This window comes from Trachypithecus francoisi, unplaced genomic scaffold, assembly GCF_009764315.1.
Source record: "Trachypithecus francoisi isolate TF-2019V2 unplaced genomic scaffold, Tfra_2.0 Lachesis_group11, whole genome shotgun sequence".
NCBI lineage: Eukaryota > Metazoa > Chordata > Mammalia > Primates > Cercopithecidae > Trachypithecus > Trachypithecus francoisi.
In genome coordinates, this window is record NW_022681456.1 from 125,230,772 (window position 1) to 125,459,849 (window position 229,078).

The 229,078-nt window shown below is 49.6% G+C and overlaps 10 protein-coding genes, 1 long non-coding RNA gene, 2 other non-coding genes and 1 pseudogene across 63 annotated transcripts; 9 read left to right on the forward strand and 5 right to left on the reverse strand.

Annotated features, from left to right (window-relative positions):
* Positions 1–2,032: 2,032 nt before the first annotated feature.
* ZNF384 (zinc finger protein 384) lies at positions 2,033–28,153 on the forward strand. 20 transcript variants are annotated; one of them, XM_033223041.1, is made up of 13 exons: positions 2,075–2,236; positions 2,444–2,505; positions 3,028–3,458; positions 14,196–14,266; positions 14,538–14,775; positions 15,011–15,058; positions 15,267–15,600; positions 16,466–16,558; positions 20,926–21,150; positions 21,829–22,011; positions 23,524–23,602; positions 25,467–25,625; positions 26,524–28,045. In XM_033223041.1, exons 4-13 carry the CDS (start codon positions 14,201–14,203, stop codon positions 26,923–26,925), a joined length of 1,827 nt encoding a protein of 608 aa, XP_033078932.1. In that variant the 5' UTR covers positions 2,075–2,236; positions 2,444–2,505; positions 3,028–3,458; positions 14,196–14,200; the 3' UTR covers positions 26,926–28,045. The 20 variants fall into 20 exon arrangements, with proteins under 20 accessions (XP_033078936.1, XP_033078942.1, XP_033078940.1 ...); XM_033223046.1 differs by having other exon boundaries at positions 3,399–3,458; XM_033223043.1 differs by lacking the exon at positions 2,075–2,236 and having other exon boundaries at positions 2,244–2,505; positions 3,028–3,180; positions 3,399–3,458; positions 26,524–28,153.
* On the reverse strand, positions 27,978–31,128 carry LOC117090631. Its single transcript, XR_004440077.1, has 2 exons — positions 31,023–31,128; positions 27,978–28,399 (listed from the first exon to the last, which is right to left on the reverse strand). It is a non-coding gene; the product is annotated as an uncharacterized LOC117090631 (long non-coding RNA).
* A 93-nt stretch (positions 31,129–31,221) lies between these two features.
* ING4 (inhibitor of growth family member 4) lies at positions 31,222–45,855 on the forward strand. 7 transcript variants are annotated; one of them, XM_033223061.1, is made up of 8 exons: positions 31,225–31,330; positions 38,969–39,040; positions 42,999–43,165; positions 43,345–43,459; positions 43,623–43,731; positions 43,975–44,122; positions 45,002–45,063; positions 45,148–45,855. In XM_033223061.1, the coding sequence occupies exons 1-8, from the start codon at positions 31,294–31,296 to the stop codon at positions 45,185–45,187; spliced, it is 750 nt and encodes a 249-aa protein (XP_033078952.1). In that variant the 5' UTR covers positions 31,225–31,293; the 3' UTR covers positions 45,188–45,855. The 7 variants fall into 7 exon arrangements, with proteins under 7 accessions (XP_033078958.1, XP_033078952.1, XP_033078954.1 ...); XM_033223063.1 differs by having other exon boundaries at positions 43,345–43,450; XM_033223064.1 differs by having other exon boundaries at positions 43,345–43,450; positions 43,626–43,731.
* Positions 45,856–49,398: 3,543 nt separating this feature from the next.
* Positions 49,399–59,494, forward strand: ACRBP (acrosin binding protein). Its single transcript, XM_033223068.1, has 10 exons — positions 49,399–49,538; positions 49,851–50,069; positions 50,300–50,394; positions 51,496–51,613; positions 52,505–52,973; positions 53,525–53,657; positions 57,014–57,193; positions 57,310–57,477; positions 58,518–58,601; positions 59,156–59,494. Exons 1-10 carry the CDS (start codon positions 49,496–49,498, stop codon positions 59,276–59,278), a joined length of 1,632 nt encoding a protein of 543 aa, XP_033078959.1. The 5' UTR covers positions 49,399–49,495; the 3' UTR covers positions 59,279–59,494.
* A 5,959-nt stretch (positions 59,495–65,453) lies between these two features.
* Positions 65,454–81,632, forward strand: LPAR5 (lysophosphatidic acid receptor 5). 2 transcript variants are annotated; one of them, XM_033223070.1, is made up of 3 exons: positions 65,454–65,785; positions 71,331–71,638; positions 79,070–81,632. In XM_033223070.1, exon 3 carries the CDS (start codon positions 79,286–79,288, stop codon positions 80,402–80,404), a length of 1,119 nt encoding a protein of 372 aa, XP_033078961.1. In that variant the 5' UTR covers positions 65,454–65,785; positions 71,331–71,638; positions 79,070–79,285; the 3' UTR covers positions 80,405–81,632. The 2 variants fall into 2 exon arrangements, with proteins under 2 accessions (XP_033078961.1, XP_033078960.1); XM_033223069.1 differs by lacking the exon at positions 71,331–71,638 and having other exon boundaries at positions 65,455–65,785.
* Positions 81,633–86,370: 4,738 nt separating this feature from the next.
* Positions 86,371–131,195, forward strand: CHD4 (chromodomain helicase DNA binding protein 4). 8 transcript variants are annotated; one of them, XM_033223071.1, is made up of 40 exons: positions 86,371–86,389; positions 93,236–93,353; positions 94,201–94,378; positions 98,156–98,277; positions 98,478–98,693; positions 98,883–99,001; positions 99,116–99,357; positions 99,597–99,724; positions 99,981–100,116; positions 100,254–100,432; positions 100,637–100,876; positions 102,229–102,432; positions 102,555–102,760; positions 104,752–104,883; positions 105,442–105,538; positions 106,193–106,384; positions 107,208–107,408; positions 107,597–107,734; positions 108,008–108,129; positions 108,254–108,427; positions 108,761–108,902; positions 108,993–109,124; positions 109,235–109,352; positions 112,626–112,750; positions 113,093–113,330; positions 113,483–113,658; positions 118,107–118,458; positions 118,548–118,636; positions 118,740–118,873; positions 119,210–119,354; positions 119,684–119,849; positions 120,111–120,208; positions 120,327–120,456; positions 122,245–122,316; positions 122,611–122,748; positions 123,019–123,127; positions 123,239–123,371; positions 128,140–128,335; positions 130,240–130,403; positions 130,579–131,143. In XM_033223071.1, the coding sequence occupies exons 3-40, from the start codon at positions 94,279–94,281 to the stop codon at positions 130,594–130,596; spliced, it is 5,823 nt and encodes a 1,940-aa protein (XP_033078962.1). In that variant the 5' UTR covers positions 86,371–86,389; positions 93,236–93,353; positions 94,201–94,278; the 3' UTR covers positions 130,597–131,143. The 8 variants fall into 8 exon arrangements, with proteins under 8 accessions (XP_033078962.1, XP_033078964.1, XP_033078966.1 ...); XM_033223073.1 differs by lacking the exon at positions 86,371–86,389 and having other exon boundaries at positions 93,179–93,353; positions 118,107–118,287; positions 118,372–118,458; positions 128,140–128,338; positions 130,579–131,195; XM_033223075.1 differs by lacking the exon at positions 86,371–86,389 and having other exon boundaries at positions 93,179–93,353; positions 118,110–118,287; positions 118,372–118,458; positions 128,140–128,338; positions 130,579–131,195.
* LOC117091244 lies at positions 119,889–120,025 on the forward strand. Its single transcript, XR_004440351.1, has one exon.
* A 1,496-nt stretch (positions 131,196–132,691) lies between the features above and the next one.
* NOP2 (NOP2 nucleolar protein) lies at positions 132,692–144,868 on the forward strand. Of its 4 annotated transcripts, none has more exons than XM_033223079.1 (16): positions 132,692–133,372; positions 133,653–133,835; positions 134,901–134,946; positions 135,096–135,184; positions 135,376–135,611; positions 137,844–137,899; positions 138,019–138,167; positions 138,267–138,466; positions 138,608–138,697; positions 139,790–139,877; positions 139,957–140,097; positions 140,683–140,822; positions 140,966–141,055; positions 141,183–141,305; positions 141,426–141,654; positions 144,097–144,868. In XM_033223079.1, the coding sequence occupies exons 1-16, from the start codon at positions 132,952–132,954 to the stop codon at positions 144,741–144,743; spliced, it is 2,928 nt and encodes a 975-aa protein (XP_033078970.1). In that variant the 5' UTR covers positions 132,692–132,951; the 3' UTR covers positions 144,744–144,868. The 4 variants fall into 4 exon arrangements, with proteins under 4 accessions (XP_033078970.1, XP_033078971.1, XP_033078973.1 ...); XM_033223080.1 differs by having other exon boundaries at positions 135,388–135,611; positions 144,097–144,867; XM_033223082.1 differs by having other exon boundaries at positions 132,874–133,372; positions 133,726–133,835; positions 135,388–135,611; positions 144,097–144,867.
* Positions 144,869–145,629: 761 nt separating this feature from the next.
* IFFO1 (intermediate filament family orphan 1) lies at positions 145,630–161,785 on the forward strand. Of its 7 annotated transcripts, none has more exons than XM_033223092.1 (10): positions 145,630–146,476; positions 150,213–150,273; positions 150,425–150,520; positions 151,316–151,456; positions 151,731–151,736; positions 152,395–152,552; positions 152,675–152,795; positions 153,064–153,156; positions 159,682–159,812; positions 160,721–161,785. In XM_033223092.1, the coding sequence occupies exons 1-10, from the start codon at positions 145,704–145,706 to the stop codon at positions 160,824–160,826; spliced, it is 1,686 nt and encodes a 561-aa protein (XP_033078983.1). In that variant the 5' UTR covers positions 145,630–145,703; the 3' UTR covers positions 160,827–161,785. The 7 variants fall into 7 exon arrangements, with proteins under 7 accessions (XP_033078983.1, XP_033078980.1, XP_033078982.1 ...); XM_033223089.1 differs by having other exon boundaries at positions 145,631–146,476; positions 151,728–151,736; positions 153,061–153,156; XM_033223091.1 differs by having other exon boundaries at positions 145,631–146,476; positions 151,728–151,736.
* A 1,149-nt stretch (positions 161,786–162,934) lies between these two features.
* GAPDH (glyceraldehyde-3-phosphate dehydrogenase) lies at positions 162,935–166,887 on the reverse strand. 3 transcript variants are annotated; one of them, XM_033223097.1, is made up of 9 exons: positions 166,777–166,887; positions 166,449–166,494; positions 164,702–164,801; positions 164,514–164,620; positions 164,302–164,392; positions 164,096–164,211; positions 163,927–164,008; positions 163,310–163,722; positions 162,935–163,202 (listed from the first exon to the last, which is right to left on the reverse strand). In XM_033223097.1, exons 2-9 carry the CDS (start codon positions 166,475–166,477, stop codon positions 163,133–163,135), a joined length of 1,008 nt encoding a protein of 335 aa, XP_033078988.1. In that variant the 5' UTR covers positions 166,478–166,494; positions 166,777–166,887; the 3' UTR covers positions 162,935–163,132. The 3 variants fall into 3 exon arrangements, with proteins under 3 accessions (XP_033078988.1, XP_033078989.1, XP_033078987.1); XM_033223098.1 differs by having other exon boundaries at positions 162,935–163,198; positions 163,306–163,722; XM_033223096.1 differs by having other exon boundaries at positions 164,514–164,801.
* A 2,467-nt stretch (positions 166,888–169,354) lies between these two features.
* On the reverse strand, positions 169,355–209,316 carry NCAPD2 (non-SMC condensin I complex subunit D2). Of its 7 annotated transcripts, none has more exons than XM_033223085.1 (33): positions 209,185–209,316; positions 208,507–208,545; positions 207,576–207,725; positions 196,233–196,308; positions 195,895–195,953; positions 195,235–195,410; positions 194,793–194,935; positions 190,949–191,076; positions 190,754–190,877; positions 190,415–190,562; positions 187,741–187,938; positions 187,267–187,401; positions 187,083–187,170; positions 186,489–186,669; positions 180,760–180,884; positions 179,515–179,754; positions 178,552–178,726; positions 178,210–178,294; positions 175,825–175,958; positions 175,339–175,471; positions 175,168–175,252; positions 174,924–175,091; positions 174,484–174,656; positions 173,662–173,773; positions 173,459–173,582; positions 173,222–173,377; positions 172,687–172,864; positions 172,503–172,597; positions 171,963–172,043; positions 171,599–171,782; positions 170,468–170,594; positions 170,209–170,364; positions 169,663–169,982 (listed from the first exon to the last, which is right to left on the reverse strand). In XM_033223085.1, the coding sequence occupies exons 3-33, from the start codon at positions 207,700–207,702 to the stop codon at positions 169,897–169,899; spliced, it is 4,200 nt and encodes a 1,399-aa protein (XP_033078976.1). In that variant the 5' UTR covers positions 207,703–207,725; positions 208,507–208,545; positions 209,185–209,316; the 3' UTR covers positions 169,663–169,896. The 7 variants fall into 7 exon arrangements, 6 of the variants coding, with proteins under 6 accessions (XP_033078977.1, XP_033078974.1, XP_033078976.1 ...); XM_033223084.1 differs by having other exon boundaries at positions 208,852–209,316; XM_033223086.1 differs by having other exon boundaries at positions 169,355–169,982; positions 170,507–170,594; positions 208,507–209,316.
* Positions 195,486–195,815, reverse strand: LOC117091271. The gene has a single exon (XR_004440374.1). It is a non-coding gene; the product is annotated as a small nucleolar RNA U85 (small nucleolar RNA).
* A 42-nt stretch (positions 209,317–209,358) lies between the features above and the next one.
* On the forward strand, positions 209,359–210,566 carry MRPL51 (mitochondrial ribosomal protein L51). Its single transcript, XM_033223099.1, has 3 exons — positions 209,359–209,655; positions 209,741–209,851; positions 210,244–210,566. The coding sequence occupies exons 1-3, from the start codon at positions 209,577–209,579 to the stop codon at positions 210,438–210,440; spliced, it is 387 nt and encodes a 128-aa protein (XP_033078990.1). The 5' UTR covers positions 209,359–209,576; the 3' UTR covers positions 210,441–210,566.
* Positions 210,567–217,342: 6,776 nt separating this feature from the next.
* Positions 217,343–217,811, reverse strand: LOC117091118 (annotated as a pseudogene).
* Between the last annotated feature and the right edge of the window lie 11,267 nt (positions 217,812–229,078).

Sequence of the window (229,078 nt, forward strand, 5' to 3'; positions counted from 1 at the left end):
TTTATTGTTCTAAAGCTTTTCCCTAAGGAGTTCAGAGCACTTGAAACTTGCTTCTTTTTTTTTTTTTTTTTTTTGAGAGGGAGTTCAGTTCTTGTTGCCCAGGCTGGAGTGCAATGGCACGATCTTGGCTCACCGCAACCTCCACCTCCCAGGTTCAAGTGATTCTCCTGCCTCAACCTTCCAAGTAGCTGGAAAACTTCCTTCTTATAGCAAGGGCAAGAACAGGGCTGACGGAGACACTGAGGCCTAGGAAGTGCCCAGTTAACGTAAATAGGAAAAGAGCAAGAGGAGAACCAGGACGTATAGCTATTACTACTATTTCCTGTTCCCACCTTTCAATACCAGCCCCTGATGTCAAGATTTCTTGAATCAGCAATCTCTGACCCACACAGCAATAGGTCTGGTCACATCTGAGCCCTTAAAATCCTTACTCTCCATCAACAGAGACTGAGTGCTGAGCCCAAAAATGTGATAAAGGGAACAGACACTTTAAAAAAAATACAAACTACAATTACAAACAAAGAAATGCATCAGCTATTTAAACATTTAAATATTTAAAGGTGTACTCTGTTACCTTCTTGCTTTGACCTTGGGGGAAAAAATCACTTAAACCTTTAGAGGATAATTTTCATCATCTGTAAAATAGGCATTATAATTATTTCTGTTAAAGTTATTTTTTGCTGCACGTGGTGGCTCATGCCTGTAATCCCAGCACTTTGGGAGACCGAGGCGGGTGGATCAGTTGAGGTAAGGAGTTCGAGACCAGCCTGGCCAATATGGTGAAACCCCGTCTCCACTAAAGATACAAAAAATTAGCCAGGCGTGGTGATGGGCGACTGTCATCCCAGCTGCTCGGGAGGCTGAGGCAGGAGAATCGCTTGAACCCAGGAGACAGAGGTTGCAGTGAACTGAGATGGCGCCAATGCAATCCAGCCTGGGTGATAGGGTGAGACTCTTAAAAAAAAAAAAAAAATTATTTTTCTCAGCAAGGGGCTCTTACTGTTAGTAGAGATACCTCAGTTCTGCTTAGAGCTGAGCCCAGAGGGATTCTGGCCAAGTCGGGGTGCACGCTTGTAACAGCATTCACTTATTCAAACAACATATTCAACATTTACTACGTGCTTAGCAAAGCAACGTATTTCCTTCCATGAAGAGCTGACAATCTTGCTGGGGAATCACATGTATGAAATAGTTAAAATATCAATAAAAGGTACGTATTAAATGCTATGGGAATTCAGGGGATCATTACAGGGTGGAGCAATCAGGGAAGGCTTCCTGAAAGGGTTCATATTGGGGATTCATAATGAACTATAGTACATTTATACAACAAGAGTTTACAGACCACTTAACTGCCACGATGTGAGGATACAGCAACGAACAATTCAGTCCTCGCTGTCCTACAGCCGATATTTTAGTGGGGAGAGGTGGACAGCAAACAATAAATCAGGCAGTAATGAGTGCTATATTTAAAAGTAAAAGAGGGTAAGGGGATAGAGATGTGGGTATGGGCAACAAGAAAAGACCAAAGTAAAGAGAGTAAAGGATGTGCCAGAGAGGGAGATTTTGATGGCTGGGAGAGGTTCTAACTAGGCCTAAGTAGGAACCTCAGAAAAATATGGACACGTCCTAGTCCTTTCCCGCATATTCAAAGCATTGAGACATTCTTGGGGGTATCAGAAAAAATAATGGTAATTTCCTACATCAGCTTATTCCACCCAGAGGGAAGAGAAACGGAGTCCTAGCATCTGAAGAACCCACACCTCCTCTCCTACCTTGATGGATAATTGATGAACCTGTCGCGTTTCCACGCCCCCCCGCCCCCCACTTCCCCAGAAGTCCCTTCCGGAAGCCCAGGGCCGCAATCCTCCGGTTTCAGCTTTTGCCCTTAGCGGAACCCGCCTTCACTTCCGCTATAGCGTCACATCCCCTCTACCCGGTCGCTGGGCAGAAGCTACTTCCGCCCCGAGTTACCGTAACTTCTGCCCTGAATATCTCGCAGCGCTAGCGGCGCCGGATGTGTTCCAGCCACTCCCGGAAGTGACTCGGCTTTTGCACGCCCCTCTTTCTCCATTAGCGCCCCCCCTACATTGCTATTTCCCTCCCTCCCCCCTTTTCGTTTCCGGCGCTCCCGCCTTCTCTCCGCAGAGCTCTTCTCTGAGCCTGTTAGGGGGAGGGAGGGAGGGGGGCGTGGAGGAATTGGGGTTCGCGGGAGCACGAGCTGCAGCACCACTTCCGGGTGAGTGCAAGGGGAGGGCGGCGGGGAGGGGGGCCACCCACTGCCTCGCGCCCCCGCCCTGCGGGTGTCTCGCGCGCGTTCCCTGCGTGTGAGTGTGTGGGTCTGTCTCGCGCCAGAAGTGCGTGCCCGCGCGCTGCGCCTCGCGCTTTCTCCCCTCCCTCGCCCCCTCCTGGTCCTCCCACCCCACTCGGCTCCCTCCTTTCCCAGCAAACGCCGCCCCTCCCGCGCTCTGGCTCAGGCTCTGGCGCCGCCGCAGCCGTCGCCGCCGGGTGAGTCTCGCGCCGCTGCAGCCGGCGCGCGCCAAGCTCCCTGCTCCTCCCCCTCCCCTTTTCCCTGGGCGGGCGGGGAAGGGGGGGTCCACGATGTGACTCTGTGTGCGTGCGTGTGTGTGTGTGTGTGTGTGTGTCCGTCCCGGAACCGGAAGTGGTTGTGGAGGAGCGGGCGATGGGGAGGAATGGGGGGGTTTAGGGGGCGGGTGCCTGTCTGGTGGGTGGCAGAGTTCAGCTCCCTGGAGGGGAAGGAGGGACGTCCTAAGGAAGGGTCTTTGAGAAAGGGGTAGGGGACGACATCAGGAGAAGGCTCCCAGGAACTGTCTCAGGGGAGCGAAGGTTTTGGGGGACAGCTGGGGTCTCCAGTAGATAGACCACGGTGCAGGCTCAGGGAGGTACTTCTTGGCACAAGGCCTTGGGTAGGCAGGGGGCGAAGTCCTCGAAGAAGTGGGGGAAGGCTAGAGGAAGTGACTGGGCCTGAACTGGCACTGTGCCTGACAGAAGGGCTTGTGCATCCCCCAGCCCTCAGCTTTGCCTTCTGAAGCCACTCCTCTGGGGGAGACCCTCCTCCTCCTCCATCTCTTCTGTTCTCTGACCCCTGGTTACCTGTGGCCTGGGAACGAACGAGGACCAGTCTCTGAGCCTAGGAGTGGAATCCACACGCTGGTGATAAGAGTTCGTCTTAGTTTCTGGGAATTGGATTTATTTCCCTCGTATCCACATAGGGGGTTGCACTACACTCCTGTTATTATATCCACCCATCTTTGGATTGCTGGTTGGGGGGTCTGCCTGCCTTCCAGACTGACTGCTGACAAATAATTCCTGAGGTTCTCCACAGTTCTGTGTTGGCTGCACCCTGCCTGGCCCCTGTAACCTAGACAATTTGTTTACAGAAAGTTCAGGAGCCCTGGAAAGGAGAAGGAATAAGACGGCAGGAGGAAGAGAGAGAGAGGGTAAGATAATTTTTGGGTTAATGGCTTTTCTGGTTTTGGGGGAGAAGGGGTCACAACCAAATGGGGCGTGCGTGTGTTTCACAATGTGATGGAATACTTAAAGTAATAGCAATTGTAATGCTGAGGTTTGTTGTGGGAGAAAAATCAGCTTTCTTCTATTATCTTTTGAGGGTCCCCAGGAAGTTTTTGTGTAAACAGTTGGTACTGTACCCTATCACTTTCCATTCCCACTAATGCTCATCAGGAATGAAATGTGAAATGCTCCGGTGAAGCTACTGAATAGTGTTCCCTTGTGTCCGAAGGAGAGATTTGTATTCTGCTTTGGGACACAAAGACCCTAAGTGCCAATATAGTCCTTATGGAATTGCTTTCCTGTGTCTGGAACAAGCAGGGCTGAGTTTAGAATGGAGTTCCTATCACCAATACTTCAGTGGAGTGTTAGAAGTGGGTCTGTGGAGTGATTAGAATCTGTGACACAGGATTATTTGAGTTTGGTGTGGCAAGGTGAAATTTTCAGGGAAAAAAAAAAAAAGAACAAAAAACCAAAAAACCTGCTTCATGGGTAGTTTGGAGTGAAGTGGATAAAACTGTATGAAGTAGACTCCAGAAGTAGGTCTGGAAGAGTTTTGGGTAGCCTGAAAATGGCAATGAGTGAACCTGAAGAGTTTGAGTTCGGAGCTTATGATCCCAGAGGTATCTTAAAAACCAGTTTCAGGTTGATTTATAAAATGCCCTGTGGGTTTCTGAGCCAAGTTGTTGATTAAATATTGGGTACATATCTCTTCTCCAGTCTTAATTATTTTGACCTCACATTTCCCCAGATCCATCATTTATAGTGGAACAGACAGGGCAAGGAGAACCACAGTGCTGTCCCTCCCATGGAATGCGGGGTGTAGTGGTCCAGTGGTGCCCAGGGCAGAAGCTGTTGGCTCAGGTTGCCAGCTGTGTGGTGGTAGCAGTCCTGTGGAGTCTGTGCATGGTGTCATGGTGTTTCCCAGTAACATTGGGGTGCATTTGTTCTGAGTTACTTGTACTTGGAAGAGTTAATGGATAGTAGCAGGAAAGCCTCACACATCCTACTGAGATGGCCCTTCTTGAATGTCTTTAGAACCTGAGAGAAAGAGATTTTGTTTCCTTATTGAGAAAAAAAAAAAAAAAAAAAACTTTCTCTGTGTTTCTTCATTTCAAGTTTTGAGCTAAGGTAACTTTTTGCAGTTGTATGGTTTTGGAATGGTTTCTTAATAGTGTCTAAGTTCTTTCTGTAGTTGAATTCAAGTTGATTTTTTTTTCCATCTTGTTGATGTTACTTGTAGATGATTACTAAACTGGAGGCTATGGATTTGTTACTTTTGGGTAGATCCTTTGTAATTATGTAGTCCTCATGTAATTTTCACTAATTGGCACTAATAGTCCTCATCTTGTGAAAGTATTTCTGTTAACTCTTCCTTTCAGAAGCACTTGAGGTATTTAATTCTTTCTCTTTTTTGTGCGGCCTTTATCAAAACCATCACCATATGCCTTACAAACTTCTTTATAATGGCCTCATCCTCTTCCATTCTCCATCCTAATAGAAACCTCGTGAAATGGTTAATTCTTCCACTTAAATAGTTAAGAGTCATCCACTGATATAGGACCTAGAATTAGAATTCACAAGTCTTGGCTGGTCACGGTGGCTTATGCCTGTAATCCCAGCACTTTGGGAGGCTGAGGAGACTGAATCACCTGAGGTCAGGAGTTCGAGACCAGCCTGGCCAACATGACAAAATCCCATCGCTACTAGAAATACAAAAATTAGCCAGGTGTGTTGGCAAGCACCTGTAATCCCAGCTACTCGGGAGACTGAGGCAGGAGAATTGCTTGAACCTAGGAGGTGGAGGTTGCAGTGAGCTGAGATCATGTCACTGCACTCCAGCCTGGGCAACAAAGTGAGACTCCGTCTCAAAAAAAAAAAAAAAAATGAATTCACAAGTCTTGATTCCCAAGGCCATTCTCTAGCTACTGAAGTTGATGAATGTATTTCATGGTTTTCTAAGTTGGTTGTGTTAAGGGAATGCTATTTTCTTGGGAAAAGAAAGTCATGCTTTATTTGAAAAAACAACAGTAAAAAACAAGTAGTGGGTTCTGGGAAAGAGATGGTGGTCTTCTCTGTATCTGCCAAAAACACCTGCTGGAAGCCATGTCATCTTTATCCCTGGCTAGTTGGTAGCATTATGGAAGGATGTGGTCAGACAGACAAAGCTCTGGTCCGAGAGTTCAAGTCCTGCTGTGTTTCATGACTGTTATTAATACTTGATAATGTCTCTCTTCTGTATCTCCTGAGGGCTTCTGAGATTTCTTTTGAGATTGGAGAAGGAATATGCAGTTCTTGTGTCTCTGAAGAGAAATTACCCTCCAACTTATAGTAAACCTCCCTACCTCCCTTCTTTTTTTTTTTTTTTTTTTTTTTGAGATGGAGTCTCGCTCTGTCACCCAGGCTGGAGTGCAGTGGCGCAATCTCGGCACACTGCAAGCTCCGCCTCCCAGGTTCATGCCATTCTTCTGCCTCAGCCTCCCGAGTAGCTGGGACTACAGGCGCCCACCACCACACCCCGCTAATTTTTTATATTTTTAGTAGAGATGGGGTTTCACAGTTTTAGCCAGGATGGTCTCGATCTCCTGACCTCGTGATCTGCCCACCTCAACCTCCCAAAGTGCTGGGGTGCTGGGATTACAGGCATGAGTCACCGTGCCTGGCCTTTTTTTTTTTTTGAGACTGAGTCTCGCTCTCGCCCAGGCTGCAGTGCAATGGTGTGATCTCTGCTCGCTGCAACCCCTCCTCTTCCCAGGTTCAGGCGATTTGCCTGTCTCAGCCTCCTGAGTAGCTGGGATTACAGGCGCACGCCACCACACCCGGCTAATTGTTTGTATTTTAGTAGAGACAGGATTTCATCGTGTTGCCCAGGCTGGTCTTGAACTCCTAAGCTCAGGCAGTCCAACCACCTTGGCCTCCCAAAGTGCTAGGATTACAGGCATGAGCCACCTCGCCTAGCAGTAAACGTCCCTTCTTATTAACAGAACAGTTGAGGCTTGGTGCAATAGTAAAATTGATAGGAGGACCCGGATTTTCAACCTGCCAGCATTTTTCTTTCCACCAGTTATATCTTTCCTTCTCTTTTTTTTTTTTTTTTTATTCTCTTTTTCTTTTTTTCTTCTTTTTTTGTGAGACAGGGTCTCACTCTGTTGGCCAGACTGGAGTGCAATGCATGATAATGGCTCACTGCAGCCTCGACCTCCTGGGCTCAAGTTATCCTCCTGCCTCAGCCTCCCAAGTAGCTGGGATTACAGGTGTGAGCCACCATGCCCAGCTGCTTTTTAAATTTTTTGTAGAGATGTTTAATTTTTTGTAGATACAAGGTCTCCCTATTTTGCCCAAACTGTTCTTGAATTCCTGGGCTCAAGTGATCCTCCTACTTTGGCCTCCCAAAGTGCTTTCTTTTTTTTTTTTTTTTTTTTGTTGAGACGGAGTCTCACTCTGTCGCCCAGGCTGGAGTGCAGTGGCCGGATCTCAGCTCACTGCAAGCTCCGCCTCCGGGTTTACGCCATTCTCCTGCTCAGCCTCCGGAGTAGCGGGGACTACAGGCGCCCGCCACCTCGCCCGGCTAGTTTTTTTTGTATTTTTAGTAGAGACGGGGTTTCACCGTGTTAGCCAGGATGGTCTCGATCCCCTGACCTCGTGATCCGCCCGTCTCGGCCTCCCAAAGTGCTGGGATTACAGGCTTGAGCCACCGCGCCCAGCCCCAAAGTGCTTTCTTTAAATATATTGGCGTAATCATGAAAACTGGCACTCTCTGTGTAGACATGAGTTTTCTGTGTAACATCAGTGGGCTTCTTTGGGTGATAAGAATGTTGATATGTGCCTGCTTGGATGTTGGGATGGCTTGGAGAAATTTCCTCCACAAAAGATAAAGTGGGCAAATAGACAGTAAGCAGGTCTGGCACCAGAGCGCCCTGTTACACAACTCTAGTGGGCGCCATTTACATTGTATTCTGGCAATAGTTTTGATTCTTAGCTCTCCATTGATCTCATTTCAGGAGTACAGAGATGATTAAGTCAGCCTCATCAGTGGCACAGTGGCATAGCATTTCTCAGGTGTCATTTTGCTGGTAAAGGTGGCTTCTAGTTGGATGAGCAGTACTCTCTGTGGTCCCCCTTTTGGACTGACCTGTGTCTCAGAAGCCCATAACATATGCAGTGGCCGGATCTCAGCTCACTGCAAGCTCCGCCTCCCGGGTTCACGCCATTCTCCTGCCTCAGCCTCCCGAGTAGCTGGGACTACAGGCGCCCGCCACGTCGCCCGGCTAGTTTTTTTTTGTATTTTTAGTAGAGACGGGGTTTCACCATGTTAGCCAGGATGGTCTCGATCTCCTGACCTCGTGATCCGCCCGTCTCGGCCTCCCAAAGTGCTGGGATTACAGGCTTGAGCCACCGCGCCCGGCCTCTGTCATCTTAAAAAAAGTTATCTTGGTAGCTAAGTCAGGTTTCACAAAATAGGGAATATGACCTTGAACCGCATATCGTTTTGCTGTTATCAGAAACTTCAATTTTGAAAACATTTGTTGAGAACTAGCTGGAAAATACATAGTTCATTCCTGGAAATATTCTAAATTTTATTTCCTGAATCAAGCCGTAACATCAGAAAGTGTGTACTACAGTTGTGTGGTTTTGGTTCCTTGTAGAACCCCTTTCCTTAACTTGCACTTTGGTGCCTGGATTCACATTCCTGCTTTGCTATTTACTGTTGGGACTCTGTGCCTCCAGTTTCCTCATTTCAAATGGGAATTACAGTACCTACCTCACTGTTGCAGGGACTAAATGATGTAATAGTTGTAAAGTGCTTAAAACGTTGCCTTGAACACAATAAGTGCTTAATAAGTTTTAATGATAATGGTAGTGGTGATATTGTCCACCACTGGTTTTTTTTTTTTTTTTTTTTTTTTTGAGACAGAGTCTTGTTCTGTTGCCCAGGCTGGAGTGCAGTGAGTGGTGCGATCTTGGCTCACTGCAACCTCCACTTCCCAGGTTCAAGCTATTCTCCTGTCTCAGACTCCTGAGTAGCTGGGACTGCAGGCATCTGCCACCATACCTGGCTAATATTTGTACTTTCAGTAGAGACAAGGTTTCACCATGTTGGCCAGACTGTTCTTGAACTCCTGACCTCGTGATCCACCTGCCTTGGCCTCCCAAAGTGCTGGGATTACAGGCATGAGTCACCGTGCTGAGCCGCCTCCTTCCTACGTTTTCACATCCATAGTGCATTTACTTCCTTCGTTCTTTTTTTTTTTTCCTTTGAGACAGGTTCTTGATCTGTCACCCAGGCTGGACTGTGGTGGTGCAATCTCGACTTGCTGTACTCAGGTGATTCTCCTACCTCAGCCTCCCAAGTAGTTGAGACTACAGGTGCCCACCACCACACCTTGTGTATTTTTATTAGAGATGGGGTTTTGCCATGTTGGCCAGGCGAGTCTTGAACTCCTGAGTGACCCACCCACCTTACTCTCCTGAAGTGTTAGTATTACAGGCACGAGCCACCACACCCAGCCAACTTCCTTGATTCTTTGGGGAAAATTATACATTGGCCCTTTGTTTCTTTTACTCTCCCTCTTAATTATTATTTTTGATCTTTTTTTTTTTTTTTTGAGACAGAGTCTTGCTCTGTTGCCCAGGCTACAGTGCAGTGGTGAGATCTCAGCTTGCTGCAACCTCCACCTCCCAGGTTCAAGCAAGTCTCCTGCCTCAGCCTCCTGAGTAGCTGGGATTACAGACGTGTGCCACCATGCCTGGCTAATTTTTGTATTTTTAGTAGAGATGGGGTTTCATCATGTTGGCCAGGTTCATCATGTTGGCCAGGGTGGTCTCAAAGTCCTGACCTCAAGTGATCCGCCCGCCTTGACCTCCCAAAGTGCTGGAATTACAGGCATGAGCCACCACACCCATTCTCTCCATTCTAATTCTCTACTTCATTCCCACCATTTATCACCACTCTTACTTCTTGTCTGTTTCATTTCCCTCCACTAGAAGGTTAGACGTGGATTGTGGATAAGACTTGAACCCCTAGCATTGTCTGCAAAATCTATATATGTAGTCTACTGTTGTTCAGTTCATTAAATATGTAATTGTGTCTTGGGTGATAAAGTCGTATGTTGGGGATATTTATAAGATACAGATGTAAAAGATGTGATTGCTGCTTCCCAAAAAGTTTGGCAAGATTGGATTCTCTTAAACTATGATCTGATTGTTGTCTTGATTCTGTTGGCTGAAGATAACCTGAGACCCCCATCTTTGTTTTGTTGTTTGTTTTTGAGACAGGGTTTCTCTCTGTTTCCCATGCTGGAGTGCAGTGGCTCAATCTCTGCTGACTGCAGCCTCTGCTTCTCGGGCTTAAATGATTCTCCTGCCTTAGCCTCCCAAGTAGCTGAGATTACATGCACCCGCCACCATGCCTGGCTAATGTTTGTATTTTTTGTAGAGATAGGGTTTCACCATGTTGCCCATGCAGGTGGACTCAAGCAATCTGTCCACCTCAGCCTCCCAAAGTGCTGGGATTACAGACGTGAGCCACCGCAACTTGCATGTTTTTTTTTTGTTTGTTTGTTTGTTTTTTGAGACAGAGTCTCGCTCTGTCACTCAGGCTGGAGTGCAGTGGCCGGATCTCAGCTCACTGCAAGCTCCGCCTCCCGGGTTTACGCCATTCTCTTGCCTCAGCCTCCCGAGTAGCTGGGACTACAGGCGCCCGCCACCTCGCCCGACTAGTTTTTTGTATTTTTTAGCAGAGACGGGGTTTCACCGTGTTAGCCAGGATGGTCTCGATCTCCTGACCTCGTGATCCGCCCGTCTCGGCCTCCCAAAGTGCTGGGATTACAGGCTTGAGCCACCGCGCCCGGCCAACTTGCGTGTTTTTTAGGAGATGGGGTGTTGCTCTGTTACCCAGGTTGGAGTACGGTAGTGTGTTCGTAGCTCACTGCAGTCTTGAACACCTGGGCTCAAGCAGTTTTCCCACTTCAGCCTTCTAAATACCTAGGATTATGGGTATACACAACCACACCCACCTCCTTTTTTTTTTTTTTTTTTTTTCAATTCTTTTTTAGAGACACGGTCTCAAATATATTGCTCAGGCTGGTCTCGAACTCCAGACCTCAAGTGATCCTCCTGCCTAGGCCTCCCAAAGTGTTGGGATTACAAGCATGAGCCACCACACCCAGCTATAAGACCCCTTTATAAAGCTATGGCTGGAAGGACCAAGTTAGTACCTGTATCAGAGACTGATTCATTTTATTGTGTTTTATAACTCAGAAAACAGAATTGATGTATATTTGATCTTTGGTCCTTATTAATAGTGAGCCTATTTATGTGAAACTGTTGTAGTCACAGATTTGGTACATTACACCCTTGCTACTTTTTAAAAAGGCTGAAATTAAATTCAGTTTTTCCCTTTATAGATTTTATGAAAATTGAGGGTGTTGTTTCATAGAAAAAAAAAAGTGATGTTTTCTATAAAAGAATAAGGAACAGAGTTATGTTAGAGTGATTTTCAGCTTCAGCGCCTTTGTTGAAGATCCTTCCCTGTTTCCTTAGTATTTAAAACTGAGTTTCTGTGCCCAGCCTGTCCTTTAGCTCTCAGTATCTCTAGTGTCTGCCTCCAGTGTATCCTCAGTGGGTCTAACTTGCCTGTCACGGGTCTTCCCCACCTGAACCTTGGTTGTGCTTTGCTCAGAGTAGCAGCCTGGTAATACTGTTTATTTTTTGTTATTGTTCCTCATTTCTCCATTTCACCAATCTCACACTCTCTTCTTCTTTGCCTTTTGTGGGGCTCTGTCTTTGCTGGTTCAGGATTTTGGGAAGCTACTCTTGACCAACATACTGCCAGTTAAACCTTGGTAGGAGAAGTGATCAGAATGTGAAACCGGGTGGTGGGATGCCTGTGTTCTGTACCCACCTGTTGCTTGTTGGCATGATTCTGAGGGGTTACTTTTCTTGCTGTTTATTTCTCACAAAGGTTTCTTTTCCTTTTTTTTTTTCTTTTTTTTTTGAGATGGCGTTTCACTCTTGTTGCCCAGGCAATGGCACAGTCTTGGCTCACTGCAACCTCTGCCTCCCGGGTTCAAGCAATTCTCTTGCCTTAGCCTCCTGAGTAGCTGGGATTACGGGCACATGCCACCATGCCTGGCTAATTTTTTGTACTTTTAGTAGAGATGGGGTTTCACAATGTTGGCCAGGCTGGTCTCGAACTCCTGACCTCAGGGGAATCGGCCCGCCTTGGCCTCCCAAAGTGCTAGGATTACAGGCGTTAGTCACTGCGCCTGGCCGGAAGCGTAGTTTTTGAGAAATATAAAGCAGGAGTCTAGCACTCTTGCTATATGGTATAGTGAGTGTTACTAAAAAAATTTTGACTTGAGAATGATGAAGGGTGAAAAAAATACAAAGCCAATAGAATGTCTATTCAAGTATAGTCAAATTTAAATATAAAAAACAAAAAACACAAAATTAATTTTTGAAATGTGTTTTTGTTAAAATATTTAACCCAATTCACTCCTAGAATTTCAATTTCACATTAGGAATTGAGGTTAGTAAACCGAAGAATATTAGTGAGATTTATATATTTTATATTGTATGCATATATAATTTACATACAATAAAACACAAAGCTTTTAACTGTGTAGTTTGGTGAGTTTTGACCAAAATATACACTATATTTACAAAACAGGCCCACTATTATGCCTGTTCTGAAACGCTTTGGAAACCTGGGATACTGCTAGTGCCAGAACACTTTTAAAACTAGTAATGCCGGCCGGGCGCGGTGGCTCACGCCTGTAATCCTAGCATTTTGGGAGGCCGAGATGGGCGGATCACGAGGTCAGGAGATCGAGACCATCCTGACTAACACCGTGAAACCCTGTCTCTACTAAAAATACAAAAAAAAATTAGCCGGGCGTGGTGGCGGGTGCCTACAGTCCCAGCTACTCGGGAGGCTGAGGCAGGAGAATGGCGTGAACCCGGGAGGCGGAGCTTGCAGTGAGTGGAGATCACGCCACCCCGCACTCCAGCCTGGGTGACAGAGCGAGACTCCGTCTCAAAAAAAAAAAAAAAAAAAAAAAACTAGTAATGCCTTGATTCTCACTGCTCAGCACAGCATGTGTGGTACCCAATGTAGCACCATGGATGTTCTTAGACCTTGGTGGGATTGGTGGGATGTGATCTTGATAGTAGGTGGTACTCAAAATATGCTTTGATTCTGATTATTTTTTTGAAATGGGGTTTCGCTCTTGTTCTCCAGGCTGGAGTGCAGTGGCGCGATCTCAGCTCACTGAAACCTCCGCCTCCCAGTTCAAGCGATTCTCCTGCCTCAGCCTCCCAAATAACTGGGATCACAGGCATGCGCCATCACACCCAGCTAATTTTTTATTTTTAGTAGAAATGGGGTTTCACCAGGTTGGTCAGCCTGGTCTTGAACTCCTGACATCAAATGATCCACCTACCTCAGCCTCCCAGAGTGCTGGGATTACAGGTGTGAGCCACCACACCCAGTCTTCATTTTTTAATTTTCTTAGTCGTTTTATGTTCTGGCCTGGAACCTTTTCAAACCACATAGAACTGTAGACGTATTGGTTGGAACTCTTGAAAAAAAATTTTTTTTTTTTTTGAGACAGAGTCTTACTCTGTCACCCAGGCTGGAGTGCAGTGGCGCGATCTCGGCTCACTGCAAGCTCCGCCTCGCAGGTTCACACTATTCTCCTGCCTCGGCCTCCCAAGTAGCTGGGACTACAGGCACCCGCCACCACGCCTGGCTAATTTTTTGTATTTTCAGTAGAGACAGGGTTTCACCGTGTTTGCCAGGATGGTCTCAATCTTCTGACCTCGTGATCTGCTTGCCTTAGCCTCCCAGAGTGCTGGGATTACAGGTGTGAGCCACCGTGCCTGGCCGGAACTCTTGAAATTTTTATTGGCTGGGTATAGTGGTTCATGCCTGTAATCCCAGCACTTTGGGAGGCCAAGATGGGCTGATCCCTTGAGCCTAGGAGTTCAAGACCAGCCTGGGCAACATGGAAAAACCCTGTCACTACTTTAAAAAAGAAAAAGAAAAAAAGAAAAGAAATGAGTCTGGCATAGTGGTACACGGCCTGTAGTCCCAGCTCACTGGGAGGCTGAGCCCAGGAGATTGAGGCTGGAGTGAGCTATGATTGTGCCCCTACAGTGTAGCCTACGTGACAGAGTAAGACCCTGTCTCAAAAACAGAAAAAATAAAACAAATTTTTTATTTTAAGGAGTATAGTTTTAAAGAAGAAGAGAAAGGAATAATGATAGGTACTAGTACCTGGCCGTTTTCAAGTCAGTCAGTGATTTGTTTTCTGTGACCTTAGGTACGTCATCGCCCCTCTCATGACCTCAGTTTCTTTTTGCCAGCAAAGGAAAGTAATACCAGTTTTTCTTTAGGGGGCATGAATAACATTGTGTGAGTAAATGCGATACGTGTAAGTTCTTTCACGGTCATTAAGTAGGATAGCCTCTGTTGGATGGGGATACAGTGACAAGTGGCTCTGACCAAGGGACTAATGTGCTGGACACTAAGGTCTTGACTGCCAGTCCCCAACCATGTGATCAGGTGCCAGAGGAGACCAGGGACCTTTCAGTTCCCCTTCTCCATTGCTTAGCTTTTTCAGAGTAATTCCTGAATGTGATGAGTTCTCTCATTTTTTCTTCAGGTAGAATGGAAGAATCTCACTTCAATTCTAACCCATACTTCTGGCCTTCTATCCCCACAGTCTCAGGTCAGGTAAGTGGTGTTGCTTTCTTGCTCTCCCCACCTCTCAGTGGCAAGTTCTGTTACTGTGGAGACTGAAGGTACGCCACATGCTGTTTTACTTCGTCCCCCACCGCTGAGAATTAGCTAGTGTGTCTGCCTTGGCTTCTCTCTAGAAGGCCAAAGGTATGAAGTACTCATCCTTGATCCCTAAGGTGGACAGACACTGAAATGTGCTCACGAGCAAGCAGAATCAGCCTCTCAGTCTGAAGAGGGTGCTCCCTTCCCCTTCCTTTTCTCTTAGATTGAGAACACAATGTTCATCAACAAGATGAAGGATCAACTGTTGCCAGAGAAGGGCTGTGGTCTGGCTCCACCTCACTACCCCACCTTGCTGACAGTGCCTGCCTCAGTGTCCCTGCCCTCGGGCATCAGTATGGACACAGAGTCCAAGTCAGACCAGCTGACCCCACACAGCCAAGCATCCGTTACCCAGAATATCACGGTGGTCCCTGTGCCGTCTACAGGACTGATGACTGCTGGTGAGCAACTCTGCTCTTGTCCAATCTGAGGTGTTGATCCTCCATGATCAGTACCCCAGGCTGGGGGGCTCCACGGACATGGGGAGTGGGATATGTGTTTGATTACTCAATCACATTTTTATTAAGTGCCTACTGTGTGCCTAGCAATGTGCTAGGCATTGTGGGGGATACAAAGAAGTAGAAGATGCGGTCCCTGCCTTTGAGGAGGTGACATTCTTTCCTTCTCTGAATCAAGGAGTCTCCTGTTCTCAGAGGTGGAGAAGAGAAGGGAGTCAATCAAGGGGTAAATCTCACTGTTACCAGGGGGGTGGGGACAAGGGTTAGGAGACCATTATTTTTCTACAGGGTTTGGGGTTTCCTATGTACTCTGGGTTGGGTCGGCGGGGGGGTGAGGGGTTAATTAGACAATGACAATGATGTGGGGGAAATGAAATAGGATTAGGATCAGAACTGAACAACATGACGCCATCTCCTTTTTCTCCCAATCCTAGGTCCGGGTTTGGTAATCACGTCCCCCTCAGGCTCTCTTGTGACCACAGCATCATCAGCTCAGACCTTCCCCATTTCGGCTCCCATGATTGTCTCAGCTCTTCCCCCTGGCTCACAAGCCCTGCAGGTTGTCCCTGACCTCTCCAAGAAGGTAGCATCGACCCTAACCGAGGAAGGAGGTGGAGGTGGTGGTGGAGGTGGCAGTGTGGCTCCTAAGCCGCCCCGGGGCCGGAAGAAGAAGCGGATGCTGGAATCAGGGCTGCCTGAGATGAATGACCCTTATGTCCTCTCCCCTGAGGATGATGATGACCATCAGAAAGACGGCAAGACCTACAGGTAAGACTCAGAGCCAGGGGCAGGATGAGGCGAGGAGGCCTAGCTTGGTGATTCTCCCTGTACCCTCATTGTGTTCTGCCCCAGTTAGGTGCTACACTCTGACAGCTTCCCAGCTCTGAGCCACTTGCATGTCAGGTGTCCCATCATAGGATAGGAGGCAGAGCTGCTAGCATCTTGTTAGGATGCAGAGACCCATTTCACTCTTTCCTTTTTTTAACCCTTGTTTTGGGGGTCGTTAACACTGACTTATTTTTTAGTAACAAAGTAGAATCTCTCTCTTGTAATGCGGCTTTATGCTGGGTTTGAGACTCTTGTCTGTAGCTCCTTTTTGCTTTCTACATATTCCATTCCTATTTTTCTAAGAAACTTTTCTGGTAAGCACCTAACCTATGTGCCATTCACCAGTTCCTGGGTCATATTTGAACACTGAGCCTGCCTCACCCTGCATGGTTGGGATGATGGGAGGGGCTTTCATAAGAAGGTAGGAGGAATAGGATGCCTCCCCCTTTGGAGTATATACTTATAGAATGACTTTGCTCGCTTTCTGATTTATGAAAGTCATTTTGATTCTCCACTTCCTCTAAATTTGCCTTTACCAAAAAGCATTATATGCATATTTGCATGTGATACTATACAAAAATAATTATGTAAGTAAACTCCCTGCCCTTTGAAAGTTGAACATCTTTTAATTCCTTTGAGAACTGTCACGTGCCCTAGTGGGTTTGGGGAGTTTGGTAGCACTGTATAGAGTGGGATAACTACTGTCACAGCTTTGATATAGACGGGCAGATATGCATGGCTGGGAGTCTGGGTCTGTCCTTAGTTCCTTAGTGTACCCAGATGGGCAATGTTGTTCCCATTTTAGGAGCGAAGGGAACTGCGGCACAGGAAATGGACAGAGCCTTGGGCTCATGGATTCAGTTCCCGGCTCCACCACGAATTTGCTGTGTGACCCTGGGCAAGTCCTTTTCCCCTCTCTGGGCCTCAGTTTCCTCATCTGTAAAATGGGGATAATTCTGTTTATGCCTCCCATTTGTTGGGAGTATATATCAGATAAGATTTGAAATGTTGGGAACTTCAAAAGAAAGTTAAGAAATAGTTAGTAAGCATTTATTCTTACTTGTGTTGTATAGTTCTGCTGTGGAGAGTAGCCTACAGAGTGTTTAAATCGCTCTTTATAAGTGAAAATGAGAGGAGTGTTGCTATGCAGAATTGAGCACTGCAGAATTCCAGCTCATAATCCAAAAGTTCATTGCAGCTTTATTATTACAGGTGTACCCCACTTTATACAATTAAAGTGTTCCTGGAAAATGTTTCCATCATATCATATTATAAAGGTACCTGACAAGTTTGATTCATTTAAAGGCATTCTTTTATATATCAGTTCATAAAATTAAAATCCCTTTTAAGTTATCATATAGAAATCTGGATTCTTACGTGTTTGTTTAAAGTGAGGCCATTGTGACATGGAGATACATCTATATACAATTTGTGGAAGTAGTGGAAGGATCCTTTAACATCCTGTAGAGAGAGCACTCCTAATGGATCCAGGGTCCTCTCATTCTGCCCTTTCTTCAGTGGGACCCACATTAAAGCTATCTCTGGACTTTCCAAACTGTGTATATTAAAAGAAATGTGAATATGCAGTTGGAAGAAAGCCTCATAGGACTTTCCACACATTCAGTATTTTTGAAATTCCTGAATGACCCTCCACCCAGGTGACTACAAAGAACTCTGAAATTGAAGGGAGACTTACTGTATCCTAGGTAAACAGAATTTCTTCAGAAACTCAGAACTCTTGACATTCCAAAGAATTTTTTTTTTTTTTTTGAGATGGAGTCTCACTCTGTCGCCCAGGCTGCAGTGCCGTGGCACAATCTCAACTCACTGTAACTTCCACCACCCGGGTTCAAGTGATTCTTGTGCCTCAGCCTCCCCAGTAGCTGGGACTACAGGCTCGCCACCATGCCCAGCTAATTCTTTTGTATTTTTTTTTTTTTTTTTTTTTTTGAGGCGGAGTCTCGCTCTGTCGCCCGGACTGGAGTGCAGTGGCCGGATCTCAGCTCACTGCAAGCTCCGTCTCTCAGGTTTACGCCATTCTCCTGCCTCAGCCTCCCGAGTAGCTGGGACTACAGGCGCCTGCCACCTCGCCCGGCTAGTTTTTGTATTTTTTTTAGTAGAGACGGGGTTTCACCTTGTTAGCCAGGATGGTCTCGATCTCCTGACCTCGTGATCCGCCCGTCTCGGCCTCCCAAAGTGCTGGGATTACAGGCTTGAGCCACCGCGCCCGGCCTTCTTTTGTATTTTTAGTAGAAACAGGGTTTCACCATGTTGGCCAGGCTGGTCTCAAACTCCTGACCTCAGGTGATCCGCCTGCCTTGGCCTCCCAAAGTGCTGGGATTACAGGCATGAGCCACTGTGCCCGGCAAAATAAATCTTTTTAATCACAATACATTTCTATTTTGATGCATGTGTGGGTCAGCCATATCCATTTCAGTGGTCAGTAGCATTTGACTGGGTATTGGGGGAATTTGGTTCTGTGACTCTGGGCAAGTCAACATATCTCCCACTCTTCATTCCCATATATAAAATGGGAAGATCAACCATGCCTTCATCTATCTTGTAGAAATGTTTTGAGGCAAAGTCAGAATATCTGAAATTGTTTTGAGCATTTTAGGAAGCACGGATGATAATTCAAAGTGGCCATTGTAATCGTTATAATCAAGGCCATTGCATTGTATGCTTCCGAGTGCCCCATTCTCATTGTGCTGGATGTGAATGGTACCCCTGGAGGAATGCCCCCAATGATATGGATGCTGGCTTTTCTATCCTCTGCTGACTGCCACAACTCTCCAAAATTAAATTTCTTTCCAACCACCCAGCACCTTGCATTAGAGGACTCTCTTATTTGACTTCATAGGATTTTCAAGTTGGAAATAGTTTAATGATCTCCTTGGTCAGTCCCTTCCTGGCAGATGATTCCAATCTCTGCTTGAATACCTCTGGTGTTAGGAATCTTAAAGTAGGCTGGCATCATGGCTTTGTAGTGAATAACTGCCCTTTGTGCAAATTACTTACTTTCTGAGTCTTTGTGTTCCTTTCTGTAAAACATGGGTAAGACTTGCCAGGTTGTGAGGAGTAGAAACTGTGTGTCTGAAGTGCCTAACCTAGTGCCTGGCACTGTCAGGCCTAACAACAAATGGCAACTATTACCATTGTGCTCATCCTCATTATTATACCTAGTGTCTTCTGAGATTGTTCATTCCCTTGCCAGCACATTATAAATGAATTTAAGTTTTGCAAGTTCTCTTATTGGAAACTTTAAGTGGGTTATTATTATTTTTTTAAATTAACCTTAATGGGGCCGGGCGCAGTGGCTCAAGCCTGTAATCCCAGCACTTTGGGAGGCCAAGAGGGGCGGATCACGAGGTCAGGAGTTCGAGACCATCCTAGCGAACACGGTGAAACCCCGTCTCTACTAAAAAATACGAAAACTAGCCGGGCGAGGTGGCGGCGCCTGTAGTCCCAGCTACTCGGGAGGCTGAGGCAGGAGAATGGCGTAAACCCGGGAGGCGGAGCTTGCAGTGAGCTGAGATCCGGCCACTGCACTCCAGCCTGGGCGACAGAGCGAGACTCCGTCTCAAAAAAAAAATTAATTAATTAATTAATTAATTAACCTTAATGTTAAGGGCAGAGTTGTTTATTGAACACCCTCACACACAAATTGATGAGATTTTATTTGGGTTAAAATAAATATGTTTTACCTGTCTGAGAAATGGTAGCATCAAGGGAAATCAGTTTGCAACTTTAGTACAGTTGCCCTTCAAGTGACAGTGTGTCCAGCTTCTGACCTCAGTCTTAGTGAAATATTTAAAATATTTACTAGCATGAGCTCGTCCGTCAGCACTAAGGCTTAAGATGAATGCAGTTTTATTACTGGAGAATACTTGGCTTACCTTTGACTGTCCTAGGTGTTTGCTGGCCCTTCTGGGGGCAAAAATTTATTTCTGCATTTTACACACCAGAAAATTGAGGTCTATTAATGAGCAAGTTTGTAACTGAACCCTGAGTAGAAGCCAGGCATCCCGATTCCCACTGGCTGTGTCCTTTGGGTTATGCTCACTATAAAAAGAGCCTCCTCGTCTCCTGCAATGATTGGGCATCTCAGACAACTGCCAGGGATCAATAATCTGGTAACTAAAAAATTCTCCTGAGGTGAAAAAAGTGCAGAAATCATCACCCCACACCATCTGAAGCCTCTCTTAAGAAGATAAGTTAGGGAGAACCCAAAGAAGAGGAACTTGTACTAATTGCCTGGCTTCCAGGCCATTGCCTTTTCTACTGGCTCCCATTTTATTGGTGAATTGCTTACGAAAATGAAAGATAGTTCTTGCTCAGTAAAGTTTGAATAGTCGTGGCTTAACTTGCTCAGAGGCCTCCTTATTTGATATTTGGTGGACAATACCAGAGTGGAAAGGATTGCCAAGTTGGGATGAGTGAACGTATGATCAGGTGCTACTGATGTCAACCCAGAGTGCTGACACTGGCTGCATGTGCTAGGGAAGAGGAAAGGTTTAGCTTGGAAGATAGGTGTTTTGTAAACATTTTTCTCCCAAATGCTTGAGGGATGGCACCTTCCCCTAGCAGCTACTTTGGTCATTGCAAAAGTGGTTTTCACTTGATTGTCAAGGGGCTCTGGGCAAGGGGTGGGTAGATGATGGATGGAACGTCAGATAAGAGGGTGGAGAGCAGACATACATGGTTTGAAAAAGCCCCTCCAAATAATTCTGATACTTCCTCACCCCCATCCCTCTAGGAATCACTGCCAAAAAAGAAGTAGGGGACAATCCGAGGGAAGAAAATTATCTGTGGAGGCAGGAGAGGACCTAGTTGTTCCTCATTATCATCTAGGGGTCTTGAGGAATACAGACGCATGTACTTCATACATAGGAACATTAGAGAAAGGAATTCCTTAAATGTTTGAAATCAAGCTGTAGGCAGAAGGAAAACAAGTTAACTGATATTCCTGGCCCATTGAAATTTGCATCTGCCCGGAGTTCATACTGTTACTCTGTCTTATCTTGTTGAAATACATTTTTGCACATCGAGGCAGTCCAGTCATTCAGCAAACATTCATTGAATATTTGTAATGTGCTGGGCACCATGTTAGATGCTTAGGCCATGAAGATGAATACATAGAGCTCTACTCTCAGGTTGGAGTAGGAGAGCGCTCAGATAGGTGGGCTTCTCTCGGAAGTAGAGGGGAGGGTTCAGCCACACCTTCCTGGTGGGAAGGGTTCTAACCATTGCCCTCACTTGGCTCAGGTGCCGGATGTGCTCACTGACATTCTACTCCAAGTCGGAGATGCAGATCCACTCCAAGTCACACACCGAGACCAAGCCCCACAAGTGCCCACATTGCTCCAAGACCTTCGCCAACAGCTCCTACCTGGCCCAGCACATCCGTATACACTCAGGGGCTAAGCCCTACAGTTGTAACTTCTGTGAGAAATCCTTCCGCCAGCTCTCCCACCTTCAGCAGCACACCCGGTAAGGCTGCTCTTGGTTTACCCCACCACCTGGCCGTGAACCCTAAGGCCATGTTACCTGCACCTACTCGTCCACATGTATTTTTTTTTCCTTTCACCTTTGCCCATTGGTAGCCTCAACCTCCTATTACTGTCTGTGGAAATTATATATCCTAGCTATTTGGGGGGCCTTGAAAATTGTGGACTCCAATTCCAAAGTCTGGAACAATTTTTGTGGTTTCTCTCTGTGTCTGTGTTTGGAAATCTTCTGCAGAGCAGGCCTGCTTTTACTATATGCTTCAGTTCAGAGCCAAGGTGTGCATTCAACTTCAGGTCCATGGGGAACAGGCGGTATTGGTCTTTGTTCAAATTACAATTTGGAAGCAGGGTATCTGTGGTGAGTGTGTTAAGCTTAGGAAAAAGCGGAGGGTTGATGAGATTGACTACTTTAAGGTGACCAGGAGCCATGGGTTGCAGCTCTTCATCATCTCACTGCCATTCTAGTCACCGACTTACGATCAGCAACAACCTAGATCTGGGTGTCCTCTTCATTTGCCTATCCAGGCTGGAGTGCTTTTGGGAGGAGGGAGGAAGGGGGTGCTCTCATCCGTCAAGCAACATCATTTCACCCAGCAGAGAGCTGAGCCCCTGGTGTCGAACTGCTTCCTCCTCCCCCCTTCCCTCCTCTCCTCTCCGGCAGGATCCACTCCAAGATGCACACGGAGACCATCAAGCCCCACAAGTGCCCGCACTGCTCCAAGACTTTCGCCAACACCTCCTACCTGGCCCAGCACCTCCGTATCCACTCGGGGGCCAAGCCCTACAACTGTTCCTACTGCCAGAAGGCCTTCCGCCAGCTCTCCCACCTCCAGCAGCACACACGGTAAGGGAGAGTGGCGGGCTACTGACCCCGCCCCGCTGGCATGCCCTCCCCACCCCCGCCCCGGACACACACAACAACCCGCATGCGGGGGGCGGGGGAGAGACCTGGCTGGAGGAGAGACCTGGCTGGCATCTGGGAGAAGGAAGACCAAACACCATTGGAGATTCAAGTGGACACAGAGCGAGCCTCTCTGGGGCAAGAGCGACATCGGGGAGCTGCAGTGACTGTATGATATTCAGTGGTCCATGGGAGACAGACACATACCCGGAGTGGAAACAACTGTTCTCTGTTTTTCCTCCCTGAAAATACTCATGTACCCGTCTTGCAAGATTTGCCCCTTGATGCCAAAACAGAGTCATTTGAGTCGAGAAGACCGTACCTCTAGCCCTTAGGGCACCAATTATGAACAGGAGATAAAATCAGACATTAGCTGGACACCAGCCTGGTGACACCCACAGCAACAAGCAAGGCTCCGAGGGATGCCAAGAGTAGAGAACAAAAGAAAACATGTACTAAATGTTCAGAGAGAATCAGCAAACAGAAAATGAAAAACCTCATGCTTCGTAAAGATGCCCAGTGTTTTTATCCCATGAATCTGGAGTGACTAGGAAGAAGTGAACCTGCCAAATAGAAGAGATGATGATCTCCTTCAGTGCTATCTCAAGTTGAACTGGAGTCCAGACTTACAGGCCATAGACCGTCTCACGCGGCTTCTTGTGGATGTGATGATCTCAAAGTGATCAGGCATCTTGCTTTGAGAAGAGGAGGAATCAGGCTTTCTTCACAAAGAAGAGACGTGTCCTGTGACGTTTTTGAGATTTTATACCAGAGGTCCAGAAAAGCACCTGGTCATAGAGATGGTTCTGAAGTTGCTGATGAGGAGCGGGTGTCACTGCACCCTTAAGTCCTTGGCTCATCTTAGCAGAGGGCCCTGTGGTGTTGGGGAAAGAGGTCACATTGGTACTAAACTAGGCATTTCCTGCCATTAGGGAGCTGGACTGCAAAAAGTACTTAGAAGTTTTCATGAGTTTCCATTAATATCACTACTACTATCCACAATCAGTGTAACTCTGCTTTTCTTTGATAACATTCTCTGGAAGTGATGCTCAAGGCTGAGGGGACTGTTTCTGGCTATAAGGTGGGACCAAGAAAGACGCGTTGTTCTTTTCTTTTTCCTTGCCATTGTGTTTATCTTATGTTCTTGAATGTTCGTTAGGACAGTTACTGTAGGAGCTGACTTGTATGCCACATTGTGGGCTGCCTGTCCCTTGGGTGCCAAGTCCTCAGTCTCTCCTCCCCCAGCAGAGAGGAGCCTCAGCTTGAGCTGAGTGATGCAGGCATTGACCAGAAGCAAAGCATTAGTACCTGATCCACATCAGGAAGGCTGGTGCCTCTTGGAGGCCCATCTGATGTGCCTCCTTAGGAGAGCAGGATTGAACTGGAGAAAACTTGTTGAGCCAGTTCCTAAGTGGTCTTGCTGACATTCTTTCCCTTTCTTCTCATCCTGTGCAGAATCCACACTGGTGATAGACCATACAAATGTGCACACCCAGGCTGTGAGAAAGCCTTCACACAACTCTCCAATCTGCAGGTAAATGTTCCACCCTCCACACAGACCTTGAGTCTGAGACTTGGGGCTGTTTGAATAGTATAGTGGTTCTCAAATGTTTTCAGGACTCCTTTACACTCAAAAATTATCGAGGGACCCAAAGAGTTTTTGTTTATGTGGGTAATAGCTATCTACATAGAGGTTGTAAAACTGAAAAACCTGAAAAATGTTTATAATGGTAATCTGTTTAGAAAGAACAAAAACCCATTGTATGTTAACATGAATAACATATTCCAAGACCCTCCAGAAACAACTGAGTGAGAAGAATGGCATGATCATACATTTTTGCAGGTGTCTAGTTTTCATTTTTGGGACAGGACCTTGCTCTGTCACCCAGGCTGAGTGCAGTGGTATGATCATGGCCCGCTGCAGCCTCAGCCTCCCGGTCTCAAGTGATCCTTTCACCTCAGCCTCCCAAGTAGCTGGGATTATAGGCATGCACCACCACACCTGGCTGGTTTTTTAGTTTTTGTAGAGATGGGGTCTTGCTATCTTGCCTGGGTTGGTCTCGAACTCCTGGACACAGGCCATCCTCCCGCCTCAGCCTCTCCAAAGTGCTGGGATTGCAGGCATGAGTCATTGCACCTGGCACAGGGGTCTTAAATGTCTTAAGCTAGAAGATGAGTAGATTATCATATCCGCTGCGTCTGGCCTATTGTGTTATCACACATCATGTAACCTCTGTAAAGGTTACATGTAAAACATGGCAAAGTGAAGCCACTTGAAATTTTGAGGGAAGCAAGATTTCAGTTAGGTTTTTCATTTTGGGTGTGTGTGTGGGTGTGTGTGTGTTTGAGACAGAGGCTCGCTCTGGCACCTAGACTGGAGTGCAGTGATACGATCTCAGCTCACTGCAGCTTCCACTTCCCGGGTTCAAGAGAGAGAAAGGCAAACATTGTCTTATTATTTTGAAAAGATTTGACTGGGCGCGGTGGCTCACACCTGTAATCTCAACACTTTGGGAGGCCGAGGCGGGCGGATCACCTGAGCTCAGGAGTTCAAGACCAGCCTGGCCAACACGGTGAAACTTCGTCTCTACTAAAAATACAAAAAAAAAAAATTAGCCAGGCATGGTGGCATGTGCCTGTAGTCCCAGCTACTTGCAGGGTGAGGCAGGAGAATCGCTTGAACCCAGGAAGCAGAGGTTGCAGTGAGCCAAGATTGCACCACTGCACTCCAACCTGAATGACAAAGTGAGACTCCATCTAAAAAAAGAAAAAAGAGTTTTGATCCTGTGGGCTCCCTGCAAAGATCTTAGTGTTCCCTAAAGATCCCCGTGCCTCACTTTAAGAACTACTGGACTGGTGAGACGGGCATAAGCTGCCTTGGGATCCTGGTATGCGCTACATGAGGTATGCTTCCACCCTTAGCCTGTAGCTTCTCAAGTTTCATTTGAAACAATTTCTTTTTTTTTTTTTTTTTTTTTTTTTGAGACGGAGTCTCGCTCTGTCGCCCAGGCTGGAGTGCAGTGGCCGGATCTCAGCTCACTGCAAGCTCCGCCTCCCGGGTTTACGCCATTCTCTCGCCTCAGCCTCGAGTAGCTGGGACTACAGGCGCCCGCCATCTCGCCCGGCTAATTTTTTGTATATTTTAGTAGAGACGGGGTTTCACCGTGTTAGCCAGGATGGTCTCGATCTCCTGACCTCGTGATCCGCCCGTCTCGGCCTCCCAAAGTGCTGGGATTACAGGCTTGAGCCACCGCGCCCGGCCGAAACAATTTCTACTTTCTTCAGATGGAGAGAGAAGCTGGGAGGCCTGACACCTACCTTTTTACTTTCCATCAAGGTCAAGGGGGCAGGAGGGAAGAGGACAATGTATTCATTCTGGTTTCTCCCAATTTTCTCAGTCCCACAGACGGCAACACAACAAAGATAAACCCTTCAAGTGCCACAACTGTCATCGGGCGTACACGGATGCAGCCTCACTAGAGGTGCACCTGTCTACGCACACAGTGAAGCATGCCAAGGTGTACACCTGCACTATCTGCAGTCGGGCATACACATCAGTGAGTGCTCCGTTTCTTCTCTTTCCTTCCTGATAGTCCTCTAAGAGTCCAGTCCACTTCATCCCATTTTCTGGGTAGAGATCTGTTGCAGCGAATACCCTGCCTCCCTAGCTTCAACTTGGCAGAACAAGTAAATATTCAGAAATTAATTAGACCCATAGCCGAGGAATTTAGGGGATGCCTGATCCCCTAATCCTATAGAGACTGATAAACTGTAATTCTTCATTTTACTTAAACATAAGGCAAAATAAAGCCACTTGAAATTTTGAGGGGAGCAAGATTTCAGTTAGGTATTTTCTTCTTCTTTTTTTTTTTTTTTGAGACAGAGTCTCGCCTTGTCACTCAGGCTGGAGTGCAGTGGTGTGATCTCGGCTCACTGCAACCTCCACCTCCTGGGTTCAAGTGATTCTCCTGCCTCAGCCTCCCGAGTAGCTGGGATTACAGGTGCATGTCGCCACGCCCAGCAAATTTTTGTATTTTTAGTAGAGACGGGATTGGTTGCCCGGGCTGGTCTCAAACTCCTGACCTCAAGTGGTCCACCTGCCTCAGCCTCCCAAAGTGCTGGGATTACAGGCGTGAGCCACCACACCTGGCCCAGTTAGATATTTTCTGTGAGACTCCAGAAGAGGTTGTAAAGTTGTTTCATTCAGGGGTCTTCGAAAAAAATAGCAGCTCATTCCTTTGCCAGTTGAATGTTCACTGACTTCTAAAGGTTCCCCTCTCTTTTTTTTCCTCAGTAGTGAGCCACTGAAAGTGCTACTTGAGTTTTGCTCAGTCTTGGCTCCAGAAAACCATTATAAACCTTAACTCTAGCAGAATCAGAGCCTAGGGTGCTAGTTACAAGTAATCTCTTTTCCTTCTTCTTCATCCCTCAACTTCTTTTTACCATCTCCCTCAGGAAACATACCTTATGAAACATATGCGCAAACACAACCCTCCTGATCTTCAGCAACAAGTGCAGGCAGCAGCGGCGGCGGCAGCAGTGGCCCAGGCCCAGGCTCAGGCCCAGGCTCAAGCTCAAGCGCAAGCCCAGGCTCAGGCTCAGGCTCAGGCCCAGGCCCAGGCCCAGGCCTCCCAGGCATCACAGCAGCAGCAGCAGCAGCAGCAGCAACAGCCACCACCACACTTCCAGTCTCCTGGGGCAGCCCCCCAGGGTGGGGGTGGTGGGGACAGCAACCCCAACCCTCCACCCCAGTGTTCCTTTGACCTGACCCCCTATAAGACAGCGGAGCATCATAAGGACATCTGCCTCACTGTCACCACCAGCACCATCCAGGTGGAGCACCTGGCCAGCTCTTAGAGATCCGTGCTGCCACCCACTGGGAAGAGGAAGAAGTAGTCCTGGTTTCTTCTTTCTCCAGCTCCTCTTGGTGGGAAAAGTCCTCCTCTTCCTTCACAGGCCTTGGCTCCATCTCCTTGGGCCTCAGGCACAGCTTTCCTTCACAGGATACCATCCTTTTTCTGAACTCTTCAAAAGGAACATCAGCCCTCCTGATTGCAAAGGAATACTGAGCTGATGGTGTCATCCAGCAGCCTCCCCTCCCAAGCAAAGCTTTTAAAATTGGGGGTTGGTGCTCAAGGGAAGGATTTGCTATGACCTCATAGAAACTTGTCCAGTGTGGTCACTTACCCTATCCTTACCCTCCTTATCCTCAAAGTTTGGGTTGATAGAAGACTAGAGGCTGGCCCTCCCAGATAACAGAGAAAAGGGAGCCCCAAATGCAACCAGCCTCTTGTTCTATTCTTGCCTGCAAAAGAACAGAGGTTTCTCAGTTGCCTCAGTCCCTGAGAGCCATTTCTTCCCTACATCGTCTCACTTCCTGTTGACTGCTGGTAGGAGATTCGGGGTAGGGGATAGACCTCCTTTTATTTGAAGGGGGCAAGGGCTGAGATGTGGTCCCCAAGGGGCCAGAAATGCCCAAGTTGGTCACAGGTGGCTTAGAAGTGTGGGTTATGGTTTTAGGGATTTCCTTGGAGCCTCTCTCTTTCTCTGCCTACACAGACCCTATACTCTCAGTCTCCCCAACCCACCCCCCAAGGAGCTGTGGGAGGCTTTGTGTTATCTGTGAAACTCCAAAACAGGGGTGTTGCGGAGAAGGGAGAGTTCAAGGCAAACACAAGGACTGGACTTAGCTCCCTAGGTGCCACGGTCAGATGCCGGACACGGATTTATATATAAATATATATATATAAATATATTATACCCACTCATCACGGCCATCTTTGTTGTAACCATTTCTGTGTTTATAAATGCATTATCTCTGAGAATTTTCATATTTGATGTTTTGTTTATTTTTGTCCTTTTTTTCCCTCTCCACCCCTGTCCTCCAGCCACAGCATTTTTTTTTTGTCTTTTTTTTTTTTTTTTTAATCATGGCAGATTTCAGAGAAAAGGAAATTTAAAAAAAAGAATCAGGAAACCAGTTGTTATAAAGCAATCAAAAAATGAAGAAAAAAAAAGAAAAAACCTTATGTACAAACCAAGGGGTGTTTTTAGAACATTGTATAGAAATAAATTCATGTAAAAGGATCAGAGGCAGTGGAGCTACTGATGTGAGCGAGCATGCGGAAAAGGCCTTTGGGGAGATGTCCAAGAACAGTATTTATAAACTGATGAATAGCAAGAGTGTGTGTGTGATGAACGAGTGCTTGTGTGATGATGTCCCACGTGTGCAGTTCTCCAGTCATGGAAGGGTACAGTTTCATGATGTCTCCAGTGAATCCTGGTTGATGAGGACTTCTACATACACATTCTGTCATGGGGATTGCATTTCCTAAATAGGTGAGAGCAAGACTTTGGTTATGTGTTAACCCAACAACTCAGCTCCCTATGGAAGAAAAATGGAAGCCTGTTGGAAGGATCCACACTCCTGCCTGAGTCTGGAAGAGGGACTTGCAGTTGGCAGTGTATCCATATGTATGTTTATTACCTTGTGGAAATCATAACCAGTTAAGGGGTGCAAGATTGGTTTATGCAGGAGAGCTGTAGTACTATGGAGTAGTACTACATAATAGTACCTGGACTTTAGCCTACCATCAACCAGTGTTGGCCAGGGTGCTGCTTCAACTGTCAGTGAAGGGATTGGACTAGATAACTCTCAAGATAACTTTTTTGAGAATTAAGCAGCTTGCTTTAAGGCTGGGTGTGGTGGCTCACACCTGTAATCCCAGCATTTTGGGAAGCCGAGCCAGGCAGACCACTTGAGGTCAGGAGTTCAAGACCAGTCTGGCCATTATGGTGAAACCCCATCTCTACTAAAAATACAAAAAAAATGATCTGGGCATAGTGGTGGGCGTCCTCAATCCCAGCTACTCAGGCTGAAGCAGGAGGATCTTTTGAACCCAGGAGGCAGAGGTTGCAGTGAGCCAAGGTCATGCCACTGTACTCCAGCCTGGGCGACAGAGTGAGACTGTCTCAAAAAAATAAAAAGACAAAAATTAGCTAGGTGTGGTGGCACACGCCTGTAGTCCCAGCTACAGGCTGAGGCAGAAGAATCATTTGAACCTGGGAGGCAGAGGTTGCAGTGATCTGGGATCGCACCACTGCACTCCAGGCTGGGCCACAGAGTGAGATTCTGTCTGGAAAAAAAAAAAAAGAAAACCTTGCTTTAAGCACTGAAAAAGTGAAAGTTGTGACCAAGCTCCCACATCCCGAGAACTGGTGGTTCTCTGGAACTGCTGGCCAATAGTAGTTGTTACCTAGTTGGGCTGGGATAAATAAAGCGTACTTAATTTAGTGCTAGATATCCTGTGTGGACACCTAAGGTGGTGTATCAATATGTTGTGTAATACCAATGAATGTATCACATATGATCAAATATGCCAGTGTTTCTTAGCTCCCTGGATATTTACTGCTTTTTCCTCCCACTCTCAACAGCTCTTGAAAAGGCTCTAATGGCCCTAACTTCACCAGTATTAAAACTTACTGCAACAACCCTATGAGGTAGGTAGTATTCTCATTGTATAGTAAAACAGGCACAGAGATTAAATTACTTACCGAAAGGCATGACTCTTGTAATGAGAGCCGAATTTCCTGGATTCTATTGCTGTATCTTACTACCTGCACACTAGTAAACCTGGGGTTTACGGACTACAGATCCTCTCAGCCCTGATACCCCCACCACTCTACAGCCCCTGACCCCTTTCTCCAGCCTGCTCTTACTGTCCAGATAATGTTTCAAATACATCCCTGCAGCCATCTCAAAGAAAAAGCAACTTCCAATCCGCCCCTGGTTGGAAGTTCCTCTTCTTCATGTATTTGGTAGAAATTATATAGCTGAAAGTCTGTCTCATTAAAAACTTGACATAAGACATTGATAATTCTTATGAAGGATGTGTGAGGGTATGAAAGGCGTGAGGGGTGGCAGCTATCTCGAAGATGCTGTCTTACACCACTATTAGGTTATGGCCTTTGAGTTCTGTTTACCTAGTGTGTTGGCAGCCTCTCATGCCCTTGACTGCTTTCCATTCTGATGAAAACCATAGAAATCACTCTACCATAGCTAACTAGAGTGATGGCTGGCAACTAGCTAGCCAACTAGCCCAGTAGTGAGAGTGCTGCATCACTCGACCCCTTCAGAATTGTGATGCTGACATCACATATAAACAAAAGGAAAGCATGAGGTTTCCCCCTTAGAGTAGCAAGAGGTGCCAGGCACAGTGGCTCATGCCTGTAATCCCAGCACTTTGAGAGGCTGAGGAGGGCAGATCGCCTGAGGTCGCGATTTCAAGACCAGCCTGACCAACATGGAGAAACCCTGTCTCTACTAAAAATACAAAATTAGCCAGGTGTGATGGCGTATGCCTGTAATCCCAGCTACACGGGAGGCTGAGGCAGGAGAATCGCTTGAACCCGGGAGGTGGAGGCTGCGGTGAGCTATGATCACGCCATTGCACTCCAGCCTAGGCAACAAGAGTGAAAATTCGCTCTCAAAAAAAAAAAAAAAAAAAGCAAGAGGGCAACGTCAGAAGTAATATTTTATATGTGAAAGTATTTGAGTGTAAAGTACAGGAGCTCTGACAAAAGATGTTCAGAATTATAGCATTATTGTCATTATTTGTATTTATAAGTAGAAAGTTGATAATCTTTCTCAAGCTAAAAAAAAAAATGCTGGGGGAGATGGTGTTTGTGTGAGTGAAAAGAAATGCAAAGGGTTTGAATCTCTCAAGGCTTGATACTCTTCCCCAACTTCCTTAAGAAACTAATTGGCTTGAAAAAAGTCATATTCTGCAAAGAGGGAAAAAAAGCTGTATCTTCCAGTCGCTGAGAAGGGATGTTTACACAATATAAGCCTAAAGTGAACAGTTACCCTTGCACCGATTATCATACATTACCGTTTTGGAGGGAAAAAAAGTTTGCCCGAGAATGCAAAATGGCGACCTTCAGTGACGTCATACCTGTCTCGGTCGCGTCCTGGGGTCTCTGTAAGGGCGGAAGCGGGCTACAGCTGCCTCACTATGGGCGGTCGTGGCTACCATGCAAAAGGAAAAGTTTCAGCGTCGGGCGGATGTGTGCCGGCGGTAACATAGTAAGGGCGGAAGTTCTCCTTTTAAGGGCGGAAGTTCTCCTTTTAAGGGCGGAAAGGCTTTAGCTCCAAAATGGCTTCGGACCGTGTCGCGTTACAGTCACTTCCGGGGCGGATCGGAAGTTGCTTTGTTTTGCTTCGAGATGGCTGCGGGGATGTATTTGGAACATTATCTGGACAGTAAGAGCAGGCTGGAGGTGGGGGTCGGGGCTGTAGAATGGTGCGGGGATCAGGGATGAGAGGGTCTGTAGCCCTTAAGTCCCAGTGACGAGAAGGTTACAATTGTAAGGGGGTTCTGTAGCAGGAAATATTGGAGGGTGCGGAGAAAGAGGGGGCGGGGCAGCAGGCTCGAGGCCCCGCTGTTGGGGGTAGACGAGGGAGGGGCTGCGGTGTGGGGGTTAGGGACGTGTCTTGAAGGGCTAGTGTGCATGGCCGGGAAGATAATTGCTGCCCCCATTCTCCAGCGTCTCCAGCCTCAGGGTAGATTTTTTTCCTATAGTCGTTCAGAATCGTTATCACCCCCTGCCATTTGGAGCAGCGGTGAAGACCTCTCCTCCACCCCATTCTTCCTCAGAAGTGGCTTCTCGTGGGGTTGAGAGTGGTGGTGGTGAGTGACCACTGTCAGATGATGAGCTGGAACGCTTCTCTTCATGGAGTAAAGATCTAATTCCCATCAAATGAAAATCTGGTGTTATGCCATTTATGTAAACCACCCCTGCACAAAGTCTGTCGCCCTATGCGCTTACATTTGTTTTAGGGCCTGGAGTCATTTATTCAACAAATATTTATTGAGGTCCTACTATGGGTCAGTCATAATGGCAGGCACTAGGGATAGAAAAATGAGTAAGACAAGGCCCCTGCCCTCAGGAAGCTCTCGATCTAGAAGGAAACAGATTCTGCAAGTAATTGTAAAACACTGTGACAAGTGAAATAATGGAAATACATTAAAAAGGACATTTGGTAGGCAACACTGGAGAAAAAGGGGGTAATTACCTGGCGATGTAGGAAAAGCTTTACAGAGGAGGTGATGTTTGAATAGGGTCTTGAAGGTTATTTGCCAGTGAGGAGAGAAAAAGGGAATTCGAGGTTGGAGAAAGTGTCTGCAAAGGTACTGTGATAGGTGTGTGGCAAGGTCAAGGGTGTTTGATATTTATGATTCTGAGGTCAGTGTATTCGATATTTATGACTCTAAGGTAAGAAATTGAGAAACGAGACTGGAGAAAGAAGCTGAGGCTAGATTGGACAAAGTCTTCTAAGCTAAACTAAGAAGTTTGCATTTTAAAGTACAATGTGATTTTTATAAAGGAAAATGACTCATATATGGTAAATTGGAGCATGATATCATTGATAACAGAGATCAATTAGTGATAACATTCCAAGACAGAGATAAGAACCTGGTTTTAGGGAGTTATGGAAGTATTTAGGAGTTAAATATGAAAGGACTGACTGAATGACTGAGTGGTTGAGAGGGAAGGAAGAATCTAAGGTGGCTTCTTCCTGCTTAGAAAGTGAGGTAGACAGGCTGGGCACAGAATCTTATGCTTGTAATCCCAGCACTTTGAGAGGCCAAGGCAGGCAGATCACTTGAGGTCAGGAGTTTGAAACCAGCCTGGCCAACGTGGTGAAACCAGTCTCTACTTAAAAAAAAAAAAAAAAAAAATTTTATCTGGGCATGGTAGCATGTGACTCTAATCCCAGCTACTTGGGAGGCTGAGTCAGGAGAATCACTTGAACCCAGGAGGTGAAGATTGCAGTGAGCCAAGATCATACCACTGCATCCAGCCTGGGCGACACAGAGAGACTCCGTGTCCCTCTTAAAAAAAAAAAAAAAACAAACTTGTGGCCAGGCGAGGTGGTTCACGCCTGTAATCCCAACACTTTGGGAGGCCGAGGCGGGCAGATCACGAGGTCAGGAGATCGAGACCAGCCCGGCTAACATGGTGAAACCCCGTCTCTACTAAAAATACAAAAAAATTAGTTGGGCGTGGTGGCAGGCACCTGTAGTCCCAGCTACTCAGGAGGCTAAGGCAGGAGAATCGCTTGAACCTGGAAGGGGGAGGTTGCAGTGAGCCGAGATCGCGCCACTGCACTCCAGCCTGAGCAACAGAGTGAGACTCCGTCTCAAAACAAAAACAAAAAGGCTGGGAGTGGTGGCTCACGCCTGTAATCCTAGCACATTGGGAGGCTGAGATGAGTGGATCACGTGAGGTGAGGAGTTCAAGACCAGCCTGGCTAACATGGTGAAACTGTCTCTACTAAAAATACAAAAATTAGCTGGACGTGGTGGCAGGCGTCTGTAATCCCAGCTACTTGGGAGGCTGGGGCACAAGAATCCTTTGAACCTGAGATTGTGCCATTGCACTCCAGCCTGGGTGACAAGAGTGACATTGCACCTCAAAAGAAAAGAAAAGAAAGTTAGAGGAGAAAAGATCTTGCCAACTGCTGCAGAGATACTTTTTAGGATACGTTTAATAACACCGTTAGATTTGGTAAATCAGCGGTGACTTAATCTTGTGAACTGGTGGTAGCAGACCTGAAGTTGTAGGTTTAAACAGTAGAGGCATTTTATTTTTTTAAATTTATTTTGTTTTAGGTGTTTTTGTTTGTTTGTTTTTGAGACGAAGTCTCGCTCTGTCGCCCAGGCTGGAGCGCAATGATGCGATCTTGGCCCACTGCAACCTCTGCCTCCTGGGTTCAAGCAATTCTCCTGCCTCAGCCTCCCGAGTAGCTGGGACTACAGGTGCCCGCCACCATACCCAGATAATTTTTGTATTTTTAGTAGACACAGGGTTTCACTGTGTGTTGGCCAGGCTAGTCTTGAACTCCCGACCTCAGGTGATCCACCCACCTTGGCCTCCCAAAGTGCTGGGATTACAGGCATGAGCCACCGTGCCAGGCATTTTATTTTTAATATATATATTTAATTTTTTAGACACAGAATCTGGCCATGTTACCCAGGCTGGTCTCAAACTCCTGAGATCAAGTGATCTGCCAGCCTTGGCCTCCCAGAGTGCTGGGATTAGAGGCGTGAGCCCCTGTGCCCGGCCAGTAGAGGCATTTTTAAAGTTTTAGGTGGAGTCTTGGGAAGAGATTTTTCTTGTACTGAGGGGACAAATATTCATGCATTTATTCAAGTATTTTACTGAGTACTTGCTCTTTGCAAGTCATAGTTCTAAACACTAGGAAAACAGGAGAGAATACGATAGCCATGTTCGGCCTGGGGAGACAGATACCAAATAACTAATTACACAATTATTATTTTTTTATTTTTTTGTTTTTTGAAACAGTCTTGCTCTTTTGCCCAGGCTGCAACCTCCACCTCCCTGGTTCAAGCAATTGTCCTGCCTCAGTCTCCCGAGTAGCTGGAACTACAGGCACAGGCCACCATGCCCATCTAATTTTCTTTTCTTTTCTTTTTTTTTTTTTTTTTGAGACGGCGTCTCGCGCTGTCGCCTAGGCTGGAGTGCAGTGGCACGATCTCAGCTCATTGAAAGCTCTGCCTCCCGGGTTCACACCATTCTGCTGCCTCAGCCTCCTGAGTAGCTGGGACCACAGGCGCCCGCCACCATGCTCAGCTAATTTTTGTGTATTTTTAGTAGAGACGGGGTTTCACCGTGTTAGCCAGGATCGTCTCAATCTCCTGACCTCGTGATCCATTGTCCTCAGCCTCCCAAAGTGTTGGGATTACAGGCATGAGCCACTGCACCTGGCCTAATTTTTGTTTTGTTTTGTTTTTGAGATGGAGTCTCGCTGTGTCGCTCAGGCTGGAGTGAAGTGGTGCAATCTCAGCTCACTGCAACCTTCACCTCCCGGATTTAAGCAATTCTTGTGCCTCAGCCTCTCAAGTATTTGGGATTACAGGTTTCACCCTGTTCGCCAGGCTGGTCTTGAACTCCTGACTTTAAGTGAGCCACCCGCCTCAGCCTCCGAAAGTGCTAGGATTACAGGTGTGAGCCACCGTGCCTGGCCCTAATTTTTGTATTATTAGTAGAGATGAGGTTTTGCCAGGTTGCCTAGGCTGGTCCTGAACTCCTCGCCTTGAGTGATCCACCTGCCTTCCAGAGTGCTGGATTACAGGCGTGGGCCACTGCTCCCAGCCAACTAATTACACATTTATTTAATTACAGTTGGATAAGTGCTTTAAAAAGGTAGATAGAATACCTTGACATAGCTCTAGGGCAGTTCACAGAGCCTAGGAAAGTTGAATTTGAGCTGGAGTTTGGAAGAACGAACAGGAATTTAATAGGCCGAGAGGGATGGGGTGGATGGGATGAGGAAAAGCAAGCAGTGCCTTCCAGCTAGAGAGAACAGCATGTGGAAGGCCGAGTGGCAGGAGCAGAGGCCAGTTTGAGGCAGTGAGAGGAGGCCAGTATGGGCAGAGCAGAGCACAAAGGGAGACAGACGTGAGTTAAGGCTGGTGTGAGGTAAGCGAGGGCCAGAAAGCGCAGCACATCTTCAGAGCAGTAGGAGGTTGCCAGAAGGTTATAAGCTGGAGAGTGGCTTGATGAGGTTTGCATGTTTTATTTTTGTGTTTTGTTTTTGTTTTTGTTTTTTTGAGTCAGTATCTTGCTCTGTCATCCAGGCTGGAGTGCATTGGCGTGATCTGGGCTCACTGAAACCTCCACCTCCTGGGTTCAAGGGATTCTCGTGCCCCAGCCTCCCAAGTAGCTGGGATTACAGGCGTGTGCACCAAGCCCGGCTAAGTTTTTGTATTTTTGGTAGAGACGGAGTTTCACCATGTTGCCCAGGCTGGTATTGAACTCCTCAGCTCAGCTGATCCATCCACCTGGGGCCTCCCAAAGTGCTGGGATTATAGGCATGAGCCACTGTGCCTGGCCAGGTTTGCATTTTTTAGAAAGGACATTCTGGCTGCTGTATGGAAGTAGATTGGAAGTGTTATGTGTATAATAGAGGATACCAGGAGGCTATTTGTAATTTGAGGACAAAGAGCTTGGAGGCAGAGATTAAAAATAAAAGAAAGGGGCCGGGCTTAGTGGCTCATGTCTGTAATCCCAGCACTTCGGGAGACCAAGGCGGGAGGATCACCTGAGGCCAGGAGTTCAAGACCAGTCTGGCCAAAATGGTGAAACCCTGTGTCTACTAAAAATACAAAAATTAGTCGGGTGTGGTGGCACGCACCTGTAGTCCCAGCTACTCCGGAGGCTGAGGCAGGAGAATCACTTGTACCCGGGAGGCGGAGGTTGCAGTGAGCCAAGATTGTGCCACTGTACTCCAGCCTGGACAACAGAGCAAGACTCTGTCTCAAAAAACAAAAAAGGAAAAGAAAAGAAAGGGAAAAAAGAGCTTTTTTTTTTTTTCTTTCTCTTTTTGAGACAGAGTCGCACTCTGTCACCAGGCTGGAGTGCAGTGGTGCAATCTTGGCTCACTGCAACCTCCACCTCCCAGGTTCAAGTGATTCTCCTGCCTCAGCCTCCGGAGTAGCTGGGATTACAGGTACGCACCACCACACCCAGCTAATTTTTATATTTTTAGTAGAGACAGGCTTTCGCCATGTTGGCCAGGCTGGTCTCAAACTCTTGACCTCGTGATCCACCCGCCTCAGCCTCCCAAAGTACTGGGATTACATGTAGGCTTGAGCCACCGCACCTGACGGGAAAAGCATTTGTAAAGGAAGGTCACTGAAGGCGAAAAGGGTGGGATAGCCGTGCAGAAATGGAAAGGTTTTGTAGAGAAAGAGTTAAGCATGGCCTCTCATGAGAAAACTGATAAATCCTGTCACAGATAAATCCAGAGGTTGAGAGGAAGGAAAACTGAGCTGCTCTTTATTTTTTGTTTGGTGTTTTTTTTTTTTTTTTTGAGACGAAGTCTCCCTGTCGCCCAGGCTGGAGTGCAGTGGCGTGATCTCGGCTCACTGCAAGCTCCGCCTCCCGGGTTCCCGCCATTCTCCTGCCTCAGCCTCCCGAGTAGCTGGGACTACAGGCGCCCGCCACCACGCCAAGCTAATTTTTTGTATTTTTAGTAGAGACAGGGTTTTACCTTGTCAGCCAGGATGGTCTTGATATCCTGATCTCATGATCCGCCTGCCTTGGCCTCCCAAAGTGCTGGGATTACAGGTGTGAGCCACCGCGCCCGGCCATTTGTTTTTGAGGCAGGGTCTTGCTCTATCGCCCAGGCTGGAGTGCAGTGGCTCAATCATAGCTCACTGCAACCTCTGCCTCCTGGATTCAAGTGATTCTCATGCCTCAGCCTCCCAAGTAGCTGGGATTAGAGGTGCACACCATCACACCAGGCTAATTTTCATATTTTTAATAGAGATGGGGGTCTCACCATGTTGGCCAGGCTGGTCTTGAACTCCTGGCCTTGAGTGATCCACCCCCTCGGCCTCCCAAAGTGCCAGGATTACAGGCATGAGCCACCATGTCCAGCCTGAACTGCACTTTAAAAGGAGCTGTAAGGCCTATGCACAGTCTGTCCTGTGATTCTCTGTTTTTCTCTTCCCTAGGCATTGAAAACCTTCCCTTGAATTACAGAGAAACTTTCAGCTCATGAGGGACCTAGACCAAAGAACAGAGGGTACGTATAGAGTAAAAAGTTTTGGTATAAAATGAGTGTGTGTAATCATTTATTTTTCTCTTGATGTTACTGTATCATCTGGTATGATCTGGAGAACTGTGACTTCTTTCTCTCCTTTTTTATGCTCTTGGAATTCTTTTTTTTTTTTTTGAGACGGAGTCTCGCTCTGTAGCCCGGGCTGGAGTGCAGTGGCCGGATCTCAGCTCACTGCAAGCTCCGCCTCCCGGGTTTACGCCATTCTCCTGCCTCAGCCTCCCGAGTAGCTGGGACTACAGGCGCCCGCCACCTCGCCCGGCTAGTTTTTTGTATTTTTTAGTAGAGACAGGCTTTCGCCATGTTGGCCAGGCTGGTCTCAAACTCTTGACCTCGTGATCCACCCGCCTCAGCCTCCCAAAGTACTGGGATTACATGTAGGCTTGAGCCACCGCACCTGACGGGAAAAGCATTTGTAAAGGAAGGTCACTGAAGGCGAAAAGGGTGGGATAGCCGTGCAGAAATGGAAAGGTTTTGTAGAGAAAGAGTTAAGCATGGCCTCTCATGAGAAAACTGATAAATCCTGTCACAGATAAATCCAGAGGTTGAGAGGAAGGAAAACTGAGCTGCTCTTTATTTTTGTTTGGTGTTTTTTTTTTTTTTTTTGAGACGAAGTCTCCCTGTCGCCCAGGCTGGAGTGCAGTGGCGTGATCTCGGCTCACTGCAAGCTCCGCCTCCCGGGTTCCGCCATTCTCCTGCCTCAGCCTCCCGAGTAGCTGGGACTACAGGCGCCCGCCACCACGCCAAGCTAATTTTTTGTATTTTTAGTAGAGACAGGGTTTTACCTTGTCAGCCAGGATGGTCTTGATATCCTGATCTCATGATCCGCCTGCCTTGGCCTCCCAAAGTGCTGGGATTACAGGTGTGAGCCACCGCGCCCGGCCATTTGTTTTTGAGGCAGGGTCTTGCTCTATCGCCCAGGCTGGAGTGCAGTGGCTCAATCATAGCTCACTGCAACCTCTGCCTCCTGGATTCAAGTGATTCTCATGCCTCAGCCTCCCAAGTAGCTGGGATTAGAGGTGCACACCATCACACCAGGCTAATTTTCATATTTTTAATAGAGATGGGGGTCTCACCATGTTGGCCAGGCTGGTCTTGAACTCCTGGCCTTGAGTGATCCACCCCCTCGGCCTCCCAAAGTGCCAGGATTACAGGCATGAGCCACCATGTCCAGCCTGAACTGCACTTTAAAAGGAGCTGTAAGGCCTATGCACAGTCTGTCCTGTGATTCTCTGTTTTTCTCTTCCCTAGGTATTGAAAACCTTCCCTTTGAATTACAGAGAAACTTTCAGCTCATGAGGGACCTAGACCAAAGAACAGAGGGTACGTATAGAGTAAAAAGTTTTGGTATAAAATGAGTGTGTGTAATCATTTATTTTTCTCTTGATGTTACTGTATCATCTGGTATGATCTGGAGAACTGTGACTTCTTTCTCTCCTTTTTTATGCTCTTGGAATTCTTTTTTTTTTTTTTGAGACGGAGTCTCGCTCTGTAGCCCGGGCTGGAGTGCAGTGGCCGGATCTCAGCTCACTGCAAGCTCCGCCTCCGGGTTTACGCCATTCTCCTGCCTCAGCCTCCCGAGTAGCTGGGACTACAGGCGCCCGCCACCTCGCCCGGCTAGTTTTTTGTATTTTTTTAGTAGAGACGGGGTTTCACCGTGTTAGCCAGGATGGTCTCGATCTCCTGACCTCGTGATCCGCCCGTCTCGGCCTCCCAAAGTGCTGGGATTACAGGCTTGAGCCACCGCGCCCGGCCACTCTTGGAATTCTTAAAACAGGATAATGATCCTCATTTCTGTATCAACTTTTTCATAACAAATAGAGTGTTGTGAAAACACCGCAAGAATTCAAAGATGCTATGTTCTTTATATCTTCCTCAAGAAGAATTAGCCAGGCGTGGTGGCTCACACCTGTAATCCCAGCACTTTGGGAGGCCTAGACTGGCAGATAACTTAAGGCTAGGAGTTTGAGACCAGCCTCGCCACATGGTGAAATCCCATCTCTACTAAAAATACAAAAATTAGCCAGGTGGGGTGGCATGTGCCAGTAATCCCAACTATTCGGGAGGCTGAGACATGAGAATCGTTTGAACCTGGGAGGTGGAGGTTGTAGTGAGCCAAAATCATGCCACATGTCACTGCACTCCAGCCTAGGCAACAGAGCAAGACTCTGTCTCAAAAAAAAAAAAAAAAAAAGGAAGAATTAAAGAAAATCAACTCAAGTCATTTCTACTCTCCACGTTTGATACATTTATAGGATGACTAGAAGGTTTCTACTTCTCTGCATTGTTACTGTTACTGTCACAAATTCCCATTGTGACTTTAGACTGCAACATATGTTAGTAGATGGGAGGTTTGCTATATGAGAAGTCCTTAAAAGAGAAAGAAAAAAGAAAAGAAAGAGAGGAAAGAAAAAAAGTAGTAATTGACATCAGGATCTCTACACCGTTCACACTTACAGAAGCATTAGATACCATCTCCAGCCTTGAACATGGAGCAAATTTGGCTGCATTGGGGCATCCACGTGGTTTCTTCAAATCAAAGATGTCTATTGGAGCTATTCCCGTATCCACTGAGGGATCTGTACTCTTGTCTTCCATTCTGTGTAGCCATATTCAAGGATGTAACAGGTTGGTTTTGAGATACATGAAGCTGTGTCTTAAGTTACTCTGAGTTTACACGTGAAAAGGTGAACATCATCGAAAACGCTGGATGTAGTTCCCTGAGAACTGCCTGCCGAATGGTGAGAACCAGATTGCTTTTTTTGTAATACAGTTGTAACGCTTGAGTTCACCCATGGAAAGACCAGTTGGAGATTATGGAACTATATGCTTTTTCAGCTTCTTCCAAGGGCCTGGAATGAATGGAGTATAAATAGTATATTCACAGATCCTCCTGGTTATCTGTTGCTGCACTGCATTAGAGTCAGACTTGTCTCTTTCAACTGACATATTTATGAGTCCTACATAAATATCAGTAAACATCTATAGACTCCATGTCCTGGGACATTACCGTTCTTCCAGTATTAAAACATTTGGGGCCGGATGCAGTGGCTCACACCTGTAATCCCATCACTTTGGGAGGCAGAGGCAGGTCAGTCTTCTGAGGTCAGGAGTTTGAGACCAGCCTGGTGAAACCCTGTCTCTACTAAAAATACAAAAATTAGTCAGGTGTGGTGATGCATGCCTGTAATCCCAGCTACTGGGGAGGCTGATGCAGGAGAGTCACTTGAACCTGGGAGGTGGAGGTTGCAGTGAACTGAAATCACACCACTGCACTCCAGCCTGGGTAACACAGTGAGACTTGGTCTCAAAATTAAATAAATAAATAATAAAATAAAATAAAACATTTGGGAGGCCGGGTGCGGTGCCTTATGCCTGTAATCTCAGTACTTTGGGAGGCCAAGGTAGGCAGATCACTTGAGGTCAGAACTTTGAGACCAGCCTGGCCAACATGGTGAAACCACATCTCTACTAAAAATACAAAAATTAGCCAGATATGGTGGCGCACACATGTAGTCCCAGCTACTTGGGAGACTGAGGCACGAGAATCCCTTGAACCCAGGAGGCAGAGGTTGAGGTGAGCCAAGATTGTGCCACTGAACTCCAGCCAGGGCAACAGAGTGAGACTCTGTCTCAAACAAAAAAACGTGTTTGGAACAATATCTAAGATGGACAAACAGGAAAAGAAAAAGTGATGGAAAATAAAGTAAGTTGCAATGTTGAGCCAAATAGGGTGGACAGCCTGGGTGCAGTGGCTCACACCTGTAATCCCAACACTTTGGGAGGCTGAGGCAAGTGGATTGTTTGAGCCCAGAAGTTCAAGACCAGCCTGCGCAATATAGTGAGACCTCATCTCTACAAATAATGTTTTAAAAAAAAATTATCAGAGTGTGGTGGCATGTGCCTATAGTCCCAGCTACTCCAGAGGCTGAGGTGGGAGGATCATTTGAGCCCAGAAGTCGAGACTGCAGCGTGATACATGCCATTACACTCCATCCAACCTGGTCAATAGAGTGAGACCCTGTCTCAAAAAAAAAAAAAAAGAATACAAAGATAAGTAGAGGCCGGGCGCGGTGGCTCAAGCCTGTAATCCCAGCACTTTGGGAGGCCGAGGCGGGTGGATCACGAGGTCAGGAGATCAAGACCATCCTGGCTAACATGGTGAAACCCCATCTCTACTAAAAATACAAAAAACTAGCCGGGCGTGGTGGCTGGCGCCTGTAGTCCCAGCTACTCGGAGGTTGAGGCGGGAGAATGGCGTGAACCCGGGAGGCGGAGCTTGCAGTGAGCCGAGATCGTGCCACTGCACTCCAGCCTGGGCGACACAGTGAGACTCCGTCTCAAAAAAAAAAAAAAAAAAGAAAGATAAGCAGAATTGTTACATGGATATTGGAGTAAGGTTTAATTTTAAATTGTATTATATACCCAGCTACTCTGGAGGCAAAGTGATAGAATCACTTGAGGACAGGAGTTGGAGGCCAGCCTAGGCAACAAAAATAAGAGAGAACCTGCGCCTGCCTCTAAAAATAGATAGATTAGGCCAGGCATGGTGGCTCACCCCCTGTAATCCCAGCACTTTGGGAGGCTGAGGCAGGCAGATTGCTTGAGTCCAGGAGTTTGAGACCAGCCTAGGTTATGTGGAGAAACCCTGTCTCTACAAAAAAATAGAAAAAATTAGCCAGGCGTGGTGGTGCCTGAGATGGGAGGATCACCAGAGCTCAGGAAGTTGAGGCTGCAGTGAGCCATGAATGTGCCACCGCACTCCAGCCTGGGCGACAGAGTGAGACCCTGTGTCAAAAAGAAAAAATACTAATAATTTAAAAACGTATGATATTGATATACAGACTTGGAAACCAGCAACAGCAGATGACTCAGCCTGATTTGTGGCAGACAGAACTGCTGTGGGATGTTTTTGAGAAGGAAACAATAGCTTTTGAGACAAAATTCAAGAAGCAGCAAGCCCTTCAAAGAAGCATCTTCAAGCATGGACAAAAATACACTTCTTATTAATGTGGTGTGCAAAGGATCCCTTGCTGTGTTCCAATAATTTAAATTCCCACTATGATAGCAATGTTTTCAGCACCTTGAACGGACCTTTAAGGCAAATATTGTCAGTATGTTCCATTCCTTGAGTGCATGGCACAGTACCTCTGAACATGCAGTACTTTTTAGTTGGAAGGTTATGCTAGTCAATGGAAAAGGTGCAAAGAACAAGAGGAAGAGATGTGTCTCACCTAGCCACTCAGGGGCCATTGTGACCAGGCCTCTGTCTCTGTTGTAGACCTGAAGGCTGAAATTGACAAGTTGGCCACTGAGTATATGAGTAGCGCCCGCAGCCTGAGCTCCGAGGAAAAATTGGCCCTTCTCAAACAGATCCAGGAAGCCTATGGCAAGTGCAAGGAATTTGGTGACGACAAGGTGCAGCTTGCCATGCAGACCTATGAGATGGTATGGCCCTGTTCATGGCTCCCCACCTATCTCCCATCTAATCCTCAGGGTCTTAGACCCCTCCTTCAACTGTGTTGGGATCTGTTTGGGGTCTGTGAGATCCATAAACTCTGCCTTAACCTATTTTCTTTAATTGGAGATAGTTTTGTACCTCTCCTTTCTCCTTCCTTTCCACCCAGGTGGACAAACACATTCGACGGCTGGACACAGACCTGGCCCGTTTTGAGGCTGACCTCAAGGAGAAACAGATTGAGTCAAGTGACTATGACAGCTCTTCCAGCAAAGGCAAAAAGAGTGAGGAGGGGGGCGGGGCTGTGAGAGGTGGGGCGAGGATTCAAAGGGAGAAGTCAGCTCTTCATGTGGTGGGAAGTGGAGCACCAGGTTGGAAACGGGGAGAGAAGAGGACTTAACCCATCTTTCTGTCTCCCTGCCTTCTGGCTTTCCCCCTCTTCCCTAGAAGGCCGGACTCAGAAGGAGAAGAAAGCTGCTCGTGCTCGTTCCAAGGGGAAAAACTCAGATGAGGAAGCCCCCAAGACTGCCCAGAAGAAGTTAAAGCTCGTGCGCACGTGAGTGTATCAGGGAGCCCTTTGCTAGACAACATCCTCTTCTCTCCCGGTGCCCCTCTCCCAGCCTGCACCGCCCCCTGCCGTTTTCTATATCTCTGCGCCAAGAACTCTTCTTATCATTTTGGTATCTGCTGGAGAAGCCACAAATCGTGTGCCCTACCAGGATCTCCTGCCACCTCCAAAAGCCTCAGGCTTTAGCTTCCCTTTCTGCAGATGACACTTTCTCTTCCTCTTGGCATGCAGAAGTCCTGAGTATGGGATGCCCTCAGTGACCTTTGGCAGTGTCCACCCCTCTGATGTGTTGGATATGCCTGTGGATCCCAACGAACCCACCTATTGCCTTTGTCACCAGGTCTCCTATGGAGAGATGATTGGCTGTGACAACCCTGATGTGAGAAACATTTTGCCTCAGGATGGGGGGTTGTGAGGGGCATGAAGGGAGTGGGTACAAGAGGAAAAATCCCACAGTTGAGTACTGGGACTTCAGAGTAGAAGAAAGATGGGCTGGGCATGGTAGCTCTTGCCTGAAATCCCAGCACTTTGGGAGGCTGAGGCAGGCAGATCACGTGAGGTCAGGAGTTTGAAACCACCCTGGCTAACATAGTGAAACCCCTTCTCTAACTAAAAATACAAAAATTAGCTGAGCATAGTGGCACACGACTGTAATCCCAGCTACTCGGGAGGCTGAGGCAAGAGGCAGGAAAATTGCTTGAACCTGGGAGGCACAGGTTGCAGTGAGCTGAGATCATGCCACTGCACTCCAGCCTGGGCGACAGATCTCAAAAAAAAAAAAAAAAAAAAAATGCCTGAAAGCCTGGCGCTGTGGCTCATGCCTGTAATCCCAGCACATTGGGAGGCCAAGGTGAGCGGATCACTTAAGATCAGGAGTTTGAGACCGGCCTGGCCAACACAGTGAAACCCCGTCTCTACTAAAAATACAAAAATTAGCCAGGCATGGTAGCGTGTGCCTGTAATCTCAGCTGCTCGGGAGGCTGGGGCAGGAGAATCGCTTGAACTCGGGAGGCAGAGGTCGCGGTGAGCTAAGATCATGTCATTGCACTCCAGCCTGGGCAACAGAGTGAGACTCTGTCTCAAAAAGAAAAAAAGAATAGAAGGAAGATGGTGGGAACTGGTTGACCTTGGGACTTCCAAGAATTCTCCAAAAGGATGGAGTCAAGGACAGGATGTTCCTAAGGAATCTGGAGGGGCTTTCTCTCCTTCCTCTGGCCCATCCTGGCCCCTAACTACTACTTCTTTCTTCCTCTTCCAGTGTTCCATTGAGTGGTTTCATTTTGCCTGTGTGGGGCTGACGACCAAGCCTCGGGGGAAATGGTAAGTGGCAGGAGTGGGAGGGTCCCTAAGTTGAGTGGTCGAGGGCGTTCTCCCTTTCACTCACTTTTCTCTCCCCTTCTCCAGGTTTTGCCCACGCTGCTCCCAAGAACGGAAGAAGAAATAGATAAAGGCCTTGGATTCCAACACAGTTTCCTCCACATCCCCTGACTTGGGCTAGTGGGCAGAGGAATGCCTGTGCTGGGGCCAGGGGTTCAGGGAGAAGCGGATGGCACAGTACTGTCATCCCTTCTCCTCCCCTCTCCCTACTCCCGGTGCTGAGGCCGCATCAAACCCTGGTAGGGAGGGGTGCCGCAGCCATGACGGTATGTGCTCTCCTTCAGCCCTCTCCCTTCGGAGGGACGTGGTCTTGCCCACTGCCCTTTTGCCTCCATGCTGAGGTTGGTGCTGTATTTCAGAGGGAGGGTCCTTTTCATTCCCCTTGCTTTGTATTTAAGGACTGGGGCATAGCATGGGGGCAGCCCCCAGACCCCTTGACTCCCCTCCTCCTGTGGTGAGGGCTAGGTGTGATCAACACTTTTCTTCTCCATTCCCTTCCTGCTTTTTTCATGGTGGGGGATCCACCAGGTCATCTAGGCTCTGGCCCTAGTTGAAGGGGCACCCCTTCCTCTGTGCCAAGAGGATTCATCCTGGCCTTGTGAATGGGAGAGGGGGCAAGGTGGAATGCAGATAACTCACATGTAAAAGGAACTTGGGTAGGTAAATAAAAGCTATACATGTTGGCCTGCTGTGTTTATTGTAGAGACGCTGTTTTAGTAAACGTGCTGAGCATTCTTTTTGCATCCTCTGGGTTGGATACGATGTGAGAGGACGGCATGCCAGAATCAGGGCACCACATGAAACCAGAGTGGTGCCTCTGTCCGAGAACCCACAAGTTCTCAACTTGGGAAAGACAGAGGTGCTGGAGGATGGGCCTCAGACCAGGGGTCTCCAAAACTTTGTAAATTGTGCATCTTTTCTCCGTAAAACATCTTTCACTTAATTTCCAATAAATGATGTATTTGTGCTATACATGTGTACTGCTATACTATACACTAGCTTGACTTCTTTTTTTTTTCTTTGATGCAAAGTCTCACTCTGTTGCCAGCCTGGAGTGCAGTGGCGTGATCTCGGTTCACTGCAGTCTCCGCCTCCCAGGTTCAAGTGATTCTCCTGCCTCAACCTCCTAAGTACCTAGGATTATAGGCATGTGCCACCACATCTGGCTAATTTTTGTATTTTTAGTAGAGACGGGGTTTTAACATGTTGGCCAGGCTGGCCTCGAACTCCGAACCTCAGGTGATCCGCCCACCTCAGCCACCCAGAATGCTGGGATTACAGGTGTGAGCCACCGCACCCAGCCTGTTTATTTTTTTGAGACGGAGTGTCGCTCTATCTCCCAGGCTGGAGTGCAGTGGTGCGGTCTCAGCTCACTGCAACCTCTGCCTCCCAGGTTCAAGTGGTTCTCCTGCCTCACCCTCTCGAGTAGCTGGGATTACAGGCATCCACAACCACACCCAGCTAATTTTTGTATTTTTGGTAGAGATGGGGTTTCGCCATGTTGGCCAGGCTAGTCTTGAACTCCTGACCTCAGGTGATCCACCTGCCTTGGCCTCCTAAAGTGTTGGGATTACAGGCGTGAGCCACTGGGCCTGGCCTGTTTTTTTTTTTTTTTTAAAGAAATCAGCCAGCCGGGTGCGGTGGCTCAAGCCTGTAATCCCAGCACTTTGGGAGGCCGAGACGGATCACGAGGTCAGGAGATCGAGACCATCCTGGCTAACACGGTGAAACCCCGTCTCTACTAAAAATACAAAAAACTAGCCAGGCGAGGTGGCGGGCGCCTGTAGTCCCAGCTACCCAGGAGGCTGAGGCAGGAGAATGGCGTAAACCCGGGAGGCGGAGCTTGCAGTGAGCTGAGATCCGGCCACCGCACTCCATCCCAGGCGACAGAGCAAGACTCCGTCTCAAAAAAAAAAAAAAAAAAATCAGCTTGGGCGCCGTGGCTCACGCCTGTAATCCCAGCACTTTGGGAGGCCAAGGCAGGCAGATCACGAGGTCAAGAGATGGAGACCATCCTGGCCAACATGGTGAAACCCCATCTCTACTAAAAATACAAAAATTAGCTAGGCATGGTGGCACGTGCGTGTAGTCCCAGCCACTGCACTGAGCTGAGAGCAGCCGTAATTTTTGTATTTTTAGTAGAGACTGGGTTTCACCTTTTTGTTTTTTTTAAGATGGAGTCTTACTCTGTCATGCAGGCCGGAGTGCAGTGGCATGATCTTAGCTCACTGCAACCTCCGTCTCCCGGGTTTGAGCAATTCTGCTGCCTCAGCTTCCCGAGTAGCTGGGACTACAGGCACATGTCACCACGCCCGGCTAATTTTTTGTATTTCTAGTAGAGACAGGGTTTCACCATGTTAGCTAGGATGGTCTCGATCTCCTTACCTGGTGATCTGCACACCTCAGCCTCCCAAAGTGCTGGGATTACAGGCGTGAGCCATCGCACTGGCCGAGTTTCACCATTTTGGCCAGTCTGGTCTTGAACTCCTGACCTCAAGAGCTCCACCCTCCTTGGCCTCCCAAAGTGCTGGAATTCCAGGAATGAGCCACAGTGCCTGGTCTCTATTTTATTAATTTATTTTATTTTATTTTTTTTAAGACAGGGTCTCACTCTGTCACCCAGGCTGGAGCACAGTGGTGAGATCTCAGCTTACTGCAGCCTTGACCTCTGAAGACTCAGGTGATCCTTCTGCCTCAGCCTCCCCAACTAGTAAGTGGGACAACAGGTGTACACCACCACACCTGACAGTTTTTGCATTTTTTGTAGAGACAGGGTTTTGCCATGTTGCCCAGGCTGGTCTGGAACTCCTGAGCTCAAGGAATCCACCTACCTTGACCTCCCGAATGCTGGGATTACAGGCGTGAGCCACCAAGTCTGGCCCAAGACAATTTCTTGTTTTATTTTTCTTTTTTACTTTTTTTTGGGGGGGTGGGGATAGGGTCTCACTTTGTCACCCAGGCTGGTGAGCTGTGGCCCGACTGCACCTCACTGCAGCCTTGACCTCATGGGCTCAAGCAGTCCTCCCACCTCAGCCCCCCAAGAAGCTGGGACTACAGGCACGTGCCACCACGCTTGGCTAACTTTTTGTATTTTTTGTAGAGATGAGGTTTCGCCCTGTTGCCCAGGTGTAATTTCTCATTTTAAACACAAAACAGATACAAAAACGAAAGTTCTCCTCCGACACCTCAGTGGATTGTCTTACTCAATTACCCCTCAGAAACCACTTTCCTAGACCATTGAGCCACCCTCTTGTTTTCCCCTGGGACCCATTTTGCTCTTGGAGGCGCCCTACCTATTTCCTGCCCAGATGGGCCTTGACTTAGTTTTGCACATTCCATCTCTGCCTGTGCTTAGCTCTAGACCTCACGACCTGTTGGGCCGCTTGCTTCCCTAAGCCCCGATTTCTCATCTGTAAAACGAATGATAGTGTATCCACCTTATGGGATTCCTATGGCAATTAAGTAAGGTAGTCCATGTAAAGAGGTTAAGTGGCTGGCCACGGTGGCTCATACCTGTAATCCCAGCACTTTGGGAGGCTGAGGTGGGCAGATCACTTGAGGTCAGGAGTTCAGGACCAGCCTGGCCAACAAGGTGAACCCCAGTCTCTACTAAAAATACAAAACTTAGGCCAGGCATGGTGGTTCACGCCTTTACATCGCAGCACTTTGGGAGGCCGAGGCGGGCGGATCACAAGGTCAAGAGATCGAGACCATCTGGCCAACATGGTGAAACCCCATCTCTATTAAAAATACAAAAATTAGCTAGGCATGGTGGCGCACACCTGTAGCCCCAGCTACTTGGGAGGCTGAGGCAGGAAAATTGCTTGAACTTGGGAGGCAGAGGTTGCAGTGAGCTGAGATCGGGCCACTGCACTCCAGCCTGGGCGACAGAGCAAGACTTCGTCTCAAAAAAAACCAGACGTGGTGGCGCGCACCTGTGGTCCCAGCTACTCGGGAGGCTGAGGCAGGAGATCACTTGAACCTGGGACACTGAGGTTGCACTGAGCCGAGATCGCGCCACTGCACTCCAGCCTGGGCGACAGAGTAGGACTCCGTCTCACAAAAAAAAGAGAGAGAAAGAGAGAGAGAGGAGAGAGAGAGAGAGAGAGAGAAGAGAGAGAGAGAGAAAGAGAAAGAAAGAAATAGAGAGAAAGAGACGCTAAGTGAAGATAGCTTTTGCCATCCCTACCATCTCGATGGCCTCAGGCCACTTGAGGGCCCTGAGAACCCGGCTGTCGAGGCCCCGCCCTGGCCCGCTCTTTGTGACGCGTGGGCGGTGCCCGCGTGCGCCCCGCCCCGCGCCTGCTGCTCTCTCAGCTGCTCGGCCCGTTGGAGGCAGCTTGGGTCCGCGGAACGGGGCGGATCCTCTGCGGCCATGAGGAAGCCAGCCGCCGGCTTCCTTCCCTCACTCTTGAAGGGTGAGAGGTTTCCACCTGCTCCAACAGACTCTCCCCGGGCTCAGTCCTCTCCCTCCCGAGAGCTCTGCTTTTACGGTTTCTGGAACGCTTCCTCGTGGTGGTCGCGCTGGGTCGGCTCCCTAGCTCCTGGGATCCTCCCATCTCCCCCCGCCAGCCGCCGGACCTTTGCCTCAGTCTCTAGAATCCCCCCACCCTCGTCAGCAGGGATAACCCGCACCCCGTTCCTAATTTGCCAGTCTGGGTCTGTCTGCCCTGGTCTCGGAGCGGGTTTTGGGGTTCTGTCCTTCCATCGTCCGTTCGCCCGCTCCGCAGTGCTGCTCCTGCCTCTGGCACCTGCCCCAGCCCAGGATTCGACTCGGGCCTCCACTCCAGGCAGCCCTCTCTCTCCCGCCGAATACGAGCACTTCTTCGCGCTGCTGACTCCAACCTGGAAGGCAGAGACTACCTGCCGTCTCCGTGCAACCCATGGCTGCCGGAATCCCACACTCGTCCAGCTGGACCAATATGAAAACCACGGCTTAGTGCCCGATGGTGAGGGCCAGGCTAGGGGGGAAACCGAGGCACCCGAGTGTTCACCCAAAACGCAGGGCAAAAACCCCTGTGCTCATGTGAGGCGGGCAAGGCCATGGCTGGCACCTCACCGTGAGCTCGTACTCTCCACCCTCCCCGTGTCCACCCTCCCCGTGGCGTGGAGTCCATGGCCCACAGCCCCACCCCAAGCTCCCCGTGGGTTCATCTTCTCCACCCCTGCCCTTTCTCAGGTGCTGTCTGCTCCAACCTCCCTTATGCCTCCTGGTTTGAATCTTTCTGCCAGTTTACTCAGTACCGTTGCTCCAACCACATCTACTATGCCAAGGTGAGGTCCAGGACAAAGGTTGGATTTGGTGCCCCAGGGCCAAGGGAGAGGCGGCAGCAGTGGGGAGTTGAGGAAGGTTCCAGGAGAGTCATCCTTAGCTACTCCTTCCCTGCCATTTTGCCAGTCATTTACCCAGATTATATATGAATACAGTCTCACCTTGGACATTCAGATTGAACAATTCTGTTACTGCAAGAAAAGTAGAGAAGAGACCGGGCATGGTGGTTCATCCCTATAATCTCAGCACTTTGGGAGCCCAAGGTGGGCAGATCACCTGAAGTCAGGAGTTCGAGAAGAGCCTGGCCAACATGGTGAAACCCTGTCTCTACTAAAAATCCAAAAAAAAAAAAAATTAGCCGGGCTTGGTGATGGGCGACTGTCATCCTAGCTACTCGGGAGGCTGAGGCAGGAGAATTGCTTGAACCAGGGAGGCAGAGGTTGCAGTAAGCCGAGATCATGCCACTGCACCCTATCCTGGGTGGCAGAGCGAGACTCTGTCTCAAACAAAAAAAAAAGGGCCGGGCACGGTGGCTCACACCTGTAATCCCAGCACTTTGGGAAGCCGAAGCAGGCTGATCATGAGGTCAGGAGATCGAGACATCCTGGCTAACACGGTGAAACCCCGTCTCTACTAAAAATACCAAAAATTAGCCGGGCGTGGTGGCGGGCGCCTGTAGTCCCAGCTACTCAGGAAGCTGAGGCAGGAGAATGGCGTGAACCCGGGAGGCGGAGCTTGCAGTGAGCCAAGATCACACCACTGCACTCCAGCCTGGGTGACAGAGCGAGACTCCGCCAAAAAAAAAAAGTAGGGAAGAGGGATGGAAAGAGGCAAAGAGATAAGCTCTCCTGTTTCTTCAAACAGGTCAGTGATTTTGAGTCAAATGCAAAAGTGACGGCAGGGTTGTGGCCCAGACAAACAGAGGTTCATCTTCTGAAAGGACCCTTGCTCAGGTTTAGAGGGTTCCAGCAGGGACCATGTCCCTTTATCCCTGCCTAGAAACTGTGAGAGATAAGACATGCTGGAAAAAAGGTGGAAGAACCAGCCGGAGCAGAAGTCTGCCCTTTGGGAAAGCCTTTCCCATTTTCCTTCTCTTCCTGCAGAGAGTCCTGTGCTCCCAGCCAGTCTCTGTTCTCTCACCTAACACTCTCAAGGAGACAGACGCTCCAGCTGAAGTCTCGCCCACCACGATGACCTCCCCCATCTCACCCCACTTCACAGGTGAGACCCTCTCAGCAGCTGGGAGACAACCAGCTACTCCTCCCACAATTCCCAGAGCCCACAAGGTAAGGCATCCAAGGCAGGGAAATGGGAAGCATGTTGGGTGGGAAGGGGACGCCGGCAGACACCTGTTTACTCGAAGGAGTGTCAGCTTTTTATGAATGCAAGTTAGGGCTCTCCTGGACCAGAATCTCTTCTGCCATGACTTACAATTTTGCCCTGAATCCATTTTTCCCAATTCCAAAGACATTGTTGCATTGGAAGACTCTGGGCCCTTTATAAGCTAACCTCTTCACTTTAGAAAGGATTTGCTGCTAGCTACTCAGCATACTTGGTGTTTCCTAAGGGAGAGGGACAAAAGGTGGTATTTGAGGTGGAAGTTAGGGAAGGAGGAGTGCTTGCCAGGGAGGTGGAAGGTGACGCATACCACCAACTTTACAATTGCCATGGTAATGTTCTTTTAGTTTGATACTTACATTCTTTTTTTTTTTTTTTTTTTTTGAGACGGAGTCTCGCTCTGTCGCCCAGGCTGGAGTGCAGTGGCCGGATCTCAGCTCACTGCAAGCTCCGCCTCCCGGGTTTACGCCATTCTCCTGCCTCAGCCTCCCGAGTAGCTGGGACTACAGGCGCCCGCCACTTTGCCCGGCTAGTTTTTTGTATTTTTTAGTAGAGACGGGGTTTCACCGTGTTAGCCAGGATGGTCTGGATCTCCTGACCTCGTGATCCGCCCGTCTCGGCCTCCCAAGATACTTACATTCTTTTCTGTGTTTTTCTGTGTGTGTAAGTGTGACTTGGTCTGCTTTGTTTATGTGTATGTCCCTCTGTGAACAAAGACACTCAGGGGCCAGAAGCCTGACTGTCTCTTTCCCGTCTCCCGAAACCCTGCTACAGTGACAGAACGCCAGGCCTTCCAGCCCTGGCCTGAGAGGCTTAGCAACAACGTGGAAGAGCTCCTGCAATCCTCCCTGTCCCTGGGCGGCCAGGAGCCAGCGCCAGAGCACAGGCAAGAGCAAGGAGTGGAGCACAGGCAGGAGCCCATCCAAGAACACAAGCAGGAAGAGGGGCGGGAACAAGAAGAGCAAGAGGAGGAACAGGAAGAGGAGGGAAAGCAGGAAGAAGGACAGGGGACTAAGGAGGGACTGGAGGCTGTGTCTCAGGTTCAGACAGACTCAGAGCCCAAGTTTCACTCTGAATCTTTATCTTCTAACCCTTCCTCCTTCACTCCCCGGGTACGAGAAGTAGAGTCTACTCCTGTGATGATGGAGAACATCCAGGAGCTCATTCGGTCAGCCCAGGAAATGGATGGAATGAATGAAATATATGATGAGAACTCCTACTGGAGAAACCAAAACCCTGGCAGGTATAGGAAGTTTTGACTCTGTCATCCACCCTGCCCTCCCTTCTGCCTTCCTTGGGAATGAGAAGCCCATTTTCCTGGCTTCAGCCTCCAGATCCACTCAGACCTGTCTGGGCTTCAGGCACAGCTAGCAACTTCCTGCCTCACCCATTCTGTGCCCATTGTTGCCTTAAGCACTGCTCAAATGCTTATTCTCCATGTACGCCTTGTACCTGGAACTACTAGACTTGGGTTCTGGTCTTGTCTCTGCCCTGTTTAGCATTGCAATCCTGACTTGGGTTCTGGTCTTGTCTCTGCCCTGTTTAGCATTGCAATCCTGACTTGGGTTCTGGTCTGTTTAGCATTGCAATCCCGAGAAAGTTATTTCTCCTTTCGGGTCCTCAGTTCTTCATTTGTAAAAGTAGGCGATTTGTCCAGAGGCCTCTAAGGCCCCATGCTGAGCATACTGAATGTGTGTGACCAAAGCAGACACTAAGGGAAGGGGAGGAGACCAGATGTAGTTTCCTGCCCCAGCCACCTGGCCCAGCCCCACCCTCAGTGCTGTCTTCTTGCAGCCTCCTGCAGCTGCCCCACACAGAGGCCTTGCTGGTGCTGTGCTATTCGATTGTGGAGAATACCTGCATCATAACCCCCACAGCCAAGGCCTGGAAGTACATGGAGGAGGAGATCCTTGGTTTCGGGAAGTCGGTATGCCTGCCATACTCTCTAATGGATACATGCCACTGGGCATCCTCTTGGCCAGGCACTGTGCTGGGCTATGGGAGTGGAGGATGGGCAGGAGAAGCATGAGACATAGCTGGAGAGATTCTCTCCAAGTGGGACTCTTTTCTTAGGAAGGACATTACCAGTCCACCTTAAAGGAGGAAGGCTCAAGACCCAGTCTGGAATCCACTCCAGTCCAGAATTCATTCTTCACCTCCATGAGTTGCCAGGCTTCCAGATTTCACTCTTTTTTTTTTTTTTTTTTGAGACGGAGTCTCGCTCTGTCGCCCAGGCTGGAGTGCAGTGGCCGGATCTCAGCTCACTGCAAGCTCCGCTCCCGGGTTTACACCATTCTCCTGCCGCAGCCTCCGGAGTAGCTGGGACTACAGGCGCCCGCCACCTCACCCGGCTAGTTTTTTGTATTTTTTAGTAGAGACGGGGTTTCACCGTATTAGTCAGGATGGTCTCGATCTCCTGACCTCGTGATCCGCCCGTCTCAGCCTCCCAAAGTGCTAGGATTACAGGCTTGAGCCACCGCGCCCGGCCTTTTTTTTTTTTTTTTTTTTTTTTTTGAGACAGGGTCTCACTCTATAAGGCTGGACAGAAGTGGTGCGATCATGGCTCACTGTAGCCTTGACAATCTGAGCTCAAGTGATCCTCTCATCTCAGCCTCTTGAGTAGCTGGGACTACAGGCATGTGTCACCGTGCCTGGCTAATTATTTTTCTATTTTGTAGAGATGGGGTCTCGCTTTGTTGCCTGTGTTGGTCTAGAACTCCTGGGCTCAACCAATCCTCCTGCCTCAGCCTCCCAAAATGCTGGGATTACAGGCATGAGCCACCATGCCCAGCCCTGAGTCAAGTTTTGATTCTTGATCCAGCTCACCACCTTCCTAGCTTTGCCTTAGATGCAGCTCTTCTTCTTTCCAGAGAGTTCATAGAACCCATTCCAGGGAATCTGTAAAGTGATTCCAGTCTCAATGTATCCTCAACAACCAGCAAGTCTATTCCCAGGAAAATATACTTTAGATTTTCACAAATAATACAATTTAGCAAATATTTCTAGAGAGCTCAGATACCATCCATTCATCTGTTTGTTCAACAAACACTGACTGGGGACAAACTCTACTAGATATTTAAGATGTTAGCAGGATGTGCAATAGAGCCAGTCCTCTGTCCTCTTGGAATCTAGGGCGGGAGAGAGACAAGGAAATATGCAGGATGGTGCAATGGGATCAGTGCTGTAGCAGGGATATGCACAAAGTACAGAGAGAGCAGATGGGGTGGGTTGGGGACAACTCTCCATGTTTGGGAGGATCAGAGGCGCTTCCAAGAAGAACTGATGTTTAAACCGAGACCTGAAGATAAAAGAAGTGAATCCAGGCAAAAGAAGGGGCTTGGTAGAAGATTCCTGCTTGGTAGAAGATTCCTGATAGAGGGAATAGTATGTGCAAAGGCTCTGATGCAAAGAAGAGTATAAATTTCTTTTTCTTTTTTTTTTTCTTTTTTTTTTTTTGAGATAGTGTCTCACTCCGTCACCCGGGCTGGAGTGCAGTGGTGTGATCACAGCTCACTGCATCCTTGACCTCCCAGGCTCAGGTGATTCTCCTGCCTCAGCCTCTCCAGTAGCTGGAACTAGTGGCATGCGCCACTACACCTGGCTAATTTTTTGTATTTTTTTGTAGAGACAGGGTCTCACCATGTTGCCCAGGCTGATCTCAAACTCCTGGGCTCAAGGAATCAGTCTCAGCCACTTCCACTCCGCTGGAATTACAGGCATGAGCCCCCGTGCCTGGCCCAAAGAAGAGTAGGAATTTCATGAGTGAAATTAGTATGCTAACAATGAGCACACTGTTTCTGCTCTTAAGGGGCCAAGAACCCATGAGGGACTTAATATGGATACAGTAATATTACAAAAGGAGTGTGGTAGGTGAGGTTCTTAAACAAAATGTAAGAAGTTCAGGGTTTTATGGAGGGAGCTCACTGGATTTGATGGCGTAGGTAAGAGGACAGTAAGGAGTACGTCCCTTTTACCTGGAGCAGAGCAGCAGGAGACAGAGTCAAAGAGATCAACAGGGTCATGATGCGAAAACTCTTGAATGGCAGCATGAGCATTTGCACTTAATTTGATAGGAAAGGGGAATCCAATCAAGATTTCTGGTCAGGGCCGGGCGCGGTGGCTCAAGCCTGTAATCCCAGCACTTTGGGAGGCCGAGACGGGCGGATCACGAGGTCAGGAGATCGAGACCATCCTGGTTAACACAGCGAAACCCCGTCTCTACTAAAAAATACAAAAAAACTAGCCGGGCGTGGTGGTGGGCGCCTGTAGTCCCAGCTGCTCGGGAGGCTGAGGCAGGAGAATGGCGTGAACCCGGGAGGCGGAGCTTGCAGTGAGCTGAGATCCGGCCACTGCACTCCAGCCTGGGCGACAGAGTGAGACTCTGTCTCAAAAAAAAAAAAAAAAGATTTCTGGTCAGGAACGTGATACCTCCCTTATGTGGGAGGAGCAGGCAAGGTGCTGTAGGAGATTTCATGCACTATGACAAGCGGTGCCCATAGGGGAGGAAGGAGGACCATGGGATTGACTAAAGATGCTGCTTAGCAAGATGTCCTGCTAGTGCTGAGGAAGCTGGGGGCAGGGTCCAGCTGGGAAGTTGGCACCTCCACTCTGAAGAATAGCTTTCAAGAACTTGGAGGTTTCCAACCCCGGTACTTGGGTAGAGCATAGGTTTTAAGTTGGAAGGACCTGGACCCATGTCCCAGCTTCCCCATCTGCTAGATAGGTGGCTTTGAGCAACTTACTCAACCTCACTGAGAGTCAGTTTCCTTGTCAGTAAATGAGAGTATTATTAATACCTCTGCTATTATAGGGTTCTCATGAAGACTAAAGGAAATGAGAGCATGCGTATCCATAGTGCTGGCACCGTGTCACCTCTTTGTAAATATTAGCATTATCATTAGCAGGTAGCAGGGGAGGGTTATGAGTTCTTTTCAGATAGGCTAAGTTGGGGTAACTGTAAGATCACCCGATCACAGGCATCTGTCAGGCACTGGCAATGAGGATTTGGAGCCCAGGAAAGAGAGCTGGCGATAAAGATTTGGGTGTCACCGGCAGACAGATGATTACCTAGGAGTAGATCAATCATCCAGGAAGCAGGTGAAGGAATAGCTAAGGCAAGGTCCTTGAGGAACCCTTGAGGAGGAGGACAAGTAGAAAACCAGAGAAGCTTTTGGAAGAGGCTAAATGCAAAGACATTCTGCAGGGCCACCCTGGAGGGCTGAGACATGGGAGAAGGCAGGCCGCTGACTCTCAGCTTCAGCCTCACCCATTCTCCTGCCCCAGGTCTGTGACAGCCTTGGGCGGCGACACTTGTCTACCTGTGCCCTCTGTGACTTCTGCTCCCTGAAGCTGGAGCAATGCCACTCAGAGGCCAGCCTGCAGCGGCAACAATGTGACACCTCCCACAAGACACCCTTTGTCAGCCCCTTGCTTGCCTCCCAAAGCCTGTCCATTGGCAACCAGGTACCTAGCGCGGCAGCCTGCAGTGGGAAAGGCAGAACTGGGTGGTGGGAGTGGGGTGGGAGGAGGCCAGCAGGAGGGGAGGGGCATGCTCCTCTCCCCTATCTCCTGTGCCACAGGTAGGGTCCCTAGAATCAGGCCGCTTTTACGGGCTGGATTTGTACGGTGGGCTCCGCATGGACTTCTGGTGTGCCCGGCTTGCCACGAAGGGCTGTGAAGATATTCGAGTCTCTGGGTGGCTCCAGACTGAGTTCCTTAGTTTCCAGGATGGGGATTTCCCCACCAAGGTCAGAGCCTTTCCCCAAAGCTCAGCCCCATCCCCACCCTCACCCCATTCCTTGCAATTACTTGCTGTGGGTAGCCCTAGTTTGTGGAAGGGGGCTTGGGCCCCTGGCTTCTGAGAACCAGTCCTCACTGAACGTCCTGCCTCTCTCCAACAGACCATTGCACCCCACCCACCCTCCACCAATAGAGCAGGCAAAGGAGTGGGGACCTGGAGGGCTGAGAAAGCGCAGGAGCTAGAGGTTCTGGTCCCAGCTTTGCCAGTTGCTTGCTGAGTGGCGGTGATCAAGTCACTTCCACTCAACCAAAGTTAGTCATCTCTACAAGAAATGACTGACACGTGCACCACTGCCCAACCCTGTAATCCAGGACTTCCTGGCCTCAGCCTGACGGGCTCTTCCCAGCTCTTCCAGTGCCTTCCCTGCTCAGTAAAATCAACTTGGCTCCCCATTCCCCTGAGTTACCTTCCCTGTGGCATGACCTGTTGTTGCCAAGAGCCAGGCCTCTCCTTCTGTAGTTAGCAGGGAAAACCAAGGCAAGGAAAGTAAGGGCAGCTGAAGCAAGTAGCTGAGCTGAGGGGCCCATGTCCAGCTCTTGTCCCTAGGCCCCTTGATCTGGAATGGGGAGTCGAGGTCCAAAGAAGGAAGTGACTCACCACCATCACACATTGGAGATTCTCTTCCTCCTTCCCTCATCTACCATTACCAGAAAAATCCTTGACATCAGGCCACTAATTGGGTCCCCGTCCCATGTTCTGGACCCTTATCTGCCCCGTCCTGCCCCATTCCCTCTTCCTCAGCCACTTTCGCAGTAAGCTGACCAGCAGCCTCATACTCTCCCAGGCTCCTGGCTTCTTCCCAGCAACCTGTGACAGAATGGGAGGGGAAAGGCAGAGGGAAAGCAGAGTGAGGGCCACCTGTGTGTGGAAGGCCTGGGTCTTGGGTCACACCCTGCCCCTGGCTCTGTCCTAGAAGATACCCCCTGGAGTACTGCTGTCCCGTGAGGCGTCTGATATCCCCTTCCCTCTCCCTGGCTCTTGGCTTAGATTTGTGACACAGACTATATCCAGTACCCAAACTACTGCTCCTTCAAAAGCCAGCAGTGTCTGATGAGAAACCGGAATCGGAAGGTGAGCACCTCTACCTTGCCCCTCCTTCTCCCAGCACCCCCTCAATCAGTCACCACAATTGGTCTATTCTGAGGCCCCCTCTGCAAGCAGCTAGGATGTGGAAAGCGGTTCCCTGCTTGCATCTTTGGGGCAGAGGCCTCCACCCGCAGGCTGTCCTCCATTCCTCCAGTCCTGGAGGAAGCACGGCCCTCCCAGGCAGGTGGTGGATAACAGAGGAGGGCCCTGACAGCACCACAGGAAGAACCCTCCGCTGGGCCGGGAATTGGACGTTGAGGTCTCGGTCTCGGTCTGTCTGCTGTTCTTACTCACCAAGTAGCCTGGGATGAGGCACTTCCCCCGCGAAGCCTCAGCTGCCTGTTTCTGCAGGAAAGGGGTTGGGCTGCTTGATGTCTCCTCTGGCCTTAAAAACCCACATTGGAGTTTCCTCCTTCCCTCTTCTGCCTGGTGCCCATACCTGCCCACCTCTCTCTTCTGGGTTTGTGCCACCTCCCCTCCTCCCCGCTCCTGGCGCCTGGCTCTGTGATGCAGACTGTCTGCCCTGAATCCCTGTGCAGGTGTCCCGCATGAGATGTCTGCAGAACGAGACTTACAGTGTGCTGAGCCCTGGCAAAAGTGAGGAAGTTGTGCTTCGATGGAGCCAGGAGTTCAGCACCTTGACTCTAGGCCAGTTTGGATGAGCTGGCATCTCGTCTGTCTGCACCCCAGCCCAACCTGTCCACATTCTCTATTGTTTTTAGACCCCATCTGTCGGTTTGCTTTCAGGCTGCGCCTTCTGGGTCTGTTATTTGGCCTGTGCTCACATTTCCTTGGGTTGGAGCAGCAGTCCCAGAGAGGGCCACAGCGGGAGCTGCGCCCTCCTTCAAAGATGACTTTACATAAAGTGTTGATCTTCAGCCTGTGTGGCCTATTTTGGTTGGGATCCCCATCCTCAGCACTGCTACCCTGCTCCGTGGCAGTCAGTCCCCAGCCCCCGGTTTTATGGATCCACTTGCCGGTGAGAGAATCTCATAGGAATGGTACTGAGGGAAGCAGCCATCTGCCAGGAGAAGCAGAAGACCTGAGAACCCGGAGAGGTGAACTGAGGAAGGCCAAGAAGGCTGGGGCCCTGAGCATGATGTGGGCATGAAGGCCGGTGTGTGCCTTCATTTCTGAAGCCCTAAGCCCCATGATGTCAGATGCAAGTGTAGTATTGTTCCTCTGTAGGGTAAAGGCCAAAGCCTGATGAGACCTTGTCCAAAGGGACCAATCCCAGGTTACAGGGAGGGTGTAGCTTGCACTTTATGAGGAAGGGAAAAACCAGGAACTACAGCCCAGATCAAGGAGACTTTGGGGTGGTTTTGTTGTTGATTTGTTTTTGTTTTTGAGACAGGGTTTCGCTCTGTCACCCAGGCTGGAGTGCAGTGGCGTGATCACCACCCACTGCAGTCTCCACCTCCTAGGCTCCTGCCATACTCCTACCTCAGCCTCTCAGTTACCTGTGACCACAGGAATGTGTCACTATGCGTGGCTAATTCTTAAAATGTTTTGTAGAGATGGGGCCTCTCCATCTTGCCCAGGTTGGTCTCAAACTCCTGGGCGCAAGCAGTTTTCCCACCTCGGCCTCCCGAAGTGTGGGGATTACAGGAAGGAAACCCTTAGCGTCCAGGAATTTGCCAGATGATCCGGATGTTTAAGTGGTTGCATCTGAACAACCTACACTGAGGTATGACTCCAGCACTGGCCTTTAATAACTTGAAATATCCCAAAGTATGTGCCAGGGACACTGCAGAGTCTCTCTCCCTTCTGTAGCTTCATGGTAATTAACAGCATTTTGTTAAAGCTCACTTACTATGAGAGTTCACACATGCACAAAAATAGAAAAGTAGAATGCCCCCTCTTGTACCCTTCACCCAGTTTCCATTGTCAGCACGAGGCCTGTCATTTCACAGCATGTTAAAGGCCCTCTAGAGCCTGGTAATAGAGAAACGTGTAACCGAGCTGCCCAAACTCACTTCACCACAATCCCTTTTCCACCTACCACCACAACACTTGAACTTGTTTCTGTTTATTGAGCATGGACAACATGCCCAGCCCCGTGCCTACAGGGCCCCTTGTCTCTGTGTCCCCTGTCCCAAGGACACAAGACAAGGGGCTGATGGGAAACAGACCTAAGCAAAGAGGAACCATCCTGCCTAGTGACTGCCCGATGCAGGAGCCAAGTGTGCTCAGTGGGAAGCAGGACCTAGCAGAGCACTGTCATGCAGAGGGCCCCGGGCAGGGTGGGGCACAAGCCACGAGTGGCATGGGCTAAACCACCTGGCAGACCCAGGAAAGGAAGAGAGACACCCAGGGGGAACCGGTGAGGACAACGAGAGGCTGGGGGGTTAGTCATCTGGCATCAGACAGTAGGTGTGCCAGGAAGAGTTCCCAGACACAGCAGGAATATCTGAACGATGGGTGGGGGCAGTTCCTAGTCAGCAAGAGTCGGGGCTGAATTAAGTATCCTTAGCTGCTGGGGTTTTTTCTCTGGCCAGTCTGTGAAGGCCTCTGAGGACAAGTCTTCCTCTTCACTCTGTCCTTGGCCCCTGTGGGGTTGGGTGAGTGCACTGAGCTGGGAGGGATGTGCTGAGATCTGCTGAGGTGGGTGTGTCCCCTCCCACCTGGAGAGCAGGTCCTACCAGCCCAGCCCAGCCCAGAGCAGGCAGCGGAATCCAGCTTGGGGCAGCGCAGAGCAACACCGAGCACAGGTATGGGGGTGTCATGAATTGAACTGCACAGGGAGCACAAGGGGAAGCATCCCCCTGGAGAAATGGGGGACTTGGGTGGGGGACAGAGATGAGGGTGGGCATGGGCCCTGGAAAACCCTTCTGAACAGAGTCAAAAGCCGAAAGGAGTTGCCTCAAATAGATCTTTTCAGATGGAGCTGGACAAACAGCTAACATGCCTGCTACGCCCCGGGGGTGCCCCTTTTTGACGCTTGAAGACCCCACTCTGGGGCATCTCGCAGAGGCTGTGTCCTCCGCCTCCCCTTCTAGGCCCCCACTGTGGTACTGAGCCCTGGGCTTCCCAGGGAGGACCCTCTGGGGACTGTTTACACCCTTTTTCCACTTCCAGTTAAACCTCAACCCCTACACCACTCATCCCCCAGGGCCAGGCAGATGCCAATGGGCTGATCTAATCAAACTTGTTAACGGGTTGACTGGCACAGACGTGTTCTCAGTGTTCTCCCTCCCAACTAGCCAAGGTGCACTGCACGGGGTCTTCAGGAGGTGCTGCCTTAACCCAAAAGGTGCATCTATATAAGGAGATTAGACTGATGGTCTTTGATGTCCCTATGGCTCTGAGAGATTGTGATTTGAGGGGATGGAATTTTGGAGGTGGGGGACATATTTGGAGGTCAGCAGGGCTTTATGATACCTTTGCATCACACCATGAGGATGGGGCCTACCTATTACCCATGGTTGTGGGGCTCCCATGACAAGAAGGGGACCTCCACCAGATTGTATCTCCAGAACTACTCCTTTTGTTCTTTTTCTCTTTCTTTTTTTTATTTTGAGACACAGTCTCCCTTTGTCACCCAGGCTGGAGTGTAGTGGTGCAATCTCAGCTCACTACAACTTCTGCCTCCTGGGTTCAAGCAGTTCTCTGCCTCAGCCTCCCGAATAGCTGGGATTATAGGCATGCACCACCATGCCTGGCTAATTTTTGCATTTTTAGTAGAGACGGGGTTTTACCATCTTGGCCAGGCTGGTCTTGAACTCCTGACCTCATGATCCACCTGCCTCAGCCTCCCAAAGTGCTGGGATTACAGGCATGAGCCACTGCCCCCAGCCATTTTTTTTTTTTAAGACAGGATCTCACTCTGTTGCCCAGGCTGGAGTGCAGGGGCATGAACATGGCTCACTGCAGCCTCAAACTCCTGGGTTCAAGCAATCCTCCCACTTCAGCCTCTCGAGTACCTGGGACTACAAGCAGGCACCACCATGCCCGGCTAATTTATTTTATTTTTTTTGAGATGGGGTCTCGCTCTGTCATCCAGGCTAGAGTGCAGTGGCGCGATCTAGACTCACTGCAAACTCCACCTCCTGGGTTCGAGATATTATCCTGCCTCAGCCTCCAGAGTAGCTGGAAATACAGGCTTGAGCCACCACGACCAGCTAATTTTTGTAATTTTTTTTTTTTTTTTTTTTTTTTGTAGAGACAGGGTTTCGCCATGTTGCCCAGGCTGGTCTTGAACTCCTGCGCTAAAGCAATCCATTCGCCTCTGCCTCCCAAAGTGCTGGGATTACAGGCATGAGCCACACACCCGGCCTCTGCTAATTTTTTGACATATTTTTGTAGAGCTGGGCACGGTGGCTCACGCCTGTAATTCCAGCACTTTGGGAGGCTGAGGTGGGTGGATCACGAAGTCAAGAGATTGAGTCCATCCTGGTCAACATGCTGCAATACCCCATCTCTACTGAAAATACAAAAATTAGTTGGGCATGGTGGCATGTACCTGTAGTCCCAGCTACTCGGGAGGCTGAGGCAGGAGAATCGCTTGAACCCGGGAGGTGGAGGTTGCAGTGCGCTGAGATCACACCACTGCACTCCAGCCTGGCAACAGAGCGAGACTCCATCTGAAAAAAAAAAAAAAAAATTTTTTTTTTAGAGATGGGGTCCCCCTGTGTTGCCCAGGCCAGCAGAAATCCTCCTTTTAGGGTAAGCTAAAGTTGCAGACCTCGTGGGACACGGAGGCAGGGACTGAGGTGACAGAAACTTCCTCGCATGCAGTATATGTAGGCCTCACCTCCTGGCCACTCAGAGGCACTAGAGCCCAACTCCATCTGTCTGATGCCATCTGCTCTCCCCACTCTGCTGCATGCCCCAGGACATACCTACTGACAGAAATCTTTTATGCCCAGGGGCATTGAAAAAAGCCCAGGAGAATGGCCGGGCACAGGGGCTCATGCCTGTAATCCCAGCACTTTGGGAGGCTGAGGAGGGCAGATCACCTGAGGTCAGGCGTTCAAGACCAGCCTGGCCAACATAGTGAAAACCCGTCTCTACTAAAAATACAAAAATTAGCCGGGCGTGGTGGCAGGTGCCTGTGATCCCAGCTACTTGGGAGACTGAGGCAGGAGAGTTGCTTGAACCTGGGAGGCGGAGGTCGCAGTGACCTGAGATTGCACCACTGTACTCCAGCCTGGGTGACACAGCAAGCGAGACTCCATCTCAGAAAAAAAAAAAAAAGAAAAAAACTAACCCAGGAGAAGGAGCCGGCAAGAAGGGGGAGGCCTGAAGCCAGTGCACACTAAGGTCAAGTGAGGTCAGCAAGGCCCACAGGCTCCAGTGGATTTCCCTGAGGAAGCAGGACTTGCCAGGCTACAAGCAAGGGTCAGATGCACACAGACCACCTGAGGGCACATGTCAGGGGACTCGGCCTGCCTCCGTGGCTTCTCTTGGGACTGACTTTCTTGCTTTTCCAGCTCTTGAAAGCAGGGTAAAGAGAGAGGCACAATGGCAAGGTGATATCCGCACATCAGGGAAACTAATTATTGAGCTGTAGACCACCTTTACTTTCTGCCTTTTCCCAGACAAATGTCAGGAGGGATGAGGTCAGAGTACTCAGGGAGGGAGAAGCCAGGGCTGAGGATGATGCTGGAAATGCAGGAAGAGACAGGCTTCAGTAGAGAAGGGTGGGGAGAGGCAGGAGCAGGAATTTTGGCTGGAGAAGCAGGCAGGCTTGGGCCAGGGAGGAGGGAAGACACAACCTGACACGCGGGACCGTGCCAGAGACTCCTCTCTGAGGAAGAATGTGGCCCCTGGGGCAGAAGGAGGCCTCCCCACTCACCCTGGGGACTTGGTATTGTCTCCAAACCTCCGGGATGAGGATTTATCCTCCTGTTCCATTTAGTGTTCCATCTCATCCCTGCCCCTCAGGCCCAGGATAAGCAGAAGAAAAGGATTCATTTGTGCCCCCAAAACAGCTCTGGGACAGAGCTTTTCACAAAGGCTTTAGACCAAGCCAAGCTTCTGCTGGAGGCTCAGCACAGCTGGGGTCTGTTGGGAGGGCCTGGATACAGAGATACTAAGTCTTCACGATGAAGCCTGTCTGTGGGGAAAGGGTGCATCCTCCCAACGCCGCCTGAACACAAAAGCAGAGGAAGTAGGCTTCGCCAATTCAGCGAATGGGTTAGAGCACGTACTAAAGAGGGACTTCCTGTGTTGGGGCTGAGACACTGATGGGCCACGAGACTCTAAAATGAGGGTGGGCCTATTCCAGAGCTGATCCTCAGGGGCAAGGCGGATGGGGAGATGTAAGAACCTTCTTTTCAGACCTCTGACCCTAGGAACTGGAGGCGGGGGACCCAGGATGTGAATTCTTTGAAAGAGGAGGCAGGCCAGGTGCGGTGGCTCACGCCTGTAATCCCAGCACGCGGTGGCTCACGCCTGTAATCCCAGCACGCGGTGGCTCACGCCTGTAATCCCAGCACTCGGTGGCTCACGCCTGTAATCCCAGCACGCGGTGGCTCACGCCTGTAATCCCAGCACTCGGTGACTCACGCCTGTAATCCCAGCACTCTGGGTGGCCGCGGCAGGCAGACCACAAGGTCAGGAGTTTGAGACCAGTCTGGCCAACATGGTGAAACCCCGTCTCTACTAAAAATACAAAAAATTAGCTGGGTGTGGTGGTGCACGCCTGTAATCCCAGCTACTCGGGGGGCTGAGGCAGGAGAATCGCATGAATCCAGGAGGCAGAAGTTGCAGTGAGCTGAGATCGCGCCACTGCTCTCCAGCTCAGGTGACAGTGCGAGACTCCGTCTCAAAAAAAAAAATCCAGAAAGAAAGAAAGAGGAGGCAAAGACAGAGCAAGGCATGTGGTGCTTGTGGGGAGGTGGGTAACACAGGAAGAGCATGGGGGAGGAACTGGGCAGAGAGGAGGCATTCCCCTCCCCCTGCCCTTCTCATTGTTCCCAACCCACTGGTCCTTTCTCTTCAGCCCCCCTCAACATCGCTCGCCAGAAAGGCTGGATACCGGGGCAGGGTGTGTGGAGGAGAGTGAGGGAATGATCATGACTGCACCTCCTGCTCACTTTTACACTCCTGTTCTCACTTCCTGCCTCTGGCAGAAAATAGCCCTGCCCCTCTGGCTTATCTCAGCAAAAAGCAGTGCCCAGCCCAGCTCAGAGGGCAATGGGACAGATCCCAGAGGCCCTGAGGAGGTAAGGAACCTGGGCCCTGGATATGTATGTGGGAAGCTGAAGGACAGAGACACAGGGAGAAGGAAGGTGGCTGCACACCCTCTGGTGTGTGAGCGGTGTTGGGTTGGGTGACATAGGAGGAGCAGTCTCGGGGCCTCTGTATCGCGGTCTCTTTGCTCCTCAGTGCCTTGGGGTTGAGATCACCCGTGCTTGTGAAGCTGCCTGGCTCTGTGTCTGTGTAAGGACACTGTCCCTAAGGCAGGGCCTTCTTTCTCTTCCTCCCCAGTCCAGCTGTCTGTGCACATACATGTATATTACAGGATGTGTACAGACACTGATTTCTGTGACTAGGGATCTTGTGTGCACATCTCTTAGCGTGTGTGTATGTCTGTGTGTCTGTGCACACACATGTGTAAAGAGTGGTATACTTACCTGACATCAGTAAGGAGAGATTTATCCTCCTACAGGGGCCTCCATGTCCCTCCTTCCTGGTGTTCCTTCTTTTCTGGGGCAGTTGCCATTTCTTTGAGTCCTGCATCTCTCCCACAGCATAACCTCTTCTTCAAGGCAGGCCTGGGGGAGAGGGTCTGTGCTGCCCTCCCCCACACCTAGATTCCCTCCTTCCACTTCCTGTTAGCCTCCTTTTTGGCAGTTTTTTCCATCTTCGCCATCTGGCCTGGCACTGTGCCTATTCCGCTCCTGAAGGGAGCTGCAGGGCTCGGGAAGCAGGAGTGTGGGATGGGGACCAGGCCAGGGGCCTGGCAGCTCTCAGTGCTCAGCTTGGGCCATTCTGTGTGACTGTCAGAAAGAGGTGGCTTTTTGACAACCAGGCTCCTTTATAAAGAAACCTAAGACGGGCTGGGGCCGGGTGCGGTGGCTCATGCCTATAATCTCAGCATTTTGGGAGGCCGAGGCGGGTGGATCACCTGAGGTCAGGAGAAACCCCATATCTACTAAAAATACAAAAATTAGCCAGGCATGGTGGCATGCGCCTGTAGTCCCAGCTACTCAGGAGGCTGAGACAAGAGAATTGCTTGAACCGGGGAGGCGAAGGTTGCAGTGAGCTGAGATTGCACCACTGTACTCCAGCCTAGGCGATGGAGGAAGACTCCATCTCAAAAAAAAAAAAAAAAAAAAAAAGATGGGCTGGGTGCAGTGGCTCACGCTTGTAATCCCAGCACCCAGCAATTTGGGAGGCCGAGGTCTGCGGATCACTCGAGGTCAGGACACCAGCCTAACCTGGCCAACATGGTGAAACCCTGTTTCTACCGAAAACACAAAAGGTTAGGCAGGTGTGGTGGTGTGAACCATGATCCCAGCTACTCGGGTGGCTAAGGCACGAGAATTGCTTGAACCTAAGAGGTGGAGGTTGCAGTGAGCCAAGATGGTGCTACTGCACTCTAGCCTCCAAACAAAGTGAGACTCTGTATCCAAAAAAAAGAAACCCAAGAACTTCTCCCCTTTGGAACAGAGTAACAAGAGAGCATCGCCATTCCTTTCTAAAACATTCCTAACTTTACCTTTATATTATTTTGTTTTTTTTTTTTTTTTTTTTTTTTTTTTTTGAGACGGAGTCTGGCTCTGTCGCCCAGGCTGGAGTGCGGTGGCCGGATCTCAGCTCACTGCAAGCTCCGCCTCCCAGGTTCACGCCATTCTCCTGCCTCGCCTCCAAGTAGCTGGACTACAGGCGCCCGCCTCGTCGCCCGGCTAGTTTTTGTATTCTTTAGTAGAGACGGGGTTTCACCGTATTAGCCAGGATGGTCTCGATCTCCTGACCTTGTGATCCGCCCATCTCGGCCTCCCAAGTGCTGGGATTACAGGCTTGAGCCACCACGCCGGCCTACCTTTATATTTATTTATTTATGTTTTTGAGACAGAATTTCACTCTTGTCGCCCAGGCTGGAGTGCAGTGACCTGATCTCAGCTCACTACAACCTCCAACTCCTGGGCTCAAGCGATTCTCCTGCCTCAGCCTCCCGGGTAGCTGGGATTACAGGTGCCACCACCACGCCCAGCTAATTTTTGTATTTTTGGTAGATATGGGGTTTTGCCATGTTGGCCAGGCTGGTCTTGAATGCCTTACCTCAGGTGATCTGCCCACCTCAGCCTCCCAAAGTGCTGGAATTACAGGCGTGAGCCACCACTTGGCCTAACTTTACCTTTAAGTAGCTGCTCAACTAAATATCTTGGTCTATTTAACATTGTAATTTTTTTTCTTTTTTTTTTTTTTTAAAGGGAGTCTCGGCCGGGCGCGGTGGCTCAAGCCTGTAATCCCAGCACTTTGGGAGGCCGAGATGGGCGGATCACGAGGTCAGGAGATCGAGACCATCCTGGCTAACACGGTGAAACCCCGTCTCTACTAAAAATACAAAAAAAAACCTAGCTGGGCGAGGTGGCGGCGCCTGTAGTCCCAGCTACTCGGGAGGCTAAGGCAGGAGAATGGCGTAAACCTGGGAGGCGGAGCTTGCAGTGAGCTGAGATCTGGCCACTGCACTCCAGCCTGGGCGACAGAGCGAGACTCCGTCTCAACAAAAAAAAAAAAAAAAAACGGAGTCTCACTCTGCCGCCCAGACTGGAGTGCAGTGGCGCAATCTTGGCTCACTGCAACCTCTGCCTCCTGGGTTCAAGCGAGTCTCCTGCCTCAGCCTCCTGAGTAGGTGGGATTATAGGCATGTGCCAGCAAACCTGGCTAAATTTTGTAGTAGAGATGGAGTTTCACCGTGTTAGCCAGGATGGTCCGATCTCCCGACCTCGTGATCCGCCTGCCTCGGCCTCCTAAAGTGCTGGGATTACAGGTGTAAGCCACCGTGCTCGGCCCTTTCTTTTTCTTTTTATTTTTTGAGACGGAGTCTCGCTCTGTTGCCCAGGCTGGAGTGCAATGACCGGATCTCAGCTCACTGCAAGCTCCGCCTCCTGGGTTTACGCCATTCTCCTGCCTCAGCCTCCCGAGTAACTGGGACTACAGGCGCCGGCCACCTCGCCCGGCTAATTTTTTTGTATTTTTTAGTAGAGATGGGGTTTCACCGTGTTAGCCAGTAAGATCTCGATCTCCTGACCTCGTGATCCGCCCGCCTCGGCCTCCCAAAGTGCTGGGATTACAGGCTTGAGCCACCGTGCCCGGCCTCTTTTTTTTCTTTTTCTTTTTTTTTTTGAGGCAGAGTCTCGCTCTGTCCGCCAGGCTGAAGTGCAGTGGCACAATCTTGGCTCACTGCAACCTCTGTCTCCCGAGCTCAAGCAATTCTCCCGCCTCAGCCACTGGAGTAGCTGGGATTACAGGCGTGTGCCACCACGCCTGGCTAATTTTTGTATTTTTAGTAGAGATGAGGTTTCACCACGTTGGCCAGGCTAGTCTCGAATTCCTAACCTCAGGTGATCCGCCTGCCTTGACCTACCAAAGTGCTGGGATTACAGGCTTGAGCCACTGCCTCTGGCATGTTGTAACTTTTTCAACAGAAAGACTTGAGATCAGCCGGGCACGGTGTAATCCCAGCACTCTGGGAGGCCGAAGCTGGAGGATCGCCTGAGGTCAGGAGTTCGAGACCAGCCTGGCCAACATGGTGAAACCCAGTCTTCTCTACTAAAAATATAGAAATTGTCCAGGCGTGGTGGCTCACGCCTATAATTCCAGCACTTTGGGAGGCCGAGGCGGGTGGATCACCTGAGGTCAGCAGTTCGAGACCAGCCTCACCAACAGGGAGAAACCCCATCTCTACTAAAAATAGAAAATTAGCCGTGCATGGTGGCATGTGCCTCTAATCCCAGCTACCAGGGAGGCTGAGGCAGGAGAATTGCTTAAACCTTGGAGGCGGAGGTTGCCGGGAGCCGAGATCGTGCCATTGCACTCCACTCTGGGCAACAAGAGTGAAACTCTGTCTCAAAAAAACCAAAAAAAAAACCCAGAAATTAGCCAGGCGTGGTGGTGAGCGCCTATAATCCCAGCTACTCGGGAGGCTGAGGCAGCAGAATCACTTGAACCCAGGAGGCAGAGGTTGCAGTGAGCCGAGATTGTGCCTGTTCGCTGCAGCCCGGGTGATACAGCATGTGGAACTCCTTCTCGGGAAGAGAAGGGGAGGAGAGGGAAGGGGGGGGAGGGGGAGGAGGAGGGAGGGGAGGGAAGGAAAGAAGGGCTGCCTTGAGATTCTTTTAAAATAATCCATCCACTCATTCAGTGTCTAGTATATGCTTTCTAATTGGAAGTATCTACTGGTTCTCCAAGTCATGGTTAAGAATGATCAAGTGATACTGTAATTATAGTGTAAACTGTTACTGAAATCTTAATTGCAAGCTGTTTCCAAACAGGTCTTTTAAGGGAAGTGGTCTTTTGCTGAGTTATACATTTGGACAAAATTGATATAAGAACTATTATCACAGAATTAGAGCGTGGGCGGGGACAGTTGGGGGCAGGATGGGTGTATGGGGTGGGGAGGTTGAATTTCCTATTAAGCAGCCAGTAAGTGTCACTCATGGCCTGCTAAATGCAGAGAGTGAAATGTGTCTGCAAGGTGCGCTCCCACCCTAGGAACTTACCATCTAATTAGGGAAATAGAACAAATACACATAGAACGACTGAGGGGCTCAAAACAGCAAACTAAGTGCCTAAGTGCTTATGTATGCACTTTAAGGGGGAATTGTAAGGAGGCTTATTTATTTTTTTGAGATGGAATTTTGCTTTTGTCACTCAAGCTGGAGTGCAGTGGCACGATCTCTGCTCGCTGCAACCTCTGCCCCTCGGGTTCAAGCAATCCTCCTGCCTCAGCCTCCCAAGTAGCTGGGACTACAGGCATGCACCACCACGCCCAGCTAATTTGTATTTTTAGTAGAGACGAGGTTTCATCATGTTGGCCAGGCTGGTCTCAAACTCCTGACTTCATGATCTGCCCGCCTTGGCCTCCCAAAGTGCTGGGATTACAGGCGTGAGCCACCGCGTCCCGGCCTGTTTATTTCTTTTCATTGAGACGGAGTCTCACTCTGTTGCCCAGAATGGAGTGCAGTGGTGTGATCTTGGTTCACCGCCAAGCTCCACCTCTTTGTTTCAGGTGATTCAATGAGGCATATTTATGTGCATGTGTGAAACATGAGTTTATGTCACCACTTTTGGAAGTGGGTTATTAAAAATATTATTAGAATAAACCACTTTTTTTTTTTTTTTTGAGACGGAGTCTCGCTCTGTCGCCCAAGCTGGAGTGCAGTGGCCAGATCTCAGCTCGCTGCAAGCTCCGCCTCCCGGGTTCACGCCATTCTCCTGCCTCAGCCTCCCGAGTAGCTGGGACCACAGGCGCCCGCCACCTCGCCCGGCTAGTTTTTTGTACTTTTTAGTAGAGACGGGGTTTCACCGTGTTAGCCAGGATGGTCTCGATCTCCTGACCTCGTGATCTGCCCGTCTCGGCCTCCCAAAGTGCTGGGATTACAGGCTTGAGCCACCGCGCCCGGCCAGAATAACCCACTTTATACATTTCAGTTGGACAAACGAGGAAGTGAAATAATGTATCTATGTTGGATGTTACGTATGCACATTGCGATATGGTGATGATCAGTAAATGATAGCTATTATTTTTAACATTTACAGAGGTAGGTGCTGGGAATACACAAAGATGAATAAGCCATGGTCCACAGCCCCTACCTCTAAGAGCTCACAGTCTAATGGGAGGGGCAGACCAGGAATAGCTGACTACCACGCATGTGGAGAGCGCTGAGAAAGCTCCGCACTGCAGCGGAGGCACAAGGATACAACATCTGCCTGTGTTGCCCGGGGTGGTCAGGGATGGCTTTGCAGAGTCTGGAGAAAATACTAGGCTTGCCAGTTGGAGAACGGGAGGCAGGGCATTCCAAGGTGAAAAAACACCACATACCAAGGCAGAGTCCTGAAAACTTAAGGTATGTCCACAATGAGTATTAGTTTGGTGTGAATGGAGCAAAGGAGCATGGGCCAGGGGAGTGTATCAGAAATGAGCCTGCTTTTACTTGCTTTTCAGCATGTTTAAGTCCCATTTGGTATTATTTTCGTTGTTGAGATTGGTATTTTGCAGAGGAAGTATTTCTTTATTCTCTTTAACTGTTTTACTGTTTCTCTTACAACTCTCAAACTGTTGATGGTGGTGGTTGGAGGCAGAACAAGACCAAATACAAGAAAAACTTGTGGCCGGGTACAGTGGCTCATGCCTGTAATCCTAGGACTTTCAGAGCCCCAGGGCATAAGGATTGCTTGAGCCTATGAGTTTACGACCAGTCCGGGCAACATAGTCAGACCCTGTTTCTACAAAAAACATTTTTCTTTTTCTTTTTTTGAGATGGAGTCTTGCTCTGTAGCCCAGGCTGGAGTGCAGTGGCACGATCTTAGCTCACTGCAACCTCTGCCTCCTGGGTTCAAGCGATTCTCCTGACTCAGTCTCCTGAGGAGCTGGGATTACAGGCACCCGCCACCATGCCTGGCTAATTTTTTGTATTTTTAGTAGAGATGGGGTTTCACCATGTTGGTCAGGCTGGTTTCGAACTCCTGACCTCAAGTGATCTACCCACCTCAGCCTCCCAAAGGATTACAGGCATGAGCCACTGCACCCGGCCATCTACAAAAAAATTAAAAATTAGCCAGGGATGGTGGCACACACCTGTGTAGGTCCAACTACTCAGAGACTGAGGTAAGAGGATCCCTTGAATGTGGGAGGTCAGGACTGCAGTGGACCAAGATCAAGCCTCTGCTTTCCAGCCTAGACCACGGAGTGAGACCCTGTCTCAAAAAAAACACCAAAAAAAGTAAAACAACAATCAGAAAAACTTGTTATAGTCAGGTTTATGACTTATTTTCTTGCAACAATTTAAACAGTTCCTTTTTTTTTTTTTTTTAATTGAGACAGTCTCCCTCTGTCACCCAGGCTGGAGTGCAGTGGTGCAAACTTGACTCACTGCAATCTCCACCTCCCAGGTTAACGCCAGTCTCCTGAGTAACTGGGAGTACAGGCGCCCGTCACAACGCCTGGCTCATTTGTTTTGTATTTTTAGTAGAGACGGGGTTTCACCATGTTAGCCAGGATGGTCTCGATCTCCTGACCTTGTGATCTGCCCGCCTCAGCCTCCCAAAGTGCTAGGATTACAGGCGTGAGCCACCATGCCTGGCCCTTTTTTTTTTCTTTTTGAGACGGAGTCTCGCTCTGTCGCCCAGGCTGGAGTGCAGTGGCTCAATCTCGGCTCATTGCAAGCTCCGCCTCCCGGGTTCATGCCATTCTCCTGCCTCAGCCTCCCGAGTAGCTGGGCCTACAGGCACCTGCCACCACGCCCGGTTAATTTTTTGTATTTTTAGTACAGACGGGGTTTCACCGTGTTAGCCAGGATGGTCTCGATCTCCTGACCTCGTGATCCGCCTGCCTCGGCCTCCCAAAGTGCTGGGATTACAGGTGTGAGCCACCGCGCCCTGCCTAAACAGTTCCTTTTGAAAGGAATAAGCTCGGTGTCTTGGGATAATTGCTCAGGGTCTCAGACAACTTCTTTCCCTAAGATGACATCTAGACACCCATGTTCACAGTGGCATTATTCACAATAGCCAAAAGGTGGAAAGAATCCAAGTATTCACTGACAGATGAATGGATGAGCAAAATATTATGCAGCGAAATACATTATCCAGCTATAAAAATGAAATTCCAGGCCAGGCACAGTTGCTCACGTCTGTAATCCCAGAATTTTGGGAGGCCGAGGCAGGCGGATCACCTGAGGTCAGGTGTTCAAGACCAGCCTGACCAACAGGGAGAGACCTTGTCTCTACTAAAAATACAAAATTAGGCAGGCGTGGTGGCGCATGCCTGTAATCCCAGCTACTTCGGAGGCTGAGGCACGAGAATTGCTTGAATCCCGGAGGCAGAGGTTACGGTGAGCCGAGATCGCACAAGAGCAAAACTGGGTCTCAAAAAAAAAAAAAAAAAAAAGGTAAAGGAATAAAAAGAAATTCATACTACAACATGAATGAATCTTGGAAACATTATGCTAAGTAAAAAAAAAAAAAAAAAACAGACACAAAAGGACAAATATTGTATGATTCCATTCATATGAGATATCCAAGATACGCAAATTCATTGAGACAGAAAGTAGACTAGAACCAGAGCTGAGTGGGGTGCGGTGGGTAGTACCGTTTAATGACTGCAGAGTCGTGCTTGGTTGATAAAAAAGCTCTATTTCTGGAAACAGACAGTGGTGACGGTTAAGCAACACTGTCTTGGTCTTTTTCGTTGTTGTTGTTGTTTTTGAGACAGACTCTCACTCTGTCTCCCAGGCCGGAGTGCAGTGGCACAATCTTGGCTCACTGCAACCTCTGCCTCCCAGGTTCCAGCAATTCTCCTGCCTCAGCCTCCCAAGTAGCTGGGACTACAGGCACATGCCACTACGCCCAGCTAATTTTTGTATTTTTACTAGAGATGGGTTTCACCATGTTGGCCAGGTTGGTCTCAAACTCCTGACCTTGGGTGATCCACCCGTCTTGGCCTCCCACAGTGCTGGGATTATAGGCATGAGCACCCCGCCTGGCCACAACACTGTCAATGTACTTAACTACACTGCATTGTACACTTAGAAAATATAAGTGTTAGCTGGGTGCAGTGGTGCATGCCTGTATGTCCCAGCTACTTGGGAGGCTGAGGCAGGATCATCTGAGTGTCCAAGAGTTCAAAACCAGCCTGGGGAACATAGTAAGACCCTGTCTCAAAAAAAAAAAAAAAAAAAGATAGGCCTGGCACAGTGGCTCACACCTATAATGACTGTAAACAATCCTCCCACTTTGGGAGGCAGAGGTGGGCAGATTACCTGAGGTCAGGAGTTGGAGACCAGCCTGGTCAACATGGTGAAACCCCATCTCTACTAAAAATACAAAAAACTTTAGCTGGGCATTATGGTACATGCCTGTAATCCCAGCTACTCAGGAGGCAGAGGCAGGATAATTGCTTGAACCTGGGAGGCAGAGGTTGCAGTGAGCTGACATCGTGCTATTGCACTCCAGCCTGGGTGACAGAGCATGCACACAAAAAATTTTACAAATTTTAAGTTATGTATATTTTACCACACATACACAAAATAGATGGTACGTGGGGTTGAAGTGGAGGGGTGGCTTCCGTGGCGTTATGGCGTTGAGGAAGGTGGCATCCCTCAGACTATGTGCTTTCCTCTGTCTCTTCCATCTCTTGACCACATCCTTTGTCTGTCAGTTTTTGCCTGAGGACTGCAGCTGCTGCATTCTCCCCTCTGGCAGCCTCATCAGCACCAGTGGTACCCCTCCTCACCTCACCTCTGTGCTCTCTGGGCTTAGGGTTCCCTTTGGTCACTCACTACCAAACCACCGTCTTCCCACTACCACAGAGCTTCATCTGGGATTAGACCTGCTGGGGGAGCACTTGGCAAAACTCAGCCCACAGGGCCTTCCCCTGCCTAGCAAGACTGTGCTGTCAAATTTATTCACATGTGGCTCTGGTGAAGACTAGCATGCAATCAGCCTATGAGGGCACTGTTATGTTATTATTCCCATTTTACAGAAACTGAGAAGTCAAACCATTAAGCTGAACCCAGTTTGCTTTGACCACAAATCCAGCCCACATAGGCGCAATGATGGATGTGATGAGTAAGGCTGGGAAGGGAGGCTGAGGCAGGAGAATGGCGTGAACCCGGGAGGCGGAGCTTGCAGTGAGCTGAGATCCGGCCACTGCACTCCAGCCTGGGCCACAGAGCAAGACTCTGTCTCAAAAAAAAAAAAAAGAAAAGAAAAGAAAAAAAGGCTGGGATTTTGTTCTGTATTTGGGAGTTTTGTTTGCTTATTTGAGATGGAGTCTCACTCTGTCACCCAGGCTGGAGTACAGTGGCGTGATCTTGGCTCACTGCAACCTCCGCCTCCTGGGTTCAAATGATTCTCCCGCCTCAGCCTCCCATATACTCAGGAGTTTGATCTTTATTCTTTGGATAATGAGGAGCTAGCCTAGCACCTGGTCCTAGGAGGTGTTCCATAAGACGACCTATTGATTTGTGCTTATTATCTGTCTCCCTCCAATGGAATGTAAAGGAGGTGGGGGCACAGACTTTTTATTTTGTTCCCTGCTGTGAACATGCCTGGAACCTTCTATGAGCTCAGTAAGCAAGGAAAGAAGGAAGGAAGAGATCTTGAGATAGTAACAGCAACCTAAGCATTTTACACACATCATCTTAATCTCCAAACAACCTCATGAATTTGCTGTCTCTCTCTCTCTCTCTCGTTTTCTGAGACAGAGTCTTGCTCTGTCATCCAGGCTGGAGTGCAGTGGCGTGATCTTGGCTCACTGCAACTTCTGCCTCCCAGATTCAAGCAATTCTCATGCCTTAGCCTCCCGAATAGCTGGGATTACAAATGCACACCACCACACCCGGCTAATCTTCGTATTTTTAGTAGAGGCAAGATTTTGTCATATTGGCCAGGTTGGTCTTGAACTCCTGGCCTCAAGTAATCCATCCACATCAGTCTCCTAAAGTGCTGAGATCACAGGCATAAGCTACCGTGCGGCCCCCTTTCTTCTTTTTATTTTGAGATAGAGTCTCGTTTTGTCACCCAGGTTCGAGGGCAGTGGTACAATGTCAGCTCACTGCAGCCTCCACCTCCTGGGTTCAAGTGATTCTCCTGCCTCAGCCTCCTAAGTAGCTGGGACTACAGGCACATGCCACCACATCTGGGTAATTTTTGTATTTTTAATATAGACAGCGTTTTGCCGTGTTGGCCAGGCTAATCTCGAACTCCTGACCTCAGGTGATCTGCCCGCCTCAGTCTCCCAAAGTACTGGATTACAGGCGTGAGCCACTACGCCAGCGTGCAGTGGTGCACTTGAGGCTCACTGCACTGCATCCTCCACCTCCCTGGAGTCAAGTGATTCTCTCACTTCAGCCTCACAAGTAGCTGGGACTATGGGCATGTGCCACCATGCCCGGCTAATTTTTTAATTTTTTAATTTTTTTTTTTTGAGGCGGGGTCTCGCTCTGTCGCCCGGACTGGAGTGCAGTGGCCGGATCTCAGCTCACTGCAAGCTACGCCTCCCGGGTTTACGCCATTCTCCTGCCTCAGCCTCCGGAGTAGCTGGGACTACAGGCGCCCGCCACCTCACCCGGCTAGTTTTTGTATTTTTAGTAGAGACGGGGTTTCACCGTGTTAGCCAGGAAGGTCTCGATCTCCTGACCTCGTGATCCGCCCGTCTCAGCCTCCCAAAGTGCTGGGATTACAGGCTTGAGCCACCGCGCCCGGCCAAATTTTTTAATTTTTTAATATTTTTTATTTTTTTTTTTTGAGACAGTCTTGCTCTGTCACCCAGGCTAGAGTGCAATGGTATGATCTCGGCTCACTGCAACCTCCGCCTTCCGGTTCAAGTGATTCTTCCTGCCTCAGCCTCCCAAGTAGCAGGGATTACAGGCGCCTGCCACCACATCGGCTAATTTTTTTTTTTTTAGTAGAGACAGGATTTCGCCATATTGGCCAGGATGATCTCGAACTCCTGACCTCAGTGATCTGCCTGCCTCAGTCTCCCAAAGTACTGGATTACAGGCATGAGCCACTACGCCAGCGTGCAGTGGTGCACTTGAGGCTCACTGCACTGCATCCTCCACCTCCCTGGAGTCAAGTGATTCTCTCACTTCAGCCTCACAAGTAGCTGGGACTATGGGCATGTGCCACCATGCCCGGCTAATTTTTTAATTTTTTAATTTTTTTTTTTTGAGGCGGGGTCTCGCTCTGTCGCCCGGACTGGAGTGCAGTGGCCGGATCTCAGCTCACTGCAAGCTACGCCTCCCGGGTTTACGCCATTCTCCTGCCTCAGCCTCCGAGTAGCTGGGACTACAGCGCCCGCCACCTCACCCGGCTAGTTTTTGTATTTTTAGTAAGACGGGGTTTCACCGTGTTAGCCAGGAAGGTCTCGATCTCCTGACCTCGTGATCCGCCCGTCTCAGCCTCCCAAAGTGCTGGGATTACAGGCTTGAGCCACCGCGCCCGGCCAAATTTTTTAATTTTTTAATATTTTTTATTTTTATTTTTTGAGACAGTCTTGCTCTGTCACCCAGGCTAGAGTGCAATGGTATGATCTCGGCTCACTGCAACCTCCGCCTTCCGGGTTCAAGTGATTCTTCCTGCCTCAGCCTCCCAAGTAGCAGGGATTACAGGCGCCTGCCACCACATCGGCTAATTTTTTTTTTTTTAGTAGAGACAGGATTTCGCCATATTGGCCAGGATGATCTCGAACTCCTGACCTCAGGTGATCCGCCCACCTCAGCCTCCCAAAGTGCTGGGATTACAGGTATGAGCCACTGCACCCAGCCTTATTTTTATTTATTTTATTTTTAATTTTATTTATTTATTTATTTTTGAGACAGAGTTTCGCTCTTGTTGCCCAGGCTGGAGTGCAATGGCGTGATCTTGGCTCACTGCAACCTCCGCCCCTCGGGTTCAAGCAATTCCTCTGTCTCAGTCTCCTGAGTAGCTGGGATTACAGGTGCCCGCCACTACGCCAGACTAATTTTTGGTATTTTTTTAGTAGAGATAGGGTTTCACCATATTGGCCAGGCTGGTCTCGAACTCCTGACCTCAGGCGGTACACCTGCCTCGGCCTCCCAAAGTGCTGGAATTACAGGCGTAAGCCACCAAGCGCGGCTATTTTTATTTTTTGAGACAGAGTTTCACTTCTGTTGTCCAGGCTGGAGTACAATGGCACGGTCTCAGCTCACTGCAACCTCTGCCTCCCAGTTTCAAGCGATTCTCCTGTCTCAGCCTCCCGAGTAGCTGGGATTACAGGTGAGCACCACCACACCCAGCTCATTTTTGTACTTTTAGTAGAGATGGGGGTTTCACCATATTGGACAGGTTGGTCTCAAACTCCTGACCTCAGGTGATCCACCTGCCTCGGCCTCCCAAAGTGCTGGGATTACAGGTGTGAGCCACTGCACCTGGCCCTGTATATTTTTGTAGAGACAGGGTTTTGCCATGTTGCCCAGGCTGGTCCCCAACCCCTAGGTTCAAGCGATTGATATGCCTTGGCCTCCCAAAGTGCCAGGATTACAGGTGTAGGCCACTGCACCCAGCCCAGATTAATTTTTCTGAAGTCACACAACTAGGTAAGTTAGCAAAACCAAGAGTTAAACCTAGGTATCCGAGTCCCTGCCTTCAAGCCTGGGTGTTTAACACTATACTATAGAGTCCTGCTGTAGGAACCTATTCTGGCCCAGTGGCAGACTTGAGGCTGAGAAAAGATTCAGAAGGTCTGCCAGTGTAGCTAAACATTTGTGTGTGCAGCCCTGTCTCTGTGTAACTTCTGGCTTGCCTTCCTATTTCAGGTCTCTGCTGCTGACGAAGCTGTGACCAAACGCACCCAACCCTTGGCAGCCATCTGTCCCTGCAGCCATAGCCCGCATTCCCATACCCTCCCTCTGCTTGTTTTGGGACCATGTCTGTACAGCCTCCAGGCCCCAGCCCCGGAGGTGAATGCCACGCCATGACTCTGGTGTGCCCCGTGGCATCCCCAGCCTAGCTCCCATTCCCACTTTGGCACAATGTTGGCCAACAGCTCCTCAACCAACAGTTCTGTTCTCCCGTGTCCTGACTACCGACCTACCCACCGCCTGCACTTGGTGGTCTACAGCTTGGTGCTGGCTGCCGGGCTCCCCCTCAACGCACTGGCCCTCTGGGTCTTTCTGCGCGCGCTGCGCGTGCACTCGGTGGTGAGCGTGTACATGTGTAACCTAGCGGCCAGCGACCTGCTCTTCTCCCTCTCGCTGCCCCTTCGTCTCTCCTACTACGCACTGCACCACTGGCCCTTCCCCGACCTCCTGTGCCAGACGGCGGGCGCCATCTTCCAGATGAACATGTACGGCAGCTGCATCTTCCTGATGCTCATCAACGTGGACCGCTACGCTGCCATCGTGCACCCGCTGAGACTGCGCCACCTGCGACGGCCCCGCGTGGCGCGGCTGCTCTGCCTGGGCGTGTGGGCGTTCATCCTGGTGTTTGCCGTGCCCGCCGCCCGCGTGCACAGGCCCTCGCGCTGCCGCTACCGGGACCTCGAGGTGCGCCTATGCTTCGAGAGTTTCAGCGACGAGCTGTGGAAGGGCAGGCTGCTGCCCCTCGTGCTGCTGGCCGAGACTCTGGGCTTCCTGCTGCCCCTGGCGGCGGTGGTCTACTCGTCGGGCCGAGTCTTCTGGACGCTGGCGCGCCCCGACGCCACGCGGAGCCAGCGGCGGCTGAAGACGGTGCGCCTCCTGCTGGCCAACCTCGTCATCTTCTTGCTGTGCTTCGTGCCCTACAACGCCACGCTGGCGGTCTACGGCCTGCAGCGAAGCAAGCTGGTGGCGGCCAGCGTGCCTGCCCGCGATCGCGTGCGCGGGATACTGATGGTGATGGTGCTGCTGGCCGGCGCCAACTGCGTGCTGGACCCGCTGGTGTACTACTTTAGCGCCGAGGGCTTCCGCAACACCCTGCGCGGCCTGGGCACTCCGCACCGGGTCAGGACCTTGGCCACCAACGGGACGCAGGCGGCGCTCGCGGAATCCGAAAGGTCCGCCGTCACCACCGACGCCACCAGGCCGGATGCCGCCAGTCAGGGGCTGCTCCTACCCTCCAACGCCCACCCTCTGTCTTCCTTCACACAGAGTCCCCAGGATTCCGCCCTCTGAACGCACATCATGCCACAGCGCCGTCCATGCCCGACTCCCAACGCCTCTCGTTCTGGGAGGCTTGCAGGGTGTGCACACAAGAAGGTGGGCTGGGCACTTGGGTCTTTGGGTGGCAACTCCAGCTTAGCAACGCAGAAGAGTACAAAGTGTGGAAGCCGGGGCCCGAGGAAGGCATTGCTGCTGGAAATGGCTTCTTTAAACTGTGAGCACGCAGAGGACCCCATCTCCAGTGGTGGGAAGTGATGCAGAGAGCCCACCCGTGCAGAGGGCAGAAGGGGACGAAATGCCTTTGGGTGGGCGGGGCATTAAACTGCTAAAAGCTGGTTAGATGGAACAGAAAATGAGCATTCTGGATTTAAACCGTCACAGGGGCCTGAGAGCTGAAGAGCCCCAGGTTTGGTGGACCATGCTACTGAGATGCCTGTTCATCTGCTGACTTCTGTCATGGATGCCACCCACTTTCATTTCGGCCTAGGCTTCCCCTGCTCACCATTGAGGCCTAAAAGAAGAGTTCCATATGGACAGAACTAGGTTCTTTCTCGCATAGTGACTTGTGACAATTTAGACCTGGCACCCAGCATGGGACAGTTGGGGCAAGGCAAAACTGGCTTAGAGTTTCCTCCTCGCCAAAATCCAAGTCCAACCCCTTTTTAGGTTATCCTTTCTTCCATCACACCCCCTTTTCCAGGCCTCCTCCATTTTAGGTTCTTAATATTCTCTCTCTCTCTCTCTCTCTCTGCTTTGTCCAGAATAAGGAGAAAATTCTTTCTACTAAAGCATTGGTTCTCAAACTTTTTGGTCTCAGACACCACTCTTAGAAACTGAGGATCTCAAACAGCTTTGCTTATCTTTTGTTCTTTTGATACTTACCATACTAGAAATTAAAGCGAATACATTTTTAAAATAAATACACATGCACACATTCCGTTAGCCACGAGAGCAATAATGTCACCACACACACTTCATGAAACCTCTGGAAAACTCTACAGTATACTTGTGAGAGAATGAGAGTGAAAGGGACAAATAATATCTGTGTAGCAGTATTATGAAAATAGTTTGACCTCGTGGACTCCCTCAAAGGGTTGGTCCCTGGATCACACTTTGAGAACCACACTTGTCCTGAAGTATTAGAGTTCATGTCTAACTTCTTCCCAGGGCATTATGTACAGTGCTTTCTATTATTGTGGGGAGAGGGCAGTGCTAAATAAATTAATCAATTCTGATAGTCTTCATGTCTTGGGGTTTTCCTGCGGCCCTAGGAGTAGTACATACAATGGAAGACTACCCTGGGCATATCAGAGCAGCAGCCCTGGGGCAGGGATGGAGACTGGGGTGGAGCTAGTCATACACTCAGGGGGAGGGGATGGGGCTTCTCTGGGGAAGGGAAAAGGGAACTAAGGGAACTGTGCCATAGCCAGGAGAGAAGAGTTTATGGGGAAGTTAAGAGTGAGATGGAAGGACAGGAATAGGCTGTCCATTCTCAGCACGCTGGAAGCAAGGGAAATGGGCCATCTACTATTCCTTCCTTTTTTTTTTTTTTTTTTTTTTGAGATGGGGTCTAACACTGTGGCCTGGGCTGGAGTGCAATGGCGCCATCTCAGCTCACTGCAACCTTCGCCTCCCGGGTTCATGCAATTCTCCTGCCTCAGCCTCCCAAGTAACTGGGATTACAGGTGCACACCACCAAACCCGGCTAATTTTTTTGTATTTTTAGTAGTGATGGGGTTTCACTATGTTGGCCAGACTGGTCTCGAGCTCCCGACCTCAGGTGAATCTGCCCGCCTCCCAAAGTGCTGGGATTACAGGCATGAACAACTGCGCCCGGCTATTCCTTCCCTCTTTACCCAAGTTGGGGGCTCTGAGGGGCTGCAGAGTTGGCACTTGTGGACATCTTCAGACCCTGACATTACTGAGGGAGTTGTTGCCCTGTGTGCATCCTACAGCATTTCTGACCCTATGTCTCAATACTGTATTTTTATGTGTGTGCGTGCACTGTGTGTGTGTGAGAGCGAGAGAGAGAGAGAGTGTGTGTGTGTGTGTGTGTGTCAGGGTTCGCTGTTTGTGTCTGTGTGTTTTAGTCCAGGGTAGCCTTTTGTGTGTGCCTTTATGCCAAGTGCTCCAGACGGTGATTTATAGGGGTAAAATGACCCCTGGTGGCCAAATCGGAGAACTGACCCAGATTCCTCAGGGATAGCCATGAAATCTGGTCCTTTCTCCATCTGGATGGAGATTGGAGTCTGGAGCCCGGCACTTACCTCCAGCCACTCTGGAAGAGGCCTAGTGATTAGCACCTGCTCCATCTCTCTTCATCTTCAGGGTTCAAGACCTGTGTCCTTCCTGTCCTGAGAGCACCGGCAGCACAAAACCTCGTAGTCCAAAATCTTAGCACTTTGCCCTATTCAAACAGAATCAAACACAATTTTTAAAGATTACTTGAGTACTTTTATAGGCAGGCATGTGAGTTCCAAAGTAATTACAACTCACGGGATGTATCACTTTCCAACATACCATATAATTTATTTATTCTAATTTTTATAGTTTATCATCTCCGCCACCCCGTCCTATATCCTAGGTAGAATGTAAGTTCCGTGGGGGCATGGATTTTTCTTCGATTCTCTGATGATCCCCAGCATCTAACACAGTGCCTGGCACAGAGAAAGTGCTCAATAAATATTTGTTGAATGAATGAACAGTCAGATCTCGCTGTGAAGTAGTTTACAATCTAGTGGGAACCATAGAACAAGTAAACAAAAACTATAATGCCAGGCAGAAAACACAAGAATGCAGGGTAAGGTATTGGCAGTTGGTTTAGTGGGCAATGAGAGGCCCACGGAGGCTCCTGAGTGAAATTTTGCTCACACTGACAAAGTGTGTGGAATAAGCTGGAGGAAAATGATTGGTGGGGAGAGTCTAAGGAAAAGAAAGACTGGTCAGGGAGCCATTACAACAGCCGAGGACGGCTGGGCGCGGTGGCTCATGCCTGTAATCCCAGCACTTTGGGAGGCCAAGGCGGGCGGATCACCTGAGGTCGGGAGTTCAAGACCAGCCTGACCAACATGGAGAAACCCCATCTCTACTAAAGATACAAAATTAGCCGGGCATGGTGGCACATGCCTGTAATCCCAGCTACTAGGGAGGCTGAGGCAGGAGAATAGCTGGAACCTGGGAGGCGGAGGTTGCAGTGAGCCGAGATTGTACCATTGCACTCCAGCCTCGGCAACAAGAGCAAAATTCCGTCTGAAAAAAATAAAAAATAAAAAAATAGCCAAGGACAAGTGTGACCATGGCCTGTGGAAGAGCTAGATGGCAACACATTGTCTCTGATGTGAAATCTCTGGTGTCAAAGCCCTGGTGGACTATTTTCCCCCATTCAGATATCCAAAGGCTTTCCATCAAGAGAACAGAGAGGCAAGAATAGATTAGGCCATTTTCATAGGGTTCACCAAGGCTAAGAGAGCAGTGTGAGGTCCAGAACCCTCACCCCATGCCCTGGAGCTGCTCCATTTAAGGTCTAGGAAAATCCCAAGACAGAGAAGAGGAAAATCTTAGATGGAAGGGAATGAGCATTAGCAGTTTTTTGTTGTTGTTTTTGAAATGGAGTTTCATTCTTGTTGCCCAGACTGGAGTGCAGTGGCATGGTCTCGGTTCACTGCAACCTCCGCCTCCCAGGTTCCAGCTATTCTCGTGCTTCAGCCTCCCAAGTGGCTGGGATTACAAGCGCCCGCCACCATGCCTCGCTAATTTTTGTATTTTTAGTAGAGACAGGGTTTCACCATGTTGACCAGGCTGGTCTTGAACTCCTGATCTCAGGTGATCCGCCCACCTTGGTCTCCCAAAGTGCTGGGATTACAGGCGTGAGCCACTGCGCCCCGACTTTTAGCAGATTTAAAAAATACTCTTCTGTATGCCAAGATTTCAAGTTAGTGTTCAAGATGCATTATCTTCTTTATTATATTAAATAATATACTCTGAGTTAGAGACGATGTTCATCCCTTTTACAGAAGAAACACCCTGGAGAATCTGAGGTCTTAAGGTCACACAACCAGGAAGTGGTTGGATCTGTATCTGGCTCCCAAACTGCTGCTTTTTGCAGTACACCTCTCGTTCCTGGGACTTTCTTTCCTGTTACAGATTGCCCGGGTTTCCTTCCTTCTCCTCCCTTCCTCACGTAGCCACCTCTTTCAACTGCCTGGCTTGCCTTCAATGTGCTGCATGGTCTTGGCCTTCCTCTTCCCAGTTCTTCCTCCATGCTCCTAATCCACTTGCCCTACAGCACACCCACCCTACAGCACACCCACCCCTTCACTCTCCGTTTGTCTCAGCCCCCTGCTTATTGAACACCATGTGGCTGCAGGGGTTGGGGGCGTTGAGAGCTGGCTCACTCAAGGTTCCAATTGTGTTGGACCCTAAAATACACCCCATCGAGGGGCCACACACAAGCAAGATGCCTTAAGACTTCATGCAGTTGGCCATGACTCCCCTCCCCCAGCTTGTGATGTACCCTACATCTCCAAGGCAGCACTCCTGACTGTCTACACTGAGCAGGGACTATTCTTTGGTTCGCCCTTCCTCCAAGTCTCTTTCCTCTGTAGGATGGTCCCTCCACATGGTGAGAGTAGCTGGGAAGAGTAACAAGCATTAATTTTATTTTATTTTATTTTTTGAGACAAGGTCTTGCTCTGTCATCCGTGCTGGAGTGCAGTGGTGCTATCTCGGGTCATTGCAACCTCCACCTCCCAAGTTCAAGTGGTTCTCCTGTCTTAGCCTCCTGAGTAGCTGGGATTACAGGCGTGCGCCACCACAACCAGCTAATTTTCGTACTTTAAGTAGAGACGGGGTTTCACCATGTTGGCCAGGCTGGTTTTGAACTCCTGGCCTCATGTGATCCTCCTGCCTCTGCCTCCTAAAGTGCTGGGATTACAGGTGTGAGCTACCACACCCAGCCACAATCATTAATATTAAAATAAATTTAGGAGCGCCAGGGCAGAGGTAAGGGATACCAAAGGAGGGCAGACATTCTTCCTTCTTGGTCCTCAACCATCTTGAGGATGGAATTCCCTCGAGGCTGCCATCTGGGGTCCCATGGAAGAAATGGGGAAGGGAAGGTTAATTTCACACAGGAAGGCCCTGGACAAGCTGGGGTAATTCTCACCATGTTGTCCTTGACAGAGGAGCATGGAAAGTACTGGAAGGTGAACTTTCTCACTCAGGGTTTGGGGAATCCCAAAGGCTCCAGAACTTTGGAATCAAACAAATCTGGGCATAAATTTCAACTCTCTCACTTCTTGGCAATGTGGCTTCAACAGATTTCTTGACCTCTCTGAGCCTCTGTTTTCTCCCATTTCTCTGTGAAATGGGGCTCATAATATCCACTTACCGGGTTATTGTGAGGGTCAAGGAGCCCACCTTTGAAAGGTACTCTAGAGGCCCCATAAGTGGGAACGCCTTCTTTCCAACATGAGCATGGGAGGCAAGGCCATTGATAAACTCTGCCAGTAATGCCCAAGGCGAGTGTTTCCGGAAGACGTGAAGGGCTCCAGGTGAATCCTCACCCAGACAGAGCTCTGCCAGCAATCAGAACTAGGACCACGGGAGGTGGTGAACAAGGCAGGCTGGGCAGGTTTCCACGGTGCTAGGTCAAGCAGGCAGTCTTTAGGGGCAGCGACTGGCCTGTTGCCCTCTGGGGGCACTCTCTCCCCACTAGGCCCATGTCCATCCCATACACCAAGGAGGAGGTGGAAAAGTGCAAGACAGGGAGAAGCTGGCTGGAGAACCAAGCAATGGAGAAAGGGCAAGGGAGGAGGCTGGAGGGGAAGCGAGGGCCCAGGCAGGCACGGGGTGGGGCTGGGAGAGGGGCCCAGGGCAGGAGGGCGGGAGAAAGCCTGGGAGGGAAAGCGCGACCAGGGAGGGAGGAGGGACAGGGAAGGAGGCCGGCGGCGCTGACACAGCCTCGATGTGTGGAACTGGCTGGGGTTTGGCCCACAGGTCAGGCGTCTGGCAGTATTATGGGATGGAGAGGCCTTAGGAGACAGGGAGAGTATTATGGGCTGGAACAGCCTTAGGAGACTGGGGAATATTATGGGCTGGTGAGGCCCGGCTCCAACTGGAGGCGGGAGGAAGGGGTGCGGGGCGGGAAGGGGGGGTGGTGGTGGAAGGGAGTATTATGGGCTGGAGGCCTCCTGCGACCAGAGGCAAGAGTATTATGGGCTGGCAAGGCCTTCGGTGGCCAGAGGGGGGAGCAGCGGGGGATGGCACCGGCTGCATGTGACTGAGGGGGGGCCAAGTTGGGGGGGTAGTGAGTGGGGGTGGGGGAGCTTATTATGGGATAGCTCTTTGTACCTACTGCGGGGACTGCTTCTCCAGAAGATATTATGGGATGTCGTGTGTGGGAGGGGGACTGGGGCTGGGGGGATTATTATGGGATGGTGGTGCAGAATGGGGAGGGCCTGAAGAGCTCTTCTCCAGCCCCCCCCACCTCCTCAACCCTTACTCGCCTACCATCCTTTCTAAGGTCACCCTCCTCTCTCAAACGCCCCAAGGGGAACACCTGAAACCCATCTCCCTACACACACAGAGTTTGGGCACCTCAACCCATCCCAGGCATCTCCCCTAACTAGCAGACACCTCCGGGGTGCTGAGGGGAAAAGTAGCCCCTGGCGAATGGGGAGAAAGCCCTAAAGCAGGGTGGTGGTGGTCAGTGGATCACACCTCCCACCTGCACAACGGCCTCCTCTGCACCCTAGCCCCTTATACCACCCTCCTTCCCCTTCTCCCTGCATCCCACAAAGTGGGGGCCCTGGATCCTTCTCCCCTCCCCCCTCCCCTCCATTTCCTCTCCAGCTCCCTCCACAGCCGTAACCAGTAAAACAGGCGGCCAGCTATTATGGGATGGCTGCTCCCAGCAGCTCTGCAGGGAGGGGGCGGTCACCGCGGAATGTCTCTTGTGGGTGGCTATTATGGGATGGCCGCCTCTCTTTTTTGGGGGGGGGAAGGCTAGCGAGGAGGATTATTATGGGATGTGCCCTGCACAGCTGGGTGGGGCTGTCCAGGAGAGGTGAAGCTCTAGGGAGGGGTGGGGAGGGGGAGGGAAGGAAGAGGGAGGGAAGGAGCTGGGGAGGGTAGGGTGAGCCGTGGAGTCGGACCTGAGGCCTGGCAGGAGTAACTGGCTGGAGAGGTTTCTTTGGTGACAGCTGTTTGAAGGGGCCCCTGAGGCAGGCTCCAGCGAGCCAAATCTGAACCCTGGACACCTGGGTCCGTTGAACAGCTTGTGCGATACAGGGTTGCCCTGTGAGTCCGGCGCCTGCAGTGCTGCGCTGCAAGTGAGAACTGAGAGGTTCTGGCCGGGTGGCATACCAAAGGGAGTAGTACTCCTGGATGGCCATAGTACCCATCTCCCTTCCATCTTTGTCTTACTGGGTTTGAGCCCGGAGGCCATAGCTCAGGTTGGGGGGTTGTGCACGGGGTGCTTTGCTACCTTGCAGTCACACCCAAAGAACAGAGGCTAGGTTGCCTCCTGAGATACAAACACCTGGCATGTCACCCCCAAGCCCCACGTGATCTGCATCCTGTCTAGCCTTTGGAGGGCACTGTCACTGTGGCTTTTCTTCCCTCTGTTGTCTCCCAAAATCCCCTCTTCTGACAGAGCAGGCGAACACTGTGGCCCCCTGGACCTCTTATAAACAGAGTTTTTCAGGTTCACGCAAAACAGAGGTGTAAGGAGAGGAGTTATAGAGCAGCAAATGCTAAAAACTCCGTGAACAACCCACTCTGAGTGTTATTCTAGGTTCTGTATCATGGGATGAAAACAGAACTCTAAGGTAACTGGCTGGAGAGGCTGCCCTCCTGGGTACGTTAATTAGGAGATTATCCCACCCTTAGTCTCCCTGGGCCAATCATGCTAGTGGTTTATTTATAATTTATCTGGGAGGGTAGCATGGGGCTAGAGGAGGGAGGGGAAGCATAGAAGCATAAGGACTGCAAAGCAACGCACCAGCACACACCTCCGAACCCTTTCTGGAACTCAAGAAGAGAGGAAGGGATTTTAACTTTCCCCTTGTTGTGGTGTCAGGGAGAGGTGGGGAACAAGAGCAGCAAAGGACGAAGTGGGTAGAACCTACAGGAATAGGGACACAGGGTGAGTAGTGGACAAAGGATATATGGATAAATAAAATGTGGATATTTTTAGTCACGGGCAGGAGGCTGTGACTACCCAGTTAAACACTCTCTTACTGGTTTATATGGACAGATGACTGGAAATGAGCGTATGGGTATGGGCAGATGGAGATATTGCAGAGGGGAATTTGAGGCCCAGAGACAGGCTGAATCCGCTGGAGAAATGAGGGTAGAAGAGGGCACAAGAGGCATCTGGCAGCCCTCTGTAGGAAGGAGAAACTTCCCTGAAAGGAGATGTCCCCACATCATGATATCTGAAAAGAGCTGCCTCCTCACTGCCCATTGTGGAACACAAGTTTCATTCTTAGTGCTCAGAATAAGTATGGGAGAGGGCTTGGGTAAGTAAATGGGGCCCAGTCTTGATGTCAAGAGCATTTAACGAGGGAAACTGGAAGACTTGCAGAACGGGGGAGAGTGGCCCGCTCGCCACAATGAGTGCAGTAAGAGGGTGGGCCAGGGAGCTGAAGGGAAGGTTGGAAAAAGAAAACACCTACTTCAAAGGTGACAGAGGGAGCTTTTGACAGGACCTGATGTCTTTGATGCTGAAAACTCCAGTCCTAATATGAGAGTTAAATGTGGAAGGCTAGTGGGTTTACACAGTCAGCCAGGAGCTAGCGGAAGACCTGTCTGCGTCTCTGGTGTTCTGCTCAGGAGCAGAGGGATTGTAATTCCCTGAGGCAAGCTCTTGCCTTCCCTGAACTCATTTCTTTGTGCCAGTTCTCCAGTCCCTTGGATCCTAGAGAAGGGGAGAGCCATCTGGCCAGGCCTTCGTCTAGGGAAATGAGATGAGAAGGGTAATGCAGAGATGGCATGAGGTTCATCCCACTCACTACTGGTTGGGAAGGGCCTTTCTACAAGGAAGTTCCAGTTTCTTTTCAACTCGTCCCACTTCCATAGGTCTTGAACCCATGTAAAAAAGGCAAATGAGGCCGGGTGCGGTGGCTCAAGCCTGTAATCCCAGCACTTTGGGAGGCCGAGACGGGCGGATCACGAGGTCAGGAGATCGAAACCATCCTGGCTAACACGGTGAAACCCCGTCTCTACTAAAAAAATACAAAAAACTAGCCGGGCGAGGTGGCGGGCGCCTGTAGTCCCAGCTACTCCGGAGGCTGAGGCAAGAGAATGACGGGAACCCAGGAGGCGGAGCTTACAGTGAGCTGAGATCCGGCCACTGCACTGCAGCCGGGTAACAGAGCCAGACTCCGTCTCAAAAAAAAAAAAAAAAAAGGCAAATGAGCAGAGGGAGACATTATCCTTGGCCTGGGGTCAGGGCAGCAAGGCAGTGGTGCTGGGACATTGGTTTTCACTCAGGCCTGAATCCCTGGGCGTCAGGAAGAGGGAAAAGTGACAGGCTGATGGGCCCAGGTTTTCTGAGGGCCAAAGGGTTTTCAGATTGGGCTCTTTCCTGAGGCGGGAAGATCACTGGAGTCCAGGAGTTCACAGTGAAACCCCGTCTCTACAATAAATTTAAAATTTAGCTGGGTGTGGTGGTGTGTGCCTGTGGTTCCAGCAACAGGTGGGAGGCTGAGGTGGGAGGATTACTTTAGCCCAGGAGGTTGAGGCTGCAGTGAGCTGTGATTGCGCCACTAAGACCCTGTCTCTCAAAACAGAACAAAACAAAACAAAACAAAATTGGGTTTTTTCAACTTCTAGGTTTGCATCCATAGGGTGGCTGGAGGGTAGGCATAATAAGGGAAGGGGATGGTATATGCTGGAGGGCTACCTTGGGGCATAATTCAATGTAGGCCTCCTGGAATGTTGACTTTTTTTTTTTTTTTCTGAGACAGTCTTGCCTGTTGCCCAGGCTGTAGTGCAATGGTGCAATCTCAGCTCCCTGCAACCACCTCCACCTCCTGGGTTCAAGCAATTCTCCTGCCTCAGCCCTTGAGTAGTTACGATTACAGGCGTGTGCCACCACATCAGGCTAATTTTTACATGTTTAGTAGAGATGGGGTTTCACCATTTTGGCCAGGTTGGTCTTGAACTCCTGACCTTGTGATCCACCTGCCTTGGCCTCCCAAAGTGCTGGAATTACAGGCATGAGCCACCATGCCCCGCTGAAATATTGACTTCTTTTTTTTTTTTTTTTTTTTGAGGCGGAGTCTCGCTCTGTTGCCCGGACTGGAGTGCAGTGGCCAGATCTCAGCTCACTGCAAGCTCCGCCTCCTGGTTTCCGCCATTCTCTGCCTCAGCCTCCCAAGTAGCTGGGACTACAGGCGCCCGCCACCTCGCCCGGCTAGTTTTTGTATTTTTAGTAGAGACGGGGTTTCACCGTATTAGCCAGGATGGTCTCGATCTCCTGACCTCGTGATCCGCCCGTCTCGGCCTCCCAAAGTGCTGGGATTACAGGCTTGAGCCACCGCGCCCGGCCAATATTGACTTCTATATAGGCGGGAAGATGGGGAACATTACACAACTAAAGATTTTTTTTTTTTGAGGTGGAGAATGGGGCCCCAACAACATGAGGATGGAGGCCATTGGAGGTATTATGAGACTTCAGGATATAAAATGGGAAAGTGCCTGAAAAATATGGGACATCGAGGATAAGCAGGATTTGGTGTTCAAGAATGGGAGAAACAGTGCTGGCATATTGTGGAGTCTCTTAAGAAGGAAGGACATGAACATATTATAGAATTTCAGTATTAGGAACACTGGATGGATGAACATTGCTTTCCAATAAAAACCCCCTAGTAAGTAGGGAACAGATCATGTTGACTATGGTCTATATTCATAAATCCTTTAAGTATCATCTTCCAGCCTCTGGAAGGACCATGATAAATCTTACTGGGATATGTTCTCTCTTGGGACCAGGGGGATTTTATTTTCTGTAACAGGAAGTTGGGAAATAGTCCTCAGCAGTTCTCCCTTGGCACCATTCTGTCTGTCGTGTATCATAGTTTGCTTGGTTGCTTATGGTTTTTGAAGCGAGGCCCCCAGTCTTCCTTGTTTCTCCATGGTGCGCAGCTCCGCATTGCTAGGTACTCTGTCAACATAGGCTGAATGAACATGAGCAGTGGTGAGTAAGGGGAGGGCAGGCCTCCACTCTCGGTGTGTATAGAGCAGGATCCTGAGTTCACATCATGATGCGATGTCCATTCGCAGGAGTGGCCTGCGGGTGTTGGTGAAAGGTCCCTGACCTGGGGGTGTGGTGAGGGAGAGGATTGCTAGAATGTTGAGAGATAAGTCTTTGGATGGGAGTTGGTAATTATTATGGGATGTTGTAGGGTGAATTAGACTTCATGTAAATATTTCATCTGTCAGCTTGGTATTTTGGTTGGTTGGTGTTCCTCAAAACTTAGGAGCTGGAGGTAAGCATCTGGAAAATACTTGGATTTTGGTGGGACTAGGTGGGGCCCTAGGTGGGCTTCTAGCCCCCAAGTGTCTGGAAATGATGGTATGAAGGAAGCTGGGGTCCCAGACATGAGGAGGCTTTTTGCCAGGATACTGCTTTGGCCCAGAAAGGGATTAAGGTGTGTGCAAGTGGGGGCGGGGACAGGGAAGCGTGGGTAGCCTGCCTGGCCCTCCCTGCTTTGGGTGTTAGAATAGACTGACAGCGCCTGGAGATGGGGGTGGGAAGAATATGAATATTATGGGATGCCTGGCTCAAAGGGTATAGGGGTGGTGGAGTGGAGATGAAGCATTATGGGATGTGACACTGGGTTGTGTTGGGAGTATTATGGTATGTTTGGTTGACCACGGGCTCCTTGCAATTATTATGGGATGTCAGGATGTGGGTAGGAGAGTAAAATTATTATGGGATAGCTTTCCAGTGTCAGAGGAAAAGAGATTAGATGTCCATCTGTGGGGCGACAGTAGGGCTGTTGATCGTTATGGGTTATCTTTTTGATAGAGGAGGGGTACTTATTATAGGCTGTGGAGCTAGAAGAGGGAAGGCTGGGGGTGACGTGAGCTTCTAGACCCTAGCCTACAGGGACTGAGGGCAGCCCTAGGGGGTTAGTTATTACGGGATGTCAGTATAGAAAGTGGGAGACTGATTATTATGGGATGCGTGTGGGAGGAGGCCGAGTGTCCGTTGTTGTAGTATGGGGGGGGGGTGAGTTTCAGACTATTATGGGATGTCAAACTGGGGGTGGATGAAGGATGTTATTATGGGATGTCTGTGGGGGATGGGGCTGAGTATTATGGGATATGAGGCATAAGTGCTGGGAGGGGTGCTTATTATGGGATGGCCATGGGGAGGGAGGGGTGAATTATTATGGGATGTTAGCATTAGGGCCAAGAGTGAAGAAGTTGGCAAAGGATGGCTATTATGGGATGTCTAAGAGGGTTAGTTGCAAAAGGTCTGCAATATTATGAGATGTCAGCCACCCCTGGCATATATGTATGAAATGTGGGGGGGCAGGGTGTGTGTATGTGTGTTGTGTGTTTGTGTGTGTGTGTGGGGGGGGGTCCGTGTGTATTATGGGATGGCCAGGAGGTGGGCGGTTGCCCAGGTGACGCGCGCGCGCGCGCGCGCGCGCGCTCGAAGGGGGCGTGGCCAGTGGTTGCCTGAGCGACGAGGGGGCGGGGGTTGCCCGGGAGACCTGGGGAGGAGGGTGGCGGTAGTGGAAGGGGGGGGTTGGAGTTGGTTGAGGTTATTATGGGCTGTCCATGGGGGGGCGGGGCCTGTGCGGTGGGATTTCCCGGCCGGTGTTTCAGGCCCTTTAAGAGGCGACGCCGGAGCCGGAGCCATTTTCCCCCCTTCGGCCGCGGCGAGGAGGAGCCGGAGCGGGAGTGACACCGAGCCGGACCCAGCGCGACCTGCGGCGGCTCCGGGGTGAGGATAGCGCGGGGTTCCCAAAGAGACGCTCCTCACGACCCGACTAGCCCCGAGGGTCATCCCGTCACCCACCCCTTCTTCTGGCGTCTCCGGACCCGCGGACCGCCCCTTGCCCAGAGGAGCCGACCCTTCCTTTCCTGGCCTGCAGGGCGCCCGGCCTCCTCCCCAGCACCCGCCCTAACCCTGCCGGAGTCTTGCTCCCCGCGACCCGCACCTCCGGCTTGGTCTCCCACAATGCCCGGCGCCCACCCCCTCGCCCTTTGATCACTTGCCCCCCGGGACACGTGGCCCGGCCCCCTTCCCGGTGGGACGCTTTCGCCCCCCGCGTCCCTGCCTCCGGCCCCCCGCAGCGCCCGAGCCTCCACGCCCCCTCGTCCTCGCAGCTCTTGAGGAGAACCTGAGTTGTCCCAGAGGACAGCCTTTGGAGAGCTGCCCTGTCTGGGGACTGGCCCCTCCCCGGGCGCAGGGAGGCGCCCCCCCACCCCCAAGTGACCTTGTGTCCCCGGGCGCTTCGCCGCCTGCCGCCTCCCCTGGCCCCCCCGTGCCGCTGCCACTCGGACCCCCTCCCCCGTCACACCCCGCTCGGTCCAGCCCGGCGTCTCCCCTCCCCGCGCTTGCACCAGCCTGCCCTCGGAGGCGTCGCTCCCTCGCTCCGTGGGGGCGCCTGCCGGGGAGCCGGCTTCCGGGCTGCCCCCAAGGAGTGTGGAACTAAGTTCAGCCTGAGCGGTTCGGGTGCCCTGCTAGGGTGGCTGGGGTGGGGGGGCAGAAAGAGCGGGTGGGTGTGGGGGAGGGGGACAGTGCGCGTCACTGACTGTTCTCTGTTTCTCCCCCCTCCCCCGCACAGTGACTCGGGCCAGTGTAGAGGGCCCCAGGCCGCCGGCAGGAGCAGCTGGGCCAATTCCCTGGCCGGGAGCGGAAGGGGATGGCGTCGGGCCTGGGCTCCCCGTCCCCCTGCTCGGCGGGCAGTGAGGAGGAGGATATGGATGCACTTTTGAACAGCAGTCTGCCCCCACCCCACCCAGGTAACATCTTCCCCAAGGGCCCAGGGCGGGAAGGAGGCATCTGGGGCTCTCCCGAGTGACTGCTCTGTTGAGGCAGGACTGTGTTGCCGGAGGTGGAGGGCATCCTAAGGGAGTGGTTCCCTTCTGCGGAGCTCTGGTGTGAGGGGGGTGGAAGCCATGTGCCTCCTGGGCACCGCGGACGGAGATGCCAGCTTGCTGCACTCTGTCTTGAGGAATGCTCTGCAGTTCCCAGTTGAGGGAGCTCTCTGGGCTGGCAGGCATTACCTTGTGTGTGGGTCCTTGGAGGAATGCAGGTAGCTGGGATCCCTGGAGGCTTGTGGTGGTGGTGGTGGAGGGGGGCATTGAGGATTCTATTTGAAAGACCAGCCCAGCATCTGTGCTAGTAGGATCCTGTGGTTGCCGCTGTGGAAAGGAACGAGGGAGTGCTGGTTATACTCTATCTGATTATTTTTAGCTTCTGATCAGTTACCGGTTTTCTGTGCTGTCTCAGCTGTGTGAAGTTTCAATCGCGCTCCTCAGCAGGATCTGGAGTGCTTTGAGCCAGGCAGATTGCTGGAATGTTTTGAGTGGGGAAGTGATGGGGGCTCGGGGAGGATGTAATAGCCTAGTGAAGAGGGGCAAAAGAAGGGAGGGCATCCCTCCTCTCTTGGTGAGTGGACATAATTTTGGCTTTTTTCCTAGTGGCTTCTGCCTCTATGAGGTAGCCTGGGGTTTCGGCCAGCAGTGTGAAGCGTCTGTGTAGGTGTGCTAGGGGTTGCTCTATCTGTGTTTTGGGGTGGCTCCATGAACTGGCCGAACCCGTATGGTTATAACTACATTGCCTGATTGGGGGAGCCCTTGTCTGTCCTCAAATGATGGTTGCTGTCATGTTCCTAAGCAGATGTCTTTCTCTTCTGTGTCCTTTTTCAGAGCCCCTGGCTAAGTCATCTACTTGTTTCCTTGACCTTCATGTTTTCTAGTTTCATTTTTTTTCCCTACGTGTCATTTCTTCATTCCTTCTGCTTCTACTTTTCTTCTCATTCTGGAGCCTGCTGATCCTGTTTTTGTTTCTCATCTGGCATCATTCACTTCTGCCTTCTCTCTTCTTAGCTTCAGTGGAAGTTGAGGTGGTCTGGGAGAGATGCTTTCACATTTGCTACTTTTTAAGTTGGAAGTCTTCACTTCAACCTGAGGCCATTTAGGAGAGGGGTTAGTGTTGTCATGGAGTCCTCCGCTGTTGGGATGAGAAACTTGGTTTCATCCTTGTGTAGGGTAGAGGGGCAGATTTCCATGCCCTTGCCCAAGGTGAGGGCAGGGTGCTGGTGCTGGTAGAGGGACCCTGTCCTTTTGAGAGGGGCATGAGAAACAGTAGTGCTGCCTAGACATTGTGGGTTCCACATCGTGGCCTCCCATTGGCGCCTTGGGCTGGGGCTGCCTTTCATGTTGACTGGGAGCTGCGCAGGAGCTATGAACTCTGTCCTGAGCTGTAGCATGACCCATTTTTTCCAGTTGCCACACCCCATTCCTGTCCCTTTCCCAAATCTTCCTCTATATCTCAGTCAGTTTGCTGTTTGCCATTTCAGCATATTATTTGTGTGAGAAGTTTGGGGGCTCCATGTGCATGGAAGGATGTCCCCTTTGCCTCTGTGGGTTCTCTTTGTCTCCACTTCCAGCTTTCATGGGGGTGGTGAGATGTAGCTAGCTGATGGGGATTGGGGGTTGACTTGGGGATTGTTGGGGAAAAGCCCTGAAGAAAATGATTCTTTCTGGTGAAATCCAGGCTGGTGTTCCATTCCCAAGGGGGAATGGGAGGGGCTTTCTTGTGCCTGGTCTTATTCTGGGCTGAGAAGCAGGGAGGCTGATGGTGCTTTGTCCAGCCTAATGTCTCATTCCGTAGTACCTGTCTAGCTCAGGAAGTGGGGAGCCAGAGGCATTTTAGGGCTAATTTTGGGGGTTAAGAGCTAAGAGCATGTCAGGGATTGAAGGAGGGATATTACTTTCTTTTTTATTTTTGAGACGGGGTCTCACTCTGTCACCCAGGTTGGAGTGCAGTGGCACGATCTTGGCTCACTGCAACCCCCACCTCCCTGGCTCATGCGATTCTCTTGCTTCAGCCTCCCGAGTAGCTGGGATTACAGGCGCCCACCACCATGTCCGACTAATTTTTGTGTTTTTAGTAGAAATGGGGTTTTACCATGTTGGCCAAGCTAGTTTCAAACTCCTGACCTCAAATGATCTGCCCCCCTCGGCCTCCCAAAGTGCTGGGATTACAGGCATGAGCCACTGCACCCGGCCGGGATGTTATCTTCTACCACTGTCTAGGTCCTGCTGCTTTTTTCTGTGCAGACATTCCCATATATGTTGGATAGGTCTCTGGGTGGGGGTGGTGAGGAAGCTGAGCTTCAGAGACTTCTTGTGGGCCTCCATTCCTCAAACTAAATCTTTTGGGTATCAGAAATTTGGGGAGAAGGTTGTATGTGCTGACCACAGGTCCACTGAGCCTTTGTTAAATCTCAGCTCTGATGATTGAAAAAATAATTGTGATTGAGGGAGTAATCGAGTTCTTCCCTTGGTATTACCTTCATGTTTGTCTCGCTTTCCTTGGGTTTCCTTGCTTAGGACATTAGGGTGGCCTCTTGTGAACCATGTCATCCCAGAGTAGGTGGCATTTGGACTTGGGGCCAGATAATAATTTGGGGAGGCTTCTATGAGGGCAGTCTCCCCCCCGCCCCACCTCTCTCAACCCCGCCCCCTCCCCTGCCACTTCCTGTCTGTCCTATGTTGGCAGCTGGGTGCCCTGGACTGGCTTCTGCGGTCAGGAGCCATTTTCCCTCTCTTCAGTGGGTGAGGCACTCCCTTCTTCTCTCCACTCCTTTCTCTACCCCCACCCCCCCACTTGGGCGGGGGTGGCTTGGAAAGAGGGAGCGAGAGGAGGGAGGAGGGAGTCTGGTGTGAATGTCTGTTACAAAGGAAGCTGCCTCCTGGCCTTCTGTGTGCCCCTTCCCACCTATCCTTGCCCAGGAGCTTTCAGTATTACCCCAGGCTTTGTGTGTGCTTCCAGCCAGGGGAGGAGGTGGAGCCAGATAGGAGGCGGATTGCTGTGGGGCGGGTGCAGGGGGAGATGGTGACAGCTGGGCTGATTTGGGCCCCTAGGGAGAAGAGGCTGCTGACCCAGGAGAAGCTGAGGAGGAACATTAGGGTTGGAGATGGGGAAAGGAAATTGTGTTTTAGGAGTGGGCATGAGATTGGTCTGGCACCTGAACCTAGGACTTAGAGGTTCTGGTTAATTTGAGCAGTGATGATTTCAAAGTGATTGGAGAAGGATTTGGTTTCCGAGACCCCTGAACTGATCCTGTTCTGGGAAGGTATATTCTACAGTTTTTGCCTTCTGAGTAGGATCTTTCATTCTCATTCCCTGGTTTATAGAATACTTGGTGGCCAGTTATAGGAGGCTTAAATCTAGTTCTTTTACGTGGTGAACTCTAAGCAGCTCAGTTCAGCTGTACTGGTGAACATCTAGAGGATTGCTGGTAGGAATGGGAGAGAGGAGGCAGGGGTCTGGACAGCTGTCCGAGGTGGGCCTGGTCTGGCCTGGCAGGCCTATTTTGGGTATATACAGCTCTGTCTTTGTCTGTTTTTGTCCTGGGTATCAGCTTCCTTCTGTACAGAGTATAGCAGTTCTCTTCAGAGGAATCTGGGACAAGAGGTGGGGAATAAGTCTAAAGCCTCTGGATTAGGGCCTAACCTTTTGCTATTGATCTTTTTCCCTGCCTGCCACTCTTTGCCAAATACATGTAGAAAATGAAGAGGACCCAGAGGAGGATTTGTCAGAAACAGAGACTCCAAAGCTCAAGAAGAAGAAAAAGCCTAAGAAACCTCGGGACCCTAAAATCCCTAAGAGCAAGCGCCAAAAAAAGGAGGTGAGTGGGTGACTGAATGTTATGGGGAACCAGAAGAAGAAGGGAGGAGCTCTGAGAAGGGTTGAAGGGCTGAGGGCATTTGTTTCTTTCTTAGGAGTGGTGGGCCAGGTTCTGGGGATGAGCCTCAGGGCTGTCCTGAGGTCAGCATGTGTGTAGCATGTGTGTGTCTGTCTCCCTCTCCCCCCCTTTCCCTGCTCCAGCGTATGCTCTTATGCCGGCAGCTGGGGGACAGCTCTGGGGAGGGGCCAGAGTTTGTGGAGGAGGAGGAAGAGGTGGCTCTGCGCTCAGACAGTGAGGGCAGCGACTATACCCCTGGTAAGAAGAAGAAGAAGAAGCTCGGACCTAAGAAAGAGAAGAAGAGCAAATCCAAGCGGAAGGAGGAGGAGGAGGAGGATGATGATGATGATGATTCAAAGGTACCTGGACCTGCATCCTCTTCTTTGTGCTGTTAAACTTTTGTCCTTTTGTTTCTTAGACACCCTACTGCCCTTTAGAACACTTTTTTTTCTTTTCCTTTTAACTCTGTTACTCTGGTTTTTCAGTACAAATTTGCTTAGCAAGTGTGGGCACTAGGTGGCAGGTGCTTGACTTTGCTCTTTCTGCAGGAGCCTAAATCATCTGCTCAGCTCCTGGAAGACTGGGGCATGGAAGACATTGACCACGTGTTCTCAGAGGAGGATTATCGAACCCTCACCAACTACAAGGCCTTCAGCCAGTTTGTCAGGTAAAACAGGAGGGGCTTGCGGAAGGGGTAGGAGAGTCTTTCTATTATCTCTTCTTACTTCTCTTTCTTTTATTCTTAAACATTTTCCTCTGCTCTTGTCTATTTCTCCACCAGACCCCTCATTGCTGCAAAAAATCCCAAGATTGCTGTCTCCAAGATGATGATGGTTTTGGGTGCAAAATGGCGGGAGTTCAGTACCAATAATCCCTTCAAAGGCAGTTCTGGGGCCTCAGTGGCAGCTGCGGCAGCAGCAGCGGTGGCTGTGGTGGAGAGCATGGTGACAGCCACTGAGGTTGCACCACCTCCTCCCCCTGTGGAGGTGCCTATCCGCAAGGCCAAGACCAAGGAGGGCAAAGGTGAAATGGGGTTCAAATGGGAGTGGGGGTGTCTAGTGTGGGCTTAAGATGTCAAAGACAGAGCATAGGAATGCTGTTCTGTCAGCCCTAAGGTAGGAGAGAGGAGGGAGGAGTGAGTCTTGGATTTTGGAGGGAAGTTGGGGCATCTGACTGTGGGGAAGCAAGCTTAGGTGGAGAAGATCTTTTCCCCATCTTTGGTGGTGTGGTATTTTATATATTTGGATGTATCCTGATTTTAGGTCCCAATGCTCGGAGGAAGCCCAAGGGCAGCCCTCGTGTACCCGATGCCAAGAAGCCTAAACCCAAGAAAGTAGCTCCCCTGAAAATCAAGCTGGGAGGTTTTGGTTCCAAGCGTAAGAGATCCTCGGTGAGAGCCCAGCCCATCGCTTTAGGGAGGGTGCTATGTATACTAGAAAGGATGTGACCTTATATCAGGACCTGTCCTTCATAGTAAGCACATAAGAATGTGTGGAGTTGCCCACAGAACAAGATGAGACTAGGCTCCCTGTATAACGGTGCTTGCTGGGATTCTGGTATCCTCAGTGAGAGAGGACTCCCTTGTCTGCCGCTCTTTCCTTCCCCTTGGCTTGAATGTCTAACCTTATTCTTTTTCATCCTGTCAGAGTGAGGATGATGACTTAGATGTGGAATCTGACTTCGATGATGCCAGTATCAATAGCTATTCTGTTTCTGATGGTTCCACCAGCCGTAGTAGCCGCAGCCGCAAGAAACTCCGAACCACTAAAAAGAAAAAGAAAGGTGTGTTTCTCTTCTGTATATTTGTGATGGGATGAGGTGGGAGTGATTGGGGAAGAATCTCCCTAAGGAGATAGGGGTTGGGGGTGGGGGGAGGTAGTTTTTTTCTAATAACTGGGCTTTCCCTCTTCCTTGCCCAGGCGAGGAGGAGGTGACTGCTGTGGATGGTTATGAGACAGACCACCAGGACTATTGCGAGGTGTGCCAGCAAGGCGGTGAGATCATCCTGTGTGATACCTGTCCCCGAGCTTACCACATGGTTTGCCTGGATCCCGACATGGAGAAGGCTCCTGAGGGCAAGTGGAGCTGCCCACACTGCGTGAGTGTCTGGCCATTGTGGCCCCTTGGAACTCATGAGAAGAAGGGTGGGACAGTAAAGCTCTCTGGGGCCTGGATGGAAATCGAAATGCTGGTGCTGCGGGGTGTGAGCTTTGGGAAGCATTCAAAGGAATAATGGGTATTGGCTTCAGACTTCGGTGGGTGGGTGGGGGTAATAATCTGAATCTGTGGTCCTTTACTGCAGGAGAAGGAAGGCATCCAGTGGGAAGCTAAAGAGGACAATTCGGAGGGTGAGGAGATCCTGGAAGAGGTTGGGGGAGACCTCGAAGAGGAGGATGACCACCATATGGAATTCTGTCGGGTCTGCAAGGATGGTGGGGAGCTGCTCTGCTGTGATACCTGTCCTTCTTCCTACCATATCCACTGCCTGAACCCCCCACTTCCAGAGATCCCCAACGGTGAATGGCTCTGTCCCCGTTGTACGGTGAGTGAGTGATCTCAGCCAGGGCAAAAGATGTGGAAAGTGCAGTCTTTTCTATGTAGGGTATTGTGAAGCTGGAGTGTGGGAGAGGAACTATGAGCTTTTCAGCCCTGAGAAAGGTATTTTCCTTTATCCTTTAGTGTTGGGATACTTTTGTCCTGGGAAAATGTAGGACTAACTTCAAACAGAGGAGTTGATGTTTTGCCAGCTCTCTTAAGAGGAGATGAAGCGATGTTCTTCTAGCTGAGAACATTTGTCCCTGTGTTGACACCCTGCCTCAGGGTCTTGGTAGCTTACAATGTTTTTAATTTTTTTGTTAAAAAACTTTTTTTTTTGGAGACAGGGTCTCACTCTGTCATCCAGGCTAGAGTGCAGTAGTGCAGTCATAGCTCATTGCAACCTCCAACTCTTGAGCTCAAGTGATCCTCCTATCTCAGCCTCTTGCTGAGTAGCTAGGAGTACTGGTGCATGCCACCGCGTCCAGCTAATTAAAAAAAAAAAAATCTTTGTAGAGACAGGGTCTCACTATGTTGCCTAGGCTGGTCTTGAACTCCTGCTCTGAAACTATTCTGCTCCCTTGTCCTCCCTAAGTGCTGGCATTACAGGCGTGTACCACCATGCCAGCCAGTTTAGAATGTTTAATAGGGCCACTTACTGCTTTTAGATTGCTTAAGGGAGGAATTCTGTGCTTTAAGTCTGTCGATTTCCTGATTCTTCTGGCCTGTTGTTGAAGTCTAACTACTGGCTTTGTTAAGCAGATAGGAGTGATGGTGGCACGGAAATCCTGGATGATGTCCAGAAATGGAGAGGGAATTGTATCACAGGTTGAGCACCCTAATCTGGAAGTGGGAAATCCAGAATACTTCTGGTCCCAAGCATTTCACATGAGGGGTCCTCAACTTGTATTCTCTCCCTGGAGGAGTCCTGGGATTACATTTTATTTGAAATGAGATCTTTTTTTTTTTTTTGAGACGGAGTCTTTCTCTGTCCCCTGTCCCCTAGGCTGGAGTGCAGTGGGGCAATCTTGGCTCACTACAACCTCTGCCTCCCAGGTTCAAGTGATTATCCTGTCTCAGCCCTCCGAGTAGCTGGAACTACAGGCGCGTGCCAAAATGCCCAGCTAATTTTTGTATTTTTAGTAGAGACGGGGTTTCACCGTGTTAGCCAGGATGGTCTCGATCTCTTGACCTTGTGATCTGCCCACCTCGGCCTCCCGAAGTGCTGGGATTACAGGCATGAGACACAGCTCCAGGCCTGAAATGAGATCTTAATCGTCCTTTGATAAAGTTGAGACTGTGGGCTGTCACTTCTCCCATGGTTATGATTTGAAATTAAGTTGTCTCTTTTTCCCTCAGTGTCCAGCTCTGAAGGGCAAAGTGCAGAAGATCCTAATCTGGAAGTGGGGTCAGCCACCATCTCCCACACCAGTGCCTCGGCCTCCAGATGCTGATCCCAACACGCCCTCCCCAAAGCCCTTGGAGGGGCGGCCAGAGCGGCAGTTCTTTGTGAAATGGCAAGGCATGTCTTACTGGCACTGCTCCTGGGTTTCTGAACTGCAGGTAAGTTTAGGATAGGCTGGAGATGTAGGGGCTACGATGAATAGGATAGTGATAAAAGAGCCTTGTGGATAGAAGGAATGAACACAGCTTCTTGGTGGCTGATTTTCTCTTTCCACTCCAAGCTGGAGCTGCACTGTCAGGTGATGTTCCGAAACTATCAGCGGAAGAATGATATGGATGAGCCACCTTCTGGGGACTTTGGTGGTGATGAAGAAAAAAGCCGAAAACGAAAAAACAAGGACCCTAAATTTGCAGAGATGGAGGAACGCTTCTATCGCTATGGGATAAAACCTGAGTGGATGATGATCCACCGAATCCTCAACCACAGGTACCAGCTGGGCACATGGGAGATAGGCAGTCTCCATGGGAGATTCCCGCTGAAGGGATTGGGAAAATGGATGTCACCAGCAACTTAGACTTGGAAGACACTTTTTTTTTTTTGAGACAGAGTCTCAGTCGCCCAGGCTGGAGTGCAGTGGTGTGATCTCGGCTCACTGCAACCTCTGCCTCCCAGGTTCAAGTGATTCTCCTGCCTCAGCCTCCTGAGAAGCTGGGACTACAGGCACGTGCCATCACGCCCAGCTAAATTTTTTGTATTTTTAGTAGAGACGGGGTTTCACTGTGTTGGCCAGGATGGTCTGGATCTCTTGACCTCATGTGAAAGTGCTGGGATAACAGGCGTGAGCCACCACACCTGGTTGTTTGTGTTTTTGAGATGGAGTCTGGCTCTGTTACCCAGGCGGGAGTGTAGTGGTGCAACCTTGGCTTGCTGCAACCTCGGTCTCCTGAGCTCATGTGAATCTCCTGCTTCAGCCTCCCTAGTAGCTAGGCATAGGCACCTGCCACCATACCCAGCTAATTTTTGTATTTTTAGTAGAGACAGGGTTTCACTACGTTGGCCAGGCTGGTCTTGAACTCCTAACCTCAGGTGATCTCCCTGAGTTCTGGGATTAACTTGGCCTCCCTAAGTTCTGGGATTAACAACGCATGACCCACCGCGCTTTATTTTGAGACAAAGACTAGCTCTGTTGCCCAGGTTTGAGTGCAGTGTCGTGATCACTGCTCACAGCAGTCCCAAACTCCTGGGCTCAAGCAATCTACCTGCCTCAATTTCCCAAAACGTTGGGATTACAGGCGGGAGCTACTGCGCCTGACACTTTATGTTATTGTTTATTTATTTTATTATTGTGTTTTTTTTTGAGACGGACATGTTGCCCAGGCTGGAGTGCAGTGGCGCGATCTCAGCTCACTGCAAGCTCCACCTCCCGCGTTCACGCCGTTCTCCTGCCTCAGCCTCCCAAGTAGCTGGGACTACAGGCAATTGCCACCATGCCCAGCTAATTTTTTATTTTTTTATTTTTTTTGGTAGAGACGGGGTTTCACTGTGTTAGCCAGGATGGTCTCAATTTCCTGACCTCGTGATCTGCCCGCCTCATCCTCCCAAAGTGCTGGGATTACAGGCATGAGACACCGCGCGTGGCCTATTTATTTATTTTTTGAGACAGAGTCTCGCTCTGTGGCCCAGCCTGGAGTGCAGTGACATGATCTAAGCTCACTGCAACCTCCGCCTCTCAGGCTCAAGTGATTCTCTGCCTCAGTCTCCGGAGTAGCTCTGATTACAGGCATGTACCACCATGCCTGGCTAATTTTTTTTTTTTTTTTTTGAGACGGAGTCTCTCTCTGTCACCCAGGTTGGAGTGCAGCGGTGCAATCTCAGCTTGATGCAACCTCCACCTCCTGGGTTCAAGCAATTCTTCTGCCTCAGCCTCCTGAGTAGCTGGGATTACAGGCACGTACCACCACGCCTTGCTAATTTTTGTATTTTTAGTAGAGATGGGGTTTTACCATATTGGCCAGGCTGATCTTGAACTCTGACCTCGTGATCCACCTGCCTCAGCCTCCCAAAGTGCTGGGATTACAGGCATGAGCCACTGCGCCTGGCTTGACGCCTGGCTAATTTTTTTTTAGTAGAGACAGGGTTTCGCCATGTTGGCCCGGCTGGTCTTGATCTCCTGGCCTCAAGTGATCTGCCTGCCTGGGCTTCCCAAAGTGCTGGGATTACAGGTGTCAGCCACTATACCCGGCCAACACTCTATGTTAGTTATTAACTGACTGAATTCTGGTGTTTGAGTATAACTAGGAGAGTATAAATTAGAGATAATTTTTGGTCAAAGACTGGTATAGTAGAGGCTCTGAAAACGTGTGATCTGTGGCATACCTAGAGGTCTGGTGTGGAACATACGGTATTGCCAGTTTTTGAGAGCAAGTGAGGAGGGTTGCTTTTTCTGGCTCTGAGGGTTTTTTCTCCTTGACTTGCAGTGTGGACAAGAAGGGCCACGTCCACTACTTGATCAAGTGGCGGGACTTACCTTACGATCAGGCTTCTTGGGAGAGTGAGGATGTGGAGATCCAGGATTACGACCTGTTCAAGCAGAGCTATTGGAATCACAGGTGAGTGATTTGGGGTGAGGAATAGAGTTCTTTCTTTTTTTCTTTTTTTTTTTTTTAATACGGAGTCTCGCTTTGTCACGAGGCTGTAGTGCAGTGGCATGATCTTGGCTGACTGCAGCCTTTGACTCCCTGGTTCAAACGATTCTTCTGCCTTAGCCTCCCGAGTAGCTGGGATTATATGCATACGCCACCATACCAGCTAATTTTTTTTTTTTTTTTTTTTTTTGAGATGAAATCTTGCTCTTGTCCCCCAGGCTGGAGTGCAATGGTGCGATCTCGGTTCACTGCAACCTCCGCCTCCCGGGTTCAAGCAATTCTCCTACCTCATAGCTGAGATTACAGGCGTCTGCCACCACGCCTGGCTAATTTTTGTATTTTTAGTAGGGACAGGGTTTCACCATGTTGGCCAGGCTGGTCTCAATCTCCTGACCTCAGGTGACCCACCTGCCTCAGCCTCCCAAAGTGCTGGGATTACAGGTGTGAGCCTCTGTGCCTGGGCGAGTTGTTTCTTCTATAGAAAAGGACTTTGGGCAGCTGTGTGATGTCTTTCTTCTTTAGGGAGCTAATGAGGGGTGAGGAAGGCCGACCAGGCAAGAAGCTCAAGAAGGTGAAGCTTCGGAAGTTGGAGAGACCTCCAGAAACGCCAACAGTTGATGTGAGTCGGGGTGGAAGGGACTGTAGAGTCGTTTGTTGGGTAGGACAATGTATCTTTGCTGCAGTCTAATGATGGTACTCTTAGGTAATCAAAAGATCACTTCAAGTCTGCTTCCCCACTTCTCCACATCTCTATTATCAGAAAGCACTAGGATTACTTTTGTCATCAGAAAAAAAAAAGGAGGTGTATTTTGAATGATTTAAGAAGTGTTATCTAGGGGGAGGGGTCACATAGCCTAGCTTTTATGAACTTACATTGGAATCTGGCTTAATTCAGGCTCAGTTCCTCTGGGTTTTGTTTGTACAGTGTAATTTGAGGGTGATTAAAGTTAAAAAGATGCATCTAACAGGGACATACATTATTTACCTGGTAGATCCTGACTAGTAGAATTATTGTATTGGTAGGGAGTCTGTGATGTGTTTTTCCTCAATGATATGTAGGACCAAAATCAGATCTGTCTGGTTAAGCCCTGTTTCCTGGAGGACCCTAAAGTGAACATGAAATTGCGGTAATTATAGGGGATCTCTTCCCTCAGAATTTTTTGTAGCTCTTCCCAGGAGGATCCGTGAAGACGAGAGAGGAGGAAGCAGCTGCTGTATTAGGGGAGGAAGGGAGTTCCTTGCCAGCTCTTGACTTCTCTGTTTCATCCTTCAGCCAACAGTGAAGTATGAGCGACAGCCAGAGTACCTGGATGCTACAGGTGGAACCCTGCACCCCTATCAGATGGAGGGTCTGAATTGGTTGCGTTTCTCCTGGGCTCAGGGCACTGACACCATCTTGGCTGATGAGATGGGCCTTGGGAAAACTGTACAGACAGCAGTCTTCCTCTATTCCCTTTACAAGGAGGTAAGGAAATCTGGGGCTGATAGTTTTTTTGTGTGGATATTTTGTGTTTGAAGCCTTTACTTACACTCTGAGTAGAGAGATAAGAGAATAAAAAAATTGGTCTCTGACCTTCAAGAACACTGTGGATAATAGATAAACACATGTACACATGTGTTTAGTAGGTAGTAGATAAATGTGATAGTGGATAAACATATGTACGCAGCGGAAGATTTGAGGGCATGGAGCCCTGGGTAGGATTAGCAATGGGTCCGTAGAGTCTCAGTTCTAGGGGAATGATTACGTGTTGAGGGAAGTAGAATTACGAGTAGAATTAGTGTAGAAAGACTTGGCTGTACACAGTGGCTCACACCTGTAATCCCAGTACTGGGAGCCTGAGGTCGGGAGTTTGAGACCAGTCTGACCAACATGGTGAAACCCCGTCTCTACTAAAAATACAAAGTTAGCCAGGCGTGGTGGCGCACGCCTGTAATCCCAGCTACTTGGGAGGCTGAGGCAGGAGAATCACTTAAACCCGGGAGGCGGAGGTTGCAGTGAGCTGAGATTGCTCCATTGCACTCCAGCCTGGGCAACAAGAGTGAAACTCCGTCTCAGGAAAAAAGTATAGAAAGACTTAATGGGAGAGATAAGACTTGTAGTTATGGTGGGACCTTGGCTTTTTGGAAAGGCATGGGCTGGGCATGTGTATGGAGGAAGGTGAGAGCAGGAGCAGGAGCGCAGGTGTCAGTCCTTGGCTCGGCTTTAGGGGACATCAGGGTGCTGGGTGTTCACTGGGGTTGCAGTGTGCTGGGGCCCTTAGTCCTGACTCTCCTCTTCTTCCTCAAAGGGTCATTCCAAAGGCCCCTTCCTAGTGAGTGCCCCTCTTTCTACCATCATCAACTGGGAGCGGGAGTTTGAAATGTGGGCTCCAGACATGTATGTTGTAACGTATGTGGGTGACAAGGACAGCCGTGCCATCATCCGAGAGAATGAGTTCTCCTTTGAAGACAATGCTATTCGTGGTGGCAAGAAGGCCTCCCGCATGAAGGTATCTCAGGGCAGGGAAGCCACCCTAGAGAAAGAGTTGCGGCTTCTGGCTTAGTTTACCTCCTTGTGATCTGGTCCTTGGTGAGGCAAAAGGGTAATCCTGGGAGGAGGAAAACATTCCATCAGTCCCCGGGTTGTGATTACACCAGAGGAGGTGACTAGTAGTGACCAAGTTGCCTTCATGTGCAGAAAGAGGCATCTGTGAAATTCCATGTGCTGCTGACATCCTATGAATTGATCACCATTGACATGGCTATCTTGGGCTCTATTGATTGGGCCTGCCTCATCGTGGATGAAGCCCATAGGCTGAAGAACAATCAGTCTAAGGTGAGGGCTGAGGGAGGGATGTTGGAGCCCCAACTTTGAGTTTTTTCTAGTACTCCCAATTCGTTAAGGGGAAGACTTGCAGGTGGAGAGGAGAGAGAAAAATTGTCTCTGCCTTCTTTCCTTGTATGTGACAGCCCTTGGTGGTCAGGCCTTTAAAAAGAATACGAGGAGTGGGATGCTTAACTATTGGGCAGTGAAAAACTTGAAATTTGGCAGAGATTTACTAGAGCTGTGTTTTCATTGGATTTCACGTTTTTCCATCTGCTTCACCAGTTCTTCCGGGTCTTGAATGGTTACTCACTCCAGCACAAGCTGTTGCTGACTGGGACTCCATTACAAAACAATCTCGAAGAGTTGTTTCATCTGCTCAACTTTCTCACCCCCGAGAGGTTCCAGTAAGTATGTGTTTATCTGTAATCGGCTCATAATTGTCCTTCTCATTCTTCCTGTTGTCCATTTCCTGTATCACTTTTCTTCCCTTCTCCTTCTCCAATGACTTTTTCCTTTTTCTTTCTGAAGCAATTTGGAAGGTTTTTTGGAGGAGTTTGCTGACATTGCCAAGGAGGACCAGATAAAAAAACTGCATGACATGCTGGGGCCGCACATGTTGCGGCGGCTCAAAGCTGATGTGTTCAAGAATATGCCCTCCAAGACAGAACTAATTGTGCGTGTGGAGCTGAGCCCTATGCAGAAGTGAGTTGGGAGGGACAGAAACAGACTCCATTTAGACATCTGCCAGTCTGCAGAGTGTTTCCTATTCCTCCCCCACTCAAGCTTCAAGGCATCTGGTGACAGGAGCAAGCAAGGCCTAAAGAAACCTGATGCTAGGGTGCTGGAGCACATGGTGCTTACTTAGTTTAAGTTATACCTTTCCGTATTTAAAATGGTGGTGGTAGTGCTTTTGCGTTAGGTGTCCTTAGTGCCAAAGTGGGATGTGTTGGAAGAAAGGTCTCAGTTGTTGGGCCTGCATTATTAGTCATTGAAAGCCTCTCAAGTCTAACCTGTCTTTCTACCTTGGCCATGTAGGAAATACTACAAGTACATCCTCACTCGAAATTTTGAAGCACTCAATGCCCGAGGTGGTGGCAACCAGGTGTCTCTGCTAAATGTGGTGATGGATCTTAAGAAGTGCTGCAACCATCCATACCTCTTCCCTGTGGCTGCAATGGTATGTAGTGCCACCTCCTGTTCTTCCCTGGGTTGGGACTCCTCCATATGTGCTTTCTTTTAATATTTTTTTCTTCGCTTTTGTTCTCAGGAAGCCCCTAAGATGCCTAATGGCATGTATGATGGCAGTGCCCTAATCAGAGCATCTGGGAAATTATTGCTGCTGCAGAAAATGCTCAAGAACCTTAAGGAGGGTGGGCATCGTGTACTCATCTTTTCCCAGGTATCATGTGGACTGGGAGTTTTAGGGAACAGTCATAGACAACCCTCACTGACCTCAGGAAAGGGATTACCATCTGACTCTTCCATAATTAAACCATGCTCCTTTTACAGATGACCAAGATGCTAGACTTGCTAGAGGATTTCTTGGAACATGAAGGTTATAAATACGAACGCATCGATGGTGGAATCACTGGGAACATGCGGCAAGAGGCCATTGACCGCTTCAATGGTGAGAGAGAAGTTGTTTAGTTTCAGGAATCCTCTGTAACTTCTTGTGCATCTCCTATTCTGTGTAGTTCTTTTCGGGCTTTGTCATTTGAGATGGAAGAGTAAAGGTTTTGAATGTCTCAAATGGAAGAATGTATTGGATTATTCCTAGGAGATTTTTTCCTTTGGGGTCTTTGTTCTTTCTGCTAGAAAGAAGAAAGCATTGTATCTTGAGGGCAAGCAAGGGGTCAGGACTTGTTCAAGCTCAAATAGCAAGTTACTAGCAGACTTATCTGCCTCAGTAGACACTACTAGGATTTGGTTTTGTTTTTTGTTTTTTTTGAGATGGAATCTTGCTCTGTTGCCCAGGCTGGAGTGCAATGGTGCGATCTCGGCTCACTGCAAACTCTGCTTCCTGGGTTCAAGTGATTCTTCTGCCTCAGCCTCCCAAGTAGCTGGGACTATAGGTGCATGCCACCACGCCCACCTAATTTTTGTATTTTTAGTAGAGATGGGGTTTCACCATGTTGGCCAAGATGGTCTCGATCTCCTGACCTCATGATCCGCCCGCCTTGGCCTCCCAAAGTACTGAGATTACAGGCACGAGCCACCACGCCCAGCCTGTTTTGTTCTGTTTATTCGAAATGGGGTCTCACTCTGTTGCGGAGGCTGGAGAGCAGTGGCACGATCATGGCTTACTACAACCTGGACCCACATCCAGGCTTAAGTGATCCTGCTGCTTCAGCCTCCCAACTAGCTGGGGCTATAGGCTTGAGCCACTGTACCTAGCTAATTAAAAAAAATTTTTTTTTTTTTTTTTGAGGCGGAGTCTCGCTCTGCCGCCCAGGCTGGAGTGCAGTGGCCGGATCTTAGCTCACTGCAAGCTCCGCCTCCCGGGTTCACGCCATTCTCCTGCCTCAGCCTCCCAAGTAGCTGGGACTACAGGCGCCCGCCATCTCGCCTGGCTAGTTTTTTGTATTTTTTTAGTAGAGACGGAGTTTCACTGTGTTAGCCAGGATGGTCTCGATCTCCTGACCTTGTGATCTGCCCGTCTCGGCCTCCCAAAGTGCTGGGATTATAGGCTTGAGCCACCGCGCCCGGCCTAAAAAAATTTTTTTGTAGAGATGGGGTCTTGCCATGTTGTCCAGGCCGATCACAAACTTTTGGGCTCAAGCAGTCCTCCTGCCTTGGCCTCCCAAAGTATTGAGATGATAGGCATAAGCCACTGTACTCAGTGTCACTACTACTTGTTTTAAAAAAACTTTTTATTTTAATTTTAGACTTAGAAAAAAGTTGCAAAACAGCACAGAGAGTTCATGTATACTGTTCAACTAGCTAGCTTAATAATAACTTGTATAACTGCAGTACAGTGATCAAAACTAGGAAATTATCATTGGTATTATACTATAAATGACAGACCTTCAATGAATGTCACCAATTTTTCCTGATGTCTATTTTCTGTTTCAGGATCCAATCCCAGGTCCCATGTTTCATTTAGTTATTGTGCTTCCTGCTATCTATGACATTTTTTTTCTTTTTCTTACATGATACAGACTTTTTTTTGAGATGGAGTCTCACTCTGTTGCCCAGACTGGAGTGCAGTGGCGCGATCTTGACTCATTGCAACCTGTGCCTCCTGGGTTCAAGCGATTCTCCTGTCTCAGCCTCCTGAGTAGCTGAGATTACAGGCGTGCACCACCACGCCCAGCAGATTTTTGTATTTTTAGTAGAGACGGTTTCACCATGTTGGCCAGGCTGGTCTCGAACTCCTGACCTCAGGTGATCCGCCTGCCTCGGCCTCCCAAAGTGCTGGGATTACAGGTGCGAGCCACTGCGCCCGGTCAATAGCAATACTTTTGATGAACACTGGTCAGTTATTTTGTAGCATGGCTCTAAGTCTGGGTTGGTGTGATGTTTTCTCTTGATTAAATTAGACATTTTGTGCAGGAGTGCCACAGAGGTGACGTTGTGTCCTTTTCTTTTCTTTTCTTTTTGAGACAGTCTTGCTCTGTTACCAGGCTGGAGTCTGGAGTGCAGTGGTGCGATCTTGGCTCACTGCAACCTCTGCCCCGGTTCAAGCCATTCTCCTGCCTCAGCCTCCCAAGTAGCTGAGATTACAGGTGCCCGCCACCATGCCCGGCTAATTTTTGTACTGTTAGTAGAGACGAGGTTTCACCATGTTGGCCAGGATGGTCTCGATCTCCTGACCTTGTGAGCCACTGCACACGGCCGATGATGTTTCCTTTTCAATGCATCATACTGGGGCACGGACATGATGTGTTATGTCCCCTTACTGGTAATGACTTGATCACTGGTTAAGGTAGTGTCTGTTGAGTTTCTGCAGTGTAAAGTTTCTCTTGTTCTCAATTGTGATTGATAAATAGCTTGAGGGAGATACTTGAGACTATGTCAGTGTCCTGTTTCTCCTTCAACTTTCATACTGATTTTAGTATCCATCAGTGGACTTTGCTTACAATGATTATTACTGTGGTGTTTGTCTAATGAGGTTTTATATTCTGACATTCTTTCTTTTTTACCTTCGCCTCCTGGGTTCAAGCGATTCTCTTGCGTCAGCCTCTCAAGTAGCTGGAATTATAGGTGACTGCCACCATACCTGACTAATTTTGTATTTTTAGTAGGCAGGATTTCACCATGTTGGCCAGCTTAGTCTCGAACTCCTGACCTCAGGTGATCTGCCCACCTCAGCCTCCCAAAGTGTTGGAGTTATAGGCGTGAGCCACTGCACCTGGCCTATTCTGACATTTTTCTTTAAGAGATGGGGTCTTGCCCTGTTGCCCAGGCTGGACTGCAGTAGCACAGTCAAAGATCACTATAACTTTAAACTCTTGGGCTCAAGTGATTCTCCTGCCTCAACTTCCTGAGTAGCTGGGACTACAGGTGTGCACCACCATGCCCAGCTAATTTTTCTTTGTTTTTTTGAGATGGAGTCTCGCGCTCTGTTGCCCAGGCCGAAGTGCAGTGGTGCAATCTCTGCTCACTGCAAACTCTGCCTACCAGGTTCAAGCGATTATCCTGCCTCAGCCTCCCGAGTAGCTGGGACTACAGGTGTACACCACCATGCCTGGCTAATTTTTGTATTTTTAGTAGAGGCAGGGTTTCACCATGTTGGCCAGGCTGGTCTTGAACTCCTGATCTCTAATGATCCACCTGCGTCTGCCTCCCAAAGTGCTGAGATTACAGGCGTGAGCCACCGCCCCGGCTTAGTTTTTTAAACTACATTTGTGAATTGGAATTTAGGAGACACTTCTAATGGTGTTTTTGGTTCCTTTATTAGCACCAGGTGCTCAGCAGTTCTGCTTCTTGCTTTCCACTCGAGCTGGGGGCCTTGGAATCAATCTGGCCACTGCTGACACAGTTATTATCTATGACTCTGACTGGAACCCCCATAATGACATTCAGGTGAGCAGAGGCAGCAGGCAGCCTTAATAAGTAACATGTTGGAGGCATAGTGGCCTCTATGAGCATTCTACCATCTGGAATTAGGTTTTTAGGTGAGAAACAACAGATTCTTTTTGTGTTGTTTACCTTATTGTGTAAGCCAGAGAATTTGGTTAGCTGTGGTCCTGTTTTGGGTAACATGTTAGAGGGTGGTGTCTGGAGGCAGGGGTGCAAAAGGAAGTTTCCTATGAAGGCAGGCTGTGGACCTTGTCTTGTGCTGAATTTAGAATACTATGTGGAAGTCAGGATAAGAGTGGCACCAGGAAAATACAATTTCTGGCTTTATTTCCTGCTCAACTCCAGGCCTTTAGCAGAGCTCACCGGATTGGGCAAAATAAAAAGGTAATGATCTACCGGTTTGTGACCCGTGCGTCAGTTGAGGAGCGCATCACGCAGGTGGCAAAGAAGAAAATGATGCTGACGCATCTAGTGGTACGGCCTGGGCTGGGCTCCAAGACTGGATCTATGTCCAAACAGGAGCTTGATGATATCCTCAAATTTGGCACTGAGGAACTTTTCAAGGATGAAGCCACTGATGGAGGTGAGCTAGTCAGGAACTTATATTTTGGTGTGGGGCTTGGCCTCTCTAAAGATTAGGGAGAATCTTTGATACCAAGGGTCTTGTGGGACTTGCTTTTTCCACTGCAGCTGCTGAAGCTGACTTTGGGGATGTGGGCCCTTGGTTTTTTATAGGAGGAGACAACAAAGAGGGAGAAGATAGCAGTGTTATCCACTACGATGATAAGGCCATTGAACGGCTGCTGGACCGTAACCAGGATGAGACTGAAGACACAGAATTGCAGGGCATGAATGAATATTTGAGCTCATTCAAAGTGGCCCAGTATGTGGTACGGGAAGAAGAAATGGGGGTGAGTATGAATCCAAGGCAATCCTGTGCTTGGTGATTGGTCTGAAAATTGGAATTGAGACCAAGGTGGTATTTGAGACAAGAGGAAAATATCTGTAGGTAAATTCTTACGTTGATGAATTGATACACCTCTTCCTTTGAAAACAAGGCTGATAACATGACTAATCAGATTTTCATCTTTGCCTTGGTTGTCAGAAAACTTATAACCAAATATTCTCACAACAGTTATTTTGGCTCTTTACCAGAATGTCATTTTCTCTTATGTGTTTTATTAAACCTTACACATAAAATTTTGAATGCTACCTCATCTCTCTAGAGAAAAGGCAGAAGATCCTAGATAATCTGTCTCTTTGTGTTTTCTGGTTTTTATTTAAGAGACAGGGTCTCTACCAGGTGTAGTGGCTCAAGTCTGTAATCCCAGCACTTCGGGAGGCCGAGACAGGCAGATAGATCACTTGAGGCCAGGAGTTTGAGACCAGCCCGGCCAACACGGTGAAACCCAGTTTCTCCTAAAAATAAAAAAATTAGCCAGGCATGATGGAGCACACCTGTAGTCCCAGCTACTCAGGAGGCTGGGGCAGGAGAATCGCTTGAACCTAGGAGGCGGAGGTTGCAGTGAGCTGAGATCACGCCATTGCATTCCAGTCTGGTGACAGAGCCAGACTCTGTCTGAAGAGAAAAAAACAACAAAAAAAGAGACAGGGTCTTGCTTTGTCATCCAGGCTGGAGTGCAATGGCACAATCATAGCTCAGCAACCTTAAACTCCTGGGCTGAAGAGTGACCCTAGTAGATGTGTGCTACCAGACCTGGTTAATTTTTTAAATGTTTTTAGCGATGTCTTGCTGTGTTGCCCAGGATGGTCTTGAACTCCTGGCCTTAAGCAGTCCTCCTGCCTTGGCCTCCCAAAGCACTGGAATGACAGGTGTTAGCCACTGCACCAGGTCTCCTTGTGTTTATTTTTATGTGCTTATTTTATTTATTTATTTATTTATTTATTTTGAGATGGAGTCCTGCTCTCTCCCCCAGGTTGGAGTGCAGTAGTGCGATCTCAGCCCACTGAAAGCTCCGCCTCTCGGGTTCAAGCAATTCTGCTGCCTCAGCCTCCTGAGTAGCTGGGACTACAGGCGCCTGCCACCACACCTGTCTCATTTCTTTTGTGTTTTTATTAGAGACGAGGTTTCACCATGTTAGCCAGGATGATCTTGATCTCCTGACCTTGTGATCCACCCACCTTGGCCTCCCAAAGTGCTGGGATTACAGGCGTGAGCCACTGCCCCGGCCTTACGTATGTTTTTTTTTGAGACAGAGTCTTGCTCTGTTGCCCAGGCTGGAGTGCAGTGGTGGGATCACGGCCCACTGCAACCTCCACTTCTGGGTTCAAACAATTCTCCTGCCTTAGCCTCCCAAGTAGCTGAGATTACAGGTACGCACCATCATGCCTGGCTAATTTTTTTATAGTTTTAGTAGAAACGGGGTTTTACCATGTTTGCTGGGGTACTCTAGAACTCCTGACCTCAGTGATCCGCCTGCCTCGGCCTCCCAAAGTGGTGGGATTATAGGCATGAGCCACCATGCCTGGCCTCCTTGTGTGTGTTTTTTTTTTCTTTTTTTTTTGAGACAGTGTCTTGCTCTCTCGCCCAGACTGGAGAGCAGTGGTGTGATCTTTTTTTTTTTTTTTTTTTTTTTTTTTGAGACGGAGTCTCGCTCTGTCGCCCGGGCTGGAGTGCAGTGGCCGGATCTCAGCTCACTGAAAGCTCTGCCTCCCGGGTTTACGCCATTCTCCTGCCTCAGCCTCCCAAGTAGCTGGGACTACAGGCGCCAGCCACCTCGCCCGGCTAGCTTTTTTTGTATTTTTTAGTAGAGACAGGGTTTCACCGTGTTAGCCAGGATGGTCTCGAACTCCTGACCTCGTGATCCGCCCGTCTCGGCCTCCCAAAGTGCTGGGATTACAGGCTTGAGCCACCGCGCCCGGCCATGATCTTGGCTCACTGCAACCTCCACCTCCCGGGTTCAAGCAATTCTCCTGCCTCAGCCTCCCGAATAGCTGGGACTACAGGCATGTGCCACCACGCCCAGCTAATTTTTTGCATTTTTAGTAGAGACGGGGTTTCACTGTGTTAGTCAGGATGGTCTCGATCTCCTGACCTCATGATCCATCTGCCTCGGCCTCCCAAAGTGCTGGGATTACAGGCATGAGCCACTGTGCCCAGCCCCTCCTTGTGTTTTTTTAAAGGTTAGAATCGGGCCAGGTGCAGTGGCTCACGCCTGTAGTCCCAGCACTTTGGGAGGCCGAGGTGGGTGGATCACGAGGTCAGGAGATGGAGACTATCCTGGCCAACATGGTGAAACCCTGTCTGTACTAAAAATACAAAAATTAGCTGGGTGTGGTGGCGGGCACCTGTAGTCCCAGTTACTTGGGAGGCTGAGGCAGAGAATCACTTGAAACCCGGGAGGTGGAGGTTGCAGTGAAGCCGAGATTGCGCCACTGCACTCCAGCCCGGCGACAGAGTGAGACTCCGTCTCAAAAAAAAAAAAAAATTAGAATCGGTCTATACCTTTTTATTCTCCTCCCTTCTCTTTCTTGGTCTTTTATAGTAAAAAAAAGAAAATAGTATGTGAGGAATCTGTGGCTTGTTTTAATGTTTTTCTCTCCCAAATGATGTAGAAGAGTATGAAATGGAAAAATAAAATTTCCTTTTTCTTCTGGTCTGCTGTAAACCACTCAGCTCAGGATTCTTTGAATTGGCGTTGGTTCTGGTGGTCTTTGTCATCTTTTCTCATTCTCCCACCTCAGAACCATCCCCCTGCTGTGTTTCCCTGATACTCACCTGTGATTTTGTTCTTGAAGGTAATGTGCCCAACCTCAGTTTATATGTAAGTGTGGCTGAATGGTCTGACGTAGGTCTGTATACTATAGTGTTCAATCAGAAACGACCCTACTAATAGAATGCTCACATTCCTTTCAGTGGCAGTGAACGTAATAGAAGTGATTGACGGGAGAGCACATGATAAGTGGATCATCCTTGTTGGTGACTACACAAGTATACACATTATTCTTTGATCAGTGACTGCAGCTGCTGTTGACTTCTTTTAAAAATTTTTTAAGTTTTATTTTTAATAGATAGTAATTTACATAGCTCAAAATACACGAAAGGGCAAGACGTGGTGGCTCATGCCTAGAATCCCAGTACTTTGGGAGGCTGAGGCGGAAGGGCCGCTTGAGCCCAGGAGTTGGAGACCAACTTGGGCAGCATGGTGAAATTCTGTCTCTAAGTAATAAAAACATGAGCTGAGTGTGGTTGCTCATGCTGTGGTTCTAGCTGTGTGGATCACTTAAACCTGGTGGTCGAGGCTGCAGTGAGCCATAATGATGCCACTGTACTCTAGCCTAGACAACACAGCTAGACCCTCTCTCAAAAAAAAAAACATATATGTATTTATAGGTACACACACGTATCTCTTTTCTCTTCTGTCCTCTAACAGTTTAGTTCCCTTCTTGGGGACAGCTAATGTTTTCAGTTCCTTTTGTATCTTTACAAAAATATTTTATGTGTATACAAATTATACATATATTCATACATGTATATGTACACCCACATACATGTACCTAAAAACTTTTTTTTCCTTTTAAACACAAAAGTAATACCAATGCAATGTAAATGCCACATTAATTAGGGAATCATAACAAGAGAAAAGTCTGTACATGTTGAGTACGGACATAATTTTGTTTTTTCTCTGAATATTTTCCATCTATGGTTGTTTGAATCCACAGGTGCAGAACCCATGGATGCAGAGGGCTGATTGTAATTTATTTAACTAGTTCCATAATGATGGACATTTAGGTTGTTTCTAATGTTATGCGATTAGCAGCTGTTTAATTCCAGTATAAGGGATGTGGAATCAGTGAGTGATCCTGAAGTGTCTGAAAAAAATTCACTTTTAGAGGAGTATCAACCTTTTTGGGACATAAGAGGCTATATATAATTCTTTTTGTTTTGCAGACAGTTGGTAAGCTTTTATGAAGTTCATGAAGAACAGAAAGGCTTATAGTCCTCTTCTCTCTTATGAAAATCTTTTACAGTATTTCAGAAGCTTCTCCATTCTGCCTTGCTAAGGCTCTGACCTTTTTTCTTTTTGCTATCTTCCGATTGTATATGCACCAGTGCAAGGGGTTAGAAGAAAGCATTCTGTGTCTTCATCCTTCCCTGTGATAATGGCTCTATCCTATGTTTTTCTTGAGTTATGCTGACTGCTAATCTATACATATTTATGAGGAGCTATGTACTCTCAATTAAATTTCTTCTAAGTTCGTAGGTCCAAACAGGCACACCAACTATTTAAGAGTCCCGTCATGAAAAGGAGCTAGCAGAGTGGGAACTATGAGGACCAGGGGTAGCTGGTGGCGCTGACTTCAGCACTCCTGAGTCCTGGCCCTCCCTCTGTCCCAGGAGGAAGAGGAGGTAGAACGGGAAATCATTAAACAGGAAGAAAGTGTGGATCCTGACTACTGGGAGAAATTGCTGCGGCACCATTATGAGCAGCAGCAAGAAGATCTAGCCCGAAATCTGGGCAAAGGAAAAAGAATCCGTAAACAGGTCAACTACAATGATGGCTCCCAGGAGGACCGAGGTGTGTGTGGCCGGCCCCGCCCCCCACCCATGGGCCGTTCCACTAGAGCAGTGGGCCCCGCTCATCTGCCCTCTCTCCCTCCAGATTGGCAGGACGACCAGTCCGACAACCAGTCCGATTACTCAGTGGCTTCAGAGGAAGGTGATGAAGACTTTGATGAACGTTCAGAAGGTGAGGGCTGTGCTTTTTTGTTGTTTTTCTAAATGTTGCTTTGTTTCATATCCTACCTGTGTCACTCATTTATCTTTTTCTTCCTGCAGCTCCCCGTAGGCCCAGTCGTAAGGGCCTGCGGAATGATAAAGATAAGCCATTGCCTCCTCTGTTGGCCCGTGTCGGTGGGAATATTGAAGTAAGTGCCATGCGATTCTAAGGGTGGGTGAGTGCTAGATAGATACTGGATCTTTGGTGGAGTGCAGCCTGCTCCCTCTCACCTGGGTTTCTTCTTCCCCTAGGTACTTGGTTTTAATGCTCGTCAGCGAAAAGCCTTTCTTAACGCAATTATGCGATATGGTATGCCACCTCAGGATGCTTTTACTACCCAGTGGCTTGTAAGAGATCTGCGAGGCAAATCAGAGAAAGAGTTCAAGTGAGTTGAGGGCTGGCGTGGACTGATCTAGAGCAAGGGCTTCTTCTGCTACATAGCTGGTCATTCCATGGTTCTAGGCCCAGCTGTGCAGGGAAGTGGGCTGTTTCCTCTGTTGAAGTTGGCAGGTGAAGCTGTTAGTAATGTGTTCCTTGCTTCCCTGGAAGAGAATCTGGGTCTTGTGGGGTCTGGAGATCAGCCTTCCAGTGCAGTGGTGGGCTTGGCCTCAAGGTGGAGCCATAGTTATTGCCTGTGATGATGCCTCACGAAGGGATGGAAAAAGAATCTTAAGAGTCAGCATGATCCCTGATGAACTCATTTCTCTACTTCTTTACGCAGGGCATATGTCTCTCTCTTTATGCGGCATTTATGTGAGCCGGGGGCAGATGGGGCTGAGACCTTTGCTGATGGTGTCCCCCGAGAAGGCCTGTCTCGCCAGCATGTCCTTACTAGAATTGGTGTTATGTCTTTGATTCGCAAGAAGGTGAGCCCTGAGCCACTTGCCATTGTTAAAAGTTTCTAGGGGGCCGGGTGCGGTGGCCCACACCTGTAATCCCAGCACTTCGGGAGGCCAAGGCGGGCAGATCACTTGAGGCCAGGAGTTTGAGGCCAGCCTGGCCAACATGGCGGAACCCCATCTCTACTAAAAATACAAAAATTAGCTGCGTGTGGTGGTGGGCACCTGTAATCCCAGCTACTCAGGAGGCTGAGGCAGGAGAATTGCTTGAACCCAGGAGGCGGAGAGTGGAAGGCCAATAGGAAAGGAGCCTGCAGCTGGAATTGGGTCTTCAACTTCTTGTCCCATTGCTACAGGTTCAGGAGTTTGAACATGTTAATGGGCGCTGGAGCATGCCTGAACTGGCTGAGGTAGAGGAAAACAAGAAAATGTCCCAGCCAGGGTCACCGTCCCCAAAGACTCCTACACCCTCCACTCCAGGGGATACGCAGCCCAACACTCCGGCACCTGCCCCACCTGCTGGTAAGTCTGCCTGTCCTGTCATTTTCTGTCCCTCTCTTTTTGTCCTGGCCTATTTTTCTGCTCCTCTGTGCTCAGTTCTAACAGGGTAGTCTGGCAGGACACACAGCAATTTCCCTCTCAGTTTAGGAGGGCCGTCCTAAGAATAGGGCTGGCTCTTAAAGGCACGAGAGGACAATTTAAGATGAGACAAACTGGGAAGAAATGACCTTCTCTCTGATGTAGGACCTTCTTCCTAATTGATTGTCTCTTATTGTTCTGCAGAAGATGGGATCAAAATAGAGGAAAATAGCCTCAAAGAAGAAGAGAGCATAGAAGGAGAAAAGGAGGTTAAATCTGTAGCCCCTGAGACTGCCATTGAGGTAAGAGATGGGGGTGACTGAATGCCACACTAAAGACAAATGAGTAAGTCCAGTCTTCCTTGTAGTTGCTGGCCTGTCTGCTTCATCTTTTTTGTTTTTGTTTTTTTTTCCTTTGAAGTGTACACAGCCCCCTGCCCCTGCCTCAGAGGATGAAAAGGTCGTTGCTGAACCCCCTGAGGGAGAGGAGAAAGTGGAAAAGGCAGAGGTGAAGGAGAGAACAGAGGAACCTATGGAGACAGAGCCCAAAGGTAAAGGTATCCGCATGGTTTTTTTTTTTTTGAGATAGTCTTGCGCTGTTGCCAGGCTGGAGTGCTGTGGTGCAATCTTGGCTTACTGCAACCTCTACCTCCCTGGTTCAAGCGATTCTCCTGCCTCAGCTTCCCGAGTAGCTGGGATTACAGGCGTACGCCATCATGCCCAGCTAATTTTTGTATTTTTAGTAGAGACAGGGTTTCACCATGTTGACCAGGCTGGTCTCAATCTCCTGACCTTGTGATCTGCCCGCCTTGGCCTCCCAAATTGTTAGGATTACAGGCATGAGCCACTGTGCCTGGCCTTTTTTTTTCCTTTTTTTTTTTTTTTTTTTTTTAGAAAAAGGAGTTTCATTCTTGTTGCCCAGGCTGGAGTGTAATGAATGGCATGATCTCGGCAACCTCGCCTCCTGAGTTCAAGCGATTCTCCTGCCTCAGCCTCCTGAGTAACTGGGATTACAGGCATGTGCCACCATGCCTAGCTAATTTTGTATTTTTTAATAGAGGGGGTTTCTCCATATTGGTCAGGCTGGTCTCGAACTCCTGACCTCAGGTGATCCACCTGCCTTGCCCTCTCAGAGTGCTGGGATTATAGGCGTGAGCTACTGTGCCTAGCTGGTATCCATATTTTTAAGCACTACAGATCCCTGTGTGAACCATGGTCACTCATGAATTTTCACTGGGGCTGTAGAGATAGCAGGAGGAAGCGATACACTGAAGAATCCTGCACCCTTGATTTTAGGTGGCAGGTTTTCCTATCTCTTATGACTTTATTTATTTTTATTTTTTGAGATGGAGTCTCACTCTGTCACCCAGGCGGGAGTGCAATGTTATGTTACGATCTCTGCTCACTGCAACTTGGGCCTCCCGGGTTCAAGCGATTCTTCTGCCTCAGCCTCCGAGTAACTGGGATTACAGGCATTCCACAACCATGCCCAGCTAATTATTTATTTATTTATTTATTGAGATAGTGTCTCACTCTGTTGCCCAGGCAGGAGTGCAGTGGCACGATATTGGCTCACTGCAACCTCCACCTCCTGGGTTCAAGCGATTCTCCTGCCTCAGTCTCCTGAGTAGTTACCATGCCCGGCTAATTTTTTTTTTTTTTTTTTTTTTTGAGGTGGAGTCTTCCTCTGTCGCCCAGGCTGATGTGCAGTGCAGTGGTATGATCTCGGCTCACTGCAACCTCCACCTCCTGGGTTCAAACAATTCTCCTGCCTCAGCCTCCTGAGTAGCTGGGATTACAGCACGCGCCACCATGCCCGGCTAATTTTTGTATTTTAGTAGAGACAGGGTTTTACCATGTTGGCCAGGCTGGTCACGAACTCCTGACCTTGAGATCCACCCACCTCGGCCTCCCAAAGTGTTAGGATTACAGGCGTGAGCCACCACGCCTGGCTAATTTTTGTATTTTTAGTAGAGACGGGGTTTCACCATGTTGTCCAGGCTGGTTTCTAACTCTTGACCTCAGGTGATCCATCCACCTTGGCCTCCCAAAGTGCTGGGATTATAGGCATGAGCCACCGCACCCGGCTAATTTTTGTATTTTTAATAGAGATTGGGTTTTCCCATGTTGGCCAGGCTGGTCTTGAACTCCTGACCTCAAGTGATCTGCCCGCTACTGTCTCCCAAAATGCTAGGATTACAGGCGTGAGCCACCATGCCCAGCTGACATTACTGTCATCGCAGACATTTAGATGTAGGTGTATCCAATTGGATAATAGTGTGGAACAGAGGAGAATATTCTTCCTTTAGGTATATTTTCAATAACATTTCTTCCCCTAGGTGTTGCTGACGTAGAGAAGGTAGAGGAAAAGTCAGCAATAGATCTGACCCCTATTGTGGTAGAAGACAAAGGTGGGTGTTTGAAGAAGTTGATTGTGGTTTAGAAGAACTCTAAAACCAGAAGCAAGGACTGTATCTGCCCTGCCTCCCTGTCCATACTCATCTAGCCATTTTATCCCAAAAGACTGCACCTGTCCCCGCATTTAGTTGTCAGTGGGCCAATGGCACCATTTTCTGGGTCTGAGAGACACCCAGGTGGAGAAGGGGTGGAGGTGGATGGATTCTTGTAGCATACAGTGTTCTGGGTCAGGGCGATGGTGCTGGGCTTTGGCTGGAACTGACATTTTTCTTCCTTACATTCTGTAGAAGAGAAGAAAGAAGAAGAAGAGAAAAAAGAGGTGATGCTTCAGAATGGAGAGACCCCCAAGGACCTGAATGATGAGAAACAGAAGAAAAATATTAAACAGCGTTTCATGTTCAACATTGCAGATGGTGGTTTTACTGGTATGGAAATGAGGGGCCCACCAGGGTTAGAAGGATCTGATGTGAAATTGGGGTTCTTGTCAGAAACCACGGTACAGGGACTTTACCTCTGTTCGATGAGGGAATGCCAAACTGATAGTGTACTCCCCTGGGTTCTGTGGAGAAAGCCAGAAGCAAATTATATAAAGATGGATCCAGGGATAGGGGATGGTGGGGGACAAGAATAAGTAGCATTTTCAATTCTCACAGATGTTTGCTTCCCCTCCCCACCTTCCCTAAATTCCTCCTCAGAGTTGCACTCCCTTTGGCAGAATGAAGAGCGGGCAGCCACAGTTACCAAGAAGACTTATGAGATCTGGCATCGACGGCATGACTACTGGCTACTAGCCGGCATCATAAAGTATCCTTTGCCTGAATCTGGACTGAGGCTTTTGGTGAAAGGTTCTGAAGGTCTCTTAGTTTGAGGTTCTTACTTTTCTTGTTTTGTTTTTCCTGAGCACTTTTCCAATAGCCATGGCTATGCCCGGTGGCAAGACATCCAGAATGACCCACGCTATGCCATCCTCAATGAGCCTTTCAAGGGTGAAATGAACCGTGGCAATTTCTTAGAGATCAAGAATAAATTTCTAGCTCGAAGGTTTAAGGTGAGCGGTTGGGGAGGAATATATTGATTGCTTAAGTGACAAACTTGAAAGTGCATAACATCCGGCGGCGGAGGGAGTCTGTCCATCCAGCGCACTGTTCTCACTTTCTTCATTCTGTGGAAGGCTTTGCTTCCAAGTAACTTACACATTAGGGTTGAAGACACACAGACTTGAAAGTTAACTAACTGTACATGAGCTGTAGGTGACTATGGTCCAATGAGCGACACTAGTGCAGAGGGGTTTGTTTGGGGAACACTGTAGATTGGAGTATTCAGGAAAGATACAGAGGTGGGATTGAATTGCATCTCTGAAGAGGTAGAGCTGTATCAGTCAGTGGGCTGCTGGTTCTTTTTTGAGACAGAGTCTCTGTCATCCAGGCTGGAATGCAGTCTCTTTCTCACTGCAACCTCTGTGTCCTGGGTTCAAGTGATTCTCCTGCCTCAGCCTCCTGAGTAGCTGGGATTACAGGTGCCCGCCACCACACCCAGCTGTTTTTGGTATTTTTAGTAGAGATGGGGTTTCACCATGTTGCTAGGCTAGTCTCAAACTCCTGACCTCAAGTGATCCACCTGCCTTGGCCACCCAGATTGCTGGGATTACAGGCGTGAGCCACGGTGCTTGGCCTGGTTCTTTTTTCTGGGCTAAAGAGTAGCTGTGTGGGCCAGGCACAGTGGTTCACGCCTGTAATCCCAGCACTTTGGGAGGCTGATGCAGGAGAATTGCTTGAAGCCGGGAGGTGGAGATTTCATTGAGCTAAGATTGTGCCATGGCACTCTAGCCTGTGCAACAGAGTGAGACTCTGTCTCAAAAAAAAAGAAAAAAAAAAAAAAAGAAAAAGACATGTCTGTTGTCTCATAAACTGAGTATAATCGGGGAAGAAATGTACACTAATAAGCCTTCAAGGATTATGTACTTAGCAATGATGTGCCCAGGGATAAAGAGACAAAGCATGGTATCTGCTTTCAAGGAGCTTTCAGTTTCAAGTAGGAGCACATGTGTAATCAAATGAATGCCATTCTGCATATCAGGAGAGACATTGCTGATTGGCATAAAAAAGTTCTCCAGAATTGCTTGAAACCAGGAGGCGGAGGTTGCAGTGAGTCGAGATCCCACCACTGCACTCCAGTCTGGTGACAGAGCGAGACTCATCTCAAAAAAGAAAAGAAAAAGTTCTCAGAGAGGCAGACACAGTGGCTAATCCCAGCATTTTAAAATAACCGATCGCTTGAGTCCAGGAGTTCGAGACCAGCTTGGGCAACATGGCAAAATGCCACGTCTACAGAAAATACAAAAATTCGCCAATTCTGGTGGCGTGCACCCATAGTTCCAGCTACTCGGGAGGCTGCAACGAGCCTAGATTGTGCCACTGCACTCCAGCCTAGGCATTAGAGTGAGATGCTATATATTTTTTTTTTTTTAATTGAGACAGAGTCTTGATGTGTTGCCAGGCTGGAGTGCAGCAGCATGATCTCTGCTCACTGCAACCTCTGCTTCCTGGGTTCAAGTGATTCTCCTGCCTCAGCCTCTAATTTTTGTATTTTTAGTAGAGACGGGGTTTTAGCATATTGGCCAGGATGGTCTCGATCTCTTGACCTCGTGGTCTGCCCGCCTCGGCCTCCCAAAGTGCTGAGATTACAGGCCTGAGCCACTGCGCCTTCCGAGACCCTGTCTTTAAAAAAAAAAAAAAAAGTTCTCCAGAGGATTTGGAGTATGGAGGGAACTCACAAATGGCTTTATGGAGAAGATGGCATTGGAATAAAATTTTGAGGAATGCGATGGAGATTTTTTGGTAGGAACAGAGGATATCTGAACAAAGGGATTAGGTTGGGCAAAGACATGAGGCAGCAAAGTTTAGTATGTCTGGAAACAGCAAATAGCCCAGTTGAGCTGTGGGGAAACATTTGTGTTGGGTGATGGTTGGGAGGTAGGTTGGAAAGACAAAGGTGGAAGAGCTAGAGGTCAGTAGGTGGGTTCTTGGCACCAGATAAGAGAGTTTGGACTTTACCCTATTGTTTTTTTTTTTTTTTTTTTTTTTTGAGGCGGAGTCTCGCTCTGTCGCCCGGACTGGAGTGCAGTGGCCAGATCTCAGCTCACTGCAAGCTCCGCCTCCCGGGTTTCCGCCATTCTCCTGCCTCAGCCTCCGAGTAGCTGGGACTACAGGCGCCCGCCACCTCGCCCGGCTAGTTTTTGTATTTTTAGTAGAGACGGGGTTTCACCGTATTAGCCAGGATGGTCTCGATCTCCTGACCTCGTGATCCGCCCGTCTCGGCCTCCCAAAGTGCTGGGATTACAGGCTTGAGCCACCGCGCCCGGCCTACCCTATTGTTAATGGGCAGCCACTGAAAGTTTGTGAGCAGAGTTTTGATAGGACCAAGGGAAATGGAAACAGCATTCATAAGATTATAAAACTATCATATAATCATGAGGTGTTAAGGGTCTGGGCTGTGATGCTGGTTGTGGAAAATGAAAAGGGTAAAGATAAAGGAAACAAAACACCAAAGAATTTACTGGACTTAGTGACTTATTGTAGGGGTCAGTAAACCTTTTTTCCCCTCCCGCAAACCAAAAATGGTTAATAAAACCCCCCCCCTTTTTTTTTTTGAGACAGTCTCGCTGTTGCCCAGGTTGGAGTGCAGTGGGGACATCTCCCAGCTCACTTGCAACCTCCGCCTCCCGGGTTCAACCAATTCTCCTACCTCAGCCTCCTGAGTAGGTGGGATTACAGGCATGTACCATCATGCCTGGCTAATTTTTGTGTTTTTAGTAGAGATGGCGTTTTGCCATATTGGCCAGGCTGGTCTCAAATTCTGGACCTCAGGTGACCTGCCCGCCTTGTCCTCCCAAAGTGCTGGGATTACAGGCGTGAGCCACTGCACCCAACCAAACGTTTTCTATTAAAGGGCCAGATAGGCTTCAGGCTTTGTGGGACATGTGGTCTCTGTTGTACATACTTAATTCCGTCTTCATTGTGTGAAAGCAGCCACAGGGGATACATAAACAAATAAGTTAGGATGTGTTTCAGCATTTCATCTATGGATATTACAATTTGAATTTTGTATAATTCTCATTAAATGGCATGAAATAGTCTTGTTTTGACTTTTTGCCAACCATTTTAAAATGTAAAACCCATTCTTAGCTCTTCAGCCATATAAAAACAGGTGGTGGGGCAGAGCTGGCCCACAGGCTGTAGCTCGCCAACTCCTGACTTACTGGATTTGAGGTACAGAGTAAGACTGAAAATAACATTTTGAGCCTGAGTCCAACTGGAAAGTTGAATTGTCATTTAAGAAGAGAGAGCAGTTTGTAGAAAAGAATGATACCAAATTTTAGACAAGTGTTTTGGTATTTCTTACAAATCAGCACCCCTCCCACTCCTACCCCCATCACCATACACTAGTAGGATCAGAACCAGTGCTCAAGGTACATGTTTGAGAAGCATCAAGTCATCTGCAGAGAAGTGCTGGCAGACCTAGGAGAGGAGAAGGGCATGAGAAATCTCATATGTTGAGTCATAGGTTTTATGAATATATTTTTTAAGTAATTAAAATCTTTTCATAAATTAAGAACCAACATTCTGCCTCTTGGGATATATTTCAAAGAACCTTTAATACAGCTGCATCAGGTGACATATGCATGAGTGTGTTTGCAGTATGATTTTTGGTGATGGGGGCCTAGAGGTAACCTAAATGTTCAGCATTAGGAGAATGCATAGGTAAAACATGTATTCATATCATGGGGCATTAAACAACAGAAGCAACAAAAATCATGTGCATACAACATAAGTGTACCTTTTAAAAAGTAGGTAGTGGGAGAAGGAAAAGCATTTTATAGGTACAGAAAACATCATTCTGTAACTTAGAAACGTACATACGAAACAAAAACACAGTCTAAAAACCTACACAAAAAGCCACAGTATTACTATATTAGAAAGGCTGCTTTTCAGAGGAATGGAAGTGAGATGGCGATAAGAGGAAATAAACAACAAAAATATTTTAAAATAGCAAAATAACCCTCTTTTTTTGAGACAGAGTTTCCCTCTGTCATTCAGGCTGGAGTGCAGTGGCACGATCCCGGCTCACTGCAACCTTTGCCTCCCGGGTTCAAGCATTATTCTGCCTCAGCCTCTTGAGCAGCAGCAGTTACAGGTGTGCACTACCATACCTTGCTAATTTTTGTGTTTTTAGTAGAAATGGGGTTTTGTCATGTTGGCCAGGCTGGTCTTGAACTCCTGACCTCAAGTGATCTGCCCGTCTCGGCCTCCCAAAGTGCTGGGATTACAGGTGTGAGCCACTGTGCCCAGCCAAAATGTGTTTTTGAAGAGTAGTTGATAAAGAGTAGATGATAAAAAGGAAGATTTTAACTGTGTAACTAAATGAAAACATACTATGGATATGTATATAGTATGATCTCAGTTATGTAAAAAACTATGCACAAAAAAACCTAAAAAGAAAAACATCAGGATGTATTTCTAGAAGGTGGGATTATCTGTTGTTAATTTTTGATATTCTATTTTCTAAATTGAGTTTTTATCGCTTTTGTATAAGAGAACCTAAAGGGTAAAAAGTTTTAAAAACGAGGACATTGAAAAAGGGAAAGAAAAAAGGTACAAGGCAAAGTTAAACTGCTTAGGTGTGGGAATGAGCTGTCCATGAAATTATTCATAGGTTCTTACTACTATCAGAAACAATGAGGTGAGCTGAGAGGCCAGTCAGAAGTGAGCATAGTGAGTTATCAGTCGAACTCCCATTTCCTCTTATCCCTTGTCCAGCTCTTAGAACAAGCTCTGGTGATTGAGGAACAGCTGCGCCGGGCTGCTTACTTGAACATGTCAGAAGACCCTTCTCACCCTTCCATGGCCCTCAACACCCGCTTTGCTGAGGTGGAGTGTTTGGCGGAAAGTCATCAGCACCTGTCCAAGGAGTCAATGGCAGGAAACAAGCCAGCCAATGCAGTCCTGCACAAAGGTAGCCAGTGGCTCCCCTGCCTCCTGCTGATGAGGCCTCCTCCCTCATTTAACTGCATCGCAATGTACATATATTGTTTTCAAAGCTTTTTCAGAGCTCCTTTGGGAGTTTAGGAGGTGATAGGGACCTTTGCCATCCTTGGGAAGTTAGTATCTTAGAGGCAATCAAGGACAGTAGTAGTACTTTGCCTTTTTTTTTTTTTAAAGAGGTGGGCTCTTGGCTGGGCGCGGTGGCTGACGTCTGTAATCTCAGCACTTTGGGAGGCCAAGGTGGGTGGATCACGAGGTTAGGAGTTCGAGACCAGCCTGGCCAACATGGTGAAACCCCATCTCTACTAAAGATAGAAAAATTAGCTGGGCAGGTGGCGCATGCCTGTAATCCTAGCTGCTCAGGAGGCTGAGGCAAGAGAATCGCTTGAAACTGGGAGGTGGAGTTTGCAGTAAACCAAGATCATGCCATTGCACGGGCTATCAGCCTGGGCACCACAGTGAGACTCCGGAAAAAAAAAAGAGTTGGGCTCTCAACATTTTTCCCGGGTGGGTCTTGAACTCCTGGACTCAAGTGATCCTCTTGCCTCAGCCTCCTGAGTAGCTGGAACTACAAATATGTGCCACTGTACCCGGCCACCTTTTTTTTTTTTTTTTTTTTTCCTTTTTGAGATGGAGTCTAGCTCTGTTGCCCAGGCTGGAGTGCAATGGCCCACTGCAACCTCTGCCTCCTGGGTTCAAGCAATTATCCTGCCTCAGCCTCCTGAGCAGCTGGGACTATAGGCATGCGCCACCACTTGCAGCTAGTTTTTGTATTTTTAGTATTTTTAGTAGAGATGGGGTTTTACCATGTTGGCAAAGCTGGTCTCAGACTGACTTCAAGTAGTCTCCCTGCCTCTGCCTCCCAAAGTGCTGGCATTATAGGCGTGAGCCACCGTGCCCCGCCCTGGCCACCTGGCGGAGTTTTGCTCTTGTTGCCCAGGCTGGAGTGCAATGGCGTGATCTCGGCTCACTGCAACCTTTGCCTCCCAGGTTCAAGTGATTCTCCTGCCTCAGCCTCCTGAGTAGCTGGGATTTCAGGCATGCGCCACCATGCCCTGCTAATTTTGTTTTTTTGTTTGTTTTTTGAGATGGAGTTTTGCTCTTGTTGCCCAGGCTGGAGTGCAATGGCGCGATCTCAGTTCACCACAACCTCCGCCTCCCGGGTTCAAGTGATTCTTAGGCCTCAGCTTCCCAAGTTGCTGGGATTACAGGCGCCCGCCACCATGCCTGGCTAATTTTTTGTATTTTTAGTAGAGATGGGGTTTCACCATGTTGGCCAGGCCGGTCTCGAACTCCTGACCTCAGATGATCCACCTGCCTCTGCCTCCCAAAGTGCTGGGATTACAGGCATGAGCCACCGCGCCCAGCCACCTCTTTTAACTTTAAATATATTCAGGTTCTTGAGATGGAAAGCAAAGCAGAATAATATAGTGTCATTTGGGATACTTTAGAGGTAACTTCAGGTGATAAAAGATCCCTTCAAATTCTAGACCCCTTTCAACATTTTGTTTCTAATTAAAGTAAAAGGTTATGAGGAGGCGGAGGGTGAAATAAGGAAAAGAATGCTGTTATAATGGAGGTGGGAGACAGATTCTGAAGGTAGAGAAGAGAAAAAACAGGAATAAGCTTCTCAAGAAGAGGAAATACAATAATAGGGATAGTGAAGGTTTAGGTGACTTTTAAGAGCACAAAATCATGAACAGTTGGAACTGGAATATGAGGAGCAGGAATTTGAACATGGTGGAGGTCAGGTCAGGTGACAGAAGATAACACATCACAGTCACTTGGTTACTGAGAAGTGATGCTGGTCCACTAGGGTAGAGGGAGCTCAGTCTTGGCCACCACAGCTCACCACCTATTTTTCTCCCTTTGCAGTTCTGAAACAGCTGGAAGAACTGCTGAGTGACATGAAAGCCGATGTGACTCGACTCCCAGCTACCATTGCCCGAATTCCCCCAGTTGCTGTGAGGTTACAGATGTCAGAGCGTAACATTCTCAGCCGCCTGGCAAACCGGGCACCCGAACCTACCCCACAGCAGGTAGGACCATTTTCTTCTTGACACCACCTCTTCCTGCAGAACCATTCTGGAGCTTGTAACTTTGTTGTATGTCCCTAGCTTTAAATACTGGGTGGGTAGGCTGTCAGTGAATTCCTTTGAGATTGGGTGGATTCCTATCATCTGGAATTCTGACTCCTTGGGTCTCCTTCTCTAGGTAGCCCAGCAGCAGTGAAGATGCAGACTGATACCACCTCCACCACTGAGCAGTGACCTTCCTCACTTTCTCTTGTCCCAGCTTCTCCCCGGGGGGCCTGAGAGACCCTCACTTTCCTTCTGCCCATCTTCCATGTTGTAAAGGAACAGCCCCAGCGCACTGGGGGAGGGGAGGGAGTGAGGGGCGGTGGTGCCCTTCCTGCAGGAGAGACATGCAGCAGTAGCGCCGGCGCCATCTGCAGGAGCTGGCGGGCTGGCCTTCTGGACCCTGGCTTCTCCCCACTGTAACGCCTGTTACACACAAACTGTTGTGGGTTCCTGCCAGGCTTGAAGAAAATGATCTGAATTTTTTCATCCTTTTGGTTTTATTTTGTTGGTTTATTTTGTGTTTTCTTTTCTCCTTTTTTGGGGGTATTCAGAGTGGGCTGGGCCCCTGGGCGAGACACAGCTACCTCTGTTGGCATCTTTTTAATACCAGGAACCCAGCGGCTCTAGCCACTGAGCGGCTAAATGAAATAAAGTGGGAAAAACAAACAAACAAAAAAAACAACCAAAAGCATAAAAAACCACAGCAAATTTCTTGATGAAAATTGAAAATAAAAGTTTCCTTGTATTTTAGTGCTCTGGTTCGGTGTGGGTGTAGGTGCAGGTGGATGAGTGTGTGCAGTAGGAGCCTGGCACCCTTAAAAATTAAGGGCTATGTGGTGTCCTGATACCCCACTGAAGAACTGGGTTATGTGTGGGTACAGTGTGTGCCTGGCCACCGATGACTTCCACCTGTGGAAAATGAGAGGCTGCAAAACTGCAAGTACCACTGCTTAATGGCTCTGTGACCTTGAGCAAGTTAACTTCTGTGGGATGCGGGTTTCTCATGTATACCTCATACGGTTGTCGAGTTAAACCAGTAAAGTACATGGAACAGTTTTTAACACCTAACCACTACCTTAATGTTAGTTTCAAGGAAGGCTGAGGAGGGTTTTCTTGCTCAGTTGTGCAAAATTGGGATGCAATTTGTGGAATAACACAGCCTCAACCCCATACCCCCAGAGGCCCGACCTAACGTCCCCCAACCTTGAAACCCTGGTAGTTCACCCCTCTTCATGTCTCAGACCAGGTCGGCGTTGCAACCCGTTGTTTCCCAACTAATTGTAGACCCACCTGAAAGCGAGTTCCGGCCGAGGCCCCCTGCGGACCAGGTGTAGTGCAGCACCTTAACTGAGGGGCTGAGCAGGAGTGAGCATCAAGGAAGGTGCTGGGAGGTTGGGGCACGGTGCCTCACAGCCTGTATTCTCAGCACAAAGGTTGGGGGCAAGAGGATCGATTAAGCCCAGGAGTTCTAGTGCAGTCCTGGCAACATAGACCCCACCCCCTAGACCCCGTCTCTATAAAAAGATTTTTTGGCCGGGCGCGGTGGCTCAAGCCTGTAATCCCAGCACTTTGGGAGGCGAGACGGGCGGATCACGAGGTCAGGAGATCGAGACCATCCTGGCGAACACAGTGAAACCCCGTCTCTACTAAAAAATACAAAAAACTAGCCGGGCGAGGTGGCGGGCACCTGTAGCCCCAGCTACTCGGGAGGCTGAGGCAGGAGAATGGCGTGAACCCGGGAAGCGGAGCTTGCAGTGAGCTGAGATCCGGCCACTGCACTCCGGCCTGGGCGACAGAGCGAGACTCCGTCTCAAAAAAAAAAAAAAAAAAAAAGATTTTTTAAAAAAGGGGCGGGGGCTGGGAGTAGGAGTTGAGTGGCATAGAATTCCATGATTTTTTTTTGAGATGGAGTCTTGCTCTGTCGCCAGGCTGGAGTACAGTGGCGCCATTTCAGCTCACTGCAACTTCTGCCTCCCAGGTTCAAGCGATTCTTCTGCCTCAGCTTCCTGAGTAGCTGGGACTACAGGCGTGCGTCACCACGCCCGGCTAGTTTTTGTATTTTTTAACAGAAGGTTTGACCATGTTGGCCAGGATGGTCTCGATTTCCTGACCTGGTGATCCGCCCACCTTGGCCTCTCAGAGTGCTGGGATTACAGGCATGAGCCACCGCGCCCGGCTGTTTTTTGTGGGATTTTTTGAGGTGGAGTTTCGCTCTTGCTCAGGCTGAAGTGGCACGATCTGGGCTCACTGCAACCTCCGCCTCCTGGGCTCAAGCAATTCTGCCTCAGCCTCCCGAATGGCTGGGATTATAGGCGCCCGCCACCACGCCCAGCTAATTTTGTGTTTTTAGTAGAGACGGAGGTTCAACGTGTTGGCCAGGCTGGTCTCGAACTCCTGACCTCAGGTGATCCACCCACCTCAGCCTCCCAAAGTGCTGGGATTACAGGCGTGAGCCACCGTGCCCAGCCTGGAATTCCGTTATCTTGAGGCTCGACTAGGGCAGTGGATGCCAGAGAGAGGGCCCCGCTGTCGGGCCCTGGTTCGAGGAGAGGGTGCGGCTTTCACGCACCAGGTTTTCCAACAGAAACTGGCCGTGAGGCTAAAAGCCAACTCCTTGAGGGAAGGGCGGTCACGCTCAGCCGTTTCTCGTCACAGGGCTCCCTCCACCCGCCGCGGGTGTAAGCTGCGCGGCTCCTTTGAACTTCCCCCTACTCGCCGCCGCCGGCTCCGCGGGCGTTCCCTGGTGGAGCGTAAGTTCCGGGTGCGGCGGCCGACTGGGCGCAACAGGAAGAGGCGGGGCCGCGAGGCTAGCGCTGCCGTTGCGCCTGCGTGGAAGGACTCTGTGGCGAGTCCCCGCAGAAAGCTGGCTGCGGAGTGCACGTGGAGCGCGTCCCGAAGAACAGTCTCGGGCCTTAACCCGCATTCTGGTGGGTCTGGAGGAAATTGGGGGACGAAGGGTGGCAGCACTGACCTGGTCTGGGACGTGGGGAGAGGAGTGCACTACCTGGGTTTCAGGGTGGGAGGGCGTTCGTTCGGTCGGGCCTCCAGGGGGATAGCGGGGGTACTTGAGTCGCAGGTGCTGAGTCGGGGGTGCTGAGTGAGTTGCGGGTGCTGAGTCGGGGGTGCTGAGTGAGTCGCGGGTACGGAGTCGGGGGTGCTGAGTGAGTTGCGGGTGCTGAGTTGAGGTTGTGCGCTTTCCCACTATAGTACGCCAAGCCAGCGTTCTGCCGTTTCCTCCGGCACGCGCGACGCCACCTTCTCACATTTCTGTCTGCCATAGTACCATGGGGCGCAAATTGGACCCTACGAAGAAGGAGAAGCGGGGGCCAGGCCGAAAGGCCCGGAAGCAGAAGGGCGCCGAGACAGAACTCGCCGGATTCTTGCCTGCAGGTAAGGATTAGTTGTGGTCTCCTGATCCCTCAGCTTTTGCAGTATTCTGTATCATAACCTCTTCTGTTTTTTAGTCTTTGTTCATTTTGTATTTAAGTGGAATCTTCTGTGTATGAGTTACTAGGAGGTATGAATGAAACACTGTCGTTTAGATTGTAGAGAACTGTTTAGGTCGTAGAGATGTGAAGACACGGACACAACTATTCATGCAAGAAAAGGTGTGATTTAAAACGTGAGTTCAGAGGAAGGGAGATCCCATGCAGAACTGCATGTTAAGCTGGGTTTTGAAAAATGGGTTAAGTTGTACCAAGAGGAAGTAGTGAAGGGGAGGGGTCAGTCATTGATTTTTTGGAAGGAATGGAAATGGAAAAGCACGGATCCCGTTTCTCCATGCCAAGTAGTAGTTACTGTGTGGAAGACTGGTGGGAGATAACACAGGACCTGGAGTTTGTGTTGGGCTTTGGATAAAGGATGCAGTTTATTGAGATAGTAGCAAGTCCTGGGCACTATGTTGAACTTGTTGGTCTTGTTATGTCACTTCATCATTTTAGAGTCCTGTGAGAGAGGCACTATTAAGGAAATGGATGCGGAGAGGTTAAGAAACTCGTATAGCCAGGCTCAGTGGCTCACGTCTGTAATCCCAACACTTTGGGAGGCCAAGGCAGGTGGATCACCTGAGGTCCGGTGTTCAAGACCAGCCTGGCCAACGTGGTGAAACCCTGTCTCACCATGTGAAACAGGGTTTTGTATTTAGGTGAAACTAAATACAAAAATTAGTTGGGTGTGGTGGTGGGAGGCTGAGGCAATAGAATTGCTTGAACCTGGGAGACAGAGGTTGCAGTGAGCTGAGATCACGCCATTGCACCACTCCAGCCTGGAAGACCAAGAGTGAAACTCCATTTCAAAAAAAGAAACTCATATACAATTATTAAATAATGACAGGGCTGAGATTTAAATGGACTCCTTTTAATTAGTGTACTAATTATCTTACCATGTTTATTTCCATTCCCATTTATTTTCAATGTCCCCGTAACTTGTTCTGCCTCATTTTTCTTTTTCAAACAGTAAGTGACGAAAATTCCAAGAGGCTGTCTAGTCGTGCTCGAAAGAGGTAAGTTTGGGTGTCAGGACTTAATTGGTACTGCTCATCTTTGACCACAGAGTTAATTCTGGACTCTCACTTTTCCCTATGGTGGAAATGGCAGAGCCTGGAAATATCTTTCCATTTCTTCACTCCTTGAATCTCTTGTGTCTTTTCAGGGCAGCCAAGAGGAGGCTGGGCTCTGCTGAAGCCCCTAAGATAAATAAGTCCCCTGAGGCCAAACCATTGCCTGGAAAGCTACCAAAAGGTCAGTGAAACTAAGAGCTGGATGCTACATGAGGAGTCCTCTGGGTCCTGGGTAGGGAAGGACTTGCTAAACATTTCCGGAATGAAAGGAACAGGCAGAGGACATTCTGAAGGGTAGAAAGTACAGGCTTCCAGGGTGTGGAGCCAGGGAATGTGTGGCTGCCATTAGTCCAGGACTCTTCAAACCCTTAGGGATCTTTGCAGGAGCTGTCCAGACAGCTGGTAAGAAGGGACCCCAGTCCCTATTTAATGCTGCTCAAGGCAAGAAGCGCCCAGCACCTAGCAGTGATGAGGAAGAGGAGGAGGAAGACTCTGAAGAAGATGATGTGGTGAACCACGGGGACCTCTGGGGCTCCGAGGATGATGCTGATATGGTAGATGACTATGGAGCTGACTCCAACTCTGAGGATGAGGAGGAAGGTGAAGAGGTGAGATTCATCTCTGGGCATTCAGAGAAGGATCCTTGCTATTTAGTTTCTTTCCAGATTCTTGAGACTGTTTCTTAGTGGCAAGGATAAGCCTGACTAGAGGAAAGGGGGTTTTGTGCTCCATCACTGTTTCCCCACTGCCTTATATCCTCTCCCAATGCACCTACAAGTTTGAAGGAGCTGTAGGATAGAGCATTTAAAAAATCTAGAAGGCTATCTTGGTGTGGATGTGGGAAGGTGGACAATGGTGTGCTCCACTGATGGGAACAGAAATGCACTTTTTATAAAGCAGTTATCTCAGAACTTTGAAATATTTGTTCCTTTTGGCTGGGTATGGTGGCTCACATCTGTAATTCCAGCACTTTGGGAGGCTGAGGCAGGAGAATTGCTTGAGCCCAGGAGTTGGAGACCAGCTTGGGCAACATAGGGAGATACTGTCTCTACAAAAAAATTAAAAAATTGGCTGGGTGCAGTGGCTCACGCCTATAATCCTGGCACTTGGGAGGCCGAGGTGAGCGGATCACCTGAGCTCAGGAGTTTGAGACCAGCCTGGACAACATGGCAAAACCCCATCTCTACTAAAAATACAAAAATTAGCTGATGTGGTGGTGTGCACCTGTAATCCCAGCTACTCCTAGCTACCCGGGAGGCTGAGGCAGGAGAATCGCTTGAACCTGGGAGGCGGAGGTTGCAGTGAGCCAAGATCGTGCCACTGCACTCCAGCCTGGGCAACAAAGTGAGACTCTGTCTCAAAAAAAATAAAAAGAAAGTTAAAAAATTGTTTAAAAATTAGCTGGGTGTGGTGGCGTACGCCTGTAGTCCCAGCTACTCAGGATGCTGAGGCGGGAAGATGACTGGAGCTTGGGAGGTTGAGGCTGCAGTGAGCTGTGATCTTACCACTGCACTCCAGCCTGGGTGACAGAGTGAGACTGTCTCAAAAAAAAAACAAAAACAAAAACTTCTTCCTTTTGACATAGTAATTCCTTATTAAGGAAGATGATCCAAAACGTCAGCAAACAGTTCTTTACTGAGGTGCAGGAAATTATTATACAATTAGTATGTGGATGTATTATTAGAATTGTATAGAAAAAAAGAGAAAGTCCCCATGTGCACCCCTTTCTTCCATCCCTTTGTATCTACAGGGTCATTATTAGGTTTGCAGGCACCATGTGGATCATAATGCCAAAAACTCTGGAAACTTCCAAAATATACAATATGCTTAAGTAAGTTATGGTTCATGCATATGATGCAGTTAATACTGGTCATTGTGTCTATGAAAATGCCTGTGATCTAACTGAAGTCTAAAAAGCAAGAAACAAACTTGAAAATGGATTATGTGAAAAATACAGAGTAACTTTAAAAAAATACGGCAAAATGGGCCAGGTGTCGTGGCTCACACCTTTTTTTTTTTTTTTTTTTTTGAGACGGAGTCTTACTCTGTCGCCCAGGCGGCCACCGCGCCCAGCCGGCTCACACCTTTAATCCCAGCACTTTGGGAGGCTGAGTGGGCAGATCACCTGAGGTCAGGAGTTCGGGACCAGCCTGGCCAACATGGTGAAACCCCGTCTCTGCTAAAAATACAAAAAATTAGCTGGGCATGGTAGTGCACGCCTATAATCCCAGCTACTTGGAAGGTTGAGGCAGGAGAATCGTTTGAACCTGGGAGGCGGAGGTTGCAGTGAGCCAAGATCGCGCCATTGCACTCCAGCCTGGGGGACAAGAGCAAGACTTCTCTAAAAAAAATATGGCAAAATGGTAGTCAAGGGCAATTTTTGTCCTTTATATGTGCAGGTATTTTTCAAGTTTTTTTTTTTTTTCTTAATGGAAAAGTGAAAAACACGTAATAGTAGAAAGTAAAATGTGATGAACCCTTTAATTCATTACTTGGTTTTTTTTTTTTTGAGATGGAGTCTTGTTCTGTTGCCCAGGCTGGAGTGCAGTGGCTTGATCTTGGCTCACTGCAACCTCCACCTTCCAGGTTCAAGCAGTTCTCCTGCCTCAGCCTCCCGAATAGCTGGGATTTACAGGCGCGCACCACCATGCCCTCATTACTTAGTTTCAACAGTGATCAATATTGTGCCAATCTTATCTTCGTTTCTTGGCTCCTTTATTTCCTTCTGAGAGCAAGTGTTGGGTTTTTATTTAGTGAGACAATAAGATACAGAGATGGAAAGTGCTACAAGGGCTGATGGGAAGGGCAGGCCTGTATTAACAGCCCTTGTGTCTCTTTAGTTGCTGCCTATTGAAAGAGCTGCTCAGAAGCAGAAGGTCCGGGAAGCTGCTGCTGGGTGAGTTTTGGAAGCTATTGGGATGGAGCATAGGCAGCGGCTAGGATGGGGAAGCTGTATGGAAGGAGGAGGTGTCTGTTTTGGTCTGTGAATCACTCTGTTCTTGGACCTGTTTCTAGGGTCCAGTGGAGTGAAGAGGAGACGGAGGACGAGGAGGAAGTGACCCCTGAGTCTGGCTCCTCAAAGGAGGAGGAGGCAGATGGGGGCCTGCAGATCAATGTGGATGAGGAACCATTTGTGCTGCCCCCTGCGGGGGAGATGGAGCAGGATATCCTTGCAGGACAGAGTGAAGAGTTAGGAGGAAGGTACTTGGGAGAGGGATTTCCAGGCCCTAGGACATCATGACACAGTTCCTTAACAGGCCCACATGCCCAGGCTCCAGACCTGCAACGAGTTCACAAGCGGATCCAGGATATTGTGGGAATTCTGCGTGATTTTGGGGCTCAGCGGGAGGAAGGGCGGTCTCGTTCTGAATACCTGAACCGGCTCAAGAAGGATCTGGCCACTTACTACTCCTATGGAGACTTCCTGCTTGGCAAGCTCATGGACCTCTTCCCTCTGTCTGAGGTACTGGATTGCCAGAATGCCTCCTCTGCTTTTTTCTCACCTCCTTACCCTGTGTAAGGAAGAGGTTCAGCCCCCTTGCCCCGCTCCCCTGACTGAGCTCCTTAGCCATCCTCACTTATTCCCTGCTGTCTTGCCTGGCAGCTGGTGGAGTTCTTAGAAGCTAATGAGGTGCCTCGGCCCATCACCCTCCGGACCAATACCTTGAAAACCCGACGCCGAGACCTTGCCCAGGTGAGGGGTGGCCTTTGAGGCTTGCTCATCTTAGAAGGGAAGTGATTTCTGCCAACTCCAGAGATTGCCCTGTGCTACCCTGACTGGGTGGGGCCTTAGGACCTAAGCATGACCCTGAGAGGCAAACCCAGAGGCCTGATATCTCTGGCAGGCTGGGGGCCTAGGACCTCTGAGGAGTGGGAAGTTCATCCCTCCAACCTCTGTTCCCTGTGACTAGGATGATGAGACTTCAGGATGAGCGTGCTGCCCCTAAGGAAAATGGAGGGAGATGATTGAGGAGCTGGGGAAATATGATTCCTAACTGCAGAAAAAAGACACATATGCACAGTCAATATTTTAAACTCATTTCTGAGGGTTCAGGGACCCTAGGTTAACGACCCCTGTTCTAAAGTCAGTTGTTGGGTTATATGTGTTGTGTATTTCCTGGTGTGAAGAAAACCTAGTAACGTAATGTGCTATAACCAGTATCACTAAATTTTTAGTATGGTGGAGGGGTCAGCCTCTTAGAAAATCAGATGCCACTTCCAGGAAATAAAGTAACAGGAGGTGGCATCCTGCTCCATTGGGATGAAGTTCAGACCTTGAGTTAGGAGCCTGAGGTTAAGAAAAAAGGGCACCATAGGATGGAGTGGGAAAGAGAAATTGCTCAATGAGTCCATGATGACTATATTCGGAGTAAGCACTCTAGGAGTTGTGGGGCCATGGGCCATGTTTTTAATGTCTTCATCTGTTTTCTGGGTAGAGTGGCCTATGAGGTTATTAAAATCTTCATCCTGACTGGGCGTGGTGGCTCACACCTGTAATCCTAGCACTTTGGGAGGCCGAGGCGGGCAGATCACCTGAGGTCAGGAGCTAGAGACCAGCCTGGCCGACATGGTGAAACCCCATCTTTATGAAAAATACAAAAATTAGCCAGGCATGGTGGTACATGCCTGTAGTCCCACCTACTCAGGAGGCTGAGGCACGAGAAAGAATTGCTTAAATCCGGGAGGTGGAGGTTGCTGTGAGCCGAGATTGCGCCACCTCACTCTAGGCTGGGCAACAGAGTGAGACTCCGTCTCAAAAAAAAAAAAAATCTTCATCTCTCTTCAGGCTCTAATCAATCGTGGGGTTAATCTGGATCCCCTGGGCAAGTGGTCAAAGACTGGACTAGTGGTATATGATTCTTCTGTGCCTATTGGTAAGTCTCCCCCACCCAAGAGCCCTTCTAGCTCTGTCCCTGTCCCTACCGCATGTCACAGGGTGGTCCTCCTCCACAGGTGCCACCCCCGAGTACCTGGCTGGGCACTACATGCTGCAGGGAGCCTCCAGCATGCTGCCCGTCATGGCCTTGGCACCCCAGGAACATGAGCGGATCCTGGACATGTGTTGTGCCCCTGGAGGAAAGACCAGCTACATGGGTATGAGACGGGCAGACAGGTGGGATTCATCGGGCTGTCTTGCTTTTGAAAGTAGATGGGGTTGCTGACTCACTAGGGCTCACGGAACACAATGTGTAGGCTCTAGCAGAGTGGTGAGGAGCAGTCTCTGGAGTCGGCCTGGGTTCCAGTGCCGGGTGTGCCACTTCCTACACATCTGACTCTGGATTCTCTTTTGTCATCTGTAAAATGGGATGGTAATTGCGCTTGGGTTTCCCCTTGTATTATGCTTGGATTGTGAGGGTTAAGATGATGCATTTAGAAGTCCTTGGCGGTATTCAGCACATACTCAGTAGCCATAATTTTTATTAAGCTGCTATCACTTAAAAGAAGTAATTTAGTATGTAGGACCAGATAGGTGTTCAGTAAAAATGGGAAACCACGTTGGTAGGCTTGCTGGCCACCGGGGCCAGTGCAGAGTGGATCAGCCTATAGAGCAGGCAGGCTTGTTGGGAGTGACGTTGCCTTGAGGGGTTACCACTTCTGTGGATTCCTGAGCAGGAGGCTGGGAGCTAGTGTGGAGGCAGTGGAACTGGCTGATCAGCACTGTTACTGCCCTCCCTTTAGCCCAGCTGATGAAGAATACGGGTGTGATCCTTGCCAATGATGCCAATGCTGAGCGGCTTAAGAGTGTTGTGGGCAACTTGCACCGGCTGGGAGTCACCAACACCGTTATCAGTCACTATGATGGGCGCCAGTTCCCCAAGGTGAGACTCCAGCTGTGTGTCTCCTGAGGCTTCTTCCAGTTGACCTTCTCCCTTCCTGACCTCAGTGTTCAGACTTGACCCTAGTAAATAGTGCGCTGCTGGTTGTGGAAGAGACATAGGATTCATCTGTATCTTTTCCCCAGGTGGTAGGGGGCTTTGACCGAGTGCTGCTGGATGCTCCCTGCAGTGGCACTGGGGTCATCTCCAAGGACCCAGCCGTGAAGACTAACAAGGTGAGGAGTCAAGTGGTGGCCGCTGAGACGCCTTGGCTGGGTCTCGTAGAGCTGGAAAGCGAGATGGGGACACGCTCTGGGCTCCCCTCTCCTCCTGAGGCTGCCTTTGGGTCTCTTTTTGGGACAGGATGAGAAGGACATCCTGCGCTGTGCTCACCTCCAGAAGGAGTTGCTTCTGAGTGCTATTGACTCTGTCAATGCCACCTCCAAGACAGGAGGCTACCTTGTTTACTGCACCTGTTCTATCATGGTGAGACCTCTGCCATGGCAGAGCAGGGGAGGCTGGGCTGGGGGGCTCTTTGCCCCTTAGAGCTCCCTTCAGCTCCAGCTCTGCTTTTTCCTCCCTTGTTTATCTTCCCCCAACATCCAGGTGGAAGAGAATGAGTGGGTGGTAGACTATGCTCTGAAAAAGAGGAATGTGCGACTGGTGCCCACAGGCCTAGACTTTGGCCAGGAAGGTTTTACCCGCTTTCGAGAAAGGCGCTTCCACCCCAGTCTGCGTAATGCCCGACGCTTCTACCCTCATACGCACAATATGGATGGGTTCTTCATTGCCAAGTTCAAGAAATTCTCCAATTCTATCCCTCAGTCCCAGACAGGTAAGTGATCTTTTTCTACCCTTCATCACCACCTTTGCTCTTTTCACCTTTCAGGAGCCTTTATGGTGTGACAGAAGGGAAGGGAAAGGAAAGATTCATGCATCCCTTACTCCAGCCTTTGCATGCTTGGATGAGAGAATCCTCTCATTCCAGCTAGAATTGCTTTTGAGTGCTGGACCCCATGTGAATAGGCTAAAGTGTTCATATGGATGGAGGCCTTTTCCTTTATTCTGCCAAATGGCTGCAGTTGTTCAGCACTAAATACAGTCCAAATGAAGGTTGTGGTTTCTTTTCCTTCTTGGCAGAGGGTTGACTTACTGGTACTGTACCTCTGCTGGTCCAGCATTCTCAGCACTGGGTTGGAACAGAGCTCCACAGAGCTTTGTCAGCAGTTCTCAGCCCGTCACACTCATTGCAGATGGTTTTCTCAGCCATCTTGAGGAGTCCGGCCTGGATCTCAAGGGAAGGGTGGGGTTTTCTGAAACAGCCTTGAGAACGCTGCTTACTGGGATATAACCCTGGGTTTAATTGCAAGAGGGAGAGAAGAGCTACTTCAGAAATAGTAGAATTTGTCTGGGCGTGGTGGCTCATGCGTATAATCCCAGTACTCACCTGAGGTCAGGAATTCCACATGGTGAAACCCCATCTCTACTAAAAATACAATAATTAGTTGGGTGTGGTGGTGCGCGCCTGTAGTCCCAGCTACTCAGGAGGCTGAGGCAGGAGAATTGCTTGAACCTGGGAGGTGGAGGTTTCAGTAAGCTGAGATCACGCTATTGCTTTCCAGCCTGGGCAACAAGAGCAAAACTCTGTCTCAAAAAAAAGAAATAGTAAAATTTGCTATAACTTAAAAAGTACATATTTTAATTATCCTGTAATTCATCATAATCCGTGTGGAAAAAAACTTCTCTGATTTAAAAAATAAATAGGCCAGGTATGGTGGTGGCTTATGCCTGTAAATCCAAGTACTTTGGGCTGAGGTGGGAGGATCGCTTAAGACCACGAGTTTGAGACCTGTCTGGGCAACAAAGGGAGACTTTGTCTGTAGTTCCAGCTACTCTGGAGGCTGAGGCAAGAGGATCCCTTGAGCCCCAGGAGTTTGAGGTTGCAGTGAGCTATGATGGCACCACTGTACTCCAGCCTGGGCAACACAGTGAGACCCTGCCTCAAAAAAAAAAAAAAAAAAAGTAAATAAAATAAAGGCTAGTGCTTCAAATTCATTTAGAAGACCCTGTGAGGCCGGGCGTGGTGGCTCGTGCCTGCCTGTAACCCCAGCACTTAGGGAGGCTGAGGCCGGTGGATCACCCGAGGTCAGGAGTTCGAGACCAGCTGGTCAACATGGTGAAACCCCATCTCTACTAAAAATACAAAACTTAGCCGGACATGGTGGCACACGCTTATGATTGTCAGGAGTCTGAGGCAGGAGAATCGCTTGAACCCAGGAGGCAGAGGTTGCAGTGAGCCGAGATCACACCACTGTACTCCAGCTGGGGCGACAGAGCAAGACTCAGTCTCAAAAAAAAAAAAAAACCCAAAACCAATTCATCTCTTCCTTACCGCGTCTTGTTACTTCCTGTCCTCAAGAGGGCGCAGCTTCCTGTAAAAAATCTTTTGGCCCAAGGATAGGCAGTGATTTTTTTCTTTTCTTTTTTTTTTTTTTGAGACAATGTCTTGCTCTGTCGCTCAGGCTGGACTGCAGTGGTGCAGTCTCAGCTCATTGCAACCTCTACCTTCCAGGTTCAAGTGATTCTTGTGCCTCAGACTCCCAAGTAGCTAGGATTACAGGTGTGGACAGGTACCACCATCCCTGGACGATTTCACCATGTTCACTAGGCTGGTCTTGAACACCTAGCCTCAAGCAATCCACTTGCCTTGGCCTCCCAAAGTGCTGGAATTACAGGTGTGAGCCACCACACCTGGCCTACAAGCAGTAATCTCTTAATACAAGGTTCAAGTAGGACTTGAATAAAGGCCAAGTTACATTAGTAATGGGAATTTCGGTAATCTGCTCTTAGGCACTGACCTGATTGTGTGGAGCTCTTGCCCAAGAGATGGCAATTCTCATATTTTAATACGAGAATATTAAAATATGGTGATTGGCTGGGTGCGGTGGCTCACGCCTGTAACCCCAGCACTTTGGGAGGCTGAGGCGGGCGGATCACGAGGTCAGGAGATCGAGACCATCCTGTCTAACACGGTGAAACCCTGTCCCCACTAAAAATAAAAAAAATTCTATGGGCTTGGTGGCGGGCGCCTGTAGTCCCAGCTACTCCGGAGGCTGAGGTAGAAGAATGACGTGAGCCTGGGAGGTGGAGCTTGCAGTGAGCCGAGATCATGCCACTGCACTCCAGCCTGGGCGACAGAGCGAGGCTCCGTCTCAAAAAAATAAAATACGGTGATAAGGCCCATTTTCTGACACCATCTGTTTAATTTTAACCCCAGGAAATTCTGAAACAGCCACACCTACAAATGTAGACTTGCCTCAGGTCATCCCCAAGTCTGAGAACAGCCAGCCAGCCAAAAAGGCCAAGGGGGCTGCAAAGACAAAGCAGCAGCTACAGCAACAGCAGCGTCCCAAGAAGGCCTCCTTCCAGAAGCCGAATGGTACCTCTAAAGGGGCAGACTCAGAATTGTCCACTCTACCTTCTGTCAGAAAGACCCAAGCTTCCTCCAGGTTCCAGGATAGCAGTCAGCCAGCTGGAAAAGCCGAAGGGATCAGGGAGTCAAAGGTAACTGGGAAGCTAAAGCAACGATCACCTAAATTACAGTCCTCCAAGAAAGTTGCCTTCCTCAAGCAGAATGCCCCTCCCAAGGGCACAGACATAGAAACACCGGCTGTGTTATCCCCGTCCAAGACTCAGGCCACCCTGAAACCTAAGGACCATCATCACCCCCTTGGAAGGGCCAAGGGCGTTGAGAAGCAGCAGTTGCCAGAGCAGCCTTTCAAGAAAGCTGCCTTCCAGAAACAGAATGACGCCCCCAAGGGGCCTCAGCCTCCCACTGTGTCTCCCATCAGTTCCAGCCGCCCCCCACCAGCAAAGAGGAAGAAATCTCAGTCCAGGGGCAATGGCCAGCTGCTCCTGTCTTAGATGGTTGAAAACTAGACTGGGGTGGCTCACTGCCATTGTCACTGGGTTGGAACTTTTGCCTCTATGAGGATGCCTTCTCCACTGTGCATACCCATGAAATTTAATACACATTTTACAACCTCTGGCCACTGAATATTTTTGAGGGAACTGGGTACTGTCTTTGCCGCTTTAAAGGTAGAGGTGGGAAGGTGGGACTGGGATCTTCTGAGGAGAGGGAATGGTTGGGTGCTACTGAGAAATCAGGTCAGTTTTAGGCTCCTGCAGTTTGAGTCTTCCCAGGAAGGGAAAGCCCTGGAGTCAGAGCTAGGGGTGATTGAACTCTGGGGAGAGGAGGGCAATAGAAGTGTAGGGGAAGTCTGGGCATGCTGGCTCACACCTGTAATCCCAGCACTTTGGGAGGCCAAGGTGGGTGGATCACCTGAGGTCAGGAGTTCGAGACCAGCCTGGCTAACATGGTGAAACCTCGTCTCCACTAAAAATACAAAAAATTAGCCGGGCATGGTGGCGGGCACCTGTAATCCTAACTACTCGGGAGACTGTGGCAGGAGAATCGCTTGAACCCGGGAGGCTGAGGTTGCAGTGAGCCGAAATCACGCTACTGCACTCCAGTTTGAGCGACAGTGAGACTCGGTCTTAGAAAAAAAGTAGTGTAGGGGAGATGGGCTTGCCACCAGAACCCATGGGGTACTGGAGGTCCTGGGCTTTAGGCCACCCCAGCTGGATTCCAGGCGGTGGCTCCTCTCATCCCTGGGTTCGGCTCCAGATCCGGAAAGGTCCAGGGTCCGGCCTCCAATTGGAGCCTGTCATTGGCTTCCCCCTCGGCCCGCCCCCTGACCTCTGCCCTGCCGCCGAGCCTCCTGATTGGTCGGCCCTGTCCCGCCGGCACCGCATTGGCTCTTCTCGCTCGCCCTCCATCCCTGCTCTTGCACCGGTCTGCATCTCCCAGCAGAAGGCGCAGCCATGAATCCGTTATTCGGCCCCAACCTCTTCCTCCTACAGCAGGAGCAGCAGGGCCTGGCCGGGCCGCTGGGGGACTCACTGGGAGGCGACCACTTCGCCGGGGGAGGAGACTTACCCTCGGCGCCTCTCTCGCCGGCCGGCCCTGCTGCCTACTCGCCGCCCGGGCCGGGCCCGGCCCCGCCTGCCGCCATGGCCCTCCGCAATGACCTGGGCTCCAACATCAACGTGCTCAAGACCCTGAACCTCCGGTTCCGCTGCTTCCTGGCCAAGGTGCATGAGCTGGAGCGCCGGAACCGGCTGTTGGAGAAGCAGCTGCAGCAAGCACTGGAGGAGGGTAAGCAGGGCCGGCGGGGCCTGGGTCGTCGCGACCAGGCCGTGCAGACAGGCTTCGTCAGCCCCATCCGGCCCCTGGGGCTGCCGCTGGGCGCCCGGCCGGCCGCTGTCTGCAGCCCGTCGGCGCGGGTGCTGGGCTCGCCAGCGCGCTCTCCGGCCGGCCCCCTCGCGCCCTCCGCGGCCAGCCTCTCGTCGTCCTCCACCTCCACCTCCACCACCTACTCCTCGTCTGCCCGCTTCATGCCCGGCACCATCTGGTCGTTCTCGCACGCCCGCCGGCTCGGGCCGGGACTGGAGCCCACTCTGGTGCAAGGGCCTGGCTTGTCGTGGGTGCACCCGGATGGGGTGGGCGTCCAAATCGACACCATCACGCCTGAGATCCGCGCGCTCTACAACGTGCTGGCCAAAGTGAAGCGGGAGCGGGACGAGTACAAGCGGAGGTAGGGATTGGGAAGAGGGGACAGGGCTCTCTGTGCCATGCCCCTCACAACGGGCCGGGAGTCATTGTGGGTTCCGAAGAATCAGGGGTGAAAGGAATGAGAGTAAAGTTTGTGCTGTATGATGAGGAGCTTGGAAGGAACTGGACGCAGGGAGACTAGAATCCGCAGAGAATGCAGAAGCCCCACTCGTGACAGGAAGAAGGACGCTGGGAGCGGAACACTGGGGAATTCCTCCTTTTCCAGCTTGTCTGCATCCAGGCTTAACTGCGGGCTTTGTGGGTGTGAAAGGGACTGGGTCTGAGCCCTACCGGTCTCAGCCCTGGGGCAGTTTAGGGATATAAACTTGAAAAGTAGGAGGCAAGGATATCGCGTCAATTTGGGAGAGTAAATTGAGTGAAATTGGAAGGGGGTGGTAAGGGAGGGGCTGTACCTTGCAACGGGTGATTCTTTCACAGCCCAAGGTTTCCCAAAGAATACTGATGGAAACCAGGTACCTGCTGTGGTTTCATAGGAAAAGCTCCGGGACCTCAAGCCATTGCTTGAGTAGGTCAACAAAGTGGGAAAAGAAAGAGTGAAGGGAATTCCCTAGGGTGAGGGTGGAGAGCAGGGCTGATGGGGGAATCTCTTGGCAGTATAAAACGCCAGCGGTGGAGGGAGAGTGGAGAGCCAGCAGGGGACTGAGCAGGGAGAAGCTGGGATATGGACACTCCCTAGGACTGCGAGGCCGCGGGGCGGGCCCAGTGCATTCTGTGGATGAAGATTTGGCTGTCTGAGAGGAGCCCGGCCCCAAGGGGCAAGGGGAAGGGATGTGATGCCAGGAGTGCTGGCTGTATACCAAGTGGATTCCTTAAATGGCTGATAACCAAGTCGATAGGACAGGAGTGAGAACAGAGGTAGTGTCTTGCAGACTCCAACCCATGCCTTGAGGAGGAAGGCGGTGACTGACAGTCAGAGAAGGCTTTGGTTTGGCGGCCTCCCCTCTCATCTCAGCTATTATGACCCCTTGTGGGCGGGCCTGGGAACTACCTATGCAGCCCAGTGTAGCAGAGATTCAGCACTGGGTGAGGATTGGCCGAATGTAGGAAATGACCGATGGGTGTGGGGGCGACCTTCAGGGATCTCCACCCTGCTGGAGTTGACCAGATCAGAGATCAGCAGGCTTTCTGAGCTTGAGTCCTGTCCTTGTGCTGGCTTCCTTAGTTGTGGTCCATGTTACGTGTCCTTGGGAGTTTCAGTTGTCCTGAAATCATTCTGGCACCCAGAACCAGCCTGCTCTGCCCGTGCAGGAGTTAACTAACACACTCAGCAGTGGGAAAGGCACAGTTCTGGAATACATCCATAACCACAGGAACAACTGCTGTTCTCAGGAGCTTTTTTCTTTTTTCTTTTTTTTTTTAAACTGAAGGAGCGTTTGTCCTTGGTCCAGCTGTCCAGGGCAGGAAAGAGTTATTCCTCGGGGACTGATTAGCTCATAGCTCTGCAGCACACTGCTGTGTAGAAGGCCGTAGCTAGACTTGGATGGTACGTGATACTGGCAGTGACTCTTCTTCCACCCCAGATCCCTTGCCCTCATTCTGGTCTCTTTATAGCAACACTGTAACTCCTGTTTTCTGCCTGGAAGGCCTGGGATGGCTTGAGCGCTAAACTGGGAGGTAGCTAAAGGCCTCCTGGGTTCTATTTTCAGCTCCCTTGCCTTGTGTGTGACCTTTTTTTGAGCCCCCATTTTTCCAATCTAGGATTGGTCCCTGCTTTCTCTCTTCAACCCAGGGATAGAGTTTTTTCTAAGAGTGGTGTTTGGTTCATGCAGAATGTAGGGAAATCTCTCTCAAATTCTGCCCATGTTAAGGGAACCTTGTAAGTGAGACCAGATGGAAATGGAGGTGAAAATGAACCTGTTTGTGTGAAATCTGGCTAAAGAACAATAGAATTGTAGTGGACTTCCAGGTGATTCATTTTTCGATTTTTTACCCTGTAAGATTTCCTTAAGCTTAACCTTTAGCTAACTGCCTTCCTTAAGTTTCTTCCAGGCTTTGTTGAGCTCACTGTCAGATAGCCCCTCCTGCCCCCGCTCACACATCTTGTCCAGAGTTAGCATGCCCTTGACAGGTTTACTGTCTTCCTCGAGGGACTTGTGGGCTCCAGAGGCATGAGGGCACCACAGTTCATGCCTTCACATCGTAGATGAAGAAACCAAGACCCAGAAAAGATAAGGGTCTTAGCTAAGAAAACATATAACCTGATGCCACTATGGCCCTTAGTGGCCTGTGTGCATGAGAATGCCAGGGGGGAGGAGAGCAGCACCTATGGGACACACAGGGAAGGGGGCTGGGAGCCAGGAAGGCTGGGAGCTGGGCTGTGAGGGGAGCCCGGCTGTGTGGGGAGCCGGCAGGGTGGTGGCTGGGCTGGCTGCCTCCTCCTGCTCTGCCCAGCAGGGAGGGGCAGCCGAGGTGATGTGGAGGAGTTATTATTAGGAATACTGCAGTGCGGCTGTGAGTGAGGAGAGTGGGACCCAGAGGCTGACATAGGAAGGAAGATGGAGGGAAGGGGAAGAAAGGGCTTAAGCCAAGGCTTCAGAAGCTGCCCACTCAGATTTTCATTTTTCTTGCTATCTTCTTGGCCCCTTCCTAACCACTTTTCTTGTGTTGAAGTTTCTTTCTTGGTGCAGTTCCCCTCCTTTCTCAGGCTGGCAGAAGGGATGAGCTCACAGGAACAGGGTCTGAGATGTGCTGCTATGCCAGCTAGACTGCAGGGCCCTGGAACGCCGGGCAGGTCCTAAGCAGCACATTGCCCTGGCTTCCATCTCTGATGGAATGGAATATGCACCGCCTGCCATGGCTGATGAGACATGACAAAGCTGGCTCTGGGAAGCATGCCCTAGCTAGGACCCTGCCGTGTGGCCCAGAGTGTCGTGCAGCCCACCTGCAGTCTTAACCTCTGAACTCTGGGCCCTGGAAGAGGCCGCTTCTAGTTCTCATCCACCGTACTCACCGGGCCCCTTTCCACACTCTCCTTTCTCTTTCCCTCTGGGTTTGAGTGCTAGTAACCCCCAGCTCATGTGTCCACTGCTGTCATGCTGCTGTAGGACTTCTGGCCTCTGAGCCAGCCTGGTTACCTCTCTGTGACTCACTTAGAGGAGGCTCTGGGTGGGCAGTTTCTGGAGCTTGTGGGGAAGGACTTTGAGTGTCTCCTACCAGGCTCTTGACCCACTCTGTTGATACAGTATGTGTCCTGCAGATGCTTTTACAGGGTTAAATGATACCACAAGAGGCAGGGCAGCGGGCTCGACGAGCTCTGTTCTGGTGCGGGCAGGAGGCGGGAGCCTGGATCTGTGCGACTGAAGGTGGGAGACTGGGCCGGGTGGGCCTGGTGGTCTGGTGTGGGCAGGAGGTGGGCGATGAGGCCAGCCAGACAGCTGGCTGAGCTGGGGCCTGAGCGGGGATGGGCACCGCAGAGGACTGGAGCCTCAGCAGTTGTCCAAACAGAGCTCCTGGTGTGTGGCCCGGAGGTTCCGGGAAGGCAGCTGGCGAGCTCGACGCCCGTCAGGAAGCACAGAGCCACGTGACAGCTGCAGTTGGTCACCAGCTGGCTGGCCAGGCATTCCCGTGCCCTGCTTCTCCCCATCCAGGGAACCAGAACTGGGGTCTGAGGCCTGAGCCAGAGAGGTGGGGACAGGGTGCCATGGGGGCAGGGAAGGACTCTGTACCTAAGCTCTCTCTACCCTTCCCATGTCTGTCAGGTGGGAAGAGGAGTACACGGTGCGGATCCAGCTGCAAGACCGTGTAAATGAGCTCCAGGAGGTGAGGGTGGCACCCCACTTGCTGCTGGTGCTTCACTGGGTGCCCCTGTCTGCCCATGACCCTGCTGCCCCGTCTCCTGTCCCTCCTTGTCATCTTTATCTTCCTTCCACCTCGGCAGTGCCACTAACATCAGGGTTTCTCCCAACGGCAGGAAGCCCAGGAGGCTGATGCCTGCCAGGAGGAGCTGGCACTGAAGGTGGAACAGTTGAAGGCTGAGCTGGTGGTCTTCAAGGGGCTCATGAGTAACGTGAGTGCAGCCCCAGGCTTCCCTGAGAGTGGAAGTGAGGCTTCTGAGGCCAGAGGAGCAGGCCCTTCTAGTGTTGGCCTGCTGGTGTCGCGTCCACGGCTCCTTCCCTTCTTTTTGCTCTCCTTCCCTTTCTCCCCAGCCACCCCGAACTCCAGAGAAAGAGAAGGAACACAAATCTTGGTGTTGCGTCAGAGGTGGCAAACTTCTGAGGGCCTAGGGTTACAGAGCAGTTAGTGAGCGGCTTCTGGGGTGGAGGCTCCGCGGCTGGCACCGGGGCCCTGGGCCGATTCCTCAGCCTCTGAGGCGTCATCTTTGGCATGGGGAAATAAAGGCGTGTACTCTGCAGGGGTATTGTGAAGGTGATCATGTACTCAGGACAGTGCCCGGCACGCAGTGTTAGCTGGAAGAGTGTGAGCTGTTGCGATTACTATAGTCCTTTCTCCACTCTTAGAATTCCCAGGAGTCTCTTTCTCTCTGGGAATGTAAGTTCCAGGAGGATGAGGACTGCTAATGGTTCCAGTGAGCCCCTGCATGTCCCAGGCACTGGTCATGCCCTTCAGGGCTTCCGTTTGGCCAGGGAGCAGCGGCCCGAGCTGCCCCTTGCCCAGCATATGCACACAGTGCTGGGGCGGGGGGGCCCGCTCCCCAGGAAGAGGGGTGCACTCAGCTCAGGGAGACTCCACGGAAGAGGCACCGGTGCAATGTGGTGGGAAGGATGAGGACCTTGCGAGGCCTCATTCGTCCTTGTCTGGAGAACTGGCTGCCTCCTCACTGTTCCCTGGGCTCCCTGGACAGAACCTGTCGGAGCTGGACACCAAGATCCAGGAGAAAGCCATGAAGGTGGATATGGACATCTGCCGCCGCATCGACATCACTGCCAAGCTCTGCGATGTGGCTCAGCAGCGCAACTGCGAGGACATGATCCAGATGTTCCAGGTGAGGACGGAGCTGCCCTCTACTCTCAGGGGTGGGTGGGGCAGGTGGATGCTTCCTTGGCGGCTGGCCTGGAACGCAGGCCCTGCCTCCTGTTTGGGGAGCCTTACCTGGCACCTGGGGCCCTCACGGGGCTAGGCTGGGGGGTAAGGAGCAGTGTCAGGAGGGGCATTGTGGCAGCTGTCTCTAACGCCATCTCTCCCTTCCCCCTCTCTCTCCTCTGTCTGCTTCCTCTCCTCTCTTCCTCTTCTCTTCTCTCTTGCTTCCTCCACAGAAGAAGCTGGTTAGTTTGATCTCACGCAAGCTTATTAATGTCCCAGTCCCAGTTCTAAGCTGCCTAGGCCTCCTGGCCCTCAGTTTGGGCCCGCTGGGCTCTTGAGCACTGATTTTTTCCTGCCCTTTCTCTTCTCCTTGCTCTTCCCCCTTTTTCTCTCTCTCTCTCTCGTTCTCTTGACTGCATTTCTTTCTCTCCCTTCTCCCCTGGCTTTCCAGATCTGGATGTGATTCAGGTTCTCCTTTGTACACATTGCACCCTCATCCTCCTTGCAGCCTAAAGCTTTTTTTTTAGTTGAGTCATTTAATCAAAAAGACTTTTTTTAGAAAATAAATTTCCTCTTGAGCCATCATGCACATCTGACTGCAGCCCCAACGAGCCCTTCCTCCCTTGTCTGACTGCTCTCTTTCTCGATTTCTTCTTGTTCTGCCTTCTCAGTCTGCAGCCCTGGCCTCTGCTGTGTGTCTGTGTGTCTGGCCCTTGGTGACTGTCCGTGTTTCTGTTCCTGTCATTGTAACTGTGACTTTTCTCTCTGTCTGCCCCACCCTTCCTGCTGGTTCACGCTTCTCCCCCATTTCCGCCCTCTCTGCCCGGCCTCCCGCTCCCGCCCTTTCTCCTCATGCACCCGGCCTCGTCTCTGTAGTCTCTGCACTTGTCTCCCATTAAGGTCCCATCCATGGGGGGGCGGAAGCGGGAGCGCAAGGCTGCCGTCGAGGAGGACACCTCCCTGTCGGAGAGTGAGGGGCCCCGCCAGCCTGATGGGGATGAGGAGGAGAGCACAGCCCTCAGCATCAACGAGGAGATGCAGCGCATGCTCAACCAGCTGTGAGTCCGTAGGCCGTGCTCCCGTAGCACCGATGCCACAGCAGCCCAGGAGGCCGGAGCTCCCCAGTCCCCTGCCAGGATGAGGCCCCGCCCGCCCTGACACCCGGGTTCCCTGTCTCTAGGAGAGAGTATGATTTTGAGGACGACTGTGACAGCCTGACTTGGGAGGAGACTGAGGAGACCCTGCTGCTTTGGGAGGATTTCTCAGGCTATGCCATGGCAGCTGCAGAGGCCCAGGGAGAGGTAACCTCTGCTCCCGGCCTCAGGGCCCTCTGGCTCTGCCTCTCCAGCCTGACGCCCACGCCCCCGCTCCTCTCCTTGCTCTGTCCCCCCATGTGGCTGTCATCCTCTACCTGCGTCTCCCCCCTTCCTATATCCTTTTGCTTTTCTTTCTCTAGTTTCTTTAACCGGACTTCCTCTCTCTCTCTCTCTCCCTGACTCGGCCCTTGGAATGCGCCCTATCCCATCCCTCCCTGGCTGGCCTCCCCTGCTTCCCTTTCTACTCCAGCAGCAGGAAGATAGCCTGGAGAAGGTGATTAAAGATACGGAGTCCCTGTTCAAAACCCGGGAGAAGGAGTATCAGGAGACCATTGACCAGATAGAGGTAAGGGCAGGAGCGGAAGCCAGGGGCACAGTGTCCCAGAGGGTTTTGAGTGGGGCTGCAGGTGCAGTGGCCTCATCCCTCCTGCAGGACCCTAGAGACCAAGGTCTTGGGAGGAGGCGTGATCTCTCAGCTATAGTCCTTCTGGTAGGCTCTGAAGACCTCAGGCTCTAAAAGCAGAGAGATGTTGGTTCAAATCTCAGCTCTGTTACTTACAACCACTCTGAACTTGTAACAAGTTACTTGTTCCCTCTGAGCCCCTTCCTTCCTCCCTCCCTCCCTCCCTCCCTTCCTCCCTTCCTTCCTTTCTTCCTCCCTCCCTTCCTCCCTTTTTCTCTCTCTCTCTCTGTCTTCCCCTCTCTCCCTCGCTCCCTCCCTCCCTTCCTCCCTTCCTTCCTTCCTCCCTTTTTCTCTCTCTCTCTCTGTCTTCCCTCTCTCCCTCGCTCCCTCGCTCCCTTGTCTTTCTGCCCTTTCTTTTTTGAGACAAGGTCTCACTCTGTTTCACTCTGTTGCCTAGGCTGGAGTGATTCTCCCACCCCAGCCTTCTGAGTAGCTGGGACCACAGGTGTGTACCACCACACCCAGCTAATTTTTATTTTTAATGTTTTGTAGAGATGGGGTCTCCCTGTGTTTCCCAGGCAGGTCTTAAACTCTTGGGCTCAAGTGATCCTCCTGCCTCGGCCTCCCAAAGTGCTAGAATTAAAGGCACGAGCCATGTGTCCTGCCCTATACCTGTTTCTTTTTCTTTCTTTCTTTCTTTTTTTTTGAGACAGGGTCTTGCTCTGTCACTCCAGGCTCACTGCAGCCTTGATCTTCTGGATCCAAGCAATCCTTCTACCTCAGCCTCCCAAGTAGCTGGGACCACAGGCGTGTGCTACCACACCTGGCTAATTTTTTGATTTTTTACAGAGACAGGGTCTCACTATGTCTTCCAGGCTGGCCTCAAACTTCTGGGTTCAAGCAGTCCTCCTAACTTGGCCTCCCAAAGTATTGGGATTACAGGCATGAGCCACTGCGCCCGGCCTTTTTATTTGTAAAGCGAGGAATTTAATAATACCTCACCTATAGGGTTGTTTACAAGACCGGATGAAATAATGCACATACAGAGCTTAGGGCAGTGCCTGGCTCATAGTGAGTGTAGCGTAGTGGGGAGCATTTTATTATTATTAACACTATCAGTGCCATCGCACTGAGATGGACTGGGACTTTCCTGTTTCTTCCACTCAGCCATTGAGATAACAGAAGTCTCCATGCTTTTTCCCAAGCCTTGGAGTACCTTCTAGAGGTACCTAGAGGCAAGTGGAGCTGGTGCTTTAACTCAAACTCTAGGCTTTAGGACCTGCAAGAAGGATTTGTGGAGGCCGGGCACGGTGGCTCATGCCTGTAATCCCAGCACTTTGGGAGGCCAAGGTGGGCGGATCACGAGGTCAGGAGATCAAGACCATCCTGGCTAACACGGTGAAACCCCGTCTCTACGAAAAATACAAAAAAAATTAGCCGAGCGTGGTGGCGGGCGCCTGTAGCCCCAGCTACTCGCTACTCGGGAGGCTGAGGCAGGAGAATGACATGAACCCGGGAGGCAGAGCTTGCAGTGAGCCGAGATTGTGCCACTGCTCTCCAGCTGGGTGACAGAGCGAGACTCCGTCTCAAAAAAAAGAAAAAGAAAAAAAAAAAAAAGGAAGGATCGTGGAACCACAGAATGGAGGCTGCTGTGGGAGGAGGGATGGACGGGACCCCTGTGAGCTCTCCTGGCCTGGTGAGATGGTCCTTTCCCGACGCTCTGACTTGAGGAGAGGCATGGAGCCTTCTCTGACTCTCAGCCTCTCTTCAAGCCCATGTGGGAGATTCATACAGTAGTGCCCTCTTATCTGCAGGGCATGTGTTCCAGGACCCACATTGGATGCCTGAAACCAAAGATGGCACTGAGCCCCTGATAGCTTGGGTCCGGTTGCTGTCAACTGGAATGTGTTTCTGTTCATGTCTTCCACCCACACATTCAATGCTTTTTCTGTCTTAACTAAGCACTTAGCATGCGGTGTGGCAGTACCTTTTGCAGTTCGAGGTGTGACAGTAAAACTGGCATAAACTTCTTTTTCCTTCTTTACAGTTTCACGGATAGAAGATTCTTACTATAGAGCTTAGCAACCTCAGCATTAGATTCTTTTTCTTATTAAGTTGAAAACTTTTACCTTTTCACTTAAAGGGAGCACATTTTGGATTCTCTTTGGCATATCCAAATTGCCAGCATCACTACTCTTGTGCTTTGGGGTCATTATGAAGTAAAAGTAAGGATTCTTTGAACACAGGCACTGCGATACCATGACAGTCAGTCTGATCACTGAGATGGCTACCAAGTAACTAATGGGCAGGCAGTGTAGACAGTGTGGATCCTTGGGACAGAGGGAGGGTTCATGTCCCAGTCTGGATAGAGTGAGATTTTTTTTTTTTCCCCGAGATGGAGTCTCACTCTGTGTCGCCCAGGCTGGAGGGCAGTGGCGCGATCTTGGCTCACTGCAAGCTCCGCCTCCCAAGTTCACGCCATTCTCCTGCCTCAGCCTCCCCAGTAGCTGGGACTACAGGCGCCCGTCACCACGCCCGGCTAATTTTTTTTGTATTTTTCGTAGAGATGGGGTTTCACAGTGTTAGCCAGGATGGTCTCGATCTCCTGACCTCATGATCCGCCCACCTCGGCCTCCCAAAGTGCTGGGATTACAGGCTTGAGCCACCACGCCCGGCCGATAGCGTGAGATTTTATCAGGTCACTCAGAACAGTGTGCAATTTAAAACTTAGGAATTGTTTATTTCTGGAATCTTTTTTTTTTTTTTTTTGAGATGGAGTCTCGCTCTGTAGCCCAGGTTGGAGTGCAGTGGCGCTATCTCGGCTCACTGCAAGCTCCGCCTCCCGGGTTCACGCCATTCTCCTGCCTCAGCCTCCTGGGTAGCTGGGACTACAGGTGCCCACCGCCACACTTGGCTAATTTTTTGTATGTTTTAGTAGAGACGGGGTTTCACCATGCTAGCCAGGATGGTCTCGATCTCCTGACCTTGTGATCCGCCCACCTCGTCCTCCCAAAGTGCTGGGATTATTGGCGTGAGCCACTGCACCTGGCCTGGAATCTTTCATTTAATATTTTCAGATCAAGGTTCACCTTGGGTACCTGAAGCTGTGGAAAGTGAAACCAGTGGATAAGGAAGGAGTGACTTTATTTTTATTGCTCTCACATTGTATGTGTTTGAGAAAGAAGTCGAGAAATTATTTTCCTATATACTCATTCTCCCAACACACATCAAACTGTCCTGCTTCTTCATCAAACCTGGTTTTCTTGGCCAGGTAGATGAGATTTCGTGGATTTGTGCTGCTAGCTAAAGACATGGCAAGGGAAACCAGTCGTCCCCACCCTTCTGTCTACCCTGGCTCGCTGTTTCCTCCCTCCTGCTTACCTGATTCTTGCTTCCCTTTTTTGGATGGTGGGTTTAAGGTCTGTGTTTTCATTGCACCTTCAGCGAAGTAGAGGCCTTTGTGCAGCCATCTTCGTGAAGAAGAGATCTCGGGCTGCCATCTCTCCCTAGTCTTCCCTGGACCTCAAGTGCCCAGTGTAAAATATGATCTGAAAGAATAAAAATCATATCTTAAATGGAATAATGCCTTTTAAGCTATTTTTGGCTGGGCGCGGTGGCTCTTGCCTGTAATCCCAGCACTTTGGGAGGCCAATGCAGGCAGATCACTTGAGGTCAGGAGTTCGAGACCAGCCTGGCTACCAACATGTGAAACCCCGTCTCTACTAAAAATACAAAAGTCAGCCAGGCATTGTGGTGGGCATCTGTAATCCCAGCTACTTGGGAGGCTGAGGCAGGAGAATTGCTGGAATCTGGGAGGTAGAGGCTGCAGTGAACTGAGATCGTGCCACTGCGCTACAGCCTGGGCGACAGAGTGAGACTCCGTCTCAAAAAAACAAAGGCATTTTCAAATCATGACTCCTCCTCTCTCCCAGTACAATGACTTTAGGCAGCAGTCCCCAACCTTTTTGGTACCAGGGACTGGTTTTGTGGAAGACAGTTTTTCCACTGACCCAGGTGGGGAATGGTTTTGGGATGATTCAAGCACATTACATTCATTGTGCACTTTGTTACTATTTTTTAAAATTATTTTATTTTATTTTTTTTGAGACAGAGTTTCGTTCTTGTTGCCCAAGCTGGAGTGCAACACAGCTTGTGTTTTCCTAACACAATCTGTGTTAGTGGCACAATCTTGGCTCACTGCAACCTCTGCCTTCCGGGCTCAAGCGATTCTCCTGCCTCAGCCTCCCAAGTAACTGGGATTACAGGCATGCGCCACCACGCCTGGCTAATTTTGTATTTTTAATAGAGACGGGGTTTCTCCATGTTGGTCAGGCTGGTCTTGAACTCCCGACCTCAGGTGATCCGCCCGCCTCAGCCTCCCAAAGTGCTGGGATTATAGGTGTGAGCCACCGCGCCCAGCCTGTGCACTTTATTTCTATTATTATTACATTTAATATATAATGAAATAATTATGTAACTCACCATAATGTAGAATCAGTGGGAGCCCTGAGCTTGTTTTCTTGCAACTAGACAGTCCCATCGGGGGGTGATGGGAGACAGTGACAGATCATCAGGTATTAGAATCTCATAAGGAGCACGTAACCTAGATCCCTCGTATGTGCAGTTCACAGTAGGGTTCACGCTCCTGTGAGAATCTTAACGCCGCCGGGGATCTGACAGGAGGTGGGGCTCAGGCTGTATGCCAGTGATGGGGAGTGGCTGCAAATACAGATGAACCTTCACTCACTTGCCTACTGCTCACCTCCTGCTGTTTGGCCTGGTTCCTAACAGGCTGCAGACAGGTACTGGTCCGTGGCCTGGGGTTTGGGGACTTCTGCATTAGGAAAACTGTTAGGAGGACTTGCTGACCTCAGGAGTACCCAAGGTGCCTTTATCTTTGTGACTTTTGATCTCTCAGGGTCACTAAGATGGAGCAAGGACCGGTTCCTCTGGCAAAGCCAAGGCCCAGAGTGGTGGGCGGGAGGCAGTTCTTCCCCACTGCTCCTCACCTCTCTCCATCTCCTCCCTAAGCACCCCCAAGTCTGGTCACACAGCGAGCCTGCAGTTTTCAAGGTAGCTTGTCAAGGACATCTCCTGACTTGCACGTTCACCTCCTGACTTTGTTCCTGCTGTAAATTTGTGAATTAAGTGGGGACACAGACATATGCAGAGACTACTGGTGGCAGTACTAGCCTTGTATTTCAGTAGAATATATTCGGTTCATTTCCTTCTTCCCAGTCTCCCTGAGTGATGGTTCCAGAACCCAGCCCCCTGCACTCCAGCTTTTCCAAGGTGGAGAAATTGGCGTGTAGGCAGCTGATCTGAACAAGGGCTGGTGGCTCTGTATTTTCTCCCTGGGTTGAACAGTCACCGTGTCCTGCTCCTCCCACTACTGTGGAGCCAAGCCTACCACTGAAGCTGTCCCCACTGGGGCTTCTCACCCAGCCAGCCACCCTCTCACCCCAGATGTCACTGTCCTGATCATCTCTGTTGTCTGGCCCTGTATCCTGTTTCCATCTTTCTCTAAGTTCCCACCCTCTATGTCCAATCCAGATTATCACAGCTGGTATCTTCCCCATTCTCTTCACTCAGGCAGTCACGAACGTCATCTCCAGGCAGTTTCATTTTGCCTCCCCTTGTGGCCCCTGCCCTTTGTACCCAAAACAAAGAGAGGCAGTCGACTGTCCCTGGCACAGAGTTTGTGCTGCCTGGGCCCTGCCTCTCTGCCTGCCTCAGAATCTGGGCTGAAGAATGGGCCCTGGGAGGGAGACTGGATTTCTTTGATTCTGAGCCCCATGTTTTCCACGTGTGACATTTCTGAAGTCAGGACATGTCTCAGAATCATTGGCACCTCCAATATGGAAGTCTTCCTTGTAGTGTCTCAGAATGGCTTTTAGGTGAGAAAATAAGTGATAAGGAGACAATGGTAAGAGGATTGGGCCCCTTTCCGCAGTGAGCCAGGCTTCTTGTATGCCGCGGTCTCGTGGGCACGTCACGGAGTGAGTTAATTCCCTGCGAGGTCTGAGTCTGCCAGGATGTGGAAGACCCGTTGCTAACCCTTACAGGAGCTCACAGTGCAGGGGACGGCCCAGGACCAGCGCAGTACAGGGATGAGGGATGAGCCAGGCCCAACGGGAACCCGTGTGGCACTGGGAGCCTGTGGATCTGCTCCATTCCACCCACACTGACTTTCCTCACCACTCTTACCAGTCTTAAAAGAACACAGCGTGCAGCAGTACCTTTGCATTCCTCCACAGGCAAAGATTTCCAGGAAAACCAGAGAAAATGATAGCATATTGGGTGCCTTCTGCCTTGGTCTGATTTATTTTAAAATCTGAGCCTTCAGTAATGGCTACCTGGGCCCCCAGCCCAGCCACTGCTCTTGGCCTGTTAGCCTCCTGGCGTGGGGAACAGAGGCGCTGTGAACCCCACCTGCTAACCCTGATGGCCCTGCCTGCCCCACCACAGCTGGAGCTGGCCACAGCCAAGAACGACATGAACCGGCACCTGCATGAGTACATGGAGATGTGTAGCATGAAGCGCGGCCTGGACGTGCAGATGGAGACCTGCCGCCGGCTCATCACCCAGTCCGGAGACCGGTAGGCGCCTCCCCTGGCCATGGGGCCTTCCGAGGGGACGCAGCCCCAAAGACCCTCAGGCAGTGACTGGGTCACATCTTGCTGTGGGGCTGCCCTTTGGGAGTCACCTGGTGTGGCTGACCCAGACCCACAGCTCTCTCCCTTGGCAGTTGGAAGGCGCTGTGTCCATTCATGGCGGGAGGACTGAAACCTCCCAAGGCCACCAGCGCTGGTGGTTCCCCTGGTTAGAGGCAGTTTAAAAACTGGCAAGGAACACAAGGGTTGTGGGGGCAGATTTTTATCTAACGTCAGGGCCATGATTTATGCATTTGACCCTGTGTAAGTGACACCGCAACAAGAAAGTGAATTTTTAAAAATCACAAAAATACTGCAGATAGACATAAAGCCAAGGCCGTAGATTCAGGGTGCTGGAGGCTCAGCAGCTTCTCTCCTACTGTGACTTCAGCTATTTCTTTTCTTTTTTTTTTGGCTCACTACAACCTCTGCCTCCTGGGTTCAAGGGATTATCTTGCCTCATGCTCCCGAGTAGCTGGGATTACGGGCACCTACACCACACCTGGCTAATTTTGCATTTTTAGTAGAGATGGGGTTTCACCATGTTGGCCAGGCTCGCCTTGAACTCCTGACGTCGTGATCCACCCTCCTTGGTCTCCCAAAGTGCTGGAATGACAGGCGTGAGCCATCGTGCCTGACCTCAGTCTCAGTTCCCAAGACGCAGGCGGGGCCCCTTTCCCTGTCAGGGTGGGGTTGGAGAGACGTCAGTCCCTGCCGCTCCCTCGGCGTCCCGCGGCCCCGCCCTCGCTTCCGGTACTTCTCACCTGCTGCCAGAGGATGAGGCAGCAGGAAGAGGAGTGCGGTCTTCAGGATTCCTGCCTGCCCCAAGGTTGACGACTGGTGTTTTTTTCTAGAAAGTCTCCTGCTTTCGCTGCGGTCCCGCTTAGCGACCCGCCGCCGCCGCCAAGCGAGGCTGAGGACTCCGATCGCGATGTCTCATCTGATAGCTCCATGAGATAGAGACCTGCCTCTCCCTTGCACCCGAGGCCCTCGCAGCTGGGAACTCAGCAAGGCAGAGGGTGGGGCTGCACAGAGGAGAGCATCAGCTGCAGCGGTGCACCAGGCCTGGCCCCTGGGGACGGGCACTCCTCCCTCAGGCTTCCTCCCTAGGTCTTGGCTTCTCCAGGGCTCTGGGGTGTCTGGAGCTAGGCTTGGCCCTACCATTCTGGGGCCATTTCCACCACAGTTGGGGCTCTCCTGCCTTCACGCGTGGGTGTCTGCTACTTCCCCATCTTTAAAATGCTGCCAGAGCGATTGCGGCCCCTCACCTTGTCCACGTTATCAGGAATGTGAATGTGGGAACTTTCCTCCGTCCCTGTTGTCCGGAGCCAGCTCACTGTCTTCTGCACTGGTGCTGACTGGCCCAGGCACTGGCGTGGAATAGAACGCCATTGGAGGCTGGCTACACATGGCCTCTGCAGCACACGCAGTTGGAGAGGGCTTCTGTCCCTGTCAGCGGCGGAGGGCGTTGGGGCTGGCCGGGGCACCTTGTCCCTGCTTTGGTCCACATGCTCACGCTGTCCACCTGCTGGGTGGAGTGTATGTGGCTGTGGCCCTCCCTCGTGGATGTGCCGTGCTTTAAAGAGGCCTTAGTGCCCAGGATGGGCACAGTATTTTGACGGGAGGTGGGAGCTCTTGCTCTCCTGGTCACTGCAGATTGACAGAGAAGGTGACGCTCCGGGCATGCGTGCGCGGGTGTATGTGCGCTCAGGGTCTCTGTTTAAGTATTAGCTAAACATGTGCCTCCTCCGTATCTGTCATACTCTGAGACCAACAGGCTACAGTGTCCCTGATTCTTCGAAAAGCCTGGAGAAACGGGGGAGATGCAATTCACAATGCCTTGGTATAGGAGGCTGTGTTGAGCTGACATTCAAATGGATTCTTTAATAATAATGAAACTGGCGAGTATTTAATGTGCACTTTGGTGTCACTGTCTCAAGCACTTCCTAATATTCACTAGTTTGAACTCTGAGGTAGGTACCTCTTTTTTTGAGATGGAGTCTCATACTCTGTTGCCCAGGCTGGCGTGCAGTGGTGTGGTCTCAGCTAACTGCAGCCTCCACCTCCCGGGTTCAAGCGATTCTCCTGCTTCAGCACGCCTGTAGCTGGGACTGTAGGTGTGCACCATCACTCCTGGCTAATTTTTGTAGTTTTAGTAGAAACGGGGTTTCACCATGTTGGCCAGGCTGGTCTCAAAACTCCTGACCTCAGGTGAGCCGCCCACCTTGGCCTCCCAAAGTGCTGGGATTACAGGTGCGTGTGCTCTACCAAGGTATGTACTTTTGTCTCCACTAGGTAAGTGCACGTGCAAAATGAGGCCTGGGAGTAACTGCCCAAAGCAATTGAGCCTTTCAGTGGCAGAGCCAGGGGTCTGGACCTAGGTTCCAGCGACACGCCTTGCCCCTACCCAAGCTCCCTTAAGGGTGATGGAAAGTCACTTTGACACATCTCTTCCTCAAAACCGTGCGAGGTGGGCATTAACTTTTAAAGATTTTAAAAGATTTAAAATCTTAAATCTTTTAAGATTCTATAGCGCTGCCCATCTTGGGCATGGTTTTAGGTTCTTGTTTACCTAGATGAATCCTCCTGAAGACCTTAGGGGCTGGCCACAGTGACGTCCTCAGATAAGACAGGCGGGCACAGCAAGCAAGAGTCCTTGCTCAAGACCTCACAGCTGGGGAGGCCAAGCTGGAATTACCCGCTGCAGCTCAGCTCCAGGCTGAGGTCTACGAACCAGTGAACAGCCCAGCGTGAACCCCGACTTCCTCCACCAGTCACCCTCCCTGGGGCTGCCCCTAGAATAGCTTCTTCTAAGTTTGGCCAACAGCAGATGGCCTAGGACTAGAGCAAGGACAGGAAAAGGCCTTGTTCTCTGAAGTAGTGGTGCTAGCTTTCTGTAGCACTCAGTCTGAGCAGAAGCAAATTTAGGTAAGCAAGGCTGTTTGGAGGCCCTGCCCTCCATCTGAGGGGAACGTACCAGGTCCCTCCCAGCAAGAATGTCTCACCTTGACACAGCCCAGCTTCCCTTCCCTCTGCCCTAGACCCTAGGATAAGACAGGACAAAGAACTGGCTGAGCACAGGGGATTTTATTGATGGTACACGACAAGGTGGGGCTCCCTAGGCCCCTCCCCCCTTCAAGGGGTCTACATGGAAACTGTGAGGGGAGATTCAGTGTGGCGGGGGACTGAGTGTGGCAGGGACTCCCCAGCAGTGAGGGCCTCTCTCTTCCTCTTGTGCTCTCGCTGGGGCTGGTGGTCCAGGGGTCTTACTCCTTGGAGGCCATGTGGGCCATGAGGTCCACCACCCTGTTGCTGTAGCCAAATTCGTTGTCATACCTAGAAGATGAAAAGAGTCGTTAGGGCCCTTTTTCTGAGCCAGTCACCAGAGGGCGCCAGACTCTGCCCCACTTTTTAAGAGCCTGTCTCTGGCCCCAGCCACATACCAGGAAATGAGCTTGACAAAGTGGTCGTTGAGGGCAATGCCAGCCCCAGCGTCGAAGGTGGAAGAGTGGGTGTCGCTGTTGAAGTCGGAGGAGACCACCTGGTGCTCAGTGTAGCCCAGGATGCCCTTGAGGGGGCCCTCCGACGCCTGCTTCACCACCTTCTTGATGTCATCATATTTGGCAGGTTTTTCCAGACGGCAGGTCAGGTCCACCACTGACACGTTGGCAGTGGGGACACGGAAGGCCATGCCAGTGAGCTTCCCGTTCAGCTCAGGGATGACCTTGCCCACAGCCTTGGCAGCGCCAGTAGAGGCAGGGATGATGTTCTGGAGAGCACCACGGCCATCACGCCACAGTTTCCCGGAGGGGCCATCCACAGTCTTCTGGGTGGCAGTGATGGCATGGACTGTGGTCTGGAAAAGGAGGGAGTGAGGCCCTGCAGAGTGCTCCCCACATCACCACCCCTCTACCTCCCTCCCTACCTTGAAAAGAAATTATGGGAGAGCAAGTCCCCAGAACCCCCAACCCCCAGGGTTGCATGCAGCCCTGGCAGGGAGGAGGAGCCAGTCCTGGATGAGAAAGGCAGGAGCCTCAGTCCCATTCCCCAGCTCTCATACCATGAGTCCTTCCACGATACCAAAGTTGTCATGGATGACCTTGGCCAGGGGTGCTAAGCAGTTGGTGGTGCAGGAGGCGTTGCTGCAAACAAAGAGGGGGTGCAAATCAGGGGAGCGTGTCCACAGGGTGCCAGGCTGGCCACTTCTCCCCTGGCCCTGCCTTCCTCACCTGACGATCTTGAGGCTGTTGTCGTACTTCTCATGGTTCACACCCATGACGAACATGGGGGCGTCAGCAGAGGGGGCAGAGATGATGACTCTTTTGGCTCCCCCCTGCAAATGAGCCTACAGCAGAGAAGTAGACAGTTATAAACCCGGGTTCTGCCTCTGCAGGGCTCAGCCAGCTTCCCCTACCGCGGGCCCTCCTGCACTCACCCCAGCCTTCTCCGTGGTGGTGAAGACGCCAGTGGACTCCACGACGTACTCAGCGCCAGCATCGCCCCACTTGATTTTGGAGGGATCTCGCCTGTGGGGTGGGAGAGACAGGGACAGGACATGTTGAGGGACACCAGGTTACCACGTACCCAGGGGAGCCACACCACCCTGGCTGCCCCCACAGCACATTTCTCCCACTGCCTTCCACTCACTCCTGGAAGATGGTGATGGGGCTTCCATTGATGACAAGCTTCCCGTTCTCAGCCTTCACAGTGCCATGGAACTTGCCATGGGTGGAATCATACTGGAACATGTAAACCTGCGGGAATACGTGAGGGTGTGAAGGGACTGCCTGGCAGCCAGGTGGCTCGTCCCACACCAGCTTTGGGGCAGCACTCACCATGTAGTTGAGATCAATGAAGGGGTCATTGATGGCAACAATATCCACTTTACCAGAGTTAAAAGCAGCCCTGGTGACCAGGCGCCCAATACGACCAAATCTAAGAGACAAGGAAGAAGGCATGAGGGGAGGCTTCTCCACAGTATGGGAGCTGCCCTAGGACACCTCCCCATGAAGAGGGCGAATGCAGCATCTCCTTACCCCCAGGAGGGCCCAAGAGGTCGAACTGTATCTCCCTTAAGCTCCCCTGCCAGGCTGGCCTGGCTTTACGGCATGGCTGCAACTGAAGGCTCCACTGCTGCCTAACACCCCCAGTCATAGGAAGCCCTTTCCAGGAGAAGCGGCCATGTGGGGCACTGCCACCCACAGTCTGGGCACAAGCTTTGCACGTGGCATTCAGCACCCTATGCCACCCCAGGAATGCTTGCTGCTGCCTGGCTCAGCTTCAAACTGCACCTTTTAAGAAGACTTGGACACTCAGCATCACCAAACTCAAAGGGCAGGAGTAAAGGTCAGAAATTAATTGGACAGGGCAAGCCCACCCCTTCTCTAAGTCCCTCCTACGAAAGGGACAGAGATTGGGCCGGGGCGGGGGGAGTTGTTTTTTAACCCCCTAGTCCCAGGGCTTTAATTTGCAAGCTTCCTGTCCTTTCCCAGCTCTTTTCCAGAAATCAGGAGTGAGCACAGGTGTGTGTATGTGTGTGGGGAGAAGGGATGGGAGACAGCCCAAGCCCAGGCCCCCAGTTACAGAAAGGTCAGCAGCTATATTTATCCTCAGACCAGGGTGCGGTGGGAGATCTGGTTTCTGGAAGACGGAATGGGGAGAAGGGCAGGTTTCCCGAGGCTCCCAGACACCCAATCCTCCCGGTGACATTTACAGCCTGGCCTTTGGGGTCGGGTCAACGCTAGGCTGGCAGGGAAAGAGGGGAGCCATGAGGTGAGGCGCCGCTGCAGGAAGGGGCCACCGCCAGAGGGGCCATTTTGCGGTGGAAATGTCCTTTTCCAACTACCGGTGACTCAGCTCCCCCCGGCTTGGCACCAAGCCACAGCCACCACACCTCTGGAGGGAGGGGACACAGGAGGACGCCATAAACCCACTTCTTTGATTTACCAGAGAATTATCTAGAAAAAGCATCACCCGAGGGGAAATCGGGCTTGCAGCTCAGGGGCCGACTTGAGAGCAGGGGCCGGGAAGCCTCGCTCCACCTGACTTCCCCGCCGCACGCGACTCCACCCACCGAGGCAGGGGCGCAGGGTTAGTCACCGGCAGGGTTTCCTAACGTTGGCCATTCATTTCCTTCCCGGTTGCAACATGGCGGCCGCTCTGCCGCAGGCGCAGCCTCCGGACGGGGATGCACCCGCTGCGCACGAGCACCCCCCGGCCTGCGGTGCCGGGGGCCATGGGGGAGGGGCTCCTCTGCGACACGTGACCTCGCAGAGCGCGAAAGGAAAGAAAGCGTGCCCAGCTAGGGGTCCGGGTCGGATGGGATCTCGGGCGGGAGGAGGGACCTCCTGTTCCTGGGGACTAGGGAAGGAAGGCTCCGGGGAGATGGCGCCGCAAGAGCGGAGCTGCACCGGGCGCCACAGCCTGGGTGCGGGGCTCCGCCAGGTCCGAGCGCTGACCTTGAGCTCTCCTTGCCGGGCACAGCTACCCTACCCCGATACGACAGCAAAGACCCGGAGCCTGCAAGGCTCGTGGACGCAGTTCGTGGGCGGCCCAGGGCACCCCAGCCACCCACGAACTCACCCGTTGACTCCGACCTTCACCTTCCCCATGGTGTCTCAGGGATGCGCTGCGCGGAGAGAGAGAACGGTGAGCGCCTAGTGGTCCCGGTCGACACCCACGCCTCTCCTCCCCTCCCCTCCCCCCCACCAGCCTCCATGCCCAGCCCGCGCCGCATCACGTCCTCCGCCCGCCCCTGCAATGCGGAGGCCGCTAGGCCCGGGCCCGGGCCCGAGCTCGCGCCCGCGCCCATGCCCACCCCGCAGCGGCGCGAACCCGTCCGGCCCGCGCCCGCCCCTGCGGCCTTCAGCCCCGTCCCTAGCCTCCCGGGCTCCTCTCCGCCCGTCTTCACCTGGCGATGCAAAAGAAGATGCGGCTGACTCTCGAACAGGAGGAGCAGAGAGCGCAGGGGGAGGCTGCGGGCTCAATTTATAGAAACCGGGGGGCGAGGCGGCAGGCGGTGACTCTGACCCCGCCTCCCGCCGGGCTCAGCCAGTCCCAGCCCAAGGACTTGAGGCCTGAGCTACGTGCGCCCGTAAAACCCCGAGTAGCCGGGCCCTGCTTTCTCCCTGCTCTTTTTTTTTTTTTTCCGCAGCCGCCTAGTTCAACTGGGCACGCATCAAGCGTGTGGGCCCCGACGGAGGGGGGAAGGGTCTGAGACTGGCCCGATGGGAAGGTGATCGGTGCTGGTTCCCAGGACTGGAGTGTGGGCAGCAGGAGACTAGGGAGTCAAGGACGGGGGCCGTTACACGCACGGATGAAACAGGACTTTGGGAGCGACTGAGATGGGAAATTGGAGCCGGAGCCCTGCATGTCTCGCGGCTGCACGCGGCCTGCCCCCTCCCCTTTCTTTCAAAGGCTGAGAGGCGGGAAAGTTGGGGAACTTCTCCTCGAGGCTCTGCGGTAGTGACGCCGGAATAGCTGAGGCAAAGGGCTAGGAGGGGCCCGTGGGCCCTTCCCAGCCCCCACTTCCCCCTCCCCATCTCCTGGCTCCTGGCCTCTCTGGGACCGAGGCCTGGGCTGGGCACTGGGCAGTGGGGGCCTGGAGAGGAAGGAGGCTCGGGAGGCGGCTTGAGGGGGAAATTTCTGCACGGAAGGTCACGATGTCCTGCAGCCTTGTAGCCTGGACCTGATGATTAGGGCAGACAGTCCAGGCCCTGTGTGCGCCAGCGGCTCTCCCCGGGCTGGGGCCCCAGGCGGAGGACAGGATGGCTGGTGGGGGCCCAGAGGCCTCCCACAAAGTCACTCCTGGAGACCCGTGGGCTGTGCTGCCTAGGGTGAGAGACAGTGCGCCTTTCACTCCATCCAGCCCGGGGCGAAGAGCGGGACGTGAGGGCGGAAGTCCCTCCCCGCCCTGGGACGTGCAGGCGAGCCAGGAGCCAGGGACTCCCCTTCACTGGCTTCGCTGGGGGATATTGAGGGCAGGGTGAGTCAAGAAGAGGGAAAAAGTGGGAAAAGAGGTCTTGGGCACATGGTGGGAACAGGCCCCCTGCCCCTTCCCACAGGGTATCCATTTCTCTAGTAGGAGGGCAGAGGGCCAGGTTTGTGAGTGTGGGATGCGAGCGTGCTGAACACTTGGAAGGAAGGGGGTGGGGTGGCCCTGGCCCATCAGCAGGTGCATGGGAGGGGGATCCTGGGCCTCTTTGCTGGCCCAGCATAACCTGACACCAGCCCCCTGCCCTTCTAGCTAAAAGCCGTTTGCTAAGTTTAGCCCGCCTGGTGATAATCTTTGCTTAAAAGACACCCACAGGACTCCAGTCCTCGTCCCTGCCTTTCTGGGATTGCCTTTCCTCCTGAGACCCAGAACCCGGCTGTGTCCTCGTCTGGCTGCCATTGGCATGGTTGGTGCGGGCTTTTCACAATGACCACCCAGAGCAGAGTAGCAAGAGCAAGGCAAGAGGGTCCTTAATGGTGGAAGGGTGGGGTGGGGGAGTGGAGGAAGCCCCACCTCTGACTCAGCTATTCCTGCATCCAGGACCATTAACCCTTTCCCATCCAGAGCGTTAAGAGCACCTCCATGCTCCTGCACCACCCAAGCGTGATTTGGGGGCGCCATCTTCCCCTCTGTCTCATGTCATTTTTCATTACTGTCTTCTCCCTGCAAAGAGGGAGCTCAGTGCCCAGCGAGCACTACTGACGTAGTGTGCTGTTGTCATGACAGCCGAGGCACCAGTGTGGTCACGACAGCCAGCTCACAGCCTCCGGTTCTAAGGTGACTCAGCAGAGAAGACTTGAGGAGCTGGAGAGGGGTGGGCAGGCTTCAGGAGCAGCCGGCCTGCAGCATAGCCCGCGCCCCCTGCAGACCTGGGAACAGTGAGGAATGCGGGAGACAGACGTTGTCTCCTGCAGAGCTGGAGGGGATCATGACCTGACCTGCCACCAGCCTGGCCCAGTCTGCTGCCAGCCTTTGGAGATGGGATTAGGGAACACGAGTGGGGGTGGGGTGAGGCACAGAGAGGAGAGCAACCCTTGGTCTAGAGCAGGTTTTCTCAACGGTGACACTATTGACATTTTGGGCTGTGTAATTCTTTGTTGAGGGGCTGCCCTGTGCACTGTAGGATGTTTAGCAACATCCCTGGCCTCCTCCCACCAATGCTGGTAGCATTCTTCCCCCACAGGCTGTGACAACAGAAAAGGCCCCAGGTGTTGTCCAATGTCCTCTGGCAGACAAAATTGCCCCCGTTCAGAAGCGCTGATCTGGAGCCGAGGCACTGCATAATTCTCCCCAGAGGCTGGCTGGTCACTGTGCAGGGTCCGGAGGTGGAGAGGGGAAAGGTGGCAGTGACGGGGCAGGAAGCTCATCTGCCACCCTGGGACAGGCCCTAGTTCTCTGGGCTCACTCATCTCTCTCTGCACTGATAACCCTCTCTCTGCTGCGTGAATCTGGGCTAATGTGAAAGATGAAACAAAGATAAGCTTAGGAAAAAATGTCTAAAAGTATATAAAAACATTTATTCATTAGAAAACAAGGAGACTGGCAAACATATTCCAAAGTGAAAGCAGCTCAATGCAGTTCAATTAGGCTAATTTAAGAGAAAGGCCTTGCATTTTAAAGACTGTGTATGTATTTTTTTTTTTTTTGAGACGGAGTTTCACTCTTGTTGCCCAGGCTGGAGTGCAGTAGGGTGATCTCAGCTCACTGCAACCTCTGCCTCCCGGGTTCAAGCGATTCTCCTGCCTCACCCTCCCGAGTAGCTGGGATTACAGGTGCCCGCCATCACGCCTGGCTAATTTTTTATTTTTAGTAGAGACAGGGTTTCTCCACGTTGGTCAGGCTTGAACTCCCGACCTCAAGTGATTCACCTGCTTCGGTGTCCCAAAGTGCTGGGATTACAGGCGTGAGTCACTGCACCCGGCGAGTGTTCTTTGTTTTTTTTTTTTTTAAAGACAGACAAATATTTTACAAGGGAAACAATTCGAATTCCAGGTCACCCTACAAGACCCCTGCACTGGGAAGACAGGAGCGCGCTTCCTAGGGTCTGCGCTTGCGAGCCGATGCTCTGAGAATGGGGGTTGTTTTCTTGGGTGTCTCGTCTTCTGTCATCTCTGCTGAAAGATCTATGCAAAGAATTAGAGGAATAAGAAAAAGCTGAGTCATAAAGATGGTGAAAAATAGGTATCAGACAACAAGTGGGACAATCCCACACCACACTGCAGAAATAAAATCCAGGCTGTACGGGACAGAGCATCTACACTCAGGCCCCCACAGCGGGTCCTGTGGAAACCAGCCCTCCGCACCCTAGCTGCGTGCCTTCTGGACCGGGGACAGGCGGGAGCATCATACCTTCCTCACTGGACTCATCGCTTGAGAAGACAACTTTGGGTTTCTTTTTGGAAGCTCGCTGCTGGGTGTTTGGATGCCGACGGGTAGTACGGCGGGGCTCTGGTGTGACAAAGTCATTGTCTGAGGCTGTAGAAGCCAGAGGTTGGTGCCTAGAAACTAGAAAAGGCAGGAAAATGTGATTTAAAAAAGAAGAAGAGACAAACCACTGCAGGAGGGGAAGGCCCAGTCTGGTCTCGCCAGTACAGCCTGCCTCACGCACCAGTGGAGGGTTTCTTGGCGGGTGGGGCTCTCTGGCTACCTGCTTGGCCAATCGCAAGCTCGTCGATTCCATCCAAACCTCTGGTATGACAGGCCCGAAGCTTCTGCTCAAATTCATCTATTACAGCCTGGAGGGAGAAAAGGCGATGAAGAGCAGGCCTGAAAACAGTTACTTCTGATTAAAAAGAAACAAGGCCATGGAAGACATGGAGGGCCTTAAATGCACATTACGAAGAAGGCAAGCTGAGAAGGCTCCATGCTGGATGGGTCCAGTGATACATTCTGGAAAAGACAAAGCGGTGGCAACAGTAAAACGATCGGGGGTTGTGAGGACAGAGGGATAACCAGGTGGAGTGCAGGGGATTTGGAGGGCAGTGAAGCTCTTCTGTAGGATACTGCAATGGTGGGGACGTGTCATTACGTACAGCGAACCCCAGTGTAAACCATGACTCTGGGAGGTGAGGTGTCAATGTAGGTTCAGCGTAACCAATGTACCTCCCTGGTGCAGGGTGTTGACGGTGGGGAAGGCTGTGATGTGTAGGAGCAAGGGGTAGATGGGGACTCCCTGTACTTTCTGCTCAATTTTGCTTTGAACCTAAAACTGCTCTGAAAAAGAAAGAAAAACTAAAACAAACAATTGGATGAGACGCTGCTTTGGTTGTGTTTTTGGAGTAATAAAAAAAGAACTGGCCGGGCGCGGTGGCTCAAGCCTGTAATCCCAGCACTTTGGGAGGCCGAGACGGGCGGATCACGAGGTCAGGAGATCGAGACCATCCTGGCTAATACGGTGAAACCCCGTCTCTACTAAAAAATACAAAAAACTAGCCGGGCGAGGTGGCGGGCGCCTGTAGTCCCAGCTACTTGGGAGGCTGAGGCAGGAGAATGGCGGGAACCCAGGAGGCGGAGCTTGCAGTGAGCTGAGATCCGGCCACTGCACTCCAGCCTGGGCGGCAGAGCAAGACTCCGTCTCAAAAAAAAAGAACTGGAGAAAGATCTGGTCTTGGGTCACTCTGGCAATTTGGTTGCAACCAAGCTGGGGATAAGGAGGACGGGAACGTGACTGTAAGAGCTGGAGGCTGCCCAGGGTCGACAGATGTCTCAGCCAGCCCGGATCCTGTCCCGCACTGCTCACCTTGCTCTCAGGCTTGGCCCAACGTCGCAGCTTGCCCACAACTGACAGAAAAGCACTGAAGATGGACTCATCTGACAGTTTGTCTCCAAAACAGTCAAAATTGTCAAGCATCTTGCGGAGGCCTCGCTCTGTGAGGGGCAGCTGTGACACACAGTAGGCCAGGTCTCGCTGCTGCCGCTCAGTTCTGCAGACAGGAAGGGCTTTGTGAGGAACTGCGAGATCCAGCCAGTAAAGGCTCAACCTTCCCCATCAGCCTTCCCAGTCCCAGGGATGCCGTGGTGCCAGCAGGGAAGGGGTGGGGGATGGACCTTTCTCCCCTGCAGGGCCCTGCTCAGTACAAAGAACCCTCAGGGAGGGCAGATACCGGGCTGTGCGGAACCGTTGACACAGCTTTTCCACCAGGCTCTCTGTCTGCTTGTCCTTGGTGATATAGGAGAGGAGCTGTCTGCAGGAAGGGGAGATGAGGATGTGCGATGGCCCAGGGCCAGCTCTGCCATCCACCAAGACCAACCTTGGACCCTCCCCCAGCCCCATCTTCCCTGATATTCTCTGCCAGGGCCTCTGCCTCACCCCTCCCCTTCAGCAGAGTCCCATTCAGCAGAGAAGGACCCCCCACCTCAGGAATTTTCACTGTGAAGGGACATTAACAGGAACAGCTGCTCAGTAGTGAGTGCTACTGTATGCCTGCCACCATGTTAGGAACTTTATCTTATTTAATATTTTCAAGAACTAAGGGTTAAGTATCATCAGCCTCAGAGGAAGAGGAAATAGGCACAAAGAGGCTAAGTTATTGCTGAAGGCTGTACAGCTAAAAAGTAGCCGAGGTGGAATTGAAATACAGGTGTGTCTGATTCCTAAGCCTGTGCTATGTGGAAAATGTGCCCCAGGGCCCAGGGAACAATACTTCATGATGGTGTGGAAAGGCTCTTCCTCCACCCCCAGCTCGGGGTCTGACAGGCGGCTGATGATATCTGGAAGGAGATTATAGATTGCGTTGCCCTGTAAGACAAGAGAGAGCCATGTTAAGGAGATGAGGTGACCGACATATTCACTCTGCAGCAAGCCCTCAGTGCCTCGCTGCCTCTCACCTTGTGGGAGAGCTCGCTGAAGAAGTTCTTGGCCAGGGCAGCAATCTGAGGCTCGGGGTCGATGAGTAGCACTGCCATCTCGCTCACCTGCCCCTTCACCTTCACCATGTCCTTGAGGATCAGGTGGGTCATCACCAGCCCCGCTGTTTTCCGCACTTGCTGAGCAGGGTCCCGGAGGCTAGGAATGGAATTGCGGGTCATGGGGACCGAGACCTCTGGACTACACCCTAACCGTGGTAGAAAAGGCGCTCCGCCGGAATGGATCATCCCATGCTCTGCCACTCCAGAAACAGCCAGAAAGCTGTCTAGAGTTGAAAGCTGGAGTGGGGAAAAGGGGTGAAGCTTCTAACCAGAAGTGTCAGTCCCACTGGGGTGACTCTTAGCCAGGGGCCTGTACAGATCAAGTATCAAGTATCAAGCAGATGTTCGCAGTGATGCCAAAGCCTAGGGGAAGAGCCCTGGGGATTCTCACACTGACTCTGAACAGACTCCAGAGCTCTTGGGAACTGCCACCACGTTGTGAGGGGTCTCTTACCGCGCATACAGATGAGGAGTCCAGGGGTCCACCAGATTGGGAAAGCGGATGGCCAGATCCCCAGTGGCAACCATGAGGTTAGACCGGACAATGGGAAGTGGAGACTTTTCCAGCATGGTGAACAGAAGACGAAGCTGGGAGTCACAGAAAGTGGCACTAGGAGCAAGAAGAGGATCATCAGGGAAGCCACTTCATCCCCATCTTCCGTGAGAAGGTGGTACCAACCCCACGGCCTACCTGATCATGCAGAACTTGCCAAGGGCAAGTGAAGCAGCTGCAGAGAGGTCTGGGTTGCTATAGAGGCCTGGGTTGTTGCAGACTTTAAGCAAGAGTGGAACGAAGGCAGCCAGTGTCTGTTTGCCTGTTGGAAGAGTAAGTGCAGGTTTGGGACAGGTTTTCTCAATTGGGAAGAAACTGCCGAGTGCAGCAAGTTTTCTCACCATCCAACAGTTCCATCTCGCAGATGCCGCGGATGAGTTCTGCCTCTGTGTCATCTGCTGTTGCCCCAGCCAGCCCCAGCTCCTCCTCCATGGTGGTCTCAGAGCTCGTATTCTAAAGGGAAGGAAGGCGGGGATCATGGACACGCAGACATCATTTCTGATTCCAGCCCATACTTTATTTGGCATGAACAATGTGAGGAAGGGCAAATTCTACAAAACCATTTAGAGAATTGTCAAATGTGTCTGTAAAGAGAAAGGATTCCTGAATTAAACAGGGAAACAATGAGGTCTCCATTTGTTTTTAAGTTGCCAAAGTGTGTTTCTACACCTCTTCCTCATGGAACACATGGTTTCCTATGTATGGTAAACAGATATATCATGCCAGACAATGGTTCAAAGTCACAGAGGTCAGACTTTTCTCCAGTGCTGCAAGGCTCTGTGTCTTATTTGTCTGCAAGACATCACTGCCTCTAGTGGAGAGAACACAAGGCCCCATCCCGGGCCAGGCCAGCAATGAAGGCTGATGGAAAAGGCGGGCGGGTATGTGCATGTTCTAACAAACCCTGCCTCAGACAAAAAGCCTCTATCTTATGCTGAGGTGTCTAACTCCACACTCTGCATTGACCTGAATCTTTCCTTCCTGGGTGATCACTGACAGTTTCATCATTGTTCACACGAACGTTTCCTAGGGTAGTAGCCACAGAGACGCAGAAATTCTTCGCTTCATGTAATAGCAGAGGAGCAGATTGCCGGAAGGGGATCAGCCCAGCTCTGAGCTGAGGTAATGAGATAATCTGGGAAGGGCTGAGGACATTCACACACCTTCTCCTTGGGATCTTTGGTCTTGTGCTCCTGCTCTTCCCGGAGAACTCGGCGCCGACAGAGCTCTCCACTCACTGCCTGCTCCAAGTGGACCAGCTGCTGCAGAGCCACATCCCCAGCCAGGGACAGCAGGTTCATCAACAGGAAAGTGGGGAGCATTGCGGGGGACTCCTCTAGAGGAGAGGGAGAGGGAAGGCGGGCAAAGAGACATTTTTAAGTCCCATCAAACCTGAATCTGATTTTTACTGATCTTCCCCTTGCTCACGTGCTATTCGAACTAGTGAAGTCAGAGTTGGGGGTGGGAACTGGCCCAACTTCAACTTGGACAAAACGAGACAGCGTACACTAAGGGTCGCTGCAGACGGTGGTGGCAGTGGCTCCTGGCCCTGCAGGGAAAACAGAAGCTGGCTGCCGCGGTGGGTCAACCCCTGCCCACTTACTCGGGTCCTCCTGACTGGTTCTCTTCTCTTCTAGCTTCTCCAGGGCCTGTTTTGCACAGCCCTGCAATATCTGGGCACAGATCACCTCGGGGCCCTCTGCCAGTTGGTAAATGAGGGTCACTGCCACCTCTTTGAATGGGATCCACAGTGGGTCTGGGTGGACAAAGCCTGCAGGGGAGAAGGGAGAAGTTGTTCACTGCAACGAAGGGCCCAAATCTGCCCAAGGCCTTTCCCGAGAGCTCACCTTTTGTGACCGTCTCCCGCAGTCGCTCAAACAACCTGTGTTCCTGAGGCAGCCGGAAGGGGGGGTGACGTTTGCCCAGAGAAGGCTGTGGAGAACAAGACAACGTGGGTGTGTGTACATGGTGGACACAAGGATCTCCACTCTCCTTAGTTTGGAACCACCCCCACATACCTTCCTCCTGTCAGAGATGTTGGCAATGGCATGGCACACCTGCTGGGCCAGCCTGTAGTCCTGTGGAAGCTTCTCATCCAGCCCTATGCCCACCAGTGTGTCTAAATTGCTTCCCACAATTTCTGGCTTTCCTCTAGGGGAAGGAAGGCACAGAGTGAAAGGCAGTCATGGACTGGACTCAACAGGGGAGAAAGGACCAACAGGGATAGGTCCCGGCAGCCCACGCGGTGTCTAGAGCCTTGGAACACTATAGCGAGGCTCTGGCGCAAGGCCAGCCCCTTGCGTCCTGTTGCTTTACTGAATCCCACTACTTCTACTAGGCAAGAGGGCTGCTACGCTCACTATTCTCTTTTCCATTTAGGTGGCATTACAACTCACAGCAGAGCTCGGCTGGGCCTCGCTGTGACAATGTCACTGAAGGAAAAGGAGCCTTCTCAGAACCTTCCTTTGCTCTCCCACCCCTTTGCCTGAGGATTTGAGCCTCACCGTGCCATCATGCCAAGAAGCATGACAGAGGAACAGCGCTCCAGAGGACAGCAGGCGACCTTCTCAGTGGCCCGCTCCCATAGCAGCTGGGTCACTGCTGGTTTCAACTCATCGTTCCGCACAAACTCACAGAGCTAAGGAGAAAAGAAAAAGGGCTCAAGCCAAAAATGAACAATTCCTTGATCTTTGGTCTGCTTTTCTGAAGATGATATTGAGAACCTGAAGTAGAAAAAAGAAGTATTTAGGAAAGGAAAAAGAAAGAGGAGGCTCAAAATGTAAGGCAGGGGTTTGAGAGGCACTTCTCTTGCCATTCTCTACTTTTGTCCTCTCATGACTGCAGAACTATTTTCTTCAAGTGACATATCGAAACTGACCTTTTGGGTTCCGTGTGGGTCCATAGTTCTAAGTCTGGAGATTTCTAACAGGTTTTCTTGCCGTTATCACAAACTCAACATGTCTAACATGGAAGCCATCATCCTTCCTTGCCTTTTTATTTTGCCAGTGGTATCAACACTCTATCAGTTACATATGCTTAAAATTTCAGTCACCTAATTTGTTTACAAATCAGTCACTATTTTTCCTTTAAAAATTTGTCTTCAATTAAGCCCATTCTGTCGTGATTTCTCCAATCCCCAAGTCCAGCCCCTCGTTACTGCCCACTGCAGCAGCCTCCACCGGCTTTCCTGTCCCATGGGTTGGTCTCAGCCTCTGCTTCCCCACACCACTTCTGCTGCACCCCAGTTTGTAGCTGCTCTCCCCTGCCTCTTGTAGGGCTGTTGCCAGTAACTGGCCTATGACATCGTGGCCAATCACCACCACCAGGCTCTTTTCTTTTCCCCAGTGAGGAGAAAAATGTGGCTGGCAGGAGCACTCTTCCCAGCGGGAGCTGGAGGTCAGTGCCACCTCCACTCTCTGTGCCCACAGTACAAACGCTACAAAGCAGAATGGTCTCACTCAAATGCTGGCTGCCTGGCTAGCACAGTTAAAGTCCTAGACTCCTGAAGTCATTCAGGGACTTTCACAGTTTAGTTCCAACCTACATTCACAACTTTCTTACCTTTTCCAGGTAATTTTTATTTTTATTTTTTGAGACAGCCTCCCTCTGTCGCCCAGGCTGGAGTGCAGTGGTGCGATCTCGGCTCACTGCCACCTCCACCTCCTGGATTCAAGTGACTCTCCTGCCTTTGCCTCCCGAGTAGCTGGGACTACAGGTGCCCACCACCACACCTGGCTAATTTTGTTGTATTTTTAGTAGAGACGGGGTTTCACCATGCTGGTCAGGCTGGTCTCGAACTCCTGACCTCAGACCTCAGGTAATCTGCCACCTCGGCCTCCCAAAGTGCTGGGATTACAGGCATGAGCCACCGCGCCCGGCCTTTTCCAGATAATTTGAACCAGAACACAATCTTCTTTGTTCTACAATGTGAACTGTGCTTTTTCTTGGGTTCTGTTTGAAATGCCCTCCCTCCTTGCTGATTCTCTAAATCCTACTCATCTTTCGAGACCCAGCTTAAGTCCTACCACCTTCAGGAAGCTTCCTTGACCATCTTACCCCAAACCGCTCTCTTTCCTACTCTGTACCCCTCAGTAGAACACAGAAGTTAAGAGTATGTTTTCTAGAGCTCTTACTGCCCGAGTTTGAATCTCAAACTTTGCCACTAACTAACTGTAACCAGCCAAGTTCAGTAACTTCTCTATGCCTCAGATTTCTCATTGTAAAATGCAGGTAATACTACCTCACTGGGCTTTCATGAGGATTAAACAAGTTACTGTAACATGTGAGTGCCTGTCATATATGAAATACCATATAAGTGATGTTGTTATGTTATTGCTGTGACAACCATTACCTATACGACTTATTCTGGCACTTTATTATCTACCTACTGCATTGTTCTAAAAATGTTCTGTGGTTTTTGACTACTAACTAGACTGTTGGTTCCTTTAAAGTTGGGAACATGAAAGCAAATAGTCTTATACTTCTTTCTGGGGCTAAGTAAATTGCTAAATACATAGTAATAACTCAATAATACTTGTTGACAGGCGCGCTGGCTCACACCTGTAATCCCAGCACTTTGGGAGGTTGAGGCGGGTGGATCATGAGGTCAAGGGTTCAAGACCAGTCCAGCCAACATGGTGAAATCCTGTCTCTACTAAAGACACAAAAAATTAACCGGGCATGGTGGCACATGCCTGTAATCTCAGCTACTCAGGAGGCTGAGGCAGGAGAATCGCTTGAACCTGGGAGGCAGAGGTTGCGGTGAGCCGAGATTGCGCCACTGCACTCCAGCCTGGGCAATAGGGTGAGACTCCATTTCAAAACAAAAAACAAAAAACCCCAAAAATACTTGTTGAATGAATAAAGAAAGAGAAAGCAGGAAGCCTTACAATTTCCTCAAGACACTGAATGGTCCCAACCGAGGCATCCACTAGCAGCAGAGAGAGATTCTGAATCAAAGCCTGGGCCTTGGCTCTGTGGGAACAGCAGAGATCAGCGGTCATTTTAAGATTGGGAAGCTGAACTTGGCCAACAGTGATTAGGGCTATCCCACCAGTGTTAAATAACTACTCTCCCTGGAAACCGAGCCCCACCCTAAACCCCATTATGATGGACTGCCTATGGATCTGGAACTCCTTGGGAGAAATGCACCTCTTCCTTTAGGAGACAAGGAAAGTCCTGTGAGAAGCTGACCTTGGAAAAGTCAGCAAAGGCAAAAGTACCCCATATACCTGGCAGAGTCCCCTTTGGGGTTGAGGTAGAGTTGGCGGAAGGCATTAAGCACAGCTTCCCGGACACCAGGCTCCTTAGACCAGATGAGAGGCAGCATACGGCGCACCCCAAACAGGGCCTGGGGTACCCCAAATTGGAAGACCATCACAAAGAATTCAATCACCTCCTGCACCACTGAGAGAACATGTACAAATGTCACCCATCTACTTCACAAAACCCCCTCAATACCTAAAGACAGAACCTTTCTGAATGTAGCAAGATGCAAATGGAGGCCTTCCTCATTTTCCCTGAGAATGTCGACTCCTCCTGTAATGCCTTGCCATGAAATACTATATGCATTAAAATGTATAAGCTGTAAGTGTCTAGAGGAAGCAAATAGAAATCAAGAACCCCTGCCTTTTTTCTTTCTTTTTTTAAGACACAGGTTCTTATTCTGTTGCTCTGGCTAGAGTGCAGTGGCATGACCACAGCTCACTATAGCCTCAAACTCCTGGGCTCAAGCAGTCCTCCTGCCCAGGCTTCCGAGTACCTGGAACTACAAGTGTGTACCATCAAGCCCAGCTAATTTTTGTTTCTTTGTAGAAATGGGGTCTTGCGATGTTGCCAGGCTGCTCTCGAATGCCTGGCCTCAACCTGTCCTCCTGCTCTGGCCTCCCAATGTGTTGGGATTACAGGCATAAGCCATTGCGCCCAACCGAGAACCCCTGCCTTTTAAAGGAGGAGATAGATGTATCAATAAAATATAGACAAGAACTCCAAGATCCATGACCGGGTGCAGTGGCTCACACCTGTAATACCAGCACTTTGGCAGGCTGATGCAGAAGAATTGCCTGAGCCCAGGAGTTGGAGACCAGCCTGGGCAACAAAGGAAGGTCCCGTATCTATTATTAATAAAAATTTAAAAAATTTTAAAATCCAAAAGAACCCCAAGGCTGTCCTTACAGAAAGGGACTCTGGCATACCTGTAGTTGTGTTTTCATACATCATCTTGCTGGTAATGCCAATGGCCGCTGTCATCTTCCGGGAGAAGCTGTAGGCATCCTGCAGATACTGCACCAGCATCTCCTGCTTCACCAGTTCATCACTTCCCCTGGACTCCTCAGGCTCCAACACACTGGGCTTATTTTTACAGACAGTCTGTCCTGTGACCATGTTTCCTACAGACTCCTGGGGATTCTTTTCTTGTGTGGAAGCTGCTGGGCCTAAGGAGTTAGAGAAGTACAGGATGGTTTCTTTCGTTCAAGGGGATACAGGGGACTCCAATAGCTGTCAACATTCCTGGATATTGACTTATTTATTATTTTATTATTATTATTTTTGAGACAGAGTCTCGCTCTGTCACCCAGGCTGGAGTGCAGTGGCAGGATCTCGGCTCACTGCAAGCTCCGCCTCCCAGGTTCATGCCATTCTCCTGCCTCAGCCTCCCGAGTAGCTGGGACTACAGGCGCCCACCACCACGCCTGGCTAATCTTTTTTGTCTTTTTAGTAGAGACGGGGTTTCACCGTGTTAGCCAGGATGGTCTCGATCTCCTGACCTCATGATCTGCCCACCTCGGCCTCCCAAAGTGCTGGGATTACAGGCGTGAGCCATGGCGCCTGGCCTACTTATTTATTTTCCTTCTTTTTTTCTTTTGAGATGGGGTCTCACTCTGTTGCCCAGGCTGTGCAGTGGCATGGTCACCGCTCACTGCAGCCTCAACTTCCCTGGGCTCAGGTGATTCTCTCACTTCAGCCTCCTGAGCAGCTGGGACTACAGGTGTATGCCATCACACCTGGCTAATTTTTTTTGGTATCTCTTATAGAGATGGGGGTCTTGTCATGTTGCTCAGGCTGATTTTGAACTCCTGGGCTCAAGCAATCCTCCTGCCTTGCCCTCCCCAAGTGCTAGGATTACAGGCATAAGCCACTACATCTGGCCCTGGGTATCTCTTTTCACAATGTGAAGATATGAAATTAGAACTTACTCTAAAATATCTTAATTTCTCAAAAACTATACCTAAAGTCCTCTATGGTCTGGACAGTCACCCTGTGACTATCAATCTTAGGCCCATGGGCTGCTTCCATTCCAGAGCAAAGGCAATGCCAATTCATCTCTGGGCTCTTCAGCACCAGGTTCTGTTAACCAGGCCAATGATGGCATAAAGTAAATGCTCAGTAAATACTAGTTGACATGTGTTATTTATTGGCTGAAGAAGGAAAATGATTACCTTTGAAGATAAGTCCTAAGATATTCAAGAGCCTGGTCTCCTCTGACTCCTCTGGGTCTATATGACTGAAGGGTTCGGACTCCTGGAAGTGGCCTGTGGCTTCTCGAGTGAGACTGATGGCCTGCCTGAAAGAACACGAACACCAGCCTGTCAGCACCCAGAAGAATGTCACTGCAGCCTTTCGTAAGAGAGCTTACCTCACGATTCCATCAAGTCCCTGGACCTACTGCCCAGAGAAAAGGAGCACTTAACATGCTTAAAAAGTCGTGACAGCACCTGCTAAGGGGTAGGGCTCAAAACACTTCCTATTTTTTGCCCCGACTGCTCATCTGCAAACATTTTTCTTATTTCTGAAGCTGCAAGGCACTACTACGGTCTTCAAAAAAACTCCAATAAGGCTTTGTAACGTTTTAAAATCATAAACCTACTCCAAACACCTGTTTAAAACTTTTCCTAAGTTTAGAAACAATAAACTTTCAATAATTAGTTAATTCAGGCACATCCAGACAGTAAGATTCTATGTAGTCATAAAAAATAATGGGGACATGTGAGCCCAGGAGTTCGAGATCAGTCTGGGCAGCACAGGAAGACCCATCTATACAACAAGTGAAAAAAGTTAGCCGGGTGTGATGGTGTGTGCTTGTGGGCTCAGCTACTCGAGGGAGCTGAGGTGGGAGGATCACTGGAGCCTGGGAGATCAAAGCTGCAGTGAGTTGTGATCATACCACTGTACTCCAGCATGGGCAACAGAGTGAGACACTCTCTCTCTCAAAAAAAGATGAGAGTGGGAAACTATGTATAAATGTGTGTGTATATATATATATATATATATATTTTTTTTTTTTTTTTTTTAGAGACAGAGTATTGTTCTGTCACCCAGGCTGAAGTGTAGTGGCATGATCTTGGCTCACTATAACCTCTGCTTCCTAGGTTCAAGTGATTCTCATGCCTCAGCTCCCCAAATAGCTAGGATTACAGGTATGTGCCACCACACCTGGCCAATTTTTGTAATTTTAGTAGAGATGGGGTTTCGCCATGTTGGCCAGGCTGGCCTCAAACTCCTGGCCGCAAGAGATCCACCAGCCTTGGGCTCCCAAAGTGCTGGGATTACAAGTGTGAGCCACTGCACCCGGCCATCTATAAATTTCTTTTTTTTTTTTCTTTGAGACGGAGTCTTGCTCTGTCACCCAGGGTGGAGTGTAGTGGAGCAATCTCGGCTCACTGCAACCTCTGCCTCCTGGGTTCAAGCAATTCTCCTGCCTCAGCCTCCCAAGTAGCTGAGATTACAGGCATGAGCCACTGCGCCCAGCCATAAATATTTTTAAAAACCACTGAGACACATAGTTAAGTGAAAAAAACAAGATGGTAGATCAGTGGGTACAGAATTCTATCAGTCATGTAAAAGGGGGAAAAAAGAATACATGTTTGACTGCTTATCTACATGTCATCTTCTTGCCATGTTGCCCAGGCTGGCAAAAGCCAGGCATGGTGGTGTGTACCTGTAATCCCAGCTACTTGAGAGGCTGAGGCAGGAGAATCGCTTATTTTTTAAAATATGTTTCCGCTTTTAACAAAACTTAAAAATCATTTAAGTCAGGCACGGTGGCTCACGCTTGTAATCCCAGCACTTTGAGAGGCCGAGGTGGGTATATCCCTTGAGTCCAGGAGTTCGAGACCAGCCTGGGAAACATGGCAAAACCCCATTTCTACCGAAAAAAAAAAAACAAATACAAAAAACTTAGCCAGGCATTGTGGCGCACACCTATAGTCCTAGCTACCCGGGAGGCTGAGGCGGGAGGAACACATGAGCCTGGGAGGTGGAGGCTGCAATGAGCTCTGATTGTGCCACTGCTCTCCAACCTAGGTGACAGAGTGAAACCTTGTCTCAAAAAAAAAAAAAAAAAAAAAAAATCAAAAGTTTTGTTCTCAGCCAAGTGTGGTGGCATGTACCTATAGTCCCAGTTAGTACTTGGGAGGCTAATGTAGGAGGATCACATCAACCCAGAAGTTCAAGTTCAGCCTGGGCAACACAGTGAGGCCCTGACTCCATTAAAAAAAAAGAAAAGAAAAGGGCCGGGCGCGGTGGCTCAAGCCTGTAATCCCAGCACTTTGGGAGGCCGAGACGGGCGGATCACGAGGTCAGGAGATCGAGACCATCCTGGCTAACATGGTGAAACCCCGTCTCTACTAAAAAATACAAAAAACTAGCCGGGCGAGGTGGCGGGCGCCTGTAGTCCCAGCTACTCGGGAGGCTGAGGCAGGAGAATGGCGGGAACCCGGGAGGCAGAGCTTGCGGTGAGCTGAGATCTGGCCACTGCACTCCAGCCTGGGCGACAGAGCGAGACTCTGTCTCAAAAAAAAAAAAAAAAAAAAAAAAAAAAAAAAAAAAAAAAAAAAAAAAGAAAAGAAAAAAGAAAAAGCAAGTTTTGTACCAATGTATGTTTATTTATTTATTTATTTATTTTATTATTATTATTTTTTGAGATGGAGTCTTGCCCTGTGACCCAGGCTGGAGTGCAATGCATTGATCTCGGCTCACTGCAACCTCCGCCTCCTGAGTTCAGACGATTTTCCTGCCTCAGCCTCCTGAGTAGCTGGGATTACAGGCGCCCACCACCACGCCCAGCTAATTATTGTATTTTTAGTAGAGATGAGGTTTCACCATGTTGGGCAGGATGGTCTCGATCTCCTGACCTTGTGATCCGCCCGCCTTGGCCTCCCAAAGTGCTGGGATTACAGGCATGAGCCACCGCACCTGGACTGTTTAAATTTGTAACTGGAAGCAATACAACTCTGGATTTGTAATCTGAATACTTGGGGCCAGCTCTGCTATTTACTTAGCTGTTTGTGATGGTCAAGTTATCTAACTTGATCTCTGTTTCTCCTTATCTGCAAAATGGGAAAGACAATCTGATAATATCAGCTACCTCCAAAATTGTGTAAAGAAACCATAAAACGTTATACAAACTTAAGGCAGACAATATAAAAAGCAGAGAGGAAAAGCTGCTGGTTGTGAGGCAAAAAACTTAGTTATTAAGAACTTAAGCTCCAGCATTTACTGCTGAGGATTTCTGAAGGAAGGGCAAAATCTTTAACATGAGAAGAAACCTTCTTCAGGCTGGGCCGGGGGGCTCATGCCTGTAATCCTGACACTTCAGGAGGCCGAGGCAGGCGGATTGCTTGGGCCCAGGAGTTCGAGACCAGCCTGCACAACTTGGCAAAACCCCATCTCTACCAAAAATATAAAAATTAGCTGGGCACGGTGGTTCATGCCTGTAATCCCAGCACTTTGGGAGGCCGAGGCAGGCAGATCACCTGAGGTGGGGAGTTCGAGACCAGCCTGACCAACATAGAGAAACCCCGTCTCTACTAAAAATACAAAATTAGCCAGGTGTGGTGGTGCATGCCTGTAATCCCAGCTACTTGGGAGGCTGAAGCAGGAGAATCGCTTTAACTCAGGGGGGCGGAGGTTGCGGTGAGCTGAGATCGCGCCATTACACTCCAGCCTGGGCAACAAGAGTGAAATGGTTTAAAAAAAAAAAAAAAAAAAGTGTGTGTGTATATATATATGTGTATTAGCCAGGCTACTCAGGAGGCTAAGTGGGAGATTGCTTGAGCTCCAGCAGGTTGAGGCTATAGTGAGAGGCTGCAGTGAGCTGTGATTGCGCTACTGTACTAGAGCCTGGGCAACAGTGAGATTCTGTCTCAAAAACAAACAATCCTGGCCAGGCGCGGTGGCTCAAGCCTGTAATCCCAGCACTTTGGGAGGCCGAGGCGGGCGGATCACAAGGTCAGGAGATCGAGACCATCCTGGCTAACACGGTGAAACCCCGTCTCTACTAAAAAATACAAAAAACTAGCCGGGCGAGGTGGCGGGCGCCTGTGGTCCCAGCTACTCGGGAGGCTGAGGCAGGAGAATGGCGTGAACCCGGGAGGCGGAGCTTGCAGTGAGCTGAGATCCGGCCACTGCGCTCCAGCCTGGGCGGCAGAGCGAGACTCCGTCTCAAAATAAAAAAAAAAAACAAACAATCCTCTTCTAATTGACAGGAGAAAATACTAGAATGCTTGGTGGAACATGCACTTATAAAACTATAGTCTCTATTTTTGCTTTAGCAAAATAAAAAAGAGAGACACGAAAGAAACATAAGGGACTCAAAGGGCAAACAAGCCACTCTCCAGCCTTTTAAAAACAGCCCAATTAAGTAATAAGTAAATAAATACCAAGTAACTTGTGGCTGAGGTTTAAGAATACTTGTTGGCGGGCGCGGTGGCTCAAGCCTGTAATCCCAGCACTTTGGGAGGCCGAGACGGGCGGATCACGAGGTCAGGAGATCGAGACCATCATGGCTAACACGGTGAAACCCCGTCTCTACTAAAAAATACAAAAAACTAGCTGGGCGAGGTGGCGGGCGTCTGTAGTCCCAGCTACTCGGGAGGCTGAGGCAGGAGAATGGCGTGAACCCGGGAGGCGGAGCTTGCAGTGAGCTGAGATCCGGCCACTGCACTCCAGCCCGAGCAATAGAGCCAGACTCCGTCTCAAAAAAAAAAAAAAAAAGAATACTTGTTGGCAGCTGAGTGCAGTGCCTCACGCCTGTAATCACGGCACTTTGGGAGGCTGAGACGGGTGGATCACCTGAGGTCAGGAGTTCAAGACCAGCCTGGCCAACATGGTGAAACCCTGTCTCCACTAAAAATAAAAAAAATAAGCCAGGTGTGGTGGCGCGCGCCACTTGGGAGGCTGAGGCACGAGAATTGCTTGAACCTGGGAGGCAGAGGTTGCAGTGAACCAAGATCGTGTCACTGTACTCTAGCCTGGGCAACAGAGTGAGTGAGACTCCATTTCAAAAAAAAAGAAAGAAAAGAAAACAACTTGTTGACGGCTATAAAGGCTTTTGTTGTTAAGTTCTAGAGTCACAAAAACACTAGGAGAAATCTTTTCTCTAAGATGAGGATTCATACTAGGTTTGAAGATTAAGGTAGTATTAAGCATGTTTGATATTATTAGCTCATGAAATTTAGAATTAGAAAGTCCTTAGAGATCATAAGATCTAATCAATTTCTTATTTTATAGATAATGAAACTGAGGCCCAGAAAGTTAAGCAACTTATTCAAGATCATGCAACTAGAACTTATTTATAGGTGCTCTTCTTCAATTGAAGGAGGACTAGTGTTCAATTACAATATTGTTAACATTTAATTGTTTCCGTCGTTTCTTTAAACATTTATTTATTTATTTATTTATTTTTTTGAGACGGAGTCTTGCTCTGCCGCCGGGGCTGGAGTGCAGTGGCCGGCTCTCAGCTCACTGCAAGCTCCGCCTCCCGGGTTCACGCCATTCTCCTGTCTCAGCCTCCCGAGTAGCTGGGACTACAGGCGCCCGCCTCGTCGCCCGGCTAGTTTTTTGTATTTTGTAGTAGAGACAGGGTTTCACCGTATTAGCCAGGATGGTCTCGATCTCCTGACCTCGTGATCCGCCCGTCTCGGCCTCCCAAAGTGCTGGGATTACAGGCTTGAGCCACCGCGCCCGGCTCTTTAAACATTTATAAAGTAGAAACACATGCTTAATTGTGGACTATGCCTATAGTCAGACCATTACTACATGAAAACATCTACCATCATCTGGCGGCAGCATATCTGAGTGCAGTTCATTTAAAAGAAACATATAAGTTTCTCAAAAGTTAACTCTAAACATAAACAGATCATGAAGAATATCCCATTCTTTTGCCTACTTGTAACTAGCTTTGGCAAGCAGTTGATGGATGCGTCCTTTCACCTCTTCAGTCGTCTCTGTATTGGCAATTTGCTCAGGAATCTCCTCCTCTCCCTGGGGAAGCTGTAGAAGCTGCTGCAGGGTAGACTTCAACTCTGGCAGCATGGCTTCCCACTCCTCCTCTCGGTCCAGCACCGCAGCTAAATTAGAGTGTCACTCAGTCTCTTTCATTGGAGGTTTTTATTTTTATTTTTTTTTGAGAGGGAGTCTCGCACTCTCGCCCAGGCTGGAGTGCAGCGGCGCCATCTCGGCTCACTGCAAGCTCCGCCTCCCGGGTTCACACCATTCTCCTGCCTCAGCCTCCCGAGTAGCTGGGACTACAGGTGCCCGCCACCACGCCCGGCTACTTTTCTGGATTTTTAGTAGAGACGGGGTTTCACCGTGTTAGCCAGGATGGGCTCGATCTCCTGACCTCGTGATCCGCCCACCTCGGCCTCCCAAAGTGCTGGGATTACAGGCCTGAGCCACCACGCCCAGCCACACTGGAGTCGCGCTCCTCCATTGCAAGGAGAAGCCTGTCTGGGGTTGGGACTCCAAGGCAGTAACTACTTACAAGCTGCTGCAGTTCGCCTCTGGGCCCTCATCTCTTGTAATTTCTGGGTCTCCTTCTGCAGTGGTCCAGCAAGGTCAGTATCACTAAGCTATCAGGTAAAATGAATAGCAGGGTCAGTAAATGACATACTTTCATACCTGTTTCCATTTAATTCCTTCTCTTTTGGTGGACCAAGTCTACTTACCTTGCAGGAAAAAGGATTATTGGCTAGAAAACTGGCCAGCAGCTGGATGGCATTTTTACATACTAGCACTGACTTGTCTGCCAGACGTCCCACAGCTAAAGCCACCACTGCCTGGAAACGTGTCAAGGGGAGAGCCTGTGTAGGATAGGAAGAGAAGAATCTGCTCAAGTCCCACATCATCCATTTTGTTCAAGATGATCTTTAAGAATACTCTAAACTGAGCTACCCACTCACTCTAAATTACCTTTCTACAGAATATAAATTAGGAGTACTCCTTGTAGCGGTAAGACACATTAGAGTTCTTAAAGGGAGCCAGATATCCTTGTCCTTGGTAGAGGAAGACTTTTACTACTGATAATAAAAATGTGAATTCTAGACTTTTTGGGGCAGATATTTATCTTCAACACTAGACTCCTCTTTACACTGGTATACAGAGAGGTACCATATGTCTTTGCCACATAGAAGGTTGCTTACCTTCTGCTGGACAATTCGGGTGAAGAGCTGCAAAACACGGCTCCGCACAAAGGAGTTGACATCATGGCCATGGGCTTGTAAAGTATCCAGGAATTGGTCTCTGGTGTCTCGGGCTGCTGCTTCCAGTTGATCGCCATTGAGAACCTGCAGCACCATCTCTGCCATGGCTGCGAGCACAGCATTACGCATCACGTAATTCTAAGAGAGAGCAGCACAAGGGGGTAAAAGCTTTAGTCAAGGCGAAGCTTGCTTGTGCTTGGCCATAACTTTTTCGATTAACTGACTAGGTATTCACTCCCAAGGTCACAGGAAAAAGCTGAATCCCGAAGAGGACTTGTTGCTCAGAGAATGCTAGAACAAACAAGGGCCAAAACCAATTTTTCCTCATAGGGCTCACACAGGAAAGCATGGTAGTAGCTAAATAAAAAAATCACATCCACTCACCAGCGCACATTTGAAAAGCATTTTTTACTACCTTTCAGCTGAGGTCTCAAAGCCTTTGTTATTTATTTATTTATTTATTTTATTTTTTATTTTTTTGAGACGGAGTCTCGCTCTGTCGCCCGGGCTGGAGTGCAGTGGCCGGATCTCAGCTCACTGCAAGCTCCGCCTCCTGGGTTTACGCCATTCTCCTGCCTCAGCCTCCCGAGTAACTGGGACTACGGTGCCCACCACATCGCCCGGCTAGATTTTTTGTATTTTTTTAGTAGAGACGGGGTTTCACCGTGTTAGCCAGGATGGTCTCGATCTCCTGACCTCGTGATCCGCCCGTCTCGGCCTCCCAAAGTGCTGGGATTACAGGCTTGAGCCACCGCGCCCGGCCTATTTGTTTTTTTTTTTGAGACGGAGTCTCACTCTGTCGCCAGGCTGGAGTGCTGTGGCACCATCTTGGCTCACTGCAACCTCTGACTTCCTGGTTCAAGTAATTCTCCTGCTTCAGTCTCCCAAGTAGCTGGGATTACAGGCATGAACCACCACACCCAGCTAATTTTTGTATTTTTAGGAGAGACAGGGTTTCACCATGTTGGCCAGGGTGGTCTCAATCTCCTGACCTCATGTTCCGCCCACCTCAGCCTCCCAAAGTGCTGGGATTACAGGCGTGAGCCACTGCGCCTGTCTGTTTTTTTTTTTTTTTGAGACGTTGTCTTGCTTTGTTGCCCAGGCTGGAGTGTAGTGGAGCAATCTCGGCTTACTGCAACCTCAGTCTCCCGGGTTCAAGCGATTCTCCTGCTTCAGCCTCCCAAGTAGCTGGGATTATAGGTGCCCACCATCATGCCCGGCTAAGTTTTATATTAGTGGAGATGGGGTTTCACCATATTGGCCAGGCTAGTCTCAAACTCCTGACCTCGTGATCCGCCCTCCTTGGCCTCTCGAAGTGCTGAGATTACAGGCGTGAACCACTGCGCCCATCTGTGTTTTGTTTTTTGAGACAGAGTCTCGTTTTGTCACCCAGGCTGGAGTGCAGTGGTGCGATCTCGGCTCACTGCAACCTCCATTTCCCGGGTTCAAGCAACACTCCCACCTCAGCCTCCCGAGCAGCTGGGATTACAGGCGTGCACCACCACACCCAGCTAATTTTTTTGTATTTTTAGTAGAGATGGGGCTTCACCACGTTGGCCAGGCTAGTCTTAAACTCCTGATCTCAAGCGATCTGCCCACCTCAGCCTCCCAAAGTGCTGGGATTACAGGCATGAGCCACCACACTCGGCTTCAAAGCCTTTGATCCTTACTAGTTAATATCCCCTCCTTACCCTCCCACTCTCCTTTCCACGCTTTACTGACAGAAAATGAGACGGAAACATGGAAATCAGCCTTCGAGTGCCAGCAAGTCCAATACATCATGTTGTTGCCAGGCCAAGAACCAGAGAATAGGGTCTTGCACAAAAAGTTACAGTAAATTAGATGAACAAGTGGACTGTCTTTGTCCTTGACATCCACCTAGGAGTGCCTAACATCAGTATGGGAACCAGCCAGGTTAGCATTCAGGGATGAAAGAGAACGGAGAGAGATGACATGGGTTGATTTGAGAAAGCTCATTGAGGAAGCAAGGCAAGTCAGTTGGTGGGAAGACGCTTTATCCTGAGGAATAGATGGGACTCAGAGTCAAAGCTGAAGGCTAAGCATGGTAGTGCCTGTAATCCCAGCACTTTGGGAGGCCGAGGCAGGAGGGTTGCTTGAGACCAGGAGTTTGAGACTAGCCTGGGCAATATGGCAAGACCCCATCTCTACAAAAACTAAAAAAATTAGCTGGGCATGGTAGTATGTGCCTGAAGTCCCAGCTACTTGGGAGGCTGAGGTGGGAGGATTGCTTGAGACCAGGAGATCGAGGCTGCAATGAGCTATGATTGTGCTCCAGCATGGGTGACAGAGCCAGATCCTGCCTCCAAAAAAAAAAAAAATCAAAGCTGAGTTGCTCTTACTAGACTTAAGCTGTGGAAATGTCATCTCCTTTATCAGAACCTGGATAAAAGCAATGTGAATTGAAAGATTAACAGATTAATAAAGAGCTCTTTATTCAACAAACTTGAACTGCTTCTCTACAAAAAGGAAATGTCACAATGATAAATCTAGACAACTTGTCAAAACTACTTTCTTGTTCTGTTAAGAAACGGCCTTTCAACACTGGACTTAAAATTCCCAGAAAAAGCTCAGCAATCCCTAGTGGACCACCTACCTCTCCATCCAGGTGATCTAGCAAAATGCACATGCTGGACATCAGGATAGCTGGGACACGTTCTGCTAGTTCTGTCAAGAATGCTGCAAAGCCCTTTGTCCCTGAAGGGTCTCGACTCAGCTCTTGGGGACACTTTTGTCCAATCTCTCTACACAGGGAAGAAAACACAGCCATAGCAACATAGATCAATTATTCAGATCCTAGTAAGGGTACTACAGAGTAAGACAGGTATCTAATATCTGAAGGAATCTACGGTTGCACAGATAATGTATTTCCAATATTTCTTTATTCCCTCCCCAAGGAAAACGAGCATGAGAAACTTTGAGAAGAAAGATTCACCTTACAATCTCTCCTACTATGCTCTTCATTCCATAGTCAGTTGCCCACAGACTCACGGCTGCAACCAGTACAGGTGCCAAGTGTTCAAAGTGCTGCAGCATCTGGATGATCTTCACTGTAGCACCTGTGGAAGCACTAAACATGAGAAATTATGGGCAATATAAAAAAGGTGGGGCAAAGCAATGGGTAACTTACTGAGCATATGGTTATAACGCGTCAAGGCTACACCAAGCAGGTGTGTTATGGCGTCCCGAGTGGGGCGGTTCTTCTGGTGACTAATGGTGGGATTCTCCAGAAGGCGGTAGCAACAGCCAGTAACCAAACTGAGAAAGGAAGAGTTTGAGATGATGAAAGCAGCTGTCTGGATCCAATCATATCAGAGCCCTGCCTCATTCATTCCATCGCTACTGCTCCCAAAGTCAGGGTTTTCTTTATTCTAGCCATTATCTTCTATAACAAGTTGCTTTGCTTTGCTGACCCCGGTTAGGTACTCCTTCCTTCAAGATTACCAACTTTCAACCAGTTGTGATGCTGACAAAGAACCTGAATATATGATAAAAATATGACAGAGTTGGCAGGGTATGGTGGCTCATGCCTGTAATCCCAGCACTTTGGGAGGCTAAGGCAGGTGGATCACAAGGTCAGGCATTTGAGACGATCTTGGCCAACATAGTGAAACCCTGTCTCTACTAAAAACACAAAAAAGGCCAGGCGCGGTGGCTCAAGCCTGTAATCCCAGCACTTTGGGAGGCCGAGGCGGGTGGATCACGAGGTCAGGAGATCGAGACCATCCTGGCTAACATGGTGAAACCCCGTCTCTACTAAAAAATATAAAAAACTAGCCGGGTGAGGTGGCAGGCGCCTGTAGTCCCAGCTGCTCGGGAGGCTGAGGCAGGAGAATGGCGTGAAACTGCGAGGCGGAGATTGCATTGAGCTGAGATCCGGCCACTGCACTCCAGCCCGGCCACAGAGCGAGACTCCGTCTCAAAAAAAAAAAAAAAAAAACACACACCCAAAAAATTAGCTGGGCGTGATGGTGGGCGCCTGTAATCCCAGCTACTTGGGAGGCTGAGGCAGGAGAATCCCTTGAACCTGAGAGGTGGAGGTTGCAGTGAGCTGAGATCATGCCACTGCACTCCAGCCCACGCGATGTTGCGAGACTCCATCTCAAAAAAGAAAAAGAAAAAGAAAAAGAAAAAGAAGACAAAGTCACCAATGACTTCTCATTCCTAAATATAATGACGGACTCAATCCTCATTGCAAGTGATCTTTCTTTCTTTTTTTTTTTTTTTTGAGACGGAGTCTCGCTCTGTCGCCCAGGCTGGAGTGCAGTGGCCGGATCTCAGCTCACTGCAAGCTCCGCCTCCTGGGTTTACGCCATTCTCTCACCTCAGCCTCCCGCAAGTGATCTTTCACAGCTGCATGTGATACAGTTAATCACTTTCTCCTTGAAATATATGCTTTATCTTGCTTCCAAAACACAAGAACAAGACTCCTTTCCCCGTGTCTTTGGCTAGTTCCTCTTCACACTCTTTTTTTTGAGACAGGGTATGCCTCTGTTGCCCAGGCTGGAGTGCAGTGGTGCAATCATGGCTCACTGCATCCTTGACCTCCTCATAGCTCAGTGATGCTCCCACCTCAGCCTCCACCAAGCCCAGCTAATTTTCCTATTTTTTGTAGAGACACAGTTTCACTATGCTGCCCTAGCTGATCTCAAACTCCTGGGCTCAAGTGATCCTCCTGCCTCAGCCTCCCAAAGTGCTAGGATTATAGGCGAGCCGTGAGCCATGCACCCGGCCTCCTCACTCTTCATGCTGGAGTGCCCTAGGGTACCAGACCTTGGATTCCTGCTCTTTTAGCTACACTTATTGATTTGGTGATTTCATTCAGTCTCACGGCTTTGAATACTATTATATTCCCAAATGTGCTATCTCTGGCCCAGACCTCTCCCCTGAACTCCAGATCTATATATTCAACAGCCGAATCTGACAACTTTACGTGGCTGTCTAATAAACACTTTGAACTCTGTATGTCCAAAACAGATCTGATCTTCCTCCCAAAACACTTATTCACAGCCTTCTCCCTATCTCAGTTATGGTTAACTCCAGTCTTCCAAACGCTCAGACCAAAACCCGGGAGAGTCACCCTTGATTGAACTCTCCCTCACACCTCACACCCAGTCTGTTAGCAAATCCTGTAAGCTCTACCTTAAGGAACAAGTATATAATCCAACTACTTCTCCCCATCTCCACTGCTACACCTTGGTCTAAGAGACCATCATTTCTTGCTTGAGTTATTGGAATAGCCTCTTAACTGGTCTCTTGCTTCCCTTTTCCCTCCATAGTCTATCTCAATACAACAGCTAGGATGCCCCTGTTAAAGTACAAGTTGATCACCTCACTTCCCTGCTTGTGGCTCCCCAGTGGCTCCATTTCACTCTGAGGAAATCCCAAAGTCACCATGATGACCCACAAGAACCTGTGGTCTGGCTCCCCACTGCTCCCATGGCCTCACAGCCTAGCCCTCTTACCTGGTCTCAGCTGCCAACTCTCTGGCCTCCTTGCTATTGTTCGTACATGCTGGACACACTCCCTCCTCAAGGTCTTCCCATTTGCTATTCCTTTTCCTTGCTCTTCCTATTCCTCCACATATTCTCATAGCTCTCAGTCACCTACTCTGGGTCTTTGCTCAAATGTCACCATTTCAAAGAAGTCTTACTAGAGTAGCTTATCTATCTATCTGTCTGTCTGTCTGTCTATTTTTTTTGAGATGGGATTTTGCTCTTGTCACCCAGGATAGAGTGCAATGGTGCGATCTCGGCTCATTGCAACCTCCCCCTCCCAGGTTCAAGTGATTCTCCTGCCTCAGCCTCCCAAGTAGCTGGGATTACAGGCACCTGCCACCACGTGCAGCTAATTTTTGTATTTTTTTAGTAGAGACAAGGTTTCACCATGTTGGCCAGGCCAGTCTTAAACTCCTGACCTCAGGTGATCCACCCACTTCGGCCTCCCAAAGTGCTGCGATTATAGGCGTCAGCCACTGCACCTGGCCTAGAGTAGCTGATTTAAAATCACAACCTTCTTCCATCACACTTATTTTACTTATTTTAAAAGTAGACTTCTGGTTTGGCGCGGTGGCTCACGCCTGTAATCCCAGCACTTTGGAAGGCCAAGACGGGCAGATCACCCGAGGTTGGGAGTTCGACACCAGCCTGGCCAACACGGAGAAACCCTGTCTCTACTAAAAATACAAAATTAGCCAGGCGTGGTGGCTCATGCCTGTAATCCCATAATCCCAGCTACTCGGGAGGCTGAGGCAGGAGAATCGCTTGAACCCAGGAGGCGGAGGTTGTGGTGAGCCAAGATTGCGCCATTGCACTCCAGTCTGGGCAACAAGAGTGAAACTCTGTCTCAAAAGAAAAAAAAAAAAAAGACTTCTGTTCTATAGCACAAACTCTAAAAGGGCAGAAACTTTTGTTTCCAGTGCCTGTAATGATGCTGGCTGCACAAGAAGGAGATTCTCAGTAAATACTGCTTCAGGAATAAACAGGCATTTAGAGATGAGAGGAATTCACATCAGTTTCTAACATTCCATTATCTAGTTCTTAGCAACTCCATGTTACTATACTTTTATGACAGATAGAACTGAGACATGAAATGAAGTATTTAAAAGGCAAATCAGCCAGGCACAGGGGCTCATGCCTGTAATCCCAGCACTTTGGGAGGCCAAGGTGGGTAGATCACCTGAGGTCAGGAGTTCGAGACCAGCCTGGCCAACATGGCACAACCCCATCTCTACTAAAAATACAAAAATCAGCTTGTGGTGGTGGGTACCTGTAATCCCAGCTACTTGAGAGGCTGAGACAGGAAAATCACTTGAACCCCGGAGGTGGAGGTTGCAGTGAGCCGAGATTGCGCCATTGCACACTCCAGCCTGGGCAACAAGAGCAAAGCTCTGTCTCAAAAAAAAAAAGGCATATCTAGCAACAGAGCCTCACTCTCACAGCTCAGTATTATCTGTAGCCATCCTCCCTACTCACCTGACAAATTCTTCTTCAATTATTGAGTGTTTCCACAGGTGACGGATGTCCAACTGAAGTAGCTGTGTTAAAAGCTGAAGAATTGGTTGCCTCTCTTCTTCCCAGTCAAAGCCATGGGCTGCCTTGGTCCGAGCTTTCTTACCCTAAAAAGGATCATGTACACATTGAGGAAAAAATAAGGGAAAAAAGAGGGCCAAGATCTGCCAGTCTGAGTGCCCAAACAATCTAATATGAAGACAAGATAAAAGGTAATATGGAAGAAATATTACAAGTTCCACAGTGCTACTTGTCCAGGAAGAAAATGTGTGACACTTTTGAGTTCTTTCTCCTAAACTCTCAATGAGGACAGAAAGGATTCATGGATCATTGGATTCCCTTCTTTCCCATCTATTCCCCTTTCTCCCCAGACCCCATATAACGTGAGCCCAAAACTCCAAATTACCTTCCCACCAAGGTCCAGGTCCACGAGGTTTGTCTGACTGGTCTCAAAGGATTCCAGGAGACGTATCAGAGCATAACAGTTCATTTTGAGGGCGTTTAGATGGGCGTTTCTATCTGATCCACTCAAGGTTGTATCATCCAGGATAGCTGGAAGCTCCTGGGAGTGGCGGGACACCACTGAGGGGCAGAATATTGGAATCAGTTTCACTCACTTCTTTCATATACCCCAACTTCAAAACACCCAGCACTTACAGCCATCAGATTACCAAAGATCTGTGTTTCATCTCTCAGTGGCCATAACACAAGCTAAGTCCTTTGAGATCCTTGGCCCTGATAGCCTGAACATGCCCTGTTCCTACTCTCTCACTCCAGTTACCACAATTTCTCTCCAGCAACTGGAAGAATCACCCCCATTAAAAAGAGGTAGTTCAAAAGTAGGAAAAAGTTCTTGTTGGTCTGCCCTTACAGTGGACACACAGAACTCTGTATTGCCCACCAAGATTACAGACCTTTAACAGGCCAAAGGTCCCTGGGCTTAGCCCAACCAACTGAATCACAACAGCCTTGATATCATCACGTGGCTGATACAATGTAGGAAAAACAAACCAACAAGCAAACGATAACAAACACCTTCCATCCCCTACCCCCGACCCATCAACACCTTTTATCAGGAATTCCAGAGTATCTTCTTTGAGGCCAGGATCTATACTTCGAAAGTGACTATGAGGGAAAGAAAGTGTGGGGGTGAGATAGGAAGGAGCCTGCAGAGCCCTTTCTAACAGATCAGATCTAACCCGTGAATCGAATGTTTAAAAACACACGTGAAATTGTTCCACTGAATTAATATGGTGGCAAGTTGGGTACATGCTCATCAGTAGGGATATCAACATCCAGAAGCATTTATCAGTGAACCTATAACTTGGAATTTCAGGACTAACATGCAGTTAGGACAAGCAGCCACCCGTTCTTTTTAAAGTACCAGTTGGGTGTTTCACTTACTGCAAAATGCTGTAGATAGTGTCAAAGTGCTCCAGCATAGCCAGCGGCCCCTGAGCTCGAAAGGCAGCTTGAAATGCTACGAAGATGGGAAAAACGAATCAATTTGGAGGGAAGAGAGACCTTTTTAGTAAATTCTGTCCGTGGCAGAAAACTAGGCTTATTGCTTGCATTGGTAGAATCACAAAAAACAGACAAACAGTCCACTTCAATGTAACCTATAATGACGAGAGCCAGGCATGGTGGCTCACGCCTGTAATCCCAGCACTTTGGGAGGCTGAGGCAGGTGGATTACCTGCGGCCAGAAGTTCGAGACCAGCCTGGCCAACATAGTGAGACCTCGTCTCTACTAAAAATACCAAAAAATGGCTGGGTATGGTAGCAGGCACGTGTAATTCCAGCTACTAGGGAGGCTGAGGCAGGAGAATTGCTTGAACCGAGGAGGTGGAGGTTGCAGTGAGCCAAGATTGTGTCATCGCACTCTAGCCTGGGCAACAAGAGTGAAACTCTATCTCATCTCAAAAAATAAATAAAATAAAATGAGGATATCTTATATTTGTGCTACTATTAAAGCCCTATTGGGGCTTCACCACACCTGAGCAAAAGCAGACAGTACCACGCCTACTTTACACCTTACAGTGGTTGTACGACTTGTCCAACTTACGGTAGTTAAGAGGGAACACAAACTCAGGATCTTAAAAAAAAAAAAAAACCAGTTTACCCTATTTGTGTCCTTTTTCTGCTTCAGGATCTCACAGTGCATTTAACTGTCAGGTCTCCTTTGTCTCCTCCCGTCTTTATCTTTCATCATCTTGACACTTCTTTGAAGAGTACTTGTCACTTATTTTATAGAATGTCCCTCAATTTGGGTTTGCCTGTTTTCTCACGATTATGTTGAGGTTATGTATTTTTGTAAGATTACAGCAGAAGGGAGGGTCGGTCCTCAGGCATCGTATCAAGAGGTGCATGAAGTGAATGTCTTATTACTGCTGATGTTAACTTTGATCACTTCATAGTGCCTGCCACATTTCTCCACTGTAACATTATTATTTTCCCCTTTGCAATCAGTATTTTTGTGGGAAGATACTTTCAGACTACGTAAATATCCTGTTGCGCATCACATTTGCCCACTAATTTAAGCATCCATGAATGATTCTTGCCTGCCACAATTACTGCTGTGTTTACTAAATCGTGATTTTCTATCTCTATTATTCCTTCCACATTTACTAATGGGAATGCTGCTGTAACGATTAGTTGTCCCTTTCTCTTTATTTAGTTATTCACTTACTCATAGCAGAACGGACTTATGGATATTTCTCTTATTCTGTGCTTTAATCCATTACTATTTATTTTCGCTCAAATTGTCCAATACTTGGTCTCTGCGATCTCCTTCAACTTGGCCTGTGTCCTTTGAACATGCCTCCGTTTTTTTTTTTTTTTTTTCCAAGACAGGGTCTTGCTCTGTTGCCCGGGCCAGAGTGCAGTGGTGCAAACATAGCTCACTGTAGCCTTGACCTCCTGGGCTCAGGTGATCCTACTGCCTACTCCCTACTGCCTCAGCCTCCCGAGTAGCTGGGACTACAGGCGCCCGCCACCACACCCGGCTAATTTTTTGTATTTTTAGTACAGAGGGGGTTGCACCATGTTAGCCAGGATGGTATTGATCTCCTGACCTCATGATCCACCCACCTCAGCCTCCTAAAGTTCTGGGATTACAGGCGTGAGCCACTGTGCCTGGCCCAGCTAATTTTTTTTTTTTTTTTTTTTTTGAGACGGAGTCTTGCTCTGTCGCCCGGTCTGGAGTGCAGTGGCCGGATCTCAGCTCACTGCAAGCTCCGCCTCCCGGGTTTACGCCATTCTCCTGCCTCAGCCTCCCGAGTAGCTGGGACCACAGGCGCCCTCCACCTTGCCCGGCTAGTTTTTTGTATTTTTAGTAGAGACGGGGTTTCACCGTGTTAGCCAGGATGGTCTCGATCTCCTGACCTCGTGATCCGCCCGTCTCGGCCTCCCAAAGTGCTGGGATTACAGGCTTGAGCCACCGCGCCCAGCCTTTTTTTGTTAATTTTTTGTAGTGATGGGGTCTCACTTTGGTGCCCAGGCTGGTCTCAAACTCCTGGGCTCAATTGATCTGCTGCCTCAGCCTCCTGTGGGATATGATGAGGTTTCTCTTCAAATATCCTGATCAATCCTTTATTCTTTAATTCGTAGTACCTCCCCCACTACCTTTTTTCCTTTTTCTCTGTTTTTCCTTTCTGCCTTTGTTACATGCCCGGACACACCACAGTACCAGGCTTATCAGTACCAGCTCACATTCCCTTCCTTATTTGGAAAGAAGACTAGCTTTCCTTTATTACTATTTATTTTCTTTCTGTTTTTTTTTTTTTTTTTTTTTGAGGCGGAGTCTCGCTCTGTCACCCGGACTGGAGTGCAGTGGCCAGATCTCAGCTCACTGCAAGCTCCGCCTCCCGGGTTTAGGCCATTCTCTTGCCTCAGCCTCCCGAGTAGCTGGGACTACAGGCGCCCGCCACCTCGCCCAGCTAGTTTTTGTATTTTTAGTAGAGACGGGGTTTCACCGTGTTAGCCAGGATGGTCTCAATCTCCTGACCTCGTGATCCGCCCGTCTCGGCCTCCCAAAGTGCTGGGATTACAGGCTTGAGCCACGGCACCCGGCCTATTTTCTTTCTTACTATTACTTTTTTTTACTATTTCTTACTATTACTATTCCTTTCCTTATTTGGAAAGAAGACTAGCTCTCTAGCTCATTGCAGACACCCCTTCACCTTTTCCCCTCTCTCCCTTATGCGCCCACCTTATCTAAAGTTCAAATGTCTGGCCAACTGGGCTAATTGTGCGACCCGACCCCGGCCAATGGGAAAAGGGTACAGGGGCAGGACTTGCGTGAGGAATAACGGCTCTCGTGGCCCTCTGTTCAGGTGTGCTCTCGTGGCAACTGGCCAAGGAGAAGCACCCCTCTGCGTAGAAGTAAAATTGCTTTGCTAAGAATCCTTTGTTTGAACGTTCATTTTCCTTAGGATTTTGAGCGTTATTCCCAACACTTCCAAAGTACTCGGATTAAAGGCGTGGGCGACTGCACACAGTTTCCCTTCACCTTTGTTCCCTGTCTTGTATCATGAGAGGGGATGGGCTCATGCCTGTAATCCTAGCACTTTGGAAGGTGGAGGCAATAGGATCGCTTGGGCCCAGGAGTTCAAGATCTGCCTGGGCAACATGGTGAGGCTCCGTCTCAAAAATAAATAAATAAAATGAAAGATGTTCTGGGCTCATCTTGTACTTTCCCTGGCCCAGTCCTGTAATCAACCATTCTCAGTGGAATCCTGGCTCCTATTATGGAATAACAGTATGTAGAAGCCAAACTCTAGGCACTACTTGCACTCATTTCTATTACAGTATTACTGCCTTTGGCCCTCTCACTGGAGAAAAGTAGGACACATATGTATGTCTACAATTAATCTTCGAACAACAAGATTTGAATTATGTAGGTTCACTTATATGCTAATTTTTTTCAATAAATATACTGGAATTTTTTCTTTCTTCCTTTTGAGACAAAGTCTCACTCTGTCTCCCAGGCTGGAGTGCAGTGGCACGATCACAGCTCACTGCAGCCTCAAACTCCTGGGCTCAAGCCATCCGGCTGCCTCAGCCTCCTGAGTAGCTGGGACAACAGGTGTGCTCTACCATATCTGGCTAATTTTTTTTAAAGCTAGGTATGTCATGAATGCATAAAATATATGTAGATCCTAGTCTACTGTATCATTTACTACCATAAAATATATATGTCTATTTTTTTTTGAGACGTAGTCTCTCTCTGTTGCCCAGGCTGGAGTGCAATGGCACTATCTCAGAGGCTCACTGCAAGCTCTACCTCCTGGATTCACGCCATTCTCCTGCCTCAGCCTCCCAATTAGCTGGGACTACAGGCGCCCGCCACCACACCCAGCTAATTTTTTCTATTTTTAGTAGAGACGGGGTTTCACCGTGTTAGCCAGGATAGTCTTGATCTCCTGATCTCGTGATCCACCCGCCTTGGCCTCCCAAAGTGCTGGGTTTACAGGCATGAGCCACTGCACCCGGCCAAATATATATGTCTATTATAAAGTTAAAACTTATCAAAACTCGATGCAGGCTGGATGTGATGGTTCATACTTATAAGCTCACCACTTTGAGAGGCTGAGGCAGGAGGATTGCTTGAGGTCAGGGGCTCCAGACCAGCTTGGGGAACATGGCAAGACCCCATCTCTACAAAAAATAAAAAATTAGCTAAGCGCAGTGGGGTGCACCTATAGTCCTAGCTGTTCTAGAGGCTGAGGTGGGAGGACTGCTTGAGCCTAGGAGGTTGAGGCTGCAGTGAGCTGTGATCATACCACTGTACTCCAGGATGGGTGACAGAGTGAGACCCTATCTCAAAAAAAACCCCAAAAACCACACACACAAACACAGATAGTACATGGCATCATTCACAGCCCAAGAGAAATGGAAACAAATATAAAGATGCAATATTATGCCAGGCGCGGTGGCTCAAGCCTGTAATCCCAGCACTTTGGGAGGTCGAGACGGGCGGATCACGAGGTCAGGAGATTGAGACCATCCTGGCTAATACGGTGAAACCCCGTCTCTACTAAAAATACAAAAAAAAAAAAAAAACTAGCCGGGCGAGGTGGCGGGCGCCTGTAGTCCCAGCTACTCGGGAGGCTGAGGCAGGAGAATGGCCTAAAAAACCCGGGAGGCGGAGCTTGCAGTGAGCTGAGATCCGGCCACTGCACTCCAGCCCGGGCGACAGAGCGAGACTCCGTCTCAAAAAAAAAAAAAAAAAAAAAAAAGATGCAATATTATCTGTTTTTGTTTTTCTGAGACAGGTTCTTGCTCTGTCACCAAGGCTAGAGTGCAGTGACACTGTCTCACACTCTCTTACCTACTAAAGGCACTGCTCCAATGACTGTTCCCTCTTCCTTCTGCATCATCAGCTTTCCCTCTCTGATCATTCCTACTCAACATACACACATGTAATGCTGCCCATCTTAAAAGAAATACATTATATAAATTCATCATCTCTAATCTCTGTCATTCCATTTTCTTAAAAACCTATTCCAAGCAGGCTTTTGCCCCCACTATCTTCTGAAACAGCTTTGTCAAGGTTACCAGTGACTACGACATCAATAAATCCAGTAATCTGCAGTTGACCTCTCCTTTGTTTTTGAAAGACTCTCTTTATTTAGCGTCCATTTAGCTCCTTCATTCACTTTCTGCCCCAATGACTGCTTCTTAATTTCTTCTACTGGTTCTTCTTCATCCTCCTGGCCTCTAAATGCTGGACTATCTCAGGTCTTGGTCTTCAAACTGCTTCTCTTCTCCATCTACACTCACTCCAATCTTATGGCTTTCAGTGCTGTCTACATGCAGAGTATTAAATCCTAAATGTGTATCTTTAGCTGACAACCTCTCCCTTGAACTCCACACTCACATGACCAACAATCTAAACCTCTCCCTCCCATATGCTACCCCATCTCAGTAAATGGCAACTTCATTCTCCTAGCTGCTCAAGTCAAAAAGCCTTGTAAGGCCGGGCATGGTGGCCCATGCCTGTAATCCTAGCATTTTGGGAGGCCAAGGCAGGCAGAGCACTTGAAGCCAGAAGTTCAAGACCAGCCTGGACAACATGGCAAAACCCCATCTCTACTAAAAATACAAAAATTATCCAGGTGTGGTAGTGCACACCTGTAATCCTAGATACTCAGGTGGCTGAGGCATGAGAATTGCTTGAACCTGGGAGGCAGAGGTTGCAGTGAGCCAAGATCATGCCATTGCACGCCAACCTGGGTGACAGAGCCAACAGAGCAAGACTGTCAAAAAAAAAAAGCCTTGTAATCATTCTCATCTCAGATTCCTTTACTAACCCTATAAATCCAATCCAATTCATCAGCATTCCTGTCAGCTCTACTTTGAAAATATATCCGAATCATGTTATCACCACTTCCCCTGCTATCCCTCCAGTCCAATCTACTTGGTATTACCGTATTAGCTACTTAACTAGTCTCCCTGCTTCTCTCCTTGCCTCTTATAGTCTCTGCTCAACACAGTAGCCAGTGACTCTTTTAAAATGTCAGACCATGTCACTCCCATGCTCAAAACCCAATGGCTTTCAAGTTCATTCACACTGAAGTTCAAGTTTTTGCCATGATCTAAGAGGCTCTCTCAGTGCTTCTCAAACTAATAATTGCATCCAAATTGCCTGGGGGATCTTCTTAAAATACAGATTTCCTGGCCAGGCGCAGTGGCTCAAGCCTGTCAATCCTAGCACTTTGGGAGGCCGAGACAGGCGGATCACGAGGTCAGGAGATCGAGACCATCCTGGCTAACACGGTGAAACCCCATCTCCACTAAAAAATACAAAAAACTATCCGGGCGAGGTGACGGGCGCCTGTAGTCCCAGTTACTTGGGAGGCTGAGGCAGGAGAATGTCATAAACCGGCGAGGCGGAGCTTGCAGTGAGCTGAGATCCGGCCACTGCACTCCAGCCTGGGCAACAGAGCGAGACACGGTCTCAAAAAACAAACAAAAAAAACAGATTTCCTGATTCAGCAGCTTTGACATCCTGGGTCTTGACATCCTGCATTTCTAATAAGAACCCAGATCATGAGATCATGATATTAATACTGCTGATCTGAGGACCACATTTTGAGGAGCAAGATTCTACAATAATCTATACCACTTCCTACCTAATCTCTTTTTCCTAGCTGACTCCAACTCTACTGGCATTCGCCCACCTCAAGGCCTTTGCATAGGCTTTTCTGTTTGCTTGGAGTGCCCTTCCCTGACAATCTGCATAGTTTATTTCCTTACTTTAAGGTCTCTGCTCAAACGTGACATAACAAACAGCAAGGCTTCTCTGATGACCCAACATGAAATGGCAGGCCCTACTATCTTTCTTCTTTATATTATTTATTTTTAAGCTTTGTATAATTAATTTTAGAGACTATGTTGCCCAGGCTGGTCTCGAACTCGTGGCCTTAACAATCCTCCTGCCTCTGCCTCCCAAGTGGCTGGGATTACAGGGATGAGTCACCATTTGCAGTACACTTCTTTTTTTCTTTTTTGAAACAGGGTCTAACTCTGTGGCCCAGGTTGCAGTGCAGTGGCATGATCATGGCTCACTGCAGCCCCTGCCTCCTGGGCTTAAGCAATTCTCCCACCTCAGCCTCCCAGGTAGCTGGAACTAGAGGTGCGCACCACCACGCCTGGCTAAGTTTTTTGTAATTTTGGTAGAGATGGGGTTTCACCATGTTGGCCAGGCTGGTCTCAAACCCCTGAGCTCGAGCAATCCAACTGCCTCGGCTTCCCAAAGTGCTAGGATTACAGGTGTGAGCCACTGCGCCTGGCCACACTGTCTTCTTTATTTTTCTCTTTGGCTCTTACAACCATCTGACATACAGTGGTCCTCACCAATCTGTGTTCTCACTTTCTGAGGTTTCAGTTACCCGTGGTCAATCTCAAGTCTGAAAATATTAAATGAAATATTCCAGAAATAGGCTGGGTGCTATAGCTCACACCTGTAATCCCAGAACTTTGGGAGGCCAAGGTGGGCAGATCACACGAGGTCAGGAGTTCGAGACCAGCCTGGCCAACATGGTGAAACCTCGGCTCTACTAAAAAATAAAAAAAAAAATTAGCTGGATATGGTGGTGGGCACCTGTAATTCCAGCCACTTGGGAGGCTGAGGCAGGAGAATTGCTTGAACCCAGGAGATGGAGGTTGCAGTGAGCCAATATCTTGCCAGTGAACTCCAACCTGGGCAACAGAGCAAAACTCCGTCTCCAGAACAAAAAAAAAAAAAACCCAAAAAATTAGCCAGGCGTGGTGGCACTCGCCTGTAGTCCCAGCTACTTGGGAAGCTGAGGCAGGAGAATTGCTTGAGCCCAGGAGGTGGAAGTTGCAGTGAGCTGAGACTGAGCCACTGCACTCCAGCCTGGGCAACAACGCGAGACTCTTATCTAAAAAAAAAAAAAAAAAGAAACATTCCAGAGATAAACAATTCATAAATTATAGGCTGTGTGCCATTCTCAGCAGCATAAAATCTGGTGCTGCCCTGCCGCCTCCTGCCTGGGATGTGAATCATCCCCTTGTCCAGCATATCCACACTGTATATGCAACCCTACTCACCCGTTAGTAGAACCACCTTGGTTCTCATATCAACTGTTGCAGGGCTTCTGTTCAAGGAACCTTTATTTTACTTAGTAATGGCCCCAAAGTGCAAGGGTAGTGATGCTGGCATAGTTATAATTGTTCTACTTTATTAATATTGGTGTTAAACAGGCCAGGTGCGGTGGCTCACGCCTGTAATCCCAGCACTTTGCGAGGCCAAGGCAGGCAGATCACAAGGTCAGGAGATTGAGACCATCCTGACCAACATGGTGAAACCTGTCTCTACTAAAATACAAAAAATTAGCTGGATGTGGCGGCACGTGCCTGTAGTTCCAGCTACTCGGGAGGCTGAGGCAGGGGAATCTCTTGAACCTGGGAGGCGGAGGTTGTAGTGAGCTGAGATTGCGACACTGCACTCCAGCCTGGGTGACAGAGCGAGACTGTCTCAAAAAAAAAAAAAAAAAGGTGACAAGAACAAGATCATGGCCGGGCGTGGTGGCTCAAGCCTGTAATCCCAGCACTTTGGGAGGCCGAGACGGGCGGATCACGAGGTCAGGAGATCGAGACCATCCTGGCTAACACGGTGAAACCCCGTCTCTACTAAAAATGCAAAAAACTAGCCGGGCGAGGTGGCAGCGTCTGTAGTCCCAGCTACTCGGGAGGCTGAGGCAGGAGAATGGCGTGAAGCCAGGAGGCGGAGCTTGCAGTGAGCTGAGATCTGGCCACTGCACTCCAGCCTGGGTGACAGAGCGAGACTCCGTCTCAAAAAAAAAAAAAAAAGAACAAGATCATGTCCTTCGCAGGGACATGGATGGATCTGGTACTCCATCCATATCCTCAGCAAACTAATGCAAGAACAGAAAACCAAACACTGCATGTTCTTTCTTACAAGTGGGAGGTGAACAATGAGATCACATGGACACAGGGAGGGGAACAACACAATGCAGGCTGTTAGGGGGTGGAATAGCAGGACGGGGAGCATAAGAAAAAAACAGCTAATACATGCTGGGCTTAATATCCAGGTGATGGGTTGACAGGTGCAGCAAACCACCACGGCACATGTATACCTATGTAACAAACTTGCACATCCTGCACATGTACTCTGGAACTTAAAAAAAAGGTGACCATTTTAACAAATGATGCATCATTATAATAACTGAAGAGCAGTTTGTCATAGTATGCAGCATGTTCAATTGGTGACACATATATCCACATGATATGGACAGAACAGTATACCTGTGGACACTGTTGGTTTGCCATCCATTAGCCAACCACCACACTCTGCCTTCTTCCTTGCTTACCAAATGGTTGATATGCTCAAGTTCAGGGAGGCTCCTAGGTAATAATCTTGATCAGTTTAACCAGTCTGGGTAACTCTATTTCTCTTACCTGTACAGTCCTGTGCCCTGTAACATTTTGGCAAACAATCGATCACATATGCGACAGTGGTGCCATAAAAATATAATACAGCTGAAAATTCCCATCGTCTAGTGACTTCTTGATGACCTTGACCCTGTGTAGGCCTAGGCTAATGTGTGTGTGTTTTAGCTTTTAACAAAAAAGGCTGGCCAGGCATGGTGGCTCATGCCTACAATCCCAGCACTTTGGTACATGTCTGTGGTCCCAGCTACTTGGGAGGCTGAGGTGGGAGGACTGCTTGAGCCTGGGAGGTTGAGGCTGCAGTGAGCTGTGATCAGGCCGCTGCACTCCAGCCTGCAGTCCTAGCACTTTGGGAGGCTGAGGCGGGAAGACTGATTGAGCCCAGGAGTTTGAGACTAGCCTGGGCAACATAGGGAAACACCGTTTCTACAAAAAATAAAAAAATTAGCCAGGTATGGTGGTGCATGTCTGTGATCCCAGCTGCTTGGGAGGCTGAGGTGGGAGGATTGCTTCAGTCTGGGAAGTTGAGGCTGCAGTGAGCCGTGATCATGCCACTGCACTCCAGCCTGGGCAAGAGAGTCTTTACCTTGTCTTTCAAAATAAAGAATAAAAAGTACAAGATAGAAAATTCCTTTTTCCACTTCTGGACATTAGAGCAAGAAGCTGCCATCTAGCCTGGTGCAGTGGCTCATGCCTGTAATCCCAACACTTTGGGAGGCCGAGGTGGATGGGTCATTTGAGGTCAGGAGTTCAAGACCAGCCTGGCCAACATGGTGAAATCCCGTCTCTACTAAAAATACAAAAAGTAGCCAGGCGGTAGTGGCGTGCCCCTGTAATCCTAGCTACTTGGGAGGCTGAAGCAGGAGAATCGCTTAAGCCTGGGGAGGCGGAGGTTGCGGTGAGCCGAGATCACACCACTGCACTCCAGTCTGGGCAACAGAGTGAGACCCTATCTCAAAAGAAAGAAAAAGAAAAAGAAGTTGCCATCTAGCAACCGTGAAAGAAAGGCCAAGAGGAGACAAGCTGGGGCCATATTGTCAAGCTGCTGCATTAACCAACCGTTCTTCTTGTAGGTGATAACAAATGAAGTAGGTTATAATCTCTGTATTTACAGATGAGGAAACCAAGGCACCGAGAGAATTAAGTAACTTGTCCAAGGTCAGAGTAGTAGAACCAGGATTCAAATCCAGGCAGCCTGGCTCTAGTCTTTAATCTCTATACCTCTCCAAAGCAACCTAGCTGCTACAAGACCGCTTCCAACAAGCACAAGGACATTATAAAGTCTTTCTGGTAATGCAAAAGGTGCTTTTGATCATTTACAGGTGTCAGTAGGTGACTGACTGTACATATATTGCATGGTGTTGCAATGGCACATATATATTATGGGTTTTTCCCCCATAATTGTACATCTTGGAAGGAAGATATCTAGACTCTAAAAAGGTATTACCAAAAACGGGTCAGGTTAAGTCCCAGACATTCTGAAAAAGCGATCCCTTCCTATGACTCTTAAATCCACCAGGACTTAATTTTGACATACGGTAAGTGGTAAAGATGGAAAATAACTTTTCCCCAAAGAGTAATCACATACGCCAAGACTGTTTTTGACTAATCTAGAAAAGGCAGTTAATGAATGTACTCTTTGTGTCATGCATCCCATGCAATGTTAGGATAAAACAGCAAAATAGGAAAAACATATTTCTTGCTCTTATGATGCTTCCAGGTGCAGTCAAACAGAAATGACAATGTAGCAATTCCATGTAGGATGGTCCTTTGAAAGAGCTAGGTACAGTGACAGCTACGGAGTCTTACCTCTAAGCTGCGGTGGAAGATGTCTGATGGACAGTACCTCTTGCACAACATACTGATTCACCCCTCCACTTTTCAACAACTCCTCTGGCGATAATGGCAGATGGAACTCATACATTTGGGGAGCCATTCTTCTCCTACAGGCTCACAGGGCTAGAAACCAAACAGTGAAACGGTCAGGGTCTATAGTCAAGACCTGTCTTCGTATCTGGTTCTATTACTTTCCCATCCCCAACATATATAATGGCTTTTAGTTTTATAGCAAGCTAGTAACATTATCTTACAGGATCTGAGATTGACCCTGGACTAGAAACTAATTCTAGTAGTGACATTGGCACTTGATCGTGTCACTTAAACCCCTGGACTTTATCTGTAAAAACAGGGTTACTAAGCTCTGATTACTTTACAAAGTTGCTCTGATGATCAAACGAATCAAGCAGTATAAAGGTATTTAAAGAACTATAAACTGACATATTAATGTGCAAAGTATTATTATTTCCATTTTTATGTGCAAAGCTCCTTAAGTATAGAGAGAATGGTCCGATCTCATCTGAGGCCAGAACAGTGTCCCAGCATGGGCTAGTGGGCTTCCTGCACCAGAATGGTAAGAGCACTAACAATGATGATTTATTTATCCTGTGCCAGGTCTGTTAGGCTATTTGCATGCATCTTATCTGACCTAAGTCTCCTAACCTCAATCCCATGAGGTGCATAATAATACAAATGAGTTTACAGAGCGGACATTGAAGAAAGTTAAGCGATTTGCTTAACATCTTCCGTTGCGGATCTGTCAGACACAGTTTCTGCCACATCGCGCCCCAAGGATATATACCCTACTAGACCTCCCTGCCTATTGTATATTGCCCAATACTGGGTCATACTGCCATGTACTCGATTTTTCTACTCTTTTACGACCTGCAACACCACATCTTACCTGGGGATCTCACCCGTGGCTCTGACTCCGGCAGTCAGGCTGAAATGAAAAGGAAAACACACTCGTGCACAACACGCACCAATTAGCAAGGCAGTTTTCAAATTGGTGGAGAATCCGGTCAATCCCCGGCAGGCAGAGGCAAAGGGCCGCCTCTGAGTCTGGCAATGCGCGGGCAAAGCCACAAATACCGAGTTCAAATCTCAACGGCTGCCAGGGGGCCAATCGCGACGCTCGCTGGAGCGGCCGGCCAATCACAGCGCCGCCTGGGGGCGTGCCAAGGCTCCGGCTCCGGCCCCCGCTCCCACGCCTGGCCAGTCTGCGAATGTCTCCTTGCTCGCAAGGTACCTCTTTGCCCGGTCGGCGGGGAGGAGGCCGTATTTCTGCTGGCCAGAGATGTCGCGTCCCTGGCTGGGCAGCAGTAGTGCCCTGGAATAGTGAATCATTCAGTCACCCGCAGGAAAAGAGGCCAGTCCACTCTGGGAGTTAGAAGGCATCGCCTCTAATCCAGGTTTCTCCATCTCCTCCGCTAAGTGACGTCCAGCAAGTCACTTAACTTTCAGGGCCTCAAATTTCCTTCCCAGTAGTAAAATGGGAGTAATAAAAACAGCTACAGCGCAAGACTGTTGTGAGGCACAGAGAAAGGGCTTGGTCTTTGGAAGCGGGTTCCAGGTTCTCAACCTTCATTTCCTTCACAGTTGAAGGACGCCAAAAAAGCAGAAAGGGTGAATTTTCTTGAAATCTCAGTTTTGGGGAATCTTAGCGACGAGTCGCGGACCTCAGCTCGTCCAGCGCTCCAAAACTTCCGGCGGGCGGACCGGAAGCAATGAGGCGGGAAAGGTGGTAGAGGCCCCTCCGGCCGGAACCCAGGGGGCGGGGCTTGTGGCTGTAGTTGATGGGGCGGAGGTGGGCCCTGCGCCCACGGCTACCTGGGTAAGGCCCAAGATGGCTGCCTTCACGTTATTACTCGTGTGAAGTCAGCGGGGACGGTGCCTGTCGTCATCTTGAGGGCCACTTCTGGCCCTCACTCCTGGACTTATTTGGTGTGTTGTTGAAGCGGGGAGACTAGAGAAATGGCAGGGAGCCTCTTATCCGGGACAGGCAGGCGCCTGTGGAACTGGGTGCCTCTGGCGTGCAGAACCTTCTCTCTTGGTAAGTGGCTGATGTAGACATCCGGATAACTGCTTCGTAGTATAATAGGCGGCTCAGATTAATTCCCTCCCTTCCCCATCCCTAGGTGTGCCTAGATTGATCGGTATAAGGCTCACTCTCCCGCCCCCCAAAGTGGTTGATCGTTGGAACGAGAAGAGGGCCATGTTCGGAGTGTATGACAACATCGGGATCCTGGGTACGACTTGACCTTCGACGTGGTACACAATTTCAGAATAGCAATTACTCTGTAACGACTATCTGTTTCTCCTGTGTAGAGAGTGGTACTGTGCTCAATAGTAAGAGCAAACACTTATGTAGCTATTTACATTGTGTTTGTCACTGTTGAGTACCCTCATATAATTTTTACTTCATAAGTAAAGATTAACAATTTTTCCGAAGTTAATAAATGACAGTATCAGAATTTTAACCCCAAGCAGTCTGGCTCCAGAGTCTGTGCTATTGTTCTGCACTGTGATGTGTCTTGTCTATAGGTGCTGCTAAGCAAGATGCAACTGTGGGTTGAAAGCTTAGCTCGTGTAGGATGCGTTCTCTTGTCTTGGATCTAATGTGTTCTCTCACATTACACAGGAAACTTTGAAAAGCACCCCAAAGAACTGATCAGGGGGCCCATATGGCTTCGAGGTTGGAAAGGGAATGAATTGCAACGTTGTATCCGAAAGAAGAAAATGGTTGGAAGTAGAATGTTCGCTGATGACCTGCACAACCTTAATAAACGCATCCGCTATCTCTACAAACACCTTAACCGACATGGGAGGTTTCGGTAGAAGAGAAAGCTGAGAACTTCGGAAAAGGCTCATCTGTCACCCTGGAGAAGGGAAACTGTACTCTTCCCTGTGAGGAAATGGCTTTGTATTTTCTCTGTAATAAAATGGGGCTTCTTTGGAATTTGATAGCCACATACTTCTGTTTTCCTCTAGATGCTGCCTCTACTTACTCATGTAGACTGTGAAGGCCTTTTTTTTTTTTTTTTTGAGACGGAGTCTTGTTCTGTTGCCCAGGCTGGAGTGCAGTGGCGCGGTCTTGGCTCACTGCAAGCTCCGCCTCCCGGGTTCACGCCATTCTCCTGCCTCAGCCTCCCGAGTAGCTGGGACTACAGGCGCCCGCCAGCACGCACAGCTAAATTTTTGTATTTTTAGTAGAGACGGGGGTTTCACCGTGTTAGCCAGGATGATCTCGATTTCCTGACCTCATGATCCGCCCACCTCGGCCTCCCAAAGTGCTGGGATTACAGGCGTGAGCCAACGCCCGGCCGACTGTGAAGTCTTGACTCCTCCTAGATCTTAGGATCTTAGGTTTGGGCTTCACACCACTTGCCTTTTACAATCTAGCTGTACCTAATGCCTTTAAACAAAGAAAAGTTGATGAGAATGTTACTGGCAATTTTTGACATAATGCTGTTGTGTTAATAGTGTTTCTAAGGAGCCTTCCACACTGAAATGAAATATAAGAGAAAAATGGAGTCATACTTCTGTATTACTCTAATAAAATATTTATTAGGCATATTCTTTGAGTAGGAACTATAGGAAAAACAAAAGTGAGGTGTCCTTTCCATTTAAATATGAAACATTTAAGTACCACGTGAGTGGTAGAGATGGGGGATACTAAGCCTGACTTGTCATCAGAGTTGTCTGGATGTTTTAACATTTCAAAAGCCTAGTCTCAACCCCTAAAGATTGATCAGTAGAGCTGAGTTGAGTCTAGGGCATCTATATGTTTTGTTCTTTTTTAATAATAGTTTTAAAAAATTACAGCTGGGCATAATGGTGCCCACATGTAATCCTAGTATTTTGGGAGACTGAGGTAGGAGGATTGCTTGGAGCCAGGAATTTGAGACCGGTCTGAGCAACATGGTGAAACCCTGTCTCTACTAAAAATAAAAAAAAGTGGCTGGGTGCGGTAGCTCACGCCTGTAATCCCAGTACCTTGGGGGCAGAGGCAGGCGGATCACGAGATCGGGAGATCAAGACTATCCTGGCTAACATGGTGAAACCCTGTCTCTACTAAAAATACAAAAACAAACAAAAAAATTAGCCGGGCGTGGTGGCAGGCGCCTGTAATCCTAGCTACTCGGGTGGCCAAGGCAGGAGAATCACTTGAACCCGGGAGGCGGAGCTTGCAGTGAGCCGAGATAAGTGCCACTACACACCAGCCTGAGCAACAGAGTGAGACTCCGTCTCAAAAAAAAAAAAAAGTTAGCTGGGCATGGTTCTGCATGCTTGTAGTCCCAGCTACTTATGCTTCTGTGTGCCTGTAGTCCCAGCTACTCAAGAGGCTGAGGTGGGAGGATCACCTGAGCCCAGGAGTTTGTGGCTGCTGTGAGCTGAGATCGTGCCACTACATTCCAGCCTGAGCAACTGGGGTGAGACTCTGTCTCAAAAAAAAAAAAAAAGTGAAGTGAGGGCTGGGTGCAGTGGCTCACACCTGTAATCCCAACACTTTGGGAGGCGAAGACATGAGGATTGCTTGAAGCCAGGAGTTCAAGACCAGCCTGGGCAACATAGCGAGACCCCATCTCTATATTTAAAAAAACAAAAACTCTATAAAAATGATGTTAGATTAATAAATACTTGTTGCGGGGCATGGCAGTTGGTGCACACTTATAATCCCAGCTACTCTGCAGGCTGAGGTGGGAGGATCCCTTGAAACCAGGAGTTGGAGGCCGGCCTTAGGAACATAGCAAGACCCCGTCTTTAATAAAAATAAAGAGTACTTGTTAAATTACAGGTGGGTTTTGGATAAATGGATTGGTGGGTATATATGAAAACATGGTCCTGGGTCTTAGGGAAATGTTATGGAGAGTCAGTTTTCAGAGAGGTGGCTGGAAGGAGCTATGCATGAGAATGGAGAGGTTGATGTGAAATGTGAATCACTGTGATACTTGACATGATTTGGTGGTACTAAAGTGGAGAAAATAAAATATTTGGGACTATGCTAAGTGCAAGGTGCCCTGAAGAAGATATCTACATAGCTTGGTAGAGTATCTGATTGTTAGGGAAGAGAAAATAAATAGGTCAACAGGCATTTATAGAATATTTCCTGGTTCAAAGATACAAAAGGTCTTGTTTTCAAGGACAGAACAATCTTGTTTGTGGTATGAAACAGTATATAGGCCGGGCGCGGTGGCTCAAGCCTGTAATCCCAGCACTTTGGGAGGCCGAGGCGGGCGGATCACGAGGTCAGGAGATCGAGACCATCCTGGCTAACACCGTGAAACCCCGTCTCTACTAAAAAATGCAAAAAACTAGCCGGGCGAGGTGGCGGGCGCCTGTAGTCCCAGCTACTCGGGAGGCTGAGGCAGGAGAATGGCGTGAACCCGGGAGGCGGAGCTTGCCGTGAGCTGAGATCCGGCCACTGCACTCCAGCCCGGGCCACAGAGCGAGACTCTGTCTCAAAAAAAAAAAAAAAAAAAAAAAAAAAGAAACAGTATATAACATTTTCTTTCAATAAATACTGAATTACTATGTGCAAGGATATTTGGAGGAACAAAAATCACCAAGGTAAAGTTGGTTCCTACCTCTAAGTAGTCTTCATTCTACTTAAAAGATGTCTGGTGGCTCACACCTGTAATCCCAGCACTTTGGAAGGCCTAGGTAGGCGGATCACAAGGTCAGGAGATTGAGACCATCCTGGCCAACATGGTGAAACCCCGTCTGTACTAAAAATACAAAAAAATTAGCCAGGTATGGTGGTGTGTGCCTGTAATCCCAGCTACTCGGGAGGCTGAGGCAGGACAATTGCTTGAATCCAGGAGACGAGAGAGGTTGCAGTGAGCCAAGATCGCGCCATTGCACTCCAGCCTGGGCAACAAGAGCGAAACTCTGTCTCGAAGGAGAAAAACAAAAAAGAAAAGAATGTTCGCCAGGTGCAGTGACTCATGCCTGTAATTCCACTTTGGGAGGCTGAGGCGAGAGGATCAGTTGAGCCCAGGAATTTGAGATCAGCCTGGGCAACATGGTGAAATGCTGTCTCTAAAAAAAAAAAAAAAAAAAAAAAATAGCCGGGCGTGGGTGGCATGTGCCTGTAGTCCCAGCTATTGCGGAGGCTGGGCGGAAGGATTGCTTGAGCCTGGAGAGTTGAGACTAAAGTGAGCCGAGCTTGCGACACTGCACTTCAGCCTAGGCAACAAAGCGAGACCCTGTCTCAAAAGAAAAAAGAAAAAGAAAAACAATGTATTTGCTAAATCAGTGGTCACAAACCACAAATGTGAGGCTATATTCATCGGCTCCAATAAAGATATCCCATCCCACAGACAGTTAGCACTGGGATTCCCACTTGGTTAAACTGGCAGCAGCTTCATCTAGTTTGTACAGGGGCAAGACTGGAAAAAAGAATAAAAGAAGAGATGTGTATGTAAACAAAATGTGAATTTAAATATGATGAAAGTGAGTCCCGTGAGAGGTGTTTTTTTGGGCTTTTTTTTTTTTTGGTTTTTGTTTTGTTTTATTTTTTGCTGAGGGGATGGTCAGAAAAGGTATCTGTTGAAAAGATAGTATTCGAATGAGGTCTTGAGGCCAGGAGCAGTGGCTCATGCTTGTAATCCTAGCACTTTGGGAGGCCAAGGCGAGCAGATCACTTGAGGTCAGGAGTTCAAGACCAGCCTGGCCAACATTGTGAAACCCCCGTCTCTGTTTAAAAAATACAAAAAACAAATTAGCTGGGCATGATGGCACGTGTCTGTCATTCCAGCTACTCAGGAGGCTGAGGTGGGAGGATAGCTTGAGCCCAGCAGGTGGAGGTGGCAGTGAGCTGAGATCATGCCACCACATTCTAGCCTGGGCAACATAGCAAGATCCTGCCTTAAAAAAAAAAAAGGAAAAAAGAATTCACCCATTGCAGGAGGCAGATGAAGAAGCATAGTTATGAAATCCAGTATGTCGTGACATTCAAAGTTTGTTAACATCTATGTGTATAGGTGTAGAGAGGAAGAAACACCTATCTTTTCCTGAGGAAGCAGGAATGGGGAGGAGAACGGCTTTAGAGAAGAGGTGACCACTGAGTTGTCTTAAAGGAGTGGAGGCTAACAGGCCTTCCAGGCAGTTGAAGCAGAAATAAAGGCTCAGAGGCAAGAAACAGTATGGTGTGCCTGAGAAAGCTATGAGTGGTATTTACTGGTGGAGCTACTGCTTGTGGCAAAAGACAGGAAAAGAGATGGGAGGCAAGAGTCAGTTCCTGAAGAGTGTAATGAATATTAAAATTTAGCCTCTAGTGAAATGGTGCACCCACTTTGGAAAAGTGGCAGTTCCACAAAAAGTTAAGCGTAGACAAGTCATGAGTTTGAGACCAGCCTGGCCAACATGGTGAAAGCCCATCTCTCCTAAAAATACAAAAATTAGCTGGGCATGGTGGCGGATGCCTGTAATCCCAATTACTTGGGAGGCTGAGGCAGGAGAATCGCTTGAACCCAGGAAGCGGAGGTTGCAATGAGCCAAGACTGCACCATTGCACACCAGCCTGGGTGACAAGAGTGAGACTCCGTCTCAAAAACAACAAAACAACAACAACAACAAAAAGAAACCAAAAATTAGCCGGGCATGGTGGCAGGCACCTGTAATCCCAGCTACTCAGGAGGCTGAGGCAGGAGAATCGCTTGAAGCCAGAAGGCGGAGGTTGCAGTGAGCTGAGATCGCACTACTGCACTCCAGCCTGGGCAATAGAGGGAGATTCAGTCTTGGAAAAAAGAAAGAAAAAGAAAAAAAAGAAAAGAAAAAAAAGGCATCCTCTTCTTGTTCTTGATCTTAAATGGAATACATGTCTATTAAATATTTGTTATGAATCTCTAGCATGTAACTTTTACCAAGTTAAGGATATTTCCTTCTGTTCCAAGTTTAACGTTCTGTTTTGTTTCAGTTATAGAGTTGAGTTTTTAAAAATTCCTTTTACAATATCAAATGAGATAATCAAAAAGAGCTAAAACCTCATCTTTTATAACAGGAATCTAATTGATTTCTATAAAACTGATAAAGTAGCCGGGTTCAGTGGCTCTGGCCTGTAATCCCAGCACTTCGGGAGGCTGAGGCAGGTGGATCACCCAAGGTCAGGAGTTCAAGACCAACCTGGCCAACATGGCAAAATCCCATCTCTGCTAAAAAAATACAAAAATTAGCCGGGCATGGTGGCGCACGCATGTAATCCCAGCTACTTGGGAGGGTGAGGCAGGAGAATCACTTGAACCCAGGAGGCGGAGGTTATAGTGAACTGAGATTGTGCCACCCTACTCCAGCCTAGGCGATAGAGCAAGACTCCATCTCAAAAATAAATAAATAAATAAATAAATAATAAATAAATAAATAAAATTGATAAACTGGTTGGGCACGGTGGCTCACGCCTGTAATCCCAGTACTTTGGGAGACTGAGGCAGGCAGATCACTTGAGCCCAGGAGTTTGAGACCAGCGTGGGCAATATGGCAAAACACTGGCTCTACAAAAAATACAAAAATTAGTCTAGTGTGGTGGGATGCACCTGTGGTCCCAACTACTTGAGAGACTGAACTGTGGCTGGGCGTGGTGGCTCACGCCTGTAATCCCAGCACTTTGGGAGGCGGAGGCGGGTGGATCATGAGGTCAGGAATTTGAGACCAGACTGGCCAACATGGTGAAACCTTGTCTCTACTAAAAATACAAAAAAATTAGCCAGGCGTGGTGGTGGGTACCTGTAGTCCCAGCTACTTGAGAGGCTGAGGCAGGAGAATCACTTGAACCAGGGAGGCAGAGGCTGCAGTGAGCCGAGATTGTGCCACTGCACTCCAGCCTGGGCAACAGAGCCAGACTCTGTCTCAAAAAAAAAAAGAGAGAGAGGCTTAAGTGGGAGGATCACCTGAGACCAGGGAGGTTGAGGCTGTTGTGAGCTATGATCGCACCACAGCACTCAAGCCTGAGCAACAGAGTGAGACTCTGTGTAAAAAAAAAAAGGCCTGGCCGGGCGTGGTGGCTCAAGCCTGTAATCCCAGCACTTTGGGAGGCCGAGACGGGCGGATCACGAGGTCAGGAGATCGAGACCATCCTGGCTAATACGGTGAAACCCTGTCTCTACTTAAAAATACAAAAAACTAGCCGGGCGACGAGGCGGGCGCCTGTAGTCCCAGCTACTCGGGAGGCTGAGGTAGGAGAATGGCATAAACCGGGAGGCGGAGCTTGCAGTGAGCTGAGATCCGGCCACTGCACTCCAGCCTGGGTGGCAGAGCAAGACTCCGTCTCAAAAAAAAAAAAAAAAAAAAAAAAAAGGCCGGGCCCGGTGGCTCACGCCTGTAATCCCAGCGCTTTGGGAGGCCGAGACGGGCAGATCACGAGGTCAGGAGATTGAGACCATCCTGGCTAACACGGTGAAACTCCGTCTCTACTAAAAATAACAAAAAGTATCCGGGCATGGTGGTGGGGGCCTGTAGTCCCAGCTACTCGGAAGGCTGAGGCTGGGGAATGGCATGAACCCAGGAGGTGGGGCTTGCAGTGAGCTGAGATCTCACCACTGTGCTCCAGCCTGGGCGACAGAGCAAGACTCCATCTCAAAAAAAAAAAAAAAAACACACTGATAAATCGTAATATTATTTCATATTATGATGATAAGTACCAGAAAAAAACAGCTAGGCCAAGCAAGGTGGCTCACACCTGTAATCCCAGCACTTTGGGAGGCTGAGAAGAGAGGATTACTTGAGCCCAGGAGTTTGAAATCAGCCTAGTCAACACGACCCCCATCTCTACAAACAAACGAACTCTCCAGTCTCCTCAGAGGATGCCTCAGGGACTTCTGGGAGCTGTACTGTGCTGTCCCTCTTCCCCAGCGACCTTCGTAAGTGGCAGTTGTGCCAGCCTTTAGCATGTCATAGGTTTTAGGAACAGGGGAATGGCCTCCAACAAAATCATTTTCAACCAAGTGCAGGTTGTAGACATACTCAGGAACACGCTGGTTCGGTGAAGATTTCCGTTGACCACGGAGCTGCGGCCCTTCCTGGAGAGGATCTGCTGCACTTGCTCCTGGATTCGCAGGCTCTTGACTGGCTGCCGCGGCCGCTGCTCCCTGCCAGCTTCAGCTTGGCCTTGGAGGGCAGTGCCAGGCTGGAGTTGTCCACTTGTCCCAGGATCTGCTGGCCCAGGATGGTCCAGATGTAGTCGTACTCAGCTGGGGCGCCGGGGGCTGCCATGGGGCCGGTGGGGGCGACCGAGCGCTCACTTGCCTCGCGACTCACGGGCGAAGCCACCGCGGAGCTGGGGGCACTCCAGATAGGAGTCCCAGATAGGAGTCTTTAAAAGTACAGAAGGCCTGGTGTGGTGGCTCATGCATGTAATCCCAGCACTTGGGAGGTCGAGGCAGGCAGCTCACGAGGTCAAGAGATCACGACCTTCCTGGCCAACATGGTGAAACCCTGTCTCTACTAAAAATACAAAAATTAGCCAGGCGTGGTGGCGGGCGCCTGTAGTCTCAGCTACTTGGGAGTCTGAGGCAGGAGAATCACTTGAACCCGGAGGCAGAGGTTGCAGTAAGCCCGGAAATGGTACCACTGCACTCCAGCCTGGCGACAGAGTGAGACTCCATCTCAAAAAACAAACAAAACTTAGTATGGAGTAGAAAAAAAAAAAACAGACTAACATTTAAAACAATATTTATGTAATTAAAAATGTATGAACAGAAACAATGCACAGGTGGGGAACGGTGGCTCATGCCTGTAATCCCACCACTTTGGGAGGCTGAGGCGGGTGGATCACCAGAGGTTGGGAGTTCAAGGCCAGCCTGGTGAACATGGTGAAACCCTGTCTCTAACAAAAATACAAAAATTAGCTGGGCTGGTGGCAGGCACCTGTAATCCCAGCTACTCAGGAGACGGATGTTGCAGTGAGCCAAGATCGTGCCACCTCACTCCAACTTGGGCGACAGAGCAAGACCCTGTCTCAAAAAAAAAAAAAAAATCAAGCAAGCATGTTTGCCAAACACAAAATGATAAATATCAAATGATTTAGAACATCGTCTATGGCGAGAGAGTGAAATGGGGAAAAAGGGAATATACAAAGGAAATGAGGCAGGACCTTCCATGGCTAAGCGAAAATGCACGTCAGGAATCAAAGAATATAATTAACTCCATCTTTTGCACCTGAGGTCTCCTAGAAAACCAATGTTCTATTTTTTTTGTCCTTAGAGACATTAATACTCTAAGAAACACTCATATAAGAAACCACTCCTGCTGAGCGCGGTGGCTCACGCCTGTAATCCCAGCACTTTGGGAGGCCGAGGTGGGTGGATCACTTGAGGTCAGGTGTTCAAGACCAGCCTGTCTCTACTAAAAATACAAAAATTAGCCCGGTGTGGTGGTTCATGCCTCTAATCCCAGCTATTCGAGAGGCTGATACAGGAGAATTGCTTGAACTCGGGAGGCGGAGGTTGCAGTGAGCCAAGATTGCACCACTGCACTCCAACATGGGCAACAGAGTGAGACTCCATCTCAAATAAATAAATAAGTAAATAGGGCCGGGTGCGGTGGCTCAAGCCTGTAATCCCAGCACTTTGGGAGGCCGAGACGGGGGATCACGAGGTCAGGAGATCGAGACCATCCTGGCTACACGATGAAACCCCGTCTCTACTAAAAATACAAAAAAAAAACTAGCCGGGCGAGATGGCGGGCGCCTGTAGTCCCAGCTACTCGGGAGGCTGAGGCAGGAGAATGGCGTGAACCCGGGAGGCGGAGCTTGCAGTGAGCTGAGATCCGGCCACTGCACTCCAGTCCGGGCAACAGAGCGAGACTCCGCCTCAAAAATAAATAAATAAATAAGTAAGTAAGTAAGTAAGTAAGTAAGTAAATAAATAAATAAGCAAACAAAGAAAGTGCTACAAATTGGGTGGCTTAAACAACAGAAATTTATTGTCTCATAGTTCCAGAGTTAGAAGTCTGGAAATCAAGGTTTCAGCAGGGTGGGTACCTTCTGAGGGCTGTGAGGGAGGACCTGTTCCATGCCTTCTCCTAGTTTGATCTCTACCTTCAAGTTGTCATGGCATTCTTCTGTGTGTGTGTCTGTCTCCAAATTCCCCCCTTACCCTTTTTTTTTTTTGAGATGGAGTCTTGCTTTTGTTGCCCAGGCTGGAGTGCAGTGGCATAATCTTAGCTCACTGCAACCTCCACCTCCTGGGTTCAAGCAATTCTCCTGCCTCAGCCTCCTGAGTAGCTGGGACTTTAGGCGCCTGCGACCACGCCCAGCTAATTTTTATGTTTTTAATGGAGATGGGGTTTTGCCATGTTGGCCAGGCTGGTCTCGAACTCCTGACCTCAGGTGATCTACCCGCCTCAGCCTTCCAAAGTGCTGGGATTACAGGCGTGAGCCACTGTGCCTGGCATCACATATTAATTTTTAGAGGACAGGCCGGGCGCGGTGGCTCAAGCCTGTCATCCCAGCACTTTGGGAGGCCGAGACGGGCGGATCACCAGGTCAGGAGATCGAGACCGTCCTGGCTAAGAGTGAAACCCCGTCTCTACTAAAAAAATACAAAAAAACGAGCCGGGCGAGGTGGCGGGCGCCTGTAGTCCCAGCTACTTGGGAGGCTGAGGCAGGAGAATGGCGTAAACCTGGGAGGCGGAGCTTGCAGTGAGCTGAGATCCGGCCACTGCACTCCAGCCTGGGTGACAGAGCGAAGACTCCGTCTCAAAAAAAAAAAAAAAAATTTTTTAGAGGACATAATTCAACCCATAACAATAGCCTTCAGTCTTTTTCCAGGACATTCTTATGGTTTTGTTGTTGTTAGTTCTTGAAATTCATGCTTTCTTACAGCTTCTATAGATTCCCCAGGTTTGATTTTGAAAGAGCGAGCCAGTGACCTGTGTTAGCTAGTCATCTTGTCGGGAAACTGGATTCACACCCCTACCTAACTCCCCTTTTCTTATACCTCCCATCTTCTATTTCTCTTTTTTTTTTTTTTTTTTGAGACGGAGTCTTGCTCTGTCGCCCGGGCTGGAGTACAGTGGCCGGATCTCAGCTCACTGCAAGCTCCGCCTCCCGGGTGTACGCCATTCTCCTGCCTCAGCCTCCCGAGTAGCTGGGACTACAGGCGCCCGCCACCTCGCCGGCTAGTTTTTTTTTTTTTTTTTTTTTGTATTTTAGTAGAGACGGGGTTTCACCGTGTTAGCCAGGATGGTCTCGATCTCCTGACCTCGTGATCCGCCCGTCTCGGCCTCCCAAAGTGCTGGGATTACAGGCTTGAGCCACCGCGCCCGGCCTATTTCTCTTCGTTATAGTTATCTCAAAATTTTGGCTTAAATCAGTAGAAGTAGACAGCGTTTACATCAGTAGGACTTTGTAAATATTGTTTATTACTGAGGCAAGTGGTGTACTGTGGCATAACTTAGGTTTCTTTTTTTTTGTTTGTTTTGAGACGGAGTCTCGCTCTGTCACCCAGGCTGGAGTGCTGTGGCGCGATCTCGGCTCACTGCAAGCTCTGCCTCCCGGGTTCACGCCATTCTCCTGCCTCAGCCTCCCGAGTAGCTGGGACTACAGGCGCCCGCCACCACACCCAGCTAATTTTTTTTTTTTTTTTTGTATTTTAGTAGAGACAGGGTTTCACCGTGTTAGCCAGGATAATCTCGATCTCCTGACCTTGTGATCCACCCGTCTCGGCCTCCCAAAGTGCTGGGATTACAGGTGTGAGCCACCGCGCCCGGCCATAACTTACATTTCCTATTTTAAACATCTTTATATCAACTGAGTGCCATGGCTCAAGCCTGTAATCCCAGCACTTTGGAGGCCGAGACGGGCGGATCACCAGGTCAGGAGATCGAGACCGTCCTGGCTAAGAGTGAAACCCCGTCTCTACTAAAAAATACAAAAAAACGAGCCGGGCGAGGTGGCGGCGCCTGTAGTCCCAGCTACTTGGGAGGCTGAGGCAGGAGAATGGCGTAAACCTGGGAGGCGGAGCTTGCAGTGAGCTGAGATCCGGCCACTGCACTCCAGCCTGGGTGACAGAGCGAAGACTCCGTCTCAAAAAAAAAAAAAAAAATTTTTTTTAGAGGACATAATTCAACCCATAACAATAGCCTTCAGTCTTTTTCCAGGACATTCTTATGGTTTTGTTGTTGTTAGTTCTTGAAATTCATGCTTTCTTACAGCTTCTATAGATTCCCCAGGTTTGATTTGAAAGAGCGAGCCAGTGACCTGTGTTAGCTAGTCATCTTGTCGGGAACTGGATTCACACCCCTACCTAACTCCCCTTTTCTTATACCTCCCATCTTCTATTTCTCTTTTTTTTTTTTTTTTTTTGAGACGGAGTCTTGCTCTGTCGCCCGGGCTGGAGTACAGTGGCCGGATCTCAGCTCACTGCAAGCTCCGCCTCCCGGGTGTACGCCATTCTCCTGCCTCAGCCTCCCGAGTAGCTGGGACTACAGGCGCCCGCCACCTCGCCCGGCTAGTTTTTTTTTTTTTTTTTTTTGTATTTTAGTAGAGACGGGGTTTCACCGTGTTAGCCAGGATGGTCTCGATCTCCTGACCTCGTGATCCGCCCGTCTCGGCCTCCCAAAGTGCTGGGATTACAGGCTTGAGCCACCGCGCCCGGCCTATTTCTCTTCGTTATAGTTATCTCAAAATTTTGGCTTAAATCAGTAGAAGTAGACAGCGTTTACATCAGTAGGACTTTGTAAATATTGTTTATTACTGAGGCAAGTGGTGTACTGTGGCATAACTTAGGTTTCTTTTTTTTTGTTTGTTTTGAGACGGAGTCTCGCTCTGTCACCCAGGCTGGAGTGCTGTGGCGCGATCTCGGCTCACTGCAAGCTCTGCCTCCCGGGTTCACGCCATTCTCCTGCCTCAGCCTCCCGAGTAGCTGGGACTACAGGCGCCCGCCACCACACCCAGCTAATTTTTTTTTTTTTTTTTGTATTTTAGTAGAGACAGGTTTCACCGTGTTAGCCAGGATAATCTCGATCTCCTGACCTTGTGATCCACCCGTCTCGGCCTCCCAAAGTGCTGGGATTACAGGTGTGAGCCACCGCGCCCGGCCATAACTTACATTTCCTATTTTAAACATCTTTATATCAACTGAGTGCCATGGCTCAAGCCTGTAATCCCAGCACTTTGGGAGGCCGAGGCAGGCGGATCACCTGAGGTCAGGAAGGAGTTCAAGACCAGCCTGGTCAACATGGTGAAAGCCCATCTCTAATAAAAATACAAAAAATTAGTCAGGTATGGGTGGCAGCTACCTGTAATCCCAGCTACTTGGGAGCCTGAGGCAGGAGAATCGCTTGAACCCAGGAGGTGGAGGTTACAGTGAGCTGAGATCACACCACTGCACTCCAGCCTGGGCAAGAAGAGTGAAACTCCGTCTAAATAAATAAATAAATAAATAAATATCTTTACGTGTGTGCGTGTGTGTGTGTGTGTGTGTGTGTTTTGAGGCGGAGTCTCCCTCTGTCACCCAGGCTGGAGTGCAGTGAGGTGTTCTTGTCTCACTGCAACCTCCGCCTCTTGGGTTTGAGAGATTCTCCTGCCTCAGCCTCCTGAGTAGCTGAGACTACAGGCACCCACCACCATGCCCAGATAATTTTTGTACTTTTAGTAGAGACAGGGTTTCACCATGTTGGACGTGGTTGGCCAAGCTGGTCTTGAACTCCTCACCTCAGGTGATCCACCCTCCTTGGCCTCCCAAAATGCTGGGATTACAGGTGTGAGCCACTGCACCCAGCCAAAAATCTTTATATCTTCATTGCAATGTAATTCTCACAACATATAATTCACTTTTTTTTTAATTTTTTTTTTTTTTTTTGAGATGGAGTCTCACTCTGTCGCCCGGGCTGGAGTGCAGTGGCCGGATCTCAGCTCACTGCAAGCTCCACCTCCCGGGTTTACACCATTCTCCTGCCTCAGCCTCCCGAGTAGCTGGGACTACAGGCGCCCGCCACCTCGCCCAGCTAGTTTTTTGTATTTTTAGTAGGGACGGGGTTTCACCGCGTTAGCCAGGATGGTCTCGATCTCCTGACCTCGTGATCCACCCGCCTCGGCCTCCCAAAGTGCTGGGATTACAGGCTTGAGACACCGCGCCCGGCCTTTTTAATGTTTTTTTGAGATGGAGTCTTACTCTGCCACCCGGGCTGGAGTGCAGTGGTGTGATCACTGCTCACTGCAGCCTCCAACTCCCGGGCTCAAGTGACCCTCCCACTTTAGCCTCCCGAGTAGCTGGGACCACAGACATACACCACCACACCTGGCTAATTATTTTTATTTTTGATAGAGATAGGGTTTCATGTTGCCCAGGCTGATCTCGAACTCCTGAGCTTGGGTGATCACCCTTGGCCTCCCAAAGTTCTGGGATTACAGGCTTGAGGCATTGAGCATGGCCTCAATGGTTTTTAGCAATTTCACACCCTCACTGCAATCAATTTTAGAACATTTTCATCATCACCTCGAAGTGAAACTCCACACCCCTCAGCCTCACCCCCAATCCTCCTTTATGGATTTTTACCTATTCTGCATATTTCATATAAATGGAATCATATAATATGTGATCCTTTATGACTTCTTGCACTTGGCATAATGGTTTCAAGTTTCACACCTACGTTGTAGCCTTTTTTTTTTTGGATAGTGGAGATGCGGTTACACCATATTGGCCAGGTTTGTCTCAAACTCCTGACCGCAAATGATCCATTCACCTCGGCCTCCCAAAGTCCTGGGATTACAGGTGTGAGCCACCATGCCTGGCCTTTTTTGTATTTTTAGTAGAGACAGGGTTTCGCCACATTGGCCAGGCTGGTCTTGAACTCCCAACCTCAAGTGATCCACCCACCTCAGCCTCCCAAAGTGCTAGGATTACAGGTGTAAGCCACCATGCCCGGCCATTTTTAAATTTTTTTTTTTTTTTGTAGAGACTGGGGTCTTGCTGTGTTGTCCAGGCTGGTCTCGAACTCCTGCGTTCAAGTGATCCTCCTGTCTGAGCCTCCCAAAATGCTGAGATTGCAGGCATGAGCCACTGTACCCAGCCTGTTGTAGCACATATTAGTACATACTTCATTCCTTTTTATTGCTAAATAATATTACATTGTATGGATTTACCACCTTAAATTTATTCATCTATCAGGTGATAAACATTTGGGTTGTTTTCAGTTTTTTGGTGACTCTAAATAATGCTGTTATGAACATTTTTGTACAAGGTTTTGTGTGGGCATGCATTTTCATTTCTCTTGGGTATATAACTAGAAGAGGAATTGCTGGGTCGGTCATATGGTAACCCTGTGTTTAACAGTTTAAACAACTGCCAGACTCTTTTCAAAATTAGAAATTCTGGCCAGGCGCGGTGTCTCATGCCTGTAATCCCAGCACCTTGGGAGGCCGAGGCTGGTAGATCACTTGAGGTCGGGAGTTTAAGACCAGCCTGGCCAACATGGTGAAAACTCGTCTCTACTAAAAATACAAAAATTAGCCTGGCCTGGTAGCAGGCACCTGTAATCCCAGCTACTCAAGAGACTGAGGTAGGAGAATTGCTTGATTGCTTGAACCCGGGAGGCAGAGGTTTCAGTGAGCCAAGAATGTGCCACTGCATTCTAGCCTGGGTGACAGAGTGAGACATTGTCTCAAAAAAAAAAAAAAAAAAGCCTCCCTTTCATGTATCTAGCTCTATTTATTCATATACCTCATCGGATCTGTGAAATACTTGATCATAGGTCAGATGTGATGGCTCATGCCTATAATCCCAGCTCTTTGGGCGGCCAAAGCAGGAGAATAGATCGAGCCCTGGAGTTTCAGACCAGCTTCAGCAATACAGGGAAACCTCGTCTCTACAAAAACATTAAAAAATTAGCTGAGCATGATGGCACACACCTGTAGTCCCAGTTACTCGGGAGGCTGAAGTAGGAGAATCACTTGAGCCCAGGAGGCAGACGTTGCAGTGAGCCAATATTGCACCACTGCACTCCAGCCTGCGTGACAGAGAAATACTTTGTCTTAAAAAACAAAAAACAAAACCCCAAAACCCAATCATATTTTTATTATTATTATTATCATTTTTGAGACAGAGTCTTGCTCTGTCGCCCAGCCTGGAGTGCAATGGCGCAATCTTGGCTCACTGCAACCTCTGTCTCCCTGGTTAAAGTGATTCTCCTGCCTCCTGAGTAGCTGGTACTACTGGTGCCTGCCACCATGCCTGGCTAAGTTTTGTATTTTTAGTAGAGACGGGGGTTTCACCATATTGGCCAGGCTGGTCTCGAACTCCTAACCTCAAATGATCTGCCAGCCTCAGCCTCCCAAGGTGCTGGGATTACGGGTGTGAGTCTTGTATTGATTGATTGATTGATTGATTGATTTGAGACAGAGTCTCGCTCTGTCGCCCAGACTGGAGTGCAGTGGTGCAATCTCGGCTCACTGCAAGCTCCGCCTCCCGGGTTCACGCCATTCTCCTGCCTCAGCCTCCGGAGTAGCTGGGACTACAGGCGCCCACCACCACGCCCAGCTAATTTTTCGTATTTTTTAATAGAGATGGGGTTTCACCGTGTTAGCCAGGATGGTCTCCATCTCCTGACTTCTTGATCCACCCGCCTCGGCCTCCCAAAGTGCTGGGATTACAGGCTTGAGCCACCACGCTCGGCCGAGTCTTGTATTTATTTTATAATCAATCTCACACACACCTTTTTTTCTCCCACTCCCTCACATACCCTGTTTTCTCTTTTTAGACGTTGGACTATTAATTAGACATTGAACTGTTTGGCTTAATTTTCTAATTTTGTTATTTCCTGTCTCCATCTCTGCTGGTTCTTGTTCTTGGTATCTTGTTTCTTATTTGTTTGGAATTTTTGACCACAATTTATTTTTCTTGGAACTGTATCTGTTGAAATTCCCTGAGGCCTAGAGTTCATCCAGAAAGGATCTGCATTGCTTCTGCTGGGTTCTTGGTAGTACTGTCAATCCAAAACCACTTGACATTCTTGCCATTTTCTTTTTAGGATCAACAAACTGTTTAGGCAGAAACACCACAGCCTGTGGTTATATATTCTCTGCAAATATTTAAAAGAAAAAAAAATAAAAGAACTCCAGCAGGCACCTAGGTTCCAGGAAAACAACTTTCCATGGAGTGCCCTAGGGGCAGTTTGGGTTCTAGTATATTTTTAATTCATTCTTACATGAGGATATAGTCCTTTGGGGTTCTGACTTTATGGTAAGGGCTTTCTATTAGATTTCCAACCTTGGGTAAGCCCTGGGCTTTCTTTCCTGTGCCACAGTGGTAGCCTGTGAGGTGCTATGCTCAAATTAAACTTGATAGCAAATACCCTCAAGGCAAAATAGTCTTTGGGACTCAGCAACTTCCCTGTTTACTGGCTTTCACTTAGTTTTTCATGTTTAAATAGTCTTTAGTTTCAGACCAACTCATAAATAGGTTTTATCCATAGAAGAATAAAGAAGGCCGGGTGAGGTGGCTCACACTTGTAATCCCAGCACTTTGGAAGGCCGAGGCGGGCGGATCATGAGGTCAGGAGATCGAGACCATCCTGGCTAACACGGTGAAACTCCCTCTCTAGTAAAAATACAAAAAATTAGCTGGGCGCGGTGGCGGGCGCCTGTAATCCCAGCTACTCGGGAGGCAGGCAGGAGAATGGCGTGAACCCGGGAGGCGGAGCTTGCAGTGAGCCAAGATCGCACCACTGCACTCCAGCCTGGGAGACAGAGCAAGAGTCCGCCTCAAAAAAAAAAAAAAAAAAAGAAGAAGAATAAAGAAGAATAAAATAGGAGGAATAACTCTATCTGATGCTTACTAATATATAGTTGCAGTAATCAAGACAGTGTGGTATTGGTGGGAGGACAGACACATAGATCGATGGCACTAATGAGAGAATGCAGAAATAGACCCCTACAAATACGCGTATCTGATTTTTTTTTTTTTTTTTTTTTGAGACTGAGTCTTGCTCTGTCGCCAGGCTGGAGTGCAGTAGTGCAATCTCGGCTCACTGCAACCTCTGCCTCCCAGCGATTCTCCCGCCTCAGCCGACCAAGTAGCTGGGACTAGGCATGCGCTACCACGCCCAGCTAATTTTTGTATTTTTAGTAGAGATGGGGTTTCACCATATTGTCAGACTGGTCTTGAACTCCTGACCTCAGGTGATCCACCCGGCTCAGCCTCCCAAAGTGCTGGGAGCCACTGGGTGAGCCACTGCGCCCAGCCTGTGTGTGTGTTTTTTTTTTTTTTTTTTGAGACAGAGTCTCTCTGTCACCCAGGCTGGAGTGCGGTGGTACAATCTCAGCTCAATGCAGACTCTGCCTCCTGGGATCAAGTGATTCTCCTGCTTCAGTCTCCCGAGTAGCTGGGATTACAGGCACCCACCACCACACCCGACTAATTTTTGTATTTTTAGTAGAGATGGGGTTTCGCCATGTTGGCCAGGCTGATTTTGAACTCCTGACCTCAGGTGATCCACATGCCTCCACCTCCCAAAGTGCTAGGATTACAGACATGAGCCACGGTGCCCCGCCAAGACTATGTGAAGAGGATTAAGAAACAAATGACAGACTTGGAGAAACCACAAATTGGACAAAGTATTTGTTTCTTTTTTTGAGACGCAGTCTCACTCTGTTGCCCAGGCTGAAGTGCAGTGGCAAGATCTCGGCTCACTGCAGCCTCCGCCTCCCAGGTTCAAGAGATCCTCCTGCCTCAGTCTCCTGAGTAGCTGGGATTACAGGTGCCCATGCCCAGCTAATTTTTGTGTTTTCAGTAGAGACGGCGTTTTGCTGTGTTAGCCAGGCTGTTCTCAAACTCCTGGCTTCAAGTGATCCGCTCTCCTTGGCCTCCCACATTGCTGGGATTACAGGTGTGAGTTACCGCGCCTGGCCCTCTTTCTTTTCTTTTGGTGATAGGGTCTCATTTTATCATCCAGGTGGGAGTGCAGTGGCGTGATCTCGGCTCACTGCAACCTGAACATCTGGGCTCAAGCTATCCTTCCGCCTCAGGCCCCCAAGTAGCTGGGACTACAGGAGTGAGCCACGGCGCCTGGCCCCATTTTTTCTGTCTTTGGGGGCTTATAATTTTTTGCAAACTTTTCCAAATTGTCATTTTTTTCCCCCTAAGTTGCCATTTTGATGTGGTTTCAGGAGGAGAATGGGATAAACACATATGAGGAATGCATTATGTTTCCAAGAGCAATTGTTCAAGGCTTTTCAGAAGACCTGTGACATTTGGATAGATAACTTTGGTGCATTTTTAGAGAATGGATGTGAAGGATGGCAAGACTGGAAGCAGAATGATGTATCATTGATCTTAGGAGGCACGTGGTTTTTTTTTGTTGTTGTTTGTGTGTGTGTGTGTGTGTGTTTAATTTCAATATCTTCTAACTGGGATGTTTCACTTTAGCTATTAGTCAGACAGCAGTCAAACTATATTTGTCATACCTGCTCATGAGCATCAAAGCTTGCCAAATGGATGTCTGAGGCTTGGAAGAAAACTCTAGAGCCTGGAGAGGCACAC

What these genes read in the sequence shown, in the direction of transcription:
- ACRBP (XM_033223068.1), top strand. Translation starts at nt 49,496, where the DNA reads ATGAGGAAGCCAGCCGCCGGCTTCCTTCCCTCACTCTTGAAGG. An exon ending in CATCTCACCCCACTTCACAG is followed by an intron (nt 51,614 to 52,504) that starts GTGAGACCCTCT and finishes ACCCTGCTACAG; the next exon opens with TGACAGAACGCCAGGCCTTC. An exon ending in AGAAACCAAAACCCTGGCAG is followed by an intron (nt 52,974 to 53,524) that starts GTATAGGAAGTT and finishes GTCTTCTTGCAG; the next exon opens with CCTCCTGCAGCTGCCCCACA.
- LPAR5 (XM_033223070.1), top strand. Translation starts at nt 79,286, where the DNA reads ATGTTGGCCAACAGCTCCTCAACCAACAGTTCTGTTCTCCCGTGTCCT.
- GAPDH (XM_033223096.1), bottom strand. Translation starts at nt 166,477, where the DNA reads ATGGGGAAGGTGAAGGTCGGAGTCAACGG. An exon ending in GTGAAGGTCGGAGTCAACGG is followed by an intron (nt 164,802 to 166,448) that starts GTGAGTTCGTGG and finishes CTTGTCTCTTAG; the next exon opens with ATTTGGTCGTATTGGGCGCC. An exon ending in CCACCACGGAGAAGGCTGGG is followed by an intron (nt 164,212 to 164,301) that starts GTGAGTGCAGGA and finishes TCTCTGCTGTAG; the next exon opens with GCTCATTTGCAGGGGGGAGC.
- MRPL51 (XM_033223099.1), top strand. Translation starts at nt 209,577, where the DNA reads ATGGCAGGGAGCCTCTTATCCGGGACAGGCAGGCGCCTGTGGAACTGG. An exon ending in GTGCAGAACCTTCTCTCTTG is followed by an intron (nt 209,656 to 209,740) that starts GTAAGTGGCTGA and finishes CCCCATCCCTAG; the next exon opens with GTGTGCCTAGATTGATCGGT. An exon ending in TGACAACATCGGGATCCTGG is followed by an intron (nt 209,852 to 210,243) that starts GTACGACTTGAC and finishes CACATTACACAG; the next exon opens with GAAACTTTGAAAAGCACCCC.
- ZNF384 (XM_033223045.1), top strand. Translation starts at nt 14,201, where the DNA reads ATGGAAGAATCTCACTTCAATTCTAACCCATACTTCTGGCCTTCTATC. An exon ending in AATTTGCTGTGTGACCCTGG is followed by an intron (nt 16,559 to 20,925) that starts GCAAGTCCTTTT and finishes CACTTGGCTCAG; the next exon opens with GTGCCGGATGTGCTCACTGA. An exon ending in GCAGTCGGGCATACACATCA is followed by an intron (nt 25,626 to 26,523) that starts GTGAGTGCTCCG and finishes CATCTCCCTCAG; the next exon opens with GAAACATACCTTATGAAACA.
- NOP2 (XM_033223079.1), top strand. Translation starts at nt 132,952, where the DNA reads ATGCCAGAGAGAGGGCCCCGCTGTCGGGCCCTGGTTCGAGGAGAGGGT. An exon ending in TGATTCTTCTGTGCCTATTG is followed by an intron (nt 139,878 to 139,956) that starts GTAAGTCTCCCC and finishes CCTCCTCCACAG; the next exon opens with GTGCCACCCCCGAGTACCTG. An exon ending in TATCCCTCAGTCCCAGACAG is followed by an intron (nt 141,655 to 144,096) that starts GTAAGTGATCTT and finishes TTTTAACCCCAG; the next exon opens with GAAATTCTGAAACAGCCACA.
- ING4 (XM_033223061.1), top strand. Translation starts at nt 31,294, where the DNA reads ATGGCTGCGGGGATGTATTTGGAACATTATCTGGACA. An exon ending in AAGTTAAAGCTCGTGCGCAC is followed by an intron (nt 43,732 to 43,974) that starts GTGAGTGTATCA and finishes CTTGGCATGCAG; the next exon opens with AAGTCCTGAGTATGGGATGC. An exon ending in TTGGCTGTGACAACCCTGAT is followed by an intron (nt 44,123 to 45,001) that starts GTGAGAAACATT and finishes TTCCTCTTCCAG; the next exon opens with TGTTCCATTGAGTGGTTTCA.
- CHD4 (XM_033223071.1), top strand. Translation starts at nt 94,279, where the DNA reads ATGGCGTCGGGCCTGGGCTCCCCGTCCCCCTGCTCGGCGGGCAGTGAG. An exon ending in TCTATTCCCTTTACAAGGAG is followed by an intron (nt 106,385 to 107,207) that starts GTAAGGAAATCT and finishes TCTTCCTCAAAG; the next exon opens with GGTCATTCCAAAGGCCCCTT. An exon ending in TGAAGAACAATCAGTCTAAG is followed by an intron (nt 107,735 to 108,007) that starts GTGAGGGCTGAG and finishes CTGCTTCACCAG; the next exon opens with TTCTTCCGGGTCTTGAATGG.
- IFFO1 (XM_033223095.1), top strand. Translation starts at nt 145,704, where the DNA reads ATGAATCCGTTATTCGGCCCCAACCTCTTCCTCCTACAGCAGGAGCAG. An exon ending in CTGCAGAGGCCCAGGGAGAG is followed by an intron (nt 152,796 to 153,060) that starts GTAACCTCTGCT and finishes TTTCTACTCCAG; the next exon opens with CAGCAGGAAGATAGCCTGGA. An exon ending in ATCACCCAGTCCGGAGACCG is followed by an intron (nt 159,813 to 160,720) that starts GTAGGCGCCTCC and finishes GTTTTTTTCTAG; the next exon opens with AAAGTCTCCTGCTTTCGCTG.
- NCAPD2 (XM_033223083.1), bottom strand. Translation starts at nt 207,702, where the DNA reads ATGGCTCCCCAAATGTATGAGTTCCATCTGCCATTATCGCCAGAGGAG. An exon ending in ACCTGGACCTTGGTGGGAAG is followed by an intron (nt 194,936 to 195,234) that starts GTAATTTGGAGT and finishes GATCCTTTTTAG; the next exon opens with GGTAAGAAAGCTCGGACCAA. An exon ending in ACATCTCTGACAGGAGGAAG is followed by an intron (nt 175,253 to 175,338) that starts GTATGTGGGGGT and finishes TGTTCTCCACAG; the next exon opens with CCTTCTCTGGGCAAACGTCA.